The sequence below is a fragment of the Polypterus senegalus genome, chromosome 13 (assembly GCF_016835505.1).
Source record: "Polypterus senegalus isolate Bchr_013 chromosome 13, ASM1683550v1, whole genome shotgun sequence".
NCBI lineage: Eukaryota > Metazoa > Chordata > Cladistia > Polypteriformes > Polypteridae > Polypterus > Polypterus senegalus.
Window position 1 is genome coordinate 145,736,921 of NC_053166.1, and position 288,358 is coordinate 146,025,278.

Sequence of the window (288,358 nt, forward strand, 5' to 3'; positions counted from 1 at the left end):
TTTGACAGGAAGTGAGCATGTGATCTTATCAAAGGACATATTAAAGAGACTGACAAGGATGGTCAGAATGGAAAAAGGCTAAGTACCTTGGGCAAAGACAAATTGCTGAAGAAGACACAGTCAAAAGTACAGTATATTTAGTAAGTTAAAAACCCAAAGAAGTTAATGACAAGTAACATTTTTAAACTGAAAGATATGGCAGGCTAATAAAAATATAAATATTTTGTAGACGGGGTTGAAGTAAATGTCACAGGGGACTCTGACGCTAGGCTAAGTGTTCTTCTTCTTTGTTTTGTGTGGAACACTTTCACCATAAAAGTGTATGCATATACAGGAGTCAGAAATGGCAGTAATCATATTTTAGCTCTCAGTCATTATTAAATACAAATTCAGTGATCGACTCATCCTTATTGCCAATCCCTTTGTGCCTAGATATCCTTTACTCTTACTACTCCCATGTTGACTTTCATTTACCTGAACAGCCTTCATTGCTTTGTCACAACCTTAGTGCACAAACCGCTAGGTCTCATAAAGCATTCTGATTCTTGACTCATGCAGTACTGTATATTGCAGAGGCGTTCTAGATAATTCCAAGTCCCCAGTACCGAGAATGTAGACCCCAGAGGTAGTGGAGGAATTGCTGCTTTTTCCAGAATTTAATGGCGTGGTGTGATTATGTTGCGTTTCAGCCAGGGTTCTCCCTGTGGATGTGGTTCAACTTCATGTCTTAGGTCTGTTTTGTTCATTTCTCATTCTTTCTATTTACATTAATATCACTTTAGTTAAGTATTTGCATCATTCTTTGTTATTAATTGTGTCTAAGTACTGTGCAAAAGCTGCATGGGTTATGTTCCATGTGTTTTGTGGGTGGTCCACCTGGCCACCATCTCCACCCTATAAATCCAGAGAGTCTATCATGTGCTAGGCAATATTGGTGACTTCTTGTGTTTTTTCTGTACGTGTGTCTTTGGATATCTCTGACTATTTGACCTTTGTTCTCTGTGTTTGACTTTGCTTTTGGATTTCCAAGTTGGGACTACATTTGCTTTGGATTGATTTGTGTTTTTAGGCAAGTCAGTTTTGCCATTGTGCTCTAAGGAGATTCTCTTTGTGACAGAGAATTCTTGTGAAGAATAAAAGCTTTTTGTTTTTAAGAATTTTTATGTGTTTGCCCATTTATCTAGCTCGGGTTTGGCAATATTTCCTGCTCTAGTGGGTATTACTGGAAGTGTTTTGGCAACGTTTTAGGGTCTATATGCATTGGGACTCCTAGTCATAACAGATTAATACTGACTGATGACAAACAGTTGTAAGCTGTTCCTGATAGCAACAACAACAACTTGTATTTCAATAGCACATTTTAATACAAATGATGTAGCTCAAAGTGCTTTACAAGATGAAGAAAGAAAAAAGAAAAATATAAAAATAGGATTAGGCAATACTTAGTAACAAAGAATAAAGTAAGGTCCGATGGTCAGGAGGACAGAAAAAACAAAAATATTCCAGAAGGCTGGAGAATAAAACAAAATCTGCCGGGGTTCACGAGACCACCCAGCCCCCACTGGGCAAAAAGTGAAATTGACTTAATGCAAATTAATTTTTCTGCACTGATGTCCATTTCACTGTACGCACACGTAATGAATTCACTTACACTGAACTTGCTTTACATGAGTACATACAATAATGTATGAGGCCACATGAAAACTGCGCACCAAGCAGTATTAAACTACTCTGTACAACATATATATAATATGATTTGTATAAATGTATTGGACATTATTTAATTACCATCCCAGTAAAATGCTAACTGAAAGGAATAGATTTTCTAACTGTGTTTGGCTCAATAGCACCATCTAGAGACCACAACTGACATATGTCGTATGTCAGCGTTTCTCAACCTTTTCATTGTCAGGCAACCGGTCCGCCGCCGTGGAATTTTCTAGGGGTGCCGTGAAAACTTTTGTAAAATATTTAAAATTGCTAGTGTTTTTGAACTTTTGGTTGATTAAAAAGATACTGTTTAAAAAAATATATTTTATGTTGGAAAAACAGATAACGGAACACTTACGGAAATGAAGTCTAAGAAACGCGAGATTTCAAATGATCGACAAGGAAAAGCGCGTCTGTCTTTCGAAAATTGATCCTCGCATCAATCTCATATGTGCTGAAAAACAATCTCAACGTTCACATTAATTACATTTAAGATTTATCATTTGATTCTTTTATTAATAAAATGTCTTTCAAACTTGTAAAATTAGCTGTTTTTATTGGCGATTGTCCATAGATTGTGTCGTCACGACTTTACTTATGGGCAGTCCTTCAGGTGCGCCGCGAAAGAAAATTTTTGGACTTAGTGCGCCGCAACTCGAAAAAGGTTGCCTTTCACTGCTTTAAGGATTTGCGTCCCGAGTTTTCATAACAGTTTTAATCGCGCCCCCCTAATGTTTTGTTTGAAAGGAGCCCACTAATACCAATTTGTTCTTTTTAAATTAATGATATGTCATAGATGCATATTTTATTATACCTACTTAACTTTTATCGACATTTATCTAACTATATATTTATTTTTTCTAGTATCAGAATGTAGATTAAGTTAATTTGTTTTGGTTTCAATAGATGTATTTTTCATATTTTCGATTCTTGTTTTCTTTTTTTCACATCTTCGCGCCCCCCTTTTTGTTACTTTGTGCCCCCCTAGGGGGTCCCGCCCCACAGGTTGAGAACCACTGTCGTATGTAATTGATTTGGCTCTACCAGACATATTTACTTACTTACCCAGTAAAACTGTTGGGTGAAGTAATAGATTCTTACATGACCAATGTTTTCTGGTGCAACACATACATCACACATCCTGCTGTTTGTTTCCTTATGATTATTAGTTTTAAGATGAACCGGAATGCTCAAATAAATCTCATTTGCACCAACCATTTCTCGTTTCTGTTTCTATAAATTGCCTCACAATTTCTGATTCCACCTCACTTCCTTTACTAAAGCAAAATTTACCTTTATCTAAGTTACATATAAGATCATTTTAGGCACTTTTGTTACAATTGGTTTTAGTGACTTTCTTAAACCAATGGCGCATTGCACAACCTCTAGTTGGAGAGGATGTCAAACTTGACAACTAAAGTTGCTGATCTCGTTGCCAGAGTGTGTCAATTTACATGATAAGAAATCATTGGGGATGTCAGATTACACAATTGCCTAATGTCTGTCCAGCACAGTTTCACATTTCCAAAGTATCACGTATTTGACCCTTTTTCTGCCAGCCAGTAAGGTGCTGAATGACAGAGTCTGTTCCTGCACAAACTGCTTACAGGTACAGTGAGTTCAGCTGCAGTCTTGTTCCTATTTTTTTCACAATTTTTATTGTGTAAGACATGAGGCATGACACAGATGATCGGTGACCACACCACTAATAGTTGCATCACCAAAGAGAAACATAGAGCTGCAAAGTACTAGAACTTGTGAGCAATGGTGGGATCTAAAGCCCTGCAAATACAGTCCATCTTTATCTGAATATGTCCCTCTGCCTCCATGTTCCAGATGCCTTTGCATATCAACCCTCCTTATCCTTTCATGCCAGCTTCACCATCCAAAATGAAATGTCATTTTTTTAACCTTCCATGCTACTTAACAATGCAAAGGAAAAATTGTCCTTAAATACAGTGGATTCAGAAGGTATTCTGACCCCTTCACATTATGCACACTTTATTGTGTGGCAGATTTAATTTTAAATGGATAGGTTTACCATTTTTGCCCATCAATCTACATTCGATAACCCAAAATGAAAAAGTTAAATTGTGTTTCCGGAGAGGATTGCAAATTTATTAAAAATCCCAAACTGAAATCTCTTATTCATATTAAGCATTCAGTCCCTTTACTGTGGGAAATCCAAATTGTGGTCAGGTGGATCCTTTTTTGCTTTAATTGTACTTGAGTTGTGTCTAGAAGTTTACTGGAGCCCACCCATGGCAAACTAAGTTGATTGGACATCATTTAGAAATGCACACATGTTTTATATAAAGTTCTACAATTCACGCTGCATGTCAGGAGAAAGACAAAGCCATGAAATCCATAGTGCTCTTTGTAGACCTTCGCAATCAAATTGTGGTGAGACATAGATCAGGACAAGGGGATAAAATCATTTTTAAAGCTTAGAGTGTTCCCAGGAATATAGTGACCACATTAATTGTGAAATGGAAGAAGTTTAGAACCACTAGCACTCTTTTTAGAGTTGGCCATCCTGCTAAACTGAAGAACTAGGCAGGAAGGGCCTTGGTTAGGGAGTGCCGAGGATGCAGACCCCAGATGTACCCTAACCCAGTGGTCACTCTCACAGAGCTTCAAAAATCCTCTGCTGAAATGGCTATGATCCTAGTAACACTCCAGAATTTATTGTAGAATGGAAGCCACTCTTGTCTAAAAGGCATATGACAACCCTGTTGGATTTGGCAGTGGTCTGATGTGAAAAAATGAACTCTATGGTCAGAACTCCAAGCACTATGTCTGATGAAGACTAGGCAGTGCTCATCACCTGTCTAATGCCATCCCTGCAGTGAGACTTGGCAGTAGTGGCATCATGCTATTGGGTGTGGAAAATAAACAGAGACAAATGACAAAAAGAAGAGCTGGGAGAATTCCCCATATAATGTTTGGCGTCAAAAAAGACAAAAAGTCAAAAATACCTTTGAGTTTCAAGCAATTTTTACACAGGTCTTTTATGGAATGGTGGCAGGAAGGAAGTTCGGGTCAGAGATGAAGCGGAAGTGGTCTTGAAGGAAGTGACATCATCACTGTGAGTTGGAAGTGACGTCACCATGAAGAGCCAGAGGTGAAGTCATCAAAGGGGTACCAGAAGTGATGTCATCATGAAAGGAACTGGAAGTGATGTCACCACGGGGAGCTGGATGTTGTTGCGTGGGACTGCAGTGAGAAAATTTGATTATTCTTCTGTTGGTCTGTTGGAAGAGGAAAAAGACATTAGTGCTCCGTTCCAAACCCCTTATCTCTTGATATTTCATGTTCACTTGGACCCTTTGGCTGCACCCTAAGCACATGTATGTGACGGGGTACTTCTCAGCAACAGGATAAATGCAGCCAAATACAGAAAGATCCTTGAAGAAAATCTGCTCCAGTGCCCACTTGACATCAGACAGGGGCAACTGTTCACTTTCGTGATGCCAATGACCGGAATCATACAGCAAAGACAAAGCTGGAGTGGCTACAGGACACATCTCTAAGTGTTCTTGAGTGGCTAATCCAAAGCCTAGACTTAAGCACAATTGAACATACTGTATGTGGAGTGACCTGAAGATGACAGTTTACAGACGCTTCCTATCCCTTCTAATGGAACTTGAAAGGATCTGCCTGGAAGAATGGAATAATCTGGCCAAATGCATGTGTACAAAGCTTGTAGAGCATAAACAAGAAGACTCAAAGTGGTAATTGCTGCCAAAGGTGCTTCTCCTAAGTACTGAATTTTGAATAAATTTGCAAACCTTTCTGGAAATGTTTTTGCTTTGAGTGTTGATGAACACAAATGGCAAATTGATCCATTTAGCATTAAATCTATAACACAATCAAGTGTGCAGAAGGTGAAGAGGTCTGAATACTTTCTGAATCCACTGTTCATGCATGATAATAGTACCTCTGTTACAATTAACAGCACCTCGCCCAGAAAGGTCAAAGTTTTTGCTGTCTACAACACCAGCTTTCCATGTCTGCCAGCTCCTCTTCCTACTCCCAGAGCTGTCGAAATCTCCTGGGATCTCAATGCAAGTCATATTAATCGAGAGTCAACAAAGAGCTTCTCTCTTCTCCTTCCATTTTCCAGTCTCTTGATGCTCAACCTGAAATGCTCCACATCAAATTCCAAGAGCTCTCGCCTATATCATTTTGAAACCAATTGTAGGGGTTCCTGTAAAAATAATATTCCCCTTCAGACCAACTGTGGGGATTTGTTTAGAAATAATGCTCACCTTCAAATTATATTTTTGAATAATTAAACCACTATTTCTTTCTTGCTTGTTTATTCTGATTCTTGTAAATGTGTAAGCTGTGCTGCAATGATACCATATTATTCAGGCTTCCGCAACCTGCATGGCCCCCATCAAGCATGATTGTTTCGTGTTCATCTGAAACAAAGTTAATGGAAGCAAGTTTTGTCTTTTACAGTCAGCAGCCCTGAGACTGAATTGTCTTTTAATGGAAAAGGCCAGCAGGTTTATTTGCATCATATTTGTAATATCAGCATTTCTTCATAATCTCATTAAGGTCAAACTGTCCCTTTATCTTTTCAAGTGAAGCTCATAAGATTACCCTGTAGTCACATTAGCGATTCTTTCTTAAACCCCTTCAAGAACATGACTTGGTTCAGCTGTACTTTTGTTAACCTTTGAATGGCTGTCTCTATATTAGGACTTACAATCAATACAGCGTGTGCCTGATCTCATTAGAAAGCACTTAATTGGCAGTTTCCTCTGCTTGGCCTTAGTTAATGATGAAAGAGCTGTATGCCACCAAATAAAGACTATCTTTAATTATCTGAAAGAGAAAGAGCAAAGTTTTAACTAACGTTGCACAATGGTTCACCAAAAAGCTTGTCTTAAGATTCTCCCATGAATTTTGAGCATTTAAAAAATAAAAATGAGATGTATCCTAAAACTAATTTGGGATCCTGAGGTGGTTCATCTTGTAGTGGATGTCGCAATGCACTGTATCATTGCACGCTCCCAACCTTCTCCTCTTCCTCCTCCTGTCCTAAAAAGAGCAGCTTTGTTCCACAAAATACTGCGTTAAGTGAGCTAAAAAGAAGTACCACATTTCTACAAAAGCGCTACAAGATAAAATAAATTTCATTACGACACAAGAAAGTGTATACAAAATAGATCTTTTTTCACTGTTTTAAAAATGATGTCTTCAAGGTGGTGGCCATCATTAGCAATACACTCTTTGAGATGATTTCTGAATGCTCGCAGAACTTGCTGGACCATTTCAAAGGAAATGCCGGCGATTTCGTGGCAAATAGCACTGTTGGGGGCTTCAAGATTTTGAGGTTGGTGTGTGTATACCTTTGACTTGAGATAACCCCACAAGAAGAAATCGCACAGAGTGAGATCAGGCGAATGTGAAGGCCACCCGACATTGCTGAGCAGGGAGATCAGTGTCCCTGGAAACATCTCCCTCAAAACTTGCATGGATCTCCACGCCATACAAGCTGTTGCTCTATCCTGTTAAAACCAGGCATCCACCACATCCATTTCTTCTAGTTTGGACCACAAAAAGTTCTCTAACATTTTGATGTAACATTCTGAATTGACGGTGACTGTTGCTTCCCCCTCCTCAAAAAAGTAAGGGCCTACAATGCCAAATTCTGCAGTGGAGCACCAAACTGTAATACGCTCATAGTGTAGCGGTCTCTGATGAAGTTCACAAGGGTTGGTTTCAGCCCAGTAGCAAAAGTTTTGCTAAATTACGCAACAATTCAAATGGAAATCCTCGTCGCTGCACATGACGATGGCATCTAATGTCACCCATCCATCCATCCATCCATTATCCAACCCGCTATATCCTAACTACAGGGTCACGGGGTCTGCTGGAGCCAATCCCAGCCAATAATGGGCGCAAGGCAGGAAACAAACCCCGGGCAGGGCGCCAACCCACTGCAGGCTAATGTCACATTAAAGTTTAATGTATAAACATTATACACCAGATTTAAACAACTAAGACTTTCTATAATGTTAAAACTGTTCAGAACCTAAAAAAGCAGGTTTCTCAAGCAAGAGCATTTAGATAATTAAAATCCACCACATCCATTTCTTCTAGTTGGGACTTCAAAAAGTTCTCTAGCATTTCGATGTAACATTCTGAAGTGACGGTGACTGTTGCTTCCCCCTCCTCAAAAAAGTAAGGGCCTACAATGCCAAATTCTGCAGTGGAGCACCAAACTGTAACACGTTCATAGTGCAGGGGTCTCTGATGAAGTTCACGAGGGTTGGTTTCAGCCCAGTAGCAAATGTTTTGCTAAATTACGCAATGGAAATCCTCGTCGCTGCACATGACGATGGCATCTCGATGCATGGTTTGCAGAATGTTCACGCACAACTCTCTATGGCTCTCCTGAGTCCCTGCATTACCATCATTTTGTATAGATAGAAATTAAGGTCCTCATGCAAAATCCTCCTCAAAGACATGTTGGAAATGCCTAAGGCAGAAGCAGGTTTGCACGCTGAATGTCTAGGAGACTGCAAAATCGATGCCCTTACAGCTTGGATGTTTTTAGACGTTCGTACAGTCTGAGGATGGCCTAGAGATTTTCTTTACAATGTTGTACCCATCTGTCTAAATTTAGCCACCCACTGAAGAATCGTTTTTCCGATTTGGGATGTCACCATTAGGAGGAATGCTGAAGTGTGTTTGGAAGGCGTGTTGCATAGTGATGATGGATTCATTGTTTCTATAGAAAGCAATGACAGCAAAAGAACGGTGTGCACTGGACCAAGGCATGTTGCCAACTGAAAGCTACAAGGGATCGCCTATCAAAGGACCCACACCCTAACCCAGTCAGCTGCCTCTACCTCATGCAGTGACCTTGGGAAATGTGGTACTTCGTTTTGGCTCACCCTGTACATGCAGTACATATTAAGGAATGTGACATCAGGGGCAGTGGCAGAGCAAAAGTAAAAGGGGCATTGGATTTTGGGTGGGAGGAGGATTTGACGCATGATTACAATACAAATACAACACACAATATTTTTAATTTACATTATGTATACCTTAGAGTACATACAGTACATTACAGATTAGATGGAGCAGATCTTCATCCTACTCAATGCAATGCCTCAAATGAGCACTACTGCTCAACAAGCAAGGTCAATACCGAATCTGCACTTCCCATAGGAAAATGTCACTGTTCAAAGGTTGATCTTTGATGGATCGTGAGACTTTAAAGTGATTCTCATTTATGTTTCATTTAAGAATCAGCTTTGTCGCAGATGTTTCTCCTTTAGGCAAATAGGAGACATGAGATATGACTGAGGTAAAAGGAATCAAAATTAAGAATTTGGTTTGGAAAACATATATTTTGTGTGATTTCTTTCTAGTCTCTTTCAATGCTTCCTATTTTTACTTATTGTTGGATGGATGCCTTTCTCTGTGGTGACATTTGAGATACAATTGGTTTCATTTCTTTGTGTTCTCCAATTAAAGCACAGATAGAAGAAGTGACCTGCTCATAGTCACACACTGTCAGTAGTGGGAACTGAACCCACAAAGTCTTAGCCACTACACCACACAGTCTGCCTTTTCTCCTTCGAATGAGTATTATCTAATTGGAGCACAACAATATTATTTAGAGCAACTATAGTATTCATAACCAAGGACTGCAGTTTTGTAATCACAGTAAAGTGTTTTATAACCACAAACTACTGCCCATATATTTCAAAATATATTACTGAACACATTGCAAAAAAAATCACGACACTGCTAGGAAAATATGAGCCCGCTGTGTGATTTTGCTGAGATCTCTGCTGATACTCAAGAGGAGACACTTATGAGAATAATGGTCATTTTTCGTAGGAGAAGTATCTGAGGCATGAGGCATTTTAGTCCTTTCTGATCTCATTGTTGTCTAGCCCAGGGGTCCTCAATCACGTTCCTGGAGAGCCGCAGTGGCTGCAGGTTTTTACTCCAACCCAGTTGCTTAATAAAAAGCACTTATTGCTAAAGTAACACTTCTGCTTCACTTTAGTGATTTTGAGCCCTTTTGCTTAATTTTGTCTTAAACAGCTATTTTAATTGCTCCTTATTATCAATAACATGCAAATGACAAGAGAGAGCAGCATTTCTCCATTTAGCTGATTTACATTTACACCTGTGTGTATTTACCTGCACTATTGGGTTTAATTAAATACTTGGAAGAGAAATGAAGAGAAAAAAGTGAAGGACTGAGAATTACTCGTCCATTTTAGCCTTCAAATCATTTGCATGATAGAAAGGGAAAGAAAATCTAGGATATGAGAATGACCTGACATAGCAGAGTTAATTTAATTTTATAGCTTGTTAGTGCTTTATTGGCAATAATTGCTTTCTAATTAAGCAAGCAGGTCAGAACAAAAACCTGCAGCCTCTGTGGCTCTCCAGGGGCCTCATGTATAACGGCGTGCGTGGAACTCGCACTATAACATGGCGTAAGCACAAAAGCTGAAATGTGCTTACGCACAGAAAAATCCAGATGCAGGAATCTGTGTGTACTCCAACTTCCACATTCTTCCGCTACAAAAATCCCGATCAGCGTGAAAAGTAACGCTCGTGCACGCACTTTATGTAACGCCCCAACTCCTCCCAGAATTACGCCTCTTTGAATATGCAAAATAATATAAATCGCCCTTAAGCGCAGCCTTCTGTGAAAAGACAATGGGAAAAGCACGGGGGAAATATAAGAATTTCAGCGAATACCAAGTGGAGGCAAAGGAAAAACATACTATTTGTTCAAATAAACTGTGGTATAATCAACAAAAGGAAGTTGATCGAGTGACATAGCGTGTTGGAGAAACTTGAAAGCTCACGTTCACAAAATCGCACAGTGCCGGAAATAAAAAAGAAGTCACATATCAAAGTCGCCGTGAAAAGCCGAGTTGTAGCCCACTGTCTGAGTGTCATATGAAAGCTTATTAGGGTACAGAGAAAAAAGGCACACAGTGGGGAAAAAGCACGAAATGTCAACTTCAATCTCAACATTTCCACTTTAATCACGTAGTTTATTTTGTCATTAAAGTAGAACATCATAAACTTCATCTTAAAATCGTTTAATTAACCAGTTTCTCAAATCACATCGTAATTAAAGTAGCACGTTAAATGCTTTGTTTTGTATTTGATCTTCTATGTGCTCTATGTGTGTGAATCACTACTTGCTTCTTAAACCGGCTCTCTTCCTCCAACTGGACACAGAATCCATTACATTCGTGATATTACAGCTCTCTGAATAACTAAAATACTGAGATGTATATGTGATATCATTTTCATGATGATAGGAGTTAAAGCACGTTATTAAACATGTGTTTCACTTGATGAAATAATTTATTGCAGCAGTACTCAGGGCGGCTCTAGGCTTGTGGTGGCACTGGGCAGAGGAAGAATCGGTGGCTTCTTCGCCCGCCAATGTCAGTAAAGTAGCTTATGCACGGTGGATGGCCACGTCCGTTGCAGACACTGCATAGCCGCCTCGTGCTCATGACACAAGCATTTAACTTTTGCGAAATTTGCCGCTGCTTTTAGCTGTGTTGTTATTTTCTCTTTCTGTTTTATATTCAATATATATTGGCGTAGCCATCACTGCAGTCAGTGCTTTTCTTTCCCCAAGTACCCGATCGCCACAAAGCTCTGTAATAGACGTTAAGCCATCTGTAAGCTTAGCGGCGATTCTTCAAAACGTTTAAGGAACATTGAAATATCTTCGTAGTACATGTTTAATTATTCTATCCTTCACGACACTCCCAGTGAAGAATATAGATTATTTAAATGAAGTTAAAGTTTTATCTGTATAATTTAATAAACATATTTTGCTGCATTTCTCCTTAAAAATGATATCATCATCATATGTAAATACGCGCTTTATAAAGTGGCTCAGGTTGTGTAATATTATAACTGTAGTGCAAGTTTACAGTGAGGTGATTGTACTTATAAGTACAAACAGTTCTACAAGGTGCAATTGATTGACTGCATTTAAAGTTCTTGGGATGAAACTGTTTCTGAACCACGAGGTCTGTACAGGAAAGGCTTTAAAACGTTTTGCAGTGGCTGAGACAGCGTGTCCTTAAAGCTGTATACCGATAATTCTCTTTCCGATCAGCTGCTGCTGGGATTCACACTCAGATACAGTGATATAAATAGAGATATAAATGAGAGTAACAACGCTAAAGCAGTTGTGGTATTTGGAATACTATGGCTATTCCCTGGGACATATATTGTTACATGTTAATTACAATCAGATGGATTACACTAATAAACAATATGCGGTTAGTTTCGGTGTATTTATAAAGCCGCGTCAGGAAAATAAGGTGTAACCACACAGGAACAGTAGCATTGCTTTGACGCTGGTTGCCGCCAGTCTGCAAAACCGAGCGGAGAACTTGCGTACGACAAGCCATGAGGTACCGTGGAAAAGTGCGTGGCTTTACGCCAAGTGTAGGTTTTATACATCGCGATTTGAACGTGGAAAAGTTCTTAAGCAACATTTCTGTGCGTACGCACCGTTTATACATGAGGCCCCAGGACTGGGATTGAGGACCCCTGGTCTAGGAGAAACCAAAAGGGTATTAAAGAGATCTCTTTGATTTTTTTCATTACTTTGGGTTTTGGTTCCCTGACCTAAGAGGCACCTTTAAAAGGAGTTGCCAGAGAGTAGAAGTGCAGTTTCCATCTGGCTGCAGCTTTTGGATGTGTGATGGTGCAGGTCTGCTCCAAGCTCCCTATTCTCATTTGGGAACCTCTTGAACCTGACACTTTCACGCAAAACATGCTAAGCAACAGGATGGTGCAAAGTGCTTTTAATAAAAATCCAAACAATGTTTGCATCCAAAAGTGCTTACAAAAATCCATAAAAGCAGTAAAGTCTGAGAAAAAAAAAATTAAAGGAATACTAAAATCTGTGTCCCAGCAGGCAGGTCACTGTTATTCTCCTGACATGGAGAAGAGTCCAAAACACCCTCTTCATCTCCCCAGCTCACTCATAACTCATGTAGCTGTCGGAGACACTTGCAGTCCTCTCCTCCTGCCCCCATCTTGTCTTCCTCAGTTGGCATCCGCCCCTCCACTCAGGGTCGGTTGTCTGCTTACATGCTCCTGTCACTCAGATCCCTAGGGAGGACACCACCTTGATCGTACCTGCTCTTCCCAGAATTGTCATCAGGCACAATTTACCCAGAGAGCACCAAACCCTTGCTGCTACACAGCAAAATCCAAAGTGTTGATTTCACATCTACAGTGTGAATTTGAACTCTTCCGAGTTTATATAGATCAACACCAATTTGAATTACACTTTGTGTAGTGTTATTTTCACACTAGTCAGGTGTTGAAACCAAGACTAAGAGTTATTTTCATACCAGCAGAGTGTTTTAAAAATACATGTGATGTAAACTAAATTCCCAAAACACTCTGCTGGTGTTAAAATATCTCTTAGTGTTGATTTCAGCACTTGACTAGTGTGGAGGGTCAATGTTAGTGAGTGATAACATATCTGGCATTGTATTATTTTAGATGCAATATTAACTTACTGCACCTCATTTTACTTAGAGGCTAATGTCACCCATCCATCCATTATCCATCCATTTTCTAACCCGCTGAATCCGAACACAGGGTCACAGGGGTCTGCTGGAGCCAATCCCAGCCAACACAGGGCACAAGGCAGGAACCAATCTTGGGCAGGGTGTCAACCCACCGGAGGACACACACAAACACACCAAGCACACACTAGGGCCAATTTTTAGAATCGCCAATCCACCTAACCTGCATGTCCTTGGAGGACACCGGAGGAAACCGGAGCACCCGGAGCCCCGGATGAAACCCACTCAGACACGGGGAGAACATGCAAATTCCACGCAGGGAGGACCCGGGAAGCGAACCCTAACTGCGAGGCAGCAGTGCTACCACTGCGCCCCCATCCATTATCCAACCCGCTATATCCTAACTACAGGGTCAGGTCTCTGCTGGAGCCAATCCCAGCCAACACAGGGTGCAAGGCAGGAAACAAACCCCGGGCAGGGCGCCAACCCACCGCAGGCTAATGTCACATTAAAGTTTAATGTATAAACATTACACACCAGATTTAAACAACTAAGACTTTCTATAATGTTAAAACTGTTTAGAACCTAAAAAAGCAGGTTTCTCAAGCAAGAGCATTTAGATAATTAAAATCCCAGCCTCAATGGCAACTTATAGAGGATACAAGGGTTATTGTACCTATTTGAACATTTACATGTACTGTAGGTTCTAGCTTTAACACTGAGGTCATCAATATACTTTTGTCCCCACACAAAGTGCTAGAGGTGATTTAAAAAGAGGTAACATTACATAAATGGCTCTAGATATTTGCCAGAGATTCTTCATAGGTGATAAAGATGTAACAAACATTGAAAAGTTCATCTATGGCATTCAGGGAGGTGGTTCCTGCACAAAGGATGAGTGGCTTGTCAACAACCTCATCAAAATTGTTGATCCCCCTCTTGGTTTGTCCTACTGCAAGTAGGTATGGTTGGTGACCTTCTCACCTGCTGAGATGTTCTTCAGTGCTGGTACAAGTCTATAAAATGAGCCAATTTTGCATTTCATAAATACACAGCACTTTCAAAACAGAACAGAATTTAACACTTCAAAACAATGAACATTTTCATGTTGAAAATATGAAAAATGCTACAGCTAAAATTTAACACAGTAAGTTAAGGTTGTCAGCAATTACAAGTGTTGTTCAAAGGGAAGAATATGCTAGAAAACAAAGTACAGACTACTGCAATAAAGGTGCAAATTGATATTTACAAGTCATCAATAAGACTGGTCTTGGGTGAAAAGCAAGAGAACTTCCTTCAGTACCAATCAACGAAAACAAAGACTGTACAGCACATTGCAAAGACATCTCTCACATTACTAAATTTACCTTAAAGTGCATAATCCTGTCAACAGCATCGGTTGACCTGATTTTAGCCTTCTTTCTTCCAGGCAGAAGGTGGTAGCAAATACACAACAGCAGCAAGACAGAGGAAATCTCATTTTCCATCAGACTGGGACAGTGACAAGGGGTCAGTGCTCAGAAATATTAATTCATATGTAGAACAGAGACTTGCCTGCCCTTTAAAACCTCAAAATACCATTTACCATTTTCAGACTGTTTCTCTGCTGCACTGATACGACTTTGAAGTTCTACTGCCAAAGTGAGAGACTTTGCTTCTTTGACTTTCTGCTTGAATGCTGTCTCCCACTGCTCAAGCAGTTTTGCCGAAGTTTCAGTATTGAACAGCAAAATAAAATCTCAGTTCACCTAAGAAAACTGCATACAGCAAAACATGAAGCCATCATGTCTGAATGACACTTAATTACTTAAACCTAGAAACAGAAGTGAATGTTTGTACTCACCAAACCTTTGAGCTTGCAGACAGGTTCGGCTGGGTTCTTGCCAACCCTTCTACATCACTGGGGTTTGAAAGTGTATCAGTGCATGTTACGTGGTGTTGATGTAGCTGCCAGTTAAAATTCTTTTCAAAAAAAGGGAAGATCAATATTGATTAATTTCAAAATCTTAACAAGTGAAACACCTAAAATGAAGCAGAAGTGTTACTTGAGCAATAAGTGCTTCTTATTAGGCCATTGGGCTCTTCAGGAACGACATAGCCCACCCCTGCTTTAGAAGGTGTAATATTTGCTTCCAGTGATATCAAACCCACAGAACCAGTCAAGCTCCGTGGAAGTCAGGAGCCAGGCTAAGCCCCCCTCCAAATATCATTTCGAGCTGTTGAGGGTGACTGGTGCATGTGTGCAGTGAGGCCATTGAGACAAGGACAGCATTGTCATGTTTTTTAACAGTACAAAATAGTAAAACAAAAGGTTAAATGTGGACCGTCAGAATTACTTACACATCCTGCACCTTATTTAAATACAGTAGTACCTTTAAAAATGTTCAGAAAGAGTGAGCGGTGCTGAGAAAAGTCATGACGGTAAAATGCCACTATAACGAATGTGAAGAGTGTAATCATCAAGTCATGCACTCTTAAAAAAATGAGTGGTCCTTCAGACAAATGACATGGTGAACCATTTTTGGTTCCTAAACACCCATCCACATGAAGGTTTTAAAAATAATTGTAACAGACTATGCTGTAATAACTGTAATGTAAGATCTGTAATAGGCTCCAGATAGATAGATAGATAGATAGATAGATAGATAGATAGATAGATAGATAGATAGATAGATAGATAGATAGATAGATAGATAGATAGATAGATAGATAGATAGATAGATGGCAACAAATTTGTGAAATATCAGTGGCTCACAATTTTAAAAGGACTCTAACTGTATATACAATCAAACAGGCTTTTCTTAATCTGTTAATGTCCTGCTAAGTAGCTCACCATACATTAAAGATTTTAATTTTGTCCCACATATTAGGAAGCTTTTCAAAGCACAAATAACCAACATCATATGCAAGGAACCTTTACCAGAATGAAATGGTGTTCTTTGTCAAGCGATGGCTCAATGAGTAACCACAGAACTCAGTAAAGAGCCATAAAGTGCCATTAAAGAACTATTGTTTTTAAGAGTGTGGATCATGGTGAGGAATGAGTTTTAAGGAGTTTAAAATCAAGTTTTAAAGTAAGCCGATTTGACAGATATTTATGGTTAAAATGATATCTTTAGCAGTATATTAAATATATATTCAAAGTGCAATTAGTACTGATGACATGTTAATCATTTAATTTTACTTTGCCACATCTGTGTCTTCTATGCTATGCAAGTATTATTATTATTATTTGTGTTGGATTATTATCTTTATTGAAACTTATTTTTTTTGCTCTCTTGCTACCAATATTTATGACAGATCAGTAGGGTGTGCTCATCGTGTCCTGGCCCAGTATTAATACTGATCGTGTCATTCTGCAAAATTTTGTTAATTTCTGGAATCTATTGCATTTTTCATTACAACAGATGGCACATCACAAACAATAGCACTGCTTTTATGATTTTCATACTAAATGGTATATAAGAGGAAACATAGCAACTGGACAGATACACAGAGACACAGAAAAGCACAGTGTCTCTAGTCTTTTTATTAAGGTGAATTTTGATAAATTTAAATTCCTTTTCTATGTCTTTTTCATTCATTTTTAATTCTTTAATTATTTTTGTGTGTGTTATTATTGTTATTTATGTTTATTATTTATATAATTATGTGCTTTTGCCACTTTTGTTAATTATTTAAATTCTATATGTGGATCAATTTTCTACCATATCCCTTACGTTTTCGAGTGGGTCCTCAAGAGGTGGAGCCACCTGTCAATTTCCATTGAGGGACCACTCCCAGCCCTGTAAAGGCTCATGGGAATTACAATCCTTCCGTAGTACATTTTATGCACTTAGTGGTTGGTGAGCATCTTTTATTGCTATTGCTTATTTTTTGAATTTACTTTCTTTTTCACAGTATACTGTTTAATTTAGGTTATGATCTCTGGATCATGTATTGGGCCTTCGTTTACATAGGATTACCTTTCAACATCTTATTTGTTCATCTTTTGCTCTTTTTTTGTGAATTAACCTCGCTTTTTAAGGAGATTTTTGTTGCCTTGCTGTATACTAGCCAGAGGTTTGGCGGTTTTCCCCTCCCTAGTGGGGCATTTTGTGAGTATTTTAGGACATTTCAAAATATATTTTTGAGGTTTAAGAGTTAAGAACATCTTAGACTGGCAGATGCCCAAGCAAGCCACTCACGTGGAAGCTAGACTGCCTTTTAGTGCAGCTCCTTTGGATAGGCTGCTTCCCTGGCTATTTTTGAAGGCTTAGGCTATGTTGTGAGAGTGAATCGCAACAGATTTGAACTGTTCCTCAGGACATGATTTTAATTTTTTCTTAATTTCTGGAAATATTTTATCAAATTAAGTTTCCATAATAGTCAGTGGTCATTTATTATAAATGTGTTTTAATGCTTGTTTTTCATCCTTGATTTTTTTTTTTTTTTGACATTCAGGTTGCCCTCAGAGATAAGTAAATAAGGTCTATATAAAAATAACACCACACTTTAACACTTCTTTTTATTTATTTCATGGGCCAAAGGATCAAAAATCCAATGTGCCAGTGTGCAAAAATGAATGAAACCCCTTTTCTCTGTTGAATCAATTTGTAAAATAGCAAATCTAGGTTGGACTCCCAAGTAATCCCCAGGGAAATACATTTAAGGGAACACTAAAAATGTTTGGAAAGTGAGAATGTGAGAGAGCAGAGCAGCCACGCAGTCTTCCCACTGTTAAAAGCCATTTCTAAACAGTGATGCAGACCTGATGTCACCTTTGAAGAGCTCAAAAATGCCATTAACTGTAGTCAGGAAAAATCTAAACCTCTAAAAGACTTTTTTGTGTTTTAGAGTAACCCTTGGAATTTATATGCAGTATAGATATACAGTACACAGCGGATTCTGAAAGTGTTCACTTTGATCACATTTTGCTATGGCTATGCTGCAGCCTTAAGATAAAATTGTTTAAATTAATTTTTCCCTCATCTAGCCACACTCCATGTCACAGAATGACAAAGCAAGGATTTTAGAATCTTTTGTAATTTTATTAAAAATAAAAAACTGCATTATATTATTGACACATCTATTCAGTACTTAGTTGAAGCCCCTTTGACAGTGATTACAGCTTGGAGTCTTCTGAGGTCTGACGCAAAAAAAAAATATCCACGTATATTCAGTATATATATATTTTGCGGAAGACACCCAGAACCCAGACAGAGATGAACTCAGAATGTCCCAAACACACGTTTATTTTGTTTTCTTGTCCTCAGCACAACACAATGAAATGCAATGCACAAACCCTACACTATTACTCTTTCTTCTGCCACCTCCACTCCTGCTTTGCAGGCTCTGTCCTCTGCCTTCCGACTCCAGCTGTCTGAATGGAGTGAGGCGGCCCCTTTTCTAATGCTCCCTAATGACATGGTGTGGCAGAAGTGCTGCAGTCTATGGCTCTGGAACCATCCAGGTGCCCCCTGGCAGAGGCCACGGCCCCCCACAGGGTTGAGCTTCCAAGCTCCGTGGCCCCCATGCAATCCAGGCAGGCTGCCCTTTTTTGTCCCGGGGAAGATACTGCCCCTCTCTGTGGTGTTATGGGTCCACAGCTCGTTGAGCAAAGGCCATTCATTTTAAATAAATAATCACCGCACCCGAGGCGGCTTCGTGAGGGGGGCGTTGTTGTAGCGAGCCGCGGGGCAGTCGGCGATGTGGGCGTTTCTCACGTAGTGCACAGGTGAGGAACTGCCCACATTCGTGATTGCTCCCGTGGCTAATGCTACAGCTGTGATGGCCCCTTGTCATTTAAAAAGAAGCGCGAGTCGGTTGTGAGGGTTGGAAAAATGGAAAAAAAAGATCGAGATCAAAAAAAAGAGGAAAAAGAGGACGGAGGTTACAGGGAGCGAGGAAGCAGGCGGTGCGTGCGTGTGGTGAGCGCGCGATTGAGCGCTCGAGGGCAGCTGTGAGGAAGCTGGGTGTAAGGCCGTCACCCGGGTGTTTGAGTGGATGTTGCTCCCGCTGAGCGACCATGTAGCGGGAGTGACCTGGTGAAAGCGATGAGCCGCAGAAGGCCGCGGAAAGGCAGCGGAAGTCGGGAGACTTGGTGGTGGAGTCCCCAATGTGTGCGTCCTGGCCATTGGGGTAATCAAGTATCGGGGACTGGGATGAGTGCCATACCGGAGCCAGGGATCGGAAGGTCTCCAGTCTCGAGTGTGTAGAGGAGGGCAGCTGCAGAGAGCGTCTTGCCTACTGCTAAGCCCAAACGGGATAAGCAGGTGAGACGCTAACAGAAACGCTAACAGAGACTCTAACAGAAAAGAAGCACCAAGCTTGTTTGTTGTTTTTAAGACTGCTTCCATGAGAAGATTTTAACCTCTGGTTTTTAAGGATTGTTTTTTTCTATTTATTGGTTTTACCTCCATGTTCTTTTAATGGATTATTTATTTATTTAAAGAACTTTGAGAACTGCACTATTTATTTGAACACCTGTTTTGTTGACTGTTTTAAATAAAAGCACTATTCACTTTTTGCACCACCCCTTGCTCAAGTGTTTATTTGCCTTCACTGACTAGCTCACTCGGTTACGTTCTCGACGGTGTTGGGTTCAAGTGCTTCCAAACATCAAAAGGAGTGTGGAGCCAGACCCCACATCGCCACACTCTCCCGGTCCTTACCTTCTCCAGGTAAGGACCCCAGTCGTCTATTGCAATATATATATAAAAAAACAGAAACTAAATTAGAAATGATCTGATTTAATTAGAACTAGTTTAAAACTACTCTTATCAGTGTAGTGTTTGTATGTTCTTGTCAGGCCTTGCATAGATTTTTCTCCAAGTACTCTGGTTTTCTTACAAAAGTCATATGATGTGATTGCTAGGATAATTACTGACTGATAGTACAATTGTTTGACTGGTAGTACAATAATATTAATAACAGTTTTCAATCTGAAACATTTGTCATAATTATGACAGAAAGCTTTAATCTGAACACAAATACAATTTGAGATTGACTGTATCATGTAGGAATTTGGAGAAAAATGAATTTAACTTTTATTGAATTTAGTTTTATCACTTAATGATGCTCGCCTGTGGTGAGCTGGCGCCCTGCCCGGGGTTTGTTTCCTGCCTTGCACCCTGGGATTGGCTCCATCAGACCCCCGTGACCCTGTAGTTAGGATATAGGGGGTTGGATAATGGATGGATGGATGATGCTAGCATATTGTTAAAAATGTTCTGCTGCTGAATTTTCTTTGTACTCTGCCCCTGATGCTTCTTATTTCTCGGCCAGCATTGATGGATTCCACTTGCTCTGATGCAGCTTTTCCTTCATTGCAATCTTCTAGTCAAATCTTTCACAACCTTCATTACTGACTGCACTAAATTAGAAGGGAAGAAGTCCAAGTGTAAATGCAGACAATGAATCTTTGGCAACTTGTTGCACTACATGGTTTTGTATGCTTTGTGTGTCCAACCAGCTGGACTTTATTTGGTGCTCTGGAGTTGTCAAGAAAATTCTCAAAACCATCACTGAATGCCTTCCATGCGAATTCTACCTGCCTCACTTACACATTCATTGATGCTGTCTTTGATTTATGGACCAACAAAAATGCCTTCTTTAGTCTTGGCATCAGCTATTTGTGGAAATGTGTCTTAAAAATCAACATCCTTCATCTTCCTTGTTTATTGCTTTATCCCAAATTTCAATTCAAGTTTTATATGAAGAGGAAGCCAAAATACCTTTTTCTGTTCGACCAATGGTTTATGTGGCACACTTTTTTGCACTCGAGTGGCCAGTCTTTTTTAATGGAATGAGGCTTTTTAGCACATCTGTCCCATTCCCTAATGAAGTATACTGTGTATATACTCATAATATCAGAAGAAATGACAAATAGGTGATTGAAAAAAAAAAAAGCTGTGTTACAGAAAAATGTTGTGATGATTTTTGTGATCAGCAGGCCAAATCCATAAGATACACCCAAAAGTGTTCAGGAATCAAAAAAGCATATTCACTGTTAATGTTTGCAGTGCGCCATTTTTTGGTATGTATTTTGTACTGCATGTAGAAATACAACGCATTGCAGTTTTCATTCCAACAAATGGCACACCAATAACATATAACAGAGAAATAGCAACTAGATGGACACACAGATACACAGACTGGATTGTGGTCGGGATGATGCAGCGGAGCTTCTCCTTCAGCGTGTCCAGTGGTGTGAAGCTCCAGAGCCAGCGCGTCATAGTTTACAGCTGGGAATGACACACAAGCCTTGAATGCTCCAAAAACGTAACTTTTATTGTCCACTTACAAGTTGCTTCTTTCACGCTAAGAAAGAACATTACAAGCATCCCAATCAACTAACAACTAACTAATAAATACTGTATTGAACTCTCCACCCCTCAAATACTGATAACTCCACCCACGCCCCACATTCAGAATTATCTGGATGTTAGGCTGCTGTTTTACACTCTCATCCCAACAAATGTAAAAGCCAACAAAGACAAGATAAAGGTTTTGGGCAACACTGAGACCCTGTGCAGTGTTGTCCAAGTTCGCACCTCACAAGAGTGAGCTCAAAGTTCAGTTCACACAGATTAAAATGAATCCATTCAGATTCATAGTTCACCATTTTAATTTTGAACTAGTTCATGTTCAGTTCATTTTGTATTTTTAAGGAGTGAGAATAAATAACCCATGAGTTTACTTTTTTCAATTTTGCATGTCTTATATTAGGCTATTACAGTGTTCTTGAATAAAATACAATAATTATGAAGGCTTTTTATTTAAATACACTTTATTGAGTTATACCCAGCAACAAACATGTATAACCATATATGCTAATATCCTCCTGGTCAAAAAAGAAATTAAATAGATGCAAGTATACATATAAATTACCATTCATTTCCAACCATGTGACACAAATGGTGACTGTGGAACCATCGTGTAGGTGAACTAACTTATTACGCTGCTGATCAAAATTGCGTCACACATATTGCATGTCCAACGGGGAAAAATATAAAGTGGCCTCGCGAAGTACGCTCTCCTAAAAGCGAAAGTGGAGCTTCACCACATGCTCGTGTCAGAAGAGGTGCAGCTTAAAAACAAGCAGGCAGACACAGACAGTTCCCAATTGATTTTACATTTTTTTTCCAAATACAAAAAATGGGGAAAAAGCCATACAAAATAAGTATTCATAATAATCCACTATTTGTGTTTATCTGTACCATATTTGGACTCAGCTCCACCCCTACATTACAAGGTAAGGCAAAACGCTTAATCTGGACCTAAACCAGATCCAGAATGTCACATAAAACTGAACGAGCTCACGTTGAAGTTCATCACTTGCAAATACGTTATGTTGAGTTCACCGTTCTTAGAAAAAATGAGCTTGTGCGTTCTTTTGAACTAGCTCATGCACAACACTGATCCTGTATATTGTGAAAATAAAATAATAAATGCTTTTCATTGAAAAAAGGAACATCTCTGTAGATGTGAGTCTGAAATTAGACTGTTAAAGATGGCGACATTACCAAATAAATAAAGGCCAGGCAGGGAGAGGGAGGTGCAGCTGGGCGGACAGCGGATGTGACGTCATGGGTGGTGAGGTTGTCAATCATCCGGTCTGCAGATGGAGGAGAAAGAGAAGAGACATTAGAATACAATGCCACCCAGCAGAGTGCTTATGAATTACCACCACCAGAGCAAGGCCCAAGGCACATGTGTGTGACAAGTGGTACCTTTCCTTTTATTAAAGGTGGACATACACAGTATGTATGCACAAACATACATACATGACCCCATGGAGGAAGAAAATGAAAACAAAACAGTGCCATTAAGATCAAAGCTGCACATCCTTTCTAAGACGCGTTGACTCTGAGGACTTTCAACCAACAAATTATTCAGAAGAAGTGTGCTACAGCTGTCCCACTTTCAAAATACTACTTGGGAGATACAAGCTTCATTCCTAATAGCAAGATAACCAGTTTTTGATTACCACAGATGTTCCAGTTGTAGTTGTTGTACTGTAAACTGTAGATATACTTATAACTAGCCCCGTGTGGTCTTTGGGACAAAAAACAACCCAAAGACTCCCTAGCAGTTTTACTATATTCATGAACTTGGAGAGGCTTCAGTTAATTCTTAAGAATTACTCAGGGCAGAGGACAACCACCCACCTATACTTGTTGCCCTTTCGTAGGAAGACACAGGCGATACCATATCTTAGCCGTATTACTGGCATATGAGTCCTATTAATATTTGTCTTGACAAAATACCCCCAGATAGACAATGTTTTTAGTGGAATCTTCACATCTTGCTCTCCATTGCTGAAGAGTTTCACTTGATGTTGTTGGGCCGTGCCGTTTGCTTCGGTTTGATGTTGCGTCTCTTCATCTGTGTCATTAGCGCAATGCCATTGTTGCTTGGTGGCATTTGCCGCACACAGGTCTTTCCTAGTGAGAAGTGAGGTGCATGCAAGTGCCAAAAAAATTGAAATGATGTGACAGTTTAGAGTTTTCTCGCACCCTTGTACCCTCAGACCACACGTCAGACACCAGATGAAAGTCCAATAATAGGATTTATTATAATAATAAAGTGCACAAAGCACGCTCCCCTCCACAATTCTCAATAAACAATACAATTTTCAAATAAACCAATCCTCCTCTCCCAGACGCTTAGCCACCCTGCCTCCCAACTCAGCTCGTCCATCTGGGATTTCCCACAGTCCTTTATAGTCCTTGACCCGGAAGCGATTCACCCTCTCTGTCCATGTGACCTGGAACACTTCTGGGTCAGATAAAAATCCTTCTTTTCTTCACCCAGGAAGCACATCGTTCCCATGGTCCACGTGACTATGACGTACTTCCTGGGCGTAAGGCAAATAGTCTCTGGGCCTCCCTGCAGCGACTCCTTTCGGCCCTCATGGTATCCAGCAGGGCTGTGCATTAAAAGTCCATTGTCCATAATTCCCTGCTGGCATTCGGGGCACCTCTATGCTGCAAGGAGGGCTCCATCTGGCGGCCTGGGGTACTGGCCGGGATGAACGGCCGGCCATGTACCACAATAAGCAAGTAGGTGCCATCTACTACTCCATACATGGACTGCTCCACACACACACAGGCCTTTCGTTTATATATATGTTACCGACAATGTATGAAAAGCAGGCATTGTATAGAATGCCTAGGCAATATATAGAATTCCTGGCGTTTTTGGGCAAAATATGAAATATTATTTTAATATAATATATACTTTCCCTAGGCATTGTATGTAATACCTAGGCATTATATAGAATGACAAATGCTATTTAGGCAAAGTATTAAAAGAGAGTCATGAAAGGCTTTTATTGAAAAGATGTATATGAAAAAGAAAGGAATGCAAAATAAAGTATAGGACTTTTTTATTGAGGAAAACAAAAGAAAATAAAATATGAACCTACTTGTTGCATCAAGGAAGGAAAAAAATGTATTTTAAATTCCACTTAATTGTCTTTCACACACCTTTTTTAATACCTTTTCCCTCATTCTGTATATTGCCTAGAAATTCTATGCAATGCCTGCTTTTCATACATTGCCAGTAACATATATATGTCTAATATCAGAAGAAATGACAAAATAGGTGATTCCTCCCTCTCTCAAGTAGACTTAATATGACTTCTGCCTCATGTTTTTAACACATTTCAAGATTCTGTTTCTTCCTAGTAGTTAATGTTTTTGCTGTAACTTTCTTAGTCTACAAAAAGTGCTTTTTTATTATCTTCAGAAGGGCACATTTTCTTTCTTGTGCCGTGGTGGACCTTTGTTAATCCCTAGAGAAAGCAACATTACTGAAAATGGACTGAATCAAAAAAGCACTAGGAGTCCCAGTGGGAATCAGGCTTGCACAGCTGTGTGCTTCCTCTCACTCTTAACTGCATGCTGTCTCCCTAATGAAAGGCACTGAATTTACAAGGTGATAAGTCCTAGCCAGAGAGGTGATAGAATGAATTTAACACTTTCCCATATACATAACTGACAGTCATATTATTTTCTATACAAAATCTATTGCATTTCATCTTTTATATCACTTGCCCTTGAACAAGTAAAATATGGGAATTTCTGAACATATCACTTACTGTAGCTCTTGCTGTCTCTTACTCCTGAATTTTAAAAATGTGATACTGTATTCCAATTCAAAGTTCCATTTAATGGAACTGTCAATGTTACTTGATTGATTATTTAAACTGAATATGTCTATTGAAAGTTATTCTGCACTTTGGTGATTGTTGATTCTGTTAGGACCTCAAAAAACTGTTGAAGGTGCCGTTTTTTCAGGCCGGAAGATGTATGTAGGAAAACAAGGAAAAAAAGTATCAGAGAAAAAAGGAAAACAAAGCCAAAACTGGAGACAAAAATTTGAGGTTGAATGAACAAGCAAGTGGTCAAAACTGAAAATAACACTCAAGTAGAGTTTGCATAAGACTTTTTAAGAGTTTTAGTATCCACAGATTAGATAAAAAAAATTCATTCCTAGCTGTCCTTTTATCCTGTTGCTTGATTTAGCACAGGTCATGACCTAATAGTGGGATCTCAAGATGGTGGCAATTGACGACCTTAAATGGTTACTTCTAAAAGGATCTAAATTTGATCTAAAAGATTGTGATTTACTGTTTTTTTTACTGTTCCTACTTCTCTAAAAAGATCAGAACGGTGTCACATATGAGTGAAAACATTTAGAACACACACTGTTACTACACTGATGGTGACAGGTAAATCATTACCTCAACAAACAGGCCATAAACAATAAACATGTAAATTTAATTTAAATCCCTGAAATACCCCAGTCCACCTTAACTAAAAGAATAAGTGTCTGTGTGTCTAATAGTGAAGTAAAGGCAATCACAGTTTGTTTGTCCTTCTCCACTTTAAGCCCATCTGGAAGGCCACCAAACACAGCTATTAAAGGGTTAGGAGGGATCGTGACACCAAGGCTGTCTGATAGGCAGTCAAAGATTTTGGTCCTGAATGATATTAATTTGGTGCAGGCCCAAAACATGTTGCCCGGTGAAGGTGGAGTTTAATTGCAATGTTCGCAGGATGGTTCTTGCCCTGGAAATATTTTGGACAATTGTAAATGAGATAGATGTGCTCGATAAAAGTTGAATGATTGTATGCTTTGTGCACTTGTGCATGTCTGCCTTTCACTCATTTTCTGAAATGTTCATTAAGAGGTCTTTTTCCCACTGTACTCTGGGATATTTGAAAAGAGGAGCCTTTAAAATGTTTTGATAATACTGTATTATGGAAATGGAGTCTTCAAGACTGATCAATATTTCTTCTAAAATAGAAATTTGTGGGAGGTGAGGAAAATTGGGCAGATTTCATTTAGTAAAGTTTCTAATTTGGAAAAAGTGGAAAAATTATGTTGATGGGAAACCAAATTTGGAGTGCAATTTTGGATGCAAAGACATCTATATACAAATCTCTAAATGATTTATTTCATACACTAGCAAAATACCCGCCTTCGCAGCGGAGAAGTAGTGTGTTAAAGAAGCAATGAAAAGAAAAGGAAACATTTTGAAAATAACGTAACCTGATTGTCAATGTAATTGTTTTGTCACTGTTGTGAGTGATGAGTGTTGTTGTCATTCATATATATATATATATATTTACACACACACACACATAAACATATATATATATATATACATATCTATACATATACACATATATACATACATATATATCTACATATATACACACACATATATACACACATATACATACACACACACACATATATAAACATATATATACATATACATACATATCTACATATATACACACACAGCTATTTCGTATCAGTGCAATACGCTGTTTGTTAAAACGGTTGACTCCCGCTCTTACGTGCAATAACAAATCAAATCATTCAGTTGTCTTTGCTCATATGTCATTTTAGAGCTGGACGCCTGGCATCTTTTTTTGGCAACAAGTTCGTTTCTGTTTGGTGTGAGGTTCTGTGTTGTGGAGATTCTCAGGATGGTTTGCAGGTGCTCATCAGTGAGGCGACTCCTGTGTGCTGTTTTGTTAGTCTTTATCACTGAGAAGAGCTTCTCACACAGATATGTGCTACCAAACATGCACAAGGTTCGAGCTGCATGTAGACGGACTTTTTTTGTTCTTCAAAGTCACCAAAGCGCCGTGCAAACTCAGTGCGCAATAACTCTAGCTTCGTGAAGCGCTGCATTATGGGATCTGTAGTTTATTGTGTTACCAGCGCTTCATATATCCGGGCTTTAATAACAATAATACAGTATATAAAATGATCTCGGGGCGGATATAATTACACGCCGGGCGGATGTGGCCCGCCCTTGAGTTTGACACATATGGACTAAATAGAACTTGAAAAGATATATTTTTTCAAATGTGATCGCGCACTATAGCCTGCATGCCTCAATGAGTCATCCTCCCCTCGCTCTTACTTTTTACCGTTCATCTAATGAATACACTGAGTATGGCTTTACCAAAACAATCATTGATGGCGAATAAAGTATCCATTATTCGAGTATGTAGAGCGGGATATATATATACATATATATATACCCGCGTATCGCAGCGGAGAAGTAGTGTGTTAAAAAAGGTAGAAAAAGAAAAGGGAACATTTTAAAAATAACGTAACATGACTGTCAATATACAGTATTTGTTTTGTGAGTGTTACTGAGTGTTGCTGTCATCAAGGATTTGATTATCATTATTTCTTTCAATCAGGTTCGTATTTGTAGGATGTGTTGTGTTCAAGTTACATTCCGTGTTTGTCAATCGTTGTAAAGATGACAGGTTTCATTCATCGATTCGTTTCTTACTGCATCAATAAACAGCTCGTCTTCTTCTTTATCTGAGACCTGACACACTGCATGCACGGGTTTTTTTTACACTGTCTTCCTTTAGCGGGACATTGACTTTTTCCACCGTGTGCTTTGTTTCCACAGTAGCTGCATTTATGAATATGCTTATCAGACGCTTCATATTTTTGCTGCCTTTTCAATTGTGTAATTCGGTTTTGTTCAGCTCTTTGGAACTGTTGCTTTTATCTGTGCACTGCGTCAGTTCACGTGAGCCACTCGGTGTACTTGCATCGAAGGTTCCCAGCTGTGCTGGTGCCATCTCGTGCTATGTCCATAGCTTTATTTAATGTTACCTTAGTCCTGGCACTTAAAACTTTCTCTCGCAGTTTCGCTGAGTTTGTGTCAAACACCACCCTGACCATCTCATCTTCCTCTCCATAAGCACAGTCCTTCACCCGTGAATATTTACCCGTGGCAGTTTGCTATTGGATTGCCGCTGACGGACGGCCTTATATGGGCAGGCACTAAATTACAAACGCCAGCGACAGCCTGTCTATGAACTTAATTTAAAGTGTAGGTTTACATCGTGCTTTGTTTCCGAAGTAGCAGAACTCATGAATATGGTTGTATATGTCACTCTCGCTTCTTATTGTTTCGCTGCCTTCTCAATTATATAATGCATGTTTTCTTGAGCGCTTTTTTGAGGTCTTCCTGGTTTTCTATGTACTGCGTGATTACGTGGGAGGCGTGATGATGTCACACGAAACTCCGCCCCCACGGCGTTGAAGCTCATCTCCATTACAGTAAATGGAAAAACTGCTTCCAGTTATGACCATTACGCGTAGAATTTCGATATAAAACCTGCCCAACTTTTGTAAGGAAGCTGTAAGGAATGAACCTGCCAAATTTCAGCCTTCCACCCACACGGGAAGTTGGAGAATTAGTGATGAGTCAGTGAGTGAGTGAGTGAGTCAGTGAGTGAGTGAGTGAGTGAGTGAGGGCTTTGCCTTTTATTAGTATAGATTTTCCAAACATTAAAAACTGTGTAGGTTTGAGAGGGTTGCAAGCACAGTATTTTGTGGGTTTGATATATATAGTACCATATCATCTGCATATAGTGATATTTTCTGTTCAAGCCCATCTCTGATAATCGTCTTTATCTCAAATTCATTTGAAAGTGAAAAGCCAATGGCTCAATGGCGATTTCAAATAGCAGTGATGACAGGGGGCATCCTTGTCAAGTTTAACCTTCTAGTTTGAGGTAGTCTGAAATAATGTTGTTAATACAAACTGATGCTCCTGGACTGGTATACAGTAGTTTGATCCATGCACATATGTTCGGGCCAAACCCAAATTTGTGCAATGTTGTGAATAGTTAGTCCCATTCAACCATATCAAATGCTTTTTCTGCATCCAAGAATAATAAGAACTCCAGAGTGTTAGAATTTTATGGGTGAATGTATTACATTAATCAGTCATCGAAGATTGGAAGCTAAGTGTTCTACCTTTAATAAATCCGGTTTAATCTTGTGATATTACCGAAGGAAGCACTTTCTCGATCCTTCTAGCTAGAACTTTGGAGAGTATCTTAACATCTTTATTCAGAAGTGAGATTGGTCTGTATAATGCATATTTTAATACATCCTTATTTTATTTAGGAAAGATGGTGATTAATACTTGGCAAATAGTTTTATTTAGAATTTTATTTACTCTGGCTTCTATAAATGTTGCTAATAAAAAGGGAGCTAACTTAATTGAAATTTTTTTAATAAAATTTAGCAGGATAGCTATCAGGACCTGCTGCTTCCCCACTCTGAAGTGAGTTTATAATTCTGAGATTGTCAGAGGTTTCATTCCTCTGCACTGAGAGTATCTAGCTGTGCTATCTGTAATGCATCAAAAACACATTAGATTGTGTCTTGTCTTCTTGAAACTGAGTAGATTAGAAGGACTTATTTTAGTCTATAAATGTGTGCATCATAGTTTTATGTTTAAAACGTATCCCCTGCAGCCCTGGAATCAGCTTAGTCTCTCTTCTCTTGACTTTTTCCAGAGCTGCTATGTTCTTTTTACAACCTGGAGACCAATACTGCACAATGACCTCCAGATGAGGCCTCACCAGTGTGCTATAAAGCTTGAGCACAACCTTCTTGGACTTGTACTCCACACATCAGGGCGCTATATAACCTGATGTTCTGTTAGCCTTTTTAATGGTTTCTGAAAACTGTCTGGCAGTTGACATTGTCGAGTCCTTTACAACTCCTGAATCCTTCTCTTAAGGTGTACTTTTAAGGAGTCAGAGTCCATTTTTTTTTTAACCAGGCAGCAACGGTCCCTTTAGTGAAGCATGATGGTAGCAGCATCATACTGAGATGGTGCTTCTTAGCAGCAGGAGCAGAGAGACGTGATCAAAATTGAGTGCAGGATGAATGCAGCCAAATGCAGGTTCTTGAAGACAACCTCCTCGAAGGTGCATGCAACCTCAGACTGGGGTGACAGTTCAACCTTTTAGCATGTCAATACAACCAAAACAATGCTGGAGGGCTTTGGGAAAAGTCTCTGACTGTCTTTGAGTCGCCCAGCCAAATCCCAGACTTAAAATCCAAAGAAAATCTGTGGCGAGCCATGAAGATGACTGTTGTCAGACCCTTCCTGTCTAATCTAATAAAGTCTAAGAGGATCTGGCAGGAAACTGCCCAAATTCAAATGTGAAAAGCTTGTAGAGACCTAACCAAGAAGACTCAAAGCTGGAATTAGTAGTGTAAGAAATCAGACAGACCACAATAAAGATTTGGAGCACCACCCTGATGACCCTGTATTATTTGAGTCAAAATAACAATGAAAAACATGCAATAATGGTGGAGACATCTTTTCAGATTCAAGTGCTCAAATGAACTGCCACAAGATGGAGGATCTTCTGGGTCCAGGTGGATGGACACTGGAAGTGATATCTTTGGTTCTGGTCTGCACAAGGAGGAAGAGTAAAGGCATTTGGACAGGGTGCTGACCCCTGGAGCAGTGGGGAATTCCACTCACTAAAGCCCTTAAGTTCTCCACTATGTGTATATGCATGATACCAGCAAAGGGGCTTCCACAAAGTACAGAGTTCAGGGTCACAATACTTTTGAGACTTCAGTTAATAGGTTTTAGTAAATTTGCATGTTAAATTTACGTGTTTTCACTTTGTCATTATGGGTTATATGATAAAGATTGGTGGACAAAAATGGCAAATTTATCCATTTAAAATTGAATGCACAGTGTAATAAAGTATGCAGAAAGTGAAGGGGACTGGATATGTTCAGCATCCATTGTAGATATAAGGATATTATATGGAAGAAATAGGCAGCTGTGTCCATGTTACTGAAATTTAAGAAACTGTCCTACTTAAGAAGGATTTATTTCAGTAGAGGCTGAATGGACCTAAGGTCTGTATAGACTTCATTGCAGCAACATGAAAGAGTGTAATCCTCCAAATCACACTCCTGACTTTAGTTTCACAGAGCATAGCATCCTCATACATCACCTCCACCTCTGTTCTAACAGAAACAGACAATATGGTCAGCCTTGTCCCACTCCTATAATTGAGACTGACAAGTACCATCACTTGCACTTTTCCCCCAAATCCCCTGCTGCCAAATGAACAGAAAACATTTTACTGTAGTGAGTGCTAAGCTTCCAGAATGTTTTCGTTGCTCTCTCTCTTTCTCACTTAGGATTAAAATGATGTGCATAAGATGCCATTTATTACATTAAAGTATTAGCATAAATGATAATCGCTGCTTGAACCGAGTGAACATATAGCTGGCATTATATTCTGTGGTATCTGTACCATAGATTTTTACAGAGTAGCACGTAACATGCTATGTTCAGACAGGGAGCTCGATCTGACACCTTTAGGCATACGTCTACTTTATTTCTGTTGTCACTTGCTTTAAGTTATGACATGAATTACCTGTTGACCCAGAGCACTTTTAAAGAAGAGACAAGTAGGAGACAAAGTAGCTATAAGGAGGCAGCTGTAAAAATGTCATTAAAGGTAAAGGCACAAACGGAGGTCATTATAATTTGGCCAGTATATCACCAGAAGATTATTAAATTTAGAAGATTATTTGCTTTCTACATAGAGTGTAATGGACTATCTTGCATGCTGCCCTTTATCAGTGATTTTGGTTTTTTTTTTATGTTTTGCCTGCAATATCAGTCTGTAAGAGGCATCTTTTCCCTACAGTGTTAGTGAAGGGCTGTGTCATTGTGCCATGACAAAGAAAAAAAGGGTTAAAGCATTAATTTCTACACTGAAGAGGGAATAAAGTCTTCATCATTGTAACCACTAGAGGGCATAACTGAGCCCCATACCACAAACACAGTAATATCTAACACAATTATATTTTCAAATAAACCTTTTTTTTTTGACAAAAACATTTTTTCATAAGAACACCAACACAAATACACCATTCTCAGTCCTCCTTCCTGCTCCAAGAGAGTGTTGCTCACTGCATCCCAACTCTGACTCAGTTTAAGTGAGGCAGCGAGCTCTCTTTTAAACTAGACCCAGGAACTGCTTCCAGTCTCCTGTCCAAGTCATCTGAAGCACTTCAGGGTCATGTGAGAACCAGGACAGTCAGCCCCCTCTTGTGGTCCCCAAAGCCCCTAACAGGGCAGCGTTTCCAGACTCCAACTCTCATGCCATCCTGTGGGTGTCCTAATTGGGATCAGCTCAGAGGAACACTGCCAATTGTTGTGTGGGGGAATGGACAGCCCCTGGTAAGCCTGTTTACCCAGTCCATCCATTTTGGCCTCCTGGCCTGGTATGGATCCTTTCTTTATCCCTGCCAGGATGCCTGTCCTTCCTTCCTGGCACCAAAAATATACATCTGCTATATTATGCAACAGTTTTTTCTGGGTATGTAAGCAAGTATTCCTCACACCACACACAGTATGTCATTTGGTCTCAAGAGGGTGCCGTGAGGCAAAATAAGTAAAAAGAAAATCCAGTATTCCTTTATCTGAGAGTTTTACTAGGTCAACAAGTATGTCACATACCTCTAAATTGATCAGTTTCTATATCTATTCTTCATGTTAGCTTAATATTACATCTTGCATTATGCCTCAATATGCTGTGACAGATGGGGGGGCACCATCGAGTCTCAAACCCTGCATACGACCTACACAAATATAGTCAAGGGTTCAAAATAGAGGTTTTTATTTAAAAAAATACCTCACAAAGGTTGTACAAGCATGATTACAACAAATATTCTTCTCCTTTCCTTCCTTCCTTCCTTCCTTTTCTTCTCCTCCCACCAGTAAATATTGCCTTCCTTCCTCCCAACTCTGACACCACTAGACGAGGCTGAACTGCTTCCTTTTATGTTGGACCCAGGAATACTTCTGGTGTCAGGGCATAGCCTGCTGAAAGCACTTCCAGGTCAAGCAAAACAGGGATCATGAATCCTTGCAGCGCCCCCTGGAGGCAGCAACGGGACCCAGCAGGGCTGACTTACAGCACTACAAATCCTATCATGCCCTGTAAATGTCCACTTGATTACTGAGGTCCTGGGATGCTGCCCCCTAGTGGATGGAAATAAACATTTTCTGAATTAGGAGCCTTCCCCCACAGCTCTTTTGTTTTGTCCTCCTGTTCAAGTAAGGGTCCCATACCCATCCATCACTGTCTTTCCATTCTGGCTTCCCTTCTTGGCAAGGGTCACCCTTTCCTCCCAGGTGGGATGTTGAATAATTCTGCCTGGCACTTACAATATGTATTTATGTTGAATCAGCTCTGTATGAACTCTGAAGTGAATGTCAGTGTGGAAAAATTCTTGTCGGCAATACTGCCAGCAATAAGTACAGCTCACAATAGTCAGTCACTAGTCAGTAGTAAATTACATCACAACAATAAATTCTGGACAAAGTGATAGCTTTTCTGAAATTAAACCTCCGCTACTTCAGGTAGTAGCTGACACTTCTGCAATATTCCGTATAATTCTAGAATCAGTATACTTTTTCCATGCTAGGGGCTTGACTAGGATATACTGCATGGTAAACGTGTAAACAGATGACTGTGGTATTCATCTTGATTACGAGCTGATTGTGCCTGGGATGTGGTGGTGATTAGCGATCGTTCACAAGCTGACTCTCATTTTCTGAGGGTTTTTCTTCCTCTTGTCATAAACTGCTAAATCAGACAGCCTGACTATAGATTTTTTGTTTGAGGTGCAGAGGATAAGGTTGACTTCATATTGAGGATCAATTTCCTTTCACTTTCTGACAGGCACCAGACAGAGGCAGATCAGATGACCAAAATTTGATAATTTTAACATGCAAAGAACAGGCTATAAAATGATTTAATCAAGGGTCAGGATTGGTGAATGAATGCTGTGCTTTTTGATCCTAAGGGCTTTTCAGACTGATGGACAGTAACTAAACAGACATAAAAATGATATGCTATAACCTTGTTTTTCCCTGTGGTTCTTAAACACTGAATACTTTAGTCATGATCTCTAAAATAATAACTAATCTAATATTGATTCTCCCTCTGTACAATACAAAATGAGTAGCAGCTTTAAAGATTGTGTCTGCATTTTGTAATATTGGAAATGCTAGGTATTGTACTTAGCCTATGGTAATTAGATTATGAAGAAATATACAGAAATAATTGGCAATAAAAACAATAGCATACTTATTAAAAAGTTTTGTGTCTGGACAATACTTGTGAAGAGCTTGTATACATGTATATAGTAATAGACGGATGGGCACCTCAGCCAGAACGGATCTCCTCCACTTATCTAGAAAGATCAAAGTCATGAGACATGAAGAATTTGCAGTACGGCAGGTTAGACATCCCAGCAATCTCTATATATAATCTTCATTTGGATCTTGATCTTTGTTTGTCCGCAAATGAATTAGAAGAAGAAGCACTAGATGGCAGTAGAGAGACAGCTAAAACATAGGCATTGCATTAAGAATCTCCTCCAGGCTTATACTACTGAAGACTGTAGTACGCCAGTCACACCTTAAAACACAGACATTCAAACTAAACAAATTGTTGTGCTTTAAATTAACTAAAGAGATCTTCATTTAGATCTTGATCTTTGTTTGTCCGCGAATTCCACGCATGCGTAGACCATCTTCCAGTTTAGTACGTTGTTGTTACTCACGGATGTCAACAATGTGCTGGAGGGCCTGGAGCTGGGCGTTCATTCCCTGCAGCACCAGGTCCTGTCCCTCCGTCATTCCGGGATCTCTATCCCCGCCACGCCACTTGTAAAGGACGAGGAGACAGTAGCAAGGGTTGGGGTTTTCCGCCCCGTGATATTGTAAACACAAACAAAAGGTCAAAATCATAAACAAAACATAACGATCTCCTCCACTTATCTAGAAAGATCAAAGTCATGAGACATGAAGAATTTGCAGTACGGCAGGTTAGACATCCCAGCAATCTCTATATATAAAAGGGGTGGTGGACAGTCACGGATGTCAACAATGTGCATAACGAAAGGGGTTACGTTACGCTGGTTAGCTCCTGAGGCCTGGTTAGAGAATGAGATTACCGAAGATAAAAGGTATGTGCCTACGTTACATATGAATGAAAGAAATACAGTGGGTAGAATGAATGACAACGTAACAGCATGTTCCGGAAATTATTATTGTTACGTTGTAGCCGGCGAGTGCTGCGTGTCTCACAGTTGTACCGTGGCTTGCTCACATGTCAGTGAAGTGATCCCTATTTATGCTTTAAAGAGCCTGAATACCTATGTGTCCCCCTTTTATAACCATTGCTCCTTTCCTTTGGATTGCCACAAAGCAACCTGCGAGATTGGGGAAAGGTGGAGAAGACATTATGAGAGGAAACGATAGCGTCGTAAAAACGAGACGGACTGTGAACGGACAGAAGCAGAAATGCTCCTACACCACCACATAATTACTATTCGGACAGTGATTCCGAGTAGGCCGTTCCTATCGAATCAATGTCCAAGGGTTTTCTTTTGTAATTTTGTTTCCCTTATAAAAAATCATAATGCTGTGCGACGAAGGGTCCAGTTCACGATTGGCAGCTGCATTTAAACAGGGAGCCCTTCACAGACAACTTTAACACGCGCAACGTAGTTGGGCGCACATGGCTAGTATATATATAATTGTCGTCAGGGCCCCATCTAGGTCAAGAACTGATTTTTTGCCAGGAAGGAGGCTAGAAGGATGAAGGGATTAGAGGAGTTGGCCTTCCCAGATCCTATACTCCCCAACGAAACACTAAGCACAAAATGATAAACAATAAACACTCCCGTATCACAGATGGTTGTGTAGTTATGAAATGAAATCCCCTGTGAAAGTTATGTAAAGGTTTGTCCTACCAAGATGCCAATGTAAATGAAGATTTATTGAATCTGGGACCTCTTCCAAGATGAAATCACACAAACAAGTGGGTGCAGGACAAGAACATAAATGCAGAGAAAACCGTAATCTGATGGGTGTAATTGTAATCCATTTGTGCAGTGACTCTCAACAGTTTTATGGCTCCCTTTGAAAAGCTGCACTTCATCTTATTTCACCCAGCAGACCCAGCGGCAATCGCCAAAACTGTCCAATGGTGCAGTCCTCCCAGGCCAGCTGGGATTTGCAGTCCATTTAAGTAGCTGCTACAGTGTTGTTTGCAGTTTTCTGAAATAGGTCTCAAAACTCACAAAGTAATTTCCATTTAATTGCTGATGACAAACCAATGAATAGATGGATCTGTAAATTGTAAACCTTCAAATAGAACATGTACGTATGTTAGAGATGTACTACACAGGGACTACACAGATGAAATTGAATGTAGGTAAATGTAAAGCATTACACGTATGAAGTAAAAATATTAGGTTTGAATACACAACGAGGGACTGAAATTTTAAAAGGATTTAGGAATCATAGTGGGCACAGCACTAACAACTGGCAGACAGTGTTCAGAAGCCATCAAGAAGGTCATCAGAATGTCAGGTTATATAGTGCCCTGGTATGTGGACTACAAGTCTCAGGAGGTTATGCTGAAGGTTTACAACACACTGGTGAGGCCTCATCTGGAGTCCTGTGTGCAGGTTCAGTCTCAAGGCTACAAAAAGGACTTACAGAGCTAGAAATGCCCAGAGAAGAGTGAGTAGTCTGATTCCAGGGCTGCATGGGATAAGTTATGAAGAAAGATTAAGAGCCGAGTTTAACCAAAAGAAGTTTAATAGGAGACATGATTGAAGTGTTTAAAATTATGAAGGGAATTACTCCAGTGGATTAAGACTGTGACTTTAAAATCATTTCAGCTGGAAAAATAAGAACAGTTGTAAACTTGGTCGGGAAAATTTTGCACAAACATTAGGAAGTTTATCTGCACATAGAGAACCACAGGCACATAAAATAAGTGACAGAGTAGTGTGGTAGACAGTAGGACTTTAGGGGCTTTCAAAACTTGACTTTATGTTATTTTACAAGAATTAAGTTGATAGGACTGGCAAGCTTTGTTGGGATGAATGGCCTGTTCTCATCTCGATTGTTCTAAAGTTCTTATTTTTGTCCAGTTCTGTGCTGGAAGGAGGGTTATGAGGAGAATGGGGCAGCTCCATTAACATTACTGCACATTAGGAATACACACAGAACTGACAATATGGCTCCTGATGATTTTCAACTGGTGGCAGAAACCCTCAAACCAATTAACTTTATGAAGTGTAAGTGCCAAATATATTTACCCACAGCAATGATATTAATTATTATTAACTACCGAGGCTCTAATTAATTAATGATTTTATACTTTTCTTTTTTTCTGCACTTGTTTAAATTGTGGAAGATTCCAGTTTCTTGCAGCTTCCTTGCGTTCCATCTTACTGCAGATCACACCAAAGCTGTCAACAACCTACAATGCAATAAGTGCATCCACTTTATCTTTGTTAAATTGCGCTTGAAGCTCCACTTTGCAAAGAAAATCGAATACTGCACAAAAAAGAAAAACAGTACAAACAAGCAAAGCAATGATAACAAATGGCACATAGAAAAGAATTGCTTTAAATAGGCTCTTGTTTGAAATCAGTGACTACAAAACAACTTTATTGAAGCCCTTTCAGTAAGAAGACGTAAGGTAGTTTCCAGTGACATATTGCTGGTGATTGTCTTGTTTCAGCCATGTTCCTCACCCCGGCTGGGGTCTAAATGTCATTTTTGTCTGTTTTGTTCATTTTTTGTTCCTTTCTTTATGTTAATATTGTTGGTCATTTACTTACTATGTATCTGTATGTCTTCCATTATGTTTTGTGTGTCCTCTTATAAAGGCTGTAAAACCTACAGTCCCTTGCGGTTCATTCTGAATGTGTAGGAGTTACTGAAATGTATGACCTTATTGCTATGGTTTTTACTTCACCTTAGATTTGGTTTTGGGGCTTGGTTTGCCTTGTTGGTTCAATTTGTTTCACTTGGATGTTGAATTTTTATGATAATAAATATTTGATTTGTAAAGATCCTGTGTTTTCTTTTCTTAGTAGCTGGGGTTTGAAGGTGTTTCCCTCTCTAGTGGGCATTTTGTGGTATTTTGGGACGCTTTGTGCTTGGGACTTCTCTACGTCATAACAGTGATTACAGGAAATGATGCAGCAATCAGTCTGGTTCCTGATGTCTGTAGAAAAGGGGCGATAATAAAAATTGTTATGCTGATTTTTTTACATTATAATAGAAATAATTTCTTAAATTTTGTTCTCAATTATTTTTCTTTGGGCTAAGCTATCACTGGGATTAGTTTTATTGTATCTGTTTGATTTAAAGTTCTTATAGGTATTTTTGGGTGGCACGGTGGCGCAGTGGTAGTGCTGCTGCCTCACAGTTAGGAGACCCGGGTTCGCTTCCCGGGTCCTCTCTGTGTGGAGTTTGCATGTTCTCCCTGTGTCTGCGTGGGTTTCCTCCCACTATCCAAAGACATGCAGGTTAGGTGGATTGGTGATTCTAAATTGGCCCTAGTGTGTGTTTGTGTGTGTCCTGTGGTGGGTTGGCACCCTGCCCAGGATTGGTTCCTGCCTTGTGCCCTGTATTGGCTGGGATTGGCTCCCCGTGACCCTGTATTCGGATTCAGTGGGTTAGAAAATGGATGGATAGTTATTTTTTATGCCTTTTTATCTTTTTTGTGGAGTTTGCTGGTTTTGCAAAATTGTTGCTAGAGGTAACGCCAGGGGTCTTTGACTCATCTCATTATAGATGTATAAAGATCAATCTCTTGAATACCTTGATTGTCTGGATTTGTGGATTTCAAAAGGAAAATATGAAGTGTGTGTATTTCAAGTCCTCAATACTTTAATTACAAGTTAGGATTACATTTTGGGTTTAGACATTTATCTCCTGGTTCTGCCCCCTTTACGTATGGCTTCTGCTGGCATAACAAGGATAACCTTTTGCCCTCCGAATGAACTTTCTGGTTGTTATGAGCACCTAAAAAACCTAAAGAAAAACAAATGTACTCGTTCATGTCTGGGAATTGAAGTACAGTTTGGGTAATCATAAGAAAACAATCAGTAAGAAATACAACTGAAGGACAAAGCCAAGAAAATAAGAAACTGATTGTCAAAGTACAAAATGCAAAACCAAAACTCAGAATTAAATAAATGCTTGCTGAAAGTTTCTGACTACCTGATAAGCCTTTCTTTAAGTAACTATGCAGCATCACAAGATGTTTTTATTGTATTTATTCAATCTTGGACACCAGGAGCAGTATGTTAAACAGCCAATAAATGATGGTAGCTTCTGGTGTGACTTGATAGGAATGGGAGAGCACTATGAACATGGACACCAGTACTGAAAAATACACCAAAGGGCATACTAAAGAAAATAGTGGCCAAAATATATACTGTACAGTGATCCCTCGCTATATCACGCTTCGACTTTTGCGGCTTCACTCTATCGCGATTTTTTTCTCATACACGCTTACGTCACTACGCATGCGCTTTCTGAGAATTTTTATCTAAGCCCTACGATGGCTCCTAAATGTGCTGGTTTTTCTAAGCCTTCTGAGAATAAAACTAAGCGCCGGAAGGAAGATGCTTACTATCCAGAAGAAGGTGAAACTCTTGTATATGATTAAAGATGGCAATACCCTACAAAAGCCTCCTCACGCATGTGAAAAGACAGCGCCAGCAACTGCCTATCAAGATGTTCTTCAGCCGCGCCAGACACCCACTGCCTACTCCTAGTACTTCTTTAGCGGAAGAAGACAACAACGCACCTGCTGAAGATACTGCACCACCTCTGAAGACTCTCCTACTGAGGTCGTGCCTTCATAGGTTAGTGGTTGTGTGCAATTAAATGTACAGTACAATAATCTACTATAGAAAAGCGTTCGGGATTGTCCTTCCGTCCCATGAGTGCAAAGCCTAGTGGTATTCCGCTTATTACAGACTTACTACTTGTGGCTTGAGGTACGAAGCGACGCGATGTGAGCAGAGTTCTGGTGCTCTCATCGTCCCCTTGCTTTTGTGCGCGATGCGCTGGAAAAATAGAAAAAATTATGTCTCTGGAAATAATTAATGTTGATGGAGTACAAATGCCTCACCGCGTAGTAAATATCAGGGGAGATGTTGCTTGCTTATTCTCATCTATAGTTTATTTAGTGCATGAAACTCCGTCTTTAGCGGTACAGATTTGGGCTGACATTGTACGACTTTGGACAGGCACTTGAGGGGATAAAAAAAAAAGATGTTATGAATGAACACTTTGATGTTCTCATTCTCTACACTTACATGCCTGATGTACACATGGAGCGCACAATAATTGAAGATAAAAGTCGGTTGCCTTAAAAGGCGAGTGCGCCTAGTAATATGATATTTGTAACGTCTAATATGTCTTATTTTCTCTTATTTTGTCTAATATATTGAGTAATACGAGTGTAATGGTGACTAAAGGGTGTTGTTTCATGTCTAGAGGGCTCTAATAATGTTAAAAAACGTATTTAGAAGGTCGTAAACAGGTTTTCTATACTCTAACTGCGAAAATATTTGATTTATAAATAAAGAATCCTACTTCGGGAAAATTCATTTATCACGGTAGAGTCTGGAACGGATTAACCGCGATAAACGAGGGTTCACTGTATACCCATTTCAGTTGTCATGCATGCAAGCTTGGGAGCCTCCTGGATGGCCCAGGTAAGCCAAGTAATACCACATTCAGACAGAAGAGGACGCTGTCACTAACTGTGTCTCTTGTGTTCTCCACGGTGTGGAGCCCCACCCCTTCTGGGAGGGGCCAATATAAACAGGTAGCTGAGGAATGGAGGCCATTTTATGACTCAAGCCAGGATACAAGACTGTGATTATTAAGCACGAGGAGCACATATTTACTTTATTTTGTGTCCTCTGGAATGTAATTTTTGTTTTAGGAACTGTTTACTATTAAGCAGGAATGTGGCCAGGTTGGCTGCAAAAGTATTTCACCATGTCCAGAGGTTTGTTTCTGCTGACACAGTAAAAAAATTAATAACAGCAAGAAAAAATTTAAATTGAGTGCTAATATATTTTTCACATTATTTTCTAACACACTTTATACAAACCAGGGTCATTTTTGAGTATTGAGAGAATACTGTATATATTCGCATATAAGTCAGGTCTTGAAACCTGAAAAATCGATCATAAAATCAGACCCCGACTTAGATGCCCGTTCAAAAATAGTTCTCTTTAATTTTTTTATATTTCACATCTTCTTGCTTCCTCCAGCCTCTCACCAGTTTCCCAGACACAATAAATTTTGTTGCAGCAACACAGTTACCAATTTCTTTCGGCACTTCAATTGAACGCTCCATTATAGATAAGGGATACTCTTATGATAAAGGTGTATGAGGGTGTGAGAAACAAAAAACACAAAACAGTGAAAACGTCGCTTCAGAATAGTTTGGGTATTACCGTGTGGTCACATAGGCACAATACATAGAAAAAGGAAAGGCAGCGTGCTCCATGGTTACTCTTTCAGGTAAGCATTAGCATATCGTAATATTTTGGATGAATAACGTGAGTTTTACGCATATGACTTATACGACCGACACTACAAAGTTCCTGAAATTATATGGCACAATCAAGCCCCAACTTATTCATGGGAGAACTTAAACGTGAGTATATATGGTAATAAAAAAATCAAAACTTCTTCTTCCAAAACCTTAAAATATTACGCCTGCTTCTTCATGTGTGCCTAACTGCTTGATGTGTTTTTGTCCAACAGGTCCATTCTGTGTGAAGTACTTTTCTCAGTTTTTCTAATTACTGTTTTGTTGGAAATACTGTATAACACGGCACACTTTGTTTTGACATTAATTGTATTTGCTGAAGAAGTGTAAGAATGAGACACTAATGTCGCCACAATGCACTGATTAATGTGGATGACTGCTTCTTTGCATGTAAACTACAACATAAATTTCATGATAACAGAGAAGACTTTAGACCTGAACTGTCTGAATCAACTTGTACTTTTTTGCCTTTGAGAAGCCAGTCCGCATACCTCTATCAATAAGGCAAAGATTGACTGTTTACTGCCAAAGGGCATGTGCAAGTTCAACTACTGTAGCAGAAAAAGAAGAAAACGCAATCATTTCTTTTCGGCAACTGCTCATTAGCTCCATTGTTGTTTGTAAAAGCAACCTCAACACTCATATTTGACACTGTAGGATTTTGTTTATTCTTTCATTCCTTTTAACACTGCATTCAAATTTTGCAGTGCTTTTCTTTTTTACAGAATATTCAGTTCAGTTCAATTTATCCCTGTCTAATGATCTTCATGAAGTACAGGCTCAGAGCACTAATGCATATTTATAATTAGAATATTGTAATGATAAAGTATAAAACCTTGTAATGTTTTCATACTGGAACTGGTTGGTGGGGTCAAATAGTGACAATAAGCCAAATATTTATCAAAACAATGATTTATTTACATCAAAGTAAAAAGAGGGATGATCAAAGGAGAAGACAAAAATGTTTATAAATAAAAAGAATGAGAAATAAAGTCAATTTGCCCCACTTGGCCTGACTACACAGGGGTGTCAAACTTATGATCCTTGACCAGGTCCACCCTTGGTTCCTTTTTAACGCGGACTGCTTCATCAACATTCATGGCCTCTTTTATAGATTGACTGGCAGTAATATATGCTCTACATCTTTGTGTGGTTATGTATGTAAATTACGTAGTGTTTAATTATTTGCATTATAACCAGCAGCTTGTACTTCTTCGAGATTGTACCAACAGGACACCCCTTGCATGCAGTTTTGGAGGATCTGTAGCTAAAGGCTAAGCAGTACGTTTTATTTATCCTTTACATTCCTGCATGTCTTAATTAATTCTTTAAAGTGCAATGATAGCACAGAGTCAGGGGCACCACCCAGTGACCCCATATAACTTGTAAGAAACAAAAAACTAACACAGTTGTCAGTAACATTGAAAGATGTCTTTCAGATGTGAGTTCCAAAACTAAGTTCTGATTTAATAATCTCCTGAAAACCTAATAACATCAATAGTACTAGATGACGGTCTTGATCACTGTCCCTCCAGATTGAAATTTCCCCAGGTGTTGATAATCCAGCAAGGGGATTCCAGACTTGCTGATCTTGTTGTTTGATGTCATATTTTCACAAATTATGTCAAATAAGATGACTCTTTGGTACACTTCTACATGTTCAAAGGACTGCAAGCTCATTCTTTTTTCTGACAGCCAATAATGTGCTGCCAGCTGGAGCTGTGGAAAGGCTTTCCAGGTACGGTGAGTTCATCCACATTCTTGGCCCTTTATCCTTATTTTCCAGTTTGTTATGATGTTCAAAAATGCATTGTATGTCCTGATGAAAGCTTGTTTATTGTTAGCTCTCATATGCACACAAGTCACCCTCTAGGTTGATTTTGTTGGTGAAATTGCAGACTTGCTTGGACAGAATTACAGAATGTACAAAATCTGTAAAAAATTATTCTGTATTTTCATTATATTTTGCTCAAGACAACAACAGATGAACTAAATTCAGGACACATCAAAGAATATCCTCTTCCCAGTTGTACCTCACTTTTAAAACAGCTGTTCCAACAAAGAAAATAAGACATGCTGGTGCCTCAGGCTATCAATTAGTTTATAACCTGGGCATCTGGGACAACAAATTGCTAAATTGGTTTACAGCCTGGGAAAGGAAGACATGCCAGTAGGTATTAAGCAACATCAAAACATTTTATTGTTTGGGAAAACGGACGAGTGAATTCATTTATCATATTGACAGCCAGCCAATCAGAATATTTAACAATCACATCTTGCAAAACTTCCCAGTAGAATTTTATAATAAATATGTCTCATCTCAAGAGTGAAATCAGGAAGAAGAAGGGATGAAGACGTCAGGAAAAGGGGAACAGAACAACTTCAGAAGAGGGCGACGGCAACATGTGTCCATTTTCATCTGATCGTCAGAAAAGCATCTAATGAACAAATACAAGTGTGAGATCACAAGTCGCCTGTGACATTCATGTTTGTTATCTTTACTTTTTTGTAAGCTTTTTCTAAAAACCATATATATTCAGACTTTGCTATCAGTTCTTTTTTTTTATTATTCTTTGTTCCACTGATATTATTATTCTTGTAATAAATATCATGCTGCTTTTAACTTTCTATACTTTGTCTTAATGCCTAGGATGATTGAAGTAATGAGGTAGATTTCTTTGAGCACCTGGTACAGCTGGATGTTTGCCAGTGCTGTGCTGTGAGATTTATTAAGGCTGAGGGTGAGAGCTTCACCCCATAGTAGGGAATAGTATGTAAAGTAAGGCACTCTTGGCTGATAAATGGCTTATAGTAAAGGATGCTGAGCCTTTGTATATTTAAATGAATTCTTGGGGACCAAAAGTAATATTTAGGTCTGAGATATCTTTAAAACATTGTATGTTGTTCGTGCTGATAATAAGTAAGTCTCTTGAAGTGCTGAGAGAGTGACAGGTTGTGTTATTCCTAAGGCACTTGTGTGTTTCAAAGTGCTAGAGATTAACCAGCTGTGTGTGTATCATTCATAGTGCACTGTTGAGTTTCTGTGTGTATGTGTAAAGCTAGGTATGTGTGTATTAATCTTAAACTGCAACAGTAGACCAGCCCAGTAACGAACCTGATGAGTACACTTACCCCTAGGTAATGGCTAAGTAGAGGGAAATACCACAATAATACACAGGGTATGTCAAACTACATGACTGATGTCATGGTTGCTTTCCATGACTGCCCCTGACTTGCTAAGAATATGTAAATGGTGTCTGTGACTGAATATTACAAAAAAAGATATGTACTGTGACAGGGCCTTTACAATGTAAGCACAGCACAACATAGACTGTTGCAAATTGGGTTAAATAATGTAATTAGATTCTGAACTTTTTGAGAGGCTGAGGTGCATACGGTATGTATTTATAATTTTTCACTCTTCTTCTTTCTTTCTTAGCACCATTCCATTCTTTCTCATCTGTGCAATTCAAGTGAAACTGCAAGGTCCAGTGAGTGGTAGGCTCCCAAGTGAACCAGGGCTTTGAAGAAAGTGTATGAGAGAAGTAATACATATGGAGGGTATGCAAATGTGGATAGTGGTTGAGTTTTGGGCTTTATCGAGGCTTTGCTACATCTGCTTTTTGAAAATGTAGCAAATTTTTGAAAATGCTGGTTTGCTATATCATACAAAAAAAACAATTATCCAGCAGATTTTCTGCATGCAGGTGTCACAATGGTGGCATGTTGTGTGCTGTGGCCTCACTGCTCACTACTCAGGCACCGTCTGTATACAATCTGAATGTCAACTCTGTGCTTGTTTGGCATTAACGTTAAATAATTCAGTTGTCATCATACACGACAAAGAGACATGTCTTAGACTAATTAAGGTCTTCAAATGGTTCCCTAATTATCACAAGTCTTTAAAAATAAAAAAGAGCCATTGTGCTATTTTGCAGAAATATTAAGTAGAAAATAAAAGACTTTGCAGCACCATACAGTAGTTGCTAAGAGGCTTCTCACATAATTTCCTGACAACTGGACTGATTTTACACTGCAATAGAAGTAATGTTGTCTTTGTCACTCAAATTGACCTTACACAATTTGATGTTAAGTCTTTCTTTATAAACTGCAAAGAAATTTGAGTCATTCCTACCGTTTCCATGATCATAAATAAACCCCAAGGACATGCATCCTGTCTAGTTATTGGAATTAATCTCATTAAGTATGAATTTTAGCATGGCAACTTTATGTTATGATCAATATACTGTATACACTCCATGGGAAAATTATTAGGAAGACTTGTACACCTGCTTATCCATGCAATTATCTAATCATCCAATCATGTGGCGGCATAAAGTCACACAGATACAGGTGTATCCAGCAGAGAGCGCTAGCTCCCTGGGTAAAAGTTCTTTTGTAATTGCGTTGTGTTACATAACCCAAGTCTATATGTATAATATAAAAAAGAGATAACCCTCCTTTAGTGATACGGCGGTAAGAAAACACATGGGAGAAATAACTTAGCTTTGCTTAATGTCAGCTTACGCTGCATAACAGATGAAGGAACCCAATGGCAAGAACTCAGTTTGGGAGTGGGGGCCCGATGTGTAGAGTCTGCCATTTTCACCTCTGCAGTGGAGGTATTTTCAGGAGATTATCTTCCATCCATCCATTGGCTTCAAAAGTGTGCCGGGCAATGTCCCAAGTCTTTATACTCTTTCTTCACATGCAGGCCCCAACTTAGGTGAATCATGCCATTCCAAACAAGACAAAAGAGGATAAAGTTTCATGCTGACTTTGACACACAAAAATAGTATACAATGGTCCTCAGTCTGACTGCCCGTTTCCCAGTTGTCTCTATCTGTCTTGTCTTATAATGCTTGCCTAGCAGTTCTTATATGGTGAACCCCTGTGCTAAATCTGGCTCTGTGTCAACTGTGCATTTGAGTACAGTGAGATATTAAACTTATACACTTATTACAACAGGTCAGGAGCTTCACATCAAACATCCAAATTAGGGAGAAATGTGAACTCAGTGGTTTTGACAGTGGCATGATAGTTTGTATCCGACAGGCCAGTTTGAGGAATTCTGTAACTGCTGATTGATATCCAGGGAGTTTCACACACAACAATCTTGAGAGTTTGCTCAGAATGGTGTGATAAACAAAGACATCAAGTTAGCAGCGGTTCTGTGGATGGAAATACCTTGTTGATGAGAGAGGTCAGAGGAGAATGGCCCGACAGGTTAATGCTGACAGAAAGGCTACTGTAACTCAAATAACCACTCGGTACAACTGTGGTGAGCAGAAAAGCATTTGAGAATCCATGACAGATTGAGCCTTGAGGAAGAAAAGCTACATCTTTTATATTTCAGCCAGGGTTCCTGCCTTGGCTGGTATTCAGATTCCTTCTTTATGTCCTTTTTGTCCATTTTTAATTTTTAAAATTTTAACAGTATTGCAGGGTGTTAATTATTTGCATTATTCTGTGTTCCTTATTAGATTTGTGTATTCTTTAGTTTCTACATATTGTGAACGCTGGCCCGGACACAGACAGACGGACATCGCTTTTGCACCCAACACACGTTTATTTACAGGAATATTTACAAAGTTCACGTGCACACGAACCCCAGTGCCTCCAGCACAGATCCCCCTCAATCCAGGCCTCACAGTCCTTTGTGCCTTTCTGGCCGCCTCCAGTCCTCTCTCTCCAGCTCCATCTCTCTTCCACCCGACGTCCGCTCTCGACTGAAGGGAGGCGGCCCCTTAAATAGGAACCCGGATGGGCTCCAGCTGCTTCAGACAGTGTGGCGGAAGTGCTGGCTGCGCACCCGGAAGCCCTCCAGGTGTCCCCTGTCTTCTTCCCCCCAGCACTTCCTGGTGTGGCGGAAGTGCTGGGCTCCAGGGTTGTTCAGGCACCGGGGCGCCGCCTGGTGGTGACCACGGGTCCCTACAGGGCTGGGCCCCCAACATAACCAGGACGGTTGCCCCCTCGCGGTCTGGAGGAGGTACAAGCCCTCCTCCGGTCCTCCTGGGCGTCCCGGCCGGGGCTGCAATATCTATGTGTCTTTTTCTTTGTGCCATTGTGTTTTGTTGGTGGTCCCCCAAGAGGTGGGGCCACCTGTCCATCATCAGGACTCTGGAGCTGACTAATTAACAAACTAACTACTAACTACTACCAACTAACAAGCCCAACAGTGGAAGGTGTTTTATATGCTGCTCTCAGCCCCATAAATGCTAAGGAGAACCCGTAGTCCTTTGTTGTTTATTGAATGAACTGGTGTTGGTAAGTTTCTATTATGATCATTCTGTGCTTTTGTGAATCTACTGCATTTTTGACCTTGTGCTCTCTTTTTGACTTTATCATCTGGTTTTGTGTGTTGGGATTTGGTTGCCTAGGATTGCCTCTGCTGCTGTGCATTTTGGATATTCAGTGTTTTCAGAGCATTTTTCGTGTTAACACATTTTTTATTTATAAAGATTCTACGTTTGCCCTTTTTGTGATTAACCAATGGTTTTCCACCTTCTGATAGTCGTTTCAGATTAGATTAAAATTCTGAGTCATCTTTAGGGCTTATAGTGTTTAGGAATCCCAAGTTCATGACAACAACAGCAGAAGACCATGTCAAGTTCCACTGATATCAGTCAAGAACAGAAAGCTGAGACTGCAGTGGACAGTTAAAGACTGAAAAAATGTAGCCTGGTCTGATGAATCTCAATTTGTGCTGAGGCACATGGATAGAAGGTTCAGGACTTGGGTCAGAACTTAGCAGCAACAGCATGAATCCATGCTCCCAGACTGCCTTATGTTAACAGTCCAGACTGCTGCTGGTGGTGTAATAGTGCGGAGAATTCCTTCTTGGCACACTTTGGGCCCCTTTAATACCATCAGTCATCAAACGAATGCCATGGCCTAGCTGAGTATTGCTACTGACCATGTGCCACAACTTGCCCATCTTGTAATGACTACTTCTAGCATGGTAATGCATCATGTCACAAAGCAAAAGTCATTTCAAACTGGTTTAATGAACATGACAATGAGATGTTCTTCAGTGGCCTTCCCAGTCACTGGATCTGAACCCAGTAGAGCACCTTTTTGGATGAGGTGGAAGCATGAAAATCTGCAGAAATTGTCGACATGGAGCAGAATCTTAATGAAATGTTTCCAACATCTTGTGCAATCAATGTCGTGAAGAATTGTGGCTGTTTTGAGAGTAAGAGGAGGCTCAACTTTGTATTGGTAGAGTGGTCCTAAGAGTTTGCTCAGTGAGTGTACATTAGACATCCACCTCCAGTGACCCTGAAGTAGAAGAAGTGGGGTCATAATGTGGATGGATGAATGGATGGAAAAATTAAAGTTTAAGTTAATAAATGAACATCATTTTAAACAATCAAAAACATTTTACACTTAAAATTGTGTATGACGGCGGCACGGTGGTACAGTAGCGCTGCTGCCTCGCAGTTAGGAGACCTGGGTTCGCTTCCCGGGTCCTCTCTGTGTGGAGTTTGCATGTTCTCCCCGTGTCTGCGTGGGTTTCCTCCCACAATCCAAAGACATGCAGGTTAGGTGGATTGGCAATTCTAAATTGGCCTTAGTTTGTGTGTGTCCTGCGGTGGGTTGGCACCCTGCCCAGGATTGGTTCCTGCCCTGTGCTGCCTGGGATTGGCTCCAGCAGACCCCCCCGTATTCAGATTCAGTGGGTTTGAAAATGGATGGATATTGTGTATGAAAAGTGGTTACAGCAAATATATTTCAAATGTCAACCATTTAATTCATGTTGTTATCTACTCCATTAAATGATTAAATAGCATCTAAGAACTGTCTGGTTGAACTTCTGGAGATTCTCTGAGTGCTACTAGGCTTTAATATACTTTATGTTAGTTGAATTAAATTATAATTAAATTACGTGACGATTCTTCTTCTGTGGGGCGGAGTGGTGGTTCTGAGGCAAGGGATCTACATTGACAATCCAAAGGTATGAATCCCGTAAATGCTAGAAGTGATTCCACTCCATTGGGTTCTTAAGCTCTTAAGCAAGGCCCATAACATGCAGGTGGTCCATCATGGGTATGGACCAAGCAGGTCCTCCAACTTGCAAGAGAAAAGTTAGGAGTTGGTGGCAGGACTGGCACTCCAGCCACTGTAAAAAAAGAAACCTCACGCTGTTCCATTCAAACTAGTGTGGTGCTGAGGTGTCACCTGTTGCACGACTGCACTTGGGTCCTAAATTGGGGGATCCTGAGGTGGTTCATTGTATGTTGGGTGTGGCAACGCACTGTATCAGCACATGCTCCCAACCTCTCTCTCTCTTATTCTGTAATGCACTGGTCACTGCATATTTTAAATACAATTCAATTTATTCTTATTTGGACTAACTCAAAACTGTGCATAATATCACTGAGCATTATTTTTTCCTCCAGAAATTAATTTTTTTAATATCATCATTGCCAAAACATTTTAAAATGGTATTTTCCTTGTTCCTTATTTAATTATAACCTAACATGCCATTCAAGAATCCAGAATCTCTGTCAACATGTATATGTTATGATTCATAAGGATGTTTGAACAATAATTAGTGCTGCTGTCTCATTACTCCAGAACAGGGATGCCAGATGTGTAGTTTTAATGCTAAACTGAGATATTTTGGAAAGCATTGTGTGGGTCAAGATATTAATTTGGCAGGACATGTTTTTTGTGGTATTTTTAGTCTGCACTCGACTCATGCCGCTGAAACACTCCATTGTCATCGCCCTGAATAGTGGGTTTGTCAGCTGTCTCTGGGCTGCAAATTTTTTGCAGGACCTGGCAAACCTGCAAGAAGACTGGCTTGAAATCCTGACCTGACCACTGCTCATGCAAAGCATAAATATTCCTTTTGTGTCCACTCTTTTTGCAGAAAGAAACCAGATGCCCACTTTGGACTAGAAGGGGCCCTTTTATTGGAACTCTTTTCAGTAAGAGTCTCAGTTTAGTTTTTAGTTTGGTGCTTTGTTGAACAAATGGAGTGTGTGGTTGTAGTGAGGGGATTAATTTTGTGTAGTTTGTGTTGTTTTCTCCTTTTAGTAGTGGCACACCCCATTATAACGTGTGTTGGCAAGCATGTTGTGGAGGCAAGCATGTGTCAGTGTGTACCCGTGTTAAATGATGATTGCCGGAGAGCATCTGTGTGATAATCCAGAAGCACTGGTTGAGTGCAAATAGGTACATAAAGGGGAACGGGTTAATGTAGAAAAGAGAAACAAAATGAAAGCGATTGCTGGATGTGAGAGGTAAAGCATGAGGGTGATGAACTGGGTGAAAGTGCTCTCATCACCTGAACAGCCAAAAGTTGAGCTGGCGAGAGGAAGTGAGGTCACAGGAGCCGATGGAAGGAAGGGGACTTGATGTGGTGGCATGCAAGGATGAGCATGATGTCTTTGCAACTGTGGGTACCAGCTGAGGTTGCAGTTTGGGTCCATGGGTACGAGAAAGAGTGGTGGATTATGGGGATGTGGCGTGCTGTGTCTGGGGGTCCTGAATTCTCAGGTTCCTGACAAGGATGGGTAGAAAGAAAAGCAGCACAACATGGTGTCTACCTCTCCCTTTTGGATTTCAACTGATTTATTGGATTTTCTTTTTTGAAATATTTATTATTTTGTGACCAAGCACTGTTTTTCACCATCTAAATGCTCTATATATACTCCATGTTATGAATAACTTGTTATTCTTTTTGACATATCAGTTTCTCATTTCTTTACTCCCTAGTCCTGGTTCATCCTCAGTCATGACTATTGATGTCCTGGGAAGCAGGCAAAGCCAAGCCTCTGGGTACAGAGGAGCATCATTTTAGTTAATTTGCTACCTTTCTGATACTTTGAGAAGAGCCATGGAGATTTAAATGGAGCTTGATATCTGCTGGACACTTTCAATGGAGCTCTGGCAAGAAATCTTTTATTTCACATTTCAATGCATAACATAACAATTTAACCTAAGGAAACAAAACCATCAGGAAATCTCTCCAGGGACTAAACGAAGGGTGCATGAACCCAGCCAGGTTGAAAAGTTCTTTGTATTGCTTATATTTGCTGCTATTGATTTGTTATGCATATATATATATATATATATATATATATATATATATATATATATATATATATATATATACAGTGGTGTGAAAAACTATTTGCCCCTTCCTGATTTCTTATTCTTTTGCATGTTTGTCACACAAAATGTTTCTGATCATCAAACACATTTAACCATTAGTCAAATATAACACAAGTAAACACAAAATGCAGTTTTTAAATGATGGTTTTTATTATTTAGGGAGAAAAAAAAATCCAAACCTACATGGCCCTGTGTGAAAAAGTAATTGCCCCTGAACCTAATAACTGGTTGGGCCACCCTTAGCAGCAATAACTGCAATCAAGCGTTTGCGATAACTTGCAATGAGTCTTTTACAGCGCTCTGGAGGAATTTTGGCCCACTCATCTTTGCAGAATTGTTGTAATTCAGCTTTATTTGAGGGTTTTCTAGCATGAACCGCCTTTTTAAGGTCATGCCATAGCATCTCAATTGGATTCAGGTCAGGACTTTGACTAGGCCACTCCAAAGTCTTCATTTTGTTTTTCTTCAGCCATTCAGAGGTGGATTTGCTGGTGTGTTTTGGGTCATTGTCCTGTTGCAGCACCCAAGATTGCTTCAGCTTGAGTTGACGAACAGATGGCCGGACATTCTCCTTCAGGATTTTTTGGTAGACAGTAGAATTCATGGTTCCATCTATCACAGCAAGCCTTCCAGGTCCTGAAGCAGCAAAACAACCCCAGACCATCATACTACCACCACCATATTTTACTGTTGGTATGATGTTCTTTTCTGAAATGCTGTGTTCCTTTTCGCCAGATGTAACGGACATTTGCCTTCCAAAAGTTCAACTTTTGTCTCATCAGTCCACAAGGTATTTTCCCAAAAGTCTTGGCAATCATTGAGATGTTTCTTAGCAAAATTGAGACGAGCCCTAATGTTCTTTTTGCTTAACAGTGGTTTGCGTCTTGGAAATCTGCCATGCAGGCCGTTTTTGCCCAGTCTCTTTCTTATGGTGGAGTCGTGAACACTGACCTTAATTGAGGCAAGTGAGGCCTGCAGTTCTTTAGACGTTGTCCTGGGGTCTTTGTGACCTCTTGGATGAGTCGCCTCTGCGCTCTTGGGGTAATTTTGGTCGGCCGGCCACTCCTGGGAAGGTTCACCACTGTTCCATGTTTTTGCCATTTGTGGATAATGGCTCTCACTGTGGTTCGCTGGAGTCCCAAAGCTTTAGAAATGGCTTTATAACCTTACCAGACTGATAGATCTCAATTACTTCTGTTCTCATTTGTTCCTGAATTTCTTTGGATCTTGGCATGATGTCTAGCTTTTGAGGTGCTTTTGGTCTACTTCTCTGTGTCAGGCAGCTCCTATTTAAGTGATTTCTTGATTGAAACAGGTGTGGCAGTAATCAGGCCTGGGGTGGCTACGGAAATTGAACTCAGGTGTGATACACCACAGTTAGGTTATTTTTAACAAGGGGCAATTACTTTTCACACAGGGCCATGTAGGTTTGGATTTTTTTCTCCCTAAATAATAAAACCATCATTTAAAAACTGCATTTTGTGTTTACTTGTGTTATATTTGACTAATGGTTAAATGTGTTTGATGATCAGAAACATTTTGTGTCACAAACATGCAAAAGAATAAGAAATCAGGAAGGGGGCAAATAGTTTTTCACACCACTGTATATACTGCTCAAAAGAATTAAAGGAACACTTTTAAACAGAGTATAGCATAAAGTCAATGAAACTTATGGGATATTAATCTGGTCAGTTAAGTAGCAGAGGGGGTTGTTAATCAGTTTCAGCTGCTGTGGTGTTAATGAAATTAACAACAGATGCACTAAAGGGGCAACAATGAGATGACCCCCAATACAGGAATGGTTTAACAGGTGGAGACCACTGACATTTTTCCCTCCTCATCTTTTCTGACTGTTTCTTCACTAGTTTTGCATTTGGCTACAGTCAGTGTCACTACTGGTAGCGCGAGGTAATACCTGGACCCTACAGAGGTTGCACAGGTAGTCCAACTTCTCCAGGATGGCACATCAATACGTGTCATTGCCAGAAGGTTTGCTGTGTCTCCCTGCACAGTCTCAAGGGCATGGAGGAGATTCTAGGAGACAAGCAGTTACTCTAGGAGAGCTGGAGAGGGCCATAGAAGGTCCATAACCCATCAGCAGGACCAGTATCTGCTCCTTTGGGCAAGGAGGAACAGGATGAGCACTGCCAGAGCCCTACAAAATGACCTCCAGCAGGCCACTGGTGTGAATGTCTCTGACCAAACAATCAGAAACAGACTTCATGAGGGTTGCCTGAGGGCCCAAATGTCTACTGTGCTCTGTGCTCACTGCACAGCACCGGGGAGCTCAATTGGCATTTGCCATAGAATACCAGAATTGGCAGGTCCACCACTGGCGTCCTGTGCTTTTCACAGATGAGAGCAGGTTCACCCTGAGTATATGTGAAAGACGTGAAAGGGTCAGGAGAAGCCGTGGAGAATATTATGCTGCCTGTAACATCGTTTAGCATGACTGGTTTGGTGGTGGGTCAGTGATGATCTTGGAGGCATATCCATGGAGCGACTCACAGACCTCTACAGGCTAGACAATGACATCTTGACTGCCATTAGGTATCAGGATGAAATCCTTGGACCCATTGTCAGACCCTACGCTGGTGCAGTAGGTCCTGGTTTCCTCCTAATGCACGACAATGCCCGCCTCATGTGGCAAGAGTATGCAGGCAGTACCTGGAGGATGAAGGAATTGAAACAATTGAATGGCCTTCACGATCCCCTGACTTAAACCCAATAGAACATCTGTGGGACATTATGTTTCGTCCATTAGGCGCCAGGTTGCTCCTCAGACTGTACAACAGCTCAGGGATGCCCTCATACAGATCTGGGAGGAAATGCCACAAGACACCATCCGTCGTCTCATTAGGAGCATGCCCCGACGTTGTCAAGCATGCATACAAGCTCGTGGGGCCACACAAGATACTGAAAAGCATTTTGAGTAGCAGAAATTAAGTTGTTGAAAAATGGACTAGCCTGCCACATCTTCATTTCACTCTGATTTTAGGGTGTCTACACAATTGAGCCCTCTGTAGGCAGAAAACTTTTATTTCCATTAAAAGACTTGGCATCCTTTTGTTCCCAAGACATTGCCCTGTCGTTATTTGTATAGATATCCAACTTCATATTGAGATGGATGGATGGATTGATGTATCTAATGTGTTTCTTTAAAGTGTTCCTTTAATTTTTGTGAGCAGTGTATATATATATATATATATATATATATATATATATATATATATATATATATATATATATATATATATATATATATATATATACGAGGTGTGGCAGAAAAGCAATGAGACTGGCAACACTGCAAGCGATCTGGCAATGTTGTGCTGTTGTCCTTGATAGAGCACGTGTATCAGTCCCCTCCCATAGCTCAGTGCGAGTTTCAACTCCTTCCGTTAACTACGTGATTTTTGTGACTGCTATTAGCGAAGTTGTTTTTGGTTGTGCGTCACGCAAAATGGAACAGTGGAATTTGGAGCAACGTTGTGCCATTAAATTTTGTGTTAAGCTTGGAGAATCGGCAAGTGTGACGTTTGAAAATTTAAAACAGGCCTATGGGGAACATTCTTTATCCCGTGCTCAAGTTTTTCGCTGGCACAAATCATTTTCGGAAGGCAGAAAACATGTTGAAGATGAACACTGTTCAGGGAGGCCTGAACATCGAATGTGTGAACACTCTTGTGAGATCAGACCGTCGTTTAATTGTTCACTCAACATTCTTAATGTTAAATTTGAACAGAAAAAGGGTCATTTGCGTGAGACCAGACATTGCAGACAAATGGATGCTCCATCATGACAACGCCCCATGTCACACTGCCCTCTCAATAACAGAATTTTTGACCTCAAAAGGCATTCCTGTGGTTCCCCAGCCCCCTTATTCACCTGACCTCAGTCCGTGTGACTTTTTCCTTTCTCCTAAACTGAAAAATGTCCTCAAAGGACGTCATTTCGGGACTTTAGAAAACATCCAAAAGAGTGTAATCGACATGCTGAAGACCATACCGGTTGAAGACTTCCAGCGCTGCTACCAACAGTGGGAACAACGTCTCCATCGGTGTGTAGCTGCCCAAGGAACTACTTTGAAGGGGATAACATTGATGTTTGAAAAAATAAAACTTTAGTAAATAAAAATCAGTCTCATTACTTTTCTGCCACACCTCATATATATATATATATATATATATATATATATATATATATATATATATATATATATATATATAGTATAGATATATATATTTTTTTTAAGTGAAAGCTTAAATTCAGTGTCTGTGCCCTATTGCTGAGAGGTTGTGATTGTTCATTCCTTGTCCAGCTGCAGTCCCTTAAAGTGCATGACAGGCACTTTTTTGGAGTCCTCTATTGTTGCTAAGCCAATGGTAGTAAAGTAAAGAAGTGAAAATAAAGAACAGTCCCAATCAGTGAGCCGCTTGCCATTAGAGGTCTCTTGAGTTGAATTTCTGGGCTACAGTAAGGTCAATGAGATGGGTATGAGGTCACAGGTAACAGGTACATGGCTGGTTTCGATAGTTCTTCCTGTCCTCATTAACAAAAGAACCTGAGAGGTTATATTGGTACATTTCATGTCAGGTTCACATCACAGGTGACCTGATAACACAATAAAACAAAAGGGAGGGCAACATTAAAAATCTATAACCATATCCTCTTTTTTATGGAGCTTTAGATTTAAAAGGTATTGATTGCACCACGTAACAAAATCACTAACAATAGGTCAATGACTTTATGACTAATAATGATAGAGTCATCAGCACATTTTTAGATATGCCTATCTGTATGCAAACTCTGGCAGTCATTTGTATGCAGAATAAACAGAAGAGGAGACAGACAGCAGACCTGAGGTGAAGCATTGAATAATGGGAGCTCATCAGAGAAGCATCTATCAACTCACAATCTGCTTGTGTTTGCATACTTGGTATTAAGTCAATGTGGGCACTAGACTGTGTCAAGAGTGCATCTTATCTCTGCTGTGTTTCTTGATGAAATAGACAAACTAACAAGTGATCTGGTACTCCAGTAGTCCAGTACTTGCACGAAAAGCTGCCAGCCGGGAAGAGAGTCCAAATGGGATGGATTCATTCATTATGAGATAAACTGCAATACTCTGGAACTGACTAATTAACAAACTACTAACGACTACCAACTAACAAGCCCAACAGTGGAAGGTGTTTTATATAAATTTTGGACAAGTGTATTTCCAAAGCAAGATAGAACTTCTACAGTCCAATAAAACACTTAACAAAAGGATCCTTTAATTTAAAATGCTCTTACTACAGTCTGCTCTCCTGTTCATGATTTTCATGGGCAGGATATCAAGAGGTAGCTGAGATTTGGAAATCATCCACTTTGCGAACCTAAAGGATGCGTCATTGCTGTTTGCAGATGATGCTGTCCTCTTGGTCTAATCCAACTGTGATCTTGGACGTGGACCAGAATGGTTCACAATGATGCAATTGGGATGAGAATTAGCACCATGCAGTCTGAGGTTGTGATCTTTTTGCAGGTAAAGGAAGAGCAGCTGCCAGTTGTGTTAATGTTCAAGTACCTTGGGGTTTTATTCACCATTGATGGTAGTGGTGACCTGGAAATTGACTCAGTGTGTGAATCGGTGCGATGTCAGCGGTTTTATAAATGTTGTTCCAGACAGGACTGTGTTAGTTGCTATGGTTGGCATTTTATGTATTTTTAAATTTCCGGATCTCCTAACGATTACAAATCAAATTTCTATAGTTTTGATACAAAGGGTATTCAAATCCAACATTTATATTTTCGTTTCAAGTTAGTTTTAAGATTGTTAAATCTTTTTTGTGTCACCTATTTGAGGGTGTTAGGAATAGGTTTTTAATTATCAATATCGATTTTGTTGGTTTACCACTTATTTTGGAGATTTTTCTAGCTCTAGAACTCCAAGCTGTTATTAACTTTTTCATTCTTCTTTATTATTTTCATCATATTGCCTGCCACCATTTTGTCACCTCATCATAAGGATAGTGCTTTGTGTTTGCAATGGGCACATCTTTGGAGTTTGTGATCTCTGGGGAGCAACACAACAGGATAAAACAGTTATCTGAAGTTCACTTCCTCACACCCAAGTTTGCAGATTGCTAAAAGCTTTTAGACTCCCACACTGTTCCTAGACTAAAATTTTGACTTTGATGTTTTTGGCAATGAGCTCTTCCTGTAATTTTTGACTCTGGATTTTGTTTGTGTCTCATTATAAGTTTTGATACTAGTATGGCTTGCTCACAGTTTCAAACCTATTGTTTTTGAAAATTGACTACACATTTTCTCCTGGTTGCACTCTCTTTGTTTTGCTAGCTCATCTAGCACAACAGTGACTTCTTTCGTTAAGTCACTATTAATTCTTAAATGACAGTTTACCAACAGTTATCAAAATATTAAATATTAATCTCCATAACAGACCTTTGTGTCTACCATGGGTAGTATACAAAGTAACACCCACTGGCAGAAGGCTCAGGGGTGGACCCAGGAAATGGTAGAAGAATTAGAACTCTTGATCGTCCATAAGTATTTCCTAGGAAGGTGTGGAGAAAGATCCTGGATAGGAAGTCCTGGTCAGTTTTGCTCAGTGTGTTGCTACTTTCTATATTGCATTCAAGAATAGTGTAGCGAAGATGATAATGATGGGCGGCACGGTGGCGCTGCTGCCTCGCAGTTAGGAGACCCGCCTTCGCTTCCTGGGTCCTCCCTGCGTGGAGTTTGCATGTTCTCCCCGTGTTTGTGTGGGGTTTCCTCCGGGTGCTCCGATTTCCTCCCACAGTCCAAAGACATTCCGGTTAGGTGGATTGGCGATTCTAAATTGGCCCTAATGTGTGGGTGTGTTTGTGTGTGTCCTGTGGTGGGTTGGCACCCTGCCCAGGATTGGTTCCTGCCTTGTGCCCTGTGTTGGCTGGGATTGGCTCCAGCAGACCCCTGTGTTCAGATTCAGTGGGCTGATGGATGGATGGAGATGATGATGACCTTTATTAATCCATCAACTTAAAATGTTCCTAGGATTAAATCAAGTCTGGGAGAACTATGACCAAGTCCATGACCTTGCTGAGTTTTTGTTGTCACTTTGCTGCTGGACTTTCTTGGTAGCTCAATAGACCAGGTGTCCCCAGGCCTGTTGGTGGATGGTACCAACGACTGTGAGCTTTTTTTTCCTACAAATGTCTTCATTTTGTGTCAATACATGTTGACAGCTGAGTATAGATTTGCAACCTGGTATTCTCCATCTTTCTGTGTACAACCTTAGAAATTAAACTAGTCCACCCATCAAATATCAAATCCACTGTGGGTTATGGGATTAAAAACCAGTGTGAGTTGAATTTAAATTCATAGAGATGCTTACTGCTGCTGTGGTTTCTGGTAAAGATGAAAATATAAAATTTCTGCATTTTTCTCTTTAATTTTCCTTCACCTGCTTGTTAAAACTGTATGCTCTTTAGAATTTCTCATTCTCTTTAACAGCAGGCAATTAAATATGTGAAGGAAACAATAAAAGCAGCCAACAGATAACCAGGTAGCTATGGTGCTATTTCTACCTTTCAGTGCATTCTTTTTTTATTTATCGCTTTTAATAAAATATTTATGGAAATGAAATTAAAGACTAAATGTGAAGGTTTTATGATTAAAGGTCATTAAACATTTTGCTGATTCTCTTAGAAAATAAAAATATACATTGTTAGAAATGTATGACAAAAGAGAAAGAGAACAACAATGTAGAGCTTTTAAAATTTGACATTAATCGGAAGATTTAGTTTCTCCTGAAGAACTCTCATGTGTTTGTGGATGAGGAAGGAAAAAAATAAAGTAGCTGAAAACAAACGAGGAGTAGGGAATATGGAATCCTACATCAGGGGAAAGGTAGAAGGTGGTGAATGAGTTGGGTGGCACCAGACTGCTGAACAGTTTGCGGAGTGCAGGACGGACGGCTGGAGAAGCTCTGGGAGGTGGCTATGCTCCAGGCTTCAAAAGCAGAGCCAGGGTTGCCAGGTCCTGGAGATAGTTCCAGCCCAAAGAAAACCCACCTAATGGTGCTGACACTGTTGACAACTGGAGGGGAGAGGGGAGTTTTGGGTTTGTAGACATCTGGGTTGGGCTCCCCTTGGAGTTTTGCCACTATTGACGTTGAGTGTCCTCCTTGGAATTTTGCTGCTATCGAGATCGATGGGTCCCCTTGGACTTTTGCCACTATTGACGTCGGGGGCTTCTTTGGAGTTTTGTCCTTTGGGCAACTGAACGTAACTGATAAAAATAGCACAAAACCCCACACATCACCAAATCAAAATTTTCCCACTTTCAAAAATAGTCCGATTTGCCATGAAGACCGCACATCTGGCAACCTTAAGCAGAGTTGGCAAGAGTACCGAGTAAAGTGTAAAAGTGTAGAGAGACTATGAAGTTCTGTAGTTCTTTAGTGAACTTATTACAATAAAGTTGTGTATATATTTATGGCAGTCAACTGTGAAAATGATTAATATTTCATTTATTTTATTCATTTATGACCTTCATTTAGACCTTTTTAGTTTTCTTTTACATTTCCTAGCAGAAATTTGAAAATAGACCATAGATGGCAGAATATATTTCTGTTGGTCATAGCAAGGCTGGTGCATGGAATGATGCCTCCTGAGGCAACGTGCATTTTTGCCCCCTATTAACCCCCACATCTCCACTCAGCCCCAACACACTTGTACTCTGAGAATCATCCTTATCAGGCAGGAGACTCTTCATTCACATATAACGTATCACGTAATTCCATTTATGTGTCATGAGATAATGCATTCTTTGAACAGTGGAGAAAAAGTATAAAGAAGAATACAAAACATTAAAATGCAAAATGGGCATCAAAAACTGTTCAAACGTTTAACATGAAACTCGTCCCACATGCTTCTCTAAACACTTGTAATTGTTTCAAACTCAAACTAAAAGGTGAGGAGCAACTTTATAAAGCTTTTAACAGACTTCAGTTGTGACTGACACCTTAAATAGATACCAGCAATTAACACAATTTTACAAAATGGCATAATCAGAATAAATACAATATGATATCCATTTGCACCAACTTTCCTTAATCACTGGGGACAGGAAGACAAAAATTCTAGGCTGCAGCATGTAGGGAACAATCCAGCGGTGATACTAAAAAATAATCCTCAAAATTACACTCTCCATGCTCGCTCCTTCTCCTGCCATGCTAAAAACGTTCTACACAGCTAGAAAAACTGATGCTGTACATTCATTGGATAATAATATTGGGTTATTTGCATACATTAGCAATGACAGGGTAAATGTTAAGAGATAATCATTAAAGTTCAATTTAATTGAAATATTATGCTAGTCCGTTTAGTTCAAGAACCGAGATATAATTTACAAGCCATGGGACTGTCAAAGACAGGTAATAGAATGATCCAAAAAATTTGCATCTCATGCCCCACGTGCAGTGGCGTAGCTAGGGTTAGGGTTATTGGTACATTATTGGCCACAAGGCTCTGTACAATTTATGTGTAAGCAGCAGAGTTCGGAAAAATATCACTCATGAATGAAAAAAGTAACATTCTCAGATTTTTATCCACAAATGCTTCAAAAATAATTTTCAGACTGTCCTTCTGTGACGGCATCAGACATAGCAGTTGAAATTTATGAGGTAATAACAAAAATCAACATAAACATTACACCGATAATAATTTCTAGGAAGATAAACAGCTAATTTATAATTTCGTTTCCTTATCAATCCGAATACTTTCTTGCTCTGCGCGGAAAACATCCCCACCTATCACTTGTGCACTACACTGGTTCTGGTTTTCACAGCGTAATTATATTAAACTAATAATTAGAACACAGCTTATCAGTGTGTCTATACTATATTCTTGTCTAGTTGATGCTTATAAATAATTATATCCATCCATCCATCCATCCATCCATCCATTTTCTAACCCGCTGAATCCGAACACAGGGTCACGGGGGTCTGCTGGAGCCAATCCCAGCGAACACAGGGCACAAGGCAGGAACCAATCCTGGGCAGGGTGCCAACCCACCGCAGTAAATAATTATATGTGAAAACTTATTGCTGTTTCTCTATATATGAATAAATCTATGCAAAGTTTAACTTAATTTTTCTCTATACATCATTTTAATTTTCTTTTTAAATAGGTTTACATATTCAGATATGTTGGAAGGCTCCAAACTGAAGCACCACCCCTCCCTGAGTGCCACAAACTCTAGCTATGCCACTAGCCACATGTACCTTCAGCACCTTTTCTCCATATTCGTGGGTGTCTGAATCTCTCTTCACTGTTGTCTCTCTGTCAAGTGTGTTACCGTAAAGCCTCCTTCTCAGACTCTGTCATTATCTTTTCTCACCACCAAGTCCAGTTTTATACTTTCCGTCTTTGAAGATGACTCTCTCAGTGTGTCTCTTATGCCTTTACTAACATCTCTTTACTGACACTCCCCTTCTCGAATGCATTCCCTTAAACTCTTCTGTTATTCCTTTCCCTTCTCACACTCGAGGAGCCTTGCTTACCTCCTGTCCATTGTTCTGACTTCCACTAATGGTAGACGAGCCCCCATTACCTGCTGTGAAAATGTTCGTAATCTTGTGAATACTTTACATCTTTGAAGGAGACACATCTTGTGCCTTGTTAGTACTTAGCGACCCATTGTCCCTCAGTAAATCATTTGCTTTATTCTCATTGAAATGGTCCATTTTCTTGTAAAAATTTAAAAGGTCACAATCAGGAATTAAACTTCGCTCTCCTAATACACTTCTAATGTATTGTGCCATCATCCTGCACTGAGTTACCAAAGCTAAACTGACCAATCAGGCCAAAGCCAAACTGAACAATCAGATTGCTTGGTGGGTCCGTGCTTGGAAAACACACATCAGACACACACACACACACACACACACACAGACAATAGCGTTGTATTAGACAATAGATTCCAATTTCTCCTTTTTCCATGACCATTTGTCAGCAAACGATGACAAATCCTGTATGGCCGACATAAAGTAATAGAAGATCCTGATGTGAGATGCTTTTGCCCTATTGGTGACCTACTCCGCTTACAAAGCAGAATGCATTTCTAGCAGAGGCTCATTTTATTTCAGGGTTCCTCAAGTGCCAATTGTGCCATAAATGTACACCTCAGTATTCATTGTCACAGTCTTACTCTGTCAGTGCCTTTCAAATCCCACAAGCATTAAATCATTTCCAAAGGTTCATGCTTGAAAACAGGGTTATACGAAGGTTATATCAAGTTTTTTTTTTTTTTCCCTAGCTTTGAAACTTTTCAGAAGCAATAGCAATTCTTTGAATTAGGTGTTCAGGCAGAGTAACAATATTTCAGGTTATTTGGGGGTCACTGACTTTTTTAGAAAATAATTCTTTCCACTTGTTTTATCTGCTGTTCAAGAATGAGAACACCAACCCCCTATGGAAAATCCATCAAAGGCTGAAATGGGTATTAGTACATAGTGACTACTGTATGGGGTGGATTGGTATCCCAACCGTGATGAATGATGGTTCCTAGCCAAGGAGGGATGCTGTAATTGAAGGACAGAGATGGACTGAAGTCCTGATTGGGATGAGTGTTGGTCCATTAACGTGATAGGATGACATAACAGAAGGTAGAGGATTGAATTTATTTATCTATTTATAAAGCACTTTAAAAACAACGTCAAGGCTGACCAAAGTGCTGTACAATAAAACCCAACATATCAGACACACAATAACCAAAGGGTAAAAGAAACAGAAACACATAAACACATAAGAGCTGAAGGAATTCATATTAGAAAGTACAGAGATAGTCAACATATCATCCATCCATCCATCCTCTTCCGCTTATCCGACATCGGGTCGCTGGGGCAGCAGCTTGAGCAGAGAGGCCCAGACTTCCCTCTTCCCGGCCACTTCTTCTAGCTCTTCTGGGGGAATCCTGAGGCATTCCCAGGCCAGCCAGGAGACATAGTCCCTCCAGCGTGTCCTGGGTCTTTCCTGGGGCCTCCTCCCGGTTAGACATGCCCGGAACACCTCACCAGGGAGGCGTCCAGGAGGCATCCTGATAAGATGCCTGAGCCACCTCATCTGACTCCTTTAGATGCGGAGGAGCAGCGGCTCTACTCTGAGCTCCACCCGGATGACTGAACTTCTCACCTTATCTTTAAGGGAAATTCCAGACACCCTGCAGAGGAAACTCATTTCAGCCGCTTGTATTCGCGATCTCGTTCTTTCGGTCACTACCCATAGCTCATGACCATAGGTGAGGGTAGGAACGTAGATCGACTAGTAAATTGAGAGCTTTGCCTTACGGCTCAGCTCCTTTTTCACCACGGCAGACCGAAGCAGAGCCCGCATCACTGCAGATGCCGCACTGATCCGCCTGCCCCTTACTGGTCACAATCTGAATGAAATGGGCCAAGCCATCAGGGGCTACAGTAGATGTCTACTTTGGATTCATAAATTCTTTGGACCCCTTCAGTTTGTTACGTTGCTGCCGTGTGCTAAAAATCATTTAAGTTTCTCTCCACATTAAGCAACTCTTAATATCCCAGAATTACAAAACAAAAACAGGATTGTAAAAATGTGTGCAAATTTATTAAAATTGAAAACTGAAATATCACATTGACACAAGCATTCAGACTTAGTTGAAGCCAATGTGGCGGTGATCTCCACCTGGAGTCTTTTTGGATATGATGCAGAAAGCTTTGCACACATGAATTGGGGGCATTTTCTGCCATTCATCTTTGCAGATCCTCTCAAGCTCTGTCAGGTTGGATGGAGACCATCGATAAATAGTTATTTTCTGAGTTGTTCGGTTGAGTTCAAGTCCAAGCTGTGGCTGGGCCACTCAAAATCTTTCCCAGAGTTGTCTCTAAGCCACTCCTGTGTTGTCTTTGCTTTGTGGTTAGGGTCTTTCTCCTATTGGAAGGTGAGCCTTTAGCTCAGTCAGTTTGAGGTGTGATGCTTTTCATTAAGGACATCTCTGTACTTTACTCTGATTAGTTTTCTCTCACAATCTTTTCTTGCCTCCCAGTCCCTACTGCTGAAAAATGGCCCCTCGGCATGATGTTGCCACCACCATGCTTCACTGTTGGAATGATATCGTACAGGTAATGTACTCAGCGCCTCCAGACATGATGCTAATCTTGTTTTCATCACACCAGAGAATCTTCCTTCTTAAAGTTTTAGAGTTCTTCAGGTCACTATTTCTCAACCACAAAAACGGGTCATGAATTGCTATTTTTTATATTGGTTTTGGGTCTTGTGGGTTCCGAAGTGGGTCATGACATGTCATTTCTCTGACAATTGAACTTGATTTCCCTTCTCCTCTAATGATTGTGCTTAATTCACTGCCGCTCTGACAATCATGCTCGATTCACCAAGGAGGAAATGGGTCTGATGATTGTGATTGATTCCCCAAGAGCACCTCAGCTCTTCTGATGATTGCACTCCACTTTCCGGAGGGGATAGCCACCCTTTTGTTGGGTTGCAATGACACTTATAAAGGAAAAAGTGGGTTGCTACACGAAAAAGAGTGAGAAAAACTGCTTTAGATGCATTTCTGCGAACTTTAAAGAGGCTTCTACATGTCATATTCTGAGCAGAGGCTCCTGCCTGGCCATTTGGTCATAAAGCTCAGATCGGTGGAGCACTGCAGTGATTGTTTTCCTTCTGAGGTTTCTCCAATCTCCCCAGAGGTTGTCTGATGCTCAGCCCAAAGTGTCCATCTGCTGCTTGGTCAATTTTCTTAACAATGCCCTTCTCCCATGATTGCACAAGCTGTTTGAAGAGTCATGGTTGTTCCATATTTCTTCCATTTACAATTTATGGAGGCCAGTATGCTTTTGGGAACCTTCAATGGTGTAGACATTTTTGATGGCCTTTCCCAAATCTGTCTCAACACAATCTTGTCTCCAAGGTCTTCAGGCAATACCTTCGACTTCTTTGCTTGATTTTTATGCAACTATCTGACCTTATGTAGACAGGTTTGTGCCTTTCCTAATAAGCTAAAATTAATTGAATTGACTACAATTCTACAACTGACTACACAATTTTGGGTTAAAATAACAAAACTCGTTACACTTCAAGGGGCTAGGACGGAGTCCAGCTCTAAGGCAGCAGAGCTAACAACTGCGCCATCTTCCACCCATGTGAGATCTCTCAAACGCAGGGTTCATGAATCAGAAAAGCCGTTTTTCTTACCTGAAAACACGAACAGCTAGTACAAAATGAAAGAGTATAATCTCCCGAACATTTTGAATACAGAAAGCAGCAAAGCAAGGTTGTATTGCACGCGCAATTTGCGACCTTGAGGAAAAAGTTGAGAATGGAAATTTCACAGTTAAAAGGATTACAAAAAAAACCGAGCAGGGCATCTTATGGAACCCCAGCTGATTTTATTTTTTCTCCAGCCGTCTGGAGTTTTTTTTTTGTTTGTTTTTTCTGTCCTCCCTGGCCATCGGACCTTACTCTTATGTTAATTAGTGTTCTCTGATTTTAATTCTTACTTTGTCTTTTTTCTCTTTCTTCATCATGTAAAGCACTTTTAGCTATACGTTATTTGTATGAAAATGTTCTATATAAATAAATGTTGTTGTTGTTGTTATTTGTAACCATGTAGACGTCCCAGTTGTCAACCAAGGTAGCAATTTTGACAAAACCGGAGACATTAGCACACTCTGCTGAGCGAGAGACGCCTTTAAAAGCATTTGGATTCAGAAGTGCATTCATTTTTTAGGGGAGCTTAGTTTTGCAATGTCTGCATTATATTTAAGCAGTATTAGTAATATAGCAGTAGAATCGCCAATCATTTTGCGAGACATTATTTCGGAACATGGTAATAACTGTAATAAAACCAATTTTCGTCTCACCCTTGTTATTTTGTTCGAATGTGCTTACATACCTTTGTCATAGAGGTGATGAACGTGAGATGGTGGCCGCGTTGGTTTACAGCACCCAAGAAACCTTTTCAAACTATAAATATGCATGAAAAAAGCAAATGTCGTAGCCCGAAGCAGGCAGGCCCCGCCCACAGAATGGGAGAAGTGCGCGGAGTTGAAACACCTGCAGCAGATGTGCTCGGAGCGGCAGAGGATCAGCAAGTCGGGCTCGGAATGGGTTTGAATGACAGCCGTTCGAGATGAAGCTAACATTAAGCGCCTTGACGGTGTTTGTGGCTGTTGCCGGCGTTTTGAGTTTCGTTGTGTTAGTGGTAGCGATTGGGACGGATTTTTGGTACATCATCGATGCTTCAAAGTGGGAATATAACTCCTCAATTCCTCTGAGCTCTCATTCCGGCATATGGAGAACTTGCAAATGTGAGTAAATGACATTCATGAACCTGTTTGTCATAATCATAACGACTCTATTGATATTCATTTTTTAAACTAAATCTTAGTTTATGTACATAACTGCGATTTATTGTGTTAAAGCGGATCATATTCTTTGTTGTGAATGGCGTTAAAGCCATACACTGTGTGTGGCATTAGCTACTGTGGAAGGCGCTAGAAGAAAATAAAAGAATCATTAATTAAATCGGTGGCCAAAGTGTCAGAACATCGATCCTTCTTCTGAGCGGATTTAATTCACTCTTGTATTAGATTTTGTTCAGACTGATAAACCTCTCTTTACTCCTGAAAACCGACTGCATTTTTACTTAAGCACTGTAGCAGTTGCTATCGGCATTAGACGTAGGGAAGTGCTGTAGTAACACCGAGGGTATCCTAAATGTTGTATTTCTTTACAGTTAAAAGCCGCTGCTTGCCCCTGTTAAACTCCTTTGGGAGCATCAGCATGAACATTTCGGATTCAGAACGACAACTTCTGAGTAAGTTCAAGTTTTTGTTTATGTATTTGTAAAATTATACCCTGTGCTGGACTAAGAAGATTCAGAAAGTAACGAATGAATATATGGATTAAGTATATTGTACAATACACTGATGTCATGAATTAGATTAAGTGCGTTTAAGAATGTTATGTTACAGTATATCATGTAAGTTATAGAGAAAAACATTTAGGTAGTGTGATGTTGTGGTTAAGGCTTTGAACTTTAAGCCCTGAGGCTGTGGGTGCAAATCCTACTGACCCGGTGTGAACTTGAGTAAGTCACTTCACCTGGCTGTACTCCAACTGGAAAAGCAAAGGAAATGTACCCCAAATATTGTTAAGTCACCTTGGATAAAGGTGTCAGCCAAATAATAAGTAATAATAATAAATCTATATATGATATAAAAGGTATAGTGCAATGGTTTTTTTCATGAATGTCTTGTACCAGTATGTTATATCCATGCATCCATTTTCTAACCCGCTGAATCCGAATACAGGGTCACGGGGGTCTGCTGGAGCCAATCCCAGCCAACACAGGGCACAAGGCAGGAACCAATCCTGGGCAGGGTGCCAACCCACCGCAGAGTATGTTATATGTTTATACATAATCCATACAATAAATTAAGAAAGTATTTGGACCCCTTCACTGTTTTCATTATTTATTTTGTTAAAATCATAAAATCTTTCAAATGTTTTTTTTCCCCTCATCAAACAACTCTCAATACCCCAGAAAGACAAAGCAAAAACAGGATTTTAGAAATTTCTGTAAATTTATTAAAAATCAAAAATCTGAAGTATCCATTTGACACAAGTATTCAGACCTTTTACTCAGCACTTAGCTGAAGCACCTTTGTCAGTGATTACAGCCTGGAGTCTTCTTGGATATGGAGACCTTCTGCCCTTCCTCTTAGCAGATCCTATCAATGGACACACTATTTTCTGGTCTCTCAAGGGATGTTTGATTGGATTCAAGCTCAGACTCTGGCTGGGCTGCTCAAGAACATTCACAAACGTGTCCCTAAGTCACTCCTGTGTTGTCTTTGCTTTGTAATTAGGGTCACCGTCCTGTTGTCCTTTGACCCAATCTGAGGTTTGCAGGTCTGGAGGAGGTTTTCATTAAGGATATCTCTGTACTTTTGCTCCATTCAGCATTCCCTCCACTCTGTCTAGTCTTCTAGTCCCTGCCACTGGAAAACAAAGCCACAGCATGATATTGGAACGGTATTGCATACATGATGCCTGACTTCCTCAAGACAGGACATTAATCTTGGTTTCATCAGACCAGAATCTTGTTTCTCTCTGTCTCGGAGTCTTTTTAGCTGTTCACAGGTTTTCTGAAGTACAGCCAGAGTCTCCATCGGGTTCTTGGTCACCTCTCTTACCAAAACCCTTCACCTGTGACTGCACAGTTTGGATAGATGGCCAGCTCTTGCAAGAGTCAGGTTGTTCCAAACTTTTATTACTGACAATTGCTTGAGGTGGGGAAAATGAATTGAAATGATTTTAATACAGTTGTGACATAACAAAATGTGAAAAAGTAAAGGGGTTGAATACTTCCTGAATCCCCTGTATATTCATTCATTGATTTTCTAAACCCTCCCAGGTCCTGAACTGTATTTCCTAGCCAATACACACTCTGTTTCCATTAGTTTCAATTTATTTTCAGAGATTTTGCTTATTATTTTTATTTTTTCTGTAAACAATATTCCTATATGTAATTTTGATTAGTGTGGCTCTGGGGACCTGCCAGCCTTGATTTTCAGCTGAACCAGTCGCTCTTTGGAGTCTACATGTTCTCACTTTGTTTATGTCAGCTTCCTCTGTGTATTCAAGACTCATCTTGCATGCCAAAGATTTTTTTTTATATTTAAAAATTGGTGACTAAATTAGCTAAATAAAGTATAGGTGAGAGTGTTTGTGTGAGTGATCACTCCATGTGATGGGTCAATGCCTCATCCTGGACAGCCATACCCATTGCTGCCAGGAAAGGCTGCAGCCTCACTGCATTGAAATGAATGGGTTCAGAAAATAAATTTAGCAGATAATAAATGAATAAAAAGAGGTTCAACTTTGTTAAAAAAATAAAAAACTTTAATTAATGTACAGTGATTATACGGACTGATGAGCTCACACTGGTTGAACCAAACTTAGTTGTGGCTCAGAAGAAGACCTGTTAGACCAAGGGGTAATATCTAATTGTGGCTGCTTTAGTGATAGATATTGTAAAATATACAAGCATTGTTACAGCTGACATCATATCCTCTATGTACAAAATATTTTTTGTGAAAGCTCAGTGTTAGGAATTTTAACAATAACCCAGATTTTTCATATTTTTGAAAAGGATGTAAAGACTTTACATTGAATAATGTCATTCACACATCTTGAGGCCTACATGTATCACCACCAGCCCTGCCCTCATATATGTTATTGGGTTTATGTTAAAAAAGACCCCATACTTCAGTTATCAGATGGTTAGGTCTATACCAGTGGTTCCCAAACCAAACTCAGTCCTGGGGACCCAGTGTGGCTGCAGGTTTTTGTTCCAACCAAGTTCTGTTTTAAACTGAACTCCTAGCCTACTTAAGTAAGCTGATATTTCCCAGTTTCTGTGTTTTGGGGCCAATGTAGAAATTACAAAACTAAGCTTGGTTAAATTTGATCAAAATGTACTAAGCAGTTAAATGGAGATAAATAAAAGTATTGCTAAGTTTAAGTTTGTTGAATATAATGAGTTTCTTACCTGCATGTCTTCCACAGATTAGTGACAGGTGACAGCACTATATTGCAAATAACAGACAGTGACTATAGCAGCACCAGATGATATATACTGTATTCTATATATCATATAGTATATATACAGTATTTATTGTATATTAGTAATGATCTGGGGGTGTGCGAGTGAAACATGTTCCACTCTTGGGCCTGGACCCAGAATGCTACACTGCCCTCCTAACAAACCCCTTATCTTTGAGGATAAGACAAAGTTCTTCAGCCAGACCATTTGAGGGCTACAAGGCGATCTGGTCTGCCCAGCCTAAGGAGAGTCTCATAGGCATGGTCAGTATGTCCACCTTTGTTATTATTAAACCAAGTTTCTGTCTGGGCTTGTTAGTCAGTTTTTTTCCCACTGCTGTCACCAATGTTACAACTTGGGAGTTATAAGAAATGGAGGAATGGACTTGCAGTCTACACAAAGCTGGTAGCAGCTGACCTTTAGAAGGACTGGTGGTTTCTGCATTGGCCAAATGCCCTTTTTTCTTCATAAGGTGCTCCTCAACGTCATCCAGTTCTTTTGCGGCTACTCACACAACTGGCTGCTTTGCCCCTGTACCTATACTGTACATACACACTGTCAGCCTCATTTCACTCTGTTCTGCTGAGGTCAGAAGCAACCCATCTACTACACTTTCAACTTGGCTACACAAGCTGGCTCAAGTCAAGGGTCCAAACTTGTGGCTCACCAGAGGCTACTCACCCAGGTTGATGGACTTTAACAGCGGGTAGCTGCCTCTCAACTGCTTCTGGAACTACTCTGTCTGCACATACCAAATCCCTCATGCCACATTCGTAGAAGCAGGTCTTGACCAAGGGTGCTACAGTACATATATATATACTGTATATATATATATATATATATATATATATATATATATATATATATATATATATACTGTATATATATATATATATATATATATAAGAAAAAACATCAGGTACACTCATGCAGTTGTCATTATGATTAGCTGCTAAGTGAACAAAAACCATCCCAGCATCAAATCCCAGGTGCAAGCATTAATGGTCCTGTATCATCTACCGCAATAGATGAGGGGAAAAAAGAGGCTGTACAGGATCGCAAAGGTTTTTAATAAAACAATTTGTCAAGGGGCCATATGGTACATATGTCCTGAAGAGAAGGGATAGGGATTCAAAGAATTTTCTGAGCTGACTTCACTGCACTCAGGTCATCAAACTCGTTTGTTTAGCTAATAGCGAAGTTTTTCCAATATCTCATCCATATACTTCTTAAAGGTTGTCAGGATTTCTGCTTCAACTCCACATTTTAATAATTTGTCCCACAGCATTTTGCATTTAGAAGTGCTTCTTGATTTCAGTCTTAAATGCTCTTCCCCTTAATTTCCACTGGTGTCCTTGAGTGTGTGATTCACTATTAAAGCTGAAGGAATCTGCTGGATCAACTTTATCTATGCTTTTGAAGCTTTTGAAGGCCTGGATTAGGTTGCCATGCAGTCTCCTCTAAGTCTGTTTAAGTCTCTAAGTCTGCTTTTGACTTAAACGGGTTTGATTCTCTGAGTCTGCCACAGTATGGCATGTCCTTAAGTCCTGGGAAACGCTTGGTTGTTCTCCTTTGCACAGCTTCAAGAAGCTAAAACTGTTGCACTAGGAGGCTCTGGACTGAGCAGGTGTCTTGCCAGAATGTTATGCAACCATAGAGGATGGAATCCACTCTGTACCTATAGAAGATGGTGAACTTAGATGAATTAACAGAGACATTCTACAGCACTGAATTAAATATCCTTGTCTCTGTTTTCAAAGCATATACTGTGTAAGTTAAACACAGGACAAGTGAAGTGTTTTGGGGCACCTTGTGGCCAACTCTGTATAATTAAAAACAAATCAAAAAAGCTGAAAATAAGCACATGGTAAATGCAAAAATGAGTCATTCTGATGGTTGAATCAAGTAGCCTGTGCAAAATGGCAGATCTTGCCTTTACAAAGAACTCAGGGGAGGAAGAGACGGGTCCAGGTGGTCAGACCCCAAAAGTGACTCCATGGACAGAGTGGTGCCAATCTTCTTTTCTGCAGAGGGAGGAGAAGAGAGATCGTTGTTAGACAGCATCACCTCATGTCTCAGTGGAGAATTACACTCACTCAAACCCTTCAGGTCTTCCCCATGTGCACATGTGTGACAATTGTTATGTTTCTGCCTGGGTTTCCCCCCTGGCTAGGGTACAAATGATGCTTTTATGTTTATTTTGTCAATAGTCTTTGTTGATTATTTAATTTCTTTATGTCAATGTTCATTGTGTTATGTTCCTTGTGTTTTGTGGGTGGTTCCACAAGAGGCGGGGCCACCTGCCTATCACCACAAAGTACTGCCCTCAACCCCATAAAGGCGGAGGGTATTCCACAGTACCTTGTGGTTTATTTGAATGCTCCAGGGAGTAGTGAGCACTTCTGTAGATTTTGCTGAGCTTTGTGCTTATTTTCCGGACGTTTCCCCATTTTCCTCTTTTTTATGTGGGCTTCATATAGGGACTTTATTCAAATTGGTTTGCCTTTATTGTTACAGGTAATTGCTTTTGCCTTTTGTGCTTCACAGAGCTTTCCTTTGTTCATGAAAATAAACCTTTTATTTATTTTATTTGGCTGAGGTTTGGTGGTAACCCTGCCCCCCGGTGGCCATTTTAGAGAACTGTAGAAATCTAAGTTCAAAACATATGCTGTATAGCCATTGTGAAATTTTAAAAAGCAGAGTACAAATATATTTTGCTATATAAATCATACTTGATTGTTCAATACTGTCCACTGCAGAGTTTGGTTGTAATGAAATATTCTTGCAAATCACATTTTTCCATTTCATCTGATAAGGTATGTTCTTGAACCTTAAAAAAGCACTACTTGAAATGAGTCTTTGCTGTTTAGTGTATACATTTCTGAATGCATTCTTGTTTATATCTTCAGGTACATTTTTAGACAAGTCTAACAAAATGCCACATTAGAAGAAGTGGCAGTAATGCGTTGAAAATGAGCAGAATTATCCCTCTGTGTACTAATTACCCACTTGGTTAGGCTCTCCAAGATGAAGGCTGCTCTAATGGCTTCATCAAGCTGTGTTGGCGGCCTTTTGCGGCTGTTATGAAGCTGATGTTTTCCTTGTTCCGTGAGAGTCTGTGATTCTGTGCTTAGCATGATGGTTGCTGAGGTAAGTGCCTCTCGTCTCCTCTAGAAGATCACAGATGCACACAGTGCAGCTCCCAGTGTTATTAAAACAACTATGGCTGCTTTCCAGAGGGAGTAGTGTAGAGCTGTCTTTGAAAAATTCAAAATTTATATAAGTTGTACTATAAATGTGAATCTTACTTTTGCAAAATATAGAAAATATTTCTAAAGAATAGGTGTGTGTAATGCTTATAAAATGATCCCTTTGCAGTGTTGCCTCCTGCTAGTGTAGGCGTTCTATTTTGCTTTGGTGCTGTTCTTTTTCAAGCTAAATTAAATGTCTGCGCCCTACAATGGGTTGGCATTATTCAGTCTGGAGTGACTCGGCTGCCTCCCAACAGCAGACAGCGTATTTTATATAGCAGCTTTCATTACTGAGATATCATTTTCATTTTTTAAAGCAAAACAAAGAAATGAAAATGGGGTATCTTGCTGTCATTGCTTCTTGAATGGTTCACACGAAGTCAGCCTTTAGATGAAAATCAACATCTTGGTGAAGAACAACATTTTATATAAAAGATTTATAAGCTGTACATCTGTGATGAGAAAGTACATACATTGCTACTTTAAATTAAACAAAAAGAAACCTTTCATTATATTTGAAGAAGCGCCTTGACTGTCAAATTGCCAAATGATGCTCACTTTGTAGAGCACTTTGAGATAATGGCCACTGTGACATGCCTCATCCCATTGTCTCTACTGCACTTCCAGTGATACATCGTCATGTGATTACGGTGAGTCCAGTTTTTCCTTTTTTCACTTAAACTTTACAGTTCATCCTTGGGAATCTTCTAGAAACCTTTAGGTCAACTAACATATAATTCCTTCAGTCTGTAATGGGTTTCCTTCCAGTGGGTCGTACCTCCACCATTGATTCCCATGCTATATCCATTGGTATTTGGTGATGTGGACCAGCAATGATGCTGATCAGATGTCCCCCTGCATTATTGGGGTTCTCACCTTGTTGCAGACAATGAACCCTGGCTGGTTTTGTTTAAAGTATTATTCTTTGAGTCACTACACATGGCTAATGGCTGTAGTTAAGTGCAGAGACATAAACAGGCTAGGAAATCAAGGACTTAAGAAAACACTACTACGTTTTCATTTCAAAATGAAGATGTTATTCTTCATTTTCACCTTTAATCCACTCCATCCCATGGTTTAAACCCCCCAAAAACAGCGTCTTTGAAAAACACTCTCCAAAGTTATAAACATCTGAAAATGCGGTGGATTAGGGAGAACAAAGATTTTCTAAAACTGCGACTCTAGTCACGTTCTTACTTGTCCATGCCTATTACGTGGCTCTTCCCTGATTGGATTCCACTTATTAAAACATCTCATTCCCTAACTGTTCATGATTCATAGAAGAGAAACATTTTCCAAAAAGCAGACTTTGAAGCGGTGGTTTTCATGGTGTTTGTTGTGTTGCTTCTTTGTTTGAATTGCGCTTGAGTGAGAAATCACAAGTCCCAATTGGTAAAAGTTGGGGCTCCAACCTGGTCGCCCCCGTTTAAATTGAGCAAAAAATAAACACAAAAGTGCAAACACTCACTGGCACAGATTCAGTGGAAATAAATGCAAACAAAAGTAGCCAAAATCAGGCTTCAGCTTTCTTATTCTTTGGAGTGTGTCAGTCTCGCAGGAGCCCCCATCCTGTGTTGTGCTTTGTTCACAGAGTGACACCTCCTTCCTTCAACCCTGCGACTTATAGGTGGGAGACTGCAAGGGATTGGGGTCAAGTGCCCTCAATGGATGTCTTCAAGATGCTATGAAAGAAAAAGAAGAGGACATGATTGGCGACAGCACCCCTCTTTCAACCTGAGCCCTGATGGTGATCCACAGACGCACATGCATGACAGAATCCAAATTACATTTTGCACAGTTTGAATGCAGCATTGCATTACATGTAAGGACTGTACTTCTGGACTTTCAGACTGTGAGGATGTTCCAATTTTTTAAAAGGATGGTCAGTGAACCACTCAGCTTCCCTGACTAAGCAGTGCCAGAACATCAGAATGGAGACTCCAGCTAACATCTCACTCAGATTTAGGAAGAGATTCTGAAAGACATTTGCCAAGCCCACAGCTATGACAGAGCCAGTAACTTTGTGAACGATGATTCCCATCCGTTACATGGACTCTCCTCTCTTTTACCATCTGGCAAGTGGTATCGAAGTTTCCACTCTGTTTGTGCAAGACTGAGTAACAGTTTCATACCACAGGCCATCAGAATTATGAATACAGTAATCCCTCCTCGATCGTGGGGGTTGCGTTCCAGAACCCCCCGCGATAGGTGAAAATCCGCGAAGTAGAAACCATATGTTTGTATGGTTATTTTTATATATTTTAAGCCCTTATAAACTCTCCCACACTGTTTATAAATATTCCCCGCAGAGTTATACAGCATAATGCCTTTGTATTCTCTTAGATATTAGGTAAGATTCGTTGAAATTATGTATGTAAACACACTATTTATATACAGTAAAACCTAAATATTATTTTAAAGATATCGAGCGTCTCCGATATCACATATGTTACAGCCATTACGATAGACAGGCCACCAGCAATAAATACGTACAATGCAAGAAAAATAGTATACAGTAAATGTGTGTACAGTGACACTAAACGTACATACATGTAATAAGTACTGTACGTAGAAAATTAATTATGGTTACTCACCAACAATGACACGATGACTTGTCCGATAACAATGAGTTTAATTTTACTGCACAACAAAGGAGAGTGTTACAGCTCTTCCAAAGGAGCCACTTCAGGCAATTGTGTAGCACCGCCGTTATTCTTCTTCAATCCAAATCCCTAAAGCAGATTCCATCCAGTCTACTGCCTTATTACATCCACTTACAACTCGTTTTGCACCCTGGTTAAAAGGACACTGCGGCCGTAGATCTTATATTCCTTTCCTACTTTTTAAATAAAAGGAATCGTAGCCTTCACCAAATGCAAAACGTTTACCTTTTCGGCAATCGTTAACACCTTCCGTTGGCGCTTGGGCACGGCCCCTGAAGCAGTAGCAGATCGTTTTGAAGCCATAATGAAGGGCTTGACTATGCACAAAGATAAACACAAAAGAGCACAACTCTTTACACAGCGAAACACATTGATGCTGAATGAGCGAGACGGAACTTCCTGGTTAACACTGCATTCAGCGCGCAGGAACTTAACTGCGTGCTCTGATTGGTTAGCTTCTCAGTCAGGAGAACTTAACTGTGTGCTCTGATTGGTTAGCTTCTCAGGCATCCACCAATAGCGTCCCTTGTGTGAAATCAACTGGGCAAACCAACTGAAGAAGCATGTACAGGAAGTAAAAAGAAACATTGTCTGCAGAACCCACGAAGCAGCGAAAAATCCGCGTTATATTTTTAGTTATGCTTTCATATAAAATCCGCGATAGAGTGAAGCCGCGAAAGTCGAAGTGCGATATAGCGAGGGATTACTGTACACAAAAATGTCTAGTTCCTGTTTAACCAGTGTCATTCCAGTGTCCCACCTCATTTTATGCTTTATATACTTATCATATTACACTTTGGAATTTTTCAACAGCACCCGCATTTTACCTCTTGTTTTGTTTATTGATACAACGGGCCCACTTAAGTCCTGTTATATGCTTTGATAACCTCATACTTATCACTAACTAATGCTGCCAATTGCCCCTGTACAATATCTTACTTATAATGCAATATTACTTCATTCTGGAAGGTTTAAATCCCTTTCACACTATACTGTACTGTTATATGGTTGTATTTCTGGTTTGTTTCTGTCATACCTTGCACATTGTTGTATGTGTTGCACTGGAGCTCACAGAGATCCGTTGTCTCATCTCACCATGTATGCGTAAACAGATGCTGATGAAAATAAAGTAACCTTGACCTTGACGTTGTACATATCACATTGGAAAAATTGTGACGAGAACAAGCCATTCAACCCAAGAAGTTTGTCTGTTTCTATTCACCTCAGTTGTCCAAAATAACATCAAGTCGAGATTTGAAGTTCTCTAAAGACCAGCTCTGCTAACACACTACTTGGAAATTTATTCCATGTCTCTATGTTTCTTTGCGTGAAGAAAACCTTTCTAACATTTGTGCAAAATGTGCCCTTAACAAGTACAGAGTGTCACAGGAAACAAAGATCTCTGTCTACAGTCAATTACTGAAAGTATTTTGACCTTCTCCATCACAGATTAGCAATTTGTCACCTAAAGACACCATGCAGCTCAAGACGCTGATATGTGCCACTTCTAAAATTATCACTTTCCACCCCCCACCCGACTGTTGATTCACTCTGCTTTTGCAGACTCAAATGTAAACCCATTAAGATGTTATCCAGCTCACTGCACCTTGTCCACCCTCTGTTTGCTCTTTTTTCCATCTGGGAAACATATTAGATTAATTAAGACCATGTCTGCTAGATTTCATAATGGTATCTCCTAATATGTTATTCATATTCAAGAACTGAAATACTTAAGCTTAGGAATATTTTACACTCAAGTGCATTTTTGGTAAATTGGGGGTACCTTAAGTAATGATAATTAATATACTTTATATACAGTATATATACATATATACAAATGTCAAAAAGAATTGCAACACGTATACAGGAGCATCAAAATGCTGTCAGAAGGAAGGACTCACGATCACTGATTTACACACACGCAAATTCAACTGGACATACATTTAACTCGGACAGTGTACAAGTAAGATTTAAGGCCAGTACTAAAAGTGCCAGATAACTGGCTGAATCTTGGCTATCAAATGAAAATGCCATTAAGAGATATTTGGACATGAACCCAGTATTTGCAAACTTAAGAAGAAGAACATCCTCATAATAAATAAAACTTTACGACCATTTTTTTTATTTTGTGTCCAAGTGTAGTGACTGTTCTTTAGTAATGGTACTAGATTAGGGAGATGTGTAAAATGTGGGAAAAAGTGCAAAATTTTGTAGAAAAACACCACCCGAATAAGGCTGTAGCAGTGCGAGAGATAAATCGGTTTAACGACAATGCAATGTCACATTTCAGCAAAATCCTCAAAAGGAGGCAAAAGCAACTGTCATTGGATACGTTCCTTGTTAAAGTGGCAAAAAATGAAAAAGATTCCAGTGAGCCAATAGATAGCAGGGATTCCGTTAGTTAGAGTGAAAGTCGTCCTACACAATAACCCTCCTTCTCTTCTCCTCTCTCTCGTCTCCCTCACACCAGCCACGATTCTTTTCAAAGGTAAAGTGCTGGTTAATTTGTTTTATGTATTTTTACTTTATATTTTGTATTAATCATTTTTATATGAATATTTTTGGGTTGTTTAATGAATCATCTGAGTTTCCATCATTTCTTATGGGGAAATTGGCTTTGATATATGAGTGCTTTGGATTACAAGCACGTTTCCGGAACAAATTATGCGCGTAAACCAAGGCACCACTGTATCCATATTACTTTTTATTGTTATTTCTATTATTTTGGAATATTTTTAATGTTTATATGATTTTCATTTATATTATTGTAAATATTGTTCAATTGTCATGTATTGTGTATTTGGTCTTTTAAGTTACATTCCTTTTTTTTTGGGTGAAACCCCAGGAGGCGGGGCCACCATTATGTCACTGCTCATGGGCCGCCCTCAGCCTTTATATTTCAGGCTAGGGGGTGAGTGGTGAGTACTTCAGAGGTTCATTGAGGCTGGAGAAAAGATCATTATTATGAGTACTGCTTTGGATTTTCAGGTTTTTGTGATTTTTCCTGCTTCTATCTTTGGATTTAGTATCTGGATTATGGATTGGACTTTTTTTTTGTTTTGGATTGTGTTCTCAGGTGGATAGTTTTTCACTTATTTTCGCCTTTTTCCATTTCATGTTTCCTTTTCTTTAATAAATATCTTTATTTTTAAGTCTTGCATCTACTGCTCTCATTCTACCTGATAACAGAAAGAATTTATTCAGAAAATTCCTTGATGGGCTGTTCTACTTTCATTTAGTATGGAGGACTCACTAATTATTAATCCTGTTGAAATATTTGAAGTTCTTATTTGTAACATGTTTACATTTATCAATGCAATTCAAAATATGCTTTCGGTAAAATACAAAAAGCAAAACAAAAAGATGGTTTTGCGTCTAATTAATTCTTTCAACTTCTTGAGATACTAGTGTTGCCTTCCCTGTGATGGCCTTCAAATGCATTTAGATTAATAGATTCAAAGAAAACATCCTTTTTAGCTAGATTTTTGTAACTGTTTTGAAAACGGATGCACCTACGCATATACAGTGGCTCATTCAGGGTCATACTAGCAACCAGTGCAAGGAACGGAACCTGCGTCCTTCTTCTGTCCGCTCCATCCTCTCATCCTATAAGCGGTACTCCAGTTAAAGACACTGAAACTGCCCTTTCTGTCCTATTTTCTTCAAACACTTCTAGATCTCTGATAATAATGTTTTACCCATTCATGCATTTTAATGAGGCTTCTGCTGGTGATGGGTCACGGTTATAATATTTTTATAACATTTTAGACTTGTTTGTTCTAAGTGCCTTGGTCTTTTGCCTTAATTAATGGAGAATCTAAGCTTATGCCTAATTACTCTCCCACATATAGTAATATTTAGTATTCTGTTCTTTTATGCACATTTTCTTCTCTTTGCTTCTGGAAGAAGTTGTCCTTTGTGGTGTTTTTTATGCCATTTCTGGCTTATTCTGCATGTATTATTAATGGCATACACTTATTTGGAAAAATGTTCTATTTTGTATTAAATATATTAAGTTGAATAATATAGCACATTTAAAATGCTGGTCAAAGTGATTTGTAAGTGCAAATAAAACAGGAGTTAAAATATTGAAAATTAGAAAGAACAAAGACAAAACTCAACATAAAATAAAAGCAAAATAATGGAAAAAAGTTTGTTAAATACTAACTTGAAAAGGTTGGCTTTAAGTTTATTTTTAAAACTAGCAATAATGAATGTTGAGTGGTAGTGAGTTCCAAATCTTTGCAGAATAAAAGCTACAAGCTGCCTCACTGCTCCTGTTGTGTCCAACTCTGGGCCAGTCAGTAGATCAGCACTCGATGATCGTAATTCCCATCACGGAACACATTCAGGTAGACATTCAGAGATATATGAAGGAGCTAATCCATTTACTGCCTTAAACACTAATAAAAGGATTTTAAAATCAATTCTAAAAGAAGCAGGAAGCCATTGTAGGTTTTATCAGAGCAGCTTTTATGTGTTGTGTTTTTCTTCCTGGTGTGTGTCATCAGTTCTCTTGCGGCAGCATTCTGTACAAGCCGTAGCATCTCAATTATGTATTTAGGTACTCCGGTAAACAAAGCATTGCAGCAACTAAGTGAGAAAAGATACATGCATGGGCCAAATTCTTAGAATCTTGTAGATTGAGTTATGGTCTAACAGGTTGTGTGCTGCCATGGAAAAGTCACCTCAGTTAAAGGAGCAGTGGAATTATGGGGTAGGAGGGTCCTTTCATCTGATTGGCTGGCTCTGCACTGACTCAGCTGGTGAGGTGTCTTGTTGGCTGAAGTCTCCAGGACTCTGATTGTGCCTTGCATGTGTCCTTTTCTACAATCTGACTGTGGTTCTACAATGGGATGGGCACATACTGTTGTTTATTAGTTTTGATAATTGGTTTCTCATTTGTTTTTGATGTATTTGAACAAATCTGTATCCTTAATTGTGATAGTTCTGAATTTATTGAGTGCTTTAACCTATTGTTGCATTTTGAGCTGTGTGCCTGCACTTGGTAAGGAGTCCTGTGTAAGAACTAAATAGATTGTACGTTTAATTGTATTTCTGTGGGGACCATGGTGGATTAGCCATCTAACTCTGTGAAAGGGACTACTTGTGTTCTGTTTTGTGTGTTGTATTTATACCATTTTTTTGACACCCACTTCACTCTCACCTTCTTAACTGGGAGTCTTTTCCTGTCTTCTTAGGGAATCAAAGCTTGGGGGCTATCAAAAAACAAGGTCTGTTAAAGATCATTGAGGCATTCCTTCTGTGATTTTGGGCTGCATAAGAAATAAATTGTTGTGGAACATTTCATAAATGACAAAAATGCTATCTTAATCGTACTGCCTACATGAGGTTTAAATGTCAAATCAGCATCAAAAATATATCCAAAATGTCTAAGCGTCTTTTTTTCCAAGTGTCTGCTTTACCAAATTTCTTAATTGGCTTATGAACTTATTTCTATTTTGTTCAGTCCAAGCAATAACGATTTCAGTTTTCTCTTCACTTAATTTTTAAAAAGTTCATATTCACCCAATTTATAGCACTAGTCAGACAGCCTACTAACTGTTTTAATGCACTGGTCTTATCAGGAAAAACAGATATCTACAGTTGGGTGTCATAAGTACCAAGCCGGTAAGTTTGCAAATGATAATGAGCTTGGTGGACTGGCAGATAATCATGAGTTTGTTGAATCATTACAGAGAGACTTGGACAGCATACATAGGGTCGCCAGACATCCCTTATATACAGGACATGCCACATATCTGATCATTTTGTCCCCTGTCAGGGACACCCAAATGTCCCGTTTTTAGTTCATTTTCAAATTTCGTAATAAAAATATATTTTTTACTACCTTATTATGGTACTTAGTTGTAACTTTATAAGTAACTAGACATTAAGCCCGTTACAATAACGGGCGCTAGAACAGTAGTGCATAAACATTAGTAGGAACAGTCTATATTAAATGGCAAGGGACCTTGACCTCATTCTGTTTCTTGTCTTGATTTTTTTTTTTTGTCAAAAATATTTTTGCAAGAAGTCTAAAGTAAAATAATAATAAAAATAAAATAGAAACGTATATGACAACACAGTAAGTATAATTAATATTGCCTTAGTGTAAAACTTTGTAAGAATCTGTAAGACACAATATCTGAAGAAGATATTTAGGAAAAATTTTCTTTTTTTTAACCTCATGAAATGTTTCTATAAAATTTCATTACAGACAGCATTTCTTGTAAATATTCTGTCTGAGTTTGGCAACAGTTTGCCTTCTTCAGGACCATCTACAACGTTGACAACAACATTTAGAAAACTTCTAACTTGATAATGCGATATATAACTGACCGTGGCTGAATACTGGTTCTGGAAAGTAAATGCCAACTTTTTCTAAGGTTTGCTCTTCTGAGTCTTTCTCTTTTAGCTTTTTTCTGACGGTCATTTTCTTTTTCTTCAATCAATCTATTTGCTCGTATTTTTCTTTGTCTTTCAGCCTTTCTTTTATTGATGTTTACTTGTTGAGCTGACAATTCTTCCAGGAGATGTTGCTTATATAGGATTTGATTGTCCGTGTCTTTTGTCCTACTTGACGTGTCCTTTGATAAACATTTTGTTTTATCAATGCTTATATTTAATCTCAGCTTCTCTACTTCTGATCCAAATACTCCCAAAAGTTCTGCTAGTATATCATCCGCATATTCAAGATTTCTCACCAGTGCTCTGCTGATATCTAGTCATTCACTATTATCTATTTGGTATCATCTGCAAACTTAACCTACTTATATTCATCTCATATTGTTTATGCATATTAAAAAGAGCAGCAGCCCCAGCACTGCCCCCAGTGGACACCACTTTTAACATCACCTATCTGTGGAAACCTTTCCCTAACCATAACCCTTTACTTCCTGTGTTTGAGCCAATTTTACACCCACCTACAGACCATACCCTGAATTCCCAAATCTTTTAGTTGGATCATGAAACTTTCAAGTAGGACATTATTTAAAGGCCTTTTGAAAATCAAGATCAATAATATCATATGCACCACTCTGATTGTATACTTTTAGAACTTCCTCATAGAATTCCAGCATATTATTCACGCACAACCTTTCCTGTCTGAACCCATGCTGAGTATCTGCTAAACACTCCCGTTCTAGACTCGTATTGATTGATATTTTTCTTAGTAATTGCTTCCAATAATTATCTGTGATGCATGTTAAACTTTCTGGCTTAAATTGAATTAAACAAAAATGTGTTTGACTAGCTGGACTCTATGAATTACACAGCGGTATTTCACATCGCTGTTCTTGGCAAGCCTCCATTTTTGCCATCTTTCTTTATTCCGGCTAATCGCTTAAACACTGAAAGAAATTGTCTCATTAATATATAACTGTCTAGCTTAGCATTGGCTTAGCTTTATATTTCCAAACACTAGTCTGGTTGGCAAGTGTCAGGAAAATGCTTTGACTGCTAACTAGGAGTGCAAGAGAATGGGATCTTGAAGATGCTGCTTCTCGGGAGAGCGCACTCCATGGCTTAATGATGCAGCTTAGCGCTTGGAATGCCGGCTGACATTTCAAACATGCAATTAACACCTTTAAACAAGCCGTCTTCTCAGTGGATTGGATCAGCCTCTGAAGCCTCCTGTGGTTCGGCCCACTTTTTGATGAAAGGCCATGCATGGTGCCTCTTATGTTGGTGGTTGTACAAACAGCCAAATATTAATTTTATCCAGTAAAAAAGATTTTTATGGTGTGATAAATGGATATTGATTGGAATTAACTAGAGAGGTGTAAGCAACTTTGACCTGGAAAAAAGCATCAGCCGTTTGTTATTTGTACATTTGAACTGTAATGTGTGTAATCTGATACAAATAACATGTACTTAAATGTATTACTTTTGAATTGGCTGCCAAGTAAATTGAACATTTTGTAATACCTCCTAGAGGATAATTTCATCTATTGATTTTATTTATTGTTAGCTATTTTAGCTTACAATAATGTGTCAGGGCTGCGTTGCCCCTGGTGAAGTAATTTTTTCTGACATTCTTTTGTGACATTTTTGGTATAAAATTTTCCATTTTGTGGGTTTTAGATATGTATTGGATTCAGTTTTGTTACCTAAAAGATTATTGGAAGTGTATTTAAGAACGTTTAAAATATTTAATATATTACCATGCTGGCATTATTATTTTTCTTTATGGGCACCGCATATGGAGCTCGAGTGAATTCTCTGCATTGCTACTTTCCACTCCTTTTCTGAGATATTAATTGAGAGATCTTTTTCCCAGTGTCCTCTTGGATCTTTGAAAGGGAGGGATTGTAAAATGATTTTATATATTGTAGAGATGGAGTCTAAGTCCTTGAGACAGAGCAATATTTTTCCAGCATGGATGTGGGTGCAAGATGAGGAAAATCGGGAAGGTTCTGTTTAACAAAGTTCCTGATTTGAAGATAGTGAAAGAAATGTGTAGCTGGAATGTTAAATTTGGAATGTAATTGTTCATAGGAAGCAAAGATGTTGTCTATATAAAGATCTCTAAGCAAGTTAATTCCAATTTTTTTCCAGATATTTAAAACTGCATATGTTTGTGAAGGTTGAAAGAGGTGGTTCTCTTGCAGGGGTGCCACAGATAGAAGCTTCTCCGTCTTAAAATGCTTTCTACATTGGTTCCAAATTCTAAGTGACTGGAGCACAATTGGGTTATTAGTGTATTGCCGATAACGTGTGTTTATTGGAGCGCAGAGCAGGGAATACAAAGAAGTACTGCAGGATTTTATTTCTATTGCGGTCCATGCCTGTGTATGTTCTTCTATTTGTGTCCAGGTTCTTATCGCCTGTATATTTGCTGCCCAGTAATAAAACTGGAAGTTAGGTAGAGCCATGCCACCTTCTGCGTTTTGTCTTTGTAAGGTCGCTCTTTTGATGCGTGGATGTTTTGAATTCCAAATAAATGAGGTTATTGTTGAATCTAATTGCTTAAAGAACGATTTATTAGTGTATATTGGGATGTTTTGAAATAAAAAAAGGAGCTTAGGAAGAATATTCATCTTAACAGTGTTAATTCTTCCAGCTAGTGTGAGATGAAGGGTTGACCATCTATGCAAGTCTTGTTTAATTTTTTCCATGCAGACGGCAAAATTTTGTTGATATAGAGCTTTATGTTTACTTGTGATGTTTACCCCGAGGTATTTAAACTGTTCTGCAATGATAAAAGGTAGGGTATCTAATCTAATATTATATGCTTGACAATTCACTGGAAAGAGTATACTTTTATTCAGATTAATTCTGAGACCAGAGATCTTTTGAAATTTTGTGAGTGCTGCTAAGACTGCAGGCACAGAATTTTCTGGGTCCGAAATATACAGTACCATATCATCTGCATATAATGAGATTTTCTGTTCCAGTCCTTCTCTGCTAATCCCCTTTATCTGATGAGTATTTCGACAATGTATTGCCAGTGGTTCAATGGCAATCGCAAACAGCAGCGGTGACAAGGGGCATCCTTGTCTAGTGCCACGTTCTAGTTTAAAGTAGTCTGAGCAAATGTTATTGATGCAAACTGAACCTTCTGGGTTATTATAAAGTAATTTAATCCTTGCACAAATGTTTGGGCCAAACCCACTACTATTTTTTAAAGGTGGCCTCCCACCACTCTTAAATAAACAATTCCGTGTGCCAATACTTTGCACGAGTACAGCAGCAGTGTGCACATAGCCGCTTAATAATTCATATATTATTTTGACAAAGGTTTTGTGATGTATCAGCAAAGGTCTAAGAATACCTGAGCATGAAGTACCACAGTTATCCCCATTTGTGATACCCAATATGAATGGAGTGTGTCACTTAGTGAATTTTTTTGGTAACTTTGGAGATATTACAGGAGTGATTGCAGACTAAAATGCAGAGAAAGAGTTTATTTTTGCCACCTAATTATGTGCATATCATCAGTGGCATATAACCAATGAGCAAAGGAACAACACAAAGCTGATCAACCACAAATCATAAACCATATGAAGTCTTTCATAGTGCACCATTTACCCGTCTGTTGTAATGGACACTGTCACACACGTCCATTATGGGAGCGTCTGTAATGCTCCAAAGAGGTAGGCGCTACATCATTAGAGAGGAGGGAAGCACAGTCAGTAACTACTCTCCCTTGCTCCCTCATAGATAAGATGAACATTATGGGGAAATCCTGAACTCTAAGCTCGCCCCTTTCACCCTAGATATTATTTAAATGACAATTCATCCAGAAGCCAGTGAATGATGGTAATGAAACATTTATCTGAGATGCTGTTTCTCATGAGTTAAAATGAGGCTAAGGCAGCCTTAACATTGATTTCTGTTGTTTTCTCTTTTGTTTCTACCCACCAGTAAATGTGGCCACAGCTTGGGCACCAAACACGTGGTTTTGCTGTCCTTCCTTTCACAAGACTTTATAAGAAAGAAATGTCCAGAGGAAAAAAATAACTCTCAGGAAAGAATTCTGCTGTCTAGTGAATGAAATAACATCATGCTGAAAAAAATCATGTGGTGGGCTGGCACCCTGCCCAGGGTTTATTTCCTGCCTTGCGCCCTGTGTTGGCTAGGATTGGCTCCAGAGGACCCCCGTGACCCTGAAGTTGGGATGTAGCGGGTTGGATAATGGATGGATGGATGAAAAAAAATCATATAGTTATGCATTTTGCCACTCTAAGATAATTCATCAATATTCCCGAGTGGGGTGGACCCTTCAAGTCAAGTCAAGTCAAGTTGGGGAGCATGCACTGGTACAGTGCGTTGCCGCACCCACCACATGACGACACAATTCTGGATCCCGGTTGGCAACCCCCCACAGGCAGACACGCAGTCCAGTCCTACCCTCTGGAAATTACCCTGTATCTGCCGCAGCCAGGTGTTACGTGGGCGACCCCTTGGCCTGGTCTAGCCACTCGGGTCCCCAACAATGAGGATCCTACGAGCTGGATCACCCTTGGGGAATCGAGCCACGTGGCCGTAGCGCCGTAACTGACGCTCCCTCACAATGCAGATAATGTGCCTCATTCGGGACTCCATGAGCAACTGCTCATTTGACACAAAGTCAAACCAGCAGTACCCAAGGAATTTCCGAAGAGACACAGCACCGAAGGAGTCCAGTCTTCACCTCAGGTCACTGGATAGCATCCAGGTGTCGCAACCATATAGGAAGACAGGAAGCACCAAGACTCTATAGACTTGGACCTTCGTCCTTTTGCATAGATATCGTGAGTGCCACACACCCCTTTCCAGCAACCCCATGACCCCCCATGCTCTCCCAATCCATCTACTGACTTCATATGAAGAGCCACCAGAGTCCCTTCAACCAAAAAATCAATACATGAAGTGTAAACAAGATGCTGTAAATCCAGTTTTAGATCAAACTGAAGCTGAACCATTAGGTGATAGTGGTGATTATGTGAATCAGTCACCAGACGTTGTCACAGATAGTTAAAATGATGCTTATGGCACTGTATGACCAGACCGCTGTGATATGCCAAAATAATTTGGCAGCCTGAAGCTTCTTCATGCTGCAAGTATGTGTATGGCAAAAAGGAAAATGTCTGCAATCAAGTAGAAGAACAACAAAGACGTTAGCCACCTAAGCATTACTCACAATGCAGCGACTATCAATGTTCATGTCAGGGATTGCGTAGAATTCACTAAGCCTTGCGCTGTGCTAGCCTACAATAACACAAGGGGGGTGTCAATTGTGCGTATCAGGTGCTGATATTCTACCCTTTTATGTGCAAGCAACAAAAAAAAATATTACAGGAAAAGTGCGCAAAGAAACATACTTCTGCTGTCCCAATTGTAAAATCAGGCTGTGTGTTGGTTACTGTTTCAAAACACATCACACAACAGACGTGCGTTAAATCTTCATCGGTACAGCAGTAGACACTAGAAAGACCTTTCCCACTGTATTTATGTTGACATTTTGATAGCTGCATGTTTCTGTTACATGTATTGACTATTTTTTTCTTGAAAAAAATTAGACGTTTATCACTTGGGGTAAACATAACTCTAAGGAGGTTAAGATGCTGGATACCTACTAGAAAGAAGTGGTGGAAATGGTGTATAGTTTGGAATGTGATGGGCTTATACCTCCTCCATGACGGCAGTTTGGTGAGAAGGTAATGGCCTCGATGGGTGGAATGAGCATCAGCATCGAGGAGAGGTTGACAGGAAGACAAAAACTGTAACAGGAGCAAGCAAAATCTTACACAGAGAATGTCTACAGTCATAAGCTATGAGAGACCATCAGAAACCAGAAATGTAAGACCAGACCCATCTCTGAAGGAGCATTTCCCTGTCTTTCTTAGGCCTGATACTAGCTGTTCAAATTGTATCCTTCTTTTAGCAGTTCAACAACTTTATTTTGAACAGCAGTGACAAAATATTCTTATAACTCAGTAAGTACCATTTATACTCGCGTTTAGGTTCTCCCGCGGATAAGTCGGGGCTTGATTTTACCATCTAATTTCCGGTATTTAATAATGTCGGTCATATAAATTGAATGCGGAAAGCTCACGCTATTGGTCCAAGAGATTATAATACGCTAACACCTACCTGAGAGAGTAGCCATGGAGCACACTGCCTTTTTTTTATGTATTGTGCCTACATGACCACACAGTAATACCCAAACTATTCTGAAGCAACGTTTACACTGTTTTGTGTTTTTTGTTTCTCACACTCTCATACACCTTAATTGTAAGAGCATCCCTTATCTACGATGGAGCATTCGATCAGAAGAAAATATGAAGTTGGTTTTGAATTAAAATCTGTTGAAGTGGTGAAAGAAACTGGTAACTGTGCTGCTGCAGCTAAATTCAATGCGTCTGAGTAGCTGATGCGAGATTGGAGGAAGTGTTGTATTTTTGAACGGGTGTGTAAGTCGGGGTCTGATTTTTTGATTTCAAGACCCGACTTATATGCAAATATATACGGTAAATGTTAAGACACCGTCAAAATCGGTATCACAGCTTTCCCTTTAGGCAGCTAGTGCTTTCATCTGCCACTTCTGGAAGCATGTACCAGTTTTTTCACATGTGCACAAGAACTCTCATTAGAATATCAAAATATTAATAACCCTGTGTCTACTAATATTTAAAGCTACTCTCACTTACTGTAACTGAAAACGTTTATTTACATTATTACTTTTACATTTTCAAAGTACATCGCCAGCAGATTTTGTCACTAACTGCAATTAACTGTTGTCATGGTCTTTCCTGTCTTTCTAGTTTATTTTTTCTATTTTTTGTCATGTTTTTTAATTTTGTTTAATTTCGTTGTTTTGTAGTTGTGCCTTTCTGCCTTCTGGTTTCTTTATGTAGTTTTGGTAATTCCCATGTGGATTTCGCTGAAGTCAGGACCATCTTACCAGCATTATAGACCCCAGGCAATGTAATGTGCTGGGGTCCCTGTTTTGACAGCAAAACAGACACATCATGGGCCCCTGTGCTTCCGGGGCTCCCGGCCAGTGCCCGTTGTGCCCATACGTTAAGAGGGCCCAGCATAGGAAGGAGCAGAACCTTTCTTGAGGTAACAGAACTTTTCTTGTAATATTAATAAAGTTGACTTTATTAGATATTTTATTATTCTAATACAGCTATTTAAGTTGCTTGGTGACTGAGCAATCTACCTTTTCAGTTAACGCTTTGGTGTTTGCTTAGGTGAATATTTTGATACTAAGTTTAAGCAGAAAGTGTATTGTAAGTCTAGAATTGTAAAAATTCTACAGTGGGATGTTGTTTGACTTTAAGAGATAAGAAAATCTATTTGCCACAAAGTACAATATACAGCATAATGGTACACAGAAAATAAAAGAAAAGACAAATATAAAGCTTGCACCTGAGGGTATGTGTGGAGTCCCCAAAAGAAAGCTGATAAATGGAGTGGAATCTTATAAGGGGCATGTTCACTCCTTGGAAGTATGAGATAATAATATTCTGGGAGTCTTGTGTGTCCAGGACTGTTGTTTATTTGCAATTTTTTTAAGTCATATCTTTGCTGTCTTTTCACTCAACCAAAGGTGCCTAGATCATTTTTTTCGTGTTGAGCTTTCAATGACCTTTAAAAAATATATAAATAACACACCCTGTCACAGCTTCATGCCTTCTTTTACAGCCCTTGCGGCCCGTTATCAAAGGGCATTGCTGTTGTTTTCCTTTGTCCAGGTTTGCAAACATGCCTGATGGCAACTGAATGGATTAAACTGAAGTGCACCTGGCTAGGCCTATGTAGCTTGTTTACCAGCCCACCGTGTTATTAAAATGGTGAGCATAAGGCATGTTGGAAAATATATTTAGCTGACTGTGTGCTCCACTGCTGCTTGTAAGTGAAAATAAATAACGCTGTGACGTATCTAAGGAGCGAGAGTTTGGGAACAGGCACTGGCACAGCGCATTGCTGCACCCACCACATGACAAAAACACCCCAGGATCCCAAATTAGGACCCGGATGCAGCAGTGCATCACCTCAGCACCACACTTGTTTCAATGGGATAGAATAGTATGTCGCTTTTTTTTTTTGACAGTGGCCAAGTTTTCCCTGTAGATTGGCTGGATGCAGGTTAATGCCATACCCAAGATGGAGCGATTGCAGGTTAAGGGCCTTTCTCAAGGACCCAACTGAGTGATATCAAATTCTGGGTTTTATGGAATTTGAACTGGCAACCTTCTGATTGCTGCAGCAGATTCCTAGCCTCAGAGCCACCACTCCACCGTATGATGTATATAAACTAATGTTGAAAATCCACAGCACCCATGTTAGTTCTCCTTAAGTTTCCCTTAAGAACATCTTTAGGAAGTAACTCTAGGCTGCTGGTATTTGTGGTCTTTCAACATCAGTGATGTCATTTCCCCTACTCTTGCTTAAAATGGCCATTTTGTCTCAAGACCAGCCAGTTCTGTTTTGGACTCAAATCAACTTTTTGCAGCCAGGAAACAATATATGGTGGCTGCCCCAAACCTTTATGATGTCTATGACTCTAACCCTAACCCTTAATGGATTTCGGCCTGTAGACATTGTCAAGATGACCTGCCAAAATTCAAACCTATAGCATCAGAATAGGGAAGAAAGGTGATTGAAGTGGCTTTGAACATGGCATGGTTGTTGATGCCAGATCAGACTTGTCTGAGTATTTCAGAAATTGCTGATCTACTGTGATTTTCACACACAGTTATCTCTAGGATTTACAGAGAAAAAGGTCTGAAAAAGTGAAAATATCCAGTGAGCGGCAGTTCTCTGAGTAAAAATGCCTTGTTGATGCCAGAGGTCAGAGGAGAATGGCCACTTGTTACAACTGAGGTAAGCAGAAGAGCATCTCTGAAAGTACAACACATCAAACCTTGAAGCAGGTGGGCTACAGTATCAGAAGACCACACCGGGTGCCACTCCTGTCTGCTAAGAACATGTAACTTAAGTTACAATTCACATGGACTCACCAGAATTGGACAACAGAAGATTGGAAAAATGTTGCCTGGTCTGATGAGTCTCGATTTCTGCTGGGACAATAGGATGGTAGGATCAACAACATGAAAGCATCGATCCACCCTGCCTTGTATTAATGTCTCAGGCTGGTGGTGGTGGTGGTGGTGGGGGGGTATTTTCTTGGCACACATTGTGCCCCTTAGTACCAACTGAGCATTGTTCAAATGCCACAGCCTACCTGAATGTTGCCGACCATGTCCAACTCTTTATGATCACAGTGCACCCAGCTTCTGATGGCTACTTACAGCAAGATAACACTCCATGTCACAAAGCTCAAATCATCTCAAACTAGTTTATTGAACATGACAATGAGTTCACTGTACTCAAATGGCCTCCACAGTCACCAGATCTTAATTCAACCCAACAGAGCACCTTTGGGATGTGGTGCAACATGAGATTCGCATGATGGATGTGTAGCTGACAAATCTGCAGTAACTGAGTGATGCTATCATGTCAATCCATCCTTCCATTATCCAACCCGCTATATCCTAACTTACAGGGTCACGGGGGTCTGCTGTAGCCAATCCCAGCCAACACAGGGCGCAAGGCAGGAAACAAACCCCTGGCAGGGCACCAGCCCACTGCAGGCTATCATGTCAATGTGGACCAAAATCCCTGAAGAATTTTTCTAGCACCTTGTTGAATCTATGCCATGAAGAATTATAGCAGTTCTGAATACAAATGGGGGTGCAACCTGGTTCTAGCAAGGTGTACCTAATAAAATAGCTGGTGAGTGTAGATATACATACACATTGTGATGGACAGCGTGCATGGGTTGGGATGGGGCAAGTTTCTTTACCTTGACTGGAGGCCAGCCCTTCAAAGGTACAAGAAACAGCGTGAAGCTCAGCCTCATCCTCATCCATATATATATATATATATATATGTATATTTATTTATATATATATATATATATATATATATATATATGTGTATATTTATTTATATATACTGTACATATATATATATATATATATATATATATATATATATATATATATATGTGTGTGTGTGTGTGTGTGTGTGTGTGTGTATACATATTTATATTGTGACAGACGTCCAGGGACCTTGCCCCATCGGAACGCTGGGTGAAGGGCAGAACCTGGAGAAGGGCAATATTCCCCTGGAATGCAAGAGGGCACCCTCCCTAGATTGCATGGGGGCCACAGACCTGGGGAGTTCAATACTGTGGAGCAACGTGGCCGCCGCCAGGGGGCGCCTGAACAGCCCTGGAACTGGGGTATGCAGTGCTTCCGCCACACCCGGAAGTTCTACCAGAAGAGGACATGAACTCACTTGCAGCACTTCTGCCTCACCCGGAAGTACTGCCGGATGTTAATTGGGGAGCACCTGGGGCACATCCGGGCCGCCTCACTCCAGTCGAAGAGCCAGAGTCGGGTGGAAGAGGATAGAACATGCAAGGGAGGAGTGGAGGTGGAAGAAGAAGTGAGAGAAAGAGAACTCGGCTGGTGAATTGTGCACTGTTTGCCCTGTCATTGTGTGTTGTGTAATAAACGTGTGTGTTTTGGGACTTTTGACCTCCGTGCCTGTCTGTGTCTGGGTACGAGGTTCACAATATATACTGTATATATATGTATATGTATATCTTGTCAAGCTTGGGTCATAGAGTTGCCCAGGGTTTCTAAGGAATATTATCTTTATTTAACAGGCAGGAACAGATATAAAAGTTTATTTAACAGGAGGTTATCTGCGGCATATGAGCACACAGGTAACAACTGGCAAACGATGAGCGCAGGCTCCACCCTTCATTTAAAAGAACACAAAGTCTTCTTCGTCAAGCAGGTTCCATGTTTTGGAAGCCTGTTTGGGCAGACATGGTCTGGGGAAGAGAGGACCGAAGTGTAAACAATTGGCTGGCCAGTGCTTGGCCTTTTTAATTTTTTAAGCATCGTTGGAGAAGCATGTTATGCAGTAAAAAAGCAAAGTCACAGCTGATCTCACTCTTTAAGAGTGTGTTCGTTGCCCATTGAAATACTGTTAAGGACGGGGTTTTTCAAAGGGCAGCTGTGTTTCTTTGGCATTTGTATACTGCTTAATGGAGAGCTAGCTTGTAGCTAACAGAGCATCAGCGCAAAGCAGCCAGTGTTACATGGGAGGAATATGGAGCAGAGGAACTGCCCTTTTGAGCAACCGCCACCGCTGTTGTCACTATATATATATATATATATATATATATATATATATATATATATATATATATATATATATATATATATATATACTCAGCAAAAAAAAAAAAACGTCCTCTGACTTTCAACTGTTTTTACTTTCAGTAAACTTAATGTGTAAATATTTGTATGAACACTAAAAGAGTCAACACCATAAGATATAAACTAAAAATGTTTCACAATGTGTCCCTGAATGAAGGGAGGCTCAAAATCAAAAGTACCAGTCAGTATCTGGTGTGGCCACCAGCTGCTTGAAGTACTGCAGTGCATCTCCTCCTCATGGACTGGACCAGATTTGTCAGTTCTTGCTGTGAGATGTTACCCCACTCTTCCACCAAGGCACCTGCAAGTTCCTGGACATTTCTGGGGGGAATGGCCCTAGCCCTCACCCTGCGATCCAACAGGTCCCAGACCTGCTCAATTCCTTCGACGATAAACACGAATCCGTCCATCACCCCTGGTGAGACAAAACCGTGACTCATCAGTGAAGAGCACTTTTTGCCACTCCTGTCTGGTCCAGCGAAGGTGGGTTTTTGCCCATAGGTGGCGTTGTTGCTGGTGATGTCTGGTAAGGACCTGCCTTACAACAGGCCTACAAACCCTCAGTCCAGCCTCTCTCAGCCTATTGCGAACAGTCTGAGCACTGATGGAGGGATTGTGTGTTCCTGGTGTGACTCGGGCAGTTGTTGTGGCCATTCTGTACCTGTCACGCAGGTGTGATATTCGGATGTACCGATCCTGTGCAGGTGATGTTAGACATGGTCTTCCACTGCGAGGATGATCAGCTGTCCTTCCTGTCTCCCTGTAGCGCTGTCTTAGGCGTCTCACAGTGCGGACATGGCAATTTATTGCCCATGCCACATCAGCAGTCCTCATGCCTCCCTGCAGCATGCCTAATGCACGTTCACGCAGATGAGCAGGGACCCTGGGCATCTTTCTTTGGGTGTTTTTCACAGTCGGTAGACAAGTCTCTTTAGTGTCCTGCGTTTTTAGAACTGTGACCTTAAATGCCTACTTTCTGTAAGCTGTTAAGGTCTTAACGACCATTCCAAAGGTGCATGTTAATTAATTGATTATGGTTAATTGAACATGCATGGAAAACATTGTTTAAACCCTTTACAATGAAGATTTGTAAAGTTATTTGGATTTTTAAAACATTATTGTTGAAATACACAGTCCTGGAAAAAGGAATGTTTCTTTTTTTGCTGAGTATATATATATATATATGGAAAGATTTAGTCACTTGGTGTTTCCCAATTCAACAACTGAGTTGTATTTTTTTTATTTTTTACTTTTGTTTTTACCTTATTTGCAGTTAGCCAAAATCAAAGACAGGTAATAGAATAATTTAAAAATATTTGCTATCTAATGCCCTACATGCACCTTCAGCACCTTTCCTCTGCGTTTGTGTGTGTGAATGTCTTTGTCTCTCGAGTACATTCTTGCAAAGCCTGCTCCTCTGACTCTGTCACTATTTTTGAGGCACCCCTTTCTCACTTCCTGCCCAGTTTTATACTTGTCATCTTTGAAGGTGACTCTGAGTGTGGCTCATATGCCTTTACTCCTCCTCACGCATCTCTTACTTGCACTTACTCTTTCGTTACATCACCAAAGCCAAATTGACCAATCACACCAGTTGAAAGCAAACTGTCCAATCAGATTGCTGGGAGGGACTTGTCACACAGACCTTGGTGTTTTATTGTATAGTAGATACAAACATCAAACTGCATTTCTCATTCAGATGAATGAGGACCACCTTGGCACTGACTTGATCTTGACTTCCAGTGCATCTCTATACAAAGTTGCCTGCAGTTGCTTGTATTCCCTGCAAATGGCTGTGTGGCTCACTGGTTTAAGTGGTCTCTCCGCTCAGTCACTTAGCACCTACTTTTGTGTTCTTAAGTTAAGACCATCTCAACTCCTAATATCATTTTTCAGTGGACTGAGTGGTCCTTCAGTAAAGCTTTTGGTACCATTGAGCTTCAAGTACAGTACTGTGGATTAGGAATAGCTTTAGATTCAGCGGCACTGCCATAAAATTAGCATAAGAATAAATGGTATGAAAGATGTAGAGAGAAAGATAATATTTCAGAGACATTGATGGAAAGCCCTGCAGAAGAGTTTCTGAGAATTCTTTGACTTTACAATACTCTCCTCTATGTACATCCATAGCTTTCTTATTTAAAATTCTTTGAAATACACCATATACAATTAAGAATATGTCTGAGTGGTTTTAGCAAATATATACTGTAGAGCTATCAATTAAATTGGAAAGAGTCAGGAAGAACTGACAGTCTACTGTGATTGAAAAAGAACAGCAGCTCTTGCTTTTTAAAGCAGTCCTTGACCTTGTTAGATGGAGAATGAATATATGATTCAATTGAGCAATTATTGCATTCTTCCTCATTTTTGTTCTGGAAGTACAATGAAGAAGCATGTCAACATGGGAAATAAAAAGGAGCATAGAAGTGAATGGAATTCCCATAGTTGGTACGGTAAGATTGACAGTTGAATATTCTTAAAGTCCAGGCTTTTCATGACCCTCTCTGAAAGTTAAAGCTTATGCTGCTCAGGTAAAGGCTTTTTCTGCTCTGTGCTTTTATCGGTTTTCGCTTAATTGCTCATAATTAAGTTTGCTCATGTGCATATCTTGGCTGTGTGCTAAATCCTATCATGTCAATTAATTGAAGCAGGTGGCAAGTGTTGAATTATTGATAAAGGGATAGCTGACACATAAACAGCACTATCTTCATGCCTCGGAAAACTTTGGATTGACTAGCAACTGTTCCTGATCTTTCAACTCTTGCAACTTACAGGGGCCACAGTTTTAAACCAACCATACTGGCATTCTATCATTTGCTTAATCCAGTTAAGAATCACTTGGATGCAAGGCTAGATTGGCCCGACCTCATCTTCTGAACAAGGTTAAAGACCACACAAACACAATCATACACCAGTTCTTATCAAGAATGGTTAAAGTGATCATTTGACCAATCAGCACGATTTGGAATTGTTGAAGAAAGCTCAAGCCTAAATACCATTAAGGAAGCAAAACTATACATTTAATGCTTAAAACATCCATTTAATATTTATAATAAAGTCAATTCATTTTGTTAGTACAATTTCCCAGTTCTCCTGGAAGGGCAAAATCCCAAAATCGAGGAGGAAGTGATGTCATCATCTTGACTTAACCTTTCAGAACATCGGATGGAAAATAGGAGGCAGTTAGCACCAGCGACTTATCCCGAGGGGCTATACAGGTGGACCAGAGTTCAGAGGACCTCCTAACAGGCTCAAGTGAGGCATGTAATAACCTACTGAGGCGAGAGGGGGTGCTCACACTAATGCTGTCACCCCCTTCTTTCCTCATAGTGCCAATGAAAGCATTTATCCACCGCCACTATATGCCAGCTGCCATAAAATCCTGGGTGACCCAGAAGGGGGCGTCATTTCTGGATAGAGCTCCGCTTAGACTGAAGAACCTCATCAAGCCTTCGTTTGATTTCCCATTGAACAGATGTGCGCCATTGAACACTTTTTCAGTTAATTTTTCTTTGTTTTTTTGTTTCTTGATGAAAAAAGGTACAATCCCATTGGCAGCCCAACATTTCTCACTGCGGTTCTGAGCACACCCAGCCACAACACACACAGTCACACAGTCACATACATATACACACAAACACACACCGAGATCAGTAAAGGTTGACATGGACAGAGTCATTGAGTCATCCTTGGACAAGTCTGTCAGTCTTTGCAGCCTTTTTACTTTATTTGACCCAAAGTGTTTAGTTTAAAATGAAATATTGAAGTTGATCACTTGATTTAATTTTCTATTAATTTTACTGCATTTATTTGTATACATAATAAATATTATATACATTAATGTACATAATAATATATATACATTATTGTGCAGTAAAAAATGGTTGTATTGGATTCCCCGCTGTATTGCTTTTTTTTTTTTTTACCGTGTCCTGTTCGGCTGTGAAGCAATCAGAATTGATGTCTGAATGCTGGCGACTAGCCTTACGGTTTTTCTCTCAGGTGGAGCATTACAGCTTCTGCTGACGTCACGCCTGATACCAAAACTTTATTAAAAATATTTTCAGATGTTTTTAAGATTCGAACCGGACACGGAGACAAAAGTGAAAGAAAAAGAAGAGAGAGAAGGAAGAGATGGAGGTAAAGGGGGAAGGGGGGGTTTCGTATAGAATAAACAATAAATGAACCAGAATCCGCTTCTAGACCTGCAGAAAGAGAGAGGGGGTGAACCACAAGACAAAAACATTGCTGCATCAGCTACATGAAGATATATAAAAGTAAAAATGTTTGCTGACAATCATACAGTAATTATTACTGAGGCATTTAGGGCCAACCACAACCTTAGGTCATGTGCTGAACATGTCCAAGTCATACTTATGAAATCACCATGTGAGCACCTGTGTGCGTACGCACGCTTGTATGTGTAAGGTTTCTCTATAGGAGCATCCAATAGTGAGTGTGAAGGGCCACAGACCTGCCCCCAAAAACGTGCGGAAGATGGAGGGAGTTCCAAGCCCAGAGATCCAGAGGTCACCCCAGAGCGCGGAGACCCCAGGGAGGCCGTCACCAGAGAAGCCCCAACCCCCACTCGAGAGGCGCAGAGGATCACCCCGGGGGGCCACAACCAGCAGCCGGCAGAGTCCCGGGAGATATCAACGGCAAGCCCTCAGGCCCGCCCGCAGCCGCTCACCCCGAGTCGGCTGGACCCGGAACCCAGCAGCCCCGGACCCAAGGGCGACCCACCCCGCCGAGGACCCAACAGAGCCTAGGGAACCAGATCTCCAGGCAGCCACCGGGAGCGACCAGACAGATGCTTAAGGCAGGGGGAGGGTAGGCAAAGATGTTGTAGTATTGCCAGATGTCCCAGGAGAGGGGAGGAGTCCAAAACCCCACCTGACATATACAGTCACACACACACAAACACAGTCATACACTCCCTCCCTCATGCTCTCACATACACATACAACCCAAGACTTACAAGGATGTACGCCAGACACCCATTCACACTCCCCATACACACCCTACTAACTCTGGTCCCGGTGCGGCCGTACCTGAGGTACAACCATTCCCGGACGCCAGAGCTAGCCCCGTTCCGCAGGGGTAATAGTGAGCAGGCACCCCCGTCCAACGCAGATCAAAGCAACCCACCACTCCAGACCACAGGCAGACGGCCAGCTCCCACTCCTAGCCTCCAGCCCCGGGCAGCTAACTGAGAACAGAGGTGTAATAAGACCTCTAGTCTCCCTCCGCCTGCTCCCGCTGTATTGCTAAGGTGTAATTAATATGGAAGTACAAAATGGAACACTCCATACCAAATTGTTTATAATATTATTGGTTTTCCTTCTGGTACTAAGAACAAATTGCAAAAAGTAACTCAGGAGATAATAAAACCCCACCCAGGGGGCACAAATCAATAACAAAAGTAGTGAGAGAAGTAATTCATTAAAGACAAAGTTTAACGTATTGTGAGGGAACTGAACTTGGATTGGTTAGTTGAAAAGCAAGTGTGCTAACCTTCACACCCCTGCATGGTCCTGCTTCACTCGCTAGTTTAAAACTGTACCTCCAAGCCTGCATAACAATCCCCCACAGGCTCCTGGGTGGCTTAGCTCTTTAACAGGGAGTTTGTTATGAACTGGGAGTTTTGAAGTACGGCAATCCCAAAAAGTCCTCCCTGCATAGAGTTTGCTTGTTTTCCCCATTGTGGTCCATATTTACTTCCTCTGGTTGCTCTGGTGTCCTCACACAGTCTAAAACCATGCAGGTTTAGGTGGACTGGTGATGCTAAATTTCCCCTGTGCTGTGAGTGTGTTCACCCAGTGTCCAGGGTTGTTCCTGCCAGCGCTCATTGCTTGCTCTGACAGGCTCTCGGTGCCCCACAACCCTACCCTAGATAAGCAAGTATGGAAAATGGATGGATGTACTAGTTATGTGTGGACTTTGTTTTTAGGGGCCTGCCCTATTTTAGGCTCCCTATTTGTTTGGCCACACTGGGCCAGTGTTGCCCTGAGAAGCAAATCTCAACTGGGCCATTGTTGGCTGCCCACACTGGGCCTAGACTGGTCTATTGTCCGTTTGCTTGCTGGGCATGTGAATGATTGATCATCCTAAGCTGCAAATCATATAGACTGAGCCAGGTTTCTGTTCCAGCCCACCTCCTTCCAGTCTCTTTTTATTAATGGCCTTTCCACAGCAGTCACGTATGAGATCAAAGGCAGAGAACTTGACAGGCATAAAGGATGGCAGCTTCTGCTGAAAAGGAGAAGATTGGTTTCTGTGATATTTGCATCAAGGCTAATGGCCTTACTGGAGACATCTCTGGAGGTCTAACCCCTTCCCAAATGAGGTCACTACCTAATGCCTTCCCATTCATGCCCTTGGATGTTATTGCTGTTTAGATTTTATTGCCTAAATGTCCCTAAGTGGAAATATGATATAGCAATTTTGTTTCACACCTGGCTTAATGAATCTTCAATATTTCTCCGTCCTTTGCACATTTAGAAAGGCAAATAGAAACGCGTTCTAAGCACAGTTAATAACACCACACGGGTGACAGCGCTTCAGTGTTGTTCACAGCTCTGATGGAGACAAAACCTATTAAGCAAGTACGGCCCCGCAATGGCACAGGGCTGTCCAAAAAGACGATGACCATGACAAGGTCAGGCAGAGGTTGGCAGTCATTGTATTCGATGCCAGAGGGTGATGAGCCTGACGGCACAGTGGCTTTGCATTAGTTTTCTAAAAATAGTTTTAATTTCTATAATGCTAAGCTATTTAACTTCCTTTTTTTTCCTGAGCCAAAGAAAAATGTTTGTATTCTCTGACCGTCTTGCAGCTACGGAACACACAACATCCATTTAATTAATTCTGAACATTTTGTATGTAGAACCAGAGCATTACGAAATGACTGCCCAGTATTATGGCAAAGTGACAAAATAATTTTTTATCCCAGAAAAAGACAAAATTGAAACCTGCCAAGTTCCATTAAGGACAAGTTAAATAATTCTCTTTGACCGATTCAGGCTTTCATTTATGTTCACTGCCAGAAATTGTTTTATAGACATACTGCAGAGATGAGAAGACTGTTGGGCTTATGAGAGAAGGAACCTCTGGTCAAGTAATGGAAAGCACTTGTATCTGGCTTGTGGCCATGTTTTGATGCAAGTGCAAGGCAAATTGTGTCGGCTGACTTAAATAATATTAAATACCATGAGCCCCAACTGGAATGAATGTAACTGCGAGTACACAGGTGGGTCACGGGGCACCTGGAATTTTGAAGGAGGGCTTGACGACTGACCCTGCAGTTATCAGAGTGGAGGAGCTCCATTTTTACCTTTTGGAATTTAACACCTATGCAGGAAGCTAAGCTTCAACATTCCTCATCACCTTTCCATGTCCAGCTAGCTTCAGTCTTCCTTCCTATGGGTTGTGTCTCATTTGAAGTGGCAGTAGGGTTAGACAGCTGGCCTAAAAATCCTCTTGGCCCATAATGCTCGCAGGTACCATCAGTGGATAGCTTCAGCTCCATAATCATTTTGAAGGTAAGAACAGCTGACTGTGGGAGTGCCCATGGAGTACATTAAAAAATAGCCGACCAACGAAAATGTTTTTCATGAACAGAGATCTAACATTAAATTGAAACCTAAGGCATAATTGGACAAGAACAAGAAGCTTAAAACTAACAAAGCAAAAATCAAAACTGGGAGGCAAGAGATTGATTGTCAAAACCACTAACGCTAAACCAAAAGTCAAAGTCGCACTTTCAACCAGAGCTCCAATATGAGGAATCAAAAATAGAATTGAAAGAAACCATTACGTTATTATCCAAACTACAGTTGCTTTGGAAATGCACATGGTGGCCTGTATATGGACACACACCTAACGTCACCCAGTGCCCATTTCAAATGGATTATGGGTATCCGAAAATGCAAAAAGTCCCAAAATGGCAGCACCCAAGATGAAAGCAAAATGGTGTCGAAAACAGTGATATAACAACAACTTTAAATGGAAGCTCACTAGTTAGAAATAGAAAACAAAACAGAATTTCTTGGTTCAAAAATCCTCTAAAAAGGCATAAACTTTATTTTTATCTTTTACAGAAAACCCAATATAAGATAAATAACAACGGCAATCACAACCATAAACACACAAACAACAATACTTCAAAATAAACAAAGAAAACACATACGCCAGAGAACACACCACTGCTGAAACATGACACAATGGATACCGAGTTATAATACCGCAATGCAAAAATAGCAACAAAGGGGGAAGGAGGATTTACCCTTGGCAACCTGACCCCAAACTCAACAGGCAGACATTTGGCCCACACAAACCCAAAATAGGGTTCAGGTTTTAAAAGTTTTAAAATAGTCAAAAATACACCGGGTAGCCCTTCAAGGGAGAGGATAATTGTAAAGCACTGGCTTTTTTGAGAAATGAAACAATGACAATTATGTTATGTAACAGTTTGAATTATTGTGGGTTTTATATTTTATTCTTGTTTTTGTTCATTTTTTAAAAAAATTTTATGTTATTTCTGTGGATTTTATTTATTACTAGCAAAATACCCGCGCTTCGCAGGAGAAGTAGTGTGTTAAAGAAATTATGAAAAAGAAAAGGAAATATTTTAACTTTAGCGAAGTGGTTCAATTTACCACATTTTTTACACTGTCTTCCTTTAGCTGGACATTGACTTTTTCCACCGTGTGCTTTATTTCCGCAGTAGCTGCGCTTATGAATATTCTTGTATGCGTCACTCGTTTCATATTCTTTTGCTGCCTTCTCAATTGTGTAATGTGTTTTTTGTTCAGTGCACTTTGGAGCTCTTGCTTGTTGTCTGCGTGCTGCGTTCACAGTCAGTTCACGTGAGCCGCTCGGAGTACATGCATCGAAGGTTCTCAGCTGTGCTTGTGCTATCTCGTGAGATCTTGCGATGTCCATGGCTTTATTTAATGTTAGCTCAGACCCAACACTCTAAAGTTTCTCTCACACTTTTGCTGAGTTTGTGCCAAACACTATTCTATCCCTGACCATCTCATCTTCGTTTCCATAAGCACAGTCCTTCACCAGCAATTTTAACTCCGTTACAAAGTGATCAAAAGTCTCGTTTATACCCTGCGTCTTCTCATTAAACTTGTATCTCGCGAATATCGTATTCGTCTTAGGCATGACAAACGCCTCATAGCGGCAGCGTGTCTATTGGATTGCTGCTGACGGACTGCCTTATATGGGCAGGCACTTAATTACGTGGGAGGCATGGGTAGGGGGGATGCAATATAGGCAGGCAGCCAACTATGTGGTAGGCGTGGTGATGGGGGACGCAACTCCGCCTCACACGGCGACTGAGCTGCAGGCTATGGCCGTATACATGTACGTAAGTAGGATTCAGTTATGAAATGAAACCTGCTTAACTTTTGTAAGTAAGCTGTAAGGAATGAGCCTGCCAAATTACAGCCTTCTACCTACACGGGAAGTTGGAGAATTAGTGATAAGTGAGTGAGTGAGTCAGTCAGTGAGGGCTTTGCCTTTTATTAGTATAGATTGACTAATTATGTATTAGGGGGGACCCAAAAATAATGAGATTTTTTGAATCAAATATTTCTCTGAACATTTCCAAAATTTAATCACCCTCTAAAAACTCTCCCTGAGACACAATATACTCATCCCACCACTTTTTTCATTGATCAAAACTGTTAAAAAACTCTTGCAAAGCGATAGCCTTCAGTGCCTTCATCATTTGCTTCTTAACCTCCTCTACATCCTGAAAACGCTTTCCTTTAAGGTCCCTCTTCAGTCTTGGAAACGAGAAAAAGTCACAGGGTGCAAGGTCTGGTAGTTGGTGGTACCGTTGTCATCCCATTTTTCGTGAGAAACTGCCACACGCTCAATGCTGTTGTTGTGACGCAGAAGCCACTCATCTGATCGCCGCAATCCGGGTTGTTTTCTCGGCACCGCATCACACATTCGCTTGAGCACTTTAAGATACAAACCCTTGCCTGGCTCAAAGCTTCTTTTTTTGAAAGCCTCTCGAAACATTGTGACAGCTTCTGCTTCTGTTTTCCCCAAAAGGAAACAGAACTTGATGCAAACACGTTATTCTTTTAAGTCTGCCATCACAAAATCGACAAAGACGGTAACAGAGGCTTAAGAAAAAAAATTACACTGACCTTACAAACCTTTCCCCAAGATCGCCACTTGGCCAAATGATGCAGAGGGCAATCTAGTACACACATCTAGCCAGCAAATGTTGGAACTAATGCCCTGCCAGCCTCTAGAAAAAATTCTTGTTATTTTTGGGTCCCCCCCTCATACTGTCTGTTTAAGTTTGCATACATTCTCTGTGCTTTGTGGGTAGTTCCCCAAGAGACAGGGCCACCATGATGTCAAAGCCACTGGCTCCTCATTTTGGCTTTATATTTGAGACGGAAGCAGGATTTAGCAGTCAAGTGTTTTGCTTTTGGTGGAGTTTCTTAGTATTACTGTGACATTTCCTGGAGCCACTCCAGCATTGTCTTAGCTGTATGCTTCTGGTCATTGTCGTGTTGAACGGTGTGTTTGTGGGCACTATGAAGCAGGTTTTCTTCAAGGACCTCTCTGTATTTGGCTGCATTAATCCTTCACTCAGTTGTGGGTAGCATCCTTGTCCCTACTGCTGAGAAGCACCCCTCATATCATGATGGTGGCACCACCATGTTTCACCATAGGGATGGTATCAGACAGGTGATGAGCAGTGCCTGGTCTTTGCTCGACATAGTGCCTGGAATTTTGACCAAAGAGTTCAATTTCTGTCTCATCAGACCAGAACATCTTTTTTCCTGATGCTCTCAAAGTTCTTTTTTAAAATTTTAATTAATTTTTATTAAAAGCAAATAACAATCCATGCAATCAAATCAAACCTTAACAAAACCACAATTCATCCTCCACCCAAAGAAAACAAAGAGTACAGAGCCAGCCAACAAGTAGCAAGGAAGGAAGAGAATCCTTTACCTCGATATAGAAGATTATTTTAAAAGGTTATTGATTAGATCCTGCTATATTTTAAAAGAGTTTTGAACAGATCATCTAAGTGAGAATTACATTTTTCCAATTTCAAATAGTACAGAAAATCAGTTACCCTCTGACTTTAAAGGCGATGGGCTGGAATTTTTCCAGTTCAGCAACATAAGTCTATGTGCTAATAGTGAAGTAAAGGCAATTATTGTTTGTCCTTCTCCACGTTAAGCCCATCTGGGAGTCCACCAAACAAAGTTATTAATGGGTCAGGAGGGATTGTGACATCAAAGCTGTCTGATAGGCGTTCAAAGATTTTTGTCCAAAATGATGTTAATTTGGTGCATGCATGTAGCCCAGTGAGGATGGAGCTCGATTGCAACGTTCACCGGATGGATCTTGCTCTGGAAATATTTTGGATAGTTTTAATCGAAATAAATGCGCGTGATAGAAAATTTTAGGTTGAATAATTGAGTGCTTTGAGCTGTAAAAGGCGCTATATAGGCACCTGACCTGACACAGACTCACACCCGGAGGCACGTATAAAACAAAAGAAGTTTTTATTTTCTTCACCTGTGGGGCACGTTTTCCTTGTGACCTCCACAGGCACAACACAGTCCGCAGTACACTGTGAGACTTGCTTGGACACCACCAGTCGGAGACCACATCTTTATAAAACACACACATTTATTTAACCACAAATAAACAGTCCCAAACACAACACAGTGCTCCCAGCACCAATCACTCCTGCTTCTTTCAATGTCCGTGGCTGCCTTTCCTCTCCTTATGGGAGCTTCGTCCTGCTCCCACTCCTGACTCAAGCTCAACCTGCTGGGGCTTCCCAGAGTCCTTTTAAAGTCCATGACCCGGAAGTATTTCTTCTCTGGGTCAATACCACATCTTCTTTGTCAGGTGCCCTGGAAGTACTGTGGGCTTCCGTCCTTGTGACCCTGAAGTACTTCCGGGGTGGCGTAATTGTAAAAGTCCCTGGGTTCTTGGTGAGCTTTCCTTGGCTGAGGCACCATTTCTATCCAGGGGAGCTGCCATCTATTGTCCCGGGGGATGTAATACTCTGAAACGACTGCTTTCTTCTGTAGAGGGATGTCCCCACCAGACTGAAATGCCGGCTGTCCATCACAGCACAAATAAAGCACTCAAAACACACTCTTCTCTGGCACCACCACTACTCCTCCAAGCTTCATCCTCCTCCTCCCTATTCTGGCCATTGAGTGGTGGCTGCTGGCCCCTTTTATAGTCCATCTGGAAGTGCTCCAGGTGGTTGACTGCTGAGTTTTGGCTACACTTCCGGGTGTGGCAAATATATAGCCCTCATGGGCTCAGGAGTCCCAGCTGCAGCACCCACTGGCAGTGCCTGTGGGACCCAACAGGGCTACACCCAACTTCAATTCCCATGGAGGCCTACCGGAAACCGAGGCACCACTCCAACCATCTAGCGTCCAGGGGGAGGTATTGCACAGTCCATGGCTGCTCCCCCTGAACATATAGCAAAGGAGCGTCCTGGCCGGGCATGGACCCTGGCCGTCCGCCACAGCGCATATGGAGCTAGTATATTCTATCCATGGTTGCCTTCCACTCCTTTTTTGAGATATTAAGTGAAAGATCCTTTTCCCATTATACCCAGTGATCTTTATAAGGAAAAGAATTTAAAACGTTTTCATAAATTGTGGAGATGCTATCTAAGTCTTCAAGACTGATCAATATTTTGTCTGGAATAGAAATAGGTGGAAGGTGAGGAAAATTGGGCAGGTTCGGTTCAGCAAAGTTTCTAGCTTGAAAGTAGTGGAAAAATTGTGTTGATAAGAAGTTAAATTTAAAGTTTAATGTTCATAGGATGCAAAAACATTGTGTATGTTCAAGTCTCTAAATGTTTTAATCCCAGACATTTTCCAAGCATTTAATATTGTGTATGTTTGAGAGGGTGGAAAAGAGTGGTTGTCATGTATAGTACAGGCCAAAAGTTTGGACACACCTCCTCATTCAATGTGTTTTCTTTATTTTCATGACCATTTACAGCACTCCATCACTCTCCTTATTGGTCAAATAGCCCTTACACAGCCTGGAGGTGTGTTTGGGGGTCATTGTCCTGTTGAAAAATAAATGATCGTCCAACTAACCTGACTTCTGCACAACACAACTGCTGGTCGCAACCCCATTGATAAAGAAAGAAATTCCACTAAATAACCCTGATAAGGCACACATGTGAAGTGAAAACCATTTCAGGTGACTACCTGTTGAAGCTCATCGAGAGAATGCCAAGAGGGTGCAAAGCAGTAATCAGAGCAAAGGGTGGCTATTTTGAAGAAACTAGAATATAAAACATGTTTTCAGTTATTTCACCTTTTTTTGTTAAGTACATAACTCCATATGTGTTCATTCATAGTTTTGATGCCTTCAGTGAGTATCTACCAATGTAAATGGTCATGAAAATAAAGAAAACACATTGAATGAGGAGGTGCGTCCAAACTTTTGGTCTGTACTGTAGAGGTGCAACAGATGTGAGCTTCTCTGCAGTAAAGTTCTGCCTACATTGGTTCCATATTCTGAGTAAATGAAGCTCTCAAAGTTCTTTAAATGGCTTTTGCAAATCTCGACGCAGGCTGTCATATACCTTTTACTTAAGAATGGCTTTCATCTTGCCACTCTACCACGAATGCCTGATTGATGGAATACTGTTGAGATGGTTCTCCTTCCGTCAAGTTCTCCCATCTCATCCGGAGACTTCTGAAGCTCTTTTAGGATGACAAGTGGGTTCTTAGTCATCTCCTTGTACAAGGCCGTTATGGTCCTATTTCTCAGTTTGGCTAGACTGACAACTCCAGGATGAATTTTAAACATATTCCATTTCATAATTATTAAGGCCGGTGAAAACTCCAGACTTTACAAGTGGTTTTATCCCCAGGCCCTGATCTATGCCTCACCACAATTTGATCATGGAGGTCTACAGAGAGTTTCTGGGACTTCATGGCTTGGTTTTTGTCCTGACATGCAAGGTGAATTCTGTGACCTCATATACACAGGTGTGTGCGTTTCTAAATGATGTGCAATCCGTTCATTTTGCCACACGTGGGCTCCAATCCAGTTCTGGACACATCTCAAGGAGAATTAAAGCAAACAGTGTGCACCCAAGAAAAATCTGGAGTGTCACAGCAAAGGCTCTGAATACTTCTTGGAATGAGAAATTTCACTTTTTGATTCTTAATAAATGTACAGACCTTTCTGAAAACAAGTTTTTAGTTTGTCAATTTGGATTATTGACTGTAGATTGATAGGGAAAAATGGCAAATTTATCCAATTAAAATCAAATCTACTACACAATAAAACGTCCAGGGGGTTAAGGGATCTAAATCCACAATATAAGACTAAGAGGTTTAAGCTCAAATCATTGAAAAAGAATCAGCTGCTTGAGACTTGGAGCATATTTCTTATCATTGGCCTAACTTTGAGCTTCATAATAAATCTTTGTTTTTGCTTTCTCTGGTTAGTGCCTGCCCAGGCGACAGCCATCTGAGTATAAATGTAGAACTGATCTATCTCAATTGTACAACAGGATGATTTTTCTCCTTCAGTGCAACATTATTGGATTAATGAAATATAAATGTATTGATAAATGAATATTATTTCTCTATTTCAAACATAAAACAGATGAGGTGCCCAGCAGGACTGTCTGCTGAACTGTCTACCTTATTCTGCAGAAAAGATTCAAAATAATGGAGAAGTCATATTTTCATAATCTAACATTTGAAGGCAAGAAATAAAATTAAAGTGTCATGCTGGACATCAAAAGTTGAAAAAGCAAAACCAGACAGATGTTTTGAGCAATAAGACATATTTGTAGGAGTAATTTTGCTAAATGTGACACTTTGACAATTCTAACTAGACTATTCGATCTGTAAGTTAAATTACATCTGACATTCAATTTAGCAAATTTGAGTATAGCCGTCAGAAATGTGAAAGCAATGTGACAAATGAATAACATCTCATGTATGGAAATGTTAAGTAATGCTATGGTGTGCTAGGGCATCTGAGGCTCTTTTGAGACATCCCCAGATAGTCACATCCAGACACAAGATGATAATTCCAAGAGGTCACATGAAGTGTGTGGCTACACATCTAGCATCCACCATCGACTGGTGAAGTGGTGATTTTGTGGATGATTTCCATTAACACAATATTAACACATGTCTGTTGTAGCTTTTTTCTTTCTGTTGTGACTGTTTACCAACTTTTTCTCGCTTTCCAGATATTTTCTTGGGAGAACTGCTCACCTTAATTTCTTTAGCTGTGGAGGAGGAACTGGCCATCACTGACGCCTCATATACATTGCACAATCAAAAGAATGTAGACAAACCTCCACATTATTGAGTTCAGGTGTTTCACCCACCCTCAGAGCCAGTCAACCCATTAGATGACAATGGCAACCGCTTAGGTTGTGGTCAACTGAGATGCACCATTTACGAAAGCTATGGGGTGCACACTCCGGACACAGAGGGTGAGAGTCATTGAGCTCTTATGATAGTGAGTGGGTGCTATTACCTGCTGGGTGAAGCTTATGAAAGTTAAAGTGCTCATGCTCCATAAACCATGGTGCTCGCACTCTTTAAAGTCAGCGGTAAATACACAAAGGGGCCATGCACTTCAGATACCAAAGAGGACAACCATACCCCCACTGCCAACACTACCGGTCATTGAAATCTAATAATAATAATAATAAAACATTTTATTTATATAGCGCCTTTCCCATGCTCAAGGCACTTACAGAATATAAGAAAGAACGGCAGGGTTTACAGTATATAGCATAGTACAAAAAAAATAAATAAATAAAGAAGATTAAGACAGTAAATTCAGAGAAAGCCTAGCAGACAACATAACTGATGGTCCAGCACACACACGCACAGGTTACATGAGCATCTTGACAGAGAGGTAAACTGAGAGAAGAGGAATGAAGTCAAGTAGAGCTAAAAGCCTTCCTGAACAGATGAGTTTTGAGTTGTTTTTTAAAAGAATTCATGGAGTCAGCTGACCTGATTAATTTTGGTAGGTCATTCCAGAGTCTGGGCTCGCTATACAGCTGAAGGCCCTGTCACCCATGGAGTGTAGATTAGTGTGGGGCACAACAAGATTGCCAGAATCAGAGGACCTTAGTGGGCAGTGGGCACATAGTGATGGAGAAGGTCACTGATGTAGTTTGGTGGGAGGTTATTTAAGGCTTTGTAGGTTATTAGTAGGATTTTATATTCGATTCTGTAAGACACAGGGAGCCAGTGAAGACGGAGCAGGATGGGTGTGATGTGCTCGCTGCTGCTGGTTCGAGTAAGGACTCTTGCAGCTGAGTTTTGAATAAGCTGGAGCTGTGATATAAGATTAGAAGGGCACCTGCCAGCGAGTTACAATAATCTATGGGATGTGATAAAAGCATGGACAAGTTTCTCAGCATTAGAAAAGGAGAGGAAAAAGCGAACAGGATATGTTACGGAGGTGAAAGTAAGAAAGTTTCTTAATGTGATTTATGTGGGTGGAGTAAGAAAGGGAGGAATCAAAAATGACACCAAGATTCTTTGCAGTAGAGGCAGGTCTGATGAGATCACCACCAAGATGGACTGGGAAGGAGCTCATTTTATTAAGTTGCATTTTAGTCCCAATTTGCAGGAGTTCAGTTTTGTTGCAGTTTAATTTTAAAGAGTTCTGCTCCATCCAGGTTTTAATTTCACTAAGGCAGGTTGTGAGCTGAGAAAGCTCTGATGAAGTTCCACTTTTAACATTGAAGTAGAGTTGAGTATCACCTGCATAAAATGATAGCCCAGTCCATAGCTATGAATAATATGGCCAAGGGAAGCATATAAATACAGAAGAGAAGAGGGCCGAGGACAGAGCCCTGAGGAACTCCTTGTGTGACTGGCGCTGAGCTGGATCTGCTGTTGCCAAGACTAACAAACTCTTGCCTATCAGTCAGATAGGACTTGAACCACTGGAGGGCAGTGCCAGAGATACCCAGCATGTTCTCCATTCTGGACAGTAGAATGTCATGTCTGACAGTGTCAAATGCTGCACTGAGGTCTAATAGAATTAATATGCTGGTTTGTCCAGAGTCTGCTGCCATAAGCAGATCATTGGTTACCCGTAGCAGAGCAGTTTCACAGCTGTGCTGCACCCTGAAACCAGACTGAAAGGGTTCCATCAAATTATTAGACGTTAAGTAATTGGTGAGCTGGGAAGCTACAACAGCTCAAGAGCTTTTGACAGGAAAGGTAAGTGGGAAATAGACGGAAATTGTTAAGATTGTCAGCATCAAGAACAGACTTTTTTAACATTGGGGTTACAGAAGCGATTTTAAAAGTGAGCGCACAGAGCCAGTGTCAAGGGATGAGTTTATTATTGTTGTAACAGTCGGGATTATGGCATGAAGGCAGGATTTAAGTAGTGTGCTGGGGATGGGGTCCAGTACACAAGTAGTCGGCCTCATCTTACAAAGCAGGTTATTAACAAACGCAGATGTGACTGGTGAGAACTTAGAGAAGGAGCTGGATGGAGTGGGAAAACAGGGAGAGATATAAACAGATGATGTATTTATGTTAGTTGAATTATTTAGATCTTTAATTTTGTTACGGAAAAAGTGGAGGAAATCCTCACAGACTTCAGTAGAAGAGGTAGTTGGGCCAGATGCAGGTTCGAGTAGTTTATTAACTACAGAAAACAAAACCCTTGGGTTATTGTGGCCACTTTCTATTATTCTGCCATAGTGGGTGTTCTTAGCAGCAGTTAGTGCTTCTCTGTAAGCTCTTTGGTGGTCAGAGAAAGCCTGGATGTGCACGGTGAGGCCAGTCTTACGTGACATTCTCTCAAGGCATCGGCCAGCTGCTTTCATAGATCGCAGCTCTGAATTATACCAAGGAGCTGAACGCTTAAAGGAAACCTCTTTATGTTTTAAAGGAGCTGTTTTATCTAATGCTGAATGAAGGGCTGAGTTATAGTGGTCAACAAGACTATCTAGTGTTGACGGAATAGGTGCAGACAGTAAAAGATCAGAAATGGATCCAGAAAGGATAGAGGGACAGATATTTTTAAGGTTTCTGTAAGAAATTTGTTGTTTACAGGTAAGAGGAGGTGAAGGCAGTGAGACAGTGAAAAGTACTGCTTTATGGTCAGAGAGTCCCAAATCAGTGCTGTAAATGTTGGCAACAGATAGTCCAGAAGTGCAGATCAGATCCAATATATGACCACCACAGTGGGTGGGAAAATCAACATGTTGTGTCAAGTCAAAACAGTCCAGTAAGGAAAGGAATTCATTTCTCAGTTTAGATGTAGTAGTGTCAATGTCAATATGGATGTTGAAATCACTAAGAAGGATAATTCTCTGAGAATAAGAGCTTAGGTGGGTTAAAAGTTCAATCAGATCAGATAAGAAGGATGCATTGTATTTTGGGGGACGATAAAGAACAATGAGTGAGACAGGATCTGATTCCATTATTAGTTTAAGAGCCAAGCACTCAAAAAACAACGGACAGTTAATTGGGATTCGTTTGATATTGAAGTCTGTTCTGATAATTACTGCTAGCCCACCGCCTTGTCTAGAGCTGCGAGGTTCTGTATGGAAAGTGAAACCAGGTGGAGTCACCTCTGTGAGAGACGTCAATTCGTTTGGTTTTTGCCAAGTCTCTGTTAGACACAGTATATCAAGTTTGGTGCCAGTGATGAGTTCTGACAGCACCAATGCTTTGCCATTAAGAGATCTCGAGTTAAACAGAGCAATATTAGTTAATGAGGCTTCTTTTTGCACAGAGCCATGATCAGGGTTTATTTCCACACAATGTAAATTTGGCACACTGACACTTGTATTTCCAGGGCCATGAGAAGGAGTGCTTATTCCTGAGCAAATGCTGCCGGTTGTCTTTTCATTTGCAGCCCGGCGGTGGAGGCGACCTGACCCGCAATGTATATATTTCGGGTGCTGCAAAATACCGCCGTCTTTTAGGATGTTCCAATCATATAATTTGCTCTGGACAAACTGTTTAATAAGAAGGAATTTGTCATGAGAGTATTTTAGCATGATACTTGGCAATACTTATCTGAAAAGCAGTGGAGAAGCAGCACAGCATAGTGGAACCATTTGGACAGGCGGGTTAGGTAGCGTAGATGAGATGAACAGCGATAGCAAAGCAGCAGAAAGCATAGCAGGAGGAGGAAGCAGGATTTGGAGGTTCCAATACACAGCCACAAACAGTAACGCTTGGTAATTTCATGCGTGATCGCCCCGGAGCCATAAGCCAGGTTAGTATGAGCATCAGATCAGATCCCAGTCGTAGAGTACTGTAAAATTAATCTGGAGCAGATCAGAATAGCAAATATAATCACAGAGACAGATCATCCCGAGGTCATATATGCCAGGTACAAAGAAATGTTCGTAGGTCTACAGATCCACAGACTCAGCTGTTCCCAGTCAAAGTAGAGTCCATCCATCCATCCATCCATTTCCCAACCCGCTGAATCCGAACACAGGGTCACAGGGGTCTGCTGGAGCCAATCCCAGCCAACACAGGGCACAAGGCAGGAACCAATCCTGGGCAGGGTGCCAACCCACCGCAGGACACACACAAACACACCAAGCACACACTAGGGCCAATTTAGAATCGCCAGTCCACCAAACCTGCATAAAATCTGTAAATATTAAGCCAAATCCATGCAATTCAAGTTGGCTATATCCACAAATTATACGTACAAATAAAAGAAATAAAACAAGCGTGATAAAGTGTAGAATTAAGGCGAATTTTGCGAAAAGTGTTGTTAACAGGGAGGAGCGGCAGCAACTTACGTGCGCCAGCGTCCCCTCACCTGTAGACATGCTGATACTGACTATCCTCTATGAACAAGAGGAACGACATTTGTCCTCCCCACCTAGGGCTCCCAGTGGGCTTCACTAGGCCATGCCCACCCTGATTGTTGTATAAAATCAAACACATAGCCATGCAATCTCCATTGGCAAACACTGGCAGTAAACAACTACTACAAGTGTTTGTGATATGCCACCTGTTGGAATGATAGAGACACAGCAACTGGTTGGACACACAGATACACATACAAACACATCCTTTTGTTAAGGTAGATTATAGATTTTATGCCCAAAATAATAATCAGAGTACAAATGTGAAAGTTGGCAAAATACTATTAATACCACCTGGATAATAATCAGTTCAGCTTGCTTAGACTACCAGATGGCTCTCCGTCTTAGTATGTTGATTGGTTTCTGGTTCAATGTGGTGTGGTATGGCCCTTGGATAGAGTGACCTTCTGCATGAATGGAGCAATGGAGTGATGGAGCAAGGGAGAGTTTTTTAAATACATTTATTTATTTTTATTAGCCTAAATTTATGCCGTAGTCCCAAACCTATTAGAGATGCTGTGACCAGAAGTGTAGAAAGATGTTGACATGAGGAATTCCAGAGATATCAATGAAATGAAAGTTTTATAAATAAGAAAAGTCTTAAGTCTGCTCAGCAACTTTGGTGAACAATTGGTGGAAGATACTTTCCAGGCTAGACTGTGAATCACTGAACAATGTGTTCAGTAGTGACAATAAGAAGTCCAGTTGTCAGAGTGCTATTATTTTAAGATTATGCTGAAGTTACATCACACACTAGTAAGGCCACATCTGGAGTACCATGTAAAGCTTTGGTCTCCATATTACAGAAATAGAGTAGCACTAGCGAAAATCAGGAGAAAAGCGACTAGGCTGAATTAGAGCTGTAAGGGTGAGAGTGGATTGAAGGAGTTGAATCTATTCTGTTCAAGCAGACAGCTATCAAGAGGGGACCCTGATGGAATCCTTTCCAATTATCAAAGGGATTAGTACAGTGGATCCCAGCTGTTATTGAAAAATACATTCTTCAACAAGAAAACAGGGACACACGGAAACTTGCTAAGGGCAAATTTCACCCAAACATTTGTTTTACTTCCGTAGTTCAGAGCATTATAGACACATGAAATAAGTTTCTGTCGAGCACTGCAGAGAGGATGAATTGATAGACTTTCAAAACTAGCTGCGGTGTTATTTTGGAGCAATTAGATGATTAAGATTTCTGAGCTTGTTAGACTGAATGGCCCTCTCTTGTCAGACATTGTCCTAATGGCCAAATACGATGGGTGATTTTCGATTAGCAATAAAACACATTGGAAGGACACATTCATAATTCTGCAATTTCAAAATGATTCCTTCTCACTTACTGTGTAGCTTGTGATGAAACTCTTAGCATCCGTCATGGAGATGAAAAGCACAGAGTGAGCACTTTCTCGGACCCTTTGGCAGGACGGGCTCCGAGTAAGTAAAGAACGTCTGGATCAGTAAATAAATTGCAACCCTATGTCATGCAATGTATTGTTGCCATAGCAACCTGGAAAAAAAAATGTTTTAGCACTCCATACAAACAAAGTTTCCCCGCAGAGCTGTCTGAGGACTGTCATAGTGAACAAGACCTGAGGATTATAATGAATGCCTGTTGTGAGAACAACATTTATTTCCAGTTATACAGGACAGTTCTGTGCTTGGTTTTTGCTTGCTGGAGCATGCATCTCGAACACTTAATATTAATATTCAGCATTTGAAATTAATTATTCAACTGCTTTGGTTACAGGTTAGGTTTGTTTTAATGAAAGTGTGGCCAGGAGAATGATGTGCTTCAGCACCTTACATTTAATTGCCAAACCTATACAGTGCCTATAAAAAGTCTTCACCCGCTTGGGGTTTTTCATATTTTATTCTTATATAGCATTGAATCACAGAAGGTTCGATTTGAAGTTTTTGACATTTGATAAAAAGATTCTTTAATGTCAATGTGAAAACAGATCTCTGCAAAGTGGTTTAAATCAATTATGAATACACTGTAAAACACAAGATAATTGATAATAATAATAATTATAAATATTTACTAGAAAATTATTTATTGATGGCTGAATACTTCCGGAAAGACACAGTTATCTACAGTAAATGGGGTGGGCTTGAGGATACAATTGTAAGTGATCGAAAAGATGGAACTCTGGAGTGCAAACGATGAGTGGTAGCCTCAGCAGAATCGAAGATACATAGCTGACCGTATCGTGGTGACGTGTCAGGATTGGTATATAAAGGAGAGACTTGGTGATAAATTTGACCGTGGATTCTGAAAGCATACGGTCCGTGTCCAGACGGTTGAAAGATATCTGCGTGCGTGAAAGTGTTTGTCACAAATTTTGCATATAAATGTTTGTGTTGAATGGATTTGCACATGGTTGAGGAGATCAATCTCACCTGTGAAGTCCTTGTTACAAAATGTGCAAGTGAAGGTGTGAGTGGAATGAGTTAGTAAGTGTTTCTTGAGAATGCGAGGTGTTTTGAAGCATTGCTGGCAATGTTCACATTGCATCATTCTTTCAGTGGTGTGGTTTTTTAAATGTGAGTTGAGATACCTGTGCAGTCGGAAGCTTTCGTAAAAAATGGTGCATTGAAAGTCCTGTGCGAAATGTGTTTGTTCAGTGGAATGTTTGTTTAAATGTGCTTTGAGATGTTTCTGGAGCGTGAAGGTTTTTGAGCAAATGTTGCACTGAAATTCCGGTGTGAAATGTGTCTTTAAATGTTTTTCAGGAAGAGGAGAGTGGGCAGGTGACGTCACATCAGTGTGGCTAGGACGTGGGTGTGTACTCCGTGTGCACATATTGACAGCTGCTGAAAACGGATGTGTTTTCGTATGTTTGTTCGAAAAGAAATGTGTTGAATGATTTGGTGCATTGTTGACACTGAAAGGAAATGGAATGAGTTTGTAAGTCAGTGGAGTGTGTTTTTAAATGCGTGTTGAGATGTCTCCGCACTCTGAACGATTTGGAACAAATGGTGCATTGAAACACCGGTTTGGAATGCGTTTGTTTAGTGGAGTGTGTGTTTAAATGTGCTTTGAGATATTTCTGTCATCTGAAGGTTTTGGAGCAGTGTTGACACTGAAAGGAATTCGTCAGGGAATGTGTTTTGAGATGGTTAGAAAGATATCTGCGTATGAGAAAGTGTTTGTCGGAAATTTTGCATATAAATATTTGTGTTGAATGAGTATCTATATATCTTCTTAGATATACTAAGTGACTGAGGTGGTGTTTGGTGAATTGTTGCTGTTGTGATGGTTTAACACTCCAGTACATTGCGGTGAACGCTGGTAACAGTCAGGCGGGAGGGCGGGCAGGCGTTCTCGTCCCATGCGCTTAGAGTTGGTGGGCGTGTCTCTGTGAGTTGTCGTATCCTATGGTGTTAGTTGGTGGGCTGGGCTTTGCGAGTTGACGGACGTGGCTATTTCTTGCGTATCCCATGGTTGTCTTCCGGCTGTGTGAATGCCTCGAGCGACAGGGTGGCGGTGTTTGGTGAGTTGTTGCAGTTTGTGAGTTAAAAGCTGCGATGGCTTTACACTCCAGTACATAGCAGTGAATGTATTGCGGTGAATGCTGGTAACAGTCAGGCGGGTGGGCGTGCAGGTGTTCTCGTCTCATTAGAGTTGGTGGGCGGGTTTCTGTGAGTTGGTGGGCGTGGCTATGCCGTGTGTATCCCATGGTTGTCTTGCTTGTTCTGTTGGCATAATGAATTAGTGGGTGGGTCTCTGAGTTGGCGGGCGTGGCTATGCCATGCGTATCCCATGGTTGTCTTGCTTGTTCTGGCGGGCGTGGCTATGCCATGCGTATCCCATGGTTGTCTTGCTTGTTCTGGCGGGCGTGGCTATGCCATGCGTATCCCATGGTTGTCTTGCTTGTTCTGTCGGCTTAGTGAATTATATATATAGATTCTTTACATTTACATAGCGCATGTTTCACTATTCAAAGTGCCTTTATATAGTGAGTGGAGTGGGGAGCCACCAATAATGTGCAGCAACTACCTGGATGAAGTGACGGCAGCCATTTTTGTGCCAGTACACTCACCGCACATTAGCTATCAGGTGGTGAAGTGGTGAGACAGAAAGATAGCCAATCAGGAATGGGGATGATTAGGGGGCAGAATGACTAGGCCATGGAGAACAACTTAGCTAGGACATCAGAACTTGGACTTGCAGGCAAGCATCTTCAATGGTGAATAGCTTCTCTCTAACACTGGTCGTTTATCCTAAGGATAAGCTTGACCAAGATCTATAATATGTTCCTTTGTGTAGGTAAAAACAGGTGATTTGGTATCTTTAATATCAATATGGGTTACAGGGTAGCTCTGGGGTGCTATTCATCTTCTATATGAATGCAGTGATAGCTGGGGTGTCTGAGAACTTGACATTAAGTCAGTGCATTCTCTGTGGGCATCAGGCTCCATCAAGGCTGTGTTTTGTCACCACTTCTGTTTGTGGTTTTCATGGACAGGATATCAAGGTGCAGCCGAGGAGATGTGTCCAGTTGGGGAGCCTAGGGGTAAGATCATTGCTTTACTGAGATGATGATGTCCTCTTTGCCTCATCAAACCTTCAAACCGAGCAATTTGATGTCAAGGGATGAGGATCAGTACCTCCAAGTCCGAAGTCATGATTTCCTCTCAGAATAGAGTGGACTACTCTCTCCACGTGAGGAACGAACGACTGCTGTTAGTGGTGGAGTTGAAGTATCTCAAGACAGGGAAGGGACAGTGAAGTAAAAAAAAAAATCATGGCGACAAATTGCTGTTCATGCAAAAAAAACCTCAGTAATGCTTCTTGAAACAATTCTGCTGAGTAACTTGTGGGTGGAAAGTCCTCAACCTAATATATAATAGATATAGAATCGTTCACGGCACTCTGGTCATGGCTGTATAATAATGGTGTAAGTATTCACCCCCATTAATATGACACCCCTAAATTATCAGTTGTGCAGCCAATTGGTTTTAGACATCTCAGAATTACTTTGATGGAGGCCGCTTGTCTACAGCCGAGGAGGTTCAACACAAACAAGAATATATCGACAACAGAATGGCTTAAAATAAATAAAATTAATGTTCTGTAATGGCAAATCAGAGCCCAGGCCTTAACCTACAGTATCTGAGTCAATGCAGATGTATTTCAAGTCAGTATCTAGTAGATGCACCTTTGGCAGCCATGACAGCCTTGAGTCTGTTTACTCAGGTCTCTCAGCCATTTTTCTCCCTTCTTCTTTGCAAAATTTCTCAAGCTCTGTCAGGTTGCATGACAATCAAAAGTGAGCAGCCACTGTTATAAAATACTGGGACTCCCAAGGCATGTAATTCACAAACTGGTGGAGGGGGGGATTCGCCACCAAACCCTGGCTAAATATGAGGGGGCAAATACATAATGTGTATAAAATAAAGATTTATTTTACATCAAGCTCTCTAACACAAGAAGCTCCGTGGAACACAAATGGCAAAAAAGAACTGCCTGAAAAGACGGGGCAGTCGTAGGTGAGCAAGTCCATATCACAAATCTGAGGAGAAGTCAAGAAACAAGGCACAGGAATCACAAAACTCAGACGAACTCTGCATTCTCTAGCGCATTTGAGATGACCCACCCGGAACTGAGAGAAGCCCTTGCCTTTACATCTATGATAGCAGTCCCTGACAGTGAAGGGCAGGTAGTCCTGCCTTTTGGGGGACCCCCCACAAAATACAAGGCACATAAAGGCATTGGTATGTAGACACAATTAAATATACAGAAAAATGTGAATAAAATAAATAGAAACAAGAGAATCAAAAATGAACAGAGAAGACAGAGAATAGAGATTGAACTCCAACCAGGGGAGGAACCCTGACTGAAACCTAACAGCCATAAATTGTCATTTGGATTGAGATCTGGACTCTGACTTTGCCACTCCATGACATTCACATTGTTGTTTTGAAGCCATTCCTGTGTAGCTTTGGCTTTTTGCGTGAGGGTTGAAAACAAATCTTCCCCCACGGTGCTGGTATATTGCAGACTCCATCCATTTTTCTTCCGTATTATAAGGATTTCCCTTTATTTTGCTGCATTCATTTTCCCCTCGACCCTCACAAGCCTTCCAGGACCAGCCGCAGAGAAGCATTCCCACAGCCCGATGGAGCTACCGCCCTGCTTACTGGTAGGGATAGTGTGTTTTTCATAAAGGGCACTGTTCAAACACAGCACTTAGTCTGATGGCTTAAACACTCAACTTTGGTCTCATTAGACCACAACACCTTCTTTCAGCTGACTTCAGAGTCTCCCATATTCCTTCTGGAGAACTCTAGCTGAGGTGTCATGTGGGTTTTTCTTTTGGTCAGTCACCCATAAAGCTGTGGATGGTGAAGCACCCGGGCACAATTGTTGTTTGCACAGTTGCTTCAAATCCCAGCCATTGTAGGTCTCCAAGATCTCTTGGTAACCTCCCTCACTTTTTTTTCTTCTTGCACGATTACCAAGTTATTCTGGATGGACTGCACTAGCAGTGATCTACTGTTTCCCTTTCGTAATGATTTCTTTGACTGGACTCCACAGGATGTTCCATGAGATGGATATTATCTTATCTCCATCCACTGGAATGGCAAGTTCTTTTGACTTCATTTTGTATTTTAAGCCACCATACTGACTTACCAGAAGCTGGACCCTCCGCATTCAGGTACATTTAGACTGCCCAGATTGGTGACCTCAATTGAACTAATTCTGTGACTTCTAGGACCAATTAGGTACACCAGTGATGATTTAGGTCTGTCATATTAAAGGGGGTGAATACTTACGTGCTCTATATTTGTAATTAATTAAGGCCACTTTACAGAGATCTTTATTTTTTTACTTTGACATTAAAGAGTTTTTTGTTGTTATGTGTCAAAAGAGCTTAATGAATTCCTTTTTGATGTGAATGTTGTATAACAATAAAATGTTAAAAAACTTCCAAAAGGTTGAATACTTTTTATTCATACAAAGTTTGTTCCCCAGGACCAGAAGTGGTTGAGTATTAGATGTTGATGAGAGGCCTCCTTTGTTTAAGTGGAATGACACGACTTACCTTCAAGCAGGTTGCCATGTTCTCAGAATGTGTTTATTGTCTTGACAGGCCAGTCCTCTTATGTAACACCTTTTGAAAGCTCTCATTATAATTTAGGAAGCTGAACAGATGAAGCTTGCAGACCCATTTATTTTTGTCTTTATCTTCCTTTCCACAACATGGAGATTTATTTCCCACTGTTGCATTTCACTACACTGTCCTGCCACGCTTTGCAAGCCATTAGCAACTAGAGCCATTAGCAAGCTGAGATTTATTTTCACTACTAGGTCACATCTTGCAGTTATTTTGATGTGAGAAGAAATGAGAAAGATGTTATTATTAGGGTGGAGGGGGTTTTGCGGCATTAAAAAAATGAAAAACTGAATTGATCTGTTAGGGGATTGAGGCATTAAAAAACGAAAAACTGAATTGATCTGTTCTGCATGGAGCCTCACAAATTTTGTCAAGATGAACTTGTGTGTGGTGGAGAGCAAAACATTGGCAATATCTATCATATATATGTTGATTGTCTTTATTTGTGAAATTGTCTTGGTAACACTTTAGTTCAGGTACTGTAAAATGCATCTCTTACTCAGTTACTTTTATGTGAGAAGACCTTAAGGCGTCTCTTGATCTTCATAACACTTATAAAACATCAGTAACTTGGTTATTCATTTATGTGCAGTGCGGCATATTGACATGATGTTAAAATGACTTGTTAATACGAAGGATTCACAGATCTTATCTCTCTGTTATAAAAAAAACCTTGGGACGAGACAAGACTTTTTCAGAGAGACAAGATGTGACTTTCTCAGAGAGATACTTTCACGTCCCGCAAGACGAGCCTTTGTGCCAAGAGATTTAACCACACCTGGGGCTGGAAATGAAAGACAAAGAGTAGATGACAAAGTAGAACGTCGTAAAGAATTCAAAAACGTTGGCACAATACTCATGCAGAGCAGGTTAGAGATAGTGAAAGTACGAAAATTCGAAAGTCTCAAAAAAATGATAGTAAAGATCGCATTAGCGCAACAAACAGAAATTATTACTCGGTGAAATAACGGATCAGCGAGAAGAGATCGAATATATTGTTCGGATTTAAACTTTAAGTCGGAGACTTGTAGATCGTCTAATTTGTGTTGCCATCAGGGAAAAGCAGTGTTTCTTCCTAATGAAGAGGCGATTCCGCAAGAATTAAATGATTTGTTGTTTGGTGAAAGTGAAATCCACATATGCTGTCACTCTTGGGTCACAGAGTTGCACAGATGCACAGGAGATTTTAGAGACAGAAATATAATTCAAACACTTCAAACACACATAAGCCTCTTTCAGGAGTGAATTGAGCTCAGTGTGTAGTCGGAGGGGACAGTTCCATCTCTCAATTAAAAGAATAGTAAATATTCCTCTTCATATGGGCGCGCCCGCAGGAGGAGAAGATGTCTGGGGGAGAAGAGAAACAAGGCAGTGAGACAAAAGGACAGCTGCTGTACAGGCGTTTAAATGTTCGAGATGCCACATGAGATGCAGATCACGCGGCACGACAGCAGCAACAGCAGGCCAGCTGCTGATTGAGCAAAGAGGAGGTAAAAAAAAAAAACGGTATTTTTTGCGACCTTTTTAGTGGCTGGTGTGTAGTGCAGGCCTTTGGGGTTTTGGCGAGCAAAGCGAGCATGGACTATCAGGGAAAAAGTGTCTGAGTTAAGCCACCTCATACCACTCCGAAGTGAAGTTTTCTTAGTAGGACGTATTGCAGAGATGAATAAACATTTGATGTATAACTGAGTGAGCCTCAGGATGAAAGGCAAACCTCTAGGATAAGTTTATGTTTTATACACTCTTCTATTCGCGTAAAAAAGGGGGCTTTACAACTCCAACATTGGATAATGTGGCAACAGTAAGCGTGATCAAGGATTCTTCTTCTTCTTCCTCTTCCTCTTTTCCTATTTCTGTGTCTGGTCAATGTGCCACATCAACCTTCTGCAAACAGCACGGTCCTGCGCCTCCTCCCCAATCAGACCCTTTTCCTTCAGATCTTCTTTTACTTTATCCATTCACCTCCACTTTTGCTTCCCTTGCTTTCTCTTCCACTCTACTTCCATTCCCATCACACATTTGCCTAGGCATCTTCATTATCTCTCCTCAGCACATGTCCATACCACTTCAACCTACTTTCCTGTGCTTTCTTAGATATCACGCCCTCTTTCATTGTACCTCTGATTGTCTCATTTCTTATTGTGTCCTTTTTTGTAACTCCACACATCCATCTCAACATGCTCATTTAAGCCACATCCAACTTCTTTTCCTGCGCTCCCTTTATTGCCCATGTCTCAGGCCTACACATTGTTTTTGGTCTTACCACTGTCTTAAAAACCTGACCTTTAACCTTTGTCTTAATTCTTTGATCACACAAAACTCCTGATCCCTTCTTCCAATTGTTCTATCCACACTGCATTCTACGGGTTGTCTCTGCTTCTGTTTTCATCTTGGGCTTCCACTGATCCTAGATATTTAAACTTTTCCTCCTTTTTTTCAGTAACTCTTCCAGCAGGCTAAGTTCTGAATTGTGATCACCATTAAACCTCTGATATTCTGTCTTCTTTGTATTTATCATCAACCCTCTATCTTCCAAAGCCCTTGTCCATTCTCCTACTTAACTTCCTCTTTTCTGATGCCACACAACACAATGTCATCAGCAAAAAGCCTCCACCAGGGTGACTGGTCTTTTATCAAATGACTCAACACATCCATAACCAGATCAAAGAGGTAAGGACTTCAAGAAGATCCCTGGTACAGACCTTCCCTAACTGGGATCTTGCCTGTTACCCCAACACTAAACGATTGCAAGAATAATGACAGATGTTAAAGAACCATGGCAGTTCCTTTCCAGTTTTCCAGTTCACATTATTTATTTTTGTCACCTGGAGTCTCTCCAGCAATGAATTCGGTTTAAGTGGGTAAGTGAAAGGATGAATGGAAAGAAATAGTTAAAATGAATGAGACAATATACTGCAAGTATTTAAGAAAAGAGGTGGTCAAGCTCATTAATAGTAAATCAGACAGAGGCATAGAAAGTGTTCTCTCTTTGCCTGTTGTTCTAGCCTGAAAGGCAGCCAAATCTGACATGCTTGGAGCCAAAGGGAAGGCAGATGAACAATTATCACATGCCCAGAAACAAAATGCTTGGTGCATTTATTATAGGGTTTTGGCTAAAGAGCTCCCAGACATCTTGTGATGTCTCTCGTCTTTAAGGGGTCCCTCAAGGTATTGCTTTCCACTTCAGCTGGCCATCCCCAGAAATCATTACCTTTACAACCTGCTTTTACTGTCATTTTCTGATAAACGAAAGGCTGCTGTGATTTTATTTTTCCTGCAGGGTAGGAGAGGAGATGACAGCTCTAATTCAAATGTCACAAGTTTTAATGAGATTTTTGATTTTGTTGAATATTCTCTTAATTTCTTTTACATCGGGCCATTAGGGATAATAAGGTGTAGCATGTTCTCGACTCTTAATTCTGTCAGGCATCTGCCGGCACAGGGAATTTCTCCTTGTTAAAACAGTTTTTCTTTTTTTCTTTTCAGTTTTAAGATGATTCACTTACTTACTTACTTATTCCGTGGGTTAATGTCTGGTGCTAGTGGGGAATCGTTCCACTTTGTAATCAGAAAGGAAAGACAAGAACTATAACAGTCAGGCCCTTATTAAATAAACTACAGATTTTACCCCATGGCTGCTTCCCAGTGCCATATCAGTAAGCACCTGAGTTGGCAGGCTTTACTTTTACTAGATAAAGCAACACACACAGTAAACCCTGCCCAGTGCCCATAGGCCCCATCAGGGAGACCCCCATATATCCTGTTAATGACTGTTCTTTTAATTATGATATGGCTGTGAAATGTTATAATATACCAACATAACAGCAGAAAGTGATGTGTTTATACTCCTCTCACATTTTATGTGCTGCAATATTCTAAACTATATTGTACACAGGCCCCATAGAGATGCACTGGTGTGACTGGCATGGTCAAAGTGTAGAGTTCTGGGGTCAAGTCTTCTTGTCCTGGTCCATGTAGAGATTCCTCCTTGTCTGCATAGGCTTGCTTGTTACTTAATCTTCTTAGGCATACATGGCCTATTAAAAGTATTCACTCCATTTAGTTTTCACATTTTATTATTATACAATATTAAATCACAGTGGCTTTAAATAGGTTTGTTTGACCCAGATCACCATATGAATACTCTTTAATGTCAAAGTGAAAATAGATTCCTGCAAGTGGTCTATATTAGTTACACATATTCTTCTTCTTTTTCTTCCTCTTCATCTCTTCCGACATCCGTTTGGGGTCGATGTGCTTCATCAATCATCTCCAAACAGCACCTCCTCCTCAGTCAGACCCCATTCCTTTAGATCTGCTTGTACTTTATCCACCCACCTCCACTTTGATCTCTCTCGCTTTCTCATCACTTGTACTTCCATTCCCATCACTCTTTTGCCCACATATTCATTGTGTCTCCTCATCACATGTCCATACCATCTCAATCTACTTTCTTGCACTTTTTTAGGTATCTCTCAAACATTCGCTGTACCTCTGATTCTCTTATTTCTTATTCTGTCCTTTTTTGTAACTCCACACATCCATCTCCACTCTCATTCCTGCCACATCTCACTTCTCTTCTCCTGCACTCCCTTCACTGCCCATGTCTCAGCTCCATAGATCATTGCTGGTCTTTCCACTGTCTTAACACTTTACCTTGAACCTTCACCTTAATTCCTTGATCACACAATACTCCTGATACCTTTTTCCGATTGTTCCATCCTTGCTACACTCTTTGGGTTATCTCTGCTTCTGATTCTCCATCTTGGGCTACTACTGACCCTAGATATTTAAATTTTTCCATTCTTTTCAATAGCTCTCCCTGCAGGCTAACATCTGAATCCTGATCATCATTAAACCTCACACATTCTGTCTTCTTCCTATTTATCTTCAATCCTCTTTCTACCAAAGTCCTTCTCCACTCTTCCAACCTCCTCTCTACTTCGTCTTTACTGGTGCTACACAACACAATGTCGTCAGCAAGATGCCTGCACCAGGGGGATTGGTCTTTTATTCCACAAGTCAACGCATCCATAACCAGATCAGACTGGTAAGAACGTCAAGAAGATCCTGGTCTTGTCTTTCACCCCAACACTGACTTTAACCTGCATCCTCACTCCCTCATTACATAACCTGGAGAAGCCTCACATACTTATCTGTTACTTTCAGCCAAGAAATTATTTAGCAGAAGTGTGTCAGATAGATAGAAAGAAGACAGAATATATGAGGTTTAATAATGATCAGGGTTCAGATGTTAGTCTGCAGGGGAAGCTAATGAAATTGTGGATAAATTTAAATACCGTATCTAGGATCAGTCATAGCCCAAGATGGTATACAAGCTGCAGTCAGTGGTCAATAAATTTAAACGTGGGATTAAACTACATCTTTTGTTCTCATTTTTTTCAGATGCAGCATAACTGTAATAAAGATGGGCTGAATATTTTTAATTTGCATCATTGTTTTAGGTGTTATGTGTCAAGAAAACATCAATGTGAGACGGAGACGTGCTTGTTAGTGGAGAGGGCTAAATGTGCATTGGTGACACTAAAGAGGCTTTTTACAGTGGATGTTTTAAATCATTGTAATAATAAAAATGAAAACAGAATTATGGCTGTTATTTTTCATGTGCATTAATGAGAACACGTTTGCTTTAAATAACAGATGGGGATCACAGGTTTAGTGGTAAGTCAGGACAGGATCAGAAGCAACAAGGATGCATTTAGGGTACTGGAGACATGTTTAGAAAAACTGCTGTTGTTAATTAAAATGCAGAGCAGTGGGACAGACAAAACTGTCTCAAACTGTGTGATGAAGCGGTGGGGTTATAAGTTTTGCTAGTGAAGATAACAGGCTAATAATTCAACGCTACGAAAAGGCCGATGTGCAAAACCAGATCTGCAAAAAAAAAAAAATTGCAGCTTTGCAAAGTGTTTGGAGTAATACAATGCCAAAATTGGTGTGAGGTTAAACAAACATCTGTTTTTCTACAATCAAATGTCAGTTTTTGCCTTCAAGCGAGACCTTCTTGAAATGAATTAGAATCATATTTGAATAATGAAGTTCCATCTAGCAGCCCTTGTTCTGATGCATCCCAGTTTCAGGAGGCTGGGTTCAAATCTCACCCTGGACCCTGTTTGTGTGGGCTATACGTGCTCATCCTGTGTCCTTTTCTCAATTGACATTGTTGACATCCTCTCACGTCATTTGTCGTGTATTTGTCATTCCCAACTGGACCAGTATGTAAGAGTGTTTTCCCACCTTGTGCCTGATGCTGCCAGAATTAACTTCTGCTCCTTTCAACCTTTAATTACATGAAGGTGGCCTAGGAAATGGATGGTTGAATGATGCTGAGATTTCCCCAAGCTTCCTGCAACATTGCTATGAAATGCAGACTCTAGAAATTGATGGACAGTTGGCTTATGAGTTTTGTTTGATATTTATGAAACATTTACATAAGAAAATTCTGTTTCTGTTCTTTTTTATTACCACCTGCTGAATATTTGGTTTTCTTTCATTTTCTGGAGTATTAGATAACGTAAATGCAAGAATGCACTGATTTTCAAAACCACTGAACCTGTCATTGCAATCTTTTTTGTGTGTGCATTTTTTGTAACTTCTGGAGGTTTCCTCTATGAAAGCTAGTTTTTAAAATTTGATTGATGCAAGTTTTATTTCCTCGAACTTTTGGAAATTAGTTAATGGAAACTTCAGTTGTTAGGCGCCAGTAAACTTCTTAATTATCACGAAGACGGAAGAAACAGTACAAGCTGTAGGATTTTTAATAAGGTCTTGGGGAGGAAAAAAAGAAAAACTAAGAACACGTAGGAATATATGAACACTAGGCATCCTCCGCAGCTTCGCCCACGAATTAGTGAAACAGGACAGTGAGGAGGGCCCTGTCCAGCTCTCTACTCCTGAGGTCAATCTTCCCAGTCCCCTCGGCCCGCAGCCTCTGATTAGTGCAGATATATTGCTCCTCCAAGCGAACTATGATTCTTAGCGCAATGAGAGAACTCGCAAAATCAACCAGAATGTTCAAAAAAACTATAGAAAAAAAAAGATCTAAGTCCATTAGGTAGTTCTCTCGTTCACTAACTAGGCGGAGATAATGTTACGCCCCGAGGTAGACGCGTGAGTGAGGGGGTCCCTGCCCCCCTCCCCACAGTTCGATTAGTCTCTTTCTGATTCGGGCTAATAAATCGGTACCGCAAGCGAACTATGATACTTAGCGCAATGAGAAAGTCATAAAAACAACAGAATGCTCAAGCAAATTATAGAAAAAGATCTAAATCTGTTAAGTAGTTCTCTCGTGAAAAGCGAACAGACATACAAACGGGTCTAAAAAAACTATAAGAAATTTTTAAAGCCGTTTCTTCGCGAGCACCTATGGGCCAAAGGTAACCTACATTCCAAATTTCAAGTCCCAAGTCCTCATGGTTCGGCAAATTTTGTGATGAGTGAGTCAATGGTATTTGGCTTTTATATATATAGATTATGGGAAAAGAATAGACAATGTAACATAAAAAGGTGGAGTGGTGGCTCTGAGGTTAGGAATCTGCACTGGCAATCGGAAGGTTGGTGGTTCAAACCCCGTAAATGCCAAAAGGGACTCTGCTTATGGTTTACAAAGCTGTAAATAATCTTGCTCCATTTTACTGTATATTTCAGAATGTCTTACACCTGACTTTCCAAATTGTAACCTTAGATCTTCAAATGAGTGTCTTCTTAGAATTCCAAGAGCTAAACTTAAAAGAAGTGTTGAGGCTGCATTCTGCTGTTATGCACCTAAAATCTGAAATAGCCTGCCAATAGGAATTCATCCATCCATCCATTTTCCAACCCGCTGAATCTGAACATAGGGGTCTTCTGGAGCCAATCCCAGCCAACACAGGGCAGGGACCAATCCTGGACAGGGTGCCAACCCCCCACAGGACACACACAAACACACCCACAGCCAGTTTAGAATCACCAATCCACCTAACCTGCATGTCTTTGGACTGTGGGAGGAAACCGGAGCACCCGCAGGAAACCCACACAGACATGGGGAGAACATGCAAACTCCACGCAGGGAGGACCCAGGAAGTGAACCCGGTTCTCCTAACTGCGAGGCAGCAGCGCTACTACTGCGCCGCCCCCAATAGGAATTCGCCAGGCTGATACGGTGGAGCACTTTAAAAAACTACTAAAAACACATTATTGTAACATGGCATTCTCATAACTTCATTTTACTTTAATCCTGATGCTCTGTATATTCAATTAATTATCAGTACTATTCATGGTGGCTCCAAAATCCGTACTAACCCCTACTCTCTCTTCTGTTCTTTTTCCGGTTTTCTGGTGTGGCGATCTGCGCCACCACCACCTAATCAAAGCACCATGATGTCCCTACATCGATGTATTAAAGGCCAGAAGTCCACATGACCATCATCATCAAGTCCTTCCATGAGAACACTGAATACAATGAAGACTGATCATTTATGTTAGGTAGAATGCCCAGAGGGGGCTGGGTGGTCTCGTGGCCTCTGAACCCCTGCAGATTTTATTTTTTCTCCAGCCGTCTGGAGTTTTTTTTTGTTTTTTCTGTCCTCCCCGACCATCAGACCTTACTTTTATTCTATGTTAATTAGTTTTCTCTTATTTTAATTCTTACTTTGTCCTTTTTTCACTTTCTTCATCGTGTAAAGCATTTTGAGCTCCATTATTTGTATGAAAATGTGCTACAACAATAAATGTTGTTGTTGTTGTTGCTCTGTTGGGCCCTTGAGCAAGGCCCTTAACCTTCAATTACTCAGCGCTTTGAGTAGTGAGAAAAGTGCTATATAAATGCAAAGAATTATTATTATTATTAAAAGACTAGGGTCTTCGCTAAGCCTGCCATTTAATAGTAACAATGCTAATAAATGTTTGAAAAGAGAAAGCAAAGAGCAAAAGTGGCCTGAGCAGCAGCTCTGTGCATGTCTGCAATTTTAGCTTCGGTGTGCTAATGTGACTCTGACAGAAGCAGATTTGAAAATGAATGTTGACTTCTGGCAGGTTTTGTTCTTTTATACTCTTGAGAGCAGAAGAGCTGGGACCTCCGAGGCACGCCAGAAGTAAGGTTCACTCATCTTTGGTGGGGTCAACCACTACTCTGAGGTAAAAGATGGAAGAGAGGTTAGTGCTTGCATGTTGCCAAAACCTGTCCCTCATTTTGCCCCATGTGCAGATCTTCCTATAATGTATTATATAAGTACCACAAAGTTTGAAATTAAGAACTATTGTACATATGTGCATGCTCCAATTTAGGGTCAAAAGGGCTGAAGGTTGTTCAGCACCACTGGGTGAAAGTCTGGAACCAAACCTGGAGAGACACATGCATACACAATTCTGCATTTACCAATACTGAGTTGCCATCTTGCCTGACACACATGTCTTGTGGGATATGGGAGGAAAGTTACCATACCACATGCATTTTGGAAGAGGTCATCCACCTGACACTAAACATGTTCGGTCCCAGCCAATACTTGGATGAGATTAACCAACCAGGAAAAAAGCTTGGGCTGCACCTCGAAGAGGTCTTGGCGAGGTCAGCGGGGAGTGCTTACCCTGTGGTCTGAAAATGGATCCCAATTGTCCAGTGCAGTGTCGGGGACAATGTGCAGTAAAAATGGCACTGTCCTTTGGATGAGACGTACAATCAGGGTCCTTATTCTCTGTGGTATGAGATACTTTCTGTGGTCATTAAAGATCCATGGGCATCTTTCATAAAGAATTTAGGGTGTATCCTGATGTCCAGGCTAAATTGCCCACCACGGTCCCAGTCATTCTGGCCCACTAATTATCCTGTGTTTCTGATTGGATAACTATCTCTCATCCCTTCACCACCTAACAGCTCCTGTGTGGTCAGCATACTGGCGCAAAATGGCTGCCATTGCATCATCCAGGTGGATGCAGCACATGGTTGAAGTGGCTTACCACTAACTATGTAAAGCACTTTGAGTAACAAGAAAAGCACTATATAAATGTAAAGTATTATTATTATTATTATTATTATTATTATTATTATTATTATTATTATTATCCACAGGAAAATCCACATAGTTTCTGATTGGATAACTATCTCTCATACCTTCATCACCTAACAGCTCCTGTGTGGTCAGCATACTGGTACAAAATGGCTGCCATTGTATCATCCAGGTGGATGCAGCACATGGTTGAAGTGGCTTACCACTAACTATGTAAAGCACTTTGAGTAGCAAGAAAAGCACTATATAAATGTAAAGTATTATTATTATTATTATTATCCACAGGAAAATCCACATAGACATTCAAAATCCATACAAATAACCCCAAGTGCAGGATTCAAACCAAGGTCACTAAATCTATGAGGCATCAGTACTAAAAAATGTGCCTTCCTAAATGATATTTAAAAGAATGTAAATGACAACATATTACACTTTGTTTTGTTGTGAAAATGTTTTAGGGTGACTTCTCCTAAATCATAAATCCCTAATCTCAGTGCACCTCGCTGTCTCTGTCCATTTGTGCTCGTCTCCTCATCTTGTCCTGTAGACCCCCAGTTATACGTTCTCTGAGCTCCAATCCTGTAATTACCAAATCAAAAGGAGTCAAAGCCTACAGCTGCAATACACCTGAAGATCCAGCACTATAGTCCGCGTACACCCAGGACTGATTATTACTGTGACCCTTCTCACTAGGAGGCATCCCCTCTTTTTATCTGTCACTGAACTGTTTGTTGTAAGAAAAGCCTGTGAAAAGATACTGTGTTTCTTTAAAGTAAGTCAGTTGATTTGAACCTGGGAATGTGTTTGGTTTAGTTATGTCTTTGGTCCAGAGGGTCTGTAATACCCCCTAGCCTTGCACACAGCTCTAAACAGGGGAATACAGAACTCTGAAAATATTTATCATTAACAACAACAACAGCATTTATTTCTATAGTAAGTTTTCATACAAATATAAAGCTTCCACTGCTATGCCGATGACACACAACTTTATGTAAGTGTTGATGCAACTGCAACATCTTCACCTTTTTCACTGACTGACTGCATTCGGGAAATCAATCATGGATGACTGATATTTTTTTTGCAACTCAATCCTGATAAAGCAGAAATCTTATTAGTTGGTACCATATCTGTCCTCTCTACCCTTTGTGGGCTAAAAATTGACATTGATGGGATCCTGGTTGAACCCTCAGAGTCAGTCCGTAATTTGGGTATCATCTTTGATCAGCTTCCTACTTTTCAACCACACATGAGCTCAATAGTACAGACAGCTTTTTTCATCTTTGTAACATTGCTCATCTGCATTCTTTCCTCAGCGTGAAAGATACTGAAACACTCATTCATGCTTACATCTTCACTATCTGTCTGGACTATTGAAAATTCATGATTTTATGGCCTCCCGACTAAATATATCAATAGATTACAGTATGTTCAGAATTCTGCTGCTCATTTACTTACACACACTAAAAATTCTGCTCGCATCATTCCTGTCCTCTGTGAATTACATTGGTTACCGGTTTCTTCGAGAATCAAATATAAAATTATTCTTCTCACCTTTAAAGCCCTTCGTGGTTTAACCCCTCAGCTGCTGCTTTCTTACACTCCTGCCCGTGCATTAAGATCATCGGACGCTAACTTACTCACTGTACTTAAATACAGGTTGGTAACTACGGGTGGCAGAGCTTTCAGTGTGATAGCCCCTAAAATTGGGAATGCTCTTCCTCTCAAGCTTCGCGAGGAAAAATCTATCATTAATTTCAAACTTCTGTTAAAAACATCTTTTCAATGAGTTATTCATTTTCTTGTATGTAATTTCTACTGTCTTGTTAATGTGTTTATTGTAATATAAAGTGTTCTTGAGTGTATGAATGGCGCTACATAAATAAAACTTATTATTATTATTATTGTAAATGATGTAGCTTTACCTGCGGTGGGTTGGCACCCTGCCCATTGTTGGTTCCTGCCTTGTGCCCTGTGCTGGCTGGGATTGGCTCCAGCAGACCCCCGTGACCCTGTATTCGGATTCAGCGGGTTAGAGAATGGATGGATGGATGTAGCTTTACAAGATGAAGAAAGAAAAAAAGAAAAAATATATAACATTTTGGCAATGCTAATTAACAAAGAATAAAGTAAGGTCCTATGGCCAGGGAGGACAGAAAACCCCAAAATAAATCCAGATGGCTGGAGAAAAAAACTAAATCTGCAGGGGTTCTGATGCCACGAGACCACCCAGCCCCCACTAGACATTCTACCTGACATCAATGACCTCAATCAGTCCTCATGGTTTACAGGCTACACATGGAAGAATTAAACGATGATGATGGTCATGTGGACATCTGGCTTTCAATCCATCAATGTAGGGACATCACGGTGCTTTGATCAGGTGGTGGTGGCGCAGATCACCATCACAGAAAACTGGAAAAAGAACAGCAGAGAAAGTAGGGGTTAGTACAGATTGAGGATACAAGAAAGAAAAAAAAGATAATTAAATGCATATACAGAACATTAGAGTTACACTAAAATGAAGCAATGAGAAAGCCATGTTATAATCTATTATAGGAGTATAGGAATATCTGTTTCCTTTTCTGGTGACCTTTTGGTACTTAAAGCACCGTGATGTTCCACCAATGATAGATTAAAAGCCAGAAGTCTGTTTGACCATCAACATCAAGTGACTCTGTGACAACCCTAACTACAAAGAGGACTGTTTCATTTACAGTATGTTAGGTAGAATGCCCAGAGGGGACTGGGCGGTCCCGTGGCCTCGAACCCCTGCGGATTTTATTTTTTTCTCCAGCCCTCTGGAGGTTTTTTTTTTCTTTTTTTCTGTCCACCCTGGTCATCGGACCTTACTCCTTTTCTATGTTAACCAATGCTGTCTTATTTTAATTTATTTTGTCTTTTATTTTTCTTTTTTTTATTATGTAAAGTACTTTGAGCTACTTTTTGTATGAACATGTGCTATATAAATTAATGTTGTTGTTGTTGTTGTTATAATAATGTGTTTTTAGACATTTTTTAAAGTGCTCTACTCTATTAGACTGGTGAATTCCTATTGGCAGGCTATTTCAGATTTTAGGTGCATAACAGCAGAAGGCCTCCCGCCTCACCACTTCTTTTAAGTTCAGCTCTTGAAATTCTAAGCAGACCCTCATTTGAAAATCTAAGGTTATGATTTGGAGTGTCAGGTGAAAGACATTCTGAAATACAAGATGGAGCAGATTATTGAAGGTTTTGTAAACCATTAGCAGTATTTCAAAGTCAATTCTAAATGACACAGGTAACCAGTGTAGTGACATCAGAACTGGAGAGGTGTGCTTGGATTTTCTTTTCCTAGCTAAGATTCTTCCAGCTCTATTCTGCACTCGTTGTAATTGATTTATGTCTCTTTTGGGTGGTCCGGAGAGGAGTGCATTACAGTAATCTAGCGTGAACTAATTTTTCAGCATCTTACAAAGTTATAACGGGTCAAATTTTTCCTCTATTTCTTAAGTAAAAAAATTCTGTCCTAGTAATCTGATTAATATGTGATTTAAAATTTAGGTCAGAGTCAAGGTGAGCAAATTATTTTGGTTTGAAAATTTGATGAACCATCAGTATTTTTCCTTGAAAATGTTAAAATAAAATTGAGCAAAAATAGTTACATTTCCCACTTCCAGACCATTGCTGCATATTTACATATAAAGGATTCGCAAGGTGTGCGTTGTTTTTTTTTTGTATTTACAGACTCCCTGGTTGGCAGGCAGAGAAGGTCATACTGACATTTCTCATGTCTGAGGAAGAACTTATATTAGTGTAAGATTAAACAGTGAAAAGTAATTGAGATCCCGCATCAGATGTCAGGAAATCCAATAATGAAGCTACCCACCCCTCATGACCGATAAATGAAAAGCAAACATCAGTAGGGCAAGGCGAGCCCCTAGTCTGATCTCTTCATCCTCATTAGAGATGAAAGGAACTGGGCTCAGGGAAGAGTATGGGCCATGTGGCATAGTGAAGAAGCAGACAGGCAACACCAACGTATACAACATCAGCACACTGTTTGGAAGCTGATAGATCTTTTCCATGTGGAAATTGCTAGGCTGACATTTCTTTGCTATGCTAATGTTTGTTGTTATCATTGTCATTAACTGGCTTTTTCACTTTTCACCCATCTGGAATTAAAACAATTTGCAGGCTTACAAAAATAGTTTATGAATATTGGTAGATCTGTCAATTAAAGATGTTTCAGATGCAAAAGAGATTGATACAAGATAGAATATCTATCTATCTATCTATCTATCTATCTATCTATCTATCTATCTATCTATCTATTATATAGTACTTTCTATCTATCTATCTATCTATCTATCTATCTATCTATCTATCTATCTATCTATCTATCTATCATATAGTGCCTTTCATATATCTCTATCTATCTATCTATCTATCTCCTATCTATCTATCTCCTTCCTGTTCTTGCTGCTGTGCATGCTGGGTGGTTGTCTGAGTGTGAGCGAGTGGAACTGGTGGTGGACGCTGAGGTGAGTGTGGTGATTCTTTTTCTTCTAATTTTCTAGTTTCTTATTTCTATCTTTTCTTTGGTGAAAACAGCTACACTTGTTTTTGTACTGAGTGGCTTAGGCCACGGCAGCCGCAATGGCTGCTAATCTTGAACGTTTGAGCCGCCGCCATGGGATTAAACTTATATCGGAGGAGTTTGTTCCTTTAGAGGCGGGGGTTTTGGCGGTAGGCGAAGTGGTCGGATGTGAAAATATTAAGTCAGCTTCACGAATGAGCGGGAATATCGTGGTTTTTTTGAGCTCTGTGGATTTAGTTCCGACAGTAGTTGAGAAGGGGGTGGTTATTAATGGCTCCTTTGTACAGGTTTCCCCTCTAGCCGTCCCGTCCCGTAGAGTGACCATTTCAAATGCCGCCTTTCTCAAAATGAAACTATAGCGAAAGAGTTGGAGCGGCATGGGCGTCTGGTATCGAAAATTCGGCACATTCCTTTAGGGTGTAAATCGCCAGATTTAAAACATGTCTTGTCATTTAGGAGACAAGTTTTATGGTTTTAAATAGAATGGATGACGAATTAAATGTGGCAATGAAGTTTAGAGTGGACGGTTTCGATTATGTGATTTTCGTCACTTCTAACGAAATGAAATGTTTTGGTGCGGGAGTGAAGCACATTTAATTAAACAGTGTCCTGAGAAACACAGGGAACAAGAAAACTAGCCGTACAAATACAGAAATAGAGGGGCAGAAAGTGGAAGATCACGAAATTGTGGCTGATGGCGCAGAGGCGCAAGGTGATAAGAATAAAAATGCTACTAGAGCTGAAGGGCAGGAGAATCAAGTGCCTCCCAGAGATGAGCCGAATGAAGGCGGTAGTGAAACGGTAGATCAAACAGCGGCTGCAGCAGAAAGTGTGTGGGGAGACATTGATATGGACGAGGGAGGCAGCAACGAGACAGAGGAAAAAAGTGAATTTAAACGTCCTGCTCAAAAAAGGCAAGGAGAAAGAGAAGATCGGGCACGAAAGAAAATTGTTTTAAGTCAGGGCTCGGGGTCGTTGGAGAGGATCCCGCCTATGGTCCTTGTCAGGAGGATTTTCCCGTCTTCGCGGAGACGGCCGATAACGTCTCAAATGCGGGGAGTGTCGGGGAAGAGCATGACGACGGTAATATCTCCGATGGGTCTGCTGCCTCGGAGCCCCCAGAGTTAAAAGCCAGGGGGGGTTACAGCGCTCAAAGTGTGAAAGAGTTTTTGGTGAATACCGCCGGAAAAAAGGGGGTGGACGTGGCCGAATTTTTCCCTGACATTGACCTCTTTCTATCGTCTGTCCGCGGGTTGCGACGAGACAAAGCAGTCTCAGCGATGTTTGACGTGAAAGAGCTCGTGAGGCTAAAGAATTTAACAAGTAAACTGAGAAAACAGTCCAATCTAAACACCACCTAATGGCTAAGCCCCCTGTTAAATCCACTCCACAGTCTTTGTGGTGGTCCCTGTGTTTTATTGTGTGTTCATCTATCTATTCTGTTACCATGGCAAGTGTACACATAGGAACCCTAAATATTAACGGTGGGAGAAGTCCAGATAAGAGGGTCGCATTGTTTGATTTTATCAGACAAAAGACTTGAATGTCACCTTTCTACAAGAAACCCACATTGATGAGCAAAATCAGTGGGAGTGGAGCAGAGATTGGAAGGGGGACATTTTTTTTAGTAATGGGACAAATGTTAGTGCTGGAGTGGCCATTTTATTTCTTGGAGGACTTCAAGTAGAAGTCTGCAGTACTGAGGAGCTGGTGAAAGGGAGACTCCTGAAAGTGACGGTGAAACTTCAAGGCAGTGTCGTCACTTTCATTAACGTGTACGCCCCGAATGAGGGTGAGGAGAGGCTCCACTTTTTTAACAAGTTAGGAGATCTTTTATCCAAGTGTGACCCTGAAGAAGTGGTGGTGTTAGGAGGGATTTTAATTGTACACTTGATACCAGAATAGACAGAAATAATGGACTAGAACCGCACCCTCGCTCAGCACGAGCTTTAGGTAAAATAATTAAGGACTTTGGGCTGGAAGATGTATGGAGGGCAAAAAATGGGGCCTGTCGGCAATACACCTGGGGGAGGACGAGTGGAAATACGATCTCAATGGCAGACTCGATCATTTTATAGTTTCAAACACCTGTTAGGTTTATTTAAGGTGTGCTCTATTGTGCCTACTGGATTCTCTGATCACAGTCTGGTGTGTTGTACACTTATTTGTAACATTTAAAACCCGTAGTCCATACTGGCATTTTAACACACTCCTCCTTAAAGATCAGAATTTTAAAGAGTTATTTGTTCATTTCTGGGGAGGCTGGAAGGCTATGAAGAAGGAGTTCACCAGCTTACAACAGTGGTGGGAGGTTGGGAAGAGTCACATCCGGGCCTTGTGTCAGGAGTATACCAGAAATGTCACCCAAGTATTGCGGTCAGAAATGGCAGCTTTAGAAATTAAAATAGCTGAATTTCAACAGCTTCTAGAGAAGGGTCCAAATGAGCAGCTTCAGGCGAGCCTGACTTCTGCTAAACTGGGGTTGGCCACCTGCTTGAGACCAGAGCTCAGGGGGCTTTAGTGAGGGCCCGATTTCAACGACTGACTGAGATGGATGCACCAACTCAATATTTTTTTGGTTTAGAGAAAAAACTCGCAGAGTAAAATCTTACATTGCATAAGAACACCCGATGGCAGAGAGACACAAGAGCCCAGTGAAATAAGGCAGGTGGTCGCGAATTTTATGAACTTCTGTTTGCTGCAGATGGAGATGGTGGCAGTGAACACCAACAGGCCTTTTGCAGGACTTACGCAGCTGCCCAATGCAGATGTGGCAGCTAAATAGGAGGTGACCTTTGCAGAACTCACCACAGCCCTGGGACAGCTGAAAACAGGGAAGGTCCCTGGAATCGATGGAATACCAGTGGAGTTTTATAAAGAGTTCTGGGATGTCATCGGCCTGGACTTATTGGAAGTGTTCCGTGGAGTTTTAAACTGGCTTGTTACCACAGAGCTGCCGTAGAGCCGTGATCACGCTGCTGCGAAGAAGGGAGACTTGTGTCTCATTAAGAACTGGCGGCCTGTGTCTCTCTTATGCGCTGATTATAAAGTTCTCTCTAAAGCCTTAGCCAACAGGATGGTCCAAGTTTTAGGGAGAGTGGTGCATCCTGATCAGAATTACTGCGTGGCTGGCAGGTCCATCTTTAATAACATTTTTTTAATTCGGGACATTTTGGCTGCTGCAGAACTGTTTGGTTTTCAGACTGGTCTTATTTTTCTTGACCAGGAAAAAGCTTTTGACAGGGTCAGTCACTCATTTTATGGAATGCCATGAAGGCGTTTGGGTTTGGGGGTCTTTTATTAAATATATTCGCTTACTTTATAGTGACATTTCTGGTATCATAAAGGTCAATGGTGGCTTGTGCACCTTTCAGTGTCAGAAGAGGAGTCAGACAGGGCTGTTCTTTGTCCGGCATGTTATATGCTCTGGCGCTGGAGCCTTTCCTGGTGCACCTGAGGAAGGTGCTGACTGGTCTCTCCATCCCCAACTGCAACATGGACCCTGTGAAAGTCACTGCTTATGCAGATGATCTTGCTGTGGTCATCACAAGCCAGAAGGATTTGGACAAATTAACTGATTGTCTGAGGAATTACAGCAAAGCATCTTCGGCTAAAGTGAATTGGAACAAAAGTAGTGCAGTGCTGGTGGGAACTGGACAGGATGTAGTCCTCCTCGACTGGAAGGAGGTCTGCAGTGGACAACTGGAGGCTTCCTGTACCTGGGAGTCCATCTTGGAGATGACCACTACATCCAAAAGAACTGGGAGGGTCTGTTGGACAAGGTTACAGCTCGGCTTGCCAAGTGGAAGTGGATACTCCCTCAGTTATCCTATAGAGGACGGATGCTGGTCATTAATAACCTGGTGACCTCCAGCATGTGGCATAAGTGTATTTGTCTGCAACCTCCACCTTTGCTTGTTCAGCAGATACAGAAGGCGATCATGGATTTTTTTTGGACTGGTACCCATTGGATACAGAAGGGCGTTCTATTTTACCATTGGATGAAGGCGGACAAGGACTTATTGACATTACCAGCAGGATTGCTGCTTTCCGCCTTCAGACCATTCAAAACTGTTGTATCCTGTTGAGCAGAGCCAGTGGATGAACTTAGCCGTACTCTTCTTTAAACAGGCCAGGCATATGGGACTTGGGAAAAGTTTACTGCTGTGCCACTTAGATAAGATCAAGACTTTACAGGTGCCAGAGTTTTATAAAAGCCTTTAGCAGCGTGGCAACTGCTGTGATAAAAAGGACTGTGATGACCTCTCCACATTTTGGGTCCTTCATGAACCACTGTTCTACAATCCTGCTGTTGGCACTGCTACAGGAATTTCTGAAAACTTTATTAATCATTTCATAATACATGGAATAACCACAATAAAGGACATAATTGACTGGGAAAATTACACTTGGAAAAGTGCACAAGTGGTAGCAGTGGAGACAGGAGTGCACTCAGTCCGCTAATAGAGAAGTTTCTGTGGCAGGTACAATCATCAATGGACAGGGAATCCATGACACTCCTGCACGGAATTTTCTCATCACAACTGAAGCCAATTGACGAAACGCCTTTTCCAACACTTACTGTGTCTCCGGCTGCTGAACTGAGGGATGGTGAGACTAATGTTTTAGCCTTAAGTTCTCTAGAGGCGTTATCTCTACCTACAGTGCCGGGAAACAGCTGTACAGGATTTGTGTGAAGGTGAACAACCTGGAGCAGCTGAGGACAGAAGACACGACACACCTTGGAGAGACAAGCTTGGAGCCCCTCAAGGACTGAACCCCGCATGGAGGTCGTTGTACAAGCCGCCATTGGCCAGTAGGGTGGGAGACCTGCAGTGGAGGTTGGTACATGGGATACTAGCGGTGAACTCCTTCTTATCGATTATATGTCCGGGGTCTCAGATTGCTGCCCTTTTGTGGTCTGAGGTAAAGTGTTTATCATGCCTTTTGTATTGTGAGAGGCTCCAGACCTTTTTTAGTAAAATTGAAAGAATAGTAGAAGGGCTGGGGGTCCCGTATAATGGCACGGTGTTTGTGTTTGGGGTTAGAATTACTAAACACACCAGAGAAAATATGAACTTAATTAATTTTATTATCGGGCAAGCAAAACTGTCAATATGGAAGACCCGTAAAAACAAGATTACTGGGAGTGGAAATGAAGATGTTGTTTTTTTTAGAAAAGTATGTGAGAGTAGGATATTAGTGGATTTTAATTTTTATAAGTCCACAAATAATTTAGCAAAGTTTAAGGAAATGTGGTGCGTGAATAATGTGCTTTGTGTATGTGATGAATAATAATTTGCAATTTGTGCTCTGACTTTGGTGTTTTACTTTATAAATTGGGTTGATAAATTGAGAATAAGTGGGATTGGAGGGTGGAAACAAGAGGGATTAGATAAATATATATATATGAATATGTAATGGTTTAAAATGAATATTCATCATTAGGAATGTGTGTACGTGTTTTTGTAAGACTTAAGATTGAGTTTGATTTACTGTGTTTTTTGTATTTATTCCTGTGTTTATTCAATAAAGTTTGTTTTAAAAATAAAAATAAAATAAAATCTATCTAAATATCTATCTATCTATCTATCTATCTATATATCTATCTATCTATCTATCTATCTATCTATCTATCTATCATTTGAATATGATTACAACATGTTACCTTAGAAGAGCACAAATGGATAGCAGAGAGCAGAGCCAATATGTCTGCATCTATACTGCTACTGGCCAGACATATTTAAACTCATTTGACAGTACAGTAGTTGTGATCATTTTGAGAATGCATTCTTACAAGAAGAATTACTTTCATACTTTCATACTCATATTAAATCTTGTATTTAACTTCACCTCTCTATAATCTTCCTTGTACATGAAGGACAAGACAGATGTATTCAAAGCAAGGTGGAATGATCTTCACCATAAAGAATACTGTATAACATGAGGTCTGTTTTTTTTTTTTAATTTAAAAGATAACATTTCTGCCATAAAACAAATGTCAGATTTTTCTTAATTTTTAATCAGTCTTCAGTAGAAAAGACAAAATTGTAAATGAAGTTTTCATTATTGCAACATCTTAAGACGTGTCACGCAGAAACAAGTGAAAAACTAGATATGAAATAAAAGAAATAGTTTTTAAGATATCTGTGTTGGAAGCTGAATGATCGATTGTCAATGTTCAAATCAGAAATCCCTTTTATTTGCTCAGAACTGAACAGAAGGGGCTTGGCACAAGTGAGAATAATGATGTAAATATTCCTCATTTTGTTCAAGTTATTATGATTGAACCAAACGTTTCTGCATAGTAATCTCTCTCCAAATACTGAACAAAAAGTATCTGTGACTGGTCACAGAGAAGCTGATAAATGTTCTGTTTAAACTCTGATTCATTTTTAAGAGCAACATAAATACATTTTAATATTTTCTGGAAGACATATCACATTCATCATCTGTGCCATTTTCAATTGTTAAAAAGCTGCACATTTTTCATTGGCAGAACTGGAAAAGCCAACAGAACAAAGCTCAATCAGACTGTTTTGGGCTGTATTGAGCTCCTGGTGATTATGAGGGACCATTTGCTACTTTGGATGCTCCTTTAGTTCTCAGCATTATTCTGTATTGTCTCACTCCCTATTTTCACCAATCAAGGTCTGAATCATTAGGCAGAATGGCTGTTTCTTTGTTTTCTATTGAAACACAAAACCAAATTCCTACTTGTCCTTTGTGTGCCTAAAGTAACTTTCCATATTGTACTGTAGCTCCCAGGTGCCATGATAATATACAAATATTAAATATTATACAATCTAATAAATAATAATACATAATACAAATATTAAACCCCTTAACTTCTAATACTTGTCAAACACAAGTGCTTAGAACACCTTCCATTCTCCATCAAGGTAAGCAATACCACCCCACACCATGAGGGGGCACACTTGCTATTCCCATGCAGTTTAGAAGAACAACAAGAAGCTGACTGATGTCACTTCCCACACATCCAGGGGTAGATGTTTCATGAATAACTGATGTCAACATTAAGGAAGGCATTTTTCTTGGTCCACAAATCAGACCCATCATCAACAAAAATTGGTTTGAAGATCTTCTAGTGGGGAAAATTGCATGGAAGGCATTCAAAGATGTCGTTGAGAAATTGCTTGGGAACTACAGAGTACCAAACTATGTTGAGCTGTTTGATAAGCAAGCAAAAACACAAAGTTCAGCATGTCACTAAAGATTCGCTTTCTGAGTTCACACTTGGACTTCTTCCCTGCAAATCTCTGTGCAGTCAGTGACGAACATGGTTAAAAGGTTTGACCAGGACATTGCAATGATGGAAAAGCAGAATCGAGTCAAATTGAATCCATCGATGTTGGCCGACTACTGTTGCACAACAACACGAGAGGCATCAGATGCTGAGTACAAATGAAAAGCAGTAGCAATACATTTTTAGCTCAATTTAACCAGTGCATTGTGTCAGCATCATTAAGTGGTTAAACATACTATTTTCTATAAGAGTGAGTTTCATGTTTCTCCAGATTCCTATTTGATAAATCAATCTGAAATTATCTTTATTTTCAGCTTGAAGCTGTCTGTCATAATCACCAAAACGTTTTTGTGTATCAATGTACAGTCTTTGCTAGGCTACTTACACTACTAGCTTCCATGATAGGCGCCTCACAGCACAACCGCTCTCAGCACTGTTTGCTGTGCGGCACCTCTTATGCAAGCTGGTTACCCTCAGATACGTGTGTTCTGATTGGGTTGTGACTTTGGCTCTGCCATTTCTCTTCCTATCAGAGTTTTGTCCAGTTTTCAATTGCCTTTGAATTGTGTAGGGCACCACTGTATTCACTGACACTTTGATCTTTTTTGCAATTTCTCTAAATGAAAAGCCTAAACTTCTGAGGGTAATGATGCTCTGTCTCATTGCATTTGTTAAATGCCGTTTGCTTGCCATTATCACTGGAATATTGTACCAAACAGTACTTCAGAAGGTGTGGTAACACAATCTGTTCCAACTTTGCTTTAAGACAGACAGTCTTAAGTGACATCAATTTTACTGAACAAAAGTGTTCAGTTCCTTACAACTCAAAAACACCTGGGACAGCTCTACTGTACATGTGTATCCATATGAAGGACACACCTTCTGTTTGTTATACATGTAGGTAATCAGCTGGCAGACGCATAGGCAATGACATTTTGTTGGTCTGGCTGTGTTGCTAGGCATGTGACACATGTGCTACGTGACCCATGACATCATGATGGCCATATAAGATGGGTGCTCACATTCAAACGCATCTCAACTTTATTAAAAAAAAATGAGTGTCCTGGAATCCGGGGGGGTCAATAAAAGCCAAGCACTTAAACTCGATCACACCAAGAGTCTTGGGTTCAAAGTAAGGATGGTTTATTCATTATCACTGGAATATTGTACCAAACAGTACTTCAGAAGGTGTGGTAACACAATCTGTTCCAACTTTGCTTTAAGACAGACAGCGGGTTTTTAAGTAATCGACAGACATTGGGACACGTGTGCACATTGTTTGCTTGAACTTGCAAGACTTTATTTAGTTTAATTTTGGCAGAATATCTGTAGGTTGTAACCTATTAGTTGTTCCCTGAAGAAGGCCCGTTTTGTAATATTCTGAAATTCTCTTTTTTTCAGTTTTTGCTAACATAAACTTTGAATCTAAGCTTCTGGCAGGTAATTTTAAGTTAGTCATTGCATTCCAACTGATTAAATGTGAAGAAAAACTGGAAAAATTGAGGAGTTCTAAATCATTCGACCGGCAGTGTAGTTGGAGATGATTTTCTGACAAATTATTACTCTCGCTGAGGTTATCCGAATGATTGAATTGGTAAAAGCAAAGACCAGCAGGTTTCCTAGCCACTTATTACTATTCTGTCAGCTGTTTTCCCTGAGATACATAATTTGCTGCCAGCATTCTTGGAAAAGTTCTGACATCTGAAATGAAGGTGTTTAATCCGTGTCCTAATTTGTATGATTCTGACAGATAATCAAGTCCTGAGTGTCCATTATTAATGTTCACTGTTATTTCCAGAAGGTGGTTTTATCCAAAGCTGAGAGCTTCAATGCTCTGTCACACATGCAACATGTGCCTCAATTGTAGAAAGTTTTTCTTCACACAAAGAACCATAGACACATGGAATAAAATTTCAAATAGTGTGATGGAGAGTAGGACTTTAGGGACCTTCAGATCTCAACTTGATGTCATTTTAGATAATCTAGGGGAATAGGATGGATGAGCTTGTTGGGCTGAATATCCCATTTTAATCTTAATTGTATTAATGATGTGATATTTTCAGCGATTTTCTGTTGCAGACTTCATTCGACTTCCATGGCTTCCAGCTGTGGTAGTTTGACAACCCCAGTGCTGTAACTGGACAGTTTTGGTACAACACCTGCACAGTCAGGTAGAACATTATTGGCTGTCATAAAAAGGGGGCGAGCTCACGATAATTTGGAAATACAGTTAGGTCCATAAATATTTGGATAGAGACAATGTTTTTCTCATTTTGGTTCTGTACATTACCACAATGAATTTTAAATGAAACAACTCAGATGCAGTTGAAGTGCAGACTTTCAGCTTTAATTCAGTGGGTTGAACAAAACGATTGCATAAAAATGTGAGGCAACTAAAGCATTTTTTTATTACAGTCCCTTCATTTCAGGGGCTCAAAAGTAATTGGACAAATGAAATAACTGGAAATAAAATGTTCATTTCTAATACTTGGTTGAAAACCCTTTGCTGGCAATGACAGCCTGAAGTCTTGAACTCATGGACATCACCAGATGCTGGGTTTCCTCCTTTTTAATGCTCTGCCAGGCCTTTACTGCAGCGGCTTTACTTTCAGTTGCTGTTTGTTTGTGGGCCTTTCTGTCTGAAGTTTAGTCTTCAAGTGAAATGCCTGCTCAATTGTGTTAAGATTAGGTGACTGACTTTGCCATTCAAGAATTTTCCATTTCTTTGCTTTAATAAACTCCTGGATTGCTTTGGCTGTATGTTTTGAGTCATTGTCCATCTGCATCATGAAACGCCACCCAATCAATGTGACGTCATTTAGCTGGATTTGAGCAGACGGTATGTCTCTGAACACCTCAGAATTCATTTGGCTGCTTCTGTCCTATGTCACATCATCAATAAACACGAGTGTCCCAGTGCCACTGGCAGCCATGCACGCCGAAGCCATCACACTGCCTGGCTCCACCGTGTTTTACAGATGATGTGCTATGCTTTGGATAATAAGCTGTTCCACGCCTTCTCCATACTTTTTTCTTGCCATCATTCTGGTAGTGGTTGATCTTGGTTTCATCTGTCCAAAGAGTGTTTTTCCAGAACTGTGCTGGCTTTTTTAGATGTTCTTTAGCAAAGTCCAATCTAGCCTTTCTATTCTTGAGGCTTATGAGTGGCTTGCACCTTGCAGTGCACCCTCTGGATTTACTTTCATGCAGTCTTCTCTTTATGGTAGACTTGGATATCGATACGCCGACCCCCTGGAGAGTGTTGTTCACTTGGCTGGCTGTGGAAATGATTCTGCGATCATCCACCACTGTTGTCTTCCATGGACATCCAGGTCTATGTGCAGTACTGAGTTCACCAGTGCTTGCTTTCTTTCTCAGGATGTACCAAACTGTAGATTTTGTCACTCGTAATATTGTAGCAATTTCTCGGATGTTTTTTTTCTGTTTTTGCACCTTAAGGATGGCTTCTTTCACCTGCATGAATGGAGAGCTCCTTTGACCACATGTTGTCTGTTCACAGCAAACTCTTCCACATGCAAGCATCACACCTCAAATCAGCTCCAGGCCTTTTATCTGCTTAACTGATAAGACATAACAACGGACTTGAACACACCTGCCCATGAAATAGCCTTTGAGTCGATTGTCCAATTGCTTTTGAGCCCCTGAAATGAAGGGATTGTGTTACAAAAAAAAACTTTAGTCGCCTCACATTTTTATGTAATCGTTTTGTTCACCCACTGAATTAAAGCTGAAAGTCTGCACTTCAACTGCATCTGAGTTGTTTCGTTTAAAATTCATTGTGGTAATAATGTTCATCTAATAGTACAATGCATATAATGCAGCTATGAGGAATATAGAATGCTGGTGTTTTGGACCTCACAAACGGAAGAGAAGCTCATCTTTCGAATGATTTGCATTTTACGTACCATGACAGAATGAAAAGAAAAAGGGAGGAGACTGTGGCAGAACCTGCTGAACCTGTTAACCCTTTATACAGTACTGGCTCCATCAGGCAGCAACGTTATTGGCAATAAGAAAAAGGGGAGAGCAGGACTATGTCAAATAGTGGTCAAGTAACCACTAAATGTGACATAGGCAGCAATTCTCTGACATTGATTCTCACGGTCCGGCGACAAAATCACCAAATACAAGTCTGACATTCCCTATGAGTAGAGGTTGTGTAATGTGACATCTGTTTAATGTGACATCAGTTTTACTGAACAAAAGTGTTCAGTTCCTTACAACTCAAAAACACCTGGGACAGCTCTACTGTACATGTGCATCCATATGAAGGACACCCCTTCTGTTTGTTATACATGTAGGTAATCAGCTGGCAGACGCATAGGCAATGACATTTTGTTGGTCTGGCTGTGTTGCTAGGCATGTGACAGATGTGCTACGTGACCCGTGACATCATGATGGCCATATAAGATGGGTGCTCACATTCAAACGCATCTCAACTTTATTAAAAAAAAATGAGTGTCCTGGAATCCGGGGTCAATAAAACCAAGCACTTAAACTCGATCACACCAAGAGTCTTGGGTTCAAAGTAAGGATGGTTTATTCACTAAATCCTCCACAAAGTAACACAAGCACAAAGACAGGTTGTCTTTCTCCACAAAACACAATACCTCTTCCCAATTCCTCTCACCAGTGCACTGCCCTCCTCCAGTTGAGTGTTGCTCTACCTCCTCCCAGCTCCGACTCTGGCTCTCTGACTGATGGTGGAGCGGCTTCTTTTATAATGCACCTGGAAGTGCCTCAGGTTTTCCTTGACCTTCTTCTAGGCTGCACTTCCAGGTGTGGTGGAAGTGGTGCCCCAAAGGGTTCACCTATAGCTGCAGCACCCCCTTGCGGCACTCATGGAACCAAACAGGGCTGCTCCAAATTACAATTCCCAGCATGCCCTGCAGGGACCCGTGGTGTAGTAGCAACCCAGAGAGCCTACCTTTTTCAGGGAGGATACTGTCCTAAAGAGGTTCTCTACCTCGGTCCTTCCACCCAGCTGGCGTTCCGGTCGGGTGATGGTCCTGGCCATCCATCACATGAGTGACTTAGTAAGGAAAACTTTTGTGCACACTTCAGGTTTCGAATTTTTTGGTTACCAACTTTAATTTCAATGATCTTCATTAAAAACTGACGAATGATCTGTTGTCCTGCAGTTTTTCAACTCTAGCCCTGTCCTACTACTCTTTTGTAACCTTTCTAAAATTTCTGCCACTTGTTTAACAAATGGTGTCTGTCTGGACTTCAATGGAAGTCTCCCGGTGGTCTTGTCATATTGTCCATTTTCAGTCACTTAAGCAAATCAGGTAGCTTAAAGGAAAAAGGTTTTCTGTCAGTCACATATCCTTGTGGGGAAGAACAGGATTTAAAGGAACGTTCTAATTACTGGAGAAAATCTAATTTGAAATTTTCAATCAGAATGGTGTCTGCTGAGTTGTCATGGTAACTTAATCTTTTAATCCATTAAATTCTTGCGATTATCCTTTTATTTTTCCATTCATCTAATCAGTTATATGTTTGGAATGTTCTGTATTCTGAGATAGCAGGCTCCAGTGGTCCAATGGGCAATAATTTTATAATATTGATCTGAAACATCTTGAAGGGGCTACGCACTATGCAGAATGTATGATTCTTTTGTTAAAAATGTTTATATTTTCTCTATGTTTAGAAAGCATATTACAATTCATACATTTCCTGAAAGTTTGCATTCTTAATATGACTGCAAGTGATGGGTTGGGATGGTGGTCCTTTCTTTTTTTCTATAGCACTACATTACAGCTCAATGGGCAGACACTGATGTCATTTGTGATGAACGGCACATGTGAGTGGGCATCCTGGTCGGAATGGGGCAAGGTTCCTTACCTGGATGGGAGGCCAGCCCTTGAGAGGTACAAGAATGAAGGTGAGGATAGTCTTGCCTCAGCCAGGAGAAAGGCGGGAGATGCCAATATAGTAGGGGGTAAGCTGGCATCCCGGCAGAGTTGGGCCGAAGAACAATACCTGGCCGGCAAGCCAGTGTGATAGAAGTACAAGGGGAGACAATCTGTTAGAGACATGCTCCCCCGACATTCTAGGTCCCTGGGTGACGCTACAAGTACGGACATGCACATGGCATGTTGGGAGTTGTAGTCCCATGGGGCAGCCTTGTTGGGTTCCATGGGTTCCAGTAGGGGGTACTGTGATCCCTGTTTTCGGGGAATTCTTTTCAACCTGGAAGTGCTTCCAATAGCCTACCTCTAGCACCAAAAATACTCCCAGGTCTCTGATTAAAGAAGCCACTCAATCTCATCTAGGCTAGTTGGAGTCAGGTGGAAGATGGACAGCTCACCTGGAGGAGTGGAAGGAGAAGGAAAAGAGAGAAGAGGAGAGTTGTGCTGGTATTTATTATTACAAAGAAGCCTATTTGCAAGGTGTTTTATTATAACAAACCTTATATTTACACCCGGGACTTGTGTCTGGGGTGCTGCATCACCCCCTACTGGTTACACATTTTAATATTGACTAGTCAAGATATGGAAGAGTTTAGTTATAATCTAACAAAACTGGATTATGACTAAACTCTAAAAATGTCCAAAATGGTCTCAATTGCTTCCTCTCCTTGGGGATCTATTTTTTATTTCTTAATATGCAATTAAGTTTCAATGGCAAATACTGGAGCAAATCATGTAAAAAGATGTACAAATGTTATACAGTGCACAGCTGTACAATATGAACCTGACTTTGTATTTCAGACATGCATGGAACATTTGTGGTCTTGCTGCCCCTCAGCTTAATTCTGATGCTTTTTGGTGGGATGGCTGGATTTCTAAGTATTTTGGCCAGAGCCTATATGCTGTTGATGATGACTGGAATCCTGTTTCTTTTTGGAGGTAAGCATTTCTTTCATTTCTTTAATACAACATTGTGTAACTTCATGTGAACACAGAGACTAAATTAGTTGTTAATAGTTCATTTAAAAGATAGAAGACTGAAGAAATTTAGGAGCCCATTCATCCCTCCATGCTCTGACCAGTTTTAAACAATCAGATTCCCACAGGCTATTGTGGAAACACTGGGCTCAAGGTAGATATTACCCTGTAATAGTGCACAGTAAAACTCACCCTTTCAGGTAAATTGCACACTTCAACACACCCTTTCAAGTAAATACAAAATGGCTTGTGTCTTTCTCAAAGAGCATTCAAAGGCACACTTAGTGATTGTTTTGCTATTGATACCAGCACTACTGCAAACTGACAGAAGGCAGACATGGTCCCAGGTCATGAAAGCTTGTAGTCAGCCAAAGACGCTTATAATGCTGACAGCTGTGGACCTTTGGCTGTGAGATTTTTATTGCAGGTTGATCAACTCAAACTTATTTCTCATTTTGAGGGGCTAATAGTTGAGGACCTGGTGGAATGACTATCTTAATAAAATGGTTAAGTGTGGTAGTCAGAAATGTGAAAACTGCTCTTTGTAGTACATGCTCATTAAACAGATGATGTCAACTTTAACCGACACAAATGTTCCCTAAGATTAAGCCATGCTGGTACGTTCTCATACTTAGATACAACATGGAGGAGCCTGTGGTGTCCTGGGTAATGGACTGCATGTCAGGTAGATCACAGTTTCTGAGACTCTGAGAACTATGGCTCTGATACGAATGTGAGCAACGCTGGAGCACCACAAAAAACAGTCCTGACTAATTTTCTCTTCACTTTCTACACCTCCAGCTACAAATATAACACCAGGCCATGTAAATTGAAGAAATTCTAAGATGATTTACCAGTTATGGGGTGTATTGATAAAGAGGTCGAGACAGAGGAGACAAGTTAGGTGGAGAAGTTTTCTTCTTGGTGCAAAAAGAATTGTCTGCATGTCAACATCGGCAAAACCAAGGAACTGCTTATTGACTTTCAGAGCCTCCACGTCCGGCCACTATTCAAGGGGTGGATGTAGAGGTGGTCCACTGCTATAAGTTCTTGGGGGTCCACATTAATGACAGGTTAAGCTGGTCTTGGAAAACAGAGGAACTGTAGAAGAAAGGGCAGAGCAGACTCTTTTTTCTTAGGAGACTGTGTTCCTTCAATGTGGATGGTGATATCCTTCATATCTTCTACAAGTAGAAATAACATCACTTCTAGAGAGGCCCACTGAATCAACAGACTCATTAAAATGGCAGGCTCAGTTATAGATTGCAGTCTGGACCCCCTGGAGGTAGCGGAGGAGGAGAGAATGAATACAAAATTGAGTGTCATTATGAACACTGCTGTACATCCTCTCTCTGACACACCAACACTGAAGACTTTCAGGCCATCAATTATTCAGCAGAAGTGTGTCAGTTTTTTATTTTTTATTAATTTACCTACATATCTGCTTATTTATGTATGTATTTATTTAAAGAGCTTTTGTAAAAAGCCCCCTGGGGGTAAATACAGTGTTATCTATCTATCTATCTATCTATCTATCTATCTATCTATCTATCTATCTATCTATCTATCTATCTATCTATCTATCTATCTATCTATCTATCTATCTATCTATCTATCTATCTATCTATCTATCTATCTATCTATCTATCTATCTATCTATCTATCTATCTATCTATCTATCTATCTATCTATCTATCTGGTAGTGTATATTTCTTCCTAAGACATTTCTATCAGTTGTCAATACCTAAGTCACTACAGTTGTATGATAAGCTGTTATAGTACCCTTACTGTATATACAGTGCCTAGTGCCTTCAGAAAGTATTCAGACCCCTTCACTTTTTGCCACAATGTCATAGATGGTAAGCCTGGCCTAATATCTCTGCCAGGATTGGTCCCAGTCCATTACCTGGCTTGGATTCCAGAAGAATGAAGAGACAAGAGACTTCCAGTGTTTGCCATGCATTTGGCAGGAGGAGTCAACAGTTTGTGGAGAGTTAGATAAAGGACTCCTTTCCCATCCAGGAGGATAACATAATGGTACAGTCAGGGAGGACTCCATAATCTAATGTCAGCATCCCTGGGCCTTGGTACCCAAATGAACACCCAATGGGCATGTTGGGAACTGTAGTGCTGTGAAGCAGCCCTGTTGAGTTCTGCCAGTGGGTGCTGCAGGGACTTATAGAGTCCTACTTGATCTGGAAGAACAGTAGTTCCAACAAGATATGCCATAGCACAAGAAGTACTCCTAAGTCTTGGACAGACTTGGTAGAGTTGGAGTTGAGTGTAGAGGACAGACAAAGCTTGTCTGGGAGGTGTGGAGGAGAACGAAGGAATGAACGAAAGAAAGAAAGAAAGAAAGAAAGAAAAGGAAATCATTGAATTGTGCTTTTGCCACTATCATAAGGAAGCCTTTGTAGGGTGTCCTTCTGTATAAAAGCGGTCGGGATTGTCCTTCCATCCCATGAGTGCTACGCAGGCGCAGAGTTTCACACACGCCCCGTCCATTTTGCAATGCACGATGTACTTTCGTTTTTCCAGATAAAAGATGATTTTCTACTCCAGACTGTGCGATATCTTCTTCTTCTTTCTTACTATATAAAAGCGGTCGGGATTGTCCTTCCGTCCCGTGAGTGGAAAGCGTAGCGGTATTCCGCTTATCACAGACTTACTACTTGCAGCTTGCGGTACGAAGCGACACGATGTGAGCAGAGTTCTGGTGCTTCCATCGTTCCCTTGCTTTTGTGCAGGATGCGCTGGAAAAATAGACAAAATTATGTCTCTGGAAATAATTAATGTTGATGGAGTACAAATGCCTCACCGCGTAGTAAATATCAGGGGTTCAAAAGGGCGACCTCAATATAGAAAAAAAGTTTAAATTTCATCACAAAAATAACAGAAACTACGAGTATTAAAGTAATACCGCTCAAATGCAATATAACCAAATTAATGAGTTTGTATAAAATATCAAATTGATCTACATATTGAATTGCCTTAAGAAGTGGTCAACTTAAAAGTCGGTCGCCTTAAAAGGCAGGTCAGCCTAGTTTATGTAATAAACCTTGCTTTTACAGCTTGGACTTCTGTCTGGGGTTTGGGATGCTGCAACACCTCCTACTGGGCATAACACTTTACTATGATTTCCAACTTTTGCCCATCAGTCTACAATCAATAACCTCTCATGACAATGGGAAAACATTTTTTCAAAAATGTTTGCAAAATTAATAAAAAACAAACTGAAATCTCTCATTACTACAAGTATTCAGACCCTTTGCTGTGGCAATCTGGATTGTGGTCAAGGGCATCCTGTTGAGAACTTGATTGGACTTCACCCATGGCCAAGTGAACTGATTGGACATCATTTTAAAAGGCAGACATCTACCTGGGCCTGTAATATCCCACAATTCACCCTACATATCAGGACAAGAAAACAAGCCATGAAGTCCAAGGAACTCTCTGTACTCCTCTGTGATCAAATTCTGGTAAGGCATAGATCAAGGCAAGGGGATAAAACAAAGCGTAAAGCTTTGAACGTTCCCAGAAGTAAGGTGGCATCAATAATTGTCAACAAAAATGGCTCTTTCTAGTGTTGGTCGTCTGGTATCCTGCCAAACTGAGTAAACGGGTAAGAACAGCTTTTGTCAGGGAGGTAACCGAGAACCCAGTGGTCACACTAACAGACCATCAAGAGTCCTCTGCAGAGATGGAGCTCATTCATGTAGCACTGAGAAACCTCTTCATCCATTAAGTAATTATAGCAAAGAAGCAAGACGGAAGCCACTTACCAAAAACAAAAACCACAAAGAAGATCTTAGTTTTGCACTTGTTTAAAATAAAATGCATAAAATGCAAATGAAGGATATTTGCATACCTACTCATTTGGACGAGTTATAGGAAATTACTGGGGTGGTCATTACTTTCTACTGCCTTTTACACACTTGTATCACTTTTTAATGTTTTCCTCAAAATTGTCTAAAATTGTGCCCATTCATTCACACGTGCCTGTATTCAATACTGATGTTAGGCCTTACAAAGAAGGCTCCCAGTGTTAAAGGGTTGACTGGGAGAGGAAACTTAAGACAAGCAGAGAATCAAAATCAGAACATCAACCCCATCCTTCAACTAAGACAAATTACGAGACAAATATTGTAAAGAGGAAAATCAAAGGAAAAGAACAACTGGGTTGTTAGTATATTGGCGATGATTTGCACTTATTGGGGTGCAAAGCAAGGAATATAAAGAAGTACTGCAGGATTATATTTCCATTGCGGACCAAGCCTGTGTCTGTTCATCTGTTTGTGTCATTGTCCAGGTTTTATAGCTTGTTTATTTGCTGCCCAGTAGAGCAAAGCCATGCCACCTTCCACCTTAAGTCTTTGTAAGGTCACCCTTTGGATATGTGGATGTTTTGAATTCCAATGGTTGAATCTAATTTCTTAAAAAATGATTTATTGATGCATATTGGAATGTTTTGAAATAAAAAAGAAGCTTAGGAAAGATATTCATCTTAATAATGTTAATTCTTCCAGCTAAAGTGAGATGAAGGGTAGACCATCTATGCAAGTCTTGCTTAATTTTTTCCATACAGACGGCAAACTTTTGTTGATAAAGAGCTTCATGTTTACTTGTGATGTTTACTCCCAGACATTTAAACTGATCTGCAATGATAAAAAGGAAGGTGTAAAAAATTATAATTCTATTTCCTTTGCTTTGAAAATAATTGTCACATCAGTTACATCAGTAATATAAATACAGTACGGCAGCAATCACATTGCACATTATCCCTTTGTGCATAAAACTTCTAAAACTTATCAAGGAGGCCCATGTGTTAAGTCTCATTTGCGGATTTTGTTCTTCCTTTTGTATTTGAATTCTGCTTCTGGTTTTGACCTTGTGTTGTCTTTTTTGGCTCTGTCCTCTTTTTGCTGTTTGATTGTGATTTTTGCTTCATGTTTGTGGTAGTTGGATTTTATTTTCTTGCTCTCAAAAACTATTAAGCTGTCATTTCAGAGGTTTCAGAGGTCATGGAGTTGGGTGGTTTGATTTCTTTTTTGTTCTGATGTATTTTATGAATGTTTCATTTTGAATTCTTTCCCCGTTGACACCATATTATTTTTGTATAAACACTGCCATTGTTGTGTCATGTCTAGGCTGTTGCTAGGCTTATCGATTGGAGGTGTGACATCATCGTTGTGACAGGATAAAGGTTGGAATCACACATTTCCAGTTCTTCTGAGTTTTGAGATTTCTTCAAAGAACTTATTGTATATTTTGATCTCTTGGTTTAGATTCGTCTTGATTTCTTGACTTTAATTCTCACCTCTCATGTTGATTCATAAATAGTGGTTGACTTCCTGGTTCTCGACCCACTTGCTATGTCTTTACTGACTTAGATTTCTGCTTTGCATTTTGGGCTTTGCTTAAAACAGCGGTTCTTAAACTTTCGTATTTTGCACCCCCCCCCTTTTCTGCCTGGAATAATTCTGCGCCCCCTGCATAATATATGATAGATGAGAATTACGAAGAACGAACGAATGAACGAAAGAAAGAAAGAAAGAAAGAAAGAAAGAAAGAAAGAAAAGAAAGAAAGAAAGAAAGAAAAAGAAAGAAAAGGAAATCATTGAATTGTGCTTTTGCCACTATCATAAGGAAGCCTTTGTAGGGTGTCCTTCTATATAAAAGCGGTCGGGATTGTCCTTCCGTCCCATGAGTGCTACGCAGGCGCAGAGTTTCACACACGCCCCGTCCATTTTGCAATGCATGATGGGATTTGTAGTTTCGTTTTTCCAGATAAAAGATGATTTTCTACTCCAGACTGTGCGATATCTTCTTCTTCTTTCTTACTATATAAAAGTGGTCGGGATTGTCCTTCCGTCCCGTGAGTGGAAAGCGTAGCGTTATTCCACTTATCACAGACTTACTACTTGCAGCTTGCGGTACGAAGCGACATGATGTGAGCAGAGTTGTGGTGCTCCCATCGTTTCCTTGCTTTTGTACACGATGCGCTGGAAAAATAGACAAAATTATGTCTCTGGAAATAATTAATGTTGATGGAGTACAAATGCCTCACCGCGTAGTAAATATAAGATAGATGAGAATTACCCATGATACAACTAACAAAGGTATGATACTCGTGCGGTCATTTTTACTTCCATAAGATTTTAAGTGTTCGGCTAACTTCGATGAAATATTTGCAATTAATTTTTTTTAATAGTGCTTTAATAACTGTTAAAATGCCTTGTGTGGTTTTTGGTAGTAATTCAAATCCCAAAAACAAAGAATAAATTATGTATTCTTATTTAATTATTTTTTTATGTAAAGAAATGATTAAATATGTTTTAATTTTTAAAAATCTCGTAAACAAGGATACCGATGAAGTCAATCTGCGCGAGACAAATGTATTTTCGTCTGACAAATATTATACCGCTGTTAGTTGTATCATGAAAATAACCCAATACGCAGTAAATTATTTAACTCGATTTGGCAATATTGGCTATGCTTCCAACGTGGTGCAGCTGCGCCGCATTATCACCTGATCTACTGTTACCTGAATGTTCACGACAGATACCGATACGTCTTGAACTTTCTGGATGGAAAATACGTGACTATAAAAGCAGCAGCAGCGGCACTGCTTGTCATAGAAACAAACTTCAAATAGAAAAGGAGCCCAGTGTGTCGTATCTCGAATATTTCAAACCAAACCTGGACAAGCTGTGGACTTTAAAGCAGGCACATACAGTATTAGTCATTAGATCTATGCCTTAGAAATGTTTTATTTAAATTTTAGTTATAATGCATTCGTTGTGATTATATGCTTGCAAATTTAAATTTCAATTAAAAATGTACAAAATTAATTTTGATGTCTTCTTCATTTATTTGATGCCAGGGGGGTGCGCCTCACAGTTTGAGAACCGCTTGTTTAAAATACTAAATTTCTTACTTGCCAGTTCTGAACCTAGCTTGCTTTTCTGTCTTCATCACCTGGAAATTAACTATCTGTGACTACTTCTTCCCTTGCAGTCATTGCACTGTGTGGTTGTGTGAGGAATCACAATTACCATTCGTTAAATGTTGGTACATTCCCATTTATTTCAAACAGAAATTAAAGCAAAAGAACAAGCGGCCACGTTGTCAAACAAAGAGCAGTTAAAATGAGCTTCTTGTTTCCTAATCTTTTCAAGTGGTCAGTCGTGCAGGAGCTCCATCTTGTGCTGTGCTTCATTCAAGAGTGACACCTCCTTACTGGTGAGAAACCAAAAAGGGGTGGAGTCAGGGGCTCTCACTGGGTGTCTTGTCGGTTCTGTAGAAGGAGTAGCAGAGGACATGATTAGTGACAGTGCCCCCTCTTGACCCGGGGTGGTATCAAATACCTTACAGGAGCCCTAAGGATAATCCACAGATGTGCATGCTTGACAAATATTAACATCTCCTGGTTATATTCTATTCTCACAATAAACTTTCAACACCAGCATGTCATAACAAACATCTTTTCAGTTAAACACTGTGACATACAGTGAAATGTATGAAATGCCCTTTATTTTAGTCCTTTGTGTGTCCTTTGTTTTTATATCAAAATACAATATACATTGTATATGCAACATAAGAGTAATATTTGCATGTTTCAATGGTAGATCTGGTTGTCCTACATTTTAGGAAAAAGAACACCGCACAATTGTCAAAATAATGAAACCTTCCCCATGAAGTGGTCTATTGTAACTACAAAGAGAATAATTTTGGATATTTCAATATATGGTTCACATTCTTCAGTGCTGCACATGGCAGTTTTCAAATTTGTTTCCCGTTTGATCGATGGCTTTATTGTCCTTAATGACATTTTTAACAAATGTCAGGAGTCAACATCTATTTGGGTGTTACAAATTACTGTTAATGAATAATTAATTTATATTTCATCTTTGCCTGGGCTTTTATTACTGCTGCTAAAGAGCATGCATGTATATCTCCCCCCTGGTGACTTTTACCTTTGGTCTAAATTGAATATATGAAATTAATGGCCTTCAGCCATACAAGCCCACCTCTGCCCAGCTGGAGGCAAACGATTACATAAAACCAATAAAGCACTGCAGCCAGCACAATGGAAAATGAAAAAGGACGCATCACACTCGCTACAGGTGGCTGTCATTAACCCTAATTAACGATAAATAAAAACATGGTGAGAGAACACCACATTAGAGTGAGCAAAGAAATATTTTATCACAATTCCAGACATTAACAACCGACTATTCTCTTATTGTTGATCAGAAAAAATTCCCCAAACTAGGCCTTGTTCTCAATATTGTGATCCTTCCTCACAACTTTTTGTGTAACTGCAGACTTGTAGGATTTGGAGCTTTAAACAGCTTTAAGATCTTCCTGGCATCTTTTCTGGGGACAATGACAGCTCTATTTGGGAGTTAATTTCTCTCTATAGTGGCTCCTGGTGCCCTTGCACATCTGAGCTCTTTAAGGATCATGAAGTATGACGTCTTTTGGGAGCTTATGGGCGGACTATCTTAAATGACAGTAAGGCTATTCCCGTACTGATTAGTATTTGCTGTCCACAAACTTTCCCTTAAATAGACAAATGGTCCCATTCTTCCCCATATGCAGTCATGTGATGTGCTGTCACCTAAAGGCCTGAAGATCTCTGAAATCTCTCTGCAGGCTTCATGCCTTCCAATGCTGTCCTACCAGACGTTACTTCTGGTGTACCGACAAGAAAGAACGACTCCCTGACTCCACCAGTTTCACACATATAATATAATTTTCTTAGAGAAGATTCATCTGTCATCAGAAAAGCAACCCCAAAGCAACCATGAAGTGGTTCGAGAATAAAAAAAGCGACTGTTCTTGACTTAACCCAATCAAAGTCCTAACATCAGCTCTCTATCAGGCACAATTTAAGCATTACAGCCCTCAAGCACTGTCCTAGAAACTTAAAGAACCACAGTAACTCTGTCATGAACAATGGGCACAAATCATCTGCTGCTGTACATGTTTAGATCTTCCCAGAGCAGAACTGAATAATGTTATGTTATGTGTGTTTAATTTTATGTACAAGATGTAGAAGTTCTTTTTGAATGGGAAATAAGAGAGGACAAGTCAGAAAGTGTGTGGGTGTAATACGACTCCATGTCCATGGATTATTGTGAGAAGGGAAAATAACCAGTTGATAATTACATGAGCTTAGAAATGTCTAAAGAGAATAACTGGGTCAGTACCGTGTTCTTCTTCTCCCTATTCACCTTTCCCCACTTTTATGTGGGGTCGATGTGCCTGATCAACCTTCTCATGCACCTCCTCCTCAGTCAGACACTTTTCTTTTAGACCTTCTTTAACTTTATCCATCCACCTCCAATTTGTCCTCCCTTGCTTTCTCTTCCCATGTACATCCATTCCCATCACTCTTTTGCCCACATATCCACTGTACCTCCTCATCACATGCCCATACCACTTCAACCTACTTTCCTATACTTTCTTAGATATCTCTCCCACTTTTGATGTACCTCAGATTGTCTCATTTTTAATTCTATCCTTTATTCGTAACTCCACACATCCATCTCAACATTCTCAATTTTTCCAAAGTCAACTTCTTCTCCTGCACTCCCTTTACTGCCCATGGCTCAGCTCCATATATCATTACTGGTCTTATCACTTTCTGAAAAACCTTTGCCTTAATTCTTCAATCACACAATATTCCTAAAACCTTATCCCTATTTTAACTGCACTTTATGGGTTATCTCTGCATCTAATTTTCCATCTTGGACTACCACTGATCCTTGATATTTAAATGCATCCCCTCTTTTCAACAGCTCTCCCTGCAGGCTAACCTCTGAATCCTGATCATCATTAATCCTCAGATGTTCTGTCTTCTTTGTATTTATCTTCAACCCTCCATCTTCCAAACCTCTTTCATTCCACCTCCTCTTTGCTGGTGCTACGCAACACAATGTCATAGGCAGAAAGCCTGCACCAGGGGGGATTGGTCTTTTATCCCATGAATCAACACATCCATTACCAGATTAAAGCAGCAAGGACTTAAAGAAGACTTAAAGGGCCACCTTCTGGTATGCCTAAAAAGTATTTGAAGCAGCAGATTTCAACTTTTTCCAAAATGGAGTCTATCTGATGCTTTTCGTCAATCTGGAGAAAAAGTTCTATCTTCTTGCCATTCCTTAATGGACTTTCTCTCCCTTTTATCTATCTATCTATCTATCTATCTATCTATCTATCTATCTATCTATCTATCTATCTATCTATCTATCTATCTATCTATCTATCTATCTATCTATCTATCTATCTATCTATCTATCTATCTATCTATCTATCTTTTATTGACGTTCTGTGATATGCCACATCTTGGATATTCACAGCTGTTGTGGTGTGAAATATTGCATACAAGTTGATAAATATTTTGTATGTCTTTATTTGTAACTTAGGCAAAGCAATGTAATATTAGTATTTCATTAGTGAGAAGCATTCATGTTTACCCCGTAGGACTAAGTCGGGACAGTGAATTTTGCGACAGGGTTGGTGAACGTGTCTCAAACAAATTTGGCAAATGTTTCTCTGCAAGAGTATCTCAGTCATCCCCCACAGGAAAGCCAGACTGCCTTACTGGCAAGTTTCACCTTAACACATGGTTTGGAGGGCAGGTGTGAAGGTATTCTCTGCCCTATTGGTCTGAAGTATGACTGTTTGGAATTGGCTTGTATCAGAAGCCTTTAAGTACCATGTTGCCTTATTGGCTTTAGGGGTTGGACAGAAAATCTATAAATTTGCTTGCTTTACCCCTCCCTCTTTCTCTTACCAAATGATGAAGGAGCAACTCACACATCATGAACTGAAAAGGACAACACAATGAAGAGCACAGCTCGGCAGCCATATTGAGACACGCATGCGGCCTGTTCTGAAGAAAGTGACTTAACTAGAGACATTTTAAGTAACTACAAGCCTGTGTGCCGCCTGAAACTACACATTAGCATTTTATCAAGTTGTATGGTTGCCAGTATTCACTTGTACTTTGCCTATTGTTATTATTTATGAATATTATCAATAATACATCATTTAAAGTGTAACTTAACTCCTGCTTGTTTTTTACTACACTTAATTGCCTGAGGTTATAAATGTAGAAGGGAAGGTGAGGAGAAGTTATTTGGCACAATACTTTATAAACAGTGGTTAGTCTGTGAGATTTGAGGCATTTTGACAAAGGCTACATATTAATAATACAAAAGGGGAGATTAGAGTAATAGAGGACTCTACCAAGACAAAACAACAGCACATTCAGGCTTTTCTGTCCTGTTTTCTCAGATTGGTGTGCAGAGGAAGACTCCATCAGAAACAAATGTGGGTTCCTTTGTTCCAGGACTTAATTTACTGTCTGGATGCCCCCTAGAAATGGGAGTGCCATTTATAAATACTTCATGTATAAATATGGCAGGACAGAGTGCAGTATAATAAATGTCCCAGTAAATGTATTGTCAACATATTAGAAATTGCTGATTGGTTTTACTATTATGTTCTGTAAAAATGTTATAACCACTTAAGCCTTTCAAAAGTACTCCCTCGAGAGTCTTTTTAATTTGCAGTAAGCCACACAGTGCCATTCACATTGTCAATTGCTTTCCTTTCTTTATGATATTTCATCTCAGTCTGCGGCGACCACATGGCACAGTTCCACATTCAATACAGATAAGGTCTTCAAAGGCTCAAAGTGTGTGCCAGGCTATGTAAAAAGAAATGATTATCAGCGCACCTACAGTTTTTAGATTTTTTTGGCAAATGTACTATAGCTACCTAGAGAATACTATGTAGACTCACATGTCAGTCAGATTATTATTCACTACAGGAAAGCGTTTTAAATCTCAACATGAGCCTCATGCATTTCATAGATGCCTGCTCTTACCTTTAAATCCTAGCCTCTTTACATTTCACTGCTCATCTCATGTTTAAAAATCTGGTCTGAGAGCAGGTGCCCAGCCATCCTACTCAAATCACACTTGGCGTGACATATGAAATGCTATGAAGCTGTTTCCATATCTGTCATCTTTTTGAAGGCACTCCAGCCACAAATTACATTTATTTATTTGGATGTGGCTTTTATCTATAGTGACCTGCAAAAAAGTCAAAATGATCAAGTAAGCATCAGTCTGGGGGACTGTTTAGGAACAAGTGTTAGACTTGGACATGGTTACAAAATTGATGATAACAAGGGAAGAGCTCTAAACAACATGCAAGCTGGTTAAGAGACTTCAAACGCTTCTTAAACGATCTGAGTCAACAGTTTGAATGGAGGTGCTCAGCTTTTTCCACCAGCAAGGAGCAACACGTGAAAATAGTCAGGACCAGTGTTTCCTCTAAGGAGTGCATACTTTTGTTTTTCGTTTTAGCACCAAGTTCTGAAAACCAACAAGTTTGGAGCCGTAGCATTAACATTGCATTTCTCTGTATAGCACAAAAAAACATCCCACATATGATTATTTACCGTATTGCATATATATATATATATATTGTTTTATAAAAGGTTTACTCCTCCTCAAAATCTCACTGAATATTCAAAGAGTTTTTCTTCTGATAGAACTGTTATGGAGTCCTTTTCGTAACCAGCAAAGACGTCAGGATAACCACTGTGCAGTGGCAGTTTTTGATATAGGCGACATAGGCTGTTGCCCAGGGAGGCATCATGGTGGGGCGGCATCTTGGGCATTGGCAAAAAAAAAATACATTTTTTTTTGCGCGTGCCCATGCTGCCCTGAGATCATGCCAGCGCATTTTTGGGATTGCATGGGCACCGATCAGTTTTTTATTGCCCAGTTGCAGGGAGTAAGGGAGCCCTCCATTTCCGAGGTGCGCCTGCTGCTTGCCGCACAGGGAGGAGAGGGGCTGGGTGTCGGGGATTCTCTGCTGGCTGGCGTGGCATTTAATAAGCAGCTCGCAAAATAAAACAAAATAAAAACAAACAAACAAACACAAAGGCACCAGACATTATGATATAGACTTATAATTTGCACCGATGTGTTTTCTAAATTCTATCACACCCATATATGCGGGAAGTGAGCGCGAGGGCCCTCGGTGCGCCTGCTTGCTGCTGCTGCTGTGCTGAAGTCTCACACACAACCTGTCGAAAGGTTCCAAATAAAGCACATTTCATTCATAATATTGTCAATCCAAGACCATTATGTCACAATTCATTTTTCCTGGGTTGTGCGAAATCGCAGAAATCTTTAGATGGGCGCTCCTTGCGCGAGCAGCATAGAGCAAACAGGAAGAATAAATCCTGCTGTGTGAAGCTGACGCCAGGTCAATGCGTGTGCTCTCTTTATTCTTCATCATAGGTTAGTAAATTCACCATAATTGGAGTGCACATTACAGGCTTTAAAACAGTAAAATATCGTCAATGAGATTTTGAACATATGAAAATAATTTGAGTTAGTAAGAGTTTTTTTGTTGTGATATATACAGTGGTGTGAAAAACTATTTGCCCCCTTCCTGATTTCTTATTCTTTTGCATGTTTGTCACACAAAATGTTTCTGATCATCAAACACATTTAACCATTAGTCAAATATAACTCAAGTAAACAAAAAATGCAGTTTTTAAATGATGGTTTTTATTATTTAGGGAGAAAAAAAATCCAAACCTACATGGCCCTTTGTGAAAAAGTAATTGCCCCCTGAGACTAATAACTGGTTGGGCCACCCTTAGCAGCAATAACTGCAATCAAGCGTTTGCAATAACTTGCAATGAGTCTTTTACAGCGCTCTGGAGGAATTTTAGCCCACTCATCTTTGCAGAATTGTTGTAATTCAGCTTTATTTTAGGGTTTTCTAGCATGAACCGCCTTTTTAAGGTCATGCCATAGCATCTCAATTGGATTCAGGTCAGGACTTTGACTAGGCCACTCCAAAGTCTTCATTTTTCTTCAGCCATTCAGAGGTGGATTTGCTGGTGTGTTTTGGGTCATTGTCCTGTTGCAGCACCCAAGATCACTTCAACTTGAGTTGACGAACAGATGGCCGGACATTCTCCTTCAGGATTTTTTGGTAGACAGTAGAATTCATGGTTCCATCTATCACAGCAAGCCTTCCAGGTCCTGAAGCAGCAAAACAACCCCAGACCATCACAATACCACACCATATTTTACTGTTGGTATGATGTTCTTTTTCTGAAATGCTGTGTTCCTTTTACGCCAGATGTAACGGGACATTTGTCTTCCAAAAGTTCAACTTTTGTCTCATCAGTCCACAAGGTATTTTCCCAAAAGTCTTGGCAATCATTGAGATGTTTCTTAGCAAAATTGAGACGAGCCCTAATGTTCTTTTTGCTTAACAGTGGTTTGCGTCTTGGAAATCTGCCATGCAGGCCGTTTTGCCCAGTGTCTTTCTTATGGTGGAGTCGTGAACACTGACCTTAATTGAGGCAAGTGAGGCCTGCAGTTCTTTAGACGTTGTCCTGGGGTCTTTTGTGACCTCTCGGATGAGTCGTCTCTGCGCTCTTGGGGTAATTTTGGTCGGCCGGCCACTCCTGGGAAGGTTCACCACTGTTCCATGTTTTTGCCATTTGTGGATAATGGCTCTCACTGTGGTTCGCTGGAGTCCCAAAGCTTTAGAAATGGCTTTATAACTTTTACCAGACTGATAGATCTCAATTACTTCTGTTCTCATTTGTTCCTGAATTTCTTTGGATCTTGGCATGATGTCTAGCTTTTGAGGTGCTTTTGGTCTACTTCTCTGTGTCAGGCAGCTCCTATTGAAGTGATTTCTTGATTGAAACAGGTGTGGCAGTAATCAGGAAATTGAACTCAGGTGTGATACACCACAGTTAGGTTATTTTTTAACAAGGGGGCAATTACTTTTTCACACAGGGCCATGTAGGTTAGGATTTTTTCTCCTAAATAATAAAACCATCATTTAAAAACTGCATTTTGTGTTTACTTGTGTTATATTTGACTAATGGTTAAATGTGTTTGATGATCAGAAACATTGTGTGTGACAAACATGCAAAAGAATAAGAAATCAGGAAGGGGGCAAATAGTTTTTCACACCACTGTAAGTTTGCGTGCTAAGTTACTAACGCAAATGACTCGCGTAGTGGAGAGTGGCAGGCGGGGAAAGTTAACCTGAAATAATAAACTGACTGCAGCTTTGAAAGAAAAGGTTTATGTAGTTGTTAGTGACCTGGGGAACTGATGACTGGAGATGGTACTAAAGTGAAAATTCTTTACACTATAACAAAATATTTTGGTGCTGTATAAATGTAAAATTTGATATTGTTTCTGTTAGACATTACATTTCCAATAGTTTGTTTTATTGCATTGATTTTGTTCAGTGTTTATTAGAACACTCGGGGGGCGTGGGGGCGCTGGTGGGTGGTGGCGCCAGAGGGGGTGTTCGCCCAGGGCACCAAACAGACTAGGACCGCCCCTGCCACTGTACATAAAAACAATAGGCTTAGGCTAATCTAACACTATTGCACCTTTATTACTTACCTTATTTTTTAGGTATAACAAATGTATTTGAGTTGGAGTAATGAAATTATTGTGTCCTCATGAACACTTTATTCAAAACAATTCTTCTGTAGATTGCAATATCGAGTGCTATCATAATGGTAACGTTATCATCACCTGTTTAGCAGCTCTACTATTTGTATCCACCAAAGTACATATTTTAATACCTTTTAATTTTTGTATTTTAATTGTAAATAAGTAAAACTGTATAGATATCGGGAGCACCACACACCCCTTTCCAGCGACCTAATCACCCCCCATGCTCTCCCAATCCGTCTACAGACTTCACAGGAAGAGTCACCAGAGACATGAATGTCACTGCCAAGGTAAGTAAACCTCTCAACAAGGTCGACACTCTCTCTGCAGACAGACACACTGCTGATGGCCGTGCCCAAGAGGTCATTAAATGCCTGGATCTTGGTTTTTATCCTGGACACTCTCAAGCCCAGACCCTCAGACTCCTCACAGTCTCTCAACTGCCCCGATCAGAGCCTCCATTGACTCCGCAAAGATCACAGTATCATCAGCAAAGTCAAGATCCGTGAATCTTTCTTCACCGCTGGACCCCACGACCCTGCCCAACACTCAGTCAATGTAAGCATTGAACAGAGTAGGCGCAGAACACATCCCTGATGAACCCCAGAATCAACTGGGAAAAATGCAGTGGTCTTGCCTCCACCCTGCACAGCACTCACAGTACCAGTGTACAGGCCGGCCATGATATCCAGCAACCTCGAGGGGATCCCACAAACCTTCAGGATGTCCCACAGGGCTGCTCAATCAACTGAGTCGAACGCTTTGTGAAAATTGAGTCCTGGTCCTGAGACGGAGACTGGACTCCTTTGGTACTGTGTCTCTCTTTGGAAAATCCTTGGGTACCGTTGGTTTGACTTTGTGCTGCTCATGGAGTCCCGAATGAGGCTCATTACCAGCATTGTGAGGGAGCGTCAGTTACGGCACTATGGCCATGTGGTGCGTTTCCCAGAGGGTGATCCAGCTCATAAGATCCTCATTGCTGGGGACCCAAGTGGCTGGACCAGGCTAAGGGGTCACCCACATAACACCTGGCTGCGGCAGATGGAGGGTCATTTCTGGAGGGTAGGACTGGACCGCACGTCTGCCTGGGGTGTTGCCAACTGGGATCCCGAGTTGTGTCGCTGTGTAGTGGGTGTGGCACCAAGCTGTACCAGTGCATGCTTCCAAACTTGACTTGACTTGACTTAAGTAAAACTGTGATTATTTATTTTAATATTATATGTTTAGTACATTTTAAGGTTGTAAAAGATTATTTGCATAAATAAAAAGTTACCAAAATGTTGTCACTTTTAATGACTGCAAGCAATGAAATATGCTTTACTTTTGATTACGGCTAGTCTAAGTTCAATAGTTTTAGCAAACATTTTAATGTCTGTCATAAATGTTAATAGTCTTTTAAATTATTTATAATTATTTTATATGAACTATATTTACAATGATGCATCCTTGAGCATACCGGATACTTTAATATATTACAAATTTTTATTTTAACTATTATTTTGTATCAAATTGCACAATTTTATTAATACTGAGGTCCAATAAAGATCTATCTATCTATCTATCTATCTATCTATCTATCTATCTATCTGTATAGTGTCATTCTATCTATCTATCTATCTATCTATCTATCTATCTATCTAGTGTCATTCATCATCTATCTATCTATCTATCTATCTATCTATCTATCTATCTATCTATCTATCTATCTATCTATCTATCCATTGCCTTTTCACACAGTTTCTGTTTGGCTCAGCCGGAGTGACCCTTAGGCTCTTGATCACCGCTCTTCCCATGGTCCTTCTCCTACAATTGCTCAGTTAGGCTGGGTTGCCACTTCTAGGTTGTGGTTGTTCAAAATGTCTTCCATTTAAGATTTTTAAAGGCAACTGTGCTCTTCTGAACCTTCAATGCTGCAGGAATTTTGTTGTAGCCTTTCTCATACTGTATATGTGCCTTGACACAATCCTGTCTCTGCTGGAAGTTCTTTCAACTTGATTATGATGAATGATGATGATCTGTGTTACATTTCAAGTGTCATAGAAAAGGGTCTGCATTCTTGTGTTAATGTGATATTTCAGTTTTTTATTTTTAATACATTTGCAAAAATACCTAAAATCCTATTTTTGAGCCGTCATTCTGTAGTATTTAGTTTTGGTTGATGAGGAAAATAATAAATTTAACTGATTTTATGAAAAGGCTGCAACATCACAAAATGTCTGAATACTTTGTGAAAGCCCGGTACTTATACTTACTCACAAAGGGTCAGTATAAAGACATCGGTCATGCTGGCCTTTGCATGTTTAACATGAAAACCGGAGACAAACCTCACTCCAAGAGGTGGGAGGCAGCTGTGCTCACCATTGTGACACTTTTCCCATTGTCTTATTAGCCATCTTTGAAATACAAACCTTTCCTTTACAGAGTACACAAGAATACAGCTCAGTTCAGGCAAAAAAATCTTCATTCATCTCTCATTTACCCAACATCTGAGCTCCTCCAAAAGCTTTGAACCTTCAAATGTGCATATGCTGAGATAGCATTTTAAAATTATTCTGATTGCAGTTGAGAAAAAGCAGAAACATAAGAGCAGCCTGTGCTTTTATTTCCTGGTGCTCAGAAGGAGAAACAGGAGTTAGTCCTAACAAAGAGAAGAAACACAAATGTTTCAGTGCTGCCTAATTGCAGAATAAGAAATATGAATTGCAAAAAATGAAAAAGAGGTCATGAACAACACAACGATAATGTTGAGTCTATCCTTGGCCCGTATGTCCCCGTTTCTGTCATCCCGGTGCCAGCAGGCTGCCATGAGTGGCCCAGGTGGCTGCATGCATGAATCAGAGCCAATTATGTGAATTCTGGTGATTTCAGTTAGAATATGAAAGCAGCAGACTGTATGAAAAAAGCACTTATCCAATCTTTTTGCTTCACAGCCAACACGGGCTGTCCACTGCATTCAGGCAGCTAAGGAAGATTAATCCTCTGCGGTTCTTTTTGTTTTCTTTTTAATAATTTACCTAGATTATTATAAGATGGGCAAAGTGGTTTCATTTACTATTCAGTATGCAGAGAACATCAGCACAATCCTTTATTAAACCTTTCATGGGCTTTTATAATCTTCCACACCACGATGCTGAGCTATTTTAAAAGCTGTTGTTTAAAATAAATGCTCGGCTTAGAGAGCCTGTTCATGCAAGTCGAGGCCCTTCTGGAAGTCATGCTGAAGACGTGCGTGTTTCGTGATGATCCTAGAATTGTCTCTGTAAGATTGGGTGTGTGTTTCAGTGAGCACTGCAACAGACTGGCGTGCCATCCATGCCTGGTCCTGCTAGAGATGAATGAAACAATTGGCGCAAAGTTTGAATTTGCAGTGAAACTCCGTCATTGTGTGTCCATGCTTCTCAATAATCCAGTTATTCACAGAAACCTAATTTCTAAAATGCCATGTAAACCCTTATTCAGGTTAGAGAAATTGGGATATTGTCCTCTGAGGAATCTGATTACCAGAGGTAGATTTCTCCATGAAATGCTTCTATTATGTAGCTATATAAACCCTTACCTGGGTTTCTGATAAGGATTCTGTAGTCAGCGCGCATGTCCGTTACAATCTCAGTCTGTGTGTATATTTGCTTTGCACACGCTTTCAGCAGCCATGGATAGAAGTGTCCACAAAATAAATTTCCTGAAGCAAATGTTCAGGTGATCACTTTATTCCATTTCCTGGCTGAAATAACCGGTATCAATATTTCAGAAATTGCTAAATTTATGTTGATGAACTGAACGTACAGTATTAAGTTCAGGAACACAATCTTGAGAGCAGAAGGGTAACTCATTAAAAGTAATGTGTGTTTTTTTGGTTACTTTTTGAAATAACAAATAACCAAACATAATTCTTATCTTATTGAAGTGAAAATCCTTGCTTTCTTATTGTTATCCGTCAGCACTGGTGGTAAGGCAAGAAGCACACGCACCGGGACTATCTGAGACTGTCTACTTAGGTTCCTCTAATACACCCCATTAGTAAGGAATCATCCGAGAATTTCTACACATGACCTGGTTGTATATTTATAGTCCGATGTGTACAGAGTAAAGTAAAAAGGAGACACGACTGTTCCTTGCAGTGCCCCAGTGTTGCTCACACAGACCTTGAGCCTCACAAACTGCGTTCTGCATGACAGATAGTCCATTACCCAGGTGTGGCTGGGTGCAGGAATGACAGTTCAAGATGCCTTGAGGACATTTTAGGGTGCCAACCGAGTTGGCCGTTTTACTGTCCAGAGACAGAAAGATAACACAATTGGTGTTTGTCCCTTCAAGAATTTCAGAGAAAGGAAATGGTTGCAGATGCTCTTGCGGAGCTCCATCCGGCAGGTTGCTCTGGCCAGTAAAGATGCCTTCTTCCGGGATACCTGGAATTTTATGGAAGCTGGACCAGAAGGGGTGGGGCTAAATGCCTTCACCGGGTGGCTTCTCGGCACCGTAAGTGGAGAAGATGATGACAACGTTACCGTTGGCGCCGCCTCTCGTCTTGGTGAGTTATTGCATACCTCGAGTAAGCCTGCGAGGAGGTCCTTGTTTCCTTTAGGGGGCAATATAGCTCCCAAATTGGAATAAGTTCTTTCATAATTGCGGCGTTTTAAGTAACCGAAAAATATAGAGATATGATATTAAAAGGAGATATCCCTCCCATAGTGATATGGCGGTAAAAATCACATAAGAGAGAATAACTTTTCTTTACTGACGATTTACAGATTACAGATGGGAAGCCATAATAACAAGACAATAGCGAGGTGGGATCTTGGTCTTTACAGTCTGTCTTTTTTTCGTCTCTACGCTGGAAGACTTTTCGGGACAAATGACGATATCACCCATCTGTCCATCCATTTGCTTCGAAGTGTTTGACTGCTTGTCCACATATTTATACTGTCTGCTCCACGTGCAGGCCCCTCTCTGATCTCCAAACAAGGAAAGGAAAGGACTCAACCTCATCTCCAAAATACAGGAATAGCACAATGCCTATTTTCACAGTTGTTCCCTTCATTCTCCAAATGCTAGTAGTTTCTAAATGCTGACTAGCCCCTGTGTGCTAAACTTGGCCTGCACATGTGAATGAATCCATAAAACAATTTCTTGCACAGACCACAGCGACATTAAAGTTACATTCGTGTTACAGTCCCCTGACACGCATGTGTAACACAGAATACCAAAGACACATCTGCCTGCATATCTCTGAGTTTATTCCTCTTGTTAATAATGAGACCGCCCGAACATTCTTCCAGGCATAGCTGGATGGTATTGAGGGCACTGCAAGAACCAAACTTTATTTTTTTCAGTTCATTCATGCTTTAGTCCTTTTTCTGAGCCTGCTTTTTCTAAGGCATACAAATTGGAGCCCAGTAGATTTGTATTTGTAATCACCAAAGGACAGCGAGTCTTATGACCGCTGTCATATTAATAGTGTGACTTACCATGATGTCAGAAACATGATGTCATTAAAGCAAGATGTTAAAAAATATAACTAAACACAGATGACTTCAAATCTGTAATGCAGAACCTAAAAAGCCCATAAAACAAGTCAAATTACCCATGTAAAATGTGCTTATTATATCTCGTTCAGAGTTGAGTCTTTCCCTCTGTCTGATGATTTTGAGGTGGGCTCTGACTCCTAGTCATTCTGTCAGGGACAGAAAATGAGAGATGAACTTCTTCCTTACGTAACAGTGTTATTTGTGAGGATGACATGGGGTGCCGCCGACACGCTGTAGGCAATCCTTTTGTAAAACATTCATTTGTTCACTCATTCAGTGAACATGTATTATTACATTTATTTGACAAGACGTTTTGCTGTTAGATAAGAGGCGGCATAATCAAAGTATTTTGCTATGAAAAGCAACTTTGCTTTTGCTCAAAACATCCTCTCTGCTCCTGTGACAATGAGGTGTAATTTCCTTTGATATCACTGAGATCATTTTAGACAACACAACCAAAGAAAACAATACACTTCTCTCGTCGTATCGATTCTGTGCCACTGTTAAATTTGTGGAGGCCGCTGTGTTTTACAACCTGAAGAGTTTCGCTAACAATGACGGGAGCCCCTACTTGTTCTGAACAGCACCTCCATGGGGTTGTTAGAATTGGCCAACCGCAGGGCCAATTATTTCTTAGTTTTCTTCAGCCCAGTATTTAGAGTCAGTGGACAGTTTTAGTGAGCAGCAAGAGTTAAAGAAAGAGAGTCACTGAAAAGAATGTATTGTTTAATCTTATCTAAAACACAAAGACTGCCTTTTAAATTAATTCATATTTTCTCCTGAACCTGATGCATTTGTGTTTTATCTTGGTAGAGTAATATATGTATTGCTCTACTTTCCCCTATTGTATTATTAAATATGTAGCCTTAGAATGCCTAATCTCACAGACTTACCACTCTATATAACTTCTCCCCACCTTCCCTTCTATATCTATAACCTCAGGCAATTAGATGTAGTAAAAAGACAAACAGGAGTTAAGTTACACATAAAATAATGTATTACTGATAATATTCATAAATAATAACAAAATGCAAAGTACATTTGAATATTGGCAACCATACAACCTGATAAAATGGTGGTGTGTAATTCAGGTGGCACACAGACTTGTAGTTACTTAAAATGTCTCTAGTTAAGGCATCGTTGGTGCTCAGCTTTCAGCCACATGTCTGTTCAATATGGCTGCTGAGTTGTGCTCTTCATTGTGTTGTCTTCATCATCACAGGTTAGCAAGAGAGATGCTTCTTCATCATATGTCAGTTAGAGAGAGAGATGCTTCTTCATCATATGTGGGTCAGAGAGAGAATGTGGTTGAGCAAGCAGATTTATAGGTTTTCTGTCCAACTCCCTACAGCGAATAGGATATCATGGTACTTGAAGGCCTCTGAGACAAGCCAATTCCAAACAGCCATACCTCAGACCAATGGGTGAAATAGAACATCTTATCTCCTGCCCCCCGCCCCCAAGACCATATATTACACTAACCTGGCTTTGTGTGGGGGATGGGGGAAAAGACTTTAGCAAAGAAATGCCCAAGTGAGAGCACATGTGCCACTACATAAACTGTTCACAAACCAACATTTGTGGCCCCTCTGCACACATTTGGGGTTGATTTAGTTGCCTCTTGTGCTTTCCTACCCATGGTGCAACTCTTGGCTGCCATCAGCCTTTACCAGTATAGGCTGGCATCACCACCATGAGACATCAAAGCTTTGCAACTCTCATCATTCCCCTCATAGACCACCCCTAGAGTTGTTTGCTCACCATATGCATACTCATTGTGCTAAACACCTCGGTTCAGAATTGGCCCACTGGTCCTGTGCCTGCACCACAGCCGACAATCTCAGCAGGGCTTCATATTTTCCCAATTAGACTATACCTAAACATCGGAGCCCATATGACTTGCAAATGTACCAGCTGCACCTGCTTTCCTGAAAAGTTCACCAATTTGCTCAGTATACCTTTTCTTATATTAATTATCCCACTTAATTAATTAATACCTAAAATGTATACTTTATGAGCCCAAAATGAATCCCCTTATTTTTGACATTCCTAACTGGTTTGTTCAGTTTCCACCCCTTGGAATATAAATCTGCTGCAGTAATGAACAAACCTTTCCTTTTAAACTATAGCTATTGTGACTAGCCTTATTATTGCATGACTTGTGGACTTGTTACTCACTTAAACCCCAGTAATTGTCTTTTTTCTTGCTGTCTCTTCACTTCTTCTTCATGTCTTTGGTCTTTGCTTGTTGTCTTTTCTTCATTCTGCTATGTAGGCAGGTCTGCAAAATGGAAGGTGACAAAGCAGTTTCTGTCCATCTCATTTTCTTGGCTGTCGACCTGGTGCCAACACTCAAAATTTGCTTCTAGGCATTCATTGGAACAGTTTAGCTGCTAGTGCCATGCCACTCCAATGTGCCAATTGTAACCCAATCTCCTGCATGGATTTTACTCTGCTAATTGCCTTCACTATTTATTACCTGCACCAAACCAAAGTCCATAAAAACCTTACAATAGAAGTAGCACTATTGCAAAAGGCCAGAAAATTGAAATAGAAATAACTATTTTCCCTTTCCTGTCTTCCTGCACTACCCTTCTATTTTTTTCATTGCCTGTGTGTCCTTTTTTTATTGTATGGTAACTACTACCTGAAAGTGTGGGCTGAAACCTCTCCAAAATCCAAGTGCTAAATCCAGCATCGCTTCTAAAACTGACCCGTGCTTTTTACTAAAGACCAACTCACTTTTCTCCATTTTATTGCATGGAGATTCATAGGCTGTCTTTTTAAACAACTGGTCAGTCAGGTTTCGAATTACTGGACCTAAGTGTGTGTGCTTTTTAATTACTGCTGGCCCTAGCACAGCTGTTAGGACCCTCACACCCCTGTGCATTCCTGACTTGCTGGCTGAGCTTCCTGCTGCACCATCCCCCATCCTTTGTTCTTTGGCTTGTCCTGTTTCATTCAAACCAACTCCTAAACTGGTGCGCTTTCTTTCCAACTCAGCCATTCTTGCACTAGCACATTCAGACCATTCACACTCAAGCACTTGAATCCCTTTCATTTCCATTGTTCCTTGTTTAAATTCCACACTTTCTTTACTCAGTATCCTTAAGCCAATATCCATTTCATGCCCTTTAGTCAACAATTGCCATTCACACTCACCAGCTCCTCTGCCTTCTATCTGATCTCTTTGTCCTAAATCAAATTTCAATGCAGCACTGGTTACCTTTCCTAACAGTGGTGAAATATATATCAGTGTAGCATGCTCTTTAAATACTGGACAGGCCTCAGAATTACATGGAGGTTGTGGTGCAGTGGAGAATAAAGGAAGAAAACACCCTTGCTTTTTTCCCTTCCTTTCATCTCTCTCCTTTTCCTCACACTCACATTCCCACTCTTTATCTGAGCACACATCTGTCTTATGTAAGTCACCCACCCATGTTTTAGGGTTCCAGTCCGATCTGGTTACTATTGCCCTAACTTTCACCATGGGCAGTTTACATTTCTTTTTTCCACTTCTTTCACTGCTTTCTACTTTAGCAGCGGGTGTTCTACATGCTAACACTTCACAATTATCACATCAACTGTTACATCTTTCCAAACTCTCACTCAGCATTCCATAACTTTCATTCACTTTGCTGTTTTCTTCCTCATTGTGATCTTCCTTATTACCAATAATACAAGCTAGTAAACCTCTTATAACAGCAGCTGTCTTCTTTAAACCTGATCTCTGTTTTCTTGCTTTTAATCCTTCCAGCCCCCTTCTATTTTGTCTCCTCATTCCATCTCACTTAAAACTGGTGTCACCCTGTTCAGTCATTACAACTGGCAATAGAGAGCTTTATTTAGCTAACCAGGAATGAATATGAGGATTGTGTTGCCCTGAGCCGCATCGTTGGACTTAGTACACCGGTACTGGTGGTGCGGTGAAGGAGATCAATCACATCCTCGTAGGCAGATGCAGGAGGGTCCTACAAAACAGCAGGGTCTACAGAAGTGCCTAGTTTGTAAATTCTGACCACAGACTTGTTGCTTCTCTGAAGATCCAGCTTTGGTCCATTAGGCTACAACTACTAGGAAAATGAGGCTGGAGCTAGCCATACCCCAAGATCAGGCTGTCTGTAATGAGTCTGCATTCAGTTTCTGTGATGAACATACAAACTTGGGTGCAACTGCTGATCCTAATGTGATGTTGGAGACCTTCAGTGATAAGACCCTGAAAGTTGCTGAAGGTTGTGTTGATATTGCCAGGGTTCCCAGAAGGAGGTGTTTCATCTTGCAGGGCACACTGGATTTAATCGAGAGGAGCTGCAGGGCACGACTTGATGGCAACTGCAGTCCGTATCAGCAACTGAGAAGGATAGCTGCTTGGGTTCTGAGAGCAGATAAGGATGGGTTTGTTAGCAGAATCTGTGAGCAAGTGACACACCATCTATGGTCTAGTAGCCCACGTCCTGCTTGCACAGGTATCAAAGCATTACACACATTTAAATCTGTTCCTCGGAGAGTGCTTACGGATGACACTGCAATTGTGATCCTTGGGCTGGCTACTTTGAGATGCTGTTTGAACCTGGTCCTCTGGCCGGGATGTTGGACATCTCTGGGTCCACGGTTCTTGAGGTTGATGCTCCATTTAGCTCTGAACCACCCAGCCTCACTGAGATTGCACAAATGGTGAACCAGCTGAGGGTAGGGATGGCTACAGGGATATGTGGTATCCGAGGTGAACCTATCCAGGCTAGTGGCAAGGCTCTTCTTCTTGCACTGCAAGCAATCTCTGCTTCCATTTGAGAGATGGGCATAAACGGGACATGTCATCCCTATGTGGAAAGGAAATGATGATTGGATGGATTGCGGCAAATACAAAGGGATAACACTGCTTTCTGTGCCGGGTAAGGTCCTTGCTAGGGTCATCCTCAGTAGGGTCCATGATGACTTGCTCACCTACCAGCGACCAAAGCAGCCTGGTTTTACACCTAAGAGCTCTACCATTGACCGCATCCTGGCATTGATGGTTCTTATGGAATGCAAGCACAAATATCGACAGAGGTTCTTTGCTGCCTTTATCAATTTTCATAAAGCCTCAGTTGATCGAGCTGCCCTGTGGAACATCCTGAGACTTTATGGGATCCTCCTAGAGTTGCTGAATATCATGGCCGGCCTGTACATTGGTACTGTGAATGCTGTGCAGAGTGGAGGCAGGACCTCTGCATTTTTCCCAGTTGATTCTGGAGTTCGTCAGGGGTGTGTTCTGCTCCTACTCTGTTCAATACTTGCATGGACTGGGTGTTGGGCAGAGTCGTGGGGTTCAGCAGCCATAGGGCATCTACTGGTGAAGAAAGATTTGCTGATCTTGACTTCGCTGACGATGCTGTGATCTTTGCAGAGTCAATGGAGGCTCTGATTGGGGCTATCGAGAGACTGAGGAAGGAGTCTGAGTGTCTGGGCTTGAGAGTGTCCTGGATAAAAACCATAGAGTCAGGCCTTTAATGACCTCTTGGACACAGCCATCAGCAGTGTGTCTGTTTTTGGAGAGAGTGTCAACGTTATAAAGAGATTTACTTACCTTGGCAGTGACATTCATGTTTCTGATGACTCTTTTTATGAAGTCAGTAGACAGATTGGGACAGCATGAGGGGTCATGAGGTCACTGGAAAGGGGTGTGTGGCACACCCGATATCTATGAAAAAGGATGAAGGTCCAAGTCTTTAGAGTCCTTGTGTGCCCTATTCAGCTATATGGTTGCAAGACATGGGCACTATTCAGTGACCTGAAATGAAGACTGGTCTCCTTCAGTGTTGTGTCTCTTCAGAGATTCCTTGGGTACTGCTAGTTTGACTTTGTGTTGTTCATGGATTTCCGAATGAGGCACATTACCTGTTATGGCACTACGGCAATGTGGCTCTATTCCCCGGGGGTGATCTGGCTCACAGGATCCTCATTGTTGAGGACCCTAGTGGCTGGACCAGGCCGAGGTGCCATCCAAGTAACACCTGACTGTAGCAGATAGATGTCCGGGCAGGGGGTCTGGACCACATGGCTACCTGGGGGGTTTCTAACCAGTATCCCGATCCTTTCATCATGTGGCAGGTGCGGCCACACAGTGTACTAATACATGGTCCCCAACCTGACATGACCTGGCACTCATTACTGTTACTGTTGGATCTTTATCTGTGTTGTATCCTTCACCACAATGCTTATGAAGAGTTGGCATCCACGTCCACAGGTACTCTTTTTGAGTCCTATGGATATTTAGCTTTACAAAAGGAATGCAGGGTGGTGGCCCAAAACTAAATCTTGAATACCCCCCCGAAAACAGCTTGTTGTGCCCCTGCACAATGTGGCACCACTTAGCAAAATGGCTGATCCTGTCACACATTCATTCCCAATCTTTTACATGTTAAAACCCTACAACTTCATTTGGTAAGCAATATTTAGCAGAGATACCCTCTTTAGTAAGGCACAAATAGTTAAACCTTTTCAGAAATCTTTTATATTAACATGCCTTCTATTAGAGGTAGGTGGGGTACATTACTGGGACCACCAGTTGTGCATGATTAAGTTCAGATTGCCTTGGTGCCTACTTGAAAACATACCACAATGGAAAGCAAACCGTCATACCAACTTTAAGTATCAAAGTAGAGGTTGTCTCCAATATCTGCTCTCCGTCATGTCATGTTCTATCAGAAGATGGTATCACTTTGAAAACACTTCATTATTTTCAAGGTACAGTAATTTGTAGATAATTGCTTGTAATAGGATTCTGAATCGCAGATGGCAAAGTAATGAACTCTTGCTCTACTTTATTGGCCATCTGTTTCTATCTTTATGGAATTTTATTTTTATGCATTGCTGTAAGACACTCAGTAAGCAGCATGACGTAAAACTAAATCATCACTGTATTCTTACATGGAACTTTGAAGATGTGCCTTAAATCAACTAACAGAACTCAATTACAATGTTAACAGAGGGCTGGTCATTTCAGGTACTGGGCTGACCAGACATAAAAAAACAAAAATTTGAAAAATATGCACTCTAAAATGTGCCAAATATATACTGCTCAAAAAAATTAAAGGAACACTTTTTAATCAGAGTATAGCATCAAGTCAATGAAACTTCTGGGCTATTGATCTGGTCAGTTAAGTAGCAGAGGGGGTTGTTAATCAGTTTCAGTGGCTTTGGTATTAATGAAATTAACAACAGGTGCACTAGAGGGGCAACAATGAGATGACCCCCAAAACAGGAATGAATGGTTTAACAGGTGGAATCCACTGACATTTTTCCCTCCTCATTAGTTTTTTCACCAGTTTTGCATTTGGCTACAGTCAATGTCACTACTGGTAGCATGAGGTGATACCTGGACCCTACAGAGGTGGCACAGGTAGTCCAACTTCTCCAGGATGGCACATCAACATGTGTCATTGCCAGAAGGTTTGCTGTGTCTCCCAGCACAGTCTCAAGGGGCATGGAGGAGATTCCAGGAGACAGGCAGTTACTCTAGGAGAGCTGGACAGGGCCCCTCGTTGAAGGTCCTTAACTCATCAGCAGGACCAGTATCTGCTCCTTTGAGCAAGGAGGAACAGGATGAGCACTTCCAGAGCCTACAAAATGACCTCCAACAGGTCACTGGTGTGAATGTCTCTGACCAAACAATCAGATACAGACTTCATGAGGGTGGCCTGAGGGCCAGACGTCCTCTAGAGGGCCATGTGCTCACTGCCTGCCCGGCACCGTGGAGCTCGATTGGCATTTGCCATAGAATACCAAAATTGGCAGGTCCACCACTGGCGCCCTGTGCTTTTCACAGATGAGAGCAGGTTCACCTTGAGCACATGTGACAGACATGAAAGGGTCTGGAGAAGCCGTGGAGAATGTTATGCTGCCTGTAACATCGTTCAGCTTGACTGGTTTGGTGGTGGGTCAGTGATGGTCTGGGGAGGCGTATCCATGGAGGGACGTACAGACCTCTACAGGCTAGGCAATGGCACCTTGACTGCCATTAGGTATCGGGATGAAATCCTTGGACCCATTGTCAGACCCTTTGCTGGTGCAGTGGGTCCTGGGTTTCTCCTGGTGCACGACAGTGCCCGGCCTCATGTGGCAAGAGTATGCAGGCAATTCCTGGAGGATTAAGGAAATGATACCATTGAGTGGCCCCCATAGTCATTCGCCTGACCTCAATCTAATAGAACATCTCTGGGACATTATGTTTCGAGCCATCCGACGCCGCCAGGTTACACCTCAGACTGTTTATATAAATAAAGCGGAAAATCAGTCAAAAAGTAATAGGGACAAAACCTAAATTAATAATGACCCCCTGGACCTACAGTACTTAAAACAGGTCCCTGACTATTCATATGGTAGCTCGTCCAATTACCCATGTCCCAAATGCTTCAAAACCCAGAATGCATCTCTTCATATGACTCATCTTTCTCTCTCTCTCTCTTAATATCTGGCCATTTGTCCTCCTGCCAATTAAAGACTTGCTGCCAACTTTCCTTCTGGTTCTAAAGTCCCTGGTTCACGTGCCATTTGTCATGTTTAAGCCTGTCACTTTCAGAGTCTGTGGGGGTAGCACACCCCAAGACTGTTGATGATCCAAAATGGTCAGGTGTCTGAGGGAGCCATGCTTTCTGCATAGTTTGTGGAGAATCCTTCAAGTGGCCATGAGTTGATGCCACCTCTGGCAGTTCATCTTTGACAAACGTACAGGTTACCCAACACAAGTGCAGAGTGTACAAAAACTTGGTGGTGCTCTTCCTTCTTCCCTGGACATTGTCTCTCAGGACCCTGAGAGGCTTTGTCCATTTTCTGAATCACTTTGTACTACTCACAGCCCTGGTCCTGAATACTTAAATAAGAATTAAAAATAAGAAAACGGAATTATTTCAGTGACACATGTATTTAGACCCTTTACTCAGTGTTTAGTTGAAACACCCTTGGCTGCGATCACAGCTCTGAGTCTTCTTGTGTCTGACAAGTCTCACACACCTGGATTTGAAGATTTCCAGCCATTCTTCTCTGCAGGTCCTCTGAAGCTCTATCAGGTTTCGAATGAATTCCATCAGCGGACAGTTATTTTCGGGTGATTCTGGAGATGTTCAGTTGGGTTGAAATTGCTCGAGAACATTCACAGAGTTGACCCCTAAGCCACTCCTGTGTTATCAATGTTATTCACTTTGTTTGTCAGTGGTTTCAATGTTGCAGCTTTATTCTGAAAATAGTGTTGACAATGAAAGGAGCTATAAAACAAAAACATAATAACACAGACACATTTGCTTTGTGATCCCCCAGTCAGATATACTGCAAATTGTGGATGCTGTCCTCGAATACCTTCAAAGATTTATATTTTTTAGTCTGCCAGTTTCCATTAACCCTATGCCACATGTTTCCTGTATTTTTTCAACTAGCAGCCAAATTGATTTGAACTTGTGAACTTTCCATCATAAGTGTGAATCCTTAGACTGTAAAGGCACACTACGCATATGTTCACCGAATTACCAGTAATGAGTATCAGTGATGGACAGACGGCTGGGTGCACATTCATTGAACAACTATGCCTTGCGATATGTGCAGGATGCTAGATATTTCCCCCTGTCCTTGAAATGTTAATGGATGGGCATGAAAGTGGCCTGTATGTTTTCAAGCATCAAAATGAATTTCATTCTCAAGATACTGGAATGAGCCTGGTGCAGCCCAGTGTGCCACAAAGTGGCAGCTTTTGAATAAATGAATATCTCTTGCCGGTAACCTCAAGAGCTTTCTTTGCTCTCTGTTTAGATTGAAGTCAGTCGCAAGCCCTCTGGAATAATTTTCTAAAGGACAGAAGCAGTTAGGGTTTGGCAAAATGCTCAATAAATGTATTTCAGTGCTAAATTCTGAAGTGATTAAAAACTGGCAGAATAGCAAATTTTCATTCATGTGAAATAAGATGAATTTTTAAATAGGAAGTTCAATTTAAAAATATAAATTACCTTAATAAAAATAAATATGAGGATTGACAGAGATGTGAATACTTCAGGCTGGCATGGCAGTGTAGTCGTAGTGTTACTGCTTTATAAGAAGAATATCAGAGTTGACATCCTGCGTCCTCCCTGTGTGGAGTTTGAATTTTGTCTCAGTGTTACCTCCAAAGGAATAATAAAAGTCACCCACATAACACCTGGCTGCGGCAGATGGAGGGTCATTTCTGGAGGGTAGGACTGGACCGCACGTCTGCCTGGGGTGTTGCCAACTGGGATCCCGAGTTGTGTCGCTGTGTAGTGGGTGTGGCACCAAGCTGTACCAGTGCATGCTTCCAAACTTGACTTGACTTGACTTAAGTAAAACTGTGATTATTTATTTTAATATTATATGTTTAGTACATTTTAAGGTTGTAAAGATTATTTGCATAAATAAAAGTTACCAAAATGTTGTCACTTTTAATGACTGCAAGCAATGAAATATGCTTTACTTTTGATTACGGCTAGTCTAAGTTCAATAGTTTTAGCAAACATTTTAATGTCTGTCATAAATGTTAATAGTCTTTTAAATTATTTATAATTATTTTATATGAACTATATTTACAATGATGCATCCTTGAGCATACCGGATACTTTAATATATTACAAATTTTTATTTTAACTATTATTTTGTATCAAATTGCACAATTTTATTAATACTGAGGTCCAATAAAGATCGATCGATCTATCTATCTATCTATCTATCTATCTATCTATCTATCTATCATATATAGTGCCTTTCAGTATCTATCTAGGTATCTATCATATATAGTGCCTTTCAGTATCTATCTATCTATCTATCTATCTATCTATCTATCTATCTGTCTATCTATCTATCTTATATAGTGCCTTTTAGTATCTATCTATTGTCGCAGTTGGGGGCAGTAGTGCTCCCTTGAACCCTCAGGTACCACGCCAAACACCTGGTAAAAGTGCTACAATTATTCTTTTTATTATAATAATGTGCACCAAGCACCCTCCACTCCACACTATTCATAAACCACAATAACAATAATAAATCAATAATAATCACAATCCTCCACTCCCAGACGTGTTGCCCTCCTACCACCCAGCTCAGCTCGTTGTCTGGGAGTTCCCAGAGTCCTTTTATTCCCCCTGACCCGGAAGTCTTTCTGCCCAACAGTTCCACAAGTCCTTATTCCTTCCGGGTCAGGGTAAACAGTACTTTTCTTCACCCCGGAAGCCCGTCGCTCTTCCTGTGACGAACTTCCGGGTCATGATGTCCAAATGAGTCTATTGGCCTCCCGACAGCGACTCCCAGTGGCCCCCAAGGTATCCAGCATAGCTGTGTATAAAAACTACATAGTCCATGAGGCCCTGCTGGAATTCGGGGCCCGTATATGCTCTCTGGAGAGCTCCTCCTAGCGGCCAGGGGGTGAGGGCCGGAGTAAAATGCCGGCAATCCACCACACTATCTATCTATCTTATATAGTGCCTTTCAGTATCTATCTATCTATCAATCATATATAGTGCCTTTCAGTATCTATCTATCTATGTATCTTATATAGTGCCTTTCAGTATCTATCTATCTATCTATCTATCTATCTATCATATATAGTGCCTTTCAGTATCTATCAGTATCTATCTATCTATCTATCTATCTATCTATCTATCTATCTATCTATCTATCTATCTGTGTGTTTCCTTCACATACTCTAGTTTCTTCCCACAGTCCAAAGACATGCCAGTGAGGTGGACTGGCAATGCTCAGTGTGCCCAAGTGATGGACTGGTGCCCTGTCCAGGCCTTATTCCTGTCATGCACCCTATTCTTGCTGGGGTAGGCTCGAGACTCCGTGACCCTGCGCAGGTGTAGGCAGACTTAGGAAATGGTATGGTGAGCATTAAGACACTTTCATTGCTACAATGAACTAAAAATGTGGACTGTGGCATTTCTTTTTAAAGACCTTCATTCTGGTAAAAAAAAAAAAAAAAAACAACCACTATAATAAAGATGGATTAGCATCTTGTTCAGGACATTTCTAGGCTTCACCATTCCAGTGGAGAATTTATTTTGATTCATAGGTAATTGGTGAAGAAAATCCATAAATGAGAAGGGCCTGGAAATGTAATGGCGAAAGTGCCTTTTCATGAGGGTCCTATGAAAGAAGTGCTCTTAAGACATGGAGAACATACAGATTTAGATAAAGGCCGGGCCCCCCTGTGGCACTTCAAAATAAAATAATGCATGAAAAGGAACACATTTATATGTGAGGGGGGAACTAAAATCCCTCCTCAGATACCGTAATTCTAAAACTTAATAGGTAATTATGTTAATTAATACTTAATCTGCCTAAAAGATGAGGACCACCAAAGCATACAAAATGGTTGTGTAAAGATAATGATCTCTTAAAAAAATATATGAGAACACTAAAAAAGACTGCCTTTTTAAAATATAAAAATTGCCATTCTGACAAAGTGAATATGATGCACCACACGTTTTTTTGGTAGCCAGCAATACACAGTGATAGAGGATGGCACTATACCAGAGCTTAACAAGACACAGACAAATGCAGGAGGCACACTAATAAAACACAAATGGTTTTATTTTCTTCACATTGTGGGAAACGCCTTCCTCGTTTCCCACAGGCACAACACAGTCCCAATAAACAGAACACTGCACAATACTCTTCCTTCTCTGTTTTCTTTCTCTTAACTTGTCCACCATCATTAAAAAGAACCTTAGAGGTTAAAGTGCCTTTTGAGGAAACCTTTACTCCACAAAACACCTTTCACCATATTCATCACCATCAAGGTGTAATCCCTAATATATTTTACATTATTTTAATCTGGAAATATATGTCTGGTGTACAGTTTTAAGAATAAATTCCAGTGTGTTTTTTTTAATAATTCATATTAGTCACCTGGAATACAAAATGTCATTAGACATAATTGTTATCGCCTACATCACCTTCCATATAAAACTAAAATGTGAAGGCTTTCTTTTTTAGGTGTTTTTGCATAAAATGCTAAAGTATCCATTGTCAAGTTAATGTCTGACTACACCTATAAAAATCACTCAACTCCCAGTAGAGATCTGAAATATTTTGAAATAATCTCTCTCTATAAAGCAATCAAACATCCGTCCTTCCAGTATCTGTGCCCGGGTGTAATGTCATCTGGCATCCACGAGAGAGCAAGAATGTCTGATGAACAAAAGCAAGTGGTTGAAGTAAGATAGTAAACCATGTGACGTACGTCCGTGCGTCAAGTCGTCTGGTGTCCACACCAGGGCTGGAATGTCTGAAGAAGAATGGCAACAAGAAGCACAAAAAAGAGGGATGCAATGGACAGAATGTGAGATGAACAAAGGCAGCCAGACGCACAAATAAAAAGGGATACAAGGCATCTCTGGAGAACAGAGGTTTGTACAGCAATTGCATAAAATGATTGAAACAGGAGGTCTTATCGATGTACCATTAAGCCCGTTTTAGTAAAAGGATGTTTCGCTAAGCTACTATTGAAATAGTCAATCTTGATATACATATTCATCAAAATAAATGTATCCGCTGTACTGTGATGTCTAGAATAGAGCATTATGTTTAAATTTCATAAATTTCAAAAGTTCCCATTTTAAAATTTCCAATCTACTTATTCTTTTTTTTTACTAAAGATTGAATTCAGTTCCTTCCCTGAGATATTACAGTAATAAGGCACTGCATTTTCCTAGGATTACCTAACATGGTCTAGCGTTGTGCATCTTGACATTATCTAAGAACGTCTGCTGATATTCTCCTCATTACTAACTAAGATATTTCCAAGTGTGGGCATTGATGGGGAGTTATAGACGTTAGGTAGGTCCCTTTAGATAAAACTTTTGATTTGTCAATAGGAAGATAAACATCTTAAGGGAATTCCATACTTACAACAGAGTTGATCAAAAGGTACAAACACATTTTAAATCTAAAGACATCTGAGAGGTGAGATGCCTAATGTGGGATCTGAACCCCCAACCGCTGAGTCTGAAGTCCAAAGGCTGCTCATCTGCCCATCTTATCCTACAATGAGCAGTCATTCTGATCAGGGTTTTGACCATGCAGCTGTTTGGGATCTCCATGACTCTAATCAGGACATGCTTTGATAATAATTGTTACTCCTCGTAATTGTTTTGCTTTATTTTTTTTCAGATAATTCTTATTACTTACCTGGAATACAAAATGTCATTAGACATAATTGTTATCGCCTACATCCCCTTCCATATAAAACTAAAATATAGGATTACCTAACATGGTCTAGCATTGTGCACCTTGACATTATCTGAGAACGTCTGCTGATATTCTCCTCATTGATAATTAAGATATTTCCAAGTGTGGGCATTGATGGAGAATTATAGACGTTAGGTAGATCCCTTTGAATAAAACTTTTGATTTGCAAATAGGAAGATAAACACGTTAAGGGAATTCCATACTTACAACAGAGTTGATCAAAAGGTACAAATGCATGTTAACTCTAAAGATATCTGAGAGATAAGATGCCTCATGGCTTCCATAAATCAAATATGGTATTTAAGGCATGCACAATTATCGTGTAATTGAGCCACACAGAGCCGTTCCTCTGCCTTAAAGTGTTTCTTACATCGATCCCATGTTTTGACTAAATGAAGCACAGCCAGATTGCTAGAAAATTGATGATAATTATTGATGCCTGCAGCAAAGAGCAATGTATGTAAAGAGCAATTTGTATAAGATTTTCTTTTCAGAGCCAATCAAGCAGGTATATTCTCAGTTCTGCCAGTTTCCCTCTCTTGTGTCAGATTATGGTGGACTCAGAAAGTTTTCAGATTGCGTCACGTTCACCACATTTTATTGTGTTATAGATTTCATTCCAAAATGATCAATTAGCCATTTTCGCCCATTAAACTTTATTCAACACCCCATAATGACAAAGTGAAAAGATGCTTTTTAGAAATGCTTGGAAATTTATTAAAAATCAAAAACTGAAATCTCTCGTTCCTAGAGGTTTTCAGACATTTTTGCTGCTGCCCTCCAAGTTGTGGTCAGGTGCATCCTCCTTGAGATGTGTCGAGAACTTGACTGGAGTCCACGTGTAGCAAACCAAATTGATTTCATATCATTTAGACAGGCAAACACCTCTGTATATAAGGTCCCACTATTCACACCAAATGTCAGGAGAAAAAAACATCCATTGATTTCTTTTTAACAGTTTTAATGATATAAACTGACATTATTTGACTTTTTAACTGCTTCTGCCCTTACTTAATATTGCATCAATATAAATCCCTAAATCCTTTTCAGAGGTTGTGTCCTGAAGCTCAGTGTCTCCCATCTTGTATTTATAACTGACACTCCTTTTCCCCACATGTAGCACTTTGCACTTTTTTGCCTTAAACCGTACTTCCCAAATGTTCACTAACTTCACTTTTAGGATCTCTGGGACACTGACCAGTGCCACTGGCTAGATTGAAATTAGATATATGAATATATCTTTGTAGTTATTAGAATCCTTGTTCAAATGCACATTATGTTTCTTTCAAGAAGAAGTGAAGTCCCAGGGAGTTGTGGCCCTATAATATTTACAAAGGTTAGTAAAATGTGATTGGACTTTTCATAACTTCTTCACACTGCCTGTGAGTCTGCATATGCGCTGTGTGATAAGCAGAGTTGGAAAACAGTGGCAGCACTTCACGTATGTTAATATGGAAACAAACAAAAAACCACTTCTGCATTTTGAATCTTTAATTGATTGGAATGATTTGTCTTCTTTTATGCACATGAAATGCAATTAATTTAAATTGAAATGAGTGGCAAATAACAAAAGAGATCACTTGTAATTCTTAACCTGTGATTTTAAATGAAAGGCATGCATGGGCAGAATTGTGAAAAATTAATTTACCTGAGTTTAATTCATCCTTTACTGGATTTGTTGGCTTTGCATTCTGATTAAGCTGTTACCATCTTTATGTTTTAATACTTTAAAAAAAAAGTTTGACAAAAGGTCTCTAAAGGCCAAATTTGACAAAAAGACGATTCAGAAGGTTGGGGATAACAGCACTGGAATCATGGACGGAGCTTGATATTTAGGCTGGGGGGAGTGTAGTGGCGGGGTTTGGGGTTGTTGGATAGATGAACCCTTAAAAAAGAATTGCATTTTTTTGGAGTCACAGCCGCAACTTCTTAAAAATAATGGAGGCAGAACGGTTCTTCAGAGTGATGGCATAGGGGAACCATTTTTGGTCCGTCGAGATGAAAGTTCCAGAAAGAACTTTAATTCATTTACATCCATAATGGGATTCATACAGTAAGTAACCAAGACTAGATGATAACAGATTTGCGAAATATCAACGGCCTATGCTTTTAAAAGGATTCTTGCTGCATACAATAACATAAGTTAAGTTCAGGTTTTCTTAATCTGTTAGTGTTCTGCTAGGTAGCCCACCGTACATTAAAGATTTCAGATTTTTTTCACATATTAAGAGGTTTATCAAAGCACAAAGAACCAACTTCACATGCAAAGAACCCTTCCCAGAATGAAATGGTGCTTTGTCAAGCAATGGCTCTACGATGAACGTCTATGCGTGGAAGTGTGTGTGTCTGTCTGGCCCGGAAGTGAGTGTGTCTGTAAGGGCTTCACCTCCGGAAAACAGTGAGAGGTGAGGCAAAATGTTGGAAAGACAAGGGCTTCACATCGAGAAAACAGAAAACTCTCGGCGCTAATACAGGTGAGCACATCAGCAAAATGAAACCTCTGAAGAAAGACAAAGTCGCTTAGCCGTTAACATCGACAAAACGGTATCCCTTTCACTTTTCCTCTCGGCGCTAATACATAAGCGATGTGAGCACATCGGCAAAACAAAACCTCCGAAGCAAGACAAAGTTGCTTAGCCGCTAACATCGACAAAATGGTATCCCTTTTACTTTTCCTCCCGCAGCTAATATATAAGCGATGTGAGCACATTGGCAAAACAAAACCTCCTAGGAGAGAGACACCCAGAGTAGTTCCTTTCAATTACCTGACATCTTTATATTTCTGTTTTTTTCTAGTACCCAGGGCTTTTTACAGCACGGGCTGACACAGCTAGTATATTATAAAACACAATATCCACACATTATTTGATGTTTTACCTTGTGAATTTAATTGTTTCTTTGAACATATACAGTCATGTCAAATCTGATGATTGCAGCAGGTTCCAGTAAGGTGGAGCAGATAAGTGTTCACCACTGTGTAACATCACCATTTGTTTCTATGAAATGTTCGGACACTGGAGGCACAAGTTGCTTAAGTTTAGGAAGCAGAATTTTCCTCCATTCGTTCACTTTATGTCTTCAGCTGCACAACTGCATGAGGCCTTTGTTGTCATATTTAATGCTTCATAATGTGCCATACGGGTCAGGACTGTGGGCAGGCCAATCTCATACCCGCACGCTTTGCTAACACAGCCAAGCACTTGTAGTCCGGTCAGAATGTGGTTTTCTGTTTTCCTGCTAGAAAGTGCAGGGACATCCCTGGAAAATATGGCATTCGCAGAGAGTCTGGCTTCAGCAGATGCAGTCCAATGAATGAATGAATGAATGAATTAGCTCAGACTTCTGGTTGTGCCTTTTCTTTTATAGCATGGTGACTGGAAGGGGTGGGGCTTCCTGGGCAGACTGGAAGTGACATCACTGCTCTTCAGGGAGCTTTTCCTTCACTCTAGAGCTCTTAGAACAGGGGTGTCAAGCTCCGGTCCTGGTGGGCTGCAGTGGCTGCAGGTTTTCATTCTAACCATCTTCTTCATTAGTGACCTGTTTCTGCTGCTAATTAACTTCATTTGCCTTCGTCTTGACTGACTTCACTCGGACCCCTTAGTTGTCTCTTTTTCCATAATTAGCAACCAAACAATAATGAGACCCAAAATGAGCCACCGCATGACCAGCTCACCTGTGCCCATCACACAATATTTGAAAATAATGAAAGGTGGAGGACTCAGTAAGGTTAATCTCTCAGGTCACCGAAACATTTTTGACTTTGTTCTTAGAAAAAACAGAAAATCAATAGTTTTGGAAATGTCTGCTGTGGCAGAATGAGAGCAGCAACAAGACATGGAATTAAATAATGAGGTTAATTAACAGCAAGAATTGACTTCTGATTAAGAAATTGGTTGGAGTGAAATAGGTTGGCATTTGAAGCTCCTATTTAGCTGGTCAACTGTTGGCTCATTTCAGATCTCATTTCTGTTTGGCTGTCATTTAATGAAGAAAAGAATTAATTCAGAGGGCTGAATCTCTAAAAACAGGGCTATTAAAATGAAGGGAGAAGGAGTTAATTAATAGTGAAAACTGGTCACTGATTACGAAAAGGTCAGAATGAAAACCTGCAGCCACTGAGGCCCTCCAGGCTTGGAGTTCGACACCCATGTCTTCGAGTAACTGTGCCTCACCCAATGGTGTCCTCCATTTTACCTCATGAACATTCCTCCAACATATATGTGTATACTTTAATCACTGTTCTTTTTGATTATGACCATCTGTTATAAAAAATATTTAATAAATGAAAATGTGTTTTCTCTGGTAATGAAGTAAATAAACAAAATTTAACATGTTCTAACTTTGAATGCACCTGAATGTAACACCTGTAAGAAACTCGACTCAGAGTCATAGAAAGGTTTGGGGCAGCCACCCGTGTAATTGATTTCCTGGCTGCAAAGTCGATCAAATAAAAACAGCACTGATGTGCAGAAAACCAAGTCCAAAACAGAACTGAGGGAATGGGGAAAAAACTGGAGGCTTTTAAAGGGGAAGACAGGAAGTGAGGTCAAAGGGGTTGGGTTCATGAAGGTCTTCAGCCATAGGTGACATCACAGGGGCCGGAGCCGGTAAGGTCTCCTTCCATAGGCTCGGTCCCGGAAGTGACGTCAAGAGGGCCAGGTGGGATCTTCTGTGAATGGTCTACAGGAAAGGGAGAAAAGGAGTCAGTGCACTCTGCCACATCCCGGTATGACTCCGGAATTGCCCTTTAGCTGCCTCCCATGCGCACGTGTGTCACACACCATATTTGCCTTTTCTAACTTGCTTCTAAGCTGTACAGATAACTGAACAAAGTAAATCTCTGAGAAGAACAGAGAAGTACAGAAGCTGGAGTGCTGGTGAAGTGTTCACATCTTCTCAATGCTTCTCAAGTGTAAAGTCAGTACCGTCGCTTGAGCTAAAGGGGTGATGAGACGGGGATGAGCTGTTTGAAAAGCAAGCACAGCTCTACCTCATTCTCAGGCTTGTGGATGTGCACTGGCAGTTTAAGGTTTAGCAGCACTCATTGTTTTTTATGTCATCATTTGCTGCCGAGTACAGTGGCTACACACTTCCAGTCATGGGCTTGTTCAGTACAGCCAGTGCCATGGGGAGTATTCAGTACAGCACATGATGGCTTCTGCTCTGTTTGTGGTACCTACTTTCAGCAGCGTCCTTAAGATGTGACCCCAGGATCTAACAGCCTTTCTCTTTCTGGTTCAGCTCTTGTCACCCTGGCTGGAGTCAGTGTCTACGTGGCATATTCGGCTGCAGCCTTCAAGGAAGCCGTCTGTCAGGTCGGGAGGAAGGCTTTGCAAGACATTGACATCAGATTTGGGTGGTCTCTCGCATTGGCCTGGATCTCCTTCATTGCCGAAGTCCTCACCAGCATTGGATTCCTTCTGGCCTCAAGAATTGTAGGCTTGAAGAGAAGGCAGCAGCAGGGTATATGAATTGCAGAACATGGCTACACCACGATGGTTTTGGAGAGTAGGTGAGTGAGAAACTGAGGGGATTTTGTCACCAGAGTCATCGTTAGAAGTAGCCTGTGGGGGTCTCTTCCAAGATTCTTCAGGATGATGGCAAATGAACCCCAAGTCAAACTACGGTGGCTTAAGCGATGCAAGTCTGTGAGCTCTGCTTTCCATGTCAAATAAGGTTTGCTGTTTCTAAGAGTTTCATGAAAGTACAAACAAATAAGATTGAATTTTACATTCATGAATATATATAATAAAGAACAAATGGCATAGACACCCCTATTGTAAGATGGACACAAAAAGTTCTAATTTTACAGCTGAGTATCAATCTGAAGTAAAGAATAGTTAGTGTTAATTCTTTTATTTTTTTCAGAAATACTCTTGGAATAATCTTATTTGATGTGCCTGTTTCCTGAAAGTTCAGGTGGGGAGGTCTGCCTCAGCTGGGTCAGACGCAACAGAAAAGGATCAGTGGACTTTGTGTACTGTTTCTGTGTACTATTTATGTATACATATGTATGTATAGTTATGGTGGGGTAGTGGCTAAGGCTGACCAGCTCCAAGCAGGACCCTGCCTTTGCTCCAACTCTAGCAACAACCGTCTAGCGTACTTGTGAATTGTAAATCATGTTGTATTAAAGTGTGAACTAAATATCCAAGGATTTGTTTACTAACTCACTTAATCCTATTATAGAGCAGCAGGATTGGCTAAATAAATAATGTAAATGCAAAATACACTTGTATAAAAGAGACTATTGCAGTTTCATTAGAATTAGGCTTGCCTCAATGCCAATTAAACAATGGTGGTGCCAGGAGCGAGGCAGTAATAAGGTAGGACCAGACTGGAGATTGAAGTGGCTGCAAGCAGTTAGGCACGGATACTGAGCCGAGGCTCATCAGAACGGCACTTGGACATTAGCAGAGGGTGGGAGCCTTTGGACTTGACCTTTGCCGTGGACCATTGGTGAAGGGTAACGAAATGTCTGTTTGGCTTCAGCTGATTATGTAGGCCATTTTTTTTTTCCGCTTGACAAAATGGTTTGGTCAGGGTAAAGCTTCATAGGGGATTACTAGAAAGGTTTACACGTGACTCGTACTCGTTATTTCTATTTGTTTCACATGCACTCATAGAGATCCTTGGACGTTTACACATTTTATTGTTGTACAACACTGAATCACAGCAGATTTAATTTGGCTTTGTTAACACTGACCAACAGAAATGGATTCAGGTGTTTAATTAGTCATTTCATGTTATTTTCTGAAACCCATTTAATCCAGATCAGGGTCACGGTGCTGGAGCCTATCCCACCTAGCATAAGGCTCAAGGCAGGAACAAACACATACACAACAAACACACACTAAAGCCAAACTAGTGTCACCAGCTCTCCATTTTATAAACTTTTTGTAGGCACTGCACGTTATCCAGGAGAAAGTGGCGGTTTCTCCCATGACCTTCCTTAAGGTTCAAGGTTTCTTGAATTGATTCAAGCTCGTTCACAGGTGTGCTGTGGACTTTTGTTTCCTTATAAAGCATAGGCCACGCACATATTAAAAATATTCCATTCCGGTGATAGAGGCAATCATGGAAAAAAATGAGCTTCTGCATTCACTCCATGCTACTTATGTTGCACCACGCTGTTTCCTCTGAATATCCTTTGCTAAGAGAATGCCACTTACAATTCAGTTCTCTGTGAAGTACTTCTAAAAAAAGCAACTGAACTTTCCCTGGAACTTCAGAGCTGAACTGAATAGTCCCTGTCAGAAGTGATAATGATTTGCGATAGCCATGGCCGATCCTTCACAACGTCTGGGAGTATCTGCTTTTTCACAGGTGTTTAGTGGCTGCTTACAGATTATGGCACTTTGACTGTGCAGTGTGATTGTGCCCACTTGTGTTCTCCTTCTACATGCTGACATACAAAGACAGAGCTCCTCAGTCCAGTGCCTTGGAGTGATTTAAAAAGGGGCATCCTGGAGTGTCATTGGCCCACTATAATTGTTTTTGAAGCGTATGTTGTCCCTCAGTCTAGGCCCTAGCAGCTCCACTGGGTGGGTGCAGATTTTTATTCCAGCTAAGACAAGAGACGGCAGATTTGTATACGGTCAAGTGGCACATAACAATCAAAGGTTATGTTTCAAACTTTTAAAATCACCCTAAATCAAAAACTGCGCGTCATTTTTGATGGGGGGCGTGAGAGGTGATTAGGAGAATTCAAAGGGTGCAGAGAAGGGTAAGACCCATTGTGGTAGGGCAGGGAGGTTTTCTGAATTTGAGACACTTCTTGATGTCTGACAGTGTTTGTAGGAATTTCTTCTTCATGCATTTCATTGTGTTTTTGTGCTAGCCCATTGTGGAAGTGCATTCAGGATATATATTTTTTAATTGTTTTAAATTAAAAACAAAGAAATAATTGACAAAATAGTACCATAATTAGTTCTCATTTGTAATGCTGTAATTTTAAAAAGTATAAATGTGCTCAGAAAATTGTAAATGTTTAATTGAACATTTTTAGGGTATTATTTGCAAAGCTGTACATATACTTTTTTAATTTTATTTTTTTAAATCTGGAAATGTGTTTATAAATGGGGAACATGACATGTATAATCATGCTCATTCATCCAATTGCAATTCTGTATTCTAATGATTGTATTTTGAAATTTACGCATATACTGTCAGTGAATCTGTAAATTATTTTTTGATTGTAATTTTTGCTCCTTTTTTACTAAAAATGATTTAAGCGTAATGTTTCTTATTATCACAGGTTTATATGTTTGTCTTTGCTTTAAAATGTCGATTTCAAACAAATTTTTTATGTATTTATTCATTCAAATTGTATGTATAAAACCTTTACTTCTCACAATAAGCATCTCGACAGTATCATCTTTGTAATGTCTATATTTTCATCTGCGTGCAAATTATTATTTTAATTTTTACATGTGAATTTACTAAGAGGTTTCGTTTTTTAAAATGCATTTCATTTATTTGGAAGTGTATTTAAGAATTCGAAATGTGCTTGATGGTAATATACGTTTAAACATGCAAAGTAATTTCAAATTGGCTTTTAATTTAAGGACACATTTATTCAGTGGTAATTGTTTTTTTCTTTTAAAAATCTGTCATGTGCTGGTCATTATTTGTTATATGTGTATACAGTATTTGTGAATTTCTACATGTGTGGACTGCCATGAGCTTGTATGTTTGTCCCATCTATGAATGTGTTTGCAGAGACCTTTCTTTAATCTCCAATAATTTTGTTTCTGCATTTAGCAGCTTCTAGCCATGTTCAATATATGGTATTGATATCAATTGTAAATATTTTTAGTTTATCATGGCAGCCGAGTTTGTTTTACAAATGCATTATGTTTATTTGCACTTTAAGACTGCTGCGATTCTAACCATTTTTCTGCTAAAACAGCACACGTGACTAAACCTGAGATACTGCAGTTGTTAGAAGTCTCATCACTTGTGATTCAGGCTGGGTAGCAAATTAAAAACATTGATCATACCTCTCAGAAAAATGTAATAAAGCATAAGGGTATCTGTTAGCAGAATATTATAAGGACGCCGTCATGCACAGAGTTCAGCAAAAACGCAATCAAAGATATAATTACATCCTTAGAGTTTTGCCATTTGTAATGTAATAAACTGACCTCAATCGCAGTGGAAATGCCAGTCAAGCTCACTAAAAAACTCTTAAGAAGATAATGAATACATTTGCGGGACAAACATTGACTGATAGAATGAGTAAAACAGCATAAGATGCAAATAGCTGCTATAACTACATTTCTTGCCAAGATATTAGGGGACAATGTGGCAGGGTAAAAGTCATAACTTTAGTTTCTCTTAACAAAACTCGTTTGATGAGCCTTTCTCACAACACAGTATAGTCATATCTTTAAACATAATCAAAAATACATCTCTTACAGGATAAGTTTTCAAGTCAAAGTTATTTCTTCACAAACATGGTGTATGGGGTGGTCCAGATCTAATTATGCAATTTTTGTTACGCTATAACTTATTAAGTTTATTACATAGAAAATCACCCAATCCAAATTGTGCTTCACTCACTTAAAATCTGGAACCAATGTAGAAAGCATTTCAAGACGGAGAAGCTGCTATCTGTCGCACCTCTGCAAGAGAACCACCTCTTTCAACCTTCACAAACATATGCAGTTTTTAATATCTGGAAAAAATTTGGAATTAACTTGCTCAGAGATCTTTATATAGACGACGTCTTTGCATCCTATGAACAATTACATTCCAAATTTAACATTCCAGCTACACATTTCTTTCACTATCTTCAAATCAGGAACTTTGTTAAACAGGAACCTTCCTGAATTTCCTCATCTTGCATCCTCATCCATGCTGGAAAAAATATTGCTCAATCTCAAGGACTCAGACACCATCTCTGCAATATATAAAATCATATTACAATCGCTCCCTTTCAAAGATCCAAGAGGACACTGGGAAAAAGATCTTGCAATTAATATATCACAAAAGGAGTGGAAAGTAGCAATGCAGAGAATTCACTCGAGCTCCATATGCACAAAGCATACAATTATACAACTCAAAATTATATATCGAGCACATCTGTCTCGACTCTAACTCTCCAAAATGTTTCCAGGGCATGATCCAACCTGCGAACGCTGCAAACTAGTTCCAGCCTCACTGGGTCACATGTTCTGGGCCGGCACCAAATTAACATCATTCTGGACGAAAATTTTTAATTACCTCTCAGACAGCCTTGGACTCACAATCCCTCCTAACCCATTAACAGCTGTGTTTGGGGTTCTTCCAGAGGGGCTTAAAGTGGAGAAGGACAAAGAAATTGTGATTGCATTTACTACACTGTTGGCACGCAGACTGATTCTGCTAAACTAAAAGAACCTAAACTCTCCTCTTTTAAGTCAGTGGGAAACCGATGTGTTATACTATTTGAAATTGGAAAAAATCAAATACTCAGTTAGAGGATCTGTACAGACTTTTTTCAAAACATGGCAGGATCTAATCAGTAATATTTTAAAATAAGCTCTTAAAGCACAGAGGAAGCAATTATTTCCGTATATCTTTGTCTTCTGCATTCATCTCTATTGGCTTATCAAATCTATTAATTTACGTATGTTTACAAGCCTTAAATTTCACGCCATTTGCCTTGCTCTCTCTCTCAGGGGTGGGGATCGATTTGTCCTTAACTCAATTTTTCTTTTTGCAAAAAATTGATTGATTTGTATGGATTGCAACAAAATTAATAAAACTTCAAAAAAAAAAAAAAGAAAATCACCCAATCCCAGACCCAGAAGAATCGTCTTCGCGCCGAACTGGAATCGTCCTCACATAAATCAAAGTCATCCAGACGATCTGGATCTGCATAATTAGATGTGGTACACCCTGTATATACATTTGTCAAACTAAATTGTGTTCTAAACATATTTGCTTTCTATAAATTAAAAAGAATATTTTCCCTGTTCTGGCACTTAACAAATGGAAGGTATCAGGCACAGATGAAAAGCAAAAAGCTTACCAAATATATCAGTTTTTCAAGCCAAGACAGTGTTGAGTATTAATTCATGTCTTGCAATTACACAAACACATTGTAAAATGGTTACAAATATTAATACTAATTTTCAGCCATTTTAAAAAGAAGTCCAACCATGCGCAACAACTCGGCACTTAGTCTTTTCACCCCACCTCAGAGGGCATGGCCTCCTCCTGACAGACCAAATACCGCCACACCATGTCACGTGGTTGGCTTTATTCTGGTTTACGTGAGAATTCACACAAGTAAATAAAAAACGGATCCTTACCACAAGAAAAATAGTACCAGGAATATGCGTTAAAACAACTATTTCCAGATCCCTTTTGTTGTCACAAACATGTTTTGGAATCACGGAACTGTCTTGGCTTGAAAAATGGAAATATTTTGTAAGTTTTTAAGTTTTTCTTCTGTGCTCCATACCTTCCAGTATAAAGTGCCAGAGTGGGAAATATATATTTTTAAATTTATAGAAAGTACTTTAACTTCAGAACACAATTTCACATGGCAAATACACAAACAGCCATACCACCTGCACTTCAGAAGAGGTCATCCACCTGAAGTTAATTAAGCACGTTCTGCCCTGGCCAGTACTTGGATGGGAGACCATCTAGGGAAAGCTTGGGTTGCTGCTGGAAGAGGTGCTGGTGAGGCCAGCAGGGGGCGCTTACCCTGTGGTGTGAATGTGGATCCCAATGTACAATGCATTGAGCTGCTGAAATGGCGTCATCCTTTGGATGAGACATAAAAACGAGGTCCTGATCATTAAGGATCGCTGGGCATCCTTTGTAAAGAGCAGGGTGTATCTCAGTGTCCTGGCTAAATTGCCCTGCATGACCTGGTCATTCTGACCCCCGTAATCATCCCCTGTCTCTGATTGGCTAACTATCTCTCACCCCTTCACCTCCCTACAGCTAATGTGTGGTGAGCATACTGGCACAAAAATGGCTGCTGTCACAACATCCAGGTGGATGCTACACATTAGCGCTGGCTGAATTGGCTCCCCACTCTCTATGTAAAGTGCTTTGACTAGTTAGAAAATGTAAAGAATAATTATTATATATCATATTTGCTAAGAATAATTTTGACTTGAAAAATACTGAACTTATCCTTTAAATGAACTTACATTCTCATTGGCTATGCGTCCATTTGTCTAGTGGGTTACTTTGTATTTAATTATATTAAAGGAATTTGACACCCAAAAATAATATTTTATTATATATTATTTAACCGCATGTAGTTTATAGTTACGGTGGAGAAAATATTTTAATCTTATGTTTTCATGGAGAACAAAAATAATAAGGATTATAATGGGATCCAAAGGTGACCATCCCTGGACAACATCTTTCAATATCAAAACAGTCCATGAAAAAAAACTCACATTACTTGTGGCCCATTATCCACACAGCAGATCATTCAGTTGTATGCTCACAACATGAAAAACGCATGTATTTTTTGCTAAATTATTATTAAATAAATAATTCCAGAAAAATGAAAGCAGTCCACAAACACTAAGCCCCTTCACACAGGATCGGGCTTTTGAATTGAAGACAGGACTTTTGACCAATGAATGAGGGGGAAAGGTGGTTCTATGTCCATTTCTGGTCACATGATCACCACCATTGCATTGCATCAACATTATTAAAAATATTGATGTGCTGCAAAAACTTTCAATCTTGTCTGGTTAGCTTACAGTGGTGTGAAAAACTATTTGCCCCCTTCCTGATTTCTTATTCTTTTGCATGTTTGTCACACAAAATGTTTCTGATCATCAAACACATTTAACCATTAGTCAAATATAACACAAGTAAACACAAAATGCAGTTTTAAATGATGGTTTTATTATTTAGGGAGAAAAAAATCCAAACCTACATGGCCCTGTGTGAAAAAGTAATTGCCCCCTGAACCTAATAACTGGTTGGGCCACCCTTAGCAGCAATAACTGCAATCAAGCGTTTGCGATAACTTGCAATGAGTCTTTTACAGCGCTCTGGAGGAATTTTGGCCCACTCATCTTTGCAGAATTGTTGTAATTCAGCTTTATTTGAGGGTTTTCTAGCATGAACCGCCTTTTTAAGGTCATGCCATAGCATCTCAATTGGATTCAGGTCAGGACTTTGACTAGGCCACTCCAAAGTCTTCATTTTGTTTTTCTTCAGCCATTCAGAGGTGGATTTGCTGGTGTGTTTTGGGTCATTGTCCTGTTGCAGCACCCAAGATTGCTTCAGCTTGAGTTGACGAACAGATGGCCGGACATGCTCCTTCAGGATTTTTTGGTAGACAGTAGAATTCATGGTTCCATCTATCACAGCAAGCCTTCCAGGTCCTGAAGCAGCAAAACAACCCCAGACCATCACACCACCACCACCATATTTTACTGTTGGTATGATGTTCTTTTCTGAAATGCTGTGTTCCTTTTACGCCAGATGTAACGGGACATTTGCCTTCAAAAAGTTCAACTTTTGTCTCATCAGTCCACAAGGTATTTTCCCAAAAGTCTTGGCAATCATTGAGATGTTTCTTAGCAAAATTGAGACGAGCCTAATGTTCTTTTGCTTAACAGTGGTTTGCGTCTTGGAAATCTGCCATGCAGGCCGTTTTGCCCAGTCTCTTTCTTATGGTGGAGTCGTGAACACTGACCTTAATTGAGGCAAGTGAGGCCTGCAGTTCTTTAGACGTTGTCGTGGGGTCTTTTGTGACCTCTCGGACGAGTCGTCTCTGCGCTCTTGGGGCAATTTTGGTCGGCCGCCACTCCTGGGAAGGTTCACCACTGTTCCATGTTTTTGCCATTTGTGGATAATGGCTCTCACTGTGGTTCGCTGGAGTCCCAAAGCTTTAGAAATGGCTTTATAACCTTTACCAGACTGATAGATCTCAATGACTTCTGTTCTCATTTGTTCCTGAATTTCTTTGGATCTTGGCATGATGCCTAGCTTTTGAGGTGCTTTTGGTCTACTTCTCTGTGCCAGGCAGCTCCTATTGAAGTGATTTCTTGATTGAAACAGGTGTGGCAGTAATCAGGCCTGGGGGTGGCTATGGAAATTGAACTCAGGTGTGATACACCACAGTTAGGTATTTTTAACAGGGGCAATTACTTTTCACACAGGGCCATGTAGGTTTGGATTTTTTTTCTCCCTAAATAATAAAAACCATCATTTAAAAACTGCATTTTGTGTTTACATGTGTTATATTTGACTAATGGTTAAATGTGTTTGATGATCAGAAACATTTTGTGTGACAAACATGCAAAAGAATAAGAAATCAGGAAGGGGGCAAATAGTTTTTCACACCACTGTAAGAATGGATTATAGTTAGGAGGACCATAGCAATTGAGGTATTAACCAAACGTTTTGAATTCTGATAATCTCTTTTTTTCTGTTTATTTTTGTTTTTTTTGGTGGCGCAGTGGGTAGCGCTGCTGCCTCACAGTTAGGAGATCCTGGTTCGCTTCCCGGGTCCTCCTTGCGTGGAGTTTGCATGTTCTCCCCGTGTCTGTGTGGGTTTCCTCCCACAGTCCAAAGACATGTAGGTTAGGTGCACTGGCGATCCTAATTTGTCCCTAGTGTGTGTTTGTGTGTGTGCCCTGCAGTGGGCTGGCGCCCTGCCTGATGTTTGTTTCCTGCCTTGCGCCGTGTATTGGCTGGGATTGGCTCCAGCAGACCCCCGTGACCCTGTAGTTAGGATATAGCGGGTTGGATAATGGATGGATGGACTTAAATCTTACCTGTTTGGACAGATCAACATCACTCTGTCACAACAAGAAACAGCAAACATTTTGGCTTGTCTGATGAGATTAGGTACAGAGAGAAGGAGGGCTGCAACAGAATGGAGACTTCTTGGGTGGACAGAAATAACGACAAGAAGACCAGTGAAAGACCTTCTAGGTTATGGAAAGAATGAGAAAAAAACACCCTAATGGCAAATGGAAACCACAGAGATCTGTGATTTGTGGAGAATGTAAGTGGCTAAGCACACCATCTTGGAAAGAAAATACAAAACTGTTGCAATGAGAAGGAAAGTAGCCTATAGTTATGTACGTTCATCACTAAAGCATAGTGTGTTGTTAATGCTGCAAAACTGTGTGCCTCTGAGTTGACAGATATTGCTTTATGTGGCGCTTCTGCTGTGTGACATGTTTTTTTCAGACCGCATACCTCGGTAAAAAATGTGCCTCTTGTTTCACTTGCGTAAAAATAAAATTAACAACAGACACTCAGCTAAATCCTGTACTGTCCTGTTATTTGGTTCTCTCTAGTCTTTGTGTCCAACTCTGTGTCATCTGCAACCTGTGCACCTTCATCATAACATGGCTGATTTAGTAACTTTATTAGAAATGTGGTACTAATCCTCCTCAGTCCGCCAAAGTTTGATTTCAGCGCCTCAAAAAATTCAAATGTTCTGCAGTTGAAATTTAGAATACGGAACATTAAGAGCAAGAAGAAGCAATTTAATTACATCACAAAGTCCATTAACATCAAGAATTGCAGACTAATTAGGAGATAACTTGAAACAAAAACCGTCAACCATTGCAGATTTGTGTTAGACTAGCAGAGAGAATAAAGTGTCTTATAGTAAAAGAAATTATCTTTCGAAACATTCCTTTCAGGCAGATCCCATGTTCACGGTTCTCTCTTTTATGTTGATTACTTGCAGCAGTCATTCGGCAGTAGCATTCTGAAAATCAGATCATCTGCCACGAAACCGTGCAATGGGAAATTAAAAACATGGGAACCAGTCATCAGGAAACCATCTGACTTTATTTAACGTAACAAGGCGATGGATTACTAAGAAAAAATGATATACTGTACATCAGTAACTCACAATACGTCCATGTGCAGAAGCACATATGAGCATTTCAGTCACGGACATGTCTTTTGCTCTTTTGGCTTCAGCAAGTTGTGCAACATTATCTTGAAGATTGTATCTTCTGAAACATCTTCATTCCAATTTTCTTTATTAATTATACTGCTGAAATTGTAATGCTACAAATAAAAAACGGAATTACTTATAAAGAGACCACTGCTTTGAACTGTAGCGACGTTTCTTGCAATACCTAGCAAGTAAGTATGAATAGGTTTATTTCCATAATTGTGTCTGGGGAAATGCAGGAGAAAACAGTAAGGCGTGTGTGATAGACAAAAGAATATTATAATATATAATGTGTTTCCTATCTATCTATTATTAAACAAGGAGCAGACACAGATAAATGTTTGGGGCATGTCTGTGATCTTGTATAATGAAAATAAATAAAAAAGAGAATGATCTTTTTACAACTATATTGTTAACATCTTTTTAGATGGTGTCCTGTACTGAACTGACTCAACGATGGATGAACGTCTGGTAAGGCAGGAAGGGGCAGGTCCAGGAGAGCAGACAAAGGAAGATCCAAAACTATACGTCACAGGTGCACACTGTTGTGTTCGGCCAGACTCAAAAAAGCTCAAAATCAAGTTTAGTTTCAATAAGTTACCCTCACAATTCTAAAATAAGGCCTAATACACAAAAACAATCTTCTCTCATCTCAAGTACTGTTGTGATTATTTTTATTTTTTTTTACTTACTTACTACTTGGGATTAAGTGAGACAAACAAGCTGAAAAAACAAAAAGCTTCCAAAAAGTCCCAAAAACTAGGCCGCTACCTTCACCGACCTTTCTAAAGATAAATCTCACCCTAGGCAGCCTGACTCCACGCTCAACAGGAAGGCTTTGCCCTGTGCAGGCTCAAAATGGGCACTCGCTTTAGATAGATAAGGTCATGCATGTGTGGGAGAAGGTCATCTTACGGGCTTGTCAGAGGCTAGCACTACCACAAAGGCAAACGTGAGGCTACGACCGCTGACTGTCTTGTCTTGTTCTCTACTCACACCTTGGAAAAGACACCTAGTGAGAGCGACTGACTCCAACCCGTGGTGTCTATAGACCAAGGCACTCCTGGAATGAGGCATCTCACAGTTCTCTCTTTTATGCAACCTGCCGGGCGGAGCTCCTTTCTTAAGCCTAATCACTCTTCAGAGCCATATCAGTGCAGAATCTATCTATCTATCTATCTATCTAAATAAACAAACAAAGAAACATAAATAAATAAATAAATAAATAAATAAATAAATAAATAAATGTATATTGTGCAGAAATTTCAAAATAAACTTAAAAAGTACATCCAGAGAAAGCATTGGATTGCCTGATAGCAGTGGGAAGAAAGATGCCCAGAGGCACTTCTTAGCACCCTGTGGTGGAATGAGCCTATGGATGAAAGTCCTCCAAGAGAGCTCCTCCTGGTGGGGATGTAGGGGATTTTTCATGATGGAATCTAATTTTTCCTCCATTCTCTTTTCTACAACATCCTCCAGTGTGTCCAGGGTTCACCCTGTGATGAAGAAGGTGTTCCTTATAAATTTGCTCAGGCCTTGTGTATCTTTTGTGCTCAAATTGATTTCCCAGGAAGCCACAGCATAGAACACCACAGTGGCTACAATGGACTAGTAGAATATTTCCAGCTGCACACATCAAAAGACCTGCATCGCTTTAGGAAGTCCAGTCTGCTCTGGCCATCTGTCTATCTTTCTATCTATCTATCTATCTATCTATCTATCATATATAGTGCCTTTCAGTATCTGTCTATCTATCTAGTATATAGTGCCTTTCAGTATCTATCTATCTATCTGTGTGTTTCCTTTACATGCTCTAGTTTCTTCCCACAGTCCAAAGACATGCCAGTGAGGTGGACTGGCAATGCTCAGTGTGCCCAAGTGATGGACTGGTGCCCTGTCCAGGCCTTATTCCTGTCATGCACCCTATTCTTGCTGGGGTAGGCTCGAGACTCCGTGACCCTGCGCAGGTGTAGGCAGACTTAGGAAATGGTATGGTGAGCATTAAGACGCTTTCATTGCTACAATGAACTAAAAATGTGGACTGTGGCATTTCTTATTAAAGACGTTCATTCTGGTAAAAAAAAACAAAAAAAAAAAACAACCACTATAATAAAGATGGATTAGCATCTTGTTCAGGACATTTCTAGGCTTCACCATTCCAGTGGAGAATTTATTTTGATTCATAGGTAATTGGTGAAGAAAATCCATAAATGAGAAGGGCCTGGAAATGTAATGGCGAAAGTGCCTTTTCATGAGGGTCCTATGAAAGAAGTGCTCTTAAGACATGGAGAACATACAGATTTAGATAAAGGCCGGGCCCCCCTGTGGCACTTCAAAATAAAATAATGCATGAAAAGGAACACATTTATATGTGAGGGGGGAACTAAAATCCCTCCTCAGATACCGTAATTCTAAAACTTAATAGGTAATTATGTTAATTAATACTTAATCTGCCTAAAAGATGAGGACCACCAAAGCATACAAAATGGTTGTGTAAAGATAATGATCTCTTAAAAAAATATATGAGAACACTAAAAAAGACTGCCTTTTTAAAATATAAAAATTGCCATTCTGACAAAGTGAATATGATGCACCACACTTTTTTTTGGGAGCCAGCAATACACAGTGATAGAGGATGGCACTATACCAGAGCTTAACAAGACACAGACAACATCTATAGACATCTATCTATCTATTTATCATATAGTGCCTTATCTATCTATCTATCTATCTATCTATCTATCTATCTATCTATCTATCTATCTATCTATCTATCTATCTATCTATCATATAGTGCCTTATCTATCTATCTATCTATCTATCTATCATATAGTGCCTTATCTATCTATCTATTATCTATCTATCTATCTATCTATCTATCTATCTATCTATCTATCATGTAGTGCCTTATCTATCTATCTATCATATAGTGCCTTTCATATCTATCTATCTATGTGATAACCTGCCAAGTCAAGAGGGACCGCTGCCATTAATATCCCTTCTCTTTCTCTCCGCATAGCTCCAAGACACCACCCTGTGAGGGCACTCAGCCCACCCCTTCTGGTTTGTCCACTATAAGAGACCCAGCTGCCCAAAAAGAAGTGTCTTTTATGATTGTTGTGATCCACCGGACAGAGCTACTGTGAAATAACGGCTACGGCCAAAAACTGAATATCTTTGCTTATATTTCGCTGGCTGTACAACAGCAAGAGGCATTTCTTTTGTTTGATTAAACGGGACCACCCAGTTGGTATCCCAAATTTCTGCTTTTCCATGGCCTGTCATTCTTGCATCCAGCCACACTATCAATCTATTTTACCCCTTAAAAATATAATAAAAGAAATAATTCCATACTTTTACTTTGTTCTTGTCAGAATCTATTCAAATTATAGCACTTATAATGTCTCCCAATTTACTGTGATACACCGTCTCTACAGTGCTGATTGCAATCAGCTTTTACAACTGATATCCTTGTTTGTAAAGAAACTGTCATTGAGTTTTGTCTTTCTATTTGATTGTGAATTGTTTTTGGCAGTTATTTGCTGTGTTTAATTAGAAATATAAATAGTAATAATTATAATGATTTATTATTCTGAAAATCTACTTTCCTCCTTCTCAGTTACAGATCTTCCTCAGACTGGGAATTCTATAAAATCCTTTCCTAAACTATTGCAGGATAGTAGAACTAGGATTTAGTGAAGCTGACACAATCTTCCACTGCTTCCTGATTCAGAATAAAACCAGAAGTCATTAGATAAAAGGGGAGAAGGGCAACGCTGATTAAGATGATATTATGATATGATATAATATTGAATTATAGATGAATATAAATGAAGAAGCCGTATAGTCTATATGTGGGAAAAAAGGGCATCAGGCACTATGAAAAGTTTGAGGTATTAAAGAGAGTCCTGATCGACTGCTCCAGGACAAGCTTGAGAGTTTCAGCTTCATCGGTGCACCTCCTTGTTCATTCATTCAAGCAACGTCTTCTTGAAAGATAAGCTGGTCTTTATCTCATCAGGGAATGGAATAGATGGGTTGAAGATGGAGTTCAAGGCAACGTCAAATATTTTTGTCTGAGGGAAATTTCTCCTGGCTGCGGGCAGAAGTTGAAAATAAGAGAGCAGTGATATCTCATTTAGGTCCATCTAAGGGATACTCTTTAAATTGGATTGGACTCATAATAGGAGTGCGAAGCTCAAATGTTTAACATGATATATGAAGTACTGTATATATACAGTCACACATGTGCATACATGGGGCGGTCATAGGACTCAAATGAGGGTAATTCCATGCCGTACCAGGGGGTGGCAGAGTCCCTTTCTGTTTTTCTCCTGCAGATCATTTATGAGAAATTCTGCCTGCCCCTGATGATGTCATTTCCTGTTCAGGGCCCGATTATGACACTTCTGAGGCCTGATAACCTTACTTCCGGTTTATGGAGCCTAATGACCTCACTTTCTCTGCCAAACTTTAAAACTACCATTTTGTCCTTCATACGTACATTAGTTCTGTCATAAACCCAGTTTTGAAATTTGATTTCTTTGCTTCTTACAGCAACCAAACTACAATACAGCGTATATAGGGTGGCTACCCCAAACCTTTTTGTGGCTTGTCTATACTTTATTCTGTCAGTGTATATATTCTAAGAAGTAGAATAGGGTAGGCAGACAATTCAGAGAAGCCAAGAAAGGTTGTGGGATCGCCTCGGTAACCCCATTTAATTAGAAACTCAAAAGACAGATGGTAACGGCTCAAACAAAAATTGAATTTCTCAAGGCCAAATGTCATTTTTGGCATCAGAAGCTCTGTCCTCTGGGTTAGTCAGCATAGCATCTTGTCTGGCTTTATATACTGGGGACTGGAAGGAGTGGGGTTGTTCTCCAGGGGTGGGCAGGGCCAGTTGTCCCTCGAAGGGCACTTTTTCTTGGCTGTGGAAGAAGAAGAAGATAATGTTAGCATCAATACCCCATCTCATTCTGGGGTGATATTGCTTACCTCATCAGAGCCAGGAAGGTGGTCCTCATAATTCTTTTGTATATATATATATATATATAGACAGTATAGAAGGTTTTGACAAATGGAGAATTTTTGGGGTTCAAACATGGCCCTTCCCATTTACTTGCAGTCTTAAACAAAAATAATGCTTGATGGTGAAACAACACCAAAGAGGTGGATTCTTCTTAAATTGGTTCTGCACCATTGGGTTGTCAGGTTCAGAGCTCCTTCCTTCAAGACATCTCTGTGATAAGTGATACCTCCTTTCGGGTGGCCATCCTTTTTAAGCCCCAGAACCAGACCGTTGTAGGATTGGTCAGTTGCCCTTACTGGGGTGGTTTCTTGGGACTGTGGGGGAAGTAAATGACAAGACAGTTAGCTGCAATGTCCCCTCTCAGCCTGGGGTGGTATCACATACCTGGGAAGAGCTTGGTTGGTGATCTCAGGTGCTCAGCAGTATATATCTTTACACATTTGTGTTGTAAGAACAGAAAAGACACAAAGATAAAGGGTACAATATACAGTATTAAACACCTCAAACAGAGTGGAAGGGGGACTCAAGGAAAATTAAAAATGATAACAGGGACACTTTGAGCTTCTACACTTCAGACTTTTTTTTCTCCTAATACTCCTTGTCTTGAACCCCCTTTACAGAAAGCTGTCTGTTTCACTATAAAAAGCAACATGAATGTACTGTGTCCACCCTAGGCTGTGGTGCCTGTGTTGCGCTGACCACCCCTCTCATCCTGCTCCTTCATTTCTGTGGGTCTGACCACCTTTGGGTCGATTTCCCCTGCTGTTTATTGCGTTGCTTCTTAAAAAAGAGCAGATGCCGAATTCTGAGGGCTACTATATTATCCAGAGGATAGAGGTTGCCAGCTCTGGCCCCAAATAAAATTAAAGGAGTACCCATCACAGTGTTAATTGTTCAGCACTTATAACTAGTGCTTTACATTTTTACATTTCATTTTGGCATGATTTTATATGGGAAGCATGGTGGCCAAGTGGTAGCGCTGCTGCCTCGCAGTTAGGAGACCCGGGTTCACTTCCCGGGTCCTCCCTGCGTGGAGTTTGTGTGTTCTCCCCGTCTCTGGTTTCCTCCCACAATCCAAATCCATGCAGGTTAGGTGGATTGGCGATTCTAAATTGGCCCTAGTGTGTGTTTGTGCGTGTCCTGCTGTGGGTTGGCACCCTGCCCAGGATTGGTTCCTGCCTTGTGCCCTGTGTTGGCTGGGATTGGCTCCAGCAGACCCCCGTGACCCTGTATTCAGAGGGTTAGAAAATGGATGGATGATTATATATATATACACTGTATATATATATATATATATATAGTGGCAGACAGCAGGGGCCCAAACCCGGCTGGGACGCCCCTGCAGCATATGTTCTGGGGGAGCAAGCATGGGAGACCCAATACCTCCCCCTGGACGCTAGCCGCAGGGCTTCATGGGAGTTGGAGTTTGTTGCAGCCCTGTTGGATTCTGCAGGCGTCGCCAGGGGGTGCTGCAGTGGGACAGTAGTTTCACCACACCCGGAAGTGCAGCTGGGTGTTGGCAATCAAGCACCTGGAGCACTTCTGGGTTCCTTGCTTAATAAAAGGAGCCAGCGACCACCACTCAAGCACCAGTCGGGTGGAAGAGGACGAAGCTGCCTGGGAGGAGCGGAGGATATTTCTCTGGTGTTGTGTTGGTGTTCTGGGACTGTGCTGTGGCAGCAGAAGAAAAATAAATTTGTGTTTTATTTTACATGTGCCTCTGTGTCCATTGTGTTTCAGGTCGGGCACCTACATAGTGCCTTTCACTATATATATATATATATGTATAATATATATATATGTGCTGCGGTGGATTGGCACCCTGCCCAGGATTGGTTCCTGCCTTGTGCCCTGTGTTGGCTGGGATTGGCTCCAGCAGACCCCCGTGACCCTGTATTCGGATTCAGCGGGTTAGACAATGGATGGATGGATGGATATATATATGTGTGTGTGTGTGTGTTTATTCTCTGTTTTCTTTGTAAATGTTTTATCCCTACAGTAGCTTTTTTCATGTCATCTTACAGTTCACAACAGAGAAGATGAGTCACTCTGTAGAAAGAGGCTCCTGGAAATAATGCAAAGATAATTGGGTGCTTTCTTCAGACAGATGATAATGTGCTGAATTAGATGAATGTTTTTTTTTTTTTTTTATAATAATGTTTACAGAAAAAAAAAATCTTTGTGTTTTCATCCTGAGCCAAAAGCAATTTTTCTTTTTCTTTTTTTTTTTTTGAAGTATTTGAGCATGATGGGTATTTACTATATGTATTACAGCAAAGCAGGCAGAGAGGTTTTAAGTAAATTGTTGAACAGCAAAGAACTGAAGAGAACTAAATAAGCTACATTAAAAAGTTAGAACTCTAGATGACTTTTATGAAATTACCCAATTTATATTTGATTCCATGGCAAAGAATATTTTTCTACACAACATAAAACCTTGGTCAGCATCCTTCATGCCCAAATGATTGTGCGCATTTCAGTCCCACCGCTGACACCTTTACATACTGAAGGCACGTGTTGGAATGAAAATGAATTGATGATATTAGGAGTAGCAGGGTGACACAGTGGTTAGCATTACTGTTTCATAGCTTCACATTCCTGACGTGTGCACTGTCTGTGGAGTGTGCATTTTCTACACGGGCTTATCTCTGGTTTATCTCTCTCTCCCATAGGACAGACCCCATGTGCTAGCTGCAATGCTGTTTTCAGTCCAATGTGGTCTGGCATGGCTCTTGGATGGAATAACAGAGATGGCACCATGCCTCTGCAAGCATCAATTTTGACACCTCACTTGGATGGGTGGGAGTGTAGTATTTACACATGCTTCCGTTAGGTCAGATTATCTCAGAGCACAACGCGAGCTACCACAGCTATGCTGATGACACGCAGCTGTACTTATCAATAGCTCCTGATGACCCTGATTCGATTGATTCACTAACACAATGTCTGACTTGTATCTCAGAATGGATGAATAGTAACTTTCTCAAGTTAAATAAAGAGAAAACTGAAATCTTAGTGATTGGCAATAATGGATACAATGAGGCTATTAGAAATAAACTGGATACATTAGGATTAAAAGTCAAGACGGAGGTAAAAAGCTTAGGGGTGATTGTTGACTGTAATCTGAATTTTAAATCACATGTTAATCAGATCACTAGGACAGCATTTTTTCACTTAAGAAACATAAGTAAAGTTAGACCTCTTATATCACTGAAAGATGCTGAGAAATTAGTTCACGCGTTTGTTTTCAGTCGGCTAGATTACTGTAACGCACTCCTCTCAGGACTACCCAAAAAAGATATAAATCGTTTGCAACGAGTGCAGAAGGCAGCTGCTAGAATCCTAACTGGGAAAAGAAAATCCGAACACATTACTCCAGTTTTAATGTCTCTACACTGGTTACCTGTGTCATTCAGGATTGACTTTAAAATTCTGCTTATGGTTTATAAAGCCTTAAATAATCTCGCCCCATCTTATATATCAGAATGTCTGACACCTTATATTCCAAATCGTAACCTCAGATCCTCAAATGAGTGTCTCCTTAGAATTCCAAGAGCAAAACTTAAAAGAAGTGATGAGGCGGCCTTCTGCTGTTATGCACCTAAAATATGGAATAGCCTGCCAATAGGAATTCGCCAGGCTGATACAGTAGAGCACTTTAAAACACTGCTGAAAACACATTACTTTAACATGGCCTTTTTATAACTTTATTTAATCTTAATTTAACTTAATCCTGATACTCTATATGTTCAATCTCCTCAAAATAACTACTCATGGTGGCTCTAAAATCCGTACTGACCCCTACTCTCTTTTCTGTTTCTTTGTGGTGGTGGCCTGCGCCGCCTCCACCTACTCAAAGCTTCATGATGCTCCAACAATGATGGATGGATTAAAAGGCAGAAGTCTACGTGACCATCATCATCATCAAGTCCTTCCGTGAGAATCCTAAATCCAAAGAGGACTGTTTCATTTATGTTAGGTAGAATGCCCAGAGGGGACTGGGCGGTCTCATGGTCTGGAATCCCTGCAGATTTTATTTTTTTTCTCCAGCCGTCTGGAGTTTTTTTTTTCTGTCCCCTTAGCCATCGGACCTTACTCTTATTCGATGTTAATGTTGATTTATTTTGTTTTATAATTGTATCTTTCATTTTTCTATTCTTTAATATGTAAAGCACTTTGAGCTACTGTTTGTATAAAAATGTGCTATATAAATAAATGTTGTTGTTGTTGTTGTTGTTACCAAAGATTCAGCTCTTCAGCAATACTCCGCACCCGGCGTACTGCAACTACATTGGTTACCTGTGCCATTTAGAATTGAATTTAAAACAGTGCTTATGGTTTACAAAGCCTTAAATAATCTCACTCCATCCTATATTTCAGAATGCCCATCACCTTACACTCCGAGTCGTACCCTTAGATTTCCAAATGAGGATCTGCTTAGAATTCCAAGAGCTAAACTTAAAAGTAGTGGAGAGGCGGGCGGCCTTCTGCTCTTATGCACTTAAACTCTGAATAGCTGACAGCTAGAAATTCACATGGCTAATATGGTGGAGCACTTTAAAAAACTGCTAAAAACACATTACTTTAACATGGCTTGAACATGGCTTTCTCATAGCTTCATTTTAGTTTAATCCTGATATTCTGTATATGCATTTAATTATCTTTATCATTCATGGCGGCCCCGAAATCCATACTAACCCCTACTTTCTCTGCTGTTCTTTTTCCGGTTTTCTGCGGTGGTGATCTGCGCCCCCACCACCTGATCAAAGCACCGTGATGTCTTTACATGGATGAATTAGAGGCCAGAGGTCCACATGACCGTCATCATCATCAAGTTCTTCCACGTGAACCCTGAATACCATGAGGACTAATTGAGATCATTTATGTTAGGTAGAGGGGGCTGGGTGGTCTTGTGGCCTTGGGACCCCTGCAGATTTTGTTTTTTTCTCCAGCCATCTGGGTTTTTTTTTTGTTTGTTTGTTTTTTCTGTCCTCCCTAGCCATCGGACCTTACTTTTATTCTATGTTAATTTTATTTTTATATTTTCTTTTTTTCTTACTTCCTCCTTTTAAGCACTTTGAGCTATATCATTTGTATGAAAATGTGCTATATAAATAAATGATGTTGTTGTAAGTCCAGTCCAGTAAATAGCACAAACCTGTTCATGTCCTTCCATCTCAGCCATCTCGGCCGCCTGTATTCCCCTAGACTGTCCTCCTGGAAGGGGAGAACAGTGCCCATGCCTCTAAAACTTGTCCTCCTTCCATTGGCTGATAATTACAATCTGAACAACTAAATCCACCCTTCTGATGTCACAGAAGGAGTACCAAAGAAGCAGAATTGCACTGAGCGGGAGTGCAGGCTATAGCAAAGTGCAATCACTCACAAGCAGATCAATGAAGAGCCTTCAACTCCAAATTGTGCACCCGAGGAAAGCACTTGAGAGAAGTTCTTATCTGATCTACTCAGGTCATAAAAAGTGCCAGAGTGGCATCTGGTGTCCCCTTAAACAGTATTGGTTTTCAAAATAAAAGTTTATACTCAGCCTTATTCTTTAAAACAATTTTACAAAAAATAAAACCACCATATATGCTACATACTACTAGTGGTGGTGGAGCCAGCAGGCGGCACCTACCCTGTGGTCTGTAAGTGGATCCCAATGCCCCAGTGCAGTGATGGGGACACTGTGCTGTAAAAATGGTGCCATCCTTCGGAGGGTCAGATTCTCTGTGGTCGCTAAACACCCCTGGGCATCCTTGGTAAAGAGCAGGGTGTAGCTCCATATCCCTGCTAAGTTGTCCACCATGGCCTAGTCATTCTGGCACAGCCCTCAACCTCTAACCCCCAACCCAAATCATCAACCTGCTGGGACCAGTCCCTCTTGTTACCAATCCCAATCCCTTGTTACCAAAGAGGGCCACACGCCACGTTCCTTCCTTCCGGAACTCCAAATTTAACTGAGTTCACTCCCGCTAATGTGTGTTGGTATGTTTTCTCATAGATGAACAAACTTTTTTCTCGCTGCCCCTCTCTGATAAGCACCTGGAACGTTTTTACCCAACATTTATACGGTTTCCTTGCTTTCTGCTAAGAAACTACTAAAAAACTCATTCCATATGCCCAGACTGCTGACTTCACCTGCCCCAAGATGCACCCTCCCGTGCTGCCATTGGCTTACCGCAGCCTCCTCTCTTTCATTGCACTTCCTCGTTTGCAAAAAGTTGTGTGTTTTCACATTAACATGGAAGAAAAAGTTATAAATCCACCTTAATAAAAGGACAAGGGTCTGTGTGCCCAGTGGTTATGTCTCCGGTACATGCCATTTGTTATGCGATTCCTTAAAGCAGTGCTAATGTTTGTGCTGCACCATCTGTTGGAATGAAAAACACAATACAGTAATCCCTCGCTATACCGCGCTTCGATTTTCGCGGCTTCACTCTATCGCGATTTTTTTCTCATACACGCTTACGTCACTACGCATGCGCTTTCTGAGAATTTTTATCTAAGCCCTACGATGGCTCCTAAACGTGCTGCTTTTTCTAAGCCTTCTGAGAATAAAACTAAGCGCCGGAGGAAGATGCTTACTATCCAGAAGAAGGTGAAACTCTTGTATATGATTAAAGATGGCAATACCCTACAAAAGCCTCCTCACGCATGTGAAAAGACAGCGCCAGCAACTGCCTATCAAGATGTTCTTCAGCCGCGCACCCAGACACCCACTGCCTACTCCTAGTACTTCTTTAGCGGAAGAAGACAACAACGCACCTGCTGAAGATACTGCACCACCTCTGAAGACTCTCCTACTGAGGTCGTGCCTTCATAGGTTAGTGGTTGTGTGCAATTAAATGTACAGTACAATAATCTACTATAGAAAAGCGTTCGGGATTGTCCTTCCGTCCCATGAGTGCAAAGCGTAGTGGTATACCCCTTATCACCGACTTACTACTTGCGGCTTGAGGTACGAAGCGACGCGATGTGAGCAGAGTTCTGGTGCTCTCATCGTTCCCTTGCTTTTGTGCGCGATGCACTGGAAAAATAGAAAAAATTATGTCTCTGGAAATAATATAATTATTATAATGTTGATGGAGTACAAATGCCTCACCGCGTAGTAAATATCAGGGGAGATGGTGCTTGCTTATTCTCATCAATAGCTTATTTAGTGCATGAAACTCCGTCTTTAGCAGTACAGATTTGGGCTGACATTGTACGACTTTGGACAGGCACTTGAGGGGATAAAAAAAAAAGATGTTATGAATGAACACTTTGATGTTCTCATTCTCTACACTTACATGCCTGATGTACACATGGAGCGCACAATAATTGAAGATAAAAGTCGGTTGCCTTAAAAGGCGAGTGCGCCTAGTAATATGATATTTGTAACGTCTAATATGTCTTATTTTCTCTTATTTTGTCTAATATATTGAGTAATATGAGTGTAATGGTGACTAAAGGGTGTTGTTTCATGTCTAGAGGGCTCTAATAATGTTAAAAAACGTATTTAGAAGGTCGTAAACAGGTTTTCTATACTCTAACTGCGAAAATATTTGATTTATAAATAAAGAATCCTACTTCGCGAAAATTCATTTATCACAGTAGAGTCTGGAACGGATTAACCGCGATAAACAAGGGTTCACTGTACATCTTGTCACTACATCCATCCATTATCCAACCTGCTATATCCTAACTACAGGGTCATGGGGGTCTGCTGGAGCCAATCCCAGCCAACACAGGGCACAAGGCAGGAAACAAACCCTGGGCAGGGCACCAGCCCACCGCAGGTGTCACTACATGCATTACAAAATATATTCCAATAGAGAATGGACTCTAAATGTTAACAATGAATACGTCAAGCAGAGAGTAACTGCCAGATTGACAGAAATGAGCTTATCCCCCAATAATGAAAGGACAAGTGTCTGTGTATCTGTGTGTCCGTCTGGTTTCTAGGGTTAGGAAGACAAATTTAAAGATAGGCAAATTAAAAAAAAAATGATAATAAAAATACCAAATAAGGGTCAAATAGTAATAAAATTTGTCTTATCGGCCTGTTCTGTTTTTCGGCATTATACACTAGCAACTGCAGCATGGCAGCCACTTTCTGCACCTGCTTTGACTCCATGAACAAAGTTTTCGGAAAGGTTTGCAAGTTTATTAAAAAACCAAAAACTGTTGCCTCTCATTCATAAAAGTATTCCGCCCCTTAAGTCGGTACATTGTAGAAGCCCCTTTGGCAGCAGTCCCTGTCTTGAGGCTTCTTAGGTAAGCGCAGTGGCGTGGCTTAGCGTAGTTGGGGCGGGAGGGGTGTTAGCGTCCCCAGGGCACTTTTAGGGGGCGGCAAAATTTTACAATTAATAATAATAATATCTTGTAAAAATTTGAACCATTTCATTTCAGATTTTTGTCGCTCCTACGATTCGGACCGATTGAAATGATCACGGAATTTTTCATTACTTATTCTGTGACGAAACTGGGAATCCCCTTTCTTTGAAAGAATGTATAATAATGACATCTTGCTCATTGTAGCGACTGGCAACACCGTCTGTACTCACGACAGTAAAACATACATACATGACTTTTTTATTTGTAACCTGTACAATACACAATAATGATGATTGTTCTTGCCGAAAAATTCTTTAGAATTACTGTATATTTTATTCTTTTAAATTGAAATACCTAAATAAGGGGGCGTCTGACACCCACGCTACACCACTGGGTAAGCGTCTCCAAGCACTGGTTTATTCCAGATCCTCTCAAGCTGTGTTAGATTGGCTGGGGAGCGTCTGTAAATGGCCATCTTCAGGTCTCTCCACAGATGTTCTACGGGGCTGAAGTCTGGGCCACTCAAGAACTGTCAGAGACTTGTCCCCAAGCCCACCCTCCTTGGAAGTGGCTTGGCTGTATTCTCTGGGTTATTGCCCTGCTGAAAGGGCAGTCTGAGTATGCGTGCAGTCTGGAAGAGATGTGACCAATGTGTGCAAGATGGAAATAAAGGCTAAGGACTCACACCCATGCATGAAAACACAAGGGCTAGGGGTACGGAAAAATGACAGCAGGTGCTGTGGAGGGAGGAGTCAAAATTTGAAATCTTTGCGCTCTAACAGAAGACAGCTTTTCCACTAAAAGGATGGAGAACGGCACATGGATGAATGTCTGCTGGCAACAGTGAAGCACATGGGAGGTTCTCTGCAGGTTTGGGGCTGCGTTTTGAGCTGGTGATTTGATCTAAATTGATGGCCCCTCACCACAGAGAAGAACGGGCAGATTCTTAATCATCGTACAATACTATCATGGAGGCAGGCGTCTGATCAGCTGCACCTTCATTTTGCATTTTGACAATGAGGTGAAACACACATCCATGATCATCCAATAGGGCATCCTTCAGGAGATGGCATGGCCACCTCAGAGCCTTGATCTCCACATCTATGAGCCAGTCTTGGATGACCAAGCAAGACAGCAAAAGTCTGCAGTTGGCCAAGCTGACTGGGTGAGGACCTTCAGACACTACATGACAGTGGAGCCTGAGAGAAGGCAAAGGGTGGACACACCAAATTTTAACCTCATTGATGTTTTATTTTTCTTTTTACTGTTCTTGAGGCTGATCCTCCAATTAGCTGTGAACCACCAATCTCACTGAGACTGCACAGGTGGTGAACCAGCTGAGATGGATCAGTGGTATCCGGGGTGAACTTTCTCCAGGCTGGTGGTAAGGCTGTCCTCCTGGCATTGCAAGCAATCTTTGCTTCTTTTTGGGAGATGGGCATCATTCCAACTGACTGGAAAATGGGACTTATCGTCCCTATCTGGGAAGGATCTCGCCTGGATTGCAGCAACTACGGGGGGATAACACTGCTCTCGGTGCTGGGTAAGGTCCTCAATAGGATCTGTGATCACTTGCTCACCTTCCAGCGACCGGAACAGTCTGGTTTTACACCTAAGAAGTCTACCATCGACTGCATCCTGGCACGGAGGGTTCTCATCAGTGTATCGGCAGAGGTTCTTTGCAGCCTTTGTTGATTTTTCATAAAGTGTTCGACTCAGTTGATCGAGCTGCCCTGTGGGACATCCTGAGGGTTTGCAGGATCCCATGGCCGGCGTGTACACTGGTACTGTGAGTGCTGTGCAGAGTGGAGGCAGGATCTCTGTGTTTTTCCCAGTTGATTCTGGGGTTCATCAGGGTGGTGTTCTGCTCCTACTCTGCTCAATGCTTGTATGGACTGGGTGTTGGGCAGAGTCATGGGGTCTAGCGGCTGTGGGGCATCTGTTGGTGAAGAAAGATTCACTGATCTCGACTTTGCTGATGATGTTGTGATCTTTGTGGAGTCAATGGAGGCTCTGATCGGGGTGCTTGAAAGACTGAGTGAGGAGTCTGAGTGTCTGGGCCTGCGAATGTCCTGATAAACACCAAGAGCCAGGCCTTTAATGACCTCTTGGGCCTGGCCGTCAGCAGTGTGTCTGTTTGTGGAGAGAGAGTGGACCTCCTCGAGAGGTTTACTTACCTCGGGAGTGACATTCATGTCTCTGGTGACTCTTCTTATGAAATCAGTAGACGGATTGGGAGAGCATTGGGTGTCATGAGGTCAGTTGAAAGGGGTGTGTGGTGCTCCCAATATCTCAGGAAAAGGACGAAGGTCCAAGTCTTTAGAGTCCTGGTGCTTCCTGTCTTGCTATATGGTTGCGAGACATGGATGCTATCCAGTGACCTTAGATGAAGACTGGACTCCTTCAGTACTGTGTCTCTTCGGAGAATCCTTGGTTGTCACTGGTTTGACTTTGTGTTGCTCATGGAGTCCCGAATGAAGCACATTACCAGCATTGTGAGGGAGCATCAGTTACGGCACTACGGCCATGTGGCGTGTTTCCCCACGGGTGATCCGGCTCGTAAGATCCTCATTGTTGGGGACCCGAGTGGCTGGACCAGGCTCAAGGGGTCACCCACATAACACCTGGCTGTGGCAGATAGAAGGTCATTTCCGGAGGGTGGGACGGGACTGGACTGCGTGTGTGCCTGGGGGGCGGTTGCCAACCGAGATCCCGAGTTGTTTCGTCGTGTGGTGGGTACGGCAACGAGCTGTACCAGTGCATGCTCCCCAGCTTGACTTGACTTTTTACTGGACCTTCTAGGAAGTTCATTGGTTAATAAAAAAGTTTTCGCGACATTATGAGGATGCTTGCGTGTGCACGTATGCGACTGGCACTACGGACAGAACGTGCAACACGTGTTACTGTTATTGTCAGGTAACCCCCAAAAGAGAATGCAAATAAATAATGAAAGGAAACAAAAAGTCATTTGGGTAAACGGTGCCAGTCGAGATAAAGAAGCCAATCAGTCAGTCGGCTCTCTAAGCTGTTTGAGGCTTCCCAATAAAAAAAAACAAAAAAACGAAAAGGGTGCATAGGGGAGGCCCTGTGTGCTTCACCTTAGGCACACACACACACACACACTTCAGACCCGGTGAATTGTATAATTGCTGGCTTGTTCTTGGATCAATTAGAGGAGTCATGTTTATGGAGCGAAGTTCATTCCGAGCACGTACACGGGGGCTAAGCCAGCAGAAGCAGCGCATTAGTAAGCCTGAGGGGACAAGGTGGCGGCTTCTCTGTTTATGACTGATTCACTGGGCTGGAAATTAACATCCCAAGGACAAACACACACACACACACACTGAGACATAAAGGATCTCTTCAATAGCAGGGACCAGTTCTTTTATTTCATTTGAATTGCTTCTCAGATCTCCAAAGATGTGGTTAATTAGCAGCTCTAAACTGGCCCCATGGGAGTGAGTGAGTGAGTGAGTGTGCCTATCAAAGGGCCGACTGCACCTCCGGCCAGCACGGCTGCCTTTAATAAATTGTACCCAGCACCAGCACTGCCACGATCGGCTCTGATGAAGGTGGATTCAGAAGGTCACGTTGTTTTTTTCTCGGATGCCTTACTCTGAAGTCTATCCATCCTCGCCTTCCTTCGTAGCTCCTCCAGTTCAGGATCACACGTCGTCAGTGCCTATCAAGAACTGAGCTGATTCTGGATGGGGTGCCAGTCCAATACAGGGCAACCTCACTCATATCAGGCCTATCTGAGGACATGAGAACACCAGAAGCACACATTTTTATTGTAAACGTTAGAATGACGAAGGACAAAGGGAGACCATGCAAAATCTACATGGATGGTGCCGTGCCTGGCGTTACAGTCACATTTAGAATGAAGAGGTGGATAAAAGTCAGTTAGTGGTCACCAGGATGGATAAACTGGGGAGACTAGACCTTAAGTTAAATGAGATGTCCTTGTCTTAATATTTATGTTGTATAGCGCCTTTTAAATTGTACTTCAAAAGAATGAATATCACAAATTAATAGGAATGTGCTACATTGTTATTTTATTATATTGCCCTTCCACAGACAACACAATCCCAGGTCTTTACAGGTTTAACACAGGGACCCCGGCAGGTGAAGAGGGTCACTCGGGTCAAAAGGTGTGTCGGTGCAGGAAACCTGGAAGGCAGGGACCATCCTGGCCAACTGTCTCCCCCTACCCACCAGGCAAATCAAATCAAGCATTAAACAAATCCGCTATGGAGGGCATGAAGTGCCCACTCCTGGTGCCAGCCATCTACTTTCCTACCTGATAATTCAAGCAATTTGTCCTACAATGGATAGATAGTGTGACCACTAGGGGGCATTGCAACACCTCAAACCCCAGACACAACCTCACAGACACAAGTCCTGGGTGCAAATACACATTTTATTATACAAAATACTTTGTAGTAGTGGCACCATATAATTACCTCTCTTTCTTTCTTTCTTTCTTTCTTATCCCTCCACTCCTCTTAGGTGAGTTTTGTTCTCTCCCATGTGACTCCATCTTGCCCGGATGAGGTCAAGTGGATTTTTATATCTTTGACACAGCTGTACATCTGGTGCTAGAGCGTAGACTGTTGGAAGCCCTTTCGGGTCAGACAGGAGCCCCTCAAAGTAGGGATCATGTATCACTGCAGCAACCCTTGGCAGGACCTATGGAATCTGACAAGGCTGCCCCATAGCAATGCATTTCCCAGCAGGCCTTGCAGGTGTCTGCACAGGTAGTACTGCCTAGGGATGCTACCATTTAGTGTACCAGGAGCACATTCAGTCCCGACAGCTTGTCTCCCCCTGCCCTTGCATCACACTAGCCTCCCAGTTGGGTGTTATTCCTCGATCCAACCCTCCTAGGACACCAACGTGCCCACTTCTTCACTGGCATCTTCTGCCATCCTCCAGGCTAAGTCATGGCAAGGCACCATATAATAGATAGATAGATAGATAGATAGATAGATAGATAGATAGATAGATAGATAGATAGATAGATAGATAGATAGATAGATAGATAAAACTCCTACCTACTACTAGAATGTTCTTGTGTTCTATGTAATCCAAGAATGTTCTGGGAAACTTCCACTTACTACTGGAATGTTCTGGCCAGCCCATCTTTGTACTAATGTTTCATGTTTTTAAATGTATACTTATCAGTTAGCCTGTTGAGAATATATAAAGAGTATGATATAAATAAAATGTTCAGAATGGAGCGACCTCTACACAATCAGTTCAAACTTTCACAAGTAAGCAAGCGATCCCTAAGAGAAAATAAGCTTTGTGGACAAAAGATTCTATAATCGTTAGCTCTTTGTATTAGTTTGTGAACCACCCCAATATACAGTATACAGTATAATAAAGATTGCCAAAGCAAAATCTCACAAACCTGAGTTAAGACATGTGGAGTAAACTCGGTCTGCCAGTCTCGTATTTTGCTTCTTTTATTGCGGCAAATGGCTCCATCTGCTGGCCATATTCTGTCATTACAAACGCATATATCTGATTGCAAATTCGTGGATGTAACTGCTCCCTAATCTATCCATCTATCGCCGGTGTCAACCCCTAGAGCACAGAACGCAAATCATCTATGGTGACAAATAAACACACAAAGGCCACTTTGGAATCGGCAGTCCAACCAAACCGGCACGGCTTTGGGGAATCTGAGAAGAAAACCCACCCAGACCCGGGGAAAACGCGCAAACTCGAACTGGGCACGCTGAATTAGTGCGCCACCGACATATGACTTAATTTAAAGAAGAAAACCAACATCAAAATTATAACAAAACCGATACGTTTCATCTTTGTCTGTTTCAAAACCACACCGGTTAAACACAATTCATTTAAATTTAAAGAGAGAAGCGAAACAAAGATGCGCAGGCGCTTCTGAGCTCCTTCGGTCTCCACTTGTTTCCCTTGAAGCAGCCCAAAATCACCGCGAAGGATATTTACAGACGGTGGCCCTCTGCTGCCATCTGGTGGAAATTCTGTGAACTGCGCTGCTGGAATTCGTGATGTGTAACTTCATCTCTTGTGATTTATCCAATACTGTGTCTCCGACTTTCTTTTCAGCCTCCAGATTGTGTATTCCTATTTATGTGCATACTTCAATGTGACAAAAGATGCTGCTGGAGGTTTTCACTCACTAAGCAAATTCTTAGGCACACTACTGCATACTAATACTGGATAGGACCTCCTTTTGCTCTCAAGTCAGCCTCAGTTTTTCAAGGCATGAAACTCACACGATGTTGCAAACATTCCTTTGAGATTCTGGTCCAAGCTGACATAATTATATCACACAGTTTCCGAAGACTGTCAGCTGCACATTCATTCTACCACATCCTAAAGGCATTCTGTTGGGTTCCGGTGACTGGGAAGGCCCCTGAAAAACACTGAACTCATCGTCATGTTCATCAAACCAGTATGAGATGATTTTTACTTTGTGACATGAATCATTAAGCATGCTGGACGTAGTCGTCAGAAGACGGGTAAATTGTGGTCGTTATAGGATGGTCAGCTACACAACACAGATAGACTGTGACATTCAAGCGATGATTGAGTTGTATTCATGGACCCAAAGTGTGCCAAGTAAACACTTCCCATACCATGACATCACCACCACCCTCCTTGACTGTTGACACAAGGCAGGTTGGGTGTATGGTTTCATGCTGTTGGCACCAAATTCTGACGTTACCATCTGTGTGCCACAACAGAACTCCAGATTCATCAGACCAGGCTATGTTTCTCCAGTCCTCAAGTGTCCAGCTTTGGCCACCCTGTGCCCAATGCAGCCTCGTCTTTCTGTTTTTGGCTAACAGGAGTGGAACCTGACGTGCTCTTCTGCTGTTGTAACCCATCCACCTCAAGGTTCGACATGTGCATTTGGAGATGCTTTTGTGCCCATCATAATTGTACAGAGTGGATATCTCAGTTATTGTAACCTTTTTATCAGCTTGGACGAGTCTGGACTTTCTCATCACCAAGACGTTTCTGTCCACAGAACTACCACTCACTGGATATTTTTTTTGCACCGTTCTGAATAAACTCTGGATACAATTGTATGTTGAAATCCCAGGAGATCAGCAGTTGCAGAAATCCTTAAACCAGCCCGTCTAGCACCAGCAATCAGGCCACAGTTGAAATGATCACATTTTGTTTTCTCTGTTCAGGTATTTGATGTGCACATTAACTGAAGCCCCTGACCTGCATCTGTATGACTGTATGCATTGCACTGCTGCCACCTGATTGGCTGATTAGATAATTGCATGCATTAGCAGGTGTACAGGTGGTCCTAATAATTTGCTTAGTGACTGATTTTATATATATATACCATATAATCCGAGTATAGCATCAAGACAATGAAACTTGTGGGCTATTGATCTGGTCAGTTAAGTAGCAGAGAGGGTTGTTAATGAGTTTCAGCTGCTTTGGTGTACTAGAGGGGCAACAATGAGATGACCCCCAAAACAGTTGGATGCTACTGACATTTTTCGCTCCTCATCTGTTTTGTCACTCATTGAGTATTTGGCTATGGTAAGTGTCACTACTGGTAGAATTAGGTGATACCTGGACCCTACTGAGGTGGCACAGGTAGTCCAGTTTCTCCAGGATGGCACATCAACATGTTCCATTGCCAGAAGGTTTGCTGTGTCTCCCAGCACAGTCTCAAGGGGCATGGAGGAGATTCCAGGAGACAGGCAGTTACTCTAGGAGAGCTGGATAGGGCCGTAGAAGGTCCTTAACCCATCAGCAGGACCGGTATCTGCTCCTTTGGGCAAAGAGGAATAGGATGAGCACTGCTAGAGCCTTCAAAATGACCTCCAGCAGGCCACTGGTGTGAATGTCTCTGACCAAACAATCAGAAACAGACTTCATGAGGGTGGCCTGCAGGCCTGATTTCCTCTAATGGGCCCTGTGCTCAAAGCCCGGCGCCACGCACCTCTACTGGCTTTTGCCATAGAATACCAGAATTGGCAGGTCCACCACTGGTGTCCTGTGCTTTTCACAGATAACAGCAGGTTCACCCTGAGCACATGCGACAGACGTGAAAGGGTCTGGAGAAGCCATGGAGAATGCTATGCTGCCTGTATCATCATTCAGCATTACCGGTTTGGTGGGGGGATCAGTGATGGTCTGGGAAGGCGTATCCATGGAGGGACACATAGACCTCTACAGGCTAGACAACAACAACAACAACAACATTTATTTATATAGCACATTTTCATACAAACAGTAGCTCAAAGTGCTTTACATATTAAAGAATAGAAAAATGAAAGACATAATTATAAAAAATAAATCAACATTAACATCGAATAAGAGTAAGGTTCAATGGCCAGGGGACAGAAAAACAAAAACTCCAGACGGCTGGAGAAAAAATAAAATCTGTAGGGATTCCAGACCATGAGACCGCCCAGTCCCCTCTGGGCATTCTACCTAACATAAATGAAACAGTCCTCTTTGGATTTAGGGTTCTCACGGAAGGGCTTGATGATGATGGTCACGTAGACTTCTTCCTTTTAATCCGTCCATCATTGTTGGAGCATCATGAAGCTTTGAGTAGGTGGAGGTGGCGCAGGCCACCACCACAAAGAAACCGGAAAAAGAAACAGAAAAGAGAGTAGGGGTCAGTACCGATTTTAGAGCCACCATGAATAGTTGTTATGATGAATTGAACATACAGAGTATCAGGATTAAGTTAAATTACGATTAAAATGAAGTTATAAAAAGGCCATGTTAAAGTAATGTGTTTTCAGCAGTGTTTTAAAGTGCTCTACTGTATCAGCCTGGCGAATTCCTATTGGCAGGCTATTCCAGATTTTAGGTGCATAACAGCAGAAGGCCGCCTCACCACTTCTTTTAAGTTTTGTTCTTGGAATTCTAAGGAGACACTCATTTGAGGATCTGAGGTTACGATTTGGAATATAAGGTGTCAGACATTCCGATATATAAGATGGGGCGAGATTATTTAAGGCTTTATAAACCATAAGCAGAATTTTAAAGTCAATTCTGAATGACACAGGTAACCAGTGTAGTGACATCAAAACTGGAGTAATGTGTTCTGATTTTCTTTTCCTAGTTAGGATTCTAGCAGCTGCATTCTGCATTCGTTGCAAACGATTTATGTCTTTTTTGGGTAGTCCTGAGAGGAGTGCGTTACAGTAATCTAGTCGACTGAAAACAAACGCGTGAACTAATTTCTCAGCATCTTTCAGTGATAAAAGAGGTCTAACTTTACTTATGTTTCTTAAGTGAAAAAATGCTGTCCTAATGATCTGATTAATATGTGATTTAAAATTTAGATTACAGTCAACAATCACCCTTAAGCTTTTTACCTCCGTCTTGACTTTTAATCCTAATGTATCCAGTTTATTTCTAATAGCCTCATTGTATCCATTATTGCTGATCACTAAAATTTCAGTTTTCTCTTTATTTAACTTGAGAAAATTACTATTCATCCATTCTGAGATACTAGTCAGACATTGTGTTAGTGAATCAATAGAATCGGGGTCATCAGGTGCTATTGATAAGTAACAACAGCACCTTGACTGCCATAAGATATGGGGATGAAATCCTTGGACCCATTGTCAGACCTTGTGCTGGTGCAGTGTGTCCTGGGTTCCTCCTGGTGCACGACAATGACCAGCCTCATGTGGTGAGAATATGCAGGCAGTTCCTGGAGGATGAAAGAATTGATACCATTGAGTGGCCCCCACGCTCGCCTGACTTAAATCCAATAGAACACCTCTTGGACATTATGCTTTGGTCCATCCGATGCCATGTTACACCTCAGACTCTTCAAGAGCTCAATGATGTCCTGGTCCAAATCTAGGAGGAGATCCCCCAGGACACCATCTGTCGTCTCATTAGGAGCAGGCCTTCCCTGATGTTGCCTGACATGTATACAAGCATGTGGTGGGGGGCCATACAAAGTACGATCTGGTGTGGCTGCAATGAAATTTTGGCAAAATGGACTCGCCCGCCTGATTTTCAGGGTGTCTTTGAATTCAGCCCTCTGTAGGTTGATAATTTTCATTTCCATCAAACGATGTGTTATCCTTTCGGCCCTTTCATATCACCATATCAGTCTGTAGCAGTAGAGATAGCCATATTGAGATCTGATGTGTTATCACAGTGTTCTTAGAATTAAAGGAACACTTTTTAATCAGAGTATAGCATAAAGTCAATGAAACTTATGGGAAATTAATCTGGTCAGTTAAGTAGCAGAGGGGGTTGTTAATCAGTTTCAGCTGCTGTGGTGTTAATGAAATTAACAACAGATGCACTAGAGGGGCAACAATGAGATGACCCCCAAAACAGGAATGGTTTAACAGGTGGAGGCCACTGACATTTTTCCCTCCTCATCTTTTCTGACTGTTTCTTCACTAGTTTTCATTTGGCTACAGTCAGTGTCACTACTGGTAGCATGAGGCGATACCTGGACCCTACAGAGGTTGCACAGGTAGTCCAACTTCTCCAGGATGGCACATCAATACGTGTCATTGCCAGAAGGTTTGCTGTGTCTCCCTGCACAGTCTCAAGGGCATGGAGGAGATTCTAGGAGACAAGCAGTTACTCTAGGAGAGCTGGAGAGGGCCATAGAAGGTCCATAACCCATCAGCAGGACCAGTATCTGCTCCTTTGGGCAAGGAGGAACAGGATGAGCACTGCCAGAGCCTTCCAAAATGACCTCCAGCAGGCCACTGGTGTGAATGTCTCTGACCAAACAACCAGAAAGACTTCATGAGGGTGACCCAAGGGCCCCATGTCCTCTAATGCGCCCTGAGCTCACTGCCCAGCAGCATGCAGCTCGATTGGCATTCGCCATAGAATACCAGAATTGGCAGATGCACCACTGGTGCCCTGTGCTTTTTACAGATGAGAGCAGGTTCACCCTGAGCACGTGACAGAAGTGAAAGGGTCTGGAGAAGCCATGGAGAACATTATGCTGCCTGTAACATCATTCAGCATGAGCAGTTTGGTGGTGGGTTAATGATTGTCTGGGGAGGCATATCCATGGAGGGTCACACAGAGCGCTACAGGCTTGACAAAGGCACCTTGGCTGCCATTAGGTATCAGGATGAAATCCTTGGACCCATTGTCAGACCCTATGCTGGTACAGTGGCTCCTGGTGCATGACAATTCCTGGCCTCATGTGGTGAGAGTATGCAGGCAGTTCCTGGAGGATGAAGGGATTGATACCATTGACTGGCCACCACACTTTCCTGACCTAAATCCAATAGAACACCTGTGGGACATTATGTTTTGGTCCATCCAATGCCACCAGGTTGCACCTCAGACTGTCCAGGAGCTCAGTGATGCCCTGGTCCAGATCTGGGAGGAGATCCCCCACAACACCATCTGTCATCTCATTAGAAGCATGCACCGATGTTGTCAGGCATGTATACAAGAACACAGGGGCCATACAAAGTGCTGCGTACAATTTTGAGTTGCTGCAATTAAATTTTGGCAAAATGGACTAGCCTGCCACATCATTTTTTCACTCTGATTTTTGGGGCGTATTTGAATTCAGGGCTCTGTAGGTTGATCATTTTCATTTCCATCAAACGATGTGGCATCCTTTCGTTCCTAACACATTACCCAGTCTATATCAGTATAGATATCCAGGAGGATTTCTTTTTCCCATTGAGATCTGATGTGTTTTCAAAGTGTTCCTTTCCTGAGGAGTGTCCACTCCTGAGAAAGAGGGCTAGGCCAACAGAATAAAACTTCAATAGTAGGAAAAATAGGTAAGTAAGTAAATAAATAAACAAACAAATAAATAAATAAATAGAATAAAAATGGGGAGAGAATCCGCTTCCTCAATTTAAATGCTTTTTCTAAAAAGTTATTGATTAGATCCTGCCAGGTTTTGAAGAAGTTTTGTTAGTGACTGATTATAATGAACCTGATGACTCCTAGGTACTCATTACTACTGTATTGTGCCATCAGTAGGAAAGGACTAACACAGTGATTCTTAATTTTTTTTGAGTCATGGACCCCTTTAAGAATCTGATGAAAGCTATGGACCCCCTTCCCCAGAAATGTTCACATTGCAATGAATTTAATGTACTTTATTTATTGAGATTTGATTGTCTCATACATACATGTTCTACAACTCTGTGATGGCCAGTGTGGAGTGCAGGTCTGGTAAGCCCACTTCAAGAGAGGCCCACCGAAAAAACAATCTGATTAAGAATACAAGCTCGGTTATGGGACGCACTCTGGAATTAGTGGTGGAGGACAAAATGAAGATGAAACTGAAGGCCATTGTGAAGACTGCTGCACATCCTGTCTCTGACACAAAACACACTGAAGACTTTCAGCCAATGAATTACCACTCTTTATCATAAGGGTGGTAATTGTCTACACAAAATATGGTCTAAAAGTGGCCTAAAAATGTAGTTTTATTTGAGTCTAGAGTGCCAAAAATAAGGGGGAACTCCAACATAAGAGGTTGGGAGCATGCACGGATACAGCGTGTTGCCGCACCCACCACACCGCAAACCACTCAGATTCAACAAGCTTATCGATTTTCTTATTTCAGAGTGAAAAACTGAAGTGACTTCAAAGCGTTCATAAGCAATTCATATGAACAGTTAATCAAATGAACAAAAGTAGACCAATGTCCAACTCACCCATTTGCCCCATCTTTCTCTGCTAGGGGAGATTAGGCAATACATTGCACTCCCTTCTTTCTTTAAAAGTAGGTTTGATGGAGTGCAAGCCACCGTGCTCTGACAAAGGACTTACAGCAAAAAGCTAACCTATAGCATCAATTTTCTAGATGTACATGATGTGAGGGACGTTTGGAAACCTTACCTGACCAGGACGCCATCAGTGTGGAAGGTCAGGGGGATACAGCAAACATAAGGTATTGTCTCCCATGGAACGCTAGATGGCAGTAACCCAGATTCCCATAGGACATCATGGGAATTGGAGTTCATTGGCTCAGCCCTGTTCTGTGGGTGCCACCAGGGGGTGCTTTAGGGACTAGTTAGCCCTACTTCATGAAGCTCCAGCCTTACCCGGAAGTGTTCCCGGGCCGAGCCTTTGAGACACTAGAAGTACTTTCGTTGATTACATAAAAGGAGCTGCCTGCCACAACTCCGAGAGCCAGAGTCGGTAGGAGGTGGACAAAACTTACTGAGAGGAGTTGAGTAGGCAGTGACGCAGAGAGAGAAAGAAGATGAAAAACAGAGTTACAAAGAGTGCTGTGTGCTTTGTGTCTTGTATTTGTGGTTGTGGCATGGCAAACGTTTGACAAAAGAAGGGTTTCCCACAATAAAAATCCTGTGCTCACTATACTTGTATCCAAAGCCTGGTTTGTGTTGTGTGTTTAAGGAGATGGAGCGCCTCCTGGTATGCACAAGGACTATGGGATTTTGCACTCTGACTAAAGCTGCCACCTCTGCAGCCCCTTTAAATAACTGTGTGTGCTTTTACACTGATTACGCTATGTGCTTCAATCAGGAAGCAGACAATGTATAGAATGCCAAGACAATATATAGAATTCCTGGTGTTTTTGGCCAAAGTATGAAATATCTGAATCATTTTAATATTAAATATACTTTCCCTTGGCATTGTGTGTAATACCTGGACATTATATAGAATGACAAATGCTATTTAGGTAAAGTACTAAAAGAGAGTCATGAAAAGGCTTTTATTGAAAAGATGTATATCAAAAAGAAAGACAAACAAAACAAAGCATAAAACTTTCTTATTGAGGAAAACAAGAGAAAATAAAATATGAACCTACTTGTTGAAATAAGGAAGGAAAAATGTTTATTCTAAATTGCACTTAATTATCATGACCAGTAACGTTCTTGTATTTGGGCGAAAGTTCTTTCAACATTCTGTCACGTCCTTCGTGGCCAATGGCCAAATGAGCGTCATGAAGTACGTTAAATAACTCAGAGTCTTTGATGTAGAACTGGATAGCACTAATGTCTTCTTTAACAGGATAGATCATTTTACTTCTGTTTTCCACTAACATCACATCACAGCGATTCAGCAGCCAATAGTCCCGTGGTTTTAGTGGTTTTTTAGAAGTAATTTCCCCCATAGGATTGTATGTAAATACAATTAATCCATTCCAGACCGCACAAACTGTATGTAAATATATTTTTTTTTAAAGATTTTTAAGCACAAATATAGTTAATTAGCAAAATAGCCGTGCTTCGCAGCGGCGAAGTACTGCCTTAAAATTTTTATTAAGAAAATTAAACCTTTTTAAACTGAGGGAAAATATACCAATAATTATTTGTTAAGGATCTCTTTGTATACCAAATTGTGAGTTCGGTCCTCCGGTTGTAATATGACCAAGCTGTGCGCTGAGCTTACTCTTGAGCATGCAACGTACAGTTGGCCATTGTGAACAGTAATCTTGTTTCAAATCTCACAGCTTGGATTGCTGCTGTCATAATCGGTTTGAGTTTCATGGTTTGTTTCAATTACGACAGTATTTGCAGAACTTGTGTTGAAGTGACATTCAGCATCTGTCAAGCGTTGTAAGCACACAACCAGTTTCATCGATAACTTCACATCCAGCTTTTGAGAGTTTAAACATTCAGAAACATCAAAGTGTCCACTACTGAAATCGTCACCTGTCAATCTAAGATGTTTAAGAGGCATTGGCAGTTCTCCAAAGGTGTAAAATATTTGGCCATTTCGGTACACTTGAAAGTGACAACCGAACAATTCACTGGCAGCCATCAACTCACATGCAGAACCATAGGTGAAGGGCTTAAGCATTTCACTCTTCTAGTGCCCCTGTGTAGTATAATTATCTCCTGTACCGTCATCAGTCCACACGTTGAACCTGTCCCAGTCATTCAATACATAAGACACAAAGTTCCTCCGGATATCAAGAGTGAGACTGATAAGGCCGTGCAATATGTAACAAAGAGAATGGAAAAGGTAGGTGCCATCTCTGAGCATGGAAACCACTCGGTAAGTGACAGTTCTTTGATCGATGGTGATCACCTCGATAGACATGTTAATGGGGGTACGGTTAGAATGATAAAGGAAATGGGTACCTGAACAATGTAAAGTAAGTCTAAAATACCTACACAATAACTATAATCGTAATAAACGAACAAGTAAACAGAGGAGAAGCTGTGGATTAAATAAAAAGGCTGTAGTTATCAGCAGGGAGACGTGAATCCCGTGGCAAAGCAAGGAAGGGAATGTAGAGACAGGAGTGACGAACGGCCTTATATAGGCAGGCAGCCAACAACGTGGGAGGTGTTGGGATGGTCGACCCAATGCCGCCTCACACGGTGACCGAGCTGCAGGCTATGGATGTATATATGTATGTAAGTAACATTCAGTTAGCGTTGGGAACCCGCGTACCAAATTTCTTGAAGATGGGCCCATAAGTAACAAAGACCATTGAAAAGTTCAATATGGCGGCCGACAGTGGCATCATACCACCGAAATAAGTACGTACATCGGTTTTGGTTAGTGCAGGGAAGCCGCCTACCAGATTTCGTGAAGATGGGGCCATAAATAAGAAAGTTCAACATGGCGGACGTTGTTGACCGTTATGACCATTACGACCATTACGCATAGAATTTCAAAATGAAACCTGCTTTACTTTTGTAAGTAAGCTGTATGGAATAAGCTTGCCAAATTTCAGCCTTCTACCTACACGGGAAGTTGGAGAATTAGTGGCGTTGGAAAGTTCAATATGGCGGCCGACAGTGGTGTCATACCACCGAAATAAGTACGTACATCGGTTTCGGTTAGCGCAGGGAAGCCACCTACCAAATTTCTTGAAGAATGGGGTCAGCCTTCTACCTACACCGGAAGTTGGAGAATTAATGACGTTGGAAAGTTCAATATGGCAGCCGACAGTGGCATCATACCACCGAAATAAGTATGTACATCGGTTTCAGTTAGCGCAGGGAAGCTGCCTACCAAATTTCGTGAAGATGGGGCCATAAATAAGAAAGTTCAACATGGCGGACGTTGTTGACCGTTACATATAGAATTTCGAAATGAAACCTGCTTAACTTTTGTAAGTAAGCTGTAAGGAATAAGCCTGCCAAATTTCAGCCTTCTACCTACACGGGAAGTTGGAGAATTAGTGATGAGTCAGTCAGTCAGTGAGGGCTTTGTCTTTTATTAGTATAGATTATACCATAGAATGCACAGCGTAATAGTAAACTAAATGTAAAAACATTGAATAACACTGAGAAAACCTTGAACAACAGAGAAAATTAACATTGCTACGAACCGCTCGCTAAAAACACTTTTTTTAATGAGTTTTAAGCACAGGGAAAAAAATGAACATTTGAAAAATCCGTAATTTAATAAACCACCAAGAAAAGTAACATTGCAACAATGCACGCTACAAACCAATCGCTGTAAACAGAAGTGAAGTGGAGGTTAAAATCCAATAGAAAAAAGTCTTCATTAAACACAACGAGGTTAAAACAATGCTCGAATCAGTCTCTTTAAAAACAAGCCTGGTGCATTCTTTAACTGCCTTCTCGGCTTTATGCGGCCGGCCCTCTCTCGCTCTCTCTCTCTGTGTGTGTGTGTGTGTGTGTGTGTGTGTGTGTGTGTGTGTGTGTCTCTCACGCGTGTGTTGCTCGCACTCACTATCTCTCTTTCGCTCGCTCGCTGCACAGGGAATGCACAGGGAGAGCCTGAATACATCGGGAAATCATCGGCGCGCACAAACCGAAAGGGAAACTGGCTTGTTCATATACCGAGTGTGTGGTCGTGAATAGATGCAAAAGTTTGGTGAACTTTTTGGTCGTAACCCGATTTGTACGTGTTCAGAGACGTTCGTGAACCAAGGTTCCACTGTACTGGACACTCCAGCTTTCTGTCGGGTTGGTGGGAGCAGCAGGACCTGACTTGAATATAAGCCGAGGGTGACGTTTTTCAGCACATTTTGGGTGCTGAAGAACTTGGCTTATATTCGAGTATATATGGTACATTATCAAACTGCCACTCGCAGGCATGTGTATGTATTCTCACCAACACCCAAACTTCAGTCCTTCTCTGGTAATAAAATTAGAATATTAGAACAAGCTGGACGAGAAACAGACCATTCAGCCCCACAAAGCTCGCCAGTCCTATCCACTTCATTCTTTTAAATAAACATCAAGTCGAGTTTTGAAAGTCCCTAAAGTTCTACTGTCTACCACACTACTTGGTCATTTTATTCCAGGGGTCTGTGGTTCTCTGTGTAAAGAAAAACTTCCTAATGTTTGTGCGAAATTTATCCAGCTGTGTCCCCATGTTCTCAATGAACTCATTTTAAAATAACAGTCTCGATCCACTGGACTAGTTCCCTTCTTAATTTTAAACACTTCAGTCATGTCACCTCTTAATCCAGATGAGGCCTCACCAGTGGGTTATAAAGCTTGAGCAAAACCTCCTGTGACTTGTACTCCACATATCAAGGCGCTATATAACCTGACATTCTGTTAGCCTTCTTAATGGCTTCTGAACACTGTTTGACAGTTGATAGTCCACTATGATTTATAAATCCTTCTCATAAGGTGTACTCTCAAATTTCAGAACTCCTGCACATCTGCTCTTGGTTCATGGGATCTCTAACTTTCCTCACTAATGACTTTGTTAACCTTAAAGAGGTAATGAAGGCTATTTCTTCATTTTTTTTTGTGTACAGTATATTCTAAACTGCTGACTACCTAGTAATAGCAGGGTGGAGAAGACAGCACAATTCGGTTGAAGTTAGAAATGAATCATGAATGCATGATGGAAAGATGATGAAAGAGAACAAGCAATTTTAAGATAGCCTCCAATTTGCTTCTTGTGCAAACAAAAATGTGGAAGATGCTCTGCTGGTTATCACACATCAAACCTGCACCTGGTTCATATGTCAGAGCACTAGTTCTAGATTTTTCTTCAGTGTTGAGCACCATCCAACATCACATACTGATTTAGAAATTGAACAGTATGGATGTCAACCCATCAATTATTTTATGGACTCAGGACTTTCTCTTAAATCATTTAAGGACAGTCAAAGTACAGGACACTTTTTCAAAAGTCATTCTTTCAAATACAGGGGCTCCTCAAGGATGTGTTCTGTTTCCTTTACTATATAGAGGGCCCACCATAATGTTTGGGACAAAGAGACTTTTTCCCTTAATTTTCCCCTCTGCTCCACAGTTTAGAATTACAAATCAGACAACTCAGATGTGATTAAAGTGCACATTGCAGTCTTTCATTTAATGGGATTTGCATACGTTTAAGTCATAGCATGTAGAATTGACAACACTTTTTCTACATGTCCCCCTTCCCATTTCAGGGCACCATAACGTCTCAGACACAGCAATGGCAGGTCTATTAAGGCATTCATATTCCCTTTGCATGCAATGACTGCTTAAAGTCTGCGATTCATAGATATCACCAGGTGCTGAGGGTCTTCTCTAGTGATGCTCTGTCAAGTTTCTAATGCAACCATCTTCAGCTCCTACTTGTTTCAGGGGCTTGTCCCCTTAAGTTTTCTTTTCAGTATATGGAAGGGCTGCTCAGTTTGATTTACATTGGGTGACTGGCTTGGCCATTCAAAAATCTTCTCTTTTTTAGCTTTGAAAATCTCCTTTGGGATCATTTTCTTGTTGTTGGACGAGTTTGTGGGCATTTACTGGAACTTGAGAAGATTAGATGTTTCTCTCCACCTCAGAATTCATTGTGCGACTTCATCATCAATGAAGAGAAGTGTGCCAGGACCTGTGACAGCCATACATGCCCAAGCAATAACACCTTCACCACCATGTTTAACAGATAAGGTGGTCTGCTTTGGATCTCAGGCAGTTCCTTTCTGTTTCCATACTTTGTTCTTGCCATCATTGCCATCAAAGGGCAGAAGCAAGCCAAAGTAACTTATAAAGCAATGAAACCCACTTGAGGAATCCCACACAACTGTGACACCAAATGTCCCAAACATTACAGTGCCCTGAAATGGGGGGAATGTGTTGTCATTTCTATGTGGTGTGACCGAAATGTCTACAAATCCCCTTAAAGACTGCAATGTGCACTTTAATCATATTTGACTTGTTTGATTTGTAATTTGAAAGTGTGGAGCAGAGGGGTGAAACAAGGAGAAATGTGTCTCTTTCCCAAACGTTATAGGGGGAACTTTACTCTGTACACAAGTGAGACAGAACAGTGACCACGTGACGTCGTAATGAACAGTCTGTTATTTTTCACCACTAATAATTGTTGTCTGAGCGTCTCACCATGGGACTTGGCTGTGAACTACAAGGTGCCCGGGAGTTTGATGTATGCTAGGGCCAAGGGCACGGGGCATCACAAACACTGTACATAAATATTCATGGAGGCACCAATTACTGTGCTAATTATATTATGTGGTCCCATGTAGGCCTGAATCCTGCCATTTTCCATCCATCCATCCATTATCCAACCCGCTATATCCTAACTACAGGGTCACGGGGTTCTGCTGGAGCCAATCCCTGCTAACACAGGGAGCAAGGCAAGAAACAAACCCCGGGCAGGGCGCCAGCCCACCGCAGGGCGTGCACACACACACATACACACACCCACACACCAAGCACACACTAGGGCCAATTTAGAATCGCCAGTCCACCTGACCTGCATGTCTTTGGACTGTGGGAGGAAACCCATGCAGACACGGGGAGAACATGCAAACTCCACGCAGGGAGGACCCGGGAAGCGATCCCAGGTCTCCTAACTGCGAGGCAGCAGCACTACCCACTGTGCCACCCCCTGCCATTTTGATATTCTGTATTCCTCTACTGGCTGCACTTTTTTCAATTCCAAACTTCCTTTCCTCCTCTGCCTGGAGGGCACACTCACACTCACACACACACAAACCCGCTTTCCCCTCATGGGTCCTATTTAGATCTGCTAATTAAATTAACATCCTGCCTCTAGACTGTTGCCATAAAACCCCCGAACACAAGGAGGATACGCAAAGCTCAGACGTATTCTCAACATGTACACATTCGTACCTTTGGAGTGCAGTAGATTAAGTGACTTGCCTGGAGCGACATAGGGAGTCAGCAGTGGGATTTGCACCTGTAAGTTTCTGGTATTCAGTCATATTCCTTGACATCCTGACCACAGAGGTTAATTAACTTAATGGCAAAGAATAACGGTGACATGCTGGCTATTTTGTGAGAGAAGAAGCGACATAAGAACGTTTATGTCGGGAAGGTTGGAGTCCAAACTCTTTGTTTATCATTATTCTTATTACCTCATTAATCTGCGCCATTATCTTTACAATACTATATTGATCATTGTGCCCATTGCATTGAAAGTGCCTCCCTAATACTTTAATGTCGGTTCTACGCCTCAAAGTTGGCAGTGTCCCAGAGTTAAGAGTCTGCACTGATAAAGCTCCGCAGGGGAATGGCGGCATCCGTGTCTCCAGATAGATACTTGCAGATAGCGACGGCGCTTCCTTGTCGCTTCCCTTTCATTCTTTTATCTCACCTTGAGGCCTTTTCAGATTTAATCAGCTCCACACTGTGATAGAACCAGAAAACCTAGAGGGAGGGAATGAAGCAGCTATGAGATTTGTGAGGTCAACAGCGTATGGAGAGCTGCTTTCAGTCACTGTTCATGTGGAGAGAGAGAGAGAGATGCGGCAGGACATGGCTGTAGAATGAAGAAGAAAAAAAAGAAAGAAAGAAAGAAAAGAAAAAAACGCTTGCCAGCTTCAGCTCTCCGCTTGCAACGGTGAGTGATGGGCAGGAAACTATGATGAATTGCAGAGAGGTGGGGGTGTGTGTGTGCAGCCTCACATGGGATGCCGAAGAGCGTCGGCTAATCCATTTTCCTGTTCACTACTGATGCTCAGAGTGACACCACATACCTGATGGATTGTAGATTAGCAGTGTCAGCTGCTTGAATTAGAGTGACAACAGCAAATTTCTTGGAACTAACTTGGGAAAGGGCCATTAGACTTAAACTTATGCCAAGTGTGCAAACCAGCAACTCCACCGCTGTATTGATCGTATCATTTGCTCTGTTTGAGTTTCTTACTTAAGTAGATACAGGCCAACAGGAGATAACCGAGAAATTTGCAGCTTATAACAAAATTGAGCTTTCCCTAACAACTGGCCAATGAATATGAAGTGGGTTGGCTCTTGATGGACTAAAATGTTTGCTACCGAATATAGGACTCTCGGCTTAAGTAGGTCGTTTGAGACAGAGAGTGAGGACTGGACTTTAAACCTCAAGGTTGCTGGTTCAGTTTCCGACTCTGTGCTCTAGCAGTGCCACACTAGTGTTGTCATCCTCCCTTATTGTATGTGTTGTGGTAAATAATCACGCCTTGACACACAAAGAGGTTTGGGGCAGCCTCCCATATACTTGAAAATTGGCTACAAAATTTGAAAAGAGGTTGAGAAAATGTTCTTTACAGACAAGAGTCCAAAACAGAACTTCCCAAGTTAGTAAACATGGTGTGGAACGGCAGGAAGAGGAGGGATCTTAGGACTGGAACCGGAAATGAGGTCATTGGGTTTCGACTTCTTGGAGGGCAGAACCGGAAGTGACATCTTCTAGGGCGGGACCTGGAAGTGACATCTTCTGGGGTAGAACAGGAATTGTCGTCTTCTGGGGCGGAACCTGGCAGAATTTCCCACATGTGGTCTGTGGGGAGATAAGAGAAGGGATTAATGCGCTCTGACATCCCCTGGTCTGACCGGGAATTACCTTCTTTTGAGCCCTTTAGCTGCCTCCCATGCGCACATGTGTCACTGTATCATTGTTTGTCTGTGATCTCTTGAGGTGGAAACTGCATCTCTAAGAGAGGCAATTCCTGAGGGAGGGGAAGAAGTGGCCCAAAATGAGATAGAAAGTTCCCAACAAGGGGGAGATTTACGGAATTGAGGAACACAGTGATGGTATTGGAGTGGAGTATCATTTCCCATGCTAGGAGAAATACAGCAATACAGCCTAGCAGAACCAGAGACCAGTCTGCACGTAATTTGATATTTAGACATTTAAACCAGTGCGAGAAACAAGCCAAAAGGGACATCCTGGAAGACTAGGCCGTGAATAGGCTTTGGAAGATGTGTTTACATTCTCGGAAGGGAATCCATCTTCTGGACCTCCATTAAGTGAACCTTGACCAGAGTATGTATTAGGTGTTCTGTGAGACAGAATCAACAATTTAGGACTTGTCTTGTGTTTGTGTATTGTGTAGACTTCCGTCAATTTTGTATTTCTTGTTTGATTTTATTTTCTATTTATTTAGAACATTAACTGATATTATGAATGTGGTGTCTTATTATTATCAGGGAAGGGGAAATGGATCAGTGTTTTGGAGGTCTCCGTTATTATACGAATGCTGTCCTTCGGAGGAGACGTAAAACCGAGGTCTTGACTGTCTGTGGTCATAAAAGATCTCTGGGCACTCTTCATAAAGAGGAGGGTATATCCCGACATCCAGGCTAAATTGCCTTCCATGGCCTAGTCATTCTCGCCCCTGCCTGGCCAAGATGCCAGCTGGATGGAAGGAATGGGGGAGAGAGTGTGTTCAGGGCATTATCTCCCCCGGAACACTAGAGGGCAGCCCCCTTGGGTTGCTGTGGCACCATGAATTTCTGCAAGGCACATCTGGAGTTGGACTTTGCTGCAGCCCTGTTGGGTTGTGTGTGTGTTGCCATGGGGAGCTGTGGAGGCTGCAGAGCCCTATTATGTCAGGCTTCTGCCACCCCTGGGATTACTTCCGGAACATGCTATTGGGCCACCTGGAGTGCTCCTGGGAGCGGCTTAAAAGGAGCCAGCTAATACTACTTCGAGAGCCAGAGTTGGGAGGGAGAGGACAACACATGCCATGCCGGAGGAGGAATGGAGACAAATGAGAGAAAGAAAGAGAGAGAGAAGAAGAAGGCATAGAAAGTACTGTGTGCTGTACTTATTAGTGCTATGTTTCATACTGTGCTGCTGTGGGAATGAAAGGGAAGCATTTCCCACTAAAATAAACATGTGCTGCACTTGGAACTCGTGCCAGGTGTCTGTCTGTAACGGGTTTGGTTGGCTGGTGCGCCCCCTGCATGCCATACTCCCTAATCATCCCCTGTCTCTAACTGGCTATCTCTCTTGCTACTTCCAACACCTAATAGCTTATGTGTGTTGAGAGTACCACCACAATACTGGCTGCTGTCATTTCATCCAGGAGGGTGCTACACATTAGTGGTGGTTGAAGTGGCTCCCCACTCACTATGAAAAGTGTTTGACTAGTGAGAAAACAAAAAAAAAAATAGCAGCAGACTACATATGGTTTCACAGCATAGACTCTTTCGCAGAAGCCTCTTCATTCACTACAGAATCTGCATACCATGGGATGGTCCTTGTTGACGCACATCAGCTCCATTCTTCTGCCCACGTATTAGCTATCCTATGTGTATATCACTTCGAGGAGCTGCACCATTCCTGTGTAATTAATTAGTTGGAAACATTGTTTAGCTGCAGGTTAATAAACAATACAATAATAAAAGTTCAGTCAATTCCGTTATGTATATGCTTACATAGTTGCTTTTCTCTTCCATTTGTTTGCACTGAAACATCTTCTTCTTTATTTTTCTGCTTTTTTTTGGTTAACTTACCTAAGGCAGCAGTAGAAGGGGGCTGATGCATGAGCTGCTTGTATATGCACGCAGTGGGAGACACGTAAAAGAGGAAAATATACAAATTGGTGTAACTGCTGACAAGGAAACATTGAAACAGTAAACTATCTGTATACAGTTGAAGTCATAGAGATCATTTCTCTGTTTTAAGACAGATGAGTTCCTCCTTTCACCAATGCTTTCTAATAGGAGATTTTGAAATTTCGGAACTTTGTACGGTTCAATCTGTTCAAGATACCTCAACATATAGTGGTACCTTGGTATATGTCTGCTTTGGAATAAGTCCAACTTGGTATACGTCCTGTTTGGACGCAAAAAATTTTGCTTGGTATACGACCTTTGTTTGGAATACGACTCGCGTGCTAGAACACCACGTGCTACCCTTGTTTACCTCTCTCGAGACAAAGCCACGACTGCCCACAAGCGTCAGTATGCCAGTTGCTGGCATTCAGTGAACAACCCGTGCTATAACTCTATGTGAATTTTGTGTTTTGTCGCGTAAATTTGAATTGATTGTTGAAAAGTATGAAGGTGGCATGCGTATCTGGGACATGGCTGCTGCATACTGTATGCTGAGAATGACGGTATCTACGATTGTGAAAAACAAAGACATCATTAAAAAGTAAAGTGAGGTTATTTTCATTTATTTCATCAAATTGCTTTTGTATTTAAGTATTTTAGTATTATGCAGTATTTAAATTATTTTATACAACCCCATCAATATATAATATGCCAATAACAATAGGATTTTTTTCATGGGAACAGATTAATCATTTTCCCTTTATTTCTTATGGGAAAAATTTGTTTGGTATACGTCCTGTTTGGTATAAGTCAAAGGATCTGGAATGGATTAAGGATGTACTGTACAGTATACCGAGGTACCACTGTATATTGTCTTGATAAATTTCTTTGAATAAGTGTGCCCGAGTTCACTACAATCAGTCCATGGAGGGCAGAGTTGTTCCATGTGGACTGACACACGGACAGACAAACAGACAAGGCTATCACAGTAGGTGCTTCTCACATTACATGTAAATGAACTTAATAACGCAATGTAGTGTGGAAGTGCCAAGGCTGGTTAATCGAGGACACCATTAAAGAAGGCAGGCGCCAATACCAATACCTAGAAATACTCTTCAAGGGTAAGATGAAGATACCTGAAAATTCAGAGTATGGGATTACACAAGGAGATGATGACATGACTTCAAAGACATGGGCCTCACATGTAGGGGATGTTTGCTCACTTCAGAATTGTGCAGAGCAGTTTTAATGTTAACTCAATTAGGAACGTATTAAAATGTACAACGAAAATCAGGGCTTGGCTCAGCTTCATTGAGGCCTAGTCCAATCGGATCTTTTTTCTTCTTCTTAGTTTTAGCTTTCCTTTCACACTAAAAGAGTGTGTTTGACCACCAAAAAGAAATGTTTTCCGAAAATGCTCTGGAAATTGTGTAAATTTGAAAATTCTGAGCCTTGTGTAGATTTGTTGGTGCTGGGCAGAGTTTATTTGAAGCCACTGATGCATGATTGTTATGTGATCAGGCACTTAGTTGATTTTGTTCAGATAATTCCCTCTGTGGTCGGGATAGTTTTTTTCCTAACTTCTACTCGAGCCGAAGGTTACTTTTCTTTGATACACTCAAGTATTTTGCTGTATTTATTTTGTCAGGACTGCTTGCTTATATTTTCCAAGGCTTTGGTAACGTTGTACTCTTTTGTAACCTTTAAAAGTAGTTGTACTTCATTGTCTGTCCAGACAACGAAGTTTGGTTCATTTCTTCCCTGTTCTTTCAGCATTTCAATTTACTTTGGGTTTGCTTAGTAAACAAACAATCCCAGTAAGAAAGATTTATGTCTATTTGACATTTCAGAGGTGATAACAAAGTTTTAGAAAACGATCGGAAAACTATAGCGTGAATGGAAAACTTTAAAAATAAAAAAAGCGTTTTTATCTGTGTTAGCGTAAGACAAGCCTCTGTGGCCAGAAAACACCTAGGAGAACGTCCTGACTTTGAAGTAAAGGCACCCACCTAACCCCAGGAAGACAGGTAAATACCCTATCGTTGGAATGTGCTGTCTCATGTAGACAAAAATGAAAGTCAACTTCAGACTCGGCTAGCTGATTCCTGAGGAAGGTGGCAGAGTTTCAAAATTTCAGAGGGAACTGAGTATGCTGGCATTAAGGACATCTAAGAGAAAGGCCATCATCATAACACAATGTGTACTCCAATATCCCCAGCTCCTACCAACCCTCATCAACATTCAAAAGAGCAAAGATCATCCCACCACTGAAACGATACCAAACCAGATGATGTACCTGAAAAGCTATTGTTTGCTTTAAAGTAATTGGTGAGACTACTGCACATCAGAATCACTCCATCTCTCCACAAAGTCATTTCTATAGAACAAGCTAGCCAGCTTCTGTAAGGCTCGCAGCTACCCAAACCAAGTAGTTACTCTTACTAATTTCACCGAAGATGTATTTCAACAGTGACAAAAAAACAGCTGTGGCTTTCATTGACCTTAGACAACATTGTAATGTTAGGTTTGAATGCACAATGGGAGGTCTGAAAAGCAAAAGAACCCCCTATGAGGATTTAGGAGTCGTAGTGAAAGTGACACCATTAACAACAGCAATTTAGAAGGCTAACAGAATGTCAGCTTATATAGCGTCCTGATGTGTGGAGTACAAGTCCAAGAAGGTTCTGCTCAGGCTTTATAACACACTGGTGAGGCCTCATCTGGAGTACTGGGTGCAATTTTGGTCTCCAGGTTACAAAAAGGATATAGCAGTGCTAGAAAAAGTCCAGAGAAGAGCAACAAGGCTGAGTTATGAAGAAAGATTAAAAGAGCTGAGCATTCAGTTTAAACAATAGAAGATTAAGAGGTGACATAACTGAAGTGATTAAAATTGTGAAGCGCATTAATTCATTGGATCAAGACGGCGACTTTAAAATGAATTTATCAAGAACACAGGGACACAGTTTTGGAAGTTGTTAAGGGTAAATTTCACAAAAACATTAGGAAGTTTTTCTTTACAGACAGGCCCATAGTTACTTGGAATAAGCTACCAGGTAGTGTGGTTGACAGAAGGACTTTAGGGACCTTCAAAACTCAACTTGATGATATTTTAGAAGAATTAAGTGGATAGGAATGGCAAGCTTTGTTGGGCTGAATGGCCTGTTCTTGGCTAAATTGTTCTAATGTATTAATGTTCTCATAACACCCTCTAGAAGAAGAGATTGTTCTATAAGCTTACTCAAGTAATCCTGTGCCTCAAAATTTGCAGGCCTATTGGTAACATGCTCAGAGATTGTCACTTTAGCATATACTTGAATGAGGACCGTAGCACGATGAGAAAGATGAACAATGGAGTACCAAAGGGCTCAGTTCTTCCACCGTTATATTTTTCAAGTCAAAGTTATTCTTTCACAAACATGGTATACAGTCAACCCTCGTTTATCGCGGTTAATCCGTTCCAGACTCTGCCGCGATAAATGAATTTCCGCGAAGTAGGATTCTTTATTTATAAATCGAATATTTTCGCAGTTAGAGCATAGAAAACCTGTTTACGACCTTCTAAATACAGTAATCCCTCCTCGATCGCGGGGGTTGCGTTCCAGACCCCCCCGCGATAGGTGAAAATCCACGAAGTAGAAACCATATGTTTGTATGGTTATTTTTATATATTTTAAGCCCTTATAAACTCTCCCACACTGTTAACATTATTAGAGCCCTCTAGACATGAAATAACACCCTTTAGTCAAACGTTTAAACTGTGCTTCATTACAAGACAGAGATGGCAGTTCTTTCTCACAATTAAAACAATGCAAACATATCTTATCTTCAAAGGAGCACCGTGAAGAGCAGATAATGTCAGAGAGAGCACTCGCTAAGAAAAGCAAACAATCAAAAAATCAATACGTGCACAATACGTATACAGAAGCACCGCGATAAAGCGGCATTTTGTAGAGGAGCGTCCATGTCCTCTGTGCAAACAGCCCCCTCTGCTCACACCCCCTCCGTCAGGCGGAGAGAGTGAGAGAGACAGAGAGAAGCAAACAAAACAAGCGCCACGCGGGAAGCATATCTTTTAGCATTGAGGAGTTTTAGTTAATATGTAATACATGCTCTGATTGGGTAGCTTCTAAGCCATCCGCCAATAGCGTCCCTTGTATGAAATCAACTGGGCAATGAAACTGAGGAAGCATGTAACCTAAATTAAAAGACCCATTGTCCGCAGAAAGCGGCGAACCAGCGAAAAATCCGTGATATATTTATATATGTGCTTACATTTAAAATCCGCGATAGAGTGAAGCCGCGAAAGTCGAAGCGCGATATAGCGAGGGATTACTGTACATACATTTTCCATGCAAAATGGTGTTCTAAAAGTTAAGAGGGTTCTATAAATTTTAAAAAAGTATCTTGTAGTGGGGCTACATAGTAGTGATAGTACTGTCAATGTTTGTGCTGAGTGCGTTTTGTTTCCATCATCCCATTTGCTGTTTATCATGTGTGCGTCACTGAATGTTGTCCCCGTAAATACAGAGGGGATGGATGATGGAGGGAGACTGCAGCCCCAAGATGGAAAACACCTGTTTACAATCAATCAATTACATCCAGCTCATTACTATATAAGCAATCAGGAGGGAACAGAGGAAGAAAGGAAGGAGAAAGATGGAGATTATATTACACTACAACGAACCACCAGCACCTGCTATTTTTCCACATCACGCTTTGGGATCCTGTTTGTTTTTCATTCTGCCGGACTTACATCAATTCAATCATTGCCAGAGACCCCGGGGTTGGACTACATTATCCACCATGGTGAGGTTGCTCCATTTTTTCCGGGAAATTCAAACACATCACTTATCTGTTGGCCAGTCATCCATATTCAGGACAGTTGTATACTTAGACTCAAGTTCACTATCATTGGTATTTTCAGTATTCATTCATCATTTTTTGTGTTTGTTACATGTTACTGGGACAAGGGAGGGTTTTGTTATTGTATATATGGTGTTGTCACGTTGTTAGTTTGGTGGAGGAATATACATATTTACATATATATTATTCATGGGGAATATGCAGTAATGTTTTGTTGTGTTTATTTAATATATTTATTCACTTATTTTTACATATCTGCTTTTGTGTGCTTATGTTTAAACCGCCGATTGTGGGGGAAATTTTATTTGTTAGAGGTACGGCTTGATTTATATGATTCATCTCAGTAATTTATCCAGGCCACAGGTCTTGGAAGTGTAGCTGCCGACTGGGTAAGGGGTCGGCCGTTACAATCTTATATATTTTATAGTTGGAGGCTATGGGGCATGGAGCACGACCAACAACAACAACAACATTTATTTATATAGCACATTTTCCTACAAATAATGTAGCTCAAAGTGCTTTACATGATGAAGAAAGAGAAAAAAGACCAAGTAAGAATTAAAATCAGAGAACACTAATCAACATAGAATAAAAGTAAGGACCGATGGCCAGGGAGGACAGAAAAAACAAAAAAAACAACTCCAGACGGCTGGAGAAAAAAATAAAATCTGCAGGGGTTCCAGACCACGAGACCGCCCAGCCTCCTCTAGGCATTCTACCTAACATCAATGATCAGTCTTCATTGCATTCAGGGTTCTCATGGAAGGACTTGATGATGATGGTCATGTAGACTTCTGGCCTTTAATCCATCAATGTAGAGACATTATGGTGCTTTGATTAGGTGGACCAGAAAATAAAAGCTTAAAAACGCACGTTATACATCCATGTTTCAAGGAAAGAAAGCTATTGCGCATTGATCTGTGTCTTCAAGTTTAATAGCTCTTTCTACTAAGATTTAAAGATTATTTATTTTAATAAACAATTTAAGGGTAAGACATTACTAGTTTTGCTAGTGGCTTTAACTGGCTGAAATGACTGATTTTTAAAAATTGTTATTCACATATGACTACAAAGCTCCATTTCCAGTAGCCATTCTTTCAGTGTACTAATGGTCACCTCTTGTAGGTTATCCTTCATTAGTCATTTTAAATGCTAACTGGTTATTAGAGAAACGTGTGTAGCACTTCTGACACTGGTTATTCGCTTGGGTTGCAAGCTACTGACATTCCTAAAGATCAATTCTGGGTTCAAAAATGGCCAAAGTGAAATGGCTTTCTCTAGAATCATGTCAGTCTACTGTTACTTAGCAGAATGTTGGTTGTTCCAAAAGGCATATTGCCCAGAAACAGAAGATTTCATATAAAGGCATCTATTACTGTCTTGGGGGAAGAGGGAAAACTGCATCTAACCAGATCAGAAAAAGTGGGGGAAGGCTCAGATGAACCATTGCACAAGAGGATAACAACATCAGAGTGTAGTTTGAGAAACAGGTGCCTTATGGGTCCTCAGATGGCTTCTTCCTTAAATGCACACCAAAAACCAACAGAGAAAGATGACTCCAGGAAGTTCACCACAATGTGCTTTTCCTGTCATTTTCTTTCCAATGTCTATTTGCTTTTTCTTTTTGTTTCAGATACTGTATACAGCTTTTTCTTTGAAGTTCTGCCTTTTAGTGCCTTTTTATTGCACTCAGTGTAGGGACTGAAGCCGGGAAGTACTTCTTTATGGAAAGAGTTGTGGGAATCTGGAACAAACTACCGAGGCATGTATTTGAAACAGAAACCTTGAGAACTTTCAAGAAGTGTCTGGATGAGATATTGGGACAACTTAGCCACTAGCTGGACAAATGAGCTTAATGGACTGAATGGTCTTCTGTTTTTGTTAAATCCTTAAGTTCTTATATTCTTAACACCCGTATCCCGAGGCCTCATTTATAAAGCTTGTGTATGTACAAAAAGAGGCTCGAAATGTGTATACACAAGTTCCCACGCTAACAATGGAATTCATAAAAGAAAACCTGATAATGTGTGTATATTTACAGAACTCTGACTCATGTGTACGGAACATTTTGGAGAAACTGGGAAATGAGACACCTGTGAAAAAGTAAGGAAATGCAGCCAAACCAGCTAAATGACGACTCGCACACATATCACTTCATATCACAGAGCTGTTATTATGAAGTGCGTTGTCATGACAAACATATTAAAGCTCAAATGTGACGAATATACAAGTATGTACAGACTGTATTGTACATCTAATTTTAAGAGGACCAATACTACGTATTTGTACTTAAGAACTGTTTTGTTTTTTTTCGGCAGTTTATATTGACTACCTGTTGTCACTTCTCAGGGAACTGGCTGTCAGGTCAGGGAATATCTCAGCCAAGCTTCACTCCATTATGCCTGTCGTGCTGGAAGCCATTAACTGACCCACTAAATGCAACGTCCAGTTTTCTTAAGGTGTGAGTGCATATACATAAAACATAACAGGTTGTTATCAATATCCAAAGACAATTTGCAGCAATTTCCAGTTTTCTTAACGTAATTGGAGCACTTTAATAAATTCGTATTGCAATAAGATCACCTAGCAAGAGTGAAGCTGCTTTTGTTAACCACTAGCAGCAACATTAACATGCAAGTCACCTGTGATCCCAAGATGAGACTGACAATTGTCGCGACTGCTCTGGCATAATGTCGCATGAAAAGACATCTCAAATTACAGATGCCCTTTGCAGATTGAAATCGAAGACTGTTATTGTGTTTTTTCCTCCTGTCGTTACATGCACATTCTGCCAGTGACAAGTGTGAGAGAACAAAGGGAACCATCAAGGGATAACACAGGTTTTTATAAATAAAGAGACTAATGCAATAGTTAGGGTAAACAGATAAAATGCCCTAGCTGGTTTAAGAAGTGACTATGTGTCACATGCACAAAAAGACTTTCCAGGTGCCACATACACAGTTTTCCATAAAAGAATGAGAGCTGAACTTAAGAGATATTTAAAGTCAGGAATGTATCAGAAATGAGAATTTTATTTAGGTATGTATACTATTGAACCAATCAGAGTAAGCATTAATTCAGCACTGTTATGTAAATTCAGATATCAATTAAGAATTACTCTCTGTCTTTATTCTGTGACCATTTGCTGACAACCTTTGCCCAGGACACTGTCCCTTAGTAGATTGCTGTAACAGGATGGTCACCTCTTCATGAAGAGAAATTTAAAATGAATGAACAAGTTTCCTCCTGCCTGGTTTCTGACTCAGAGAGCTCCTAGTTAAAGACAAAATTTCTTTCTTTAAAATTTATTTCTTCCACACTAGCGATGTGCTTTGTCAGCTGAAATCAAACCTTTTCTTTTTTTTTTATTTCAAGCATGCAGCTGACAGTATTTACAACAGCAGTAACATGGTGGCATTCAACATATTTTCACTTAGAACAACAATAACAACAACATTTATTTACATAGCATGTTTTCATACAAATGATATAGCTTAAAGTGCTTTATAGGATGAACAATGAAAAAATATAAAAATAAAATTAGACAATATTAATTATCATAGAATAAAAGTAAGGTCCGATGGCCAGGGAGGACAGAAAAAAAAAAAAAACTCCAGATGGCTGGAGAAAAAAACAAAATCTGCAAGGGTCCCAAAGCCACAACAACAACAACAACAACAACATTTATTTATATAGCACATTTTCATACAAACAGTAGCTCAAAGTGCTTTACATAATAAAGAATAGAAAAATAAAAGACACAATAAGAAAACAAATCAACATTAATTAACATCAAATAAGAGTAAGGTTCAATGGCCAGGGGGGACAGAAAAAACAAAAAAACTCCAGACGGCTGGAGAAAAAATAAAATCTTCAGGGAACCAATGATTTGCTTATAGCAGCAGACTCTGGACAAACCAGCATATTAAATTCTGTTAGACCTCAGTGCAGCATTTGAAACTGTCAGACATGACATTCTACTGTCTAGAATGGAGAACATGCTGGGTATCTCTGGCACTGCTCTCCAGTGGTTCAATTCCTATCTGACTGCTAGGAAAGAGTTTGTTAGTTAGTCTTGGCAACAGCAGATCCAGCTCAGTGCCAGTCACACAAGGAGTTCCTCAGCGCTCTGTCCTCGGCCCTCTTCTCTTCTGTATTTATATGCTTCCCCTTTGCCATATTATTTGTAGCTATGGACTAGGCCATCATTTTTATGCAGATGATACTCAACTCGACTTCAATGTTAAAAGTGGAACTTCATCAGAGCTTTCTCAGCTCACAACCTGCCTTAGTGAATTTAAAACCTGGATGGAGCAGAACTCATTAAAAATTAAATTGCAACAAAACTGAACTCCTGCAAATTGGGACTAAAATGCAACTTAATAAAATGAGCTCCTTCTCAGTCCATCTTGGTGGTGATCTAATCACGAGACCGCCCAACTCTCACTAGGCATTCTACCTATAATAAATGATCTCAATATAAATTGTGTAGAAATGTGCACATGTCAGGTGTTAAATACCAGATTTTTTTTGCCATATGTATTTTCTTATTTTCACGCTCAAAATCAGAGTTATAAATAAGGCCCTGGAGTGCAGGCTCAGAGTGCTTTTTCAAGTTCAGAGGTAAATGCAATTGCAAACTTACTCATTATATCATTACGTCACTCTGCCACCCATTTCAATTAATTAGGGCAGTGAAATTTAAAATATGAATCAAAATGCAATTTTAAAATCCTCCCAAAATTTAACTCAAAGTCATGGAAGGTGTAATGCAGTCACCCAAAACAAATGGGGTAGTGTCCTCAACAGCATACAGCCTGTGAAGAACAGCACTCATTAGCCTGCAAAAAGTAAAACTGTGAGGAAACAAAATGTGGTTCACTTGCTCGGCAGCAGCAGGGAGCAGAAGTGGAGATAAATAAATTATATTGGGGGGTTTAACAATAGCTTGTCAGGTAGAATTCACCCTTCTTGCTAAAAGCCCTGAATGCCAGCCGAGTAGTGTAAGGTGCCATCATACTAAACTCCATGGTGGAACAGAGTTTTAAATTACAGCTAATTAATGTGGATAGCAGGCAAAACAAACTTGCTGTGACTCCCCAAGAAACATATTCCAGTAGATTCTCACAATTATCGCTGGATTCAGCTCATTTAGTTAGGCAATGTCTGCCTGATCAAAGCTGGAAAAACAAAACCAACAAAATAATATATACTATATATATATATATATATATATATATATATATATATAGGCAATTGTGTTACATTTTTTCAGTATCTGCTCCATTTTGGGGGGGGTCTCAGTTTACTTCTCGTTGAAATATGACCACTGTTGCAACAACATAAAATTTATGAGCAATAGGAATAAATCATCGTCAATGAATTTTAAGTATCTAAATGAATAATATCAATAGAACAGGGCTATACCGCTACTGTACTTCATTTCAAATTTATAATAACTGAATTCCAGTCTTAAAGGTCACCATAATAAAACATCAAGTTAAATTATATACCACTGCTCCCAAATGGGCTTTCAAATGTCTGCCTGGTAATGAGTAGCACTCCCATTTACATGGATTCCAAAAATATGAAAATGAAATGAAGGTTTGACCGTAAAAGACACCCTTTAGCTTCCTAATTTCTGCTCCCAAGGGATGTGCTATTTGCTTTGACTGCTTTTCTTTTTAGAGTGATAAGGCTCTGTTTTTATATATTTAATCAGTAATTAGCCCAATATTTTTCAACAGTTGATCTGAATGGTTGGTATGATGTAGTGGTTAAGGCTCTGGACTTCAAATTCTGAAGTTGTAGGTTCAGATCCCACTACTGACACCATCTAACTATGAGCAAGTCACTTGACTTGTCTGTGCCCCAGTTGGAAAACCAAAAGAAATGTAATGGTTTATAACAAGCTAGCCATAGTACTTGTTAAACAAAAGCAAAAGAATAATTTAAAATTATTTGCAGTCTCTTGCCCCACGTGTACCTTCAGCACCTTTCTTTCATATTCTCGAGTGTCTGAACGTCTCTTCACCGGCTGCTCCCTCTCTCGAACACAATCCTGTAAATCCTGCTTCTCAGACTCTTGTCATTTTTTTTTAGGCACATTACTCACCTTCTGTATGCTTTCACACTTTCTGTCTTTAAAGGACACTCTCAAAGTGTGCTTCCTGTAGCAGTACTACATAAATGGACTACAAATTCAAGCAGCCCTGGCAGTACTGTCATTGGTCAGCTTTAGGTTTTGCTGGTGGGGTTGCTGGGGCAAATGAGGTATGGCTATGCAGTCAAAAGCTGTTTATACTTCTAGGTTGCTCCATGCTTGTGAATATTCCAGTTTCACACCCATGGAGATTATTTTTTATTTTTTCTGTACTCCCTGGGCCATCTATTCATAACAGCAGACTCATCTTTAGAGACTTAAAAATGAATCTGTATACTCTGTTCTTGTCTGTGTTATGTATGTTTTTCATATTTAATTTATTAATTAATATTCTTATCTATTTCTGATTTATTTTTCTTTTCTTGCAACATCTTCTTTGACATCTTGTGAAGCACTTTTGAGTTACATCCTTTGAATGAAAATGCACCATTGTCAGGATTTGGTTTTATATACTGTAGTATCATCTAACACTTGGAATGGGCAATTTTGAGTTCAAGGATTCGGTTTCTGTCAATTTTTACTCAAACATCTTTATGGTTTAAGCACCGTGTTTTGTTCTTACCACGCCTTGGACACCATTTTAGGTCTTTATCGCCGCCATTTTGAGTTCTCATTGTTAGGTCCGCTTTTCGGCATTTCTAGGTGCCTGGCCTCAGAGGTCGTAACTATTTTTAATTGATGTGACAGAATTAAAGACCAGCTAGGGGTTCATTTCCTTATTCGATCTGTCATACACCAAAACTCTATCAAAAACCTTTGCTCTAAATATTTTTGGGTATTCCATTCAGTTTTGACCTCTAGCTTTCGACTTTGATTTTGTCTGATGTCTTGGCTTCATAGTTTTATTGTGATTTCCCGGCTTGCCTTTTTTTTTTTTCTTACGCGTATCTCCTGGTGCTACTCAAAACGTTTATCTGTCAGGATAGTTATGAAAATGAATGTTATTGTTGTTCTTCATTTTTTTGTAACATTAATCGTGTGAGCTAGCAACAAAACCACCAAATTTCTGTGCCGGCACACATTTTTATATGCATTGACTATGCATGACCTGAAGTTAACTCAAATATTCTAGAACCCCAAAGAGTTGCAAACCAACATGGCAACTGCAAACTCAAAAACGTAGAAGAAAAGGACAATCATCGCTGCTCTCTTCATGCCTACTGAAGAATGAGGGCGCCCAAAATGTTTCAAATCTTTTGTACCCTGAATTGAAGAAAACAGGTTTAAAAAAGTTGAGGCATTTCTTGCATGTTTGTTAATATTCGATTAAGTGAAGAATCAATGAGATAAGAACTCAGCTCATTTTTTCAGATGTGATGTCTTTGATTACCTAATTAAGGTTGTTATGCACTTATTACAAGCAGCGTCCCTTTTCCGCATTCTTCACAGCTCAACAGGCAATGCAGAGAAGAAGAGAGATACAGTTTCCTTTTAACTGCTAAGAAATATTTTCTTCTTTTTTTCACACCATATGTCAGCTGCAATATATTAACAACTCAAGGTTTTTTTTTTGGCTAGGTTTAACAATTCAGTACATTGGCTGCAGAATGAAGAGCTCTTTAGCAGCAATCACATCGTTAGTGTTGCCGTGCCTTTGACATGTCGGCATATTAGGTCTCAGCGAGATCTCACTTATTTGTAGAATATTAGCAAATGAGTGCAATGCATGTTCGGGTAAACATGTGCCGGTTCGCAGATTCTTGTTAAAATTAACCGTTAAAAGAAAAAAAAAGTGTGAGATGATTAAAATGTAAATTAAAATAAATTATTCACACTAGCAAATTTAAATAAATTACTTAAACACCTAAACTCAATCAAAGCGACAGCTGCACTGTTTAGTGTGGAAACTGTCAGAAGTGTGCGGCAGATGTACTAACTAAACTGCTGGCAGAGAGCGTACTTAAATATGCATGAAGCTCTTATAAAGCTTGCTTGTGTGTATTCCCACGGGAACTTAAAATTGAATTGTACATTTCTAATAAAATGTATAAATCTCCTGTTGCTTTTTATTTTCAGGTGCAAACCAGACATCCAACATATTCTTCCGGCTGGAAGGAGGTGCTCCCTTTGATTTTAGAGCCACCACATCCTTCATTGGGCATAAAGTGCGTAATGCCTACATGTGGACACAAATCAGATGGCCGTCTTTTCGAATTACATTTTCAAGACTTGTTGCAAAGTTTGCACATGCGCATTTTTTAAAAATCTGATTTCATTTCAAAATATACACATTACAATAGAGTTATAACCAAGAAGCAGACGTGCAATGCTATAAACACTCAATGAAAAACACAAGGAATGAAATAATCCAAAAACAGACAGATTTAAAATACATAAAATAATCAACACTTAAAGCCCTGCTTTTACCCAGTTTCAGAGAAATATTAAAATCCCTTTATAAAATAGTTCATCTAATGAATTAAAACACCAGAGGTAAAACAGAAACAAAGGCAGCAGCCCAGCAAACTTATTTCAGAATAAGATGAATCAGTTCTTTCAGAATTCAACTCTTTACTGTTCCACACCAATAAAGTAAGATTTCTTCTAATTTTAGATAGTATAAGCTATTGCTTTCCCATAGTGAATAAATGAGAAAAGAAGTCATAAAGGGTTGGGGTACCTAGGTGAACTCTTGTATAATTGAAAGATGAAGAATCGGGGAGATACACACAATATTTACAGAGATGTCTTGTTCAGTCGAGAGCCTTAGTAGGAATGACTTCAAGATGGAGGCGGAGCCGGCTTTCAGGAAGCTGAGGCGGAAGGGGCGGGTTCAGCAGGCCAGAAGGTAGAAGTGATGTCATAGGTGGATTGTCCATCAATCATCCATTCTGCAGATTGAGGAAACGAAAAGGCATCAAGGAACAGTGCCACCCCCCTGGTTAGGAGTGTAATTACTAGTAGATGAGCCCTGAAGTTGTCTTCCCTGCACACGTGGATGAGAAACATTGAGTTATGGACAGTGTTTAAGGATTAAACCAGTTCCAGATGTTAATAGATGGTACTCACTGCATCTTTTACACTAGCCAAGAAAATTAAAGAAATATTCCACCTAAAAATCATATTCTTCTTAAATGTTACTGTAGTAGAGAAAAAATTGGTAATGTCTAGTTTGATTAATACCTTGTAGATTGTCTTTACTGGTAATTTTTTTTTTTATAGGAGTATATGAGTCAGGTGGAGAACTTATTTCCTTTCTGCAGAAAGAACTGTTTGCAACTTAACATCAGCGCAATCAAGGAATTGGCTTCATTGCAGCTAAGAGCCTCTATGTCTGGTCAACTTTCATTGAGTGGATGTGGAGGAGATGCGCTCCTAAAAGTACCTGGGGGTCCACATTAATGACAGGTTGGACTGGTCTCGTATGACAGAGGAACTATAGAAGAAAGGGAAGAGTGGACTCTTGGTTTTTAGGGCACTTTAATGTAAGTAATGACAATCTTCACATCTTTTACAACTCTGAGATGGCCAATGCAATTTTCTTCGCAGTGGTGTTCTGGGCTGGTAACATCAATACATGAAAGACCCACCAAATCAACAAGCTAATTAAAAGGGCAGGTTCTGTTATGGAACATACTCTGGACCCCCCGGAGGTAGTAGAGGGAGAGAGAATGAAAACAAAACTGATTGCCATTATGAAACCAACAAGTTATTCATGTTTGTCAAAAATGAGACTGGGGGGTCCCTTTATACCAAAAGGCAATACACCTGCATAGTGCCTCACTGGGACTGCCAAGTCAGAAGTTTTTCTTGCTTTTGAATTTTCTTCTTGTTTTGTCATTCTGGTGTGTGTATATATTTATTTACTTATCTATTTATGTATTAATTCATGTAAAGAGCTTCTGTAAAAAGCCAAATTTCCCCCGGGCAACTGAAATTCTATCTATACTCTTATTTTAATTTAATAAAATTTAAACCAGGCCATTCATCAAATAAACCTTCTGTATTCAGGGAGTCCACAGATGAAATTCCAACACAGGAACCCTGGCATCACTAGCACGCTGCAGTCAGTGCTAGAAATCATTACATAGCTAAGCCTTACGAAAACAAACGGGTTGCTATAAACTTTTAATAAAATGTCATCACACACATTTACAGTCTTGCTCTCCAATTCTTTCTGCAGAAACACTGAGCTGCCCCCTAACCCTAAGCTTTTTGTTAATCACCTCTACTGAAAAGGTGGCAGTGGCCTTTGTTTTGTGTTTGTCATGGATGGAAGTGCTAAATAAAGGGCCCTGCCTCATGCGTTAGTCTAAAGTGAATTACTGGACCCCGAGACATGACATTTTACATATTGGTATTGATGCACTCAATCCTTCATGACTCTGAAGGGTGAATAAAATCCATGGGCTATGCTGACAGTATATCCAGTTGGAATCGGAGAGTCATAAGCAATATGAGATTTATCGCCGTTCGCAATGCTTGTAGCAGGAGGCTGAGTTCTGCTCTAGTCGGCTATGAAGATTAGTCCTTGGTGTGCTGTCAAGTTGTAAGACACGCAATGTGAAGCATAGCAGATCTGAAAAATAGGAGAAAGGAATGAAATTCATCATATACAGCCAGTGGTTGCTTTATAAAATCCTTCTTTCCGACTGTTTCATCTATTTTTCTTTCTTTGTGTTTTCATTAAAATGTATCTGGCTCCAAAAATCTAAAAAAGGCCTACCGTTGATGCATTCCAGTATGGGGCAAGAGTATCAGATGGCGACTGTGTCCAGATGACTGTATTATAAAGAATATTCCTTAATTTGAATATGGGAAACTGCAAACCGAGTTAAAAACTAAAAAAATTGTTACAGATTCTTTTATCGTTGGGATCCTCTTCTGTTTGAGGGGCAGGTAGCTGCTGGCCTTTTCTCAACCGGTCTGTCGTGTAGTGACATTCATGGTGACAGTTTGCACTTTTTACCACAATACCCATTTACCCTCTCATGGGAAGAAGAAAACTTTATAGTCACTTGAAGAATTTGCAATCATAATTGTTAATTTTGCTATTCAAGTTTAGCAAAACAAATAAAGCCTAACCTAACACAATATTTAAATGTATTCAATTCATTTGTACAATATCAAATCCAATTTTATTTGTCACATACAAATTATACATACAGGACAATATGTAGTGAAGAGCTTAGTTGCTTGTCTCCAATGACTGCGATCTAAGAAGAATATAAAAGGACAATAACAATAATACAATAGTTTATAAAGGTCAATAAAAATCATTAATAGAATTAAAAATATATGTCATAAATGAGAAAATAACAGAAATTAAAGAAATTATTCACAAAATACAAAAGTGCTATAACTAATGCAAACAAAACAGAAGAAAACAAACCTTAATAAACAGCCAAAATAGAAAAAAATATATATAATTTCAAGAAAGAAAAACAAAAGGACTGTCATTAATAAACTAAAAAGTAAACAGGATTAATTACTAAAGCAAAAAATCACAACTTCTAAACATCAAATCATAAGAGCCCCAAATAATCAAACGTATAAGTCTAAAAGAACCACAAACCTTAAACAGAGGGAAACACAAAAAGGGAGCTGGAAGTCGAAGAACACAGTTGCTATCATAAACTAACACCACAGATATCTACACTGGCAGGCAGGAAGGAGTCTTTTAAGGACTCTCAGGTAACTGCTGGTTTAATTAACACAGCACCTGAGAGTCTTAATAGACTGAGACAGAGTAACGAATGAGCACCATGAAAAAGAAAAAAATAACAAAGAGGGGAAAAAGCAAAAAACTTAACATACATAAGCTCAGATATTCAACCTGAGAGGAAAGATTTTGGCCAAGTGAAATAAAATTAAGTGCCTGTTTCGCAAAACTAGATGCACTCATGATGTAAACAAGAGTTCTGAGCTGATTACATTTAAAAGCTAAACATGATGTAACCCACATTCAACCGGTAGTTTCTTTATAAAATCCTTCTTTCCTACGGTTTCATCGATTTTTCATTATTTGTGTTTTTATTAAATTGTATCTGGGTCCAAAAATCAAAAAAACACCTACCATCGACACATTCCAGAAGGGGGCAATCATATCAATGTGGAATGTGCCCAGACAACTGTATCATAAAGAATATTTCCATCCATTTTCCAACAAGCTATATCCTAAATACAGAGTCACGGGGGTCTGCTGCAGCCAATCCTAAATCCTAAATATTTCTCAGTCTGAAAATAAGAAACTTGAACCAGAGGTTAAAAAACTGCAAATTGTTAGAAATTCTATTATCATTGGGATCCTGATCTGATAACTGGCCTTTCCTAGCACACGCTACATGTTGGCTAAGTTTCTCTTTAAGGTAAATGTGCTAAAGAAAAAAAAAAAATACAAGAGACATTGGGAAGTGATGGAAGAGGACTGATGGGAGAAATGCTATGACTAGGAAATTTAAAGAGAAAAAGAAAGAAGGAAGAGTGGTCAGTTCGACGAGTGACGTCAAGAGGAAACAGTGAAAATGGGCGGCTCAAGCCAAAGAGTAAAAAGTCACTATGAGGGAAAGGGCTTGGAGGCGTATTATTATATCACATCAAATGGACAACCCATGTATCAAAAAACATGATGTCTGTGTTGATTGTTTAATTTTAACCTGCCTTCAGTGAGTAGCATGGATAGTTGTACAAATTACATAATGACTACAGTAATCCCTCGCTATATCGCACTTCGACTTTCGCGGCTTCACTCTTTGAATTTCCCCTTGGGATTAATAAAGTATCTATCTATCTATCTATCTATCGCGGATTTTAAATGTAAGCATATCTAAATATATATCACAGATTTTTCGCTGGTTCGTGGATTTCTGGACAATGGGTCTTTAATTTATGGTACATGCTTCCTCAGTTTGTTTGCCCAGTTGATTTCATACAAGGGACACTATTGGCGGATGGCTTAGAAGCTACCCAATAAGAGCATGTATTATATATTAACTAAAACTCCTCAATGCTATAAGATATGCTTCCCGCGCGGTGTTTGATTGTTTGCTTGTCTCTGCCTCTATCTCACCCTCTCTGACATTCTCTGCGCCTGACGGACGGGGTGTGAGCAGAGGTGCTGTTTGCACAGAAGCTGTTTGCCTAGTGGATACGGACGCACCTCTAAGAAATGCCGCTTTATCGCGGTGCTTCCAAAAGCACACTTATTGATTTTTTGATGGTTTGCTTTAATCTCTCTCTCTCTGACGTTCTCTGCGCCTGACGGAGGAGATGTGAGCAGAGGGGCAGTTAGCACAGAGGCTGTTTGCTTAAAAGATACTGACGCCGGCAAACTTAAAAGCACACGTATTGATTTTTTGATTGTTTGCTTTTCTTTGCTAGCGCTCTCTCTCTTTCTCTGTCTGAAATTCCCTGCTCCTGAAGAGAAAAAGATATATTTGCATTCTTTTAATTGTGAGAAAGAACTGTCATCTCTGTCTTGTCATGGAGCACAGTTTAAACGTTTGACTAAAGGGTGTTATTTCATGTCTAGAGGGCTCTAATAATGTTAACAGTGTGGGAGAGTTTATAAGGGCTTAAAATATATAAAAATAACTATACAAACATATGGTTTCTACTTCGCGGATTTTCACCTATCGCGGGGGGGTCTGGAACGCAACCCCCGCAATCGAGGAGGGATTACTGTAGTTGGATTTGAATTGTTAGCCGAGTCAATATTTAAGGATAATTGCAATGGAATATATATTATTAATATAAGCAATTCAGGTTTGAGTTAATAAGCTGCCATTACCAATAGTTATCAGTGTTCATCTGAGGTTTTGTGAACACTACACCTATTTTAGTATTTGTAAGATGTGCATGCAGGATGTTGTCTATATAAGAATACTGGCCATTTTTAAGACCTGCATTTTCCTAGAAAGTGTTTGTTTTGAAGTAGAAATAATTCATTTTATTATTTAATGCAGATTTTTTTTCTTTGTACATATCAGTTTAATGGATGGTGAGAATAAAATCCATGGGCTATGCTGACAGTATATCCAGTTGGAATCGGAGAGTCATAAGCAATATGAGATTTATCGCCGTTCGCAATGCTTGTAGCAGGAGGCTGAGTTCTGCTCTAGTCGGCTATGAAGATTAGTCCTTGGTGTGCTGTCAAGTTGTAAGACACGCAATGTGAAGCATAGCAGATCTGAAAAATAGGAGAAAGGAATGAAATTCATCATATACAGCCAGTGGTTGCTTTATAAAATCCTTCTTTCCGACTGTTTCATCTATTTTTCTTTCTTTGTGTTTTCATTAAAATGTATCTGGCTCCAAAAATCTAAAAAAGGCCTACCGTTGATGCATTCCAGTATGGGGCAATAGTATCAAATGGCGCACTGTGTCCAGATGACTGTATTATAAAGAATATTCCTTAATTTGAATATGGGAAACTGCAAACCGAGTTAAAAACTAAAAAAATTGTTACAGATTCTTTTATCGTTGGGATCCTCTTCTGTTTGAGGGGCAGGTAGCTGCTGGCCTTTTCTCAACCGGTCTGTCGTAGTGACATTCATGGTGACAGTTTGCACTTTTTACCACAATACCCATTTACCCTCTCATGGGAAGAAGAAAACTTTATAGTCACTTGAAGAATTTGCAATCATAATTGTTAATTTTGCTATTCAAGTTTAGCAAAACAAATAAAGCCTAACCTAACACAATATTTAAATGTATTCAATTCATTTGTACAATATCAAATCCAATTTTATTTGTCACATACAAATTATACATACAGGACAATATGTAGTGAAGAGCTTAGTTGCTTGTCTCCAATGACTGCGATCTAAGAAGAATATAAAAGGACAATAACAATAATACAATAGTTTATAAAGGTCAATAAAAATCATTAATAGAATTAAAAATATATGTCATAAATGAGAAAATAACAGAAATTAAAGAAATTATTCACAAAATACAAAAGTGCTATAACTAATGCAAACAAAACAGAAGAAAACAAACCTTAATAAACAGCCAAAATAGAAAAAAATATATATAATTTCAAGAAAGAAAAACAAAAGGACTGTCATTAATAAACTAAAAAGTAAACAGGATTAATTACTAAAGCAAAAAATCACAACTTCTAAACATCAAATCATAAGAGCCCCAAATAATCAAACGTATAAGTCTAAAAGAACCACAAACCTTAAACAGAGGGAAACACAAAAAGGGAGCTGGAAGTCGAAGAACACAGTTGCTATCATAAACTAACACCACAGATATCTACACTGGCAGGCAGGAAGGAGTCTTTTAAGGACTCTCAGGTAACTGCTGGTTTAATTAACACAGCACCTGAGAGTCTTAATAGACTGAGACAGAGTAACGAATGAGCACCATGAAAAAGAAAAAAATAACAAAGAGGGGAAAAAGCAAAAAACTTAACATACATAAGCTCAGATATTCAACCTGAGAGGAAAGATTTTGGCCAAGTGAAATAAAATTAAGTGCCTGTTTCGCAAAACTAGATGCACTCATGATGTAAACAAGAGTTCTGAGCTGATTACATTTAAAAGCTAAACATGATGTAACCCACATTCAACCGGTAGTTTCTTTATAAAATCCTTCTTTCCTACGGTTTCATCGATTTTTCATTATTTGTGTTTTTATTAAATTGTATCTGGGTCCAAAAATCAAAAAAACACCTACCATCGACACATTCCAGAAGGGGGCAATCATATCAATGTGGAATGTGCCCAGACAACTGTATCATAAAGAATATTTCCATCCATTTTCCAACAAGCTATATCCTAAATACAGAGTCACGGGGGTCTGCTGCAGCCAATCCTAAATCCTAAATATTTCTCAGTCTGAAAATAAGAAACTTGAACCAGAGGTTAAAAAACTGCAAATTGTTAGAAATTCTATTATCATTGGGATCCTGATCTGATAACTGGCCTTTCCTAGCACACGCTACATGTTGGCTAAGTTTCTCTTTAAGGTAAATGTGCTAAAGAAAAAAAAAATACAAGAGACATTGGGAAGTGATGGAAGAGGACTGATGGGAGAAATGCTATGACTAGGAAATTTAAAGAGAAAAAGAAAGAAGGAAGAGTGGTCAGTTCGACGAGTGACGTCAAGAGGAAACAGTGAAAATGGGCGGCTCAAGCCAAAGAGTAAAAAGTCACTATGAGGGAAAGGGCTTGGAGGCGTATTATTATATCACATCAAATGGACAACCCATGTATCAAAAAAAACATGATGTCTGTGTTGATTGTTTAATTTTAACCTGCCTTCAGTGAGTAGCATGGATAGTTGTACAAATTACATAATGACTACAGTAATCCCTCGCTATATCGCACTTCGACTTTCGCGGCTTCACTCTTTGAATTTCCCCTTGGGATTAATAAAGTATCTATCTATCTATCGCGGATTTTAAATGTAAGCATATCTAAATATATATCACAGATTTTTCGCTGGTTCGTGGATTTCTGCGGACAATGGGTCTTTTAATTTATGGTACATGCTTCCTCAGTTTGTTTGCCCAGTTGATTTCATACAAGGGACACTATTGGCGGATGGCTTAGAAGCTACCCAATAAGAGCATGTATTATATATTAACTAAAACTCCTCAATGCTATAAGATATGCTTCCCGCGCGGTGTTTGATTGTTTGCTTGTCTCTGCCTCTATCTCACCCTCTCTGACATTCTCGCCCTGACGGACGGGTGTGAGCAGAGGTGCTGTTTGCACAGAAGCTGTTTGCCTAGTGGATACGGACGCACCTCTAAGAAATGCCGCTTTATCGCGGTGCTTCCAAAAGCACACTTATTGATTTTTTGATGGTTTGCTTTAATCTCGCTCTCTCTCTCTGACGTTCTCTGCGCCTGACGGAGGAGATGTGAGCAGAGGGGCAGTTAGCACAGAGGCTGTTTGCTTAAAAGATACTGACGCTCCGGCAAACTTAAAAGCACACGTATTGATTTTTTGATTGTTTGCTTTTCTTTGCTAGCGCTCTCTCTCTTTCTCTGTCTGAAATTCCCTGCTCCTGAAGAGAAAAAGATATATTTGCATTCTTTTAATTGTGAGAAAGAACTGTCATCTCTGTCTTGTCATGGAGCACAGTTTAAACGTTTGACTAAAGGGTGTTATTTCATGTCTAGAGGGCTCTAATAATGTTAACAGTGTGGGAGAGTTTATAAGGGCTTAAAATATATAAAAATAACTATACAAACATATGGTTTCTACTTCGCGGATTTTCACCTATCGCGGGGGGGTCTGGAACGCAACCCCCGCAATCGAGGAGGGATTACTGTAGTTGGATTTGAATTGTTAGCCGAGTCAATATTTAAGGATAATTGCAATGGAATATATATTATTAATATAAGCAATTCAGGTTTGAGTTAATAAGCTGCCATTACCAATAGTTATCAGTGTTCATCTGAGGTTTTGTGAACACTACACCTATTTTAGTATTTGTAAGATGTGCATGCAGGATGTTGTCTATATAAGAATACTGGCCATTTTTAAGACCTGCATTTTCCTAGAAAGTGTTTGTTTTGAAGTAGAAATAATTCATTTTATTATTTAATGCAGATTTTTTTTTTCTTTTGTACATATCAGTTTAATGGATGGTGAGTCAGCCCTGGAATTTGGAAAGAGCATTTGATTATCAACTGAGAAAATCTGCTACTTTAACTGAACAAGAACTGCTGCCCATGTGCTGCACCTGTGACCTTTCTTGGACAATCACATAAGATTTTAGTAGATATGTTGATACTACCTGGGTAGACAGACTGCATTTGTTTTATTTTGTTACCTTAAAGAGCTCTGTGGACATTTTCTTACGCTCTTTTTTGTAATGGCTACGAAGGAGATTACAGTTTGTGCGAATATTGTAAATATCGCATGGTATAATAAATGTGACATAGCTGTTTTTTGTTATAATATGGTGTCGTGGATGGCCAGGGCCCTTGCCTGGCCCGTACGCCTCTTCCTCGGAAGGACCAGGGGAACAAGTGTGGACAGAGCATACCTCCCCTGGAACACTAGATGGTCATTTTTAGTATTTGAATATAAAGCATAAATTCACAAGATAGCATGCCTTGGATTCTTTCCTAGACTCCACTTCTAGGTTGTAGCCCATGAATGCCAATGGCTTTTCCAAACAAGTCTGATGAGGCAGATTACATTTAATGCTCTGTCTAATGGATACAAATGCAGCCGAGTAACATCAGTGTATTAGATTTGTACCAGACGAAGGCAGCCATTCTTAACAAAAATTCAACAAATCTATTGCTTTGTTAGAAATGAGTTAGCCATAGGCCACAAATACAGTTCATTATCACGATAATCACTTTGGAAACCGGTTTTAAGATTTAATCCTTCCCTCTTTTTGGCTTAAGGTTGAGAAATCTTGACATACTATATATTTATATTCCATTCGTAGACACACGTAGCTTAATTAAGAACTAATGAACAAGTCCAATCTGTAAGGCTAGGATTTATATGAGAGCAAATATAAAATCACAGGTATACAGCATGAATGCAGCATTTCTTTATTCAGCACACTGCAAAATATGAAATCTAAGCAAGTGAAAAGTGTTTATATCATGACATTATATCTCGTTTTCCTTATTGTAAGAATTATTGTATTGTATTTATGATTTTTAAACTTACTTTAAGAAATCTTGTTAAGCACATTTTGCTGATCCCATTGATAGATATTTTTACTAAATAAAAGCAAAACGACTCCATTTTAAAGGGTTTTTTTGTCTAGTTTTTGTATATGCCTTTTTTTGCAGGGCACTTACTATAGCAAAAGTTAGACCTCTTGTAACAGGGCAAGATGCTGAGAAATTAGTTCACGCTTTTGTTTTCAGTCAAATAGATCACTGTAATGCACTCCTCTCAGGACCACCCAAAAATGATATCAATTGATTGCAACGAGTGCTGAATGGAGCTGCTAGCCGAGCACATCACACCAGTGTTGACATCACTACACTGGTTACCAGTGTCATTCAGAATTGACTTTAAAATACCGCTTATGGTTTACAAAGCCTTAAATAATCTCTCTCCATCTTATATTTGGGAATGTCTTACACCTGACACTCCAAATTGTAACCTTAGATCTACAAATGAGGGTCTGCTTAGAATTCCAAGAGCTAAACTTAAAAGAAGTGGTTGAGGCGGGCGGCCGTCTGCTGTTATGCACCTAAAATCTGGAATAGCTGACCGCTAGAAATTCACCAGGCTAATACAGTGGAGCACTTTAAAAAACTGCTGAAAAAATATTATTGTAACATGGCTTTCTCTTAACTTTATTTTAGTTTAATCCTGATGCTCTACATAATCATTATTATTCATGATGACTCCAAAATCCGTACTAACCCCTACTCTCTCTTCTGTTCTTTTTCCAGCTTTCTGTGGTGGTAACCTGCACCACCACCATCTGATCAGCGCACCGTGATGTCCCTACATCGATGGATTAAAGGCCAGAAGTCCACATGACCATCATCATCAAGTTCTTCCAGGAGAACCCTGAATACCATGAGGACTGATTAAGGTCATTTATGTTAGGTAGAATGTCTAGAGGGCCTTGGGACCCCTGCAGATTTTATTTTTTTCTCCAGCCATTTTTTCTGTCCTCCCTCGTCATCGGACCTTACTTTTACTCATTGTTAATTAATGTTCCCTTATTTAAATTCTTATTTATTTGGTCTTTTTTCTCTTTCTTCATCATGTAAAGCACTTTGAGCTACATTATTTGTATGAAAATGTGCTATAGAAATAAATGTTGTTGTTGTTTTAGCCAAAGTGACATAATAGTCACATTAAAATAAAATGATTTCCTCAGGGCAAGTTAGTAGTGAACACTGAAAATGTGTCTTTGTACTTTACACTTCAACATATTAGCTCATATGCCACACTTCTAGCAATTATGTAAAAGGGCAGAGGTGTGAGAAGACGATTTGTGGAAAGGTGCCAACAGAGGGCTGGCAATGCACAAAACAGATGGCTGGAATATAAAAGGATTACTTCCAGGGTGGTGGCAGCACCTGTGTTTATATGGAGCACCTTGGAAGATATAATTCTAAGAAATAGATACAGGGAAATGGATGATGTGATAAGATGACTGAATAAAGGGGTGGGCAGAATTATAGTCCCCGGGATGTTTTTCTTGTCTTCTTAGGGAGTTAAGGTTGGGGGTTTGTCTAAACCAGGGCCCATTAAAGCCCATTAAGGCTTTTATTATGTGACTAGCAAAATACCCGCGCTTCGCAGCGAGAAAATAACGTAACCTGATTGTCAATGTAATTGTTTTGTCACTGTTGTGAGTGATGAGTGTTGTTGTGTGAACGATAGGGCGCCTCCCCTTGAACCCCTGTTCCAGACACCAGGTAAAAGTCCTCAAGTTGACTTTATTTTCTTGCCACAGTGTGTCAATAAACCAATCCTCCAGCTCCCAGGGCTGCCACCCTTCCACCCAGCTCAGCTCGTTGTCTGGGAGTTCCCATAGTCCTTTATAATCCCTGACCCGGAAGTGTTTCTGCCCAATAGTCCACAAGTCCTTTTCCTTCCGGGTCAGGGGAAGTCCATCGCTCTTCCTGTGACGAACCTCCGGGTCACAGGGCACGAAGAAGCCCTCGGTCCTCCCTGCAGCTCCCTCCTGTGGCCCCCACGGCATCCAGCAGGGCTTTGCATAAAAACTCCAATGTCCATGATGCCCTGCTGGTCTTCTGGGGACCTCCTCGCTGCAAGGAGGGCTCCACCTGGCGGCTTGGGGGTATTGGCCGGGATAAATGGCCGGCCATCCATTACAGTATTCCCCCCCCAGCGATGAATTATTATTCGGAGCGGCCTGCCCCAGAGGGAAGTCTTCCTCCAAGAGGACGTCCTGGTTGAGCCTTGATTAAACGAACATCTTGGTCCCTGGAGAACCTAGGGGAATATTATTCCAAATTGACCTCTTGTCCCCTCTCTCCAAGGACAGTTCCGCCAAAAATGGCCCAACCTTCGGCACCCGTAACACTGCCTCTGTCCTCCTGGTATTCTTCTACGGGACTGAAAACAATAAGGAACTGTTAGGTCCGCCCTTTGCTGGGAGAGAAACCCCTGCCGCCTCTAAGGTGCTTTCTCTCTCTGCTTTTTTCCTTTCTTGTCAGGAGACCCTCGTTTATTATCGGGATCTCCTGCTTAATCTGGGGCTTGTCCACAACCCTTTACTGTTGCACCCCTTTACTTTTATAAATCACTTCAGGGCTGCCTCGCCCGAGTCAGCACTGTCTAGCTGCCCCGGATCGACCACTCGGTTAATGTAACTTTGTAACCGTGTATTGGCACCCGCTACTTATTAAACGCGGGCCCGGATCACACGCGCCCTCATTATATACGATAACCTGTATGATCATTCATTACGGAGGCTCCTTCGCCGCACGTAGGCCCTCACCTTCTCCAACGGCTCTCTGGCTGCCGCTCCCAAATCCCCACGATCTTTTCAATGGTCGCCAGGACCTGTAAGATAGTGTTAGTTTTTCGAGTCCCGTAAGTCAATATAATTATTTATTTCGACCGCAGAACACTCACTTCCTCGTTGTGTTACCTGCCGACCGGGAGCCAATGAGCATCAGGCATATCGCGGAGGCTTCTGGGATTTGGAGTTCTCGGAGGGTCGAGTTGCCTTCTTCGCGAACTGCGGTCTGCCTTTAATATTTTTCGACATCCCGATCAGCTACTTCCCGACCCTCCTTACCTTCTTGTGGTTTGAGCGATCGGAAAGACCAAGTCCGTTCTTCGGGCTTGAAGGTATGGAGCTCCTCCTTCCCAGATGCACCGGGTTTGCTACCGTGTCCCTTGTCGGCTGCCATCATGCGGAAGTCGATTTCTATCGACAAGAGAAGGCCGTCGCCTTCGGGCAGTCTCCTTTTCCCTCGGAGCCTCCAGGTGGTCATCCAAGGTACATGCACGGGACAAGGTGAGAAACAATAAAAGGATTTTAAATCCCGCACGCACCTTAGAGGGATCTGCTTCCTGGAGGTTTCTCCGGACTTGTAAGGCCTCTCCTTAACTCCTCCCGAAGGCCGCCATTGCACCACGGCACTCCGCTGGCGCTTGTCGCTTTGCTTGCCCTTCTTCTTTCCCATTTTGGACTCGGTTTTTCGGGTTTTGGCGATGCTGTGGTGATTCCTGATTCCGCAGTCTTCTCGGGTTCGTTTCCCACAGAAATTTTTGATTCAGGTCCTCTACTAGAGTATCCTACACGCCACACGATAGGGGCGCCTCGCTCCCTTGAACCCCTGTCCACGACTCCAGACACCAGGTAAAAGTCCTCAAGTTGACTTTATTTTTCTTGCCACAGTGTACAAAGCACACTCTCCTATACTCATTAACAACAATAATAATAACCAATAAACCAATCCTCCAGCTCCCATGCCACCCTTCCACCCAGCTCAGCTCGTTGTCTGGGATATAGTCCTTTTATAATCCCTGACCCGGAAGTGTTTCTGCCCAATAGTCCACAAGTCCTTTTCCTTCCGGGTCAGGGTAAATCGTCCCTTTCTTAGTCCATCGCTCTTCCTGTGACGAACCTCCGGGTCACAGGGCACAGCCCTCGGTCCTCCCTGCAGCTCCCTCCTGTGGCCCCACGGCATCCAGCAGGGCTTTGCATAAAAACTCCAATGTCCATGATGCCCTGCTGGTCTTCTGGGGACCTCCTCGCTGCAAGGAGGGCTGGCGGTTTGGGGTATTGGCGATAAATGGCCGCCATCCATTACAATACATACATACACACACATATATACACACACATACATACATACACACACATATATACACACAAATACATATATATATACATACATACACACACATATACATACATATCAACATATATACACACACAGCTATTTCAGTATCAGTAATACGCTGCTTGTTAAAACGGTTGACTCCGCTCTTACGTGCAATAACAAATCAAATCATTCAGTTGTCTTTGCTCATATGTCATTTTAGAGCTGGACGCCTGGCATCTTTTTGGCCACAAGTTCGTTTCTGTTTGGTGTGAGGTTCTGTGTTGTGGAGATTCTCAGGATGGATTGCAGGTGCTCATCAGTGAGGCTACTCCTGTGTGCTGTTTTGTTAGTCTTTATCAATGAGAAGAGCTTCTCACACAGATATGTGCTACCAAACATGCACAAGGTTCGAGCCGCATGTAGACGGACTTTTTTTGTTCTTCAAAGTCACCAAAGCGCCATGCAAACTCAGTGCGCAATAACTCTAGCTTCGCAATAACTTGCAGCTGAAGCGCTGCATTATGGGATCTGTAGTTTATTGTGTTACCAGCGCTTCATATACCCGGGCCATTAATAACAATAATACAGTATATAAAATGATCTCGGGCGGATATAATTACACGCGATAATTACACGCCGGATGTGGCCCGCGGCCCTTGAGTTTGACACATATGGACTAAATAGAACTTGAAAAGATGTATTTTTTCAAATGTGATCGCGCAATTCAGATAGAGTTGACGCAAGACTATAGCCTGCATGCCTCAATGAGTCATCCTCCTCGCTCTTACTTTTTACCGTTCATCTAATGAATACACTGAGTATGGCTTTACCAAAACAATCATTGATGGCGAATAAAGTATCATTATTATTGTAGATCGGATTATATATATATACATATATATATACCCACGTATCGCAGCGGAGAAGTAGTGTGTTAAAAAAGGTAGAAAAAGAAAAGGGAACATTTTAAAAATAACGTAACATGACTGTCAATATACAGTATTTGTTTTGTGAGTGTTACTGAGTGTTGCTGTCATCAAGGATTTGATTATCATTATTTCTTTCAATCAGGTTCGTATTTGTAGGATGTGTTGTGTTCAAGTTACATTCCGTGTTTGTCAATCGTTGTAAAGATGACAGGTTTCATTCATCGATTCGTTTCTTACTGCATCAATAAACAGCTCGTCTTCTTCTTTATCTGAGACCTGACACACTGCATGCACGGGTTTTTACACTGTCTTCCTTTAGCGGGACATTGACTTTTTCCAACGTGTGCTTTGTTTCCGCAGTAGTTGGATTTATGAATATGCTTGTAAGTATCAGATGCTTCATATTTTTTGCTGCCTTTTCAATTGTGTAATTCGGTTTTTGTTCGGAGCTCTTTGGAACTGTTGCTTTTTATCTGTGCACGGCGCCAGTTCACGTGAGCCACTCGGTGTACATGCATCGAAGTTTCCCAGCTGTGCTGGTGCCATCTCGTGCTATGTCCATAGCTGTATTTAATGTTACCTTAGTCCTGGCACTTAAAACTTTCTCTCGCAGTTTCGCTGAGTTTGTGTCAAACACCACCCTGACCATCTCATCTTCCTCTCCATAAGCACAGTCCTTCACCCGTGAATAATTACCCGTGGCAGTTTGCTATTGGATTGCCGCTGACAGACGGCCTTATATGGGCAGGCACTAAATTACAAACGCCAGCGGCAGCCTGTCTATGAACTTAATTTAAAGTGTAGGTTTACATCGTGCTTTGTTTCCGAAGTAGCAGAACTCATAAATATGGTTGTATATGTCACTCGCTCGCTTCCTATTGTTTCGCTGCCTTCTCAATTATATAATGCATGTTTTCTTCAGCACTTTTTTGAGGTCTTCCTGGTTTTCTATGTACTGCGTGATTACGAGGGAGGCGTGATGATGTCACACGAAACTCCGCCCCCACGGCGTTGAAGCTCATCTCCATTACAGTAAATGGAGAAAAACTGCTTCCAGTTATGACCATTACGCGTAGAATTTCGATATAAAACCTGCCCAACTTTTGTAAGGAAGCTGTAAGGAATGAACCTGCCAAATTTCAGCCTTCCACCCACACGGGAAGTTGGAGAATTAGTGATGAGTCAGTGAGTGAGTGAGTGAGTCAGTGAGTGAGTGAGGGCTTTGCCTTTTATTAGTATAGATTCCTGGGCTATTAAGGAAAAAATTAATGTTGCAGAGAGTCAGTGACTTTAGCAGTTCCTGAAGCAGTTGGAATGAGTGGCGAGGCTCCTGTAGCACTTTCCAGACAACACAAGTAAAAACAGGGGATGGAGTTGGATGGCCGTCATCAGAGATGATGAATCCTCTGACTTCTCGTTGAGTAGATAGTGTGACACAGTGAAAGGTCAGCCTCAATGATATTAGAAACGGAATAGACAGTCCTATGGAGGAATTTGCAATCCTGGCAAGTCAGGTTACCAAACCACACTGTGATGCATCTGGTCGGGATATTCTCAGTAGTGCAGTGGTAAAGTTCACCAGTGTTTTGGTTCCCATCCTAAAGCTCTTTAGCCTCCTAAGGAGAAAAAAATATTTTGAGGGTATGTAGGTGGTATTGACTGACCACGAAAGCCAGTCAGTGATCTGGATATGAGTCTTATTTGACACAAGTAACATGAGATGTTTTTTTATATTGCCCAGCATTGTTTGGCATAGACATTGATTAAATCAGACATGTTTTTATTATCGCCGCTGTGCATGAAAACGTTTTTCTCTGCCATTACTACAAACTACATGGGGTGAGGTGAGTAACAAATAGAGAAGATATATCATTTTTGGGTGGAGTATTCCCATTGAGGCATTCTTATGTGATTTTGGGCTACACAAGAAATAAATTGTTGTTGTTTAACCATTAACCTGTTTTTTTGTTTCAGGTTTGTAAGAAGGTAACAGTTCATTCCAGTAGAACCAACTTTAATGCTTTCTCGTGTATCCATCCACACTTTAACCCTTAACTACTCGCTCTGATGTATTTTGTACACCAGTCACAGTTATTTTTGTCCAACGTCCTTTTAGTTGAACATACCAGCAGCACCTATCCATCTATCCTCAGCTTGATTCACTACAAGTACTGTTTCGCCAATGGTTTCCCTCCAGTGTGGCCCCAGCTGGTTTTATGGGTGGATGCCCAGTCGCAAGTTCCATACGGTGCATTTGGCACACCACGCGGGTACTTACAAATGCATGACAGCAATGAGATGTTCTTCTTACAATGACTTTGTCTGCAAAGAAAATTCAACAACTGAAGTGAAATGTGATCCATGTGCAAATCCTGCAGTGGATGAAGGTGTGACCTGTGATGAATGAGCACTGGGGAAGTGATTTATTTTCAGATATTCCTAGACTGTGTCAAAATATTCAATAATATGGTATTAAATTACATTAAAAAAACATGCAATTTAAAATGATTGCAGTATTTTATATTACAACCTCATAGTGTGCATATAAATAGCCATTTTAATAGGGGTGTGTAAAGTACACTGCGTGAGTACTTATGAGATAAGAAATGGTGCGAGTAATTAAGGGTCAATAAAGCTGAATGAAAGACCTTGTAACGTTGAAGGAAGCTCCATACTGAAGGTAAAGAAGTAGCCAGTAGTTTAGTCTGAGGTAGCAATACTGCATTAATTATGTAAGCCAGTGTAATAAATAAATAAACAAATAAAATTCTGTGCAGTGCCTGAGGTTTTAGTAGTTTGGGAAACCGAATTTAAATTAACCCCTCATTTCCTAAGGGGTTTTAAGTTGGGCTATATTTTGTAGTGCAGTAAATCTGCAAAGAAAGGCAAATAAGGCAAAAAAATAAAGTAGTCAGCCACAGATGGCATGATATAGAGACGCATACAAATATTCATAATGGTATAAGAAACTGCAGTTTATTTATATTTTATAGAATTTGTCATACCTTCTGGCAGTTTCAGCATCCTCTTCGAAAACTACACAAGTGACTAGAGGCAGCCTCTTCTGATAGACACAGTATAGTCATTTGTCAAATAACAATTCATTTATTTCCCCCTTGTTTGCAGAATGGGAGCTCTTCAATAAAGTTTTACAGCTTCCTTTTATGAAGTGTGGCATTCCTGACATCTTTGTGATGTATACGGGCAGCTACATTAGTGAAGGGCCACGCTTGAATAGTTATCACTTTAAGCTGTAGCCCTGGGAGTATTGTATTCAGCTTGCTCATTATTTTGAGCCCTGCAGGTTATAGCACGATGTGCTTTTAGTACATTAAAATCATAAATGTAGGTAGTCACTTCCTATGAGGGTCAGCCCTGTTCCCAAAAGCCAAGCAACTCCGTCTCAGCATGAAGTGGCTTTGTCGGCAACATTATTAGACCCTTATTTGGCTGAAATTGAGAACAGTGTTATGTATTTAATTTTATATTCTCTATACAAATTTGGGGAGCATAGGAGTTTTGATGTTTGAGAATATCATCACTTTGTTTCTGTTGCATTTCTTATGACAAACCAATAACGTTTTGACTGTGATTTAACATTGGTCCATTTTCTTTTTTGTGAAGCAGTCAGCGAAGCGATTAAATAATGCACATTTTGGGACTCGGCTAACATTGAGATTGGTGATATGAATTCAATAGTTCAACTCCCATCAGGCAGGAGTACATCTGAAAATGTAAAATGTACGATTTCATAGAAGAAATGGCACTGCCATTATGATTATTATTACTATTACTGCTACTGTGACTGATCTGACCCCAGAGAATCGGCGAGAAAATTTTTTTTTGCCAAATGAGGAAATCGTAAGACACCCTGCACTTTGCATCAAGATGAAGTATATTCTTCTAACTGTGGTGAAACGTTGGAGGTAACATATTTTTTTCTCCCATTATCTTATGTATCTTTCTGATCTTAAAACATCTATCTGTTCTTCATGATAATGTGGGTCATCCGTTGAGGATCTGGCTCTAATACGAAAGGCTTGAGGGGAAAAAAACTACACAAGGCAGGCTTGATGTGAACAAAGCTAGTTAAAGTGGGTTCAGAAAGTGCACGCTGGGCTGTCTCAACAGCATCAGAGGCCCCCAGGCAAAGTAGTGTGCTGGGGTTTCCTGTTTTGATAACAAAATAGAAACATACACGGGCATCAGAAACATCATGGTCCCCTACGCTCCTGGGGCCCCCCAGCCAGTGCCCATTGTGCCCATACGTTAAGACGGCTCGGAGTCAGACCCCTTCATTTTTTCCCATTATGTTATGTTACATCCTTAGGCTAAATTAATTTAAACTAATTTTTGCTTTCACTAAACAACAATCAGAGTGACAAAGCGAAAACAGGATTTTAGGAATTTATGCAAATATATTAAAAAAAATAAAAAGTATCCCATTGACACAAGTATTCTGAGCCTTTACTCAGTACTGAAACCCTACAGCCTGGGCAGCCTTCTTGGGTGTGAAGTAACAAGCTTTGGGCCCCTGGATTCCTCTCTGCAGATCAAGCTCTGTCAGGTTGGATGAAGATTACCAGTGAACAACTATTGTCAGGTCTCTCCAGAAATGTCTGAGCTACACTCAAGGACATTCGCAAAATTTACTAAACCATTGGTTTGCTATGATCAAGTTTAATTTTTGGGGTTGTGCTGACTTTGAATAGAAGTTGATATATTTTACATCTTGACTGCCAAATTTTGGGTCATTTGTTAAGATCACATCCCGCATTTCTATGTGTTTCCCTGTATCTTCTGTTCATCAGCACAAATGAATAAAAGGTCATCTAGGAGCTCATTTCTTCAACCTATGGGCTGATACAATACCTTGCTACTCTTTTCCTTGCTTCTTTTTTGGCTTTGGAATAGCCCAAAGCCTGGAAGACCTTCACAAAAGGTCAGAGTTTTGAAATGAAGACAGGAGTCTTGGCCAGTGGGGAGTGTGTCTTTGATTCAGAAGTGCAATTCCATATGTAAAAGCTTCCAGGTTGTAGTATTTCGATTTACCGGAGGAGTCAATTTAACAATATTTTAGCCAAAAATGCATGCATTTTGCATGTTTTGAGTACATGACTAGATGACTTAATATAGACTATGTAACGCAACTAGCATATCTTTATATATAATACACTACTGTAGCTGTTCGTTTGTCTGTCCATGATTTTAAATCACTTGTAGCTCGCAAACCATTTGACCCATTCACCTGAAATTTGGGACACATATACTAAGTGACATCTACTATCCACGTTTGGGGTGATGATTGACCTCTGAGGTTACTCCTCTTTTTATTTTTTTTTTATTGTAGAATAATCTTTCGGCAGCAGCCAGCAGGGCGGCCATGTGGTGCATGCGTATGGGCACCATTCTCATCCCTACCACCTTCGCCATCACTTCCTCTACCTCTTGATATCTTAAATCATTCTCGAGGCAGATTGAAGACTTAAATGCCAGCGTAAGTGAAAAATTAAAGAAAATGTACTAAGTAATTGCAACACAAATACTGACTTAATCAGTTTTAACGCGAAAAGATGCTGACGAAAGAAAAGAAGCGGGCCGCTAGGGTGGATAAAACAAGAGTTGCTCAGGAAGCAGCAAGCGCATCAAGCTCTGAGCAAACGAATGCTAAACGTACAATGAAAGAGTATGAATGCTCAAGTCAAGTGTATTCACTGCACGTGCACCATTACTGGTTGATCATATTTGCTGTTCTCCAGCGCTGGTCACTGTCTGCTTCCATTAAAGCATAAACATTGCTAGCACCATTGAAAACATGAGAATTATTTTTTTGCTCATGTGTCACTACAATCCACATAAGGTTAGTAATGTTTAAAAAATATATAAATTTTGGGTGGAGTAGTCCTTTAAAATCTACGATATAGGCATCTGATTTTCTAGAACAAGTGAAAGAAGACAAATCACAAACTAAGTAACTTTGTTCAGTGTCACAGAAATATTTGGCCAGCTATAAAAAACAGGGAACAAAGCTGTAAGGGTTAGGGTTAGGGTTATCTTTGCTAGCTGTGTTCGGCATGAAAAAATGAGATTAAATATTTTTTTTGGTCCATCACTGCAAACCACATGGGATTTAATTTAAAATATTTATATTATTTTTGAGTGGAGTATTCGGGTAGTGAAGAGACACCAGAATTGTGGCTACTCTAGCAGTAATAGAATAATTGCAGCTGATATTTAATTCAATCTTTTCATGATTGTTCCTAGGAAAATATTTCTGTTGACACATTGATTGCCAACTACAATTTGAGTGAATTTTCTGTTTCATGTGCCATCTATGAGTTATCTTGAATTTTAGAAAAAATGCATTTTATTGTGAGTTTTGCTCTTTAACAAATTTTATTTATTTACTATATTAAAATAACACTTGATTTTACAGTATTGTCAGGAATAAATTTACCTCTTGTCACTGTGGTAGTCAACGTATTAAATAAAAGGTGGAGGCAGCCAGTGTTAATAGGGTTCACAGTCCATTCTATCTTCAGTCTAAGAGTTCTGTACAGTTTAAAGTTTTTAATTTAATTTCACCACACTCAAGTCACTCTGTTGATGCCTTTCCTTTTTGAGGTCCCAATGTTGAAGTCTTTATATAATGTGATCACGGCTGTCTTCTTATAACTGTTATTATTCACAGTAAAGCTTCATGGACTGTTCAGGCTGATGACAACCGCCTGCTTGTATCGGAACAAATGATCTTGTCAGCACACAAATCATTAATGAGCTCACACTTTACTCTCACTGTGGGATTCCTTTGACAAAACAATAATAAAGGAGCCTGCAAAGACAATAAATAAATAAATATACTTGGACAATAATGAATGCCTCAATGTTCATTGATGGCACAGTGTTCCAATTTTAATAGAAAATGACATCTTTTTATGGTTATAAAAATTGGTATTATCAAATTATGTGAATGTAGATGCATTATTTTTGCTGAATTTCATACTTTGATTTTTATATTACTATTAATATGATTCAAGTTAATTGTTAGACGCATGGTTGTTTATTACATTTTTATTTTTCCCCTTCTTTCATTTTCAAAACCCAGTAAGCCTCCTGATTCCAACCGAGCAGGAATAAGAAGATGGTACAGCAGGAACCTAGTATTACTCTCATTTTATTATTGCTTGTTGTTCCTACTATACCAATTAATATTAGGATTCAAGTTTCTTCTTCCTCTTATATACAACATGTTGCCACTCTCCGGCAACGTAATTAGTGATTATGACTGCCTTATCTCAAAACTTCTGTTTTTCTTATCTGAAACTTCTCGAAAAAATCTTTCCAAGTAAGAATTTCACCGAACTGTGTACGTGTGGCAATCACAACCTTATAAATCTATAATATTACAATACATTTTTTATTTCCTTCAGTTCTTTGTATTTCAATCTTATTTTCTAGTAGTCATAACGAAGGTTGTGGCGAGTATTAGACAAAACAGGCCTGACCAGTCTTCCCTATCTTCAGCTTTACTTTTCGATTAATCCTGGAGAATTCCCAAAAACGGAGAACTAATCCCTCAATGTGATTTTACTTCCTACAGGGTACATCCATGATGGATAAACCACACAGCTATTGTCAATTGGTGCAGCCATTGGTCTTCTTTGAGAGTCTCCCATACTGCTTCCTCCTCACCCTGACATGAATGGTGATTCTTCCTATCCAATTGAAGAACCCCATTGTCTGTCACTTGATCCCACAATCGTCACCAAAGAGGAAAATATTGTAGTAGATTGACTAATAAATAGAAAGATTTACTAGTTTGTCTTTACCATTATTATTGAAAATTATATGACAATAAACTGTGTAATAAAAGAAGAGAGAGAGGTTAGGAGCATGCAACTGTTACAGCGCATTGCCACACACACCACACGACAAAACAAAGCAACAAAGATAAAGAGTTGGGGCACCTGCTGGTATTCCCCGTATATTGTAAATGTTGGAAAAATTTAAAAGTTGGAAAAATAAGCAACCGTATATGCTGTTCTGTAATATCTTCTCAGACACAAGTCCAGAACTGACTGCCATCTTCTGGTAGTGTTTGACAGGAAGAGGTGAGATTAGAGGTGGAAGCAGAAGTACAATACAATGCAATACAATTAATTTTTCTATAGCCCAAAAACACATACAGTAAGAAGTGCTGCAATGGGCTTTAACAGGCCCTGCCTCTTGACAGCCCCCCAGCCTTGACTCTCTAAGAAGACAAGAAAAACTCCCAAAAAGACCCTTCTAGGGAAAAAAGAAATGGAAGAAGCCTTGGGAAAGGCAGTTCAAGGATAGACCCCTTTACAGGTAGGTTGGACATGCAGTGGGTGTCAAAAAGAAAGGGGTCAATATAATACATAACACAAGTAATCCTCAATACAATATAATAGTAAAATAAAAGTATTACAAGTACAGAGCAGAATTTAATAGTAGATGATATTACATAATACGATTTCAATTTGTTTAGAGTCCTGGGGACCTCAGCCATCAAGCTGCCTCCCCCTATTGGCCATTCCACAGCTGAGAAAGCACTTGGCCAGCCAATCCAATGAAAGGACCCCTCTATCCAACGATTCCTACAATCCTCCATCAGAGATGATTTTACCTTAGGCAGGCAACAACTTGGCAGGTGGGCAGTAGCTCCAAGTGAGAGAAAAGAAACAGAACAGCTGAGGGTTAGTAACAAATAAGAACTTTCATATTACATATGTTTTAGTGCTAATGACTAACAACAGAGATGCAGTCTGTACAGTTAATCAGCAGCTCTAGTCAGGGTGTGCTAAACTGAAGTAGTGAGTCTTCAGCCAGGATTTAAAAGCTGAGACCGAAGGGACATCTCTTATAGTAGCAAGCAGACCACTCCACAGTTTAGGGGCCCTGTAACTAAAAGCTCGACCTCCCATTGTTATTTTATTAATCCTTGGAATCATAAGCAGACCGGCATCTTCAGATCTTAAGTGACATCACAGTTACTCCTGCATTCCATCTTCTGTCCTGAGGATGGGAAAGGGAAAAGCATGAGGACAACCGTGCCAACTCTTGTCTTGGAGTGGAGTTTCCATTAGCAAGTGAGCCCTGACACTGTCTACTATCGACATGTGCGTGACAACTGTCATTACATAGCAGATGAAATCAGTTGTGCTACGGTAGCACAAAATGTTCCACCAGCACATATAGTTAACTACCTTGCTGAGAAGCTATCATCTGCCACAAGTAAAGTGGTTACATGTGCTAATGACATTAGACTAAACTTTCTGGTCAGTAGATGGGCTTCTATAGCAGGGCCTCGATACCCTTGCACTTTCTGTACACTTTTACAAAATTCTGTTATAAATTTTATTTTAATTGGATAAATTTAACATTTTTGCCAATCAATCTACACCCAATAACACAGAATGACAAAGTGAAAGCATGATTTCAGAAAGGTTTGCAAGTGTGTTAAAAAACAAACACTTTGACACACCTAATATTATTAATCTGCACTTCTGCCTGTAACAGTTAACAAGCTGCATATGCAGCTGAGTACCGAGCACCTTGGTGTGTACCCACTCCTGCACAAAAATGCATACAACATTTTTCAGTAATGAATGAGTCAGTTGTTTTGGGAACCTTTTGAGAGTTTTCTTTAATTTCTGTATTGACATCTGCTTTATTGTTATGGTCTTTTATACTGTTATTAATGTTTACCGTTATATTGTGTCATCACAGTGCCATTTTTAATATGGTCAAGGCCATTTTTGTCTGTTGTTCATTATCATAGCCTTTTTGTTGTTGATAACAATGCTCGTTGCTGCTTACGTGACCTCAGCGTTATTTTGTAAATTTGTATTTGCCATCATCAGGCTATTTAGAAAAAAAAAGTTAGGAAAAAAACCAAACGTTTAGTGAGTTTTTATTATTATTATTATTTTACTGATACCGGCATGTATGCGCCTTGTTTCTGACACCCACATTGTCTTGTGTGGCTACTCACAAGCATCCTCTTTATTTCCTGGTCTTTGCTTATGAATACATTTATCCTTTGTGATTCATGGGAGTTACGGACACAGGACCTCCACGAATCCGCAAAAACATTCTGGGCTGTTGATAACACAGCATTTTAAGTTTATTGGGCTAAATAAGATGCAAAAAATTGACAATAATCACTGAGCACTCAAATCAAGTGTGTGAGGCTGGCTGCCAAGACAAAACCACTTGTCGTCCCCCAGACAAAGTGTTTAGTCGCGCAGTTCTTTAGTAAACTGTATCATTTTACAACATTTAACTTTTAATAACATTACGTGTATATTTATGGTAGTAAATGAGAAATGATTAATATCGCAGATACAAAAGAAATTCACCAACACACTAAGCACAGAATGATAAACACTTGCAACACAGTTCAGTTTTGCAGCTGTAGATGATGGTGGTGTAGTTATGAAATTAAGTCCCCCATGAACAGCCTCTGGAAAGTTATGTAAAGTTTTTTCTTACTGTGAGCCCTATGCAAGTAAACATTTGTGGAAGTTGGACGCTCTCCCCAGACGAAATTACATGAGCAAGCAGCCACAGAACAAGAATGTAAATCCTGAGAAAAACCATAATCCAATCGTGCAGGGAGTGTCCAAACAAAAAACATCTGATAATCTTATGGCTCCTTTTTTAAATGTTGTCCTTTATCTTGCTTCACTTAACAACCCTCGCAGACATCGCTGAAGCAGCCCAATGTAGTAGTCCTGGGGCTGCTGGGATTTGCAGTCCATTTAAGTAATTCTGCTACAGCATCATCTGTGATTTTCCACAATAGGTCACAAAGCTCACAGAATAAATTCTATTTAATTATTCATGACAAACCTGTCAATAGGTGGATCTGTGAATCGCAAAGACTGACCTGTAATTTTTTTTGTGAAGTTGGGAGCATTCACAGAACCAAATGAGTGCAGCGGGTGACACTTTAACACCACACTGGAACAGTGTAATGATTTTTTTTTGTATGGTGGATGATGTGCCAATCCTGCCACCGACACCCAAGTTTTCCCTGTAAGTTGGAGGACCTGCTTGCAGGGCTGCATGCAGATTAACGTCATACCCAGGACAATGCAGTTGCTGGTTAAGGGCCTTGTTCAAGGGCCCAATGGAGTAGAGTCACTTCTGGCATTTACAGGATTTGAACTGCCAACCTTCCGATTGCTGGCGCAGATCCCTAGCCTTAGAGCCACAACTCCTCTGGATAGGTCATTATTTCATCTTGGCTGCAATATCTTCAACATGTTTTCACTTCACATTAAAATTCTTACATGTATAATGTATAAATAAATTCTACAAATCAGATTTGCATCATTTTCAGTGGTGTTAAGCAGGATGTTTTTTTTTTCCAATGACTATGACTACTAGGTATTAATCAATCAAATTATTTCAACTATTGAGTATGACATGTGCATCACCAGTATGAACTCACCCTGAACACAGTGGCCATCCATCTCAATGCAAACGCCAGAACATTTGTTACACACAGACTCTCAGTAGGTCATTTCAGAGTAGCTATAACAATGTGGTTAGCTAAAAATAAAATCATTTGCAAAGTGCGGTAAACTGCAGTCTTAATAGAAAAATCAATTTTAAGGTATCAGTGCTTATCTCAAGACTGACAGGGTGTAAGTGGAGACAGCGTAACAATATGCTTATAAGCAATTATGCACTAATTTGCTAATAAAACTCATTTAGACATCATTGATGAGCTATTCAACTGCAATTAGATTGTAATTTGTGCCTAATATATGACTAATAGTGTGTTTTCCCAAAGCTGTCTGTGAAGTTTGTACACCTCTAATCTATTAGTAAGTCATGTCTAATAGGCCCTCCATTATTTGTTAGGAAACAGAGGAGATTCACCTTTGAAGTCAGCCAAAGTTTAAAAATCAGAACATCATTTAGATAAGGAAAGATGAGTTGCAGCAAAATGAATTAACCTGAACTAGCTTGAAGCTAAAACAAAGTGCAATTTGAAGTGGAAGGCATGAATATTCAAGTAAATTAAGATGATCTACCATAAAACATTTCTCAAGGTGTTCAATGGAAGACGTGGAAGCCACTTCTGTAATAAGCATTGCCATGCCTTTTATTTTATTACTAGGTATGGTTCCTGTCAAAAACAGGTAAGAGAATACATTTAAAAATATTTGATATCTCTTGCCTTACATGTACCTACAGTGTTTATCCTTTACCTTATTTCGGGATCTTTGTGTGTCTCAAACTTTCTTGCTTGGTGCTTCCTCTCTCGATTGCATTCTCGTAAGGCTTGCTCCTTAGATTCTATCATTTCGAGGGGTCTTGATCTTTGACTACCAACAATGGTGGATAGGCCCCCATTATTCGCTGTTTTCTTGCAAATTCTTCTCGTGTTTGAAGACGACTGTCAGTGTTCCTCCTACACCTTTCCATGGATCAACCTTTCTTACCCAGTGTTCTGTCAGCAAACTGGCAGATACATTTTTGATCAAAAATGGGAGATGTGCATAATAAGCAAAACTAAACAAAATGTATAAAGCATAACGTAACCCAGTGGTTCTCAAACTGTGAGGTAGGCCACCCTAGTAGGGCACGAAGTAACAAAAAGGGGGTTGCGAAGATGTGAAAAAAAGAAAACAAGAATCAAAAATATGAAAAATACGTGTATTGAAACCAAAACAAACTAACTTAAGCTAAATTCTGATACTAGAAAAATTAAATATAGAGTTAGATAAATGTTGATAAACGTTAAGTAATATCATTAATTAAAAAGGAACAAATTTGTATTAGTGGGCTCCTTTCAAAAAAACGTCAGGGGGCACGATTAAAACTGTCATGAAAACTCGGGTCGCAAATACTTAAAGGCTGAGAAACGTTGACGTAACCAAAGCTCGATACGACAGACGATAATCATGGTCGAGAGAAGAAGAGGGTCAAAACCAAAAGTACAAGCGAGCAAACAGAACAAAGGTAAACTTTGAATATATAGATTTGAGATTCGCAGATTGGACTAGGATTTCCACCCATAGCTTTTCTTTAATCCTGTTGCTGGGATTACGCATGAGTCCTGATCTCAGAGGCCACACCACTGGCAACACAGGAAGCTGACCTAACGATGGAAAAAACACTTTGGGGACCCAAAACCATGCCAAATCATGAAATCCTTCACTTTCTGCCCCAGTTGTCTTTGAGTGAACAACCAAAGTGAAACTGACCAATCAGACCAAACTAAAACTGTCCAGTCAGACCAAAATCAAACTGACCAATCAGGCCAAAGTCAAACTGACCAATCAGACCAAACTAAAACTGTCCAGTCAGACCAAAATCAAACTGACCAATCAGTCCAAAGTCAAACTGACCAATCAGACTGCCCAGAGGGAAGACTGCCCAGAGGGACCAAACACACACACAGACAGTAGCAGTTTGTTATATAGTAGAAGATTATGTTTTATTGTACTACTACTACTAAAAAAGCAAATTCTTTTCTTTTTTATTTCGTATAGATTTATTCCTGTGGTGAGCATTAATGGAAAGACAGGGAAATGAAACAAGGCCTGTGTCAAAACCAAATCAATCAAGCGAATCACACATCTTATCAAAAAGGAAATTCAAAAATGAATGTCAAATAGGTAATTAGGATATAGCGGGTTAGATAATGGATGGATGGATGTCAAATAGCAGAACTGTTAGTAATTAGCCAGGAAACACAAGAGCAGACACACAATTATTAGGATTTTTGTTTTCTTTGCGTTTATTTCATAATTTTGTATGAATGGGAATTTATTAACATTAGTTTCTCATTATTATTGTACAACAAATTCTAGAAAAAACTTGGGACAGTATGGAAAATGCTAATAAGAACAAAAAATAAGTGATTTGTAAATTTACTTTGATTCTGTTCAAATAAAACCAGTATTAAGGCAAGGTGTTTAGGTGTTTGTTACCTAATCAACTGCATTGTTTTTTGAAGATATACATTTATTCTGAAATTGATGCCTGCAGCACATTCCAAAATAGTTGGGGCAGAAGTAGTTTAGGACTAATAAAGTTGTGACAAGTCAAAATAATAGAATGATGGTAAACAACAACAACATTTATTTCTATAGCACATTTTCATACAGAAAGTAGCTCAAAGTGCTTTACATAATGAAGAATAGAAAAATAAAAGACACAGTAAGAAAATTAAATAAGCCAACATTAATTAACATCGAATAAGAGTAAGGTCCAATGGCCAGGGTGGACAGAAAAAACAAAAAAAAACTCCAGACGGCTGAAGAAAAAAAATCTGTAGGGATTCCAGACCAAGAGACCGCCCAGTCCCCTCTGGGCATTCTACTTCACATCAATGAAACAGTCCTCTTTGGATTTAGGGTTCTCACAGAAGGACTTGATGATGATGGTCACGTGGACTTCTGGCTTTTAACCCATCCATCATTGTTGGAGCATCATGATGCTTTGAGTAGGTGGTGGTGGCGCAGGAAACCGGAAAAAGAAACAGAAGAGAGAGTAGAGGTCAGTACGTTTTTTAGAGCCACCTTGAATAGTTATTATGATGAATTGAACATACAGAGTATCAGGATTAAGTTAAAGTGAAGTTATGAAAAGGCCATGTTAAAACAGAGGAGGAACTCGTGTTCTAGTATATAAAGGACATATCCTTCAAGCGTACAGATGAGTTGTGGTTCACCAATTTACTAACAGATGCATTAGAAAATCATCCAGCACTTTGAAAACAATGTTCCCCAAAGACAAGTTGTATTTAACTCTAAACAGGTTACAATATACTGTAATTAAAAGATTCAAGGAGTCCAGTCAAATATTGGCATGTAAAGGGCAAGGCTGAAATTACTCGTGAATGTGCATGATCTCTGATCCCTCAGACGTCATTGTCTTAAAAAGAGTCATACATCTGTGATGGATATCATGACATGGACTTGGAAATACTTCAGAGAACCTTACACAGTTAGCACCATTTGCCACTAACTCCATAGATTCAAGATTTATACAAAGCAAAATCCACACATCAACACTGTCCAAGTCTACGTGCCGCTGACTTAGCACAATGGAATTGCATTTTTTGGTCCAAAGACTCAACTTTTCCTTTAGTTTTGAGAATAAAAACAGCAGTCTTGTTCACCAGGCCAAACAGGAAAAGGACCATCCAAGCTGTTATAAGCATCAGGCCCAAAAACCAGCGTCTGTCATGATATGGGTGTGTGTCAGTGCCCATGGTATGGGTAACATCTGTGATGGCAACATGAATGTACAAAGGTATATACAAACTTTGGAGGAACATGTGTTGCCATCCAGATTGTCTTTTTCAGGAGCATCCCTGCATTTTCCTGCAGGACAACACCAAACCACATTCTGCTGGATTACAAGTGTATGGCTGTGTAAGCAGAGAGTACTTGCTGGCTGGCCGCATTATAAAGAGCAAAATACGGCAACTAAGGCAGCTGAACACCTGCGTCATGGATGAATAGGGGAACTTCCACTTGCTAAACTTAACCAACTTGTGTCTTCAATGCCAAAATGCTTAATAAGTGTTATTAAAAAAATGGGGATATTGGAGTCATGAAGACTCAACTCGCCCAAATTTTTTGCAGTCATCAGATTTGAGAAGAGTGCATATTTTCTGAACATCAATTACATTCAGAAGGGAAAGTAACAAATAATGTGCTGATAACCTGGCAGAAGTTACCACTACCCAAATGTATTTATAAAACACAAGAAGAACATGATCAAGTTTGGCTGTGTTTCTGGTCAATATCATGAAGGTTTATACATGCACTGCAAAAAATGAAATCTGAGCAAGTGAAAAAGTATTTCTGTCATATCATATCTTAAATTGTATTTTCCTTATTGTAAGAATTATTGACTTGTATTTATGAGTATTCAGCTTACTTTAAGATATTTTTTCAAGTAAATTTTGCTTACCCCATTTATTACTAAATAAAAGCAAAATAATTCCCATTTAAAGTTTTTGTGTCTAGTTTTTGCATAGGCATTTTTTGCAGTGTGGGCTTAGGATTTAATAACAAAGGCTGGCCAGTGAAATGTGAAGTACCATACCATACCATACCATACCATATTTATTTGTTGAGCGCTTAAAAACACAGCATTACAACTGACCAAAGCTGTACAGTTACAACAAGCAGGACTAAAAGCAAAATATTAAAAATAAACATTAAGAGAGAATTAAAACAGAGATACTAAAAACAGGTCAAGGGACCAAATAAAATAGAGAAAATAGCAAAAGGCAAGTGGAAAATGAAACAGGTTAAGAATTAAAAGCCAATGTGAAGAAGTGCGTTTTTAGGCGAGATTTGAATGTGGCGACTGAAGCGGCTTGCCTAACCACTAAGGGCAGGGAGTTCCAGAGCCTGGGTGCACAGACGGAGAAAGCCCTTTCACCACGAGCTTTAAAACGTGCCTTGGGAACGGTTAGGAGCAGCTGATCTGCGGATCTAAGAACACGAGGGGGATTGTGACAATGGAGCAAGACACTCAAATAGGCGGGGCTAGACCGTTTAATGCCTTATAGGTTAGGAGGAGAATCTTAAAATCGATTCTGAATCTAACCGGCAGCCAGTGAAGGGTTTTCAAAATTGGTGAAATGTGTTGGATTCTGCTAACTTCCAGTTAGAAGCCTTGCAGCCGCATTTTGAGCCAGTTGGAGTCTAGAAAGTGTGGCTTTACTGATACCAAAAGGCAGGAATTAGAGTAGTCAAGCCGGGACGTAATGAATGCATGAATTACTGATTCCAGGAGGTGGTTAGAAAGAATAGGCTTGAGTTTGGCGATTGCCTTAGATGGAAAAAGCAGGATTTTACTGTGCTGTTGACTTGAGCATCCATTTTCAGGAACGTATCCATTTTGATTCCAAGATTGGAGACAGACGAAGTTACTGGAATGGGAAGAGAAACGAGGCCAAGGGGTGGAGCCTGTTTGCAGTCGGGACTAAAAACAATGACCTCGGTTTTTGAATCGTTCAGGTGAAGGAAGTTTACAGCCAGCCAGTCCTTAATGTCAGATAGGCAGTCGAGGAGAGGTTTGGTGGAGTCAGTTGGCTTGAGGGAGAAATAAATTTGGCAGTCGTCAGCATATAGGTGATATGAAATTGCATGTTTTCTAAAAATTGCACCTAAAGGCAGGATGTAGATTGAAAAAGTAGTGGCCCTAAAATGGAACCCTGGGGACCCACATGGGAGTGGGACTGATTCAGATGAAAAATCGTCTAGCATGACTCTGAGAGTCCTGTTGCAGAAATATGACCTGAACCAGTCGAGGGCTAAGCCAGATACACCAGCCCAGGATTCGAGTCGGAGATCATGATGTCGTGGTCGATTGTGTCGAAAGCAGCAGATAAGTCGAGAAGAACCATAACCACGTGGAGTCCTGAGTCCAATGCCAAAAGGACGTCATTTAGGACACGTAAATGCGCGGTTTCTGTGCTGTGTTGGGGCCTAAAGCCTGACTGAAAAAGATCCATTACCTGATGGTCCTGTAGGTGATGAGTTAATTGCTCATAAACTACTTTTTCTAGTATTTTTGACAAGAAAGGTAGTTTGGAGATTGGACGAAGATTGGAAAGAACGGCAGGGTCAAGATCAGGTTTTTCACAATTGGATGTACAACTGCGTGTTTGAAAGCATGAGGAACTATAGCCGAGGATAGACTACTAGTTATGATCTTTAGGACATCATATCGAATCACAGGAAACACATCTTTCAGCAGTCTGGACGGCACCACATCGTCCGGAGAGCCCGAAGGCTTCATTGAGGCAACGATTTTTTCCAGATGGGGAAGCGAAATAGGTTCAAAGCTGGTGAGGGAACCGTGCGCAGGAGCGGCTAAATCAACAGAGCCAGAAGAAGAAATGGAGATCTGGGATCTAATGTTCGTGACCTTATCCAGAAAAAAACGTGAGGATCTGATTACAAAGAGCAGTGGAGGCAGCAGGGAAAACAGTTACGGCTGGAGAGAGACAGCATTTAGTGTTTTGTATAAGACACGTTGATTGCCAGAGTTTTTTGAGATGATGTCAGCGAAAAAACGGTTCCTTGCACCTCTGACCGCTCTCTGGTATTGGGACCACGCGTCTCTCATGCAGTCGAAGGTAACAGTGAGACCATCTTTCCTCCATTTACGTTCTAGCCGCCTACAGTTTTGCCTGATGGAGCGAGTTTGTTCGTTTAGCCATGGGTCATGCTTGACTTTGGATTGTCTCCGTTTGAGTGGGGCTACGACATCCATCACAGAACAGCAGGAAGTGTGGAAAGTTTGCAATAAAACATCAGCATCCGTGGATTTACATGATGTGGAGATTGGTGAAAAAGCAGCTGCAAAATATTCAGCAGCAGAGGGGGGAATGACACGGGAGGGACGGGTGGTGGTGGATTTACCATGCTCAACAGAGACCAAATCCAGATTAAACAGAACAGGCGAATGATCAGAAAAGCTGGGAGGCAGAATGTACTTAATTCACAAGAAGAAAAAGGAATGCAAAACTAACTATTTGTAATGCATTATATATTTTAAGTAACTACATAACATATTTAATACTTTTTCGTAAGTAATGAATAATGTAGTTATGTAACATTCCACATGCTGCTTGAGAGACACAGGCTCCATGATTATTTTTGGGTTTCATGGTGACCGTTGATGAAGTTTTGTCATTTTATAGCACAATTTTATGACAATGGAGCATTTTGCCAAAGGAAAATTCCAGAGGTTGACTTGCATATATAAACGAGACTTTTTAAAAACCCAGGTTTCTGCTTTGACTGGGTGACTCCCAGTTTTGTATGTGCATGTAAATGCACTGTCTGTGGTCATAACAGTTCCCTGGGCATCTCTTTCAAAAAGAGTATGGCGTTTCCCATTTTGTGGCTAAATTGCTCTCCATGCCCTTGTCCAGTTTAGCCCCCTATTCATCCCCTGTCTCTAAATGGCTAACTAGCGCTCACCCCTTCACCGGCTAACAGCTTATGTGTGGTGAGCATAAAGGCACAAAATGGCTGCCATCACATCACCCAGGGGGGTGTTGCACATTGGTGGTGGGTGAAGTGGCTCCCCACTCTCTATGTAAAGTGCTTTGAGTAGGTTAGAAAAGTGATATATAAATGTAAAGAATTATTATTGCTACAGGTGGCAAGTATTCAGTCCCCTTGAAAGTTATCATAGTTTTCTGCATGACAAACGATTTTTTATCTATTCAGTATCTTTAATGTGAATTCTTATGCTGTAACAATATATTTCCAAAGTCTAAATAAGCTAAGAAGAAAATCTCCAAAGTGAGTGTTTGCCTAAGTATTTAAACATCTGTGTTTTGGAAACTTCAGATTTACACAAATGACAAATGAATCAGAAATGACACAAAGGTGACAGTCATAATTAAACATAATGAGATACGACTTGTGAGTCCTTTCTATTTCTCTGGATATGAAAAGCCCGCTTTGTAAGGGCCGTGGTCTTTGTTGGACAATCACCCCAAAAATGAAGACAAAGGAACATTCTGCTGATGTGAGAAACAAACTCACTGAAATGCACAAGGCAGGACATGGCTACAAAGAAATATCAAAGAGTCTGAATGTCCCATTAAGCACTTTTTAAGAAGGTCCACATAAAATACATTAGGTATTTTCTACAAAGCATGAGAAAGATGTAGTAGAAGGTTTTATGGTCAGAGGAGACCAAAATAGAACATTTCGGCCAGGCCTCAAAGAAATGTGTGTGGCGTAAAACTAACACTACCTGTGCCTCAAGAAACATCATAACTACAGTGAAATATGGTGGTGGCAGCATCATGCTATGGGGATGCTTTTCATATACTGGAACTGGGAATCTTGTTAGAGTTGAAGGGACAATGAATGGACACAAATAACACACAATATTACAGGAGAACTTGTTCCAAGCTTACTATGAACCTACGACCCGGGCGAAGATTCATCTTTCAACATGATGATGACCCTAAGCATTAGGCTCAAAAACAGAAATGTTCTGAGCAGCCAAGTCCAAGCTCTGACCTTAACCCTATTGAGAATCTGTGGCACTATTTAAAAACCGCTGTCCAGACACGCCATCCCACCCACCTAGAGCAGGAGGGCCGCTGTGGCTGCAGGTTTTTGATCCAACCCAGATGCTTAATTAGAAAACAATCCTTGTCAATAATTAAATTTCATGGTTTGTTAGTGCTGTAAGTCTGCCATGTCAGGTCATTGCCATATTCTATATATTTTTTTGCCTTTCTAAGGGTGTCATCCAAATGATTTGAAGTCTAAAACGGAGAAGTTCACTTTTTTCTCTTCACTTTTCTTCCAGGTATTTAATTAAACCAAATAGTGCGTGATAAATACACACACAGGCGTAAATGGAAACAAGTTAAATGGAGAACTGCTGCTTTCTTTTGTCATTATTGCTAATAAGGAGCAAATAAAAACTGAGAATACAGCTGTTTAAGATTAAAATAAGCAATAAGGGTTCAAAATCTTAACGAGTGAAACAGCTAAAACGAAGCAGAAGTGTTACTTATTGGAAGAAAAATCTACAGCCACTGAGGCCCTCTGGGAGTGACTTTGCCCACCCCTGAACTAGAGGATCACTGGGAATTCTGCCAAGAAGAATGGGGAAGAATCCGTCCTGAACAATGTGCCCAACTGGAACATACTTACCCCAAAAGAATGAAGGCTGTTATTGCAACAAAAAGGTTCTCAACAAAGTATTAATGTGTAGGACTTGAATGCCCGGGCAAACACTCACTTTGTAGTTTTTCTTCTTCAGATAAACATCTATAGAAAATGGTTTATTGCATTGTTACAGCACAAGAGTTCACATTAAAAATACAAAATGGATAATTATGTGGACAAATCTTTTGTCATGCAGAGAATTAAGATGCTTTTCAAGAGGACTGAATAGTTTTGCACATCACTGTATTACCCCAGGGTGGCACGGTGGCGCAATGGTAGTGTAACAGGTGTTGGTCACACTTACAGGTAATCTAACCTAGACACCGTTAAAATATCCGACTACGCCACCCAGTTTTGTTAAGAGACTGGGAACTCCTGAAATTTACCAATGATAGCACACAGGTTTCTTTAAATTGGGCGGTGAGTAAACACACAATGAAAGACACAACAGCAACTTCAGGAAGTAACTGTAACTTCTATTACACTAGACAATAATAAGTACATGAAAAAGATAAATGAACATAAACCAAATCTAACAGTATCATGAAGA

General features: G+C 40.4%; 1 protein-coding gene across 2 annotated transcripts; it reads left to right on the forward strand.

Moving 5' to 3' along the window:
- The first annotated feature begins 67,284 nt into the window (after positions 1–67,284).
- On the forward strand, positions 67,285–195,021 carry LOC120542976 (transmembrane protein 114). 2 transcript variants are annotated; one of them, XM_039775756.1, is made up of 5 exons: positions 67,285–67,532; positions 67,961–68,041; positions 150,074–150,211; positions 190,779–191,049; positions 191,406–195,021. In XM_039775756.1, exons 1-4 carry the CDS (start codon positions 67,355–67,357, stop codon positions 191,006–191,008), a joined length of 627 nt encoding a protein of 208 aa, XP_039631690.1. In that variant the 5' UTR covers positions 67,285–67,354; the 3' UTR covers positions 191,009–191,049; positions 191,406–195,021. The 2 variants fall into 2 exon arrangements, with proteins under 2 accessions (XP_039631690.1, XP_039631689.1); XM_039775755.1 differs by having other exon boundaries at positions 190,779–195,021.
- The last annotated feature ends 93,337 nt before the right edge of the window (positions 195,022–288,358 follow it).

Bases quoted from the DNA above. Each gene is read 5' to 3' on its own strand.
- LOC120542976 (XM_039775755.1), top strand. From the start codon at position 67,355: ATGAAGCTAACATTAAGCGCCTTGACGGTGTTTGTGGCTGTTGCCGGC. The intron at 67,533-67,960 runs GTGAGTAAATGA...ATTTCTTTACAG, and splicing joins CATATGGAGAACTTGCAAAT to TTAAAAGCCGCTGCTTGCCC. The intron at 68,042-150,073 runs GTAAGTTCAAGT...TTTGTATTTCAG, and splicing joins TTCAGAACGACAACTTCTGA to ACATGCATGGAACATTTGTG.